The sequence below is a fragment of the Sus scrofa genome, chromosome 8 (assembly GCF_054392235.1).
Source record: "Sus scrofa isolate SSC_HxYL_T2T_F1_AM1 chromosome 8, Sscrofa_HxYL_maternal_Yorkshire_Landrace_v2.0, whole genome shotgun sequence".
Taxonomy (NCBI): domain Eukaryota; kingdom Metazoa; phylum Chordata; class Mammalia; order Artiodactyla; family Suidae; genus Sus; species Sus scrofa.
In genome coordinates this window covers 12,681,627-12,934,354 of record NC_139390.1, presented here as the reverse complement: position 1 = coordinate 12,934,354, position 252,728 = coordinate 12,681,627, and the positions used below count along the sequence as shown (strand labels likewise).

At 36.3% G+C, this 252,728-nt stretch overlaps 3 protein-coding genes, 1 long non-coding RNA gene and 1 pseudogene across 22 annotated transcripts; 4 read left to right on the top strand and 1 right to left on the bottom strand.

Moving 5' to 3' along the window:
* Positions 1 to 24,779: 24,779 nt before the first annotated feature.
* On the top strand, positions 24,780 to 187,227 carry LCORL (ligand dependent nuclear receptor corepressor like). Of its 17 annotated transcripts, XR_014811836.1 has the most exons (9): positions 24,960 to 25,120; positions 73,710 to 73,775; positions 85,856 to 85,935; positions 86,834 to 86,963; positions 89,015 to 89,061; positions 131,009 to 131,260; positions 153,827 to 153,920; positions 173,126 to 173,152; positions 184,551 to 186,349. XR_014811836.1 is itself a non-coding variant. In XM_084970665.1 (8 exons), exons 1-8 carry the CDS (start codon positions 24,964 to 24,966, stop codon positions 184,723 to 184,725), a joined length of 981 nt encoding a protein of 326 aa, XP_084826791.1. In that variant the 5' UTR covers positions 24,960 to 24,963; the 3' UTR covers positions 184,726 to 187,227. The 17 variants fall into 17 exon arrangements, 8 of the variants coding, with proteins under 8 accessions (NP_001431643.1, NP_001182274.1, XP_084826791.1 ...); XR_014811831.1 differs by lacking the exons at positions 89,015 to 89,061; positions 173,126 to 173,152 and adding an exon at positions 161,920 to 164,940 and having other exon boundaries at positions 184,551 to 187,227; XR_002346349.2 differs by lacking the exons at positions 89,015 to 89,061; positions 173,126 to 173,152 and adding an exon at positions 161,920 to 166,729 and having other exon boundaries at positions 184,551 to 187,227.
* LOC146400329 (uncharacterized) lies at positions 36,230 to 40,675 on the top strand. The gene is made up of 3 exons (XR_014812211.1): positions 36,230 to 36,640; positions 37,226 to 37,396; positions 39,015 to 40,675. It is a non-coding gene; the product is annotated as an uncharacterized LOC146400329 (long non-coding RNA).
* NCAPG (non-SMC condensin I complex subunit G) lies at positions 186,935 to 230,025 on the bottom strand. 3 transcript variants are annotated; one of them, XM_084971622.1, is made up of 21 exons: positions 229,797 to 230,025; positions 228,667 to 228,870; positions 227,450 to 227,678; positions 225,463 to 225,608; positions 225,105 to 225,189; positions 223,129 to 223,321; positions 222,548 to 222,697; positions 216,553 to 216,693; positions 216,005 to 216,128; positions 214,298 to 214,387; positions 213,965 to 214,144; positions 211,248 to 211,358; positions 209,818 to 209,937; positions 204,694 to 204,921; positions 194,920 to 195,101; positions 194,201 to 194,375; positions 191,543 to 191,707; positions 191,179 to 191,314; positions 190,736 to 190,819; positions 188,576 to 188,648; positions 186,935 to 187,142 (listed from the first exon to the last, which is right to left on the bottom strand). In XM_084971622.1, exons 1-21 carry the CDS (start codon positions 229,905 to 229,907, stop codon positions 187,028 to 187,030), a joined length of 3,042 nt encoding a protein of 1,013 aa, XP_084827748.1. In that variant the 5' UTR covers positions 229,908 to 230,025; the 3' UTR covers positions 186,935 to 187,027. The 3 variants fall into 3 exon arrangements, 1 of the variants encoding a protein (XP_084827748.1); XR_014812188.1 differs by lacking the exons at positions 186,935 to 187,142; positions 188,576 to 188,648; positions 190,736 to 190,819; ... (5 more) ...; positions 209,818 to 209,937; positions 211,248 to 211,358 and adding an exon at positions 212,568 to 212,791 and having other exon boundaries at positions 213,477 to 214,144; XR_014812187.1 differs by lacking the exons at positions 186,935 to 187,142; positions 188,576 to 188,648; positions 190,736 to 190,819; ... (5 more) ...; positions 209,818 to 209,937; positions 211,248 to 211,358 and adding an exon at positions 212,568 to 212,799 and having other exon boundaries at positions 213,485 to 214,144.
* LOC146400328 (uncharacterized) lies at positions 229,908 to 242,242 on the top strand (annotated as a pseudogene).
* DCAF16 (DDB1 and CUL4 associated factor 16) lies at positions 242,227 to 245,209 on the top strand. The gene is given in 1 exon segment (XM_084971623.1): positions 242,227 to 245,209. A coding segment is annotated over 1 exon segment (723 nt). The 5' UTR covers positions 242,227 to 242,371; the 3' UTR covers positions 243,095 to 245,209.
* The last annotated feature ends 7,519 nt before the right edge of the window (positions 245,210 to 252,728 follow it).

Genomic DNA, 252,728 nt, shown 5'->3' with positions numbered 1-252,728 from the left:
GCCGACACAGCTCCTATCTGGCGTTATTGTGGCTCTGGCGAAGGCTGGCAGCTACAGCTCCCATTAGACCCCTAGCCTGGGAACTTCTATATGCTGCGGGTACAGCCCTAGAAGAGACAAAAATAAATAAATACATAAAATAAAATAGAATAAAATATGTTCCTCTTGTCATGCTTACTAACTACAGAGGAGTGGTTAAGAATATGGCCTCTGGAACCCTTCAAACCCATTTCTATCCCAGATCTGCAACTTATTGGCAACTTACGAATACAGATATATTACGTCATTTCATTACCAAGTTTCTGTTTCTTTACGTATGAAAAAGGCAGAAGATAATATTATCTATTTCACATACAGTAATACACACGGAGTGCTTACTACATGGCCTGCATTCAAATGAATGTTGGCGCTACCGAGGTTATATTTTACTTTGATCTGCATAATTTCTAAACTGCTGCTAGGGACAAACTGAATAAATTATATTTAGTTCTCATCCTCTTTGAACACCTCCTGACCCATTTGTCTCTTCAGCATCTCCTTGAACTTCTCTACTTCCTTGATCTGCATAGTGACCTTATTGTCTTCCCATCCATCTGTGATGGCTGTGATTTCTTTCTTCTTTCTATCTGTGGGGTAGTCCAGAGATGAGCCCTGGGCACTATCTTTTCCCTTCACACTCTCGCTCCACTGTTATAACGGCCTTAACCACATCTAGGTAGATAACAACCAGCTCTACCTCCACGACATCCTCCCTGCCTGCACTCGTTGCCCTTATTCAGCTGACTCTGAACATTTCCGTGTGACTGTCATGCTCTTTGTTTTCACTTGTCATAACTAAAATGCCAGTCACTGTCGACCCTGCTGTGGCCTCTGTACATCACCATCCATCTTGCCAAACAAAAGGAACAAACTCTCCACTTAAGCAGGAATGAATTGTTTGGAAGTCTATAGAGGCTAGCTCATAAGCCTCTATAGCAAGGGGTTGATGGAAGGGCTGGAGAACCAACCTCAAAGATTAGCAGAGACCAAGATACAGCCACACCCCACCACAGACCCAGGCTGCTGAGTCTGCTGCCCTTATGTGACCACCGCTAAACATTTACTCTTATTCTATTGGACTCACAACTTTGCCACACACAAAAATCTCTGACCATCTGCTGCCTCTTCCATCACTCCCACAAGGACCAAATTTCCATATGGGTGTATCTGAATCGCCCACCTAGGTGACATACCTGCACTTTAGCTACTGTATGAAGAACATTAGAGGGAGTTCCCATCGTAGCGCAGTGGTTAACGAATCTGAGTAGGAACCATGAGGTTGCAGGTTCGATCCCTGGCCTTGCTCAGTGGGTTAAGGATCCAGCATTGCCATGAGCTGTGGTGTCGATTGCAGATGCAGCTTGGATCTGATGTTGCTGTGGTTCTGGGGTAGGCCAGCGGCTACAGCTCTGATTGGACCCCTAGCCTGGGAACCTCCATATGCCGCGGGAGCAGCCCTAGAAAAGGCAAAAAGACAGAAAAAAAAAAAAAAAGAAAAAAGAACATTAGAGAGAGAGATTATCTGCTCCAGCACACAAGCTTTGGTCTTCCATAGTAGAAGGTAGGACTCCTAATTTAATATTGTCCTTATTAAAAGAAACTTATGTGAAGAGAGATGTACAGAGGGCAGATGATATGAAGACACAGGGAGAATGTGTCTACAATGAATGCCAAAGAGTGTTAGCAAAACATCAGAAGCTAGGAGAGAAGCATAGAACCAACTTCTTCAGAAAGAACCAACCCTGCACACACCTTGATCTGAGACATCTAGCCTCCAGAACTTTGAGGCAATATATTTCTGTGGTTTAAACCACCCAAGTTTGTAGTACTTTGTTTTGGTAGCCCTAGCAAACCACCTTTCTGGGTTTAACTTCCACACTCCTTTACAAATATAAATAATTCTCTCCCATAAAGTAATGAATCACTATATCATTTGCTCTATTTTTATGTACTCTTGAAATGTTTTATGACAAAAATTTTTTTCTAAATCCCAACACAATTCCTCTAGAAACATGAACCGATTTTAAAACTTACGTGGAAAACAAAAGTCTAAACAACCTGGAAAGGACAAACCAGAAAGCACCGAGAAAAACTCAGTACAAATAAATGACAAAAGATTAATTTCCAGAACACTCCAAGAATGCCTGTGCATCCGTAAGAAAAAGTCAAATAATTCAGTAGGAAAATACCCAAAAGACAGGGACAGTATTTACACTACAAAGGAAATAGCCCAGTAAGCATAAAAATGCCCTCCACTCCGTTAAAAGCATAGAAATATAAATGAAGACTGCAATGAAGCACGTGATTAGCAGAAATTCACAAATATAACAATAATAAATATAATAAACATTGACAAGGTTGCTGCTAGTGGGATTACGGTGTGGCACAATTGCTTTAGAAAAGAAGTTGACAATAACTTGTAAAGCTGAGCATGCGCATACCTACAATCCAACAATTTCACTCCTATGTATGCATCCTAGAGAAACCAGGAAACATGGTAAGAATATTCATGGGAGTGTTTCTTCTAATAACAAAAATAATGAATATAACCAAAATTGTCCAGTAAGAGGAGGTTGGATAAATTGTAATATATTGACACATTGGGTTATTATACAGCAGTAGAATTAAATAAACTAAAGCTACCTGCAACAATAGGGATAAAAATGTTAAAAATATAACTTTGTGTGGGAAAAAGGCGGGCTATGGAAGACGACACTGGGTATGATATTTTATAAAGCTCATAAACGAGCAAAATTGAACATTATGTTGTCGAAGGATACATACATAGAATTTATTGCTAATACTAACACAAGCAACGGAAAGATAAACAAATTTTAGGATAGAATTTATCAGAGAACGGGAGGCTCAGAAAAAGCAATTGTATTGGTAATATTCTATTTCTTAAATGGTGGGCTGCAATGTGTTCATTCTACCATTATACATCAAATCTTAAATACATAGTTCATGTATCATTTTTTGTACCTAATATTACATAATAAGAAATTAGGGAGACACCAACATCAAATGCTATCGCTGACATGTGGAATCTGAAAAAAGGACACAGTGAACTTCTTTGCAGAACAGATACTGATTCATAGACTTTGAAAAAGTTAGTTTTCCAAAGGAGACTGTTCAGGAGGTGGGGGGATGCACTGGGGTTGTGGGATGGAAATCCTATAAAACTGGATTGTGATGATCCTTGTATAACTATAAAAGTAATAAATTCGTTGAGTGATTAAAAAAGAGAAAACTAATACAGCTTCTCACTGGAAACTATGTCTAGTCACTTATGATGGAGCATGATAATGTGAGAAAAAATAATGTATACATGTATGTATAACTGGGTCAGGTCACCATGCTGTACAATAGGAAAAAAATAATGTATTGGGGAAATTAAAATAAGATATTAAAAAAAAGAAATTAAGGTATATGTTTCCACATTCTGAGATGAGATACATTTGTATTATGGTTTCATTCCTTTCACTGGAATCATTAATACTTCTGGAGTTTATTTTGATGTGTTACTACCCCCCCAAAGTTAATGTCTTAGTTTCCTACTGGTGCATAACATGTTATTACTAACTTAGCAGCCTAAAACAACATCCATTTATTAGTTATACTTCTGTTCTCCAGAAGTCCAATCATGATAGGACTGAATTCTCTACCAGGGTCCCACAGAGCTGAAATTGGGGTGTTGTCTAATCTGTCTTTTTTCTGGAGGCTCTGCGAACGAATCTGCTTCCAAACACATCCAGATTATTAGCTGAATTGCAGCCCTTGTAGTTATAGGACTGAGGTCTGTATTTACTTTAGCCAGGAGCTGTTCTTAGCTCCCAGAGGCTTCCGATATCTCCAAAGTCCGCAAGGGATAATTCCCCCTCCCATAGAATCCCTCTCACACTTCAAATCTCCTTCCAGAAAAAGCCTCTCCCTTTTAAAGGTTCATCTGATAAGGTCAGGCCCATCTGGACTATCTCCCTATTCGGGGGGATCTTTATTACACCTGCAAAACCCCTTCACAGAAGTACCTAAATTAGTACTTGACTGAATAACTGGGAGAACATGTGTCTGTACCAGGGTCCACAAGTCTTGGGGGTCTTCTTTGAATTCTTCTTACCACTGTTAGCTAATTATCAAGCTTAGCTGATTTAATAATTCCTCCCATTGGCAGTTAATTGTTTATGTCAATTTCATCATACTATATATGTTTATATGTATACAGCAAGATCCTGTTTCCAGGTTATTTATACCTTAATATTGATCACCTATGTATTCTTATAGCTTTTCCATGCAACAATTTTATAATATTTACAATGTGTTTCAACATTTGACGTGGCCAATTTCCTCCCATTGCTTGTTCTTTTCCGTATTTTTGCCTGGTTTTATATTTCATATGACTCCAAATTTTTAAAAAATAAAAAGTGAAATAAATAACTCCTTTGGAATTTTTGTTGTAATTACATAATTTATAGATTTTGGAAGGTAACTTTGACAAAACTGGAAAATTGACTGGAATTTATTTGAGAACAAATGACATTTATATTCATCTGAACTCTTTCCATTGCTGAGGAAAGAAAGCCAGTGCAAAATAAACGTTTAATATTTGTAAATCATATTAAACAGAATCTGACATAAGGTCAAAGTATCTGCTTAGTACACAAACAATTATTTTGGTTTCAGCTTAAATGTTTTCTCATCGGGGAGGCTTTTTCCAATATTACACACTAAAATCGGCTTCCCATTACTTTCCATAGCGTCATCCCTTTTAATATTCATCGCAGCACTTATCTCTACCTTCTCTTTTGTTATTTGGTTATTTGCTTAAAGTCCGTCACCACCCACTAGAATGAATGTAAATTCTATGAGTATAGTGAGACTTGTTCTGTATGTGTTAGATATTCACTACATGATCCAAAAAATAAAAACGAAAAACAGGGAGATTTACTGATTCTCAAGTAGTCACAGAGTGAAAAAATAATGATTAAATAAGAAGTAATGTGGCGAGATAGAGTTCAGTGATTGGAACTAGGGATGGATACGTCCAGGACATTGCTGACTTTTTCTTAGCATTGTCTCAGTGCTTTATTCTCTGTTAACACGGGGTAGGGGTGGGGGAGTTCTCCAAATAGTAAACATGGTGGCTGCCAGGAGTCCCAGATTTATTCTCTCAGCTGCAAGACCTGAAAGTCGATAGAATATCTCTCCTAAGTTCAATTTTATTAAATCCCCAGAAAATTTTCTGAATGCCCCCAAAGTTGGTTTAAGCATTCAACTTTTGCACCAGCTACTCTAGCAAGGGAAACAAAGTTCTACAGGTGGCCCAGGCTTGGTTCTACACTCACCTCTGCATGCTTCACCAATTTTTATCTACTGCAGCCATCACATCTATGAACACAGTGCACATCTCTATTTGTCTTCTTTTTATTATCCCTCGACAACGTTTTGTAGTTTCTTAGATTTTACACTATCTTGTAAACATTACTCTTAAGCCTATTTTTAATGCTATTGTGAATTGCATGTTTCTTTCTCCTCTCAGTAGTTGCTAGCAATACGGAAGATATATTGATTAATTTGGAGGTGTTTTTACTGGTTACCTTTCTGAACTCTCTTATCTGGAATGCCATAATAAAAAAATCTCATATTTTAATATTACGGAATAATTAATCTGCATCTATTGCTAGGATTTCATAAGACTTTCTCCTCATCTGCTTAATTTATTCTAGTCTTTTACAGTTGTCTATGAATGTTTGCACATTACATTTCTGTCAAAATTCTGCAAATTGTAAAGGTCAGGTGACTGTAAAGAAATTAAATCTACTTTCTAAAGCAAACACTCAAGAACTTACACTTTTGAATGATTGTATTTTTAATCTCCCTCAGGGTGGTCACCTTGAAAGTTATAGAAACACCTGTGGGACATACGCCCAGTTCCTGCTCCACTTCTCTGAGGACTTCTCCCAAACCCATGTCATTTCACCCAAGACACCAAGCCTTGTACTAGATCAACTCTGCTGCCCAACCACAGTCAATTAGACACTGAGATAAGTGGGACTACTCAGCAGTCTCTACTGGGAATTTGTAATTAAGAACCTGAGATAAGAAACACACAGCAGGAGTTCCCGTCGTGGCGCAGTGGTTAACGAATCCGACTAGGAACCATGAGGTTGCGGGTTCGATCCCTGCCCTTGCTCAGTGGGTTAACGATCCGGCGTTGCCATAAGCTGTGTGTAGGTTGCAGACGCGGCTTGGATCCCGCGTTGCTGTGGCTCTGGCGTAGGCCAGTGACTATGGCTCGGATTCGACTCCTAGCCTGGGAACCTCCATATGCCGCGGGAGCGGCCCAAGAAATAGCAAAAAAAGACAAAAAAAAAAAAAAAAAAAGTCATCAAAAAAAAAAAAAAAAAAAACACACAGCAGTTACCCGAAGGTGCTGAGTTTGTATATTGAGAGTTGGGACTGTATTTCTTGATCAGCCATCTTCTCCTCTCCTTTCCATCCCCACGTGCACAGAAAAGCGAACAACTAAAAAGTGTAGGAGAACGGTAATTAATGATGCAGGGATGCAAATTATAGTGGACTTTGCATCTCCAGAAGGAGAAAGAGAAAGAGAGAAAAAGTAGATTTGAGTTCCTGTCAAATTCCACTTCTAGATTTACAAAGCACAGTACTACATCTTGTATTTGGATCTCTCCAGGATATCCTTGTTTACTTCAAATAAACTGTCCCTTATGTTAAGCTATTTTGTGTGGGTTTTCTGTTACTTGCAAATAAGGAAACTCTGACTAAGAAATTATATCCCTTTCTAATCATTCTTTCTGCAAGACATTGTTGAGATAATTAGTCTAGAGTTGCCTTCTGAGCTTTGATCATGATCTTTCATTTAATGACATATCATAATCCTTAAAAAAAATTTAATGATCAGAAGTCTTTCAAAGATACATAATGTACAAAAGTGAGGATTTGAAGAACACTCACTGAATTCTTATTATATGTTAAATAATTGGCCTAATTGTTTTATAATAACAACTTGTTTCCTGAGCATACAATCCTGGCATTAGTAATAATTGAGGTTAAGAAGATAGGTTCAAGCATTAGATTCCCTTGTTTTAAATTCTGGCTCTGTCACTTATTAACTGCCTAAATATAAGAAAGTTATAGGGTTATTAGGAGACGTACATAAAATAATCTATTAAAAACACTTAATGTCTCAAGTACTCAGTAAGTATTAGCTATTATTATTATTACTATTACTACTAATACTATTACTATTCTTATTACATGCAATGTGCAAACAATGTGATATGTACTATAAAGGAAAGTGAACTGAATGTTAGAAAAAAATTCTCTGTTCATGAATAAACAATATATAAATAATACTTTGAAATCAAGAGACATTGAGTCATGTTCTCCTTAATGGTTTAGTGGTGTGAATTTGTACGTAAAACAATATTTTAAATGAATTAGCTAAATATAAGCAACATACGCAGTAGTTTTCATAGAAGAATCATTTAATATTGAAAATATTTGACTATCTTTGAGTGGATAAGTGTCAGTGCCCTTGTCAGCAGGTATGTTTCTCCATTCCTGAATTTCATTGATTATTACATGCATTCACAAGTATTTATTAAGCATTTACTGTTTCTATGTTCTAGGTACTATGGATAGAGCTATGAAGAAGTCAAAGACGATCCAGCTTGAGATTTACTGTATGAAATCAGGAAAGAAGCAAACAAATAATGCAATAACTTTAGATATTGATAAGTGCTATCAAGAAAACAGGATAATGATTGAGATGACAGAATACTCAGGGAGTCCCATGTCTCTGGGGAAGTGACATCAAGTGAGGTCTACCTAGCGGGAAGGACCTGCCTAGAGTACTGTATGCACTTCTCAGCCATGAATTTCCTTTTGGCCGTAAACTTGACCAAAGCTTATGTTTAATACCCTATTTTTGTACTGTTGATATTTCAAGTCCTGTTTTCTTTTCTTTTTTTTTTTTTTTTTTTGCAAGTAGTATTTGAGCACAGAAAAAATATCTGAATGTTTAAAGCTTGTAGATTGTTCATCCTGACTATTTTAAAAGAAGTCTATTTTTCTTACTGCATCTTAAACCTCAAATATAATGGCACAGACCTGGAAGGAGGTGGTGATCACAAAATGCAAATTTTATTTTAACTATTTTGGTATCCTATGTCTTGCCTAGAATGAGAGAGACCAGTCCAGACACCCAAGATGTGGGGAACTTTGTGTGAATATTTCAAGCACAAAACCCATCCTCAGTTTTGCTTCCAGAGATTTTGGCAACTCAATCCCAGTTCTGGGAGAATCACTGGGCCTCATAGGAAACCTTGATGTCTCCAGTTTTCTGAGGAAATAAAATTCTTGGATAATAACATGTACATTTCACAATTGCTGCAAATTTTGAACTGATAAAACTAAATTGAATTGAATTTATGAAATTATTTCCAATGGGAGAGTACTAAAACCTCTCTACAGAAAAAATGAATTATACTAATTATAGGAAAGAGAAGTCATAAAAACAGTTTAAATTGAAAAAGTTACAAAGCAATCTAAAATCAATGAACCCAAGAATTTTTGGTTAGGTATCTTGTATGTCTCCCTCTCCCTACTCCCTCCACCCCTGGCCCCGACTAGATTGAGCTTTAAGCAATGTCATCTCTAAGTCTTATCTTTTAGGTCTATACTTAAATGTCACTTTAAGGTGTTGTTTCTCAATCACTCTATCCAAAAAAGTTTATCTACTCCATTCCCCTATTTTCCTCTCTCATTATACCCTCTTTATTTCTTTCAGAGCACGTACCACATTTTACAATAATGTGCTTGCTATCTGCTTATTCATTATCTGTCTACACTAGCCTATAAGTTCTGAAGGGCAGAGACGATGACTGCTCCATTCTGTTCTGGGCTGTATATCGGGCACCATCAGAGCACCTAGTACATAGTAGACAGTCAGTAAGCACTGGTGGGATCAGCCAATGAATGCCATCCTCCCTACTTTGCTCCATCTCCATCCAAATAGTCCACTTGCGTTAACTTGTCCTTGTCAACATTCTCACCATCCATACTTCATCATCATCTACTTCCAGTCTCAGGACCACTGTCAGTTTGGACTGTCTGCGCACTGCAAAAAAGACACTGAGGGGATAAGAGGGGTTGAAATCCAGCTTGTGCTTTCTCTCCAGCTGTGAGCCCTGGCATGGTGACTGCATCCCCCCAGAGGGACTATTTTTCCTAATAAACACAGTCATACAGGCTAATAGAGGCCCTTTCCTGACTGGACTCACTTCTCTGCTTGAGTCCTCTCTCTGCTTTACAGTCTGTTATGGGTTGTTGGGTATCCCTTGCAAAAAAAAAAAAAAAATATGTTGAAGTCCTAACCCCCAGCACTTCAGAATGTGACCTTATTTGGAACTACGGTCATTGCAGATGTAAATAGCTAAGTTAAAGTGAAGTGATGCTGCCATAGGGTGGGCCCCTAATCCAAAATGACTTGTGTCCTTATAAGGCAGCCATGCCATTCGGAGACAGAGATACAAAGGGAGAATGCCATGTGACAACAAAGGCAGAGGTTGGAGGGAGGCAGCTGCGAGTAAGAATATCCAAAGATTTCCAACTCACCACCAGAAGCTAGGAAGAGGCAAGGGAGGATTCTCCCACAGGCTTCAGAAAAAGAATGGCCCTGTCAACACCTTGATCTCTGACTTCTGGCCTCCAGAACAGTGGGATAATACATTTATATTGTTTAAAGCCACACAGTTGGTGGTGCTTTGTTACATCAGCCCTAGAAAACTAATATACTTCCCTAGCATTGATTCCCTTTGTCAGGTGAGGCTGAGTCAACACAGACCACACCCCACCCCATAAAAAAATTCCCTGCCTAAGGTCAACCCAGCAAGTACTTTTCCCTCTGTTTCATCCTTTTTTATACCTAGTTGAATAGCAGTTTATTGCCCCAGGGTAGATGCTCTAGTGATTTTAAGGAGATCTTCTTTTCACAACCAGTGATAGCTGATTTGGCACCTGAGCTAGCCACAAAAAATTATAGATTATAGAATTATTTTTTTAAGCTTAGAAATTTGACTTCAGGTGAAGTCCCTTGCTGCCTACTCCATGGAACTACCCTTTCAAAATAAATCCAGAGATTAGATACTAATAGCTGTCACAAATGTGCTTTGGCAGGCTATGAACAGCAAGCTTATTCCTGAGATCTAAGCTCTCAAGAATAGCAGTTTCCTAAACTTGAAACATTCCATGACAACAGACACTTTCACCTGTCTGTTGCTCTTTGCACATCTCCAGCATTGGCACTCTGGGAGGAAAAACAACTGGTTGAAATACAAAGATATTAATGGCCAAGGGGACAATGAGGTATATTCAGACCAAGATGTGAATGTAGAATTTATTGCTAGTCTCCAATAATAATAGTCTCCCATCGACAGAGCAAAGTATTTTTAAAAACAAGATGATAAAGACAAACCACGCACTTTAGAACATATAAATTACCGCTAGTATAAACTTGCATTCCATTAACATTACAGAGATTACTAAATTACCAAATTCACCATTTTAATCAGGAAGCTCTCAAAAAGAAATCAAGCCAAGGTTACCAAAGCAGCCATTTAGGTGGTCTCATTTCATGAATGGAATCCATAGTGCTGTTCCAAATGGCCTTTTTTCTTTTTCACCTTTGCCAAAGAGCTTAACCAAATAAGTTATTTTATTTTATTTTTAAATAAGTTATGTTAAACAAAATTTACAGTTAATAATAATCATTTTTAAACATTTTAGAAAAGAAAGTCATCAAGAAAATACTAATTTAAGAATATCTGCACCACAAAGACTGGAAAAAGCCACCTCTCTGGCTGAAATTTGTCATATACTTCAGGCCAGTCCTTTTTCTGTTAAAGTGAGATAGTTGATAAAAATTTGTTTCTAGGAGTTGCTGTTGTGGCTCAGCAAATTAAGAATCTGACTAGTATCCATGAGCGTGCGGGTTCGATCTCTGGCCTTGCTCAGTGGGTTAAGGATCCGGCATTGCCGTGTAGCCCAGGGAACTATATTCAATATCCTGTAATAAACCATAATGAAAATAATATGCAAAAGCATATATATATATATATATATATGTATAACAGAATCTTTGCTGTAGAAAAGAAACTAACACATTACGAATTAAATACACACCAATTTAAAAAATTTCTTTTTTATTCACTTACTTGTTCATTTAATTATTTACTGAGTGCTTGCTTTACATAGGCACTACCAGATGCTGTTACTTTATTATTCTATGTACCCAAGTTTTTACTTAAATATGTGTGATCTTAAGCAAAAGCCAGGTATTTGCCTGACAAAAAAAATAATAATGTTCCTCCCTAAAGGAATGAAGCAAATAATTTAGAGGAAAGTAGAGTGGTTTTCCATAGCCATTGGTACTAGTGGTAGATTGTATGATTGGCTCACAATTCTTCATTCCCTTCCCCACAATTTTGTCAAGGTTCATTGTGGGCAGAATGTCGTCCCTCCCATTGACTTTGGACTTGACTGTGTGATTTGATTTGACCAATGGAATGTTAGCCAATACGATATAAAAAGAGGTTTTAAAAGTTTCACGTTGTCTGGCTTGCACATCTGTCATCTTAAGACATGATAAGAACATGCCCCACATAGCCACGGATCCCAGAATAAGGCATGTGGAGTGCACATGATCCCAACCTACAACCTGGAGCTAAGTCTACCCAAACCCAGAAAACCTGTGGAGTTGATAGAGGAAGAGAGAGAGAGGGAGGGAGAGAAAAAAACTTTGGAAAGTAAAAATTAAACTGCTTGGCTATTCAGTGAACATAGTCATAACATGTAGACAATGTTTATTGATAACTAATTTTTAGGATAAACCCATAGATAAAGGATAGACATTTAAATACAGTTGCAGAATAGATGGTAACTGTTACCAAACTTGATGGGAAAATGCAGATGATGAAAAGTGGAAACTGAAAGGGAAAGAAAGCACAAATGGAAAGATAAGAGTATTGAAGACTTCATCTTGACAAGTGGAGACTCAAATACATTATCTGTGATTGATAAAACAAGTAATAAATGTATATTAGATATTTAAGATTTTTTAATCACTGTATTAGTTTGCTAGGGCTGCCCTAGCAAAATACCAGAGACTGGGTGGTTTGAAAAACAGGTATTCGTTTTCTTGCAGTTCTGGAGGCTGGTGGTCTGAGAGTGTCGGCAGAGCCAGGTGTTGGCAGAGCTGATTTCATTCTGAGCCCTCTCTCCTTGGCTTGCAGATGGCTGCCCACTTACTGTGTCCTTACATGATCTTTCCTCTGTGCACACGTTCCTGATGTCTCTTTGTGTCTAAGTTTCCTCTTCTTATAAGCACATCAGTCAGATTGAATTAGGGGATGTCATGGCTCATTTTAACTTAATCACCTCTTTCAGGGCCCTGTCCCCAAATGCTGTTACCTTCTGAGGTAGGGTGGGTAGGGCTTCAACGTACATATTTTCAGAGGGCATATTTCAGTCTATATCATGTACACATGCCTTTAAAAACACACATTCAATAATGATATAACTATATTGAAAGGTAAGAAGCAGGGAAAATAGACAGTTTGGTAGTGACAAAAATTGAAGACAAGAACTAGTGGTAAATGCGTGTTATTGAGAAATAAGGAGTTAATTTAGTGCTGCCATATAAAGCGGTGCAAGTTGTTCAGGGTCCAGTTGAATACAGAGGTCCTGACTGACCACAAGAATAACTATTAACAGCAACAGTTAAAAAGCTAAAAGTAGTTAACTGTGGAGAACAGGACTGGGATTAAGGAAGGGCAAGACAGATTTGTTTCATTAAAAACTACTCAGTACTAGGGTTTTTGTTTTTTTTTTCTTTCTTTCTTTCTTTTTTTATTTTGGCCATGCCTGCTGTACGTGGAGGTTCCCAGGCCAGGGATCGAACCCATGCCACAGCAGTACCAGAGCCACAGCAGTGACAACCCTGGATCCTTAATCTGCTGAGCCACCAGAGAACTCCAGCACTAGTTTATTATTTTTTTCCTTTCCTTTTCTTCTCTTTCTTTCTTTTTTCTGCCATGCCTATGGCATGTGGAATTTTCTAGGCCAAGGATTAAACCTGTGCCTCAACAGCAACACAAGTCACTGTAGTGACAATGCCAGATACTTAACCTGCTGTGCTACAGGAGAACTCCTGGTTTATTCCTTTTTTTTTTTTTTCCATTTTTGGCCACCTCGTGGGGCCAAGTTTATTCTTAAATCATGTGTACACATTAATTTGATTCAAAAAATATTTAACTCCAATAAACAAATAAATAAATGTTTAATTTCTTCTTTGCCTTCACCCCACCACCACCCTATTTGCAAAACTTAGTAACTCTTGATCAGACTGTGGTAGTCTTCAAAATGTTTTCTTTGCCTCTTGCACCCTCCAACCCATCCTGCAATGCCTCTAGAGGGTTCTGTCGCATAAAATGATAACGGTTATCATAAAAATATGACTATGTCTCCTTAAAAAAAGTGATTCTAAATCAAGGAAACTGTATACAAAAAAAAAAAAAAAAACATAGAAATGCTCTTTCCTGGCCTTTATCACCAAAGAATATATATATACTTCTATTAGATTGAACCATATATAATTGCTTTTTTAAAAAATAGATCAGCACACAAATATCGGCAATTTCTTTTGGTTCAATATAATAGACCAGAGATTGAACTTGATAAGATGTAAATGACCTTGCATTCCATGAACTCACAATCTAATACTTGTTCAAATGCCCCCCCCAATCTGCTTCTTATTGTAGTTTTTGTTTCAATTCATTAAGTGCTTGCTAAATATTAAAGCACCTTTTAAATTTTTTTTTAAATGACCATGTCATTCCCCTTCTTAAAGTATATCCGTGCTCTTACCATCCTCCATGTGAGGTCCTTTAACCTGGAAGACAAGATCTTCCATGATCCGTCCCTTGTCTCTTTCTTTAGCCTCCAATCACTCTGCTATTGTCATTTTACATCTTTCAAAACTAACTGTTTGAGGTTTTCCCCAATCATGATGCTGTCACTGCCTTTAGTATTATATTGCCTGGCTGGGATACTCCATCTCCTTCTAAAATCTGACATCTCCCCTCCCCTCAACCCATTGCCTTCATTGGGCTTATCTCTTCTTTTCATCTTTTTGTCCAAGCTTATTGGCTTTAGACAGAGGTCATTACAGAACTTGGTTTCCCTCTCTCCCTTTGTGAGCTCTGTTCCTTGGTGGTGGCTTCATTCTCAAACACCATATAATTAGTTGCAAAATGGTTGTAGCTCATTTAGTGGAAAAGAGCAAAGGTCTCTCCCAAATCTCATTGTGTTTCCTTGGCCCTGATTAGGTAATGTGTACCTTTGAGCCAATCACTCTGCCAGGGAAACACAAGGTTCTGACTGGCCAGTTCTGAGTCACCTGCTTAAGTCTGCAATTAGGAGGTGAAGTCAATTCCATAGAAAGCAGATAAACTGAAAATAAGAGAGAGGATGGTCTTCAGGGGAAATTAAGATCTAATTTCTAAAAGGAATGTTTACAAACATTGGGCAACCAACACTATAGACACGTGTCATGATCACAGAAGCAAATTCTGTGACATCTTTGAAGACTGGCACCTAGCATAACACTTGACAAACATTAGGTGCCCAAAATATTTATTGAATTTTTGTGCGGGGAGTATTGCTTTCTGACTAGAAGATAAATTTTATGATGAGTATATATTTTTAAGTATTGACATTTTAAAATTAAATTATCCAGGATATACAAATGCAAGTTGTTTAAGATATTTCTGTGAAAGAGTTCCTGTTGTGGCTCGGTGGTAATGAACATGACGAGTATCCAAGAGGACCCAGGTTTGATCCCTGGCCTCATTCAGTGGGTTAAGGATTTCAGTGGGTTGCTGTGATGCAGATGAGGCTCAGATCTGGTGTTGCTGTGGCTGTGGCGTAGACTGGCAGCTACAGCTCCAAATCAACCCCTAGTCTGGGAACTTCCTCTAAAAAAAAGAAAGACAAAAAAAAAAAAAAAGACACTTCTGTGAAAAATAAACAGTATTTTTACAGCTGCATATAAATTCTAATCATACTAAATTTGCAAAATAAAATTCTGTCACATTTTTATATATACTGCAGCTTTGTTTGAACTGAGAAAATCATATAAAATCCATCCCAAAGTAGTTGACATTTTGAAGGGCTTTTTATTTTATTTTATTTTTTGTCTTTCTTAAAGAGTGCTTGCAAACCAATGCTTTAAAAGAAAGTGCTGCTTCGGCAATAAGTTTTACATAATCCTCAAGGTGCCAAAATAAACCCTCGGATCAATGAATTCATAATAGAAAAAGCCTGCTTTTAAAATGTACAAAAAAAGTACATCTGAAGATTTATCCTCAAAAGTGAGTATTTTACATCATACATCTTTGAGAATAAAGGTGTGCTAACAGACATTCTGTCTTAGCAATTGAGATTCACCCAACAACATGAGGCAATGATTTCAAAAGCTGTGTGTGGGTAACTTGAGTCTTCTCACTCTTTCTATTCCTTGTAGAACCTATCCGGGCAGCTATTTAATACTATCAAGCCAAATTCCTTCTTCACGTCTTCCTGCCAAGGAGTATCATAATTGTCATCAAGATGTGATCATCTGTTTCATATTGCTTTAACTCATGCTGAATAAAAGCACCAGAGTAATTTGCCATTTTATTTCAGCTCTTATTCTTGAAAAGCAGAAAATATGTGAATGCTTCTTTTTATTCCTTTTCAAAGTCATAAGACTGTGAATTAATTAACATCATCCTATTTGATGCATTGTACTATTTGATTGGAGGAAGAAAGAGGCCTAGAATGGAAGGAGAAGGTTTTCAAGACAGGAAATTGGTTGGGGGAGGGAAAGAATAAAGACTTTACTTAATAGAATATATAAGTTTTCACAGTCCAGAAATTCTTTGCCCATTTCTGGATGGAATGGAATTTGAATGGAAACATGCTGTAAAATAAACATAGAATTTCAAAGACAGTACAGAAAAGAAGAATGTGAAATAACTCATTAAAATTTTTATAGTCATATGTTGAAGTGATAATGTTTTAGATGTAATAAATAAAACGTATTTTTAAAATTAATTTCACTTTTACTTTTTAAATATAACTACTAGAAAATTTAAAATTGGGAGTTCCCATTGTGGCTCAGTGATTAACGAACCCAACTAGTATCAATGAGAATGCAGGTTCGATCCCTGATCCCATGTTGCTGTGGCTGTGGTGTAGGCCGGCAGCTCTAGCTCTGATTCGACCCCTAGCCTAGGAACTTCCATATGCCACGGGTGCAGCCCTAAAAATACAAAAAAAAAAAAAAAAAAGAAAATTTAAGGTTGTATACATGGCTTACTTTTGTGTCTCACACCATATTTCTATTAAACAGAGCTGGTCCACACTTTATATGCCAAGAAACTAGAAAGGTCAGAGATGAGATATAAGGAGATATAAATTCATACCAAACAAGCATTCTCAAATGCTATTTTTGTTTCTTTTCTTTTCTTTTTTTTTTCTTTTCTTTTTGTCTTTTCTAGGGCCGCACCCAAGGCGTATGGAGGTTCCCAGGCTAGGGGTCGAATTGGAGCTCTGGCTACGCCAGAGCCACAGCAACTCGAGATCTGAGCCACGTCTACGACTTATACCATAGCTTCGACCTATATATACCACAGCTCACGGCAACGCCGGATCCTTAACCCACTGAGCAGGGCCAGGGATCCAACCCGCAACCTTATGGTTCCTAGTCAGATTTGTTAACCACTGAGCCATGATGGGAACTCCTTCTTCTTCTTTTTGCTTTTTGTTTGTTTGTTTTTGTTGTTTTGTTTTTTTGTTTTGTTTCTTCTTGTTGTTGTTGGTTTTTTTTTTTTTTTGAAAGGCTTATTTGGAGGAATATTTATCTCCCCAACAGAAGTCAGGATAATGCAGGTGATTTTTTTCTACTAAAGTAGTGACTTGGTTTTACCTTTCTGGATACCATCCTTCCCTTTTTCTGGTAATTGTGTCTTGATTTGGGGACCATCTCTCCCTGATTTTTGAGTCCCTGTGATTTGGATGAAGCTGAATCAGGGTTCTCAGACTGGTCATGTGACCCAGGCCTAACTATTCAGAATATTCCCTTCCCTGGCCACAATAATTGGCTTAGGAAATTGATACAAATTGGTTACCTTTGAATAAGCTGTGAATTTTGGAATAACAAATAAAAAAGAGATGTTGCTAACCTGGGGGATTAAGTCTGTAACAATTTGTGATTACCTTGGCCAGGGATATGGGGAGGTTTGACCTAAGAGTGGAACAACCAAGAGCAAAACACTGGTAAGAGACAGAGAGAAACAGATGGTTTTTGAGATCGTAGATCCATTCTGTGACTAAAGATACCTCCTGAATTTTCCAAACTTTTAACAGATTCCCTACTTTAATTTAATTTCTCTTTTTCAAAACTAAGAAATCCGACTAATGTGAAGGGATTAAAAACAATTAAGTAAACAACATGCATTAACATAATTCAATACACATTTATTGTATTGTAATTGTCCGGTGTATTAGACCAGCTCCATGAGAGTAAACAGCATGAAAGCGTCAGATGGTGGGCAACAGAAACCCCAGTTTGACCGAATGGTTAAATACTGGGGACCATACTTTTTTGTGTCATTATCTTCCTGAAATAATCAGTAGCCGCCCATGATAATCATAAAAAGTTCAGGCTCCTCAGTTTCTAATTTTTTCAATGCAACAGTATCCCTTTTGTTTTGTTTTGTTTGTTTGTTTGTTTCTGCTTCTGGTGTAAAGCAGTTGTTAAATTTGGAAAAACAGATTCAAATTCTAACTCCATCACTAAATATTGAGTGATACTGGGAAATTTAACTCCTCTGAGCCAATTTATAATTCCTTCTCTGAGATTTGGAGACCTTAATTATGGTACTTATTACATGAGGTTATGGGAAAAGTTAAATGAATTAATAAAGTATGTATGCACTGAACATCATGGCATTCTTATAAAAAAAAATCAAGATTAGGACTCAGGAAATTTGATCTTTAGTTTGGGTTCTGCTACCTAAAACCTGTGTAACCAACATAATTGCTTATTTTCTCTGGGCCTCAATTTCCCTATCTGAAAAAGTAGGTGACTGACCTAGACAATCCATACTCTCTCTAAGCTGTAATAGTCTAGATGCTATAGATGACATTTTTACTTGACTTTGATCCCGAACTATGCAATTGGATTAAATTGGATGAAATTCCTATCATTAAGCATATAATACATTGAAATGTTATTAAAAGGCTGGAAATGAAAGTGATAATGAGTTGGACTTGGGGAGTAATTTCAAGTGGACGCAAAAAAGAGTAGTGATGGATCAGATCCTATGAACATCTGCCTGGATGGAAAAAAAAATAGATGGTAAATTTATTCAATTCAGATGCCAAGCTCAAAGGTGTATGGTTTTTGTAAAAACAAAACAAAGCAAAACAAAAAAACAAACAAAAGAAACCCAGAAATCACACTCACCCTAATTTCATTCTTGGTCATCCTGACAGTTTAGGGCCTGGATCATCCGAATACAGTGAAAATTGTATCCAACTACAAGATGTTTAATATGAAGAGGGTAACAAGGTTTACTAGTAATGTTTTTAAAATGTATTTTTAAAACACTCAATGGTTGAACTAAACAAGAAACGTGAAAAATGAAAATCTGTGATACCACCTTGAGATGAGTGATAATATTGGATCAAGCATCAGGCCCATTTTCATGTATACTAAGGACAGTCTTGGAATAGGAAATAAGTAGAGTTACAGTATAAGAAATGAAATGCATCATCATTACACTCCTGCTTCTTCCATTTTTATTCCCTGCTTTGAAATTTGATCTTCGTTTCCTACAAAATGTTCAAGAAAGATGTTGATCACGATGTTTGACAAAATCATCCATCTATTTTATTTTATTTATTTATTTTTGTTACGGCTGCACCTGCAGCACATGGAAGTTCTCAGGGCCAGGGATTGAATCTGAGTCGCAGCTGTGACCCATGCCACAGCTGTGACAGCACTGGATCCTTTAACCCACCGGGAATTGAACCTGCGTCTCTGTAGTTACCAAGCCACTGCAGTCAGGTTCTTAACCCACTGTGCCACAGTGGGAACTCCCATTCATCTATTTTAGATATCTCGAATTATCTAACTACAGTATTGAAATTAAATGCATCAGCATGTATATCTGAGATAACAGCGTCCTTAGAGTCCAAACTCCCATAAGAAAAAAAAAATGAGAAATCTTTAGCTTATAAACCTGGATGAATATGAGATGTTTGCATAAAATCTAGCATAATATTATTATGAGGCTGATTAGAAATTTTATGGAAGGGGGTTTTGTTCCATATCCTAGTAATTGGTTGATCAAATTTGTTTGTGATTTTTAGATCTCTGATCAGCCTAGTGCACTATAGCTCAGAACTAAAGGTTATATAGTAAAGTATGATATTTTTAAAGCACCCAATAAAGTTTACTCAAAAACTAGCCTTTCAGGAGTTTCCTAGTGGCCTACTGGGTTAAGCTATGGCTCAGGTTAGATCCCTGGCCACCACATGCTGAGTGCAGAGCCAAAAAAAAAAAAAAAAAAAAAAGAGTAGCTTTTCAGCATTACCAGTAACGTTATATCTAACCTAGTAGTTCTGCCTTATAATTCCAAATATCTAATTCACACAAAAGTGTTTACATTTTAGTAAATAAAAACATGCATATTACTTTTGTGTTATAGGTTGATAATTCAAAATTGAACAGGTATTTTACAATCCTACTAGTATTTGGGGTTGCTTATTTTTGTTACAAAGTAAAATTTTTTATATTTTTCTACTATGGAAACATGGGTATTTCAAACCACACCTATTCATTTTTTGTTAGTAGCTCAAAAAACTTGACTCTTTTCATACAACTCTATAATTTTATATTTTTCTACTACAGAAACACGGGTATTTCAAACCACACCGATTCCTTTGTATTTTTTTTTTCTATCATATTCTCTTCAAATTTACCCCAGATTGAGAACTGACTGCCAAATGATCACATAAATTAGGAAATGTAACTTTCCAGTAGTTTATAACTACACTCATACTCTAAATGTGCTTAGAAGTTTTAGCTAGGTAACAGTGAACTTCAATAGATATTTCTGATGGTTTGATTGAAGTAATGACCTCAATTTGCAGACATCTCTCTGTATCCTTTCCATCTGTTACCTTCCTTCCACTCAGACTCTGGGCTTGGTCATATGATTTACCTTGGTGGATGGGAGAGTAGCAAGCAAATGTAATGCAAACAAGTCCTGGAAAGCACTTACACCTTAGTGCCTACCCTCTTACTGTGCTTGATATGCTGCCACTACAGTCTCTGGATAATGAGATGCAAGGCTCTGTTGTCCCCATTATCCTAACAGACAGGGAACCAATCCTAGATCAAGAAGTTTCTAGCATTAGCATTCCCAGCCAAGATTAGCAGAGCCTCACCTGAAGAGCCAGAACTGCCTCTGGTAGACTTTTGACCAATAACAAATGGTTTTGTTTTTTTTTTTAAGCTACTAAGCATGGATTGGCTTGTTACATGGCAGCACACCAATGATACAATATGTATAGGAATTAGAACAAAAATATCTTTCCAAATAATATTTTAATATCATATACCTGTTGTTATATTAAAATTCCTTTTAATAACGAGATCTTATGTCAGAGACAATCTTGGATATGACTCCCTTTCTATCCTTGGCTTTACTGATATCCCAAACATTTGTCAAATCAATCAATTAATAGTAGGCACTAACTAAGTGCCTGGAACATTACCAGATGCTGAGAATGCAAAGGTGAAACAGCTAGACTCCTAATTCTATGTTCATTGAGTTCACACAAAAGTCAGGTTATTGGATTATTATAACATATTCTGTGGTAATGGCCACAGAAAAGTCTTCACAAAATCAAGCTGAATTCCAAAATTAACTCTATTTTTGTATTTCATGGTATCTGGCCATGATACTCCCCTTCCAGAAATTCTAGAGACATGATATTCATTAGTTCTGTTCATTAATATTTATATTTCCCCTTCTTTGGGGTAACAAGGTAGCCTTGCACTTTCCCTTATGTGGTAGACAGCGAAAGTGGCCACAAATTATTTCTTTCCCTCTTTCCACACCATTTGCAATATGTCTTGCAGCTCTTACCAATAAAAGGTAGGATCTGTTTCCCCATGTTGGCACTGGGCTTGGCCACGTGATTTGCTTTAGCCAATGATCCTGGAGCAAACGTGATTCAAGCCAAAACTTAAAAAGTGCTTATGCATGGAGGCTTGCTCTCTTGCTGTCTTAGGACCCTGTGACTGCCACCCTGTGAACAAGCCAAGGCTAGCCTCCTGATGATGAGAGACACCTGTCCTGATTACTGTGTTACCCCGGTTGACAGCTCACACTCAGGAACAGACCTGCTTTGTTGACAAGCATCGTCTCACAAACACCTGGGTACGTCAGGCCAGCAGAACTGACCCACTGAGCCTAACACAAATTGCCATTTCATGGATTCATGAAATAAACAAATAGTTAATGTTTCGAGTTTTTAAGGTTGTTTTTTGGTTTTGTTTTGTTTTTTATCTTTTTAGGGCTGCACCCACAACATCTGGAGGTTCCCAGGCCAGGGGTCGAATCAGTTCTACAGCTGCCAGCCTATATCACAGTCACAGCAACACCATATCCAAGCCACAACTGCAACCTACACCAGGGCTCACTGCAATGCTGGATCCTTAACCCACTGAGTGAAGCCAGGGATTGAACCCACATCCTCATGGATATTGGTTGGGTTGGTTAACCACTGAGCCACGATGGGAACGCCAAGGTTTTAAGGTTTGAGGTGGTTTGTTATGCCTTCAAAGCTATCAGATACATCACTCTTTTGGTATAGCCATATGATTTGCTTCATTCAGTGAAATATGTCACTTGTGGCAGAAGTCTTTAACAGCTAGACTGTGGCTCAGCATCTCCTTTCTCTTATCATGGTGACTGGGGAACTCCCAGATGGTGGGGCTCCATAAATGTGGGTCCCTGAGTAGACGTGGAACAGTTCTCAGTAACCCCCATACTGATTTTTGGAGAACATATATTTTAAGTAAGAAATAAATATATTAAACCTCTGAGATTGGGGATATCTATTACTGGAGCATAACCTAGCCCATTCTAACTAACAAAGAATTTGGTACCCAGAAGGAAGTACGGATATGATAGAAAACTTACAATATGTAGCTATGACTTAGAAACTCACTGGGTGGTGAAAAGGAAACTATTGTTAGAGGCTGGAAAGTTAGCAATCCATGCTAGCTGTGGTGAAATATTTGCTAAAACTATTCATGCATGTCTCCCATTCTTCCCATTTCTAAACAGACATGTTTACCATGGTTATTCTGTTCCTGTCCCACCACTCTATGTGAATGCGTGTATGTGTACGTATGTTTGTCAGGGGGTACGTGTGTAAGCAGAGAGGATCAATACTTTGTCTTTTCAGGTCTGTATAACAAGAGAAGTTTTTTGGGTTTTGTGTGTGTGTGTTTTTCCTATTCTAATTCGGGGACTACCAAGCATCACCCAGAGTCGCTGGCCTTTGAGATAAATGCCATAACTGAAGACAAGTTTTGGATTGTTTCACTTGTGGCAGGAATGAATGTATTTTGTAGTAGAAGGAGAGTGATCTACAAATTGGTGACTAGAGGATGGATGGCGGTAAATCATTGGTGCCGTTCACCAGTAAATTTGGGTTAATCTTCCTTCTGGGCAAATAGTAGGATTACACTTTCCTGCTGCCTTGAAGATAGCATGCCCATATACTTTCCTTTGTCAATGAAATGTGAGTGGAATTGACTTATATTGCTTTCAGAAAGAACCTGTTTGCCATTCACCTTCCTTGTGCCTATCCTGCAAGTGGGGAAGTTCCGGAGATGGGCTGGAGGCATCTAAGCCATCTGGTTACTTAGTGAGAATCTCTGAGTGAAGCTCTCCCTACTCCCTCCCTTCTTCCTACCAGAGATGAACAAATGAGTAGGAAATAGAATTTTTCGTCGTTTTAAAGCCACTAAAACTTTTGGATTTTTTGTTACTGCACCATCACCTAGCCCATCCTTACCAATGCAGATTACCATGAAGGTGTTCAGGAAAGCTACAGAAGCTGATCATCTTGGCAATTAAAATACAAAAAGAACCAATAACTAAAACGATTCACTGATAATTCCAAAAGCACCTTCACTAATGATTTCACTTGCTTTCCCAATTGTGTCTGTTCTAGAAAACATTATGAGATTTCAAACTTCGTTTTTTAAAAATTTGTGAAAATGTAAAACTCTGTCTTCACTATTGAGGAAATGATGAGCAATGAATACTTCCATGTAGGAATGAAAAAAAAAAAAAAAGGTGGATAAAGATAAGCCACAAAACAGGGTGAGTGGAACTGAATTCAGAATTCACACTAGTTTCCAAGGAGCATTAAAATATGTTTTCCAGACTTGTCCATAAATTTCCACTAATGCACAGTACCTCTAAGCAAACTTTGGGTGTCTTAGCTTCAGTTCGGCCCCCCGCGCATATACAGAAATACACGCACAATCACCGTGGTGCTGAAGTAAAACATGTCATTGGAGTTTATACCTAACCAAAAGATTTCTCTCTCTCTTTGAAGAAATATTTTCTCTCTAGAGCAGCGTATAATTCATTCCGTAACATTTGTTAAGTGCTAATCCCTTGCCACGCTCTGTACTAGGGCGAAGCAGGTGAAAGATATCAAGGTACAGATGTCTCAAAGGGTCGCTGCCCTCCAGGAGTTTACTTATTGCAGAGCATAAGTTTCTCTTTTTGGAGTTTTCACTCAGCCACACTTAAACCCTCATAAACGATTTCCGGTGAAAAGCCCCGCATCTTTCTCCCAATATTTACAGAGTCTCGCTTTCCAAGAAGTCATCGCCCTGGAAACTGAAGTCACTGCAGGATGTCCCTCTGGATATCTGGCAATTATTTTGGATGCAGCCCAGTCACTGGCTTGCTTTTTCCCTGCTGTGGCAGGATGACTGTGATCCCCAAAAGTTTCCAGCACTTAAAGCACAAAGCGCTGTTCAAACCCTCAAGAGACGGACAACTTTTGCCACTTTCATCGCCTTTCTATTGCGGAGCCTAAGGAGGTTAAGTTGGTTGGGTCAGACACGACGACGCCGGCAGCGCACAGTCTTAGGCGCGGGAAATTAGAGGCTAAACCCACAAGCCGCGCAGTGCTGTGCAGTCTATGCTAACCCAAGTGTGCGAATTGGACTGGAGAGGAACCCATCCCTGATGGACTACAAAATCCGGCATGCACCGCGCCGTGGCGACGAGCTCCACTTCGGGGGTCCCAGCGCAAAGGGGTCTGGGAAGTGAAGTCTCCGGGTGTCCGGAGTTGCGTCGGGAAGGCAGAAGGGAGGCGTGACTAGTCCGCTCCATTGGCGCGCCGGTTCCTGGCCGGGCTCCGAGCCTCCCGCTCCCGCTCAGGGTTTTCGCGGGCGGCGGGAGCAGTATGGCTAGCTTGAGTAAACTCCGGGGGGAGGGGAGGGAGGGGAGGAGATGGGGAGTCGGGGTCAGCGGAAGCTGCAGGTTGCTTCCTTCTCCTCAGCTCCCTCCCCGCCTCTCCCTGAGGGAGCGGTGGGAGGGGGAGGGGATGGGAGAGGGACGGTAGTGTGACACGTGTCAATCAACCCCCCTCCGGGGGGCGCGCGCTCCGGGGCTCGCGCTGAGGGCTCGCGCCCCTGCCTCGTGCCTGCGCCGCTCGTATGTAAATGAGGGCGCGTGACGCGGGACGCAGATGGACAAGGGAAGAGAGAGAATGGCCGCTGCCGCCGCCGCCGCTGCTGCCGCCGCCGCCGCCGCCGCTCAGTGCCGGAGCCCTCGGTGCGCGGCGGAGAGGAGAGGATTCCGGCGGGAACTCGACTCTTGGCGCCACCGCCTCATGCACTGTGTAGGTAAGAGAGACACGGGCCGGGGCCCCGGCTCCGCGCGGCGACGGCTGCCGCAGCCCGAGGAGTTTGTGGCTGAGGGGTTTACTTGAATCTCCCGTTCGGGTCAGTTCAATGGGGGAGCGAGATGGGAGCGGCGGCGGCGCGGCAGCTCCGGCGCTCGCCTTTTGTCTGGGGGCTCCTCGCCCGGCGCACTCCGCGCTCCTTCCCCTCCTCTGCGCTTGGGCTCCCCGGGAACTGTTAGTTCGGACCCGCTCTCCGAGCCCCCGAAGAAGCGGCTCGCTCGCGCTCTCCCCGAAACTCCCCGGCTCCCCTCGCCGCTCGCCGTCCACCTTGTCAGGAGGGAGGAAACGGGCCGGCGGGGTCGGCGCCCGGGTGGAGAGGAGCCGGCGGGTAGAGCCGGCGGGAGGAAGGCGGGCTGGTCCGCGCCCCCGCCGGGCGCTCACACACCCCCTTCTCGCCGCCGGGGGCTGGGCGGGCCGACGCGGCCGAGTTCCCGGGGACGGGGACCTGAGCGACCCCCGGGCTGTTGCGGGGCCGCGGGTGGGCCCGCTGGGGGCGAGGGGCGGTGGGGGCGTCGCCCGAGGGGCGGGGGCGCCCAACTCTGCCCTCTCGCGCTCGGCGGCGGCGGCGGCGCGGTGTGTACCCCTTTAAGAAGGAGCCGTTCGAGCGCTGACGGTTGGGATTTGAAGTTCTTCCTCCCTCTTTGGAAGTCTGGTCAGAGAGGGGGGTGTTGTCATGGTGACGGCACCCCCCCCCCCGGTCTCCTCGCGGACGCCCCGAAGACTCGGGTCCTCTTTTACTGTCATGTGATGGACCCTTCCCCGCACAGACACGCACATAACCCTCCCCACCTCCCATTCCCGTTCTCTTGCAATTCCGTCTTCCCTTTTGGTTGGGTCGGAATCGTTTTGCTTCAAACTTCTGGCCTGGGGGCTGTCATTCTGCGGGTTGCTGGGGGGTGGCGGGAGGTGGCGGGACCTCCCCACCTTGCCCCCGTCGCTTTTTTGTCTGAGTCGTGTGCGTGGAACTGTTATCCAGCAGGTTGGTTGAGTGGGCACCGAGGGGATAACGCGGGTTATGGGATGGGGTGTGTTGTGTTTGTTTTGGAAGAGGTTGATGGGTAGGAGAGTAGGAGCAGAGGTAGGAAGGAAGGTTGCATTGTCTAATGAGTGGATAGTGGCTCGCTCGACTGGCGATTAAATCTTGGCGTTTAGAGTTGAGGAGTAATCTTAGCGCCCTAAGACAAAATTACTCTCTTACCTCTTTTCCATCTGTTCTTGCGCCACCTCGCGCCCCATTTCCCCTCACCCCCCTCAGATTTGTTTGGTTAGTGCCTGAAGATCTTTCTTGTTTTTCACTAGTGAAAAGGAGATTGTGGTAGGATAAACTAGTACAACTTCAGCTGAGAAATGTGCACTGCAGAAACCGATGGATATAGAGAACACGTACCAGAAGGAAGGTTGCTCTGATTAGGGACATAAGTTATGTTTAAGCAATTCACTCTTTTACCCTTATGAAATATGTTTTGGTTCTATCTAAGAAAACATTCTGGGAAATAGCTTTGGTCAAGTATTCATAAATAATTTTACTTTTTTTAAAAAAAACTCTCAAGGTATTATTCCACATATAAAAATTTTAAGCCAAGTGTTGCTAATGTTTCCTGAATGCAAATGGACCTGATTTTTATAATTGCTTTTGTAAGGTCTCTTCCACTGACAACCTGTTTGAAATTTGTTGAGTTTGTTCGGTTAGAATCAGGCAGGATAATAGCATTCTAACACTGGCTCACGCTCTCAGTCAGCTGTGTTGTTTTGCCAAGGCTCACGGTGCTTTGACGATGTCTGGACAATTTTCATGTTTTAGAATACTTTGTTTTTCACTTTTTTCTCATCTTGCTTATTTATATACATTACTATGGCTTTGTCTCTCAAAAATATATTGCTTTTGAAAAAGAGACGAATTTTAATTAAACAAAATTAATTGAATTTGATGGAAAAGGGAAATATGATAGATTTCTGTCTTACTACTTCAATACCAAATAGAATTGGAAGACACTGAAATTGAGTTAATGCTGGGTGTCGAATATGCAGCTCCATATTGCATTTTAATGTACCATACGCTTTGCAGTATTTGAAAGGAAATTTTTCCTGAGCTCTGACTATATTTGAAGATTGTTACCTTTTCCTATTACTTTGTAAACATATTTGCAAAAAAGCCATATTCTTTTTACTTTGTATGTGTATGTGTGAATATATATATGTGTGTATATGTACTTTTGTATTGAATATGCAGTACTCTTATTGCTTGAATTTGTTTTTATAAAATATTCTTTTAGCCTTTAGGGAAGAAAATGTTCCACAAGTCTTATTTTTAAATGAGATATGGAAGTTGTAAGTAGCATCTCAGGGCCGTATAGAAATTAGTATGGAGCCAGTAGTGAAGTTTTAATTTTCAGTTCTTAGCCTAAATCTTTAAAGACTCTCATTCATTTTTTTAATAACATATATAAGTGTTCTAATTTTATGGGCGAAAAGTTCATTTTTCTTGTCATGACTGCTTGTAATTAGCTAAGATGTTTAACTCTTGATATGGAAAATATTTACCTTTATTTGTGGAACTCATCTCTAGGTTAGATTTATGGCTACTCTGCAGTTTAATAATGGTTTTTCTTTTTTTATAGTTTAACCAAAGTGTAGTCCTATGAGCTCTGATCCCAGTTAATAGCTTTATTTACAATGTGGTGCTTTTTACAATTTGGCTTTTTTCAGTAATCATCTTACCCTATACTATACTTTTTACTGTATTCATCTAACAAATGTGTGAGTGCTTATGGTGTTTGAATATTTGAGTTATAGTAAATAGTATCCTAGTACTCAGCACAATACTGAGTGATAACAGATATAGTCCAGGATCTTATGGAATATATAATTAGTATCTGATAAGTCATAAAATTTAAAGCAAAAGTCAAGTCTAGGATAAAAGAAATGTGTTAGTATATTTTTAAACATTATCAGGACTTTTATAGTCTGTTAGGATATTTGATCTGGGAAATGAGGCAAGGTTTTTGTTTTAACTTTTAATTTTGATATAATTTTGAACTTATAAGAAAAGTTGGAAGATTGGTACAAAGAACTCTTGTATACCCTTACTTTCACCAGTTGTATTACATTTTGTGGTTATTTGTTTTATCATTCTTGCCTTATATCTATCTTTTTTTCTGAACCATTTGAGGGTACGTTGGAGACATGATACCTTTTCACCCCTGAATTCTTCAGGTAAATTTCCTAAAACCAAGGACATTGTCTTACCCAACCACAGTGTAGTTATTGAAACCAGGAGATATAACACAGACATACTATTAATATATCAAATTCATATTTAGATTTTATCTATTTTATTTATAAGCCTTTCCCCCCTGTCAGGATCACGCCTTGCGTTTGGTCATCATCATGTCTCTTTAGTCACTTTAAATCTGGAACACATCTTTAGCCTTTCTTGTATTTCTTGCCCTTGACATTTTTGAAAAGTACAGGACAGTTATTTTGTAGACTGTCCCTCAGTTTGAATTTGTCTGTGATTTCCTCGTGATTAGATTATTTATGCGTTTGGGTTTTTTTTGGTTTTTTTTTTTTGGCAGGAATACCTCCAAAGAGATGTTCTATCCTTCTTAGCACATCCTGCCTTGAGGTTCGTGATAATGGTTTGTCCAGTGTTAATGATGGTAGCTTTGAAATTTTGGTTAATGTGTATTCTCCATATTTCTCTCTCAAAGTTATTTATCCTTTTGTGATTAATAAGTATTTTATGGGAAAATACTTTTATGAACAGGATATTTACATATTCTTATCAAAACTTCACCCGTGAGTTTTAACATCCATTCATGATTTTTGTAGCTTTATCATTTTATAACTAGCTGATATTGTCATAAAACAGTCTTTCTCATGTCTTCATCCTTTATTCATTTATTTATTCACTCATTCATTTATTTTTACCAGTATGAACTCATGGATTCTTATTTTATTCAGTGGTTAGATCCATTACAGTCATTATTTTGATTTCCAAATTGTCCCAGGTTTGGCCAGTGGGAGCATCATTAAGCTGGTTCTGGTATTTTTTGACAAATCATTTGTTTCCCCCACCCTCAGCCCAACGACTTTTTTTTTTTTTTTTTTAGCACTTCCTTCCTGCCAAAAGAAGATATTCCAGGTTCATAAGCCATTTTTCCAAGGAGCCCTGAATTCTTTTTTGGGAAAAAAAGATTAAGATAGCAGAGTCTGAACACTAGGTGTCAGGACTGTTTTTAAGCCCTGTTTTTCTGATACAGAAGTTAATGATCATTGTAACTGATTTGCCTAACTTTACAACAGTTAAAAAGACAAAGATTTGATTAGAATCATTCTATAAACTCCATTGTTGTCCAGTAGAAATATAATGGGTGCCAAATACATAATTTAGAATTTTCTAGTAACCACATTAAAAAAGCGTCTTTGATTTAGTCCAGGATATTAAAAATATTTTAACATTAATCTTTGCAAAATTGTTGAGTTAATTTACATTCTTTTTTAAATATTAAACCTTTGAAATCAATTATGGCACATCTTAGTTTGGACTAGCTACATTTCAGATGCTTAGTAGCTTCAGGTGGCAAGTGACTAACACATTGAACAGCACAGTTTTATAGTGTAGTGGCTCCGGCCAATTCTTGATTATCTTAGTACCACTTATTTCAAATCTGTTGATACTAACCAAACCAATAGCTTTCCCAAAATCTTTTATTCCCCAGATCTTTTGTTTGAATAATGTAATAGTGAACTTTGGGTGGAGTTCCCACTGTGGCATAACAGGATCGGCAGCCTCTTGGGAGCACTGGGATGCATGTTTGATCCCTCACCCAGCACAGTGGGTTAAGGATCCAGCATTGCCTTAGCTGCAGCTTAGGTTGCAACTGTGGTTTGGATCTAATCCCTGGCCCAGGAGCTCCATGTGCCAGCAGGGTGGCCAAAAATTTTTAAAAAAAGGAATATAGGCTCTACCTGTGTTTGAATTCTAGCTCATACTGCATCCCAGTGTGAACAAGTTGTTTAACCTCTCTGTCCTTCAGTTTCATGTATGTAAAGTGAAGATAATGAGGGTGTTTGAAAATTAAATGTGTCGATACATGTTAATGTGTCTGCCTTATAGAAAACATTCCATAAATGTTAGCTATTATGGTTATTTATTTATTTATTTTTGGCCGCACCTGCATATAGAAGTTCCCAGGCCAGGGATCCAAGTCGCACCTACAGTAGCAACCCAAGCTACTGCCGTGACAACACAGGATCCTTAAGCTGCAGCACTACAAAAGAATTCCAAGTTATTGTTGATTTATACAGGTTATTGGCAGCTTTGAGCTGTATGTTTTTGCCGCTAGATTCTTTCTGGTGGGAATGCTGATGAACAATGAACAGATCATGAGGCATGTTAGAGGAAAAGAGAGCTTAAAAGATCTGTATTTTAGGGTATTCTTGAATTGTAGAGTCATAGTTTAAAAATCACGATATATGGAGTTTCCATCGTAGCGCAGTGGAAACAAAATCTGGCTAGCATCCAATAAGGATGCAGGTTCAGTCTCTGGTCTTGCTCAGTAGGTTAAGGATCCAGTGTTGCCATGAGCTGTGGTATAGGTCACAGACGCTGCTCGGATCTGGCATTGCTGTGGATGTGGTGTAGGCCAATGGCTACAGCTCCGATTTGACCCCTTGCCTGGGAACCTCTATATGCTGTGGTTGCAGCCCTTAAAAGCAAAAAATAAATAAATAAATAACTGTTAATCACTGAGACTCATCTTGTCTTTTCATATATGAGAAGAGCAAAAGACATTTGATGCTGTCTTACATTATAAGGAATTTGTAATAAATGAATACAAGAAATTAGTTTAAATTCATTACAAAAAATGTATGTCATATTAAATCATCTAAAGCTACTCTTTGTTGGTGCCTATTCTCTGTGTTCTTCCTGTTAACCACATCACTGTTTTAGACCTCTGCACTGTACAAGTGTTTGCAGAGGAGACTTTCTTCCAAACTACCTACCCCATTTGTAATCAGGAGTATCGGGTCAGAGGATATTCTCTTATTCTCTTTTTAACCTCTGAAGTTATAGGAGCCCTTTATAGAGCTACAACTTAAAAATGGGATTGTCCAGGTAAATAAAGTTCTAAATAATCAGTGACACTTCTTTCTAGCTGTTTCTTGCATCCTGCTCTCATTTTTCCAGTAACTTCTACCTTGTCTTGTTACTATTTCCATATAAATTCCAGAAGAGTAGATTTACTTAGAAATCAGGATTTGATGAAGACTGGTATGGATGGGCCAACTACCCCAAAACTTTAACTGTACAACAATTTTTTTCAAGCACTAGCAAATTTTTTATCCATTAAAAAGATGTAAATTCTTGCACTAATAATATGCATCGGGCAAATGGAATCTATGATGATCATGAGTAGTTGGGTGGTTAAAACACGTATCCAAATTTTCTGTAAAATAGATATATTGTGAATTTTTCACGTAAAATGTGAAATTCTGTGTACTATTAGATTATTGTATACTTGGAATTTCTGCCATCCTTGGGACCAAGCAGTATATAAATTTCATATGTTTTCAGATATATAAAAGTAGAAACAAGCTGTAAACTGGTCTAAGCATATCGTACATGGTGAAACAAGCTGTAGGCTGGTCTGAGTGTATCGTACGTAGCTTCCTTTCTGTGTGGTGCTGTCTCTTCCTGTCCGTGCTACTTCCCTTGGCTGGCTACATGTGTGTATCCCCTCCCTGTTTGGCTGTGTACTGTGATCAGTTCCTATTATGTCACTATGGTAAGTTCCTGTTATTTGTCCCCCATATCCCCCTGACTTGTCTTTCAGCCTTGGTCTAATTTTCTACCACAGTGCAGTCTTAGGAGGAGCAACAAAGACATGTAGATTTTTGGGTATGCAGTTTTTCTTCCATTTTGGTAAATCCACATTTTCAATTATGATGTCATATATTATTGAGGTGTAGAGTTCCTCTCTCTTTCATTTTTGATAATATTCCTTCTTTTTGGTGTGTGTGTGAGCACATGCACGTTTTATGCACTATGGAATATAGATAAGAGAATATGAATAGGCCCAGACCGACCTATTGCTACCATTAGGAAACTCATTAAGATAACAAAATAATGCCATATTTATTATTTGAAGAATGTCACTTTGCTCTTATTTAAAGCTACTTAAAAATTTGTTTTGAGAATTTTGTGTTTTGTAGAAAACAACTTAAAAAGAAGAATCACTTTTTTTTTCTTTTTTTTTTTTTCTTTTCCTTGGCATGTAGAAATTCCTGGGCCAAGAATGAAACACAAGCCATGGCACTGACAACACCAAATCCTTAACCTCCAAGCCAGCAAGAATCACTTTTCTGTATCTCAATCTCCTTTCCTTTCATGTAGTTTTCCCATTAATTGACAACCACCTTATCCCGCTTATTTATATTTGCTTCTTTGTTTTTCTTTTTCATTTACCTTAATCTGTTGCCAAGTTATTATTACTTTCTTTATATTATCTCTTGGATTCAGTTTTTCTCGTGAAAGAGTGAGCATTTGGGCAGATTCAGATAAGATTCTGGTTTATGTCAGTATCTGCATTGCCGGTTTTACTGTCCTTCTAGCTTATAACGTACGTTAAATTATTATTTGAAAGAGCTGCTTTGATTTTTGTAGTTTGCAAAGTAGTACTAACTCCCATTTGTCTTTTTCTCATCAAGTAAAACTCCTAACCATATTCAATTAGTTGATCATAGTCCACCAGACTTCTGTTTACCTAGTTTCTTCTTGAGACAGCCCAACCACTTTCATCTGCTTTCACTTCTATTTGTACACATTCTCCAAATCTTGAGTATCTTATTAATCATAACAGCAATCCTGCATCCTCAGTCACCTTTAAAATTCAGTTTTATCCTAGAGTCTTTTCTGAAGTATTCTAAAATATTTAAGATCTTTTTTCTATTAATTCAAATTGGCCAGTTCTTTTCTGATGGCCATGTGTAAGGAATATATGTAGGGAAGTAGCTTTGTTCAGTAGTCTTCGTATTTAAATAGTAAAACATTTATTTAGGAAACAGTTTAGGGGCAAGGGACAAGTTTTCACTTGGTAAAAAGGATTAAGAATTAAAAGAATATAGTTCCTTTTAAGCCTCTACCATTATAACCTTAGACAGAAGTCATTTCACTTTTCACAGATGAAAAATCTGTGAAACTAGGATAATATCTGTCCTTAAATATTCACTATTTTTGTTTTTATAAAAGGTGCTATAGTACTTTTGTAGTGGTGGTTTCTGGGCTAAAAATATAAATTACAGAATTATCAGCATAAAGATGATATTTAAATCTCTGAAAATGGGTGAGACCACCTAAGGATAAGGGACAGTATAACTCGAGAGGAATAGAGTATTTAGTACCATGTTTTAAGGAATCTTAACATTCTTTGGATGAAGTGGAGCCTCAGAGTAAGGCCACTGGACTTTTACACTGAAAAGTGAGGCCACTGAGTTAAGTAGGAAAACCAGGAAAGATGGTATCATCAAATCTAAGAGGAGAGAAGAGTGTTATAATAAGGAGGGATTGTTTTGTGTTGATGTCAAGTACTGTTAAACAGGAAAATGTGCATTATTTTTGTCAAGGTAGAAGTTCTTGGTGACCTTGACTGGATAAATTTCAGCAGAGTGGTGGGACTGGAAACTGTATTATAATAGACTAGAAAGTATTTAAAATGTGTCCAAGTGTAGAAAACATTTGAGAAGTTACATTTCGAGGAAGAACAGATAAATTAGAGCAGTAACTGAAAGGATCTGGGGTCTAGGAATGTTTGTTTTATAGATGGATAATAGGATGGAGAATACTTTTTTGAATCAATAATAGCTATGGCTACTTTATGTTATTTAAGTAAGCTGAGACTTGATAGCAGCAAAATATTGAGAGATAAATTAGATAAATATCATGGGCTTGGTTTGAATCACTGAATGTGAACTCTGTTTCATTCCTTCAGAACATGTTTTCCTAATTAAGCTCATTGACTGAGATGTGGTATGTGTGGTGTATGTGGCATTAGTGTTACACGTTTTAAAAGAATGATTTTTTTTTCCAGTTAATTTACTGTTGTCAGTCAGTCATCAAATATCTTGAGTCCTCCTGGCAGTTGATTGAAGTGTAATTCTGTGTTTCTTCCTTAACTAGGTTCTGAACTGAAAATAGACTTAGGAATCAGGGGTGAAGATGTTAGGTTTTTAGATGGTAAGACTGTATTAAAGAACTTGGCTTATAACTGAGGCCAAAGTTGGACAATATGATCCTGAATTGAACTTACCAACCTATTAAAGAGCAGCTGGAGCTACAGGCCTCTTCTAAGATACAAGGAAGCTCTACCCATATAGTTTGCTTACTGGTAGGTAGGACCATCTAGGCAGAATGGTATGCTTGAAAAATGACCTTTAAAACATTAATCCATTCCACTAGGAACAACTATCAAGATGTTGCCAATACTAGTCATTACTCTTTCCTTTCATTGGAAGCATAAGGGGCAGGAAAAGGACAGAAGCTTCTTCCAGGACACTTCTCCCTAAGAACGTGGAAAGTATTGGGAGAGGTGGGAACTGGAGTTGGGTAAAAAAGCGAATTCCTATACTAGGAATAGGATTTAGACTTTGCTTTTAAAGAGCTCAGAATTATCAAGGATATTAAGTATTAGAGTTGACATAATATAATGGAAAGACAGAGGAGAGAGCAATTGATATTGATTTGAAGATCTGAAATGACTAGGCTTCAGAAGATTGAGTGAAAGCAGGGATTGGCAGACTTTTTTGGTAAAGGACCAAATGTAAATATTTTAGGCTTTGTGGGCCATGCGGTCTTTATTGCTCAACTCCACTCTTGTAGTACAAAAGCAGTGTCTAAATGAATGAGCATGGCTGTGTCCCAATAACAAAATTATTTACAAAAATAGGCAAATTTGGCCTATAAGCCATAGTTTGCTGATCCCTAAGTTAAATGATCCATCCAGAAAGTAGAGTGAAAGGAACAGGCTGAGGGATAGTGTAAGCAAAGATTTAGAGGTCTAAATAATGTATATTCTGAAAATATTCAGCACTCCGTTGTCATTGGAGTATAGGGTGGGAGTAGGAAGTAGGACTGAAAGTATAAATTATGGCATCTATAAGGAGGAAATTATGAACCTCTGAATTTTTTTTAATGAGTAATAAGCATGATCAGATAAGTCGGCTTATTTTCATTTGGAACATCTGCTGTTGGTTCAGGTTTGAGGGTTTTTTGTTTGTAATAGTTTTAAGAAGCTCAAATTGAAGCAGCCCTTTTAAGTAAAAACTGGGGAAATGAGCAATCTCCACTTCAGTAAATCAAGATACTGGATTGCTCAAGTACTCTCAAATGGCACCCTTCTTTTTTGTCTGGGCTCTGAACAACTTGACAATTAAAATAAGGAGAAAGATGGAAGCAGAAAATCGCTTTAATTGCTAATAGAGGCCAGCTTAGAGAAATAGCTTGGTGGCAGAGTCAGGTGTTCTGGCAGAGGCCAGTTTATCCACCCAGTCCTAGGCATACTAGGGAAGCAGAGCAAAATGTGAGCTCTCTGGATATATGTTCTCCCGATAGCTACTTCCAGGGGTCTACTCAGTTATTCTTTACAAAATCATCAATCAGATCAGTCACTTCACTTCCCTTGGGGTAAGGAGATGCTCATACTGTGCTTATTTTTTTAATTATAGTTGATTTACAGTGTTGTGCCAATTTCTGCTGTACAGCAGAGTGACCCACTTGCTCATTCCCTCTCTTATATGATCAAACATTCCCTTTCTTATATTGTCTTCCATCCTGGTCTTTCCCAAGAGACTGGATATAGTGTCCTGTGCTATATACAGTAGGACCTCATTGCTTATCCATTCCACATGTAATAGTTTGCATCTACTAACCCCAGTATCCAGGCCATCTCACTCTCTCACCCTTCCCCTGGGCAACCACGAGTCTGTTCTCTGTGAATCTATTTCTGTTTTGCAGATAGGTTCATCTGTGCCATATTTTAGATTCCACATATAAGTGATATAATATGGTATTTTTCTTTCTCTTTCTGACTTACTTCAGTTAGTATAAGATCTCTAATTGCATCCAAGCTGCTGCAAATGGCATTATTTTATTCTTTTTTTATGGCTGAGTGGTATTCCATCATATATATATGTACCACATCTTCTTAATCCATTCATTTGACAATGGACATTTAGGTTGTTTCCATGTCTTGGCTATTGTTTTGTGTGGGTTTTTTGTTTTTTGTTTTTTTATCTTTCTAGGGCCACACCCATGGCAAATGAAGGTTCCCAGGCTAGGGGTGCAATCGAGCTGTAGCTGCTGGCCTACACCACAGCCGCTGTGACCACAAGCTACACCAGTGCTGGATCCTTAACCCACTGAGCAAGGCCAGGGGTCGAACCTGCATCCTCATGGATACTGGTCAGATTCATTTCCACCAAGCCACGAAGATAACTCTCCTGTCTTAGCTATTGTGAGGTTGTGTTTATGACACATCTGTCCTCATGGAAACAAGGAAAAGGTATTTCTCCTCTAATAGGATTAATTTTTGCAGAGCTGTATCTGGGCATATGTGTACTAGAAACAAAACAACTGTCATTATACTGAAAACAAATTAAACTGACATATTTAAAATATTTAATTCTAGTGTTTGAAACAGTCATTTTTTGTAATCTGAAAATAAATGTTTTTTTAAATAATGAACTAGATTTTCTCACAGGCATATGTAAGATACTTAAATAAAATGTATATTTGGCTAGAAAAGAAAGATAACTTTCCTTCATCAATTTTCTTTCTTCTTTTTTTTAAACACCTCCCCGCTTCCTGGCATATGGAAATTCGCAGGCTAGGGGTCAAATCAGAGCTGTAGCTGCTGGCCTATACCACAGCCACAGCAAAGCCACATGTGAGCTGTGTCTGTAACATACATGGCAGCTTGAAGCAATGCTGAATCCTTAACCCACTGTCTGAGGCCAAGGATTGAACCTGCATCCTCATGGATACTAGTCTAGTTTGTTACCGCTGAGCCATGATAGGAACTCCTCTTTATTAATTTTCAATTGACTTTAAATTTAGAAGGAATTAGTATGAAAGAATAGAGCACTTTATCATAGTGCAAAAGGCAGATACTTTGAAAAATAATCCTTTTAATTAGCTCTGATTACAGGTGCTTATGCAGTTTTTCACGGATATCTCTCTATTTTAAAAATGTCGTCAGTTGCTTTCTTGTTCTCTTCCTTTTCCCTTTCCGAACATTTCAGTATTAAAACCATGAAGTGGGTAAGTTTCCACACTGGATGAGGTGTGTGGGAGAGGGAGCCATGTCCTCTTGAAGGAATGGGATGTCAGAGCCTCTTGGGGGTGAGGAGGGTCTCCATGTGGGTTGATGGAGCTGGAGGCATGAGGAACAATCTGTATAAGAGGGCACATTAGTGTAAGGTTTTGGAGCCCAAGCAGGGTCAGTATGGTATTTGTGAGGGAGAATAACCTGGTACAGGGTAAGAGGATAAAGAGGGCATCCACTTGGAAGTGAGGGGTGGGGGGGCTAAGGGTGGACAGCAGAAAGGCATCTCTGTGGGAGGGTAGCCTAGTACGGGTATATTGAGTTGGGTGAGGTGGAAGTCCATGCACAGAGGCATCCCCCATGCAAGATCAGATCCTGAGGGTGGGGAGAGGAGGGCAGCTCAGTAGAGGGTCTGCTCATTAAAGAATGTTGCTTGCCTAAGCAAGATGAGGATATTCTTGTAGGAAGAGTGCCAGGTGCGAGGGATATGGGGCCCTGAGCGAGGTGGGGAGGTTGTACCTATGGAGGAGGTCTGGGAGTGTTGGTACAGAGAGAAGTAAAAAGAGCATCCCTGTGGGGATGGGGAAGCAACCACAGTAGGAGATGGATAACAGATGGAGAGACTGGTCAAATAAGGAAGTATGAAGGATAATGGAAGCCAGGCCTGTCACTGACTGGGAAGGGAGTTACCATTATAGAAGTTGAAAAAACTAGAATGCTCTCTGTAGTGTTGGATTGGAAAAGAGATATTGGTATCAAGTCATAGATTCCATTGCATATAAATATAGAAATGTACATGTATTTTCTATACTGTTGACCGAGAAGTGGCCTAGGAACAGTGACACCCCAGAGGCAGTGAGCATAATATTTCATTGTTAATTTACTAATTTTAATGGTTTTATTTGTAAGAGAATGCCTTTGTAGGAAATAATTAATAAAGAATTCAAGGGTGATGGGATATTATGTAGGCCATTTACTCTCAAATGGTTGGAAAAGTAAAAGTTCTTACCATACCTAAAACATTTTCTGTAAATTTAAGATTGTTATAAAGTAAAAATATTTAAAAGCAGTGCCATTAGTCTAAATATTACCTTCTCTTGAATTAATCTCTTTCAGCCCTTAAAACCTCATAGTTGGTAATATCGAAATTGACTTAACAGACTTTTCAATGATAAAGAGTTGCCCTTTGCAACAATGATTAACTAATATCTATTGAGCATTTACCGTGTGTTAGACACTGTGCTAAGCTTTTATTGTATTACTTACATTTAATTTTCACATGTAAAATAGTAAATATAGTTTTTAATCTTCATTTTACACTTGAGAAAGCCAAGGGCTAGAAAAGCTGACTTCTCCAAGACTTTCCATCTAGGAACTATAAAGGTAGAATTCACATCTAAGTCTATTCACATCTGAGTCTTTTGGTCAAACCTAGTTTAAAAATTAGCCAATCAGGAGTTCCCATAGTGGCTCAGCGGTTAACAAACCCAACTGGCATCCATGAGGATGCAGGTTCGATCCCTGGCCTTGCTCAGTGGGTTAAGGATCTGGCGTCATTATGAGCTATGGTGTAGGTTGCAGACGCAGCTCGGATCCTCCGTTGCTGTGGCTCTGGTGTAGGCCGGAGGCTACGGCTCCAATTGGGTACCTCCATATGCCACAGGTGCTGCCCTAGAAAGAAAAAAAAAAAGAAAAAAGAAAAGAAATTTTCAGCCAGTCTGATCCTTCCTGTTTCCTGGTCAGATAGTTGCATTTAAAACTTTAGTACTAGAGCTGTAATCTGTTTTATTTTAGAATTTTGAGTTTTAGGAGGAGGGAAAAATATTCTGGGTTTAGACTTTCTTGGCCTTTTGCTCCTGGTCCTGGAATAAGAGAGAATCCGTTAAGGGTTCCCTTGAGATCAGTTAATCAGGGAATAGTATCCCCAAATTTCTTTCTTGGTCTTAACATTGAAAAGGGAGAGAGGTAAGAACATGGAGTGAGTGGTGCAAGGTTTTCGCCAGCATAGATTTAGTCTGGATATAGAGATGTAAAGTTAACCCTCTGCCAATTCCAAAAATGATGGTCGTACCCTTTCTACCTCCTTTAAACTTTTACCAATAATGGGAAATGATCAAATAGCTGATGACAATTTAAAATAAAATTCCATTTTAACTCTCCTTTTGCCTATGCTCCCCTATACCCATTTAGAGTATAGGAAAGTAGTGGTCTGATAATTATTTAAACACACCAATGTTACGGCATCAACCCAATCATTACCTATTTTTTTTCTTCTTTGCCTTGTTATTCACCCTTTGAATATGTCTGTTCTAGCATAGGTATAACTCATAAATGAAGTAGTATTTCCCTGACTACATATTAGCTTATTTACCTAACTTATTAAGTTATCTTATTTAGCTACCTTACCTTCATTCTTCTCCTGAGTCTGAAGCCATAAGCCTTTTCATTTTCTGTCAGAATGCGTTTTTGCTGACCTTCTCACTTTTTACACCTATTCTAAAATTGCCCTTTTAGTTTTGTCAAGAATAATTGGATTTTCAGTGTTGAAGGAAGCATGGCCATCTGCTATAATCCTTTCATACATCTTTTTTTCTCCTCATAATTTTTTTCAGTAAATATTTATGGGGCAGGCATTGTGCTAGGTTACTCAGATGCATTATATTGTCTTTTTGAAGCAAATAATAGTAATTATTGTTATTTTAAATTATTTTACTTTACTGTGGATTAGGCAAGTGCTTACACTAGAATTCATTTGACTTTCACAGCAGTCAAATAAATAGGAACTATTTTTACCATCCCCACTTTACAGACAAGGAAGTAAAGTGCCTCATAGGTAGTGAAAAACCATTGAAAGATTTTAAAGCATAGGAGTTACATAGTTTAATTTGTGGTTTTATAAGATTACTTTGCCCTTAGAGTAACAGGAGAATAAGACAGGCAGATTAATCATGGGAAAGTCAAGATAGCCCAACCAAAGGGTTCCTTTGTGGTGCATTGGGTTAAGGATCCAACCTTGTCACTGCAGCGTCTCAGGCCACTGCTATAGTGCAGGTTTGATTCCTGACCTGGGAACCTCCACATGCTTTGGGTGTGGCGGAAAAAAAAAAAAAAAAAAAAAAAAGATAGACCAACCAAGAAATACTGAGGGACTGAAATAAAAGTAGTGGTAAAAATGAAGGACGAGGCAGAATCCAAAAGTTAGGAGGCATTATGATCAACAGATTTTAACCATTGATGATCATGGGCATACAGAAAAAGTCAGAAGAATAGAAAATCATTTCTAGGCGTAAGAGGCCTATTTGGGAAATTCCCTGGTGACTCAGAGGGTTAAGGGGTCTGGCATTGTCACTGCTGTGGTGTGTGGATTTGAAGCCTGGCCTAGGAACTTCTGTATGCCACACATGTGGCCAAAAATAAAATATTTAAAAAGTAAGAGGTCTGATTAGATTGTGGGATCATTATCCAAAATGGAATATAGAGCAGTTTTCATTTTGAGTAGTAAGGTCACTATTTAAGTATATTGATATCTAGGATCAACATATTAGGGTATGCTAGTTTGCCATAATCCAGTTGTTGTAAGAGTATGTACAGCAAGACCTCTAAGGAAAAAGTGGAATGTGGTAGAGTATAGATCAGAACTTTTGCTGCAGGAATCATGTGGCACCTCTGCATTCTTGTATTCTTAAGAACCTATACGTTTGTAGGTACAGAGATGTCTTTAGACCTTGATTATCATAATATGTATGGTGTTTTTTTCCCCAAAATTTTATCCCTTATTATCTGTGAGGAAAACATAGTGTAGGTATACTTAGTAATTTTATGTTATATTTTTTGTTTGATATGTAAATAACTTTATAATAAACATAAGTAATTTGGGAAGACCACCTTGTCAGTTTTCACAAATTGTGTTGAAGTTGGTAGAGTGAATGCAGCATGGTTCATTATAGCTTTGCCGTATAATGATTACTTCTTTAAGTGAAACTCTAAAACATTTTCTCAATCTTCATTTTTTTCTGTCTCCTCTCAGTTATAAGCCTGCTTTTTTTATATTTGATTTACTTGCTCTCTTTCCAGTTGTATGTCTTTCAGGTATCCCAAATATAGCATTATCTAAAACTGAACTCTTGATCTCCCTCTACCAAATACCAGATCTGTTCTTCTGATTTTCTTCATCTCGTTGTACCTAGTTTCACAAATCAGAAATCTGCAAGTCATCTTTCACTTACTCTCCGTCTCCTCTCCAGTACTCAGTTCACCAATTATTATTTATTATGTATGCCTTAAGCCATCTTTTCTCCCCCAGTTCCACTCCATTCTAAGTCAGTCTTATTTTTTTTTGGCCTGGATTACTGCGAAAATATTTAATAGTTTCTCCTATTCTGCTCCAGTTCTTTTTAGTTTAACTATATGATTCAAACAACATCTGATGAGGTATTTGCTCTATTCTCAACAATGACTTCGTTTTGCACCTGAGGCAAAAGCAGGGAAGTTTGGTATATTTTGCTTTTTTTGAAAATTATTATAGCATACTCCAAAGTTGCAATGTGGCAGAAACCATGAGAGTACAGAAATTGACTTGAAGCCCTTTTGTGAATGTTTTTTACCTTAAGGAATTAGTCCTTATTCTCGTATTTAATTAGATATCAATTGACTTTTTTGTTAGTTAGCTCTCAAGTGGTGGGGTTCACAGGAATGCCACTTTCCACATTCCACTCAGTAAATTTACTATTTCAGTTCTCTGTTTTATGCCAACCCTCTGCAAACACTGATGGTTCTTTCTTTGGGGAAATCAAAAGTAGCTTTCCCAGGGGAATATTGGAAAGCTTAGGAATAATTTATAAAAGTCATTATGGGAAATTCTAAATATATAAAAAAGAATAAAACATAATGAATCTCCATATTTCTGTGTCCCAGCTTTAGCAATGATAATATTGTAGATTCTGGACTAATTTTTAATATAAAATTTTTTTATTAGAACAAAATGGATGTTGGTTGTCTGAATTCAGCAGTCAATCCATTCCTTGTTCTAATGTGAGTAAAGCCAGATAACATATTTTGTTGTGGTAGCTGTGGATTTATGCCAGTTGTGAAGAGTATCATGACATTTGTGATATCTTACTGCTTGCTTTTAGGCTTAATACAAACTATTTTTGGTTGTATATGGTTTGGTTATGAGCCAGAAAAATTGAGTTCTAGACCCCAGAAGCTCTTCCCTTTTCTTTTGTTTTCTCTCCCCCAACTTTTTGTTCTGCTGTTTGAATAGCTGTAAAACCTATAAACCTTTGCTGCTATCTTGGATCTATCTGACATTTTATATTTATCAAGCAAATCAAAAAAGGAACTGCTTATTAATAGATTCATTGCATATGTTGAAGAGCAATTCATTGTTCTTAATCTTGTAGAACCATTGAATTAGCAGTGATGTAACTGATGTTTCACAGTGTCTTAGAGCGTTCATCTTATTTGGTTGTTTTTGAAATAACAATACCTTACTAAAAATATTTTCACATTAATGTTACAGTATTTGTTAGCACTCATGACAATTTGTTACTTAAAATTTTGTTTTGGGTATTTATTCAGATCCACATCAAATTCATCTTTGACTTAGGAAATCTGAATTTTAGGCAATATGGATAGAAATTTATAGAGACAGATGTATATATAGGTATACACACACAGATTTGTAAAATTTGTCCTTAGTAATAATAATTTTGATGATTCTAGGAGACTATTTTTAAAAATGTTTTTAGTTTAATTAGTAGTTGAAGAGAATGTCTTGTTGACATTTGTGTGCTTTTACAATTATATAAAAAGTATTAAATTGAGATTTTTATAGTAAATTATGAATTTGGAGTACTTTTAATTTATTAGCTGTGTAAGCTTTAGAAAGTTATAAACTATTATCTCAAAAGTTGTTACATATTAATTTTCAAATCAGTGCTTATTTTTATTCTTCCTTTCTTTTTACTGGACCTGTCTACATGATTTGTTGACAGCCTCTTCTTAAATCCTTTTTTAAGTTTCACGTTTTCTTTCCTTGGATAATTTTCCTAAACTCAAATATGACCATAGCACTCTCTGTAAAATTGTTCAATGTTTTCTCACCATCTTAGAATAAAGTCTGAATTCTTTGTTTACATGATTTGTTGACAGCCTCTTTCTTCTTAAATCCTTTTTTTAAGCTTCACGTTTTCTTTCCTTGGATAATTTTCCTAAACTCAAATATGACCATAGCACGCTCTGTAAAATCCTTCAGTGTTTTCCCACCATCTTAGAATAAAGTCTGACTTCACAGTATGGTTTAGAAAAGCCCAGCATAACCTACTGCCTCTGTTCTTTAGTCTTTTTGTCTGTCGTTCTGCCTTAGGCACTACCATCAGGAGCTGCATCAGCACAGTGATAGTATAATAATAGCAGCTAACATTTATTAAACACCTATTAATATCTGAGCCAGATATGTGCTTTACACATACTCTGTCCTTTAATTCTCAAAATAGTCTTGAATGTAGGTATCGTAGTTAACATTTTACAGAGGAGCCGTGCTGAACCCTTTTTGGATCCTCAAGCATTGTGCCTTTGGGCTTTTGCATATTTATTTTTTCCTCCTAGATTATCATTAGTTTCTATTCATTTCTTCTTTTTGTAAACTTTTTTTTTTTAAATATAACTATGTGGAGAAAAGATATAGATCATAAGCTTACAAGTCAGTGAACAAAATGAGCATTCTCTTATCACCACCAGATCAAGAAATAGAACCCCCCAGAAGTCACCTCATAACCCCTCTTCATCACTAATCTCTCCCCTTTTCATGCACGAATAATATTCTAACTTCTTAATACCATAAATTATTTTCACCTATTTTGAGAAACTTTGCTTGAATGGAATTATATAGCTTTTATTCTTTGTGTATAGCCTCTTTAACTCACTACCTTTGTGAGATTCATTCATGAGGTCTCCTATCAATACAGTTTATTCATTTTCATTGCTCTATAATATTCCTATATGTAAATATGTGATAATTTATTAATCTAGTCTGTTTTGAACTATTTTTGGTTGTTTCCAGTTTACACTCTTACAAACAATACAGTGAACATACAGGTACATGTATCTTTTTGAATGAAAGCTTTGGATAATATACTCAGGAGTGGGATTGCTAGATCATATGGTAGTTCTATATTTAGCTTTCTGAAGAACCTCCATACTGTTTTCCATAGTGGTTGTACCAATTTACATTCCTACCAGCAATGCAGGAGTGTTCCCTTTTCTCCACACCCTCTCCAGCAGTTGTTATTTGTAGTCTTATTAATGATAAGCCATTCTGACTGGTGTTACTGTGATGAAACATGATGAAATATGAGAAAAAGAATGTATGTATATGTATGACTGGGTCACTGCTGTACAGCAGAAATTGATAGAACAGTTGTAAATCAACTATAATCAAAATTGTTTTTTTAAAAAAAGAAGGCAAAAAGCCCCCCAAAATACAGTTAACGTTCTTTTTTTTTTTTTTTTTTGCTTTGTGGCGTATGGAAGTTCCTAGACTAGGGGTTGAATCAGAGCTACAGCTGTTGGCCTATGCCACAGCCACATCAGCACGGGATCTGAGCCATGTCTGTGACCTATACCAATGCTCACAGCAATGCTGGATCCTTAACTCACCCCAAGAGGCCAGGGATCGAACCTGCATCTTCATGGGGATCCTAGTCGGGTTTAACCGCTGAGCCACGAAGGGAACTCCGAACATTCTTATATGTGATACATTTTTAATTTTGATTCAACTTCTGGGTTATTTTTCTATTGCATTTTAGCTAATTAGAATTAAAGCTTTTCATAGCCTTCCAAGTTTGGATTTGATATCCTTCTGTATACCCTGATATCACTCTCTCCTTCCTTTGTCATAAACATTTATGCTATGTTTCCCACTAAGTTCAGAGTGTGTGTGTGTATGGCAGAGGAAAAAATATGTTTTCTCCTTCTCCATTTTCTTGGCACCCACTGACTAGTTAAATAAGAGTCAAGTGAATGAGCTTTTTTAATACATTTACCCTTTCACAGCTAAAAAATAAATAAGCATAAATTTAATGGAAATTGGATAACATACCCTCTGCTTTTGTTTTATTCTCTTCAGTTAGTTGTTTAGGGTTACCTTAAAATTAATTGTTATCAAGTTATGTTGAAATTTTTTAATTTATCAGACATCTAGGTTGTCCGTTTTGTACTTTACATTCTGCTGTTCAGCTCTTGTGCAAACTGTTTTTGGAAATTTTCCTTATTATTTGTGGCATATTTAATAACTTTATTTGTGGCAAATGATATTATTTTCCCTTTGAAGTTGGTATTGAGTTTTTAACATAGCCAAAAGACATTTGAAGCCAAGACAGTAAATTTATGAATGATAGAGTGTATCAAAAGTGAGTTGTGAGAGTTCAAGGAACATAGACTCTCTGCTGCTACTATCCCCTTGTGGCTTTGAAAAGGACTTCGTTTTGTAGAATTAAGAATTCAGGTAGAGTTAAACCATTGAGATAAACCAGAGTTTATAGTCTGTTTTGTTTTTGAGTTACTTGTGTCTTAAAAGCTGGTTACTTTTGCAAGTTTCTTCTCTTGTACTTTATAGTTAAGTGTTATTTCCTTAATTTGTAAGAATGTTTTCATTTTTAGCCCTTTTCATCTTGAATTAATCTTCTCAGAAATTAATAGCTACCACGCCATTCATTACTAACACCCTACCCCTCCAAAATTAAACAATAAAAATAATGTACCTTCTACCATCTTATTCTTCTCACTTCCTCGTTGGCTTTGGCTCTCTTTTCTTACTCATCTCAGGCATTCTGTATAATATTTATTGAGCTTGTCTGCTCTTTGTCTTTCATCTCCATTAAACTATGACCTTAAAAGACAGTTGTTTATTAGTATTAGGAGTTTAACAAAAATGTTGACTTGCATAAAGACTTTGTCACCTGTTTTAGTCTTCTCTAAAAATACTGTTTGCCACAAATGGTCATTTTTATATTAGTCATCTTTTTTATTATTTTAAAACTCTCTACTTCTTTATTTAAAAAGCACTGTATTGTTAAGAATAGATAGCCTCTCCCTTCAGCCAAATCCTTTGTCAGCTGCGTTTATTAGGTGAGTCACTGTGACATATCCTGAGGTTAGTACAAAGGCAATAATGTCCTTGTCAACTTGCTAAACATTCTAGTTCCCTTTCTCAATCCAAAAAAAAAAAAAAAAAAAAAGGCTCAGGTTATGATATGAACATGCTTGGAGAATGAGGTGCTAGTAAAATTGAATTCTGACAAGTAAGATTGGAAAAGTCTCATACCATTTGGACAGTATTTTTGTGTACTAGGTTTTTGTTTTCTGAACACAAAAAGTTGGAAGAACATGTTCTAAGTTAGTTTGGAAGACAGGACACTTGACAGGTGAACAAAGATGGGAGAAAAACATTTCAGACAGACAACTATATGCAAAGCTCAGATTTGTAAATAACATACTTTTGTTTCTTATAAGTAGCCTATAATTATGATGGAGTTGTATAAAATGAGGTTGGAGAATAGGCAGGGGCTATATCAGGTAAGTCGTATATGCTATCCTAAAATATTTATGATTCATCCTATAAGCAGTGGAAATCCATTGAAGAGTTTTAAACAGAATTAGTATAGTTGTCTGTTCTTTTAAATGGTGAAAGTTGATTAGGACAGTGATTTCAGTATCCATTATAAGAGCCTTGATAATCAGAGATACTCCAGTAAATTTTACATTTTCTGTACTGCTGAAAATAATGTTTAGTAGAGGTAAATCTTTAAGGTAACAAATTTACTGTTTAAAACCATACAACATTTTTTCAACTTTCGAACTGTATCAGGCCTACAAAAAATTTACAGAGTGATATAATGTATATTCAAGTACCTTGCATCTTAAGAAATAAAAATAAAATGTGACAGATGAAATTCTTATCTGTCTTTTACTGGTCCTATTTCCTTTCCTCCATCCTAGAGGTATATATTTTTCATTTGCTGTCAGTTCTTCTATGAAGTCTTCATTGTCTACTTTCTGTAAGTTATTTCACTGTAGGAGTCAGATATGCTTTATGTACTGGATGTCTTTCATAAAAGTTGCACATTAAGTTTTTTTGTGTTTTAAATGCTCAGCAAACCTTCTGTTTAAATGATTAGGTTTCTTCTTAAAGTATACTATCCCATTTTTTTCATTTGTGTATAAATCTAGTTGTTTTATGTATTAGGCTTTCTTGAAATGAGATATTGTCAGTGCTGTAAAATATGGATATTCTAGTGTTATATCTTTGTAAGAGTAACTTAAAATTCAGGTATCTGAATTAGATTTTATTCCGACCTAAGTATACAGGTACAAATTCAGGACATGGATTCTTCTTAAACAAGGTAGGATATAATAAGTAAATGACTATGAATTTCAGAAAAATGCTTGCCAGGGGAAAGATAATTATCAAGTTTTAATTTACAGATTGGGCTGTGTTTCTTAAAATTGTTTTGAGAATGTCTTTGGTTTCAGAGTGAAAATTTTCTTTCAAACATTGATTCAACAAATATTTGAATGCCTTACATGGGCCAGATACTAGGGCTATTATAGCAAGCAAGATGACATGAACTCATCCTTTTTGGAGCTTATAAAATTTTGTGGCATTTATCAAATAAAAATATCAAATAAAGATTTATTTATCACTCTTCTTCCCCAGATTTGAGTGAAGGGCAGAATTCTTATCTCTTCTGGCTCACTGATGTTTCCCCAGCTTCTAGAACACCTGTAGGCATGAAGATATTTGTTTGATGAATAATTGATTAGTTGGGAAGAGACATTAAAAAATTATACATGATTAATTAGAATTGTAATAGGTGCTCCAAAGGGAATATTAAACAAAATAAAGCATGTAACAATGGGTCTAATCTAGTCGAAAGCTAGATTAGATTAGGTGAAGCTTTAAATTTGAGGCAGTGATTCTTTCCCTCCCAGCTTTATTGAGGTTTAATTGACAAATAATATGGAATATATTTAAAGTATACATGTGATGATTTGACATATGTATACTATGTGCAGTGATTACTACAATCAGGTTAATTAATACAGTCTGTCACCTCATATGGCTGACTTATTTGTTTTTAGTTTTTAGTGTGTGATGAGAAAGCTTAAAATCTACTTGCTTAGCAAATTTCAAGTACATAAAACAACAAGCTCCTCAGAGTTTATTCATCTAATATGGAAGGCTTATACTCTTTTACTAGCCTCACTTCATCTCCCCTAATACTCCATTCTCTCACAACCACCTAGTCTACCTTCTGTTTCTATGAGTTTGTCTTTTTTTCCCTCCAGATTCCACATATAAGTGAAATCATACAGTACTTGTTTTTGTCTGGCTAATTTCACTTAGCAGAATGTCCCCTAGATTCATCCATTTTGTTTCAAATGGCTGTATTTCCTTTTTTTCTTATGACTGAATAATATTCTGTCGTCTGTATGTACCACATCTTCTTTATCCATTTTTCCATGATGGATACTTAGGTCGTTTCCATTCTTGGCTGTTGTGAATAATGCTGCAGTGAACATAAGGGTACAGATACCTCTTTGAAATAGTGATTTTGTTTCCTTTGGATATATACCCAGAAGTGGAATTACTGGATCATATGGTGGTTCAGTTTTTAGTTTTTTGAGAACCCTCCTTACTGTTTTCCATAGTGACCACACCAATTTACATTCTCCACCAACAGTGTACAAGGGTTCCCTTTTTTCCATACCCTCTGCAGTACTTATCTCTTGTCTTTCTGATGACATCCATCTTAATAGGTGTGAGGCGATTTACATTTCCCCATGATTAGTGATGTGGAACACTTTTTCATGAATGTTAGCCATTTTTATATCTTCTTTGGAGAAATATATGTTCAGTTCCTCTGTCCAGTTGTTTTTTTTTTTTTTTTTTTTTTTTTCCTTTCTTTTTTGGTCTACCCTAGGCATATGGAGTTCCTGGGCCAGGGATCAGAATCGAGCTGCAGTTGCCACCTACACTGTAGCAGTGGCAACGCCAGATTTTTTAACCACTGTGCTGGTTAAGGGATCAAACCTGCGTCTGCGACCTACACCACAGCTCACGGCAATGATGGATCCTTAACCCACTGAGCAAGGCCAGATATCGAACCTGCAACCTCAGGGTTCCTAGTCAGATTCGTTAACCACTGAGCCATGACGGGAACTCCATGATTTGTGTGAGTTCTTTATATATTTTGGATGTTAACCTTTTCTCAGATGCATCATTTACAAATATTTTCCATAGGTTGCCTTTTTAGTTTGTTGGTTTCCATTGCTGTGCAGAAGCTTTTTAGTTTAATGTAGTCTCACGTGTTTAATTTTACGTTTGTTGCCTGTGCTTTTAATATTATATCCAAAAAAATTATCACCACGACTGATGTTAAGGAGCTTTTTTCTTCATGTTTTCTTCTAGAAGTTTTAGTGTTTCATTGATTTTTAAAATGAAGATTTTAAGAATGAGTAGGAGTTATCTAAACATGTTTATAAATGGGGGCAAGAATGGAGGTTAGATTGTATTGTAGGCAGAAGGAACAACTTTATGTATATGGGATACAATGTGGCTTTTTCTAGGGTTTAAGTGTTGGAGGGCTTCCTGGGGATGTTTCAGATAATATGGTACCAGATGACAACTAGCTTTGCTTTTATTTTGTACTGAAATACTGAATACTTGTGGTAAAAACAGTAATGTCATTACAATACTAGCAACTAAAATAGAAAAAAATTTTTGAAATGGTAGTTTTAAAGTATTTTGATTCTGATATTTGATGAAAACCTGTTTTAGTTAGAAAATGAGACTCTATCTTCCATCCATGTACTGATGATCTGTAAATCTGTGTTTCTACCTCCAGATGTTTTTGATTTATGCCCACATACCCAAGTTAGCATATCCAAAAGTGAACTTTTATATCTACCAGTCATATAAGATAAAAAAAAAAAAAGAAACACTTTATGGATTTTCTGTCCCAGTGAATTTTGTTTTGTTTTGTTCTTTTGGCCTTGCCCACTGCATGCAGAAGTTCCCATGCCAGGGCTCAAACCCGTACCACAGCAGTGACAACACCAGATCCTTAACCTACTGAGCCATCAGGGAACTCCCTCAGTGAATGTTTTTTCACTCAGTTTTTCAAGCTAGAAATCTTTACCCCTCTCACTTCCACCCTAAAGTAATGAGACTATGTCACTATTTATTTTTTTCATGTAATTGTATTATATGGCTGAAATCCATTTTCTTTTTCTTAGGTAAACTTCTGCGTGAATTTATGTTCTTGTTTTCTCTCTGCTGTATTTGTGTAACCAAACAAAGCAATGGCAATATTGCTCTATTGCTCTTTCCCCATGTTAATCTATGTGCTAGGTGTTGATTGAATGATCTTTTCTGAATGCAAAGCTAGTTCTGTCTCTTAACTGCTCAAATGCCAACCATTTCTCATTCTGGCTTTCAGGATAAAAATTAACTACTTGGCAAAATGCTCTAGGTCCTTCAGGATCCATGTCGGGGGTATCTCTCCAACCTTTTATATTGCCCTTCTTTCACATCATATTCTTTACTTTTGCCATACTTTTTTCACCTTCTAGACAAGCTGTTTAAATTAATTAAAACTTAATAAAATTTAAAAATCAGTTCTTCTCCTGTGTCGGACAGCACAAGTACAGAACATTTCTAACATCACGCAAATTTCTGTTACATGGTGTTGTACCTGAGCATTTTAAGCTTTCTCTTCCTTCTCTTTATGCAGGCTGCTCTCCTTTGCTCAATGCGTAATGTGGCCTTCCTCGGTTTGCCTAGCCAATTCTCATTGTTCCATTAAGACTCAGTTTGGGTGTCCTCATTTCTGGAAAACCTTCCCTGACATCACCTTTTCTTTTCCTCTTCCAACTCCAAGGTCTGAATTCTTGCCTTTTGCCTTAATGTTTATTACATTTAAATTTAAGGAGTCATTGTTTGAAATCAGGATTTTAGAAGGTACAAGTACTGAAATTTGTATGTAGTTTTATGTTTGTGGTGCATGGATTTACCACCGTGAAAGTAAAGATGCGCTTAAATGTATTGTCCAAGTACCGACTGAAAAAGCACTCCGTTAAATAACTGTGACCTTAGGAAAAGATAGTCAGTTTGTATGTTATGTAGGTCAGAGTTCTCAGATTTGCTGCTTGAATGATAATTGCATACATTTAATTAGATTTTAAAACATAGAATTGAATCTAGCAACTCAAGAATTTATCTGAAGGTAAATTTATAAGTAGAAAAGTGTTGTGTCAAGTGTATTTCCATTACAAAAATACAGTATTAAATTTCTGCCTGTCAAATCAACTTTAATAATCAGCGTTATGATAAACAGAGTGGGGAACACAGAAAGCATCGGAAGGGCACTTACCCTCACTCAGGTTTTTATATTGTTATCAGTACATTTTACCTCTGCTCTGCTTTAGTTACCCACTTCTCCTCATGTCTCACTATCACATGCTATGTTTCACTTCTGTAATCATTAGTTTGGATATACTTCTGTTTGACCAGGATGAGGAGAGATTAGTTTCAGTGTTAAGTTTAGACCTTCAGAAATGGTATTAGTGAGTCAAAGAGAACATAAGAAAGGAAAATGTGATTTTTTTGTAAGGGAGGACAGAGACTTCGGATTTTTGCCCAGGGCCTTTTGTTCTAGGGAAGGCACAAAAGACACATTCTTCTTCTTGCCTATTTGTAATAGATTTAGTGACTGTAATTTCCTAAACAAAGATCTTGATGAATGTTCTAAAGAGAGGTAAGTTTTTTTTTTTTTTTTTGGTTTCTGTTTGTTTTGGGTTTTGTTAATCTATCCAGCAATATAAGGCTGTCATGGGATAGATTAAGATGCCAAATATTAGAGTACCACTTTGTGGCTTATGTAAACAATAGATTTTTCAAGATAGTTCTGATTTCAAATATTCAAATTTAAAAGGTAATTAAGGAGTTCTCATCATGGCTCAGCGGTTATCTAACCCAGCTAGCATCCATGAGGACACAGGTTCGATCCCTGGCCTTGCTCAGTGGATTAAGGATCCCATGTTGCCATGAGCTGTGGTGTATGTCACAGAGGCGGCTCAGATTTTGAGTTGCTGTGGCTGTGGTATAGGCCGGTGGCTCCAGCTCCAGTTGGACCCCAAGCCTGGAAACCTCCATATGCTGTGAGTGCAGCCCTAAAAAGATAAAAAGACTAAAAAAATAAAAAATAAATAAAAGTTAATTAAAATTCAGGAAACCAGAACCCCACTTTCCTGAACTCAGTTGAATTTAGCTACATTTGGGGTTGGAAAAGCTTCATTAATACAGTTTATCTGTTTATCTCATCCATCTTTCCATCCATCCACCCATCCTTTTTTGGCTGCACCCATGGCATATGGAAATTTCCAGGCCAGAGATTGAATCTGAGACCCATCTGAGACCTATACCACGGTTACAGTGACACCCAATCCCTAATCTACTGCACCAGTCTGGGGATCAGACTGGCAGTGCCACAGAGACAATGCCAGATCCTTAATCAATTGCCTACAGCCACAGTGAGAACTCCTAATTTAGATATTTAAGTTGCGTGGCTAAATACGTAAAAGAGGCATTTAAAGACAAATAGATATTAATGAAGAATGGTTTGATTAGGGATGCTTTCTTAGAAGACCTGGGTTTGAGTAGACAAAAGAAGGAATGGAGAACAAGAAGCGGAGGCCTAAAGAGACATAGGGAATGGAGAGTGTTTGGGGAATGGAGTTGAGACAGGATAAGAACACCTGACTAGAGTAGAGGATTGACTGTACAGGTAGAAGTTGATTTCACCTGTCAGAGAAGGAATTAGGATCATCTGAACTCTCCTGTAAAATCTCATATTCATGTGATCGTATAACATTGTCCTTATTTTTGTCTTCTTATTCTTCTAGTGTCAGACTTTTTTTGAAATAGTTTTTCATGTATACTTGTATCCTACTTTTGCTTTCAAATCATTGTTCTACTTCTGTACGAAAGGGTCTTTATTGCTGAATATCATGGGATTTTTAGTGTGCCACGAGCATGCAGAAAGCTAAGTTACCTTTCCATATTCATTGATGACTGTGACATCTAATTTTCATCTTCCATCTTTACACCCTGACATCATTCGTGTTGACTTTATTTTTCTTGTGGATAACACATCAAACTGTCTAATCTCACAGTTCATCTAGTTCTCAATGATAACTTTCACCTTTCTCTGCTTCAGAAATATCTGTTATACCATATTAAAAGCTTTTGGTCAGGTTTATTAAGGTATAATTTACAGAGTATAATTATGAGTTCTGACACACAAACAGTTGAACAGCCAGCTCCTCAATAATCAAGATACAATAAATACAGTTGTTTCATCCCCCAAAATTCCTTTATGCTCTTTGGTAGTCATCTCCTTACCCATACTCAGGCTAGTACTAGCAACCATTGATCTCCTTTTAACCCTGTAGTTTTGTTTTTTCCAAGTGTTATGTAAATGGAATCACATAGTGTATACTTTTGAGTCTGGTTTCCTTCACTTAAGGACATGCATTTGAGATATATCTTGTGTCGTTGCATGTATCAGTAGTTTATTCCTTTTGCTGCATGGTATTCTCTTGTATCATGTGGTTTATCCATTCAACAGTTGAATTGGATAATTGTGACTGAAACTCTATGAAGACCTTTGTACAGATTTTTGTATAAATGTAGTTTTCATCTCTGTTGTATAAATATGTAGGAGTGAAACTGTTGGATCATGTGGTAGTGTGTGTTTAGCTTATCAGAAATTGTCAAACTGTTTTCTAGAGTTGCTGTTCCACTTTGCATTCCTTCCTGTAATTTATAAGAAATTAAGTTGCTGTGCATCCTTACCAGAATGTGGTATTAGCAGTATCTTTTTGGCCATTCTAATAGGTGTGCAGTGATGTTTTCTTGAGATTTTAATTTGGATATCAATGATAAATGATGAAAATGAAAACTTTCCTATGCTATATAGTAAATCTTTGTTGTTTATATCTTTTATATATAGTACTATGTGTCAGTTAATCCCATAGTTCTAATTTATTCCTTCCCCTTTCCCCTTTGGTAACCATAAGTTGTTTTCCATGTCTATGAATCTGTTTCTATTTTATAAATAAATTCATTTGTATTATCTTTTAGATTCTACATAATTGATACCATATGATATTTGTCTTCCTCTGTCTGACTTATTTCACTTAGTATGATAATTCCTAGGTCTATCCATGAGCTGCAGATGGCTAACATTCCATTGTGTATGTATCACTCCTTCTTTATTATTCATCTGTCGGTAGACATTTCAGTTGTTTCTATGTCTTAGCTATTGTAAATAGTGCTGCTATGAACATTGGGGTGCATATTATCTTTTCAAATTAAAGTTTTCATCTTTTTGGATATTTGCCCAGGAGTGGGTTTGCTGAATCATATAGTAGCTCTGTTTTTAGTTTTTTGAGGAACTTGTTCTCCTACCAACAGTATACGAAGGTTCCCTTTTCTCCACACCCTCTTCAGCATTTATTATTTGTAGACTTTTTAATGATGGCCATTCTGATTGGTGTGAGATGATACCTCATTGTAGTTTTGATTTTCATTTATGTAATAATTAGTGTTGTTGAGCATTTTTTCATGTGCTTCATTTTTGTTTTGGTTTTGGGGGGGGGGGTTTGGCCATCTGTATGTCTTCTTTGGAGAAGTGTCTGTTTAGATCTTTTGCCCATGTTTTGATTGGGTTGTTTGTTTTTTTGATACTGAGCTTCAAGAGTTTTTTGTATATTTTGGAGATTAATTCCTTGTTGGTCGCTTTGTTTATGCATATTTTCTTCCATTCGGGGGATTTTCTTTTTGCTTCGTTTATGGTTTCTTTTGCTGTGCAAAAACTTTTAAGTTTAATTAAGTCCCCTCAGATGGGAAAATTTATTTTATATTTCCTTTCATGGTAACCAATTTGGAGGAATCTTCATTTCTTTGTGTAGATCCAGATATCTGGGTGGTAACATATTCTTCTGCCTGAAGAATTTCCTTTAACATTTCTTATAATACAGGTCTTCTGATAATTAATCTTTCAGTTTTTGCCTCATGTCTTAATTTCACCTTCATATTTTTTCAAATATTATGGCATTGACAAACTAAAAAACATCCCCAAAAAAGAGTTTGAGTGGATAGATGAAAAATACATTTATATTTTTCCCAATCTGTGCCTCCTCCACAGCAAATTCTCTTAATTTGGAAAGGGACTGTATATTACCCTGGAGCAGTGATTAATTACATATAATTTTCAAAGCAAGCTGAATAGCTGAACACCTTTGAGAAAGGGATTTCATAAATACACTTTTAACATCATCATACTAAATTGTAAAATCTTTTCCTGTATTTAAAGAACTTTTCCCACACTTTGTAAATTATTTGTTGACCCCTCTCTATAGATATGTTATTACTTTTCTTACCACTGTCTTGCCTTTCTGAGAAGCCCTGTAGACACAAATTCCTATTTTATAACCTTGATTTTTGGAAGATATTTTTCTTAAATATAGAATTCTGGATTTATAGTTTCTTTCAGCACTTTAAAGGTGCCACTCCATTGTCTCCTGAGCTGCATAGTTTTGGATGTGAAGTGTGCTATAATTGTCACCTTTCTTCTTAATTCATATAATTTAGGGTATTACCATTCTGTTCAACATTAACTGGAGGACTTAGACAAAGTGATAAAATTAAGGGAGGGGAAAGGCACAATGATTGGAAAGAGGAATTACAATTGTGGTTTTCCACAGGTGTTTGTATATAAAAATGTAAGAGAATCTGTAGATATATTGTTAAAACTGTTAGAAGAGTCCCTGCCATGGCTCACCTGTAATGAACCCAGTATCCATTAGGACGTGGCTTCGATCCCTGGCCTTGCTCAGTTGGCTAAGGATTCATGAGATGTAGTGAAGGTCGCAGACATGGCTCCAGTCTAGCTCTGCTATGGCTGTGGTGTAGGCTAGCAGCTACAGCTCTGATTTGACCCTTGGCCTGGGAACTTCCATATGCCGCAGGTGCAGCCCTAAAAAGACAAAAAACTGTTAGAAGAGTTAGGAAGTTCACTTGGATATAAATTGGCCAAATCCATGTACACCAAAAAGAAGCACTTTTTTAAATAACATTTTTAGTTGGCTATAAAAAATATGATAAGTAAGAATAACTCCAATAAATGATCGTAGGCTTTTGCTATTAAAGTTATTAAGTAGCATTAAGAACATTTTTAAAAATCATAAATAGTTATCCCTAACACATTGTTATATTCACTTAGGAGTAGGCAGAGAGATCAATGGAGAACCTAAAAATAGATCCATAAAAAAAGGTTGATAATTTGGACTTAAAGTTAGAAACTTCTGTGTGTCAAAACACATTTATCAAGAAAGTAAAAAGACAACCCAAAGACTTGTAGAAAATATTTGTGGATAGCTCATATATCTGTTAAGGGACCTATATTCATAAGAACTTTTATAGCCCAATAATGAAAAGACAGATAACCCAATTAAATAGTAAGCAAAGGATTTGAATAGACATTTCACTGAAGAACATATGTGTATAACCAGTAAGCACATAAAAAGATACTCAATATCATCAGTCACTAGGAAAATGAAATACCGCTTCTTACTAATATAGTTGTAATTGAAAAAGCAAATGTTGGTAAGAGTATAGAGAAATTGCTGGTGGGAATATAAAATGGTCCAGCTAGTTTGGAAAACAGTTTGACACTTTCTTAAAATGTTAAATGTAGAAGTACCGTATGACCCAGAAATGTCATTTCCATGTTCCTACCCAATAGAAATGAAAATATATATCCACAGATGTTCATAGCAGCATTGTTAACAGTAATCAAAAAAGTGGAAACAGGAGTTCCTGTCGTGGCGCAGTGGTTAACGAATCCGACTAGGAACCATGAGGTTGTGGGTTTGGTCCCTGCCCTTGCTCAGTGGATTAAGGATCCGGTGTTGCCGTGAGCTGTGGTGTAGGTTGCAGACGCGGCTCGGATCCCACGTTGCTGTGGCTCTGGCGTAGGCCAGTGGCTACAGCTCCGATTAGACCCCTAGCCTGGGAACCTCCATATGCCGTGGGAGCAGCCCAAAGAAATAGCAAAAAGACAAAAAAAAAAAAAAGTGGAAACAACCCAAAGTTCCATCAGCTGTCAAATGGATATACAAATGTAGTAAAGTACTAATATGTGCTACAACATAGATGAACCTCACAGGCATTATACTTAGTGAAAGAAGCCAGACACAAAAGAGCACATATTACATGATTTTATTTGAAATATCCAGAAAAGGCAAACTTACAGAGACAGAAAGTGGATTAATCAGTACCTGGGGATAGGGATAGGGATAAGGAGACTCTAAATGGCACAAGATTTCTTTTGGAGGTGATGGCAAGTTCTCAAATTAGATTGTGGAGATGATTTTACGTCTCTATATATACTAAAATTATTGGATTGAATGTTTACAATGAGTAAATTTTATGGTAGGAAATTATGTCTCAGTAAAGTGTCAATTTTAAAAAATCCAGACTACATATTGGGATTTCATGAGACATAAATGTAGCCTTACTAATCAATTGAGATGAAGTGGTGCTTGGGATGAAGTTAGATTCATAAAAATGAATTCTGAGTAATTAGAGAACTACATATATGAAGCAATACTTCAAAATATTGTACATACACATAGAATAATTATCTCTGCTCTTGGATAGGAAGAGTCAGTATTATCAAAATGATTATACTACACAAGACAATCTACAGATTCTGTGCAATCCCTATCAAATTACCAAGGACATTTTTCACTGAACTAGAACAAAATATGTTAAAGTTTGTATGGAAGCACAAAAGACCCAGAATGGCTGAAGACATCCTGAGAAAGAAAAATGGAGCTGGAGGAATCAGTCTCCCTGACTTCAGACTATACTACAAAGCTACAGTCATCAAAACTGTACGGTACTGACACAAAAACAGAATTATAGATCAGTGAAACAGGATAGAGAGCCCAGAATTAAACCCACACACCTACAGTCAACTGTATCTATGACAAAGGAGGCAAGAATATACAATGGAGAAAAGACGGGCCCTTCAGTAAGTGGTGCTGGGAAAACTGGACAGCTATATGTACAAGAATAAAATTAGAACACTTCCTAATACCATACACAAAAATAAATTCAAAATGCATTAAAGACCTAATATAAGACTGGATAGTATAAAAACTCTCAGAGGAAAACAGAGGCTGAACACTCTCCAACATAAACCACAGCAGTATCGTCTCAGATCCACCACCTAGAGTAATGACAGTAAAGACCAAAATAAATAAATGGGACCTAATTGTACTTAAAAGTTTCTGCACAGCAAAGGAATTCCTAAACAAAACCAAAAGACAGCCCACAGAATGGGAGAAAATATTTGCAAATAATAAAGTGACTTGTTGACAAGGGATTGATCTCCAAAATTGATAAAACACCTCCTGCAGCTCAATACCAAAAAAACAGACAACCCCATCAAAAAATGAGCAGGAGATCTAAACAAACAGCTCTCCAGAGAAGACTTACAGATGGCCAAAAAACATATAAAAAGATGTTCAGCATCACTAATTACTAGAGAAATGCAAATCAAAACTGCTATGAGGTACCACCTTACACCAGCCAGAATGGCCATCATCAAAAAATATACAAACAATGAATGTTGGAGAGGGTGTGGAGAAAAGGAAACCCTATTAGACTGTTGGTGAGAATGTAAATTTGTGCAACCACTGTGGAAAACAGTATGGAGATTCCTCAGAAAACTAAAACTGGAATTAGCATTTGATCTAGCAGTCCTACTCCTGAGCATCTATCCAGAGAAAACCATGACTTGAAAAGATACATGTACTCCAGTGTTCATTGCAGCACTATTTACAATAGCCAAGACATGGAAACAACCTAAAAGTCCATCGACGGAGGAGTGGATGAAGAGGATGTGGTACATATACACGATGGAATATTACTCGCCATTAAAAGGAAAGAAATGATAGAATTTGCAGCAACATAGATGGAACTGGAGTTTGTCATGCTAAGTGAAGTTAGACACCAATGTCATATGCTATCACCTACATGTGGCACCTAAAAAAAGGACACAATGAACTTCTTTGCAGAATAGATTCTGACTCATAGACTTTGAAAAACTTATGGTTTCCAGAGGAGACAGGTTGGGGTTTGGGATGGAAATGCTATAAAATTGGGTTGTGATGATCATTGTACAACTATAAATGTAATAAAATTGATTGACTTTAAAAAAAAAAAAGAGAGAGATTCTTAGGGATATCCAGGGAAGGTAAAGGTAGTAGTGGAAACGCTTTTCTGTTTCTGTCCTAAAAATCTTTTTAAAAGCCTCAAAAATTATCTTCAGGCAACTTAGCTTCCTGAATGAACAAAATATGACACTCTTTAAAGAAAAAAACAAAATCCAGCATTCACAATATAAAATTCATAATGTCTGGCATCCAAATAAAATTACTTGACATGAAAAAAAGCAGAAAAATTTAGCTCATAATCAGGAAAAATGTTGATCAGTAAAATTAGAACCAGAAATAATAGATAACAAAATTAGCAGGTAAGGATGTGAAAACTATTAAAATTCACAGCTCATGTCCCATATTGCTGTGGCTGTGGTGTAGGCTAGCAGCTGTAGCTCCAATTAGTCCCCTCGCCTGGGACCTTCCATATGCCGCCGGTGTGGCCTTAAAACAAAACAAAACAAACTCTTACCATTCAATGATAAGAGGTCAAAAAGCCCAATTAAAAATTGTGTAAAAGATTATATAGAGACATATGAATGGCATTAAGCATGTGAAAAAATCAACATGGCTAATCATTAGAGGAGCGCAAATTGAGATATTTTGACATTAGAAATGTTTTAAACCATTAGAATAGTTGAAAAGAAAAAAAAAATAAAATAAAAGCACATAATTGACCATACCAAGTTATGTTGGGGATATGAAGCCACATTAACTTATGTACAGGGCTAGTGAGAATGTAAAATGATCCAATAACTTTTTTTTAACATTGATGTATGGTTAATTTACAATGTGTGTTTCTAGTGTACAGTAAAGTAATTCAGTTATACATAAATACTGTTTTTCTTATTCTTTTCCATTATAGTTTATTACAAGATATTAAATATAGTTACTGTGCTGTACAGTAGAACCTTGTTCTTTATCTATTTAATACATAGTAGTTTGTATCTTCTAATCCCAAATTCCTAATTTATACCCCCCTTCCACTTTCTCCTTTGGTAACCGTAAGTTTGTTTACTATGTCTGTGAGTCTGTTTCTATTTTGTAAATAAATTCATTTGTGTTATTTTTTAGATTCCATATATATCATACAATATTTGTCTTTGTCTGACTTAACATTACCTTGTATGATAATCTCTAAGTCCATCCATGTTGCTGCAAATGGCATTATTTCATTCTTTTTTATGGCTGAGTAGTAGTCCATTGTGTATATAAACCAAATCTTCTTTTTTAAAAATTAAAAATTTTGGCCACCCTATGGCATATAGAGATGCCAGGCCAGGGATCAGATCCTAGCCACAGTTGTGACCTATACCACAGCTGCAGCAACACTGGATCCTTGACCCACTGTGCTGGACTGGGGATTGACCCTGCATCCCATCACTCTAGAGATACCACTGATCCATTGTGCCACAGCAAGAACTGCAATACCACATCTTTTTTTATTGATTCATTTGTCGACGGACATTTAGGTTGCTTCTGTGTCTTGGCTAATGTAAATAACGCTGCTGTGAATATTGAGGTTGCATGTATCTTCTCTTCAAAATAAAATTTTCTCTGGGTATATTCCATAATTAGGATAGCTGGATCATATAGTAACTGTATTTTTAGTTTTTTAAGGAACCCCTCCATACTGTTTCCATAGTGGCTCAAATTTATATTCTCACCAACAGTATAGGAAAATTCCCTTTTCCCCACTCTTTCCAGCTTTCATTATTTGTAGACTTTTGGATGATGGCCATTCTGACCAGTGTGAGGTGATACTTCATTGTAGTTTTGATTTGCATTTTTTTTTTTTTTTTTTTGTCTTTTGTCTTTTTGTCTGTTGTTGTTGTTGTTGCTGTTGTTGCTATTTCTTGGGCCGCTCCCGCGGCATATGGAGGTTCCCAGGCTAGGGGTTGAATCGGAGCTGTAGCCACCGGCCTACGCCAGAGCCACAGCAACGCGGGATCCGAGTCGCGTCTGCAACCTACACCACAGCTCACGGCAACGCTGGATCGTTAACCCACTGAGCAAGGGCAGGGACCGAACCCGCAACCTCATGGTTCCTAGTCGGATTCGTTAACCACTGCGCCACGACGGGAACTCCTGATTTGCATTTTTTTAATAGTTAGCGATGTTGACCATCTTTTCATGTATCTGATGACCATCTGTGTGGTTTCTTTGGAGAAGTGTCTATTTAGTACTTCTGCCTATTCTTTGATTGAGTTGTTTGTTTCCTTTTTTATATTGAGTTGTATGAGCTATTTGAATATTTTGGAAATTAAGCCCTTGTAGGTCACATCATTTGCAAATATTTTCTCTCTGTCCCTGGGTTGTCTTTTTCTGTTGTTTATGGTTTCCTTTGCTGTGTAAAAGCTTATAAGTTGGTTTAGGTCCCAGTTGCTTATTTTTGCTTTTATCTCTATTGTCTTGGGAGACCGGCCTTAGAAAACATTGCTACAGTTTATGTCAGAGAATATTTTCCTGTGTTCTCTTATAGGAGTTTTATGGTGTCATGTTAAATCTTTAAGCAATTTGGGGTTTATTTTTATGTATAGTATGAGGAAGTGTTCTAACTTTTCTGATTTAAATGCGGCTGTCCAGCTTTCCCAGCACCACTTGCTGAAGAGACCATCTTTCTCCATTGTATATTCTTGCCTCCTTTGTTGAAGATTAATTGACCATAGGTGTGTTGGTTTATTTCTGGGCTCTCTGTTCTGTTCCATTAATTTATTTGTATTTTTTTGTGACAGTAGCAAACAGCATACTGTTTTGATCACTGTAACTTTGTAGTATTGTCTGAGGTCTGAGAGGGTTATGCCTCCAGCTTTGTTCTTTTTCCCCAGGGTTACTTTGGCAATTCTGAGTCTTTTATGGCTCCATGTAAATTTTAGAATTATTTGTTCTAGTTCTCTGAGAAATATTATGGATAATTTTATAGGGATTGCATCAAATCTATAGATTGCTTTGGGTAGTATGGCCATTTTAACAATATTAATTTTTCCAATTTGAGACCATAGGATATCTTTCTGTTTCTTTAAATCATCTTCATTTTCTTTTATCAGTGTTTTATAGTTCTCGGCATATGAATCTTTCATCTCCTTGGTCAGGTTTATTCCTGTTTTTTTTTTTTTTTTTTTTTTTTTTTTGTGGGGGGGGATGAAATTTTAAAAGGGATTTTTTTTTGCTTTCACCTTCTGATATTTCATTGTTAATGTAACCAATTTCTCTGTGTTAATCTTATATCTTGCTCTCTTGCTGGACTGATCAGTACTGGTAGTTTTTGTGTCTTTAGGGTTTCCTATATATACTATTATGTTATCTGCATATAATGACAATTTTACCTCTTCCTTTCCAATTTGGATACCTTTTGTTTCTTTTTCTTATCTGATTTCTGTGGGTAAGACCTCTGAATACTATATGGAATAGGGAGTTCCCGTCGTGGCGCAGTGGTTAACGAATCCGACTAGGAACCATGAGGTTGAGGGTTCGGTCCCTGCCCTTGCTCAGTGGGTTAAGGATCCGGCGTTGCCATGAGCTGTGGTGTAGGTTGCAGACGCGGCTCGGATCCCGCGTTGCTGTGTCTCTGGCATAGGCCAGTGGCTACAGCTCCGATTCGACCCCTAGCCCAGGAACCTCCATATGCCATGGGAACGGCCCAAAGAAATAGCAAAAAAAAAAAAAAAAAAGAATACTATATGGAATAGAAGTGGTGAGAAGAGTGAGCATCTTTGTCTTGTTAGAGACTTTAGTGGGAATGCTTTCAGCTTTTCAGCATTGAGTATTATGTTGGCTGTGGGTTTATCATAAACAGCTTTTATTATATTTCTATATTCACTTTACTAAGAGTTTTTATCATGAATGGATGTTGAGTTTTATCAAATGCTTTTTTTGTATCTATTGAAGTGATCATGTGGTTTTTGTCTCATTTTTATTGATGTGGTGTGTCACTTTGATGGATTTGCCTGTGTTGAACCATCTTTGTGACCCTGGGATGAATTCTACTTGATTGTGGTACATGATTTTTTTTTCTGTGTTGTCGGATTCAATTTGCTGATATTTTTTTGAGAATTTTTGCATAAAATGATACAATAACTTTTTAAAACATTTTGATTTCTTAGGAAGTTAAACATAAACCTACTGTTTCACTACTAATTTTATGTACAAGAAAAAATTAAAACATATACTAGTATGACTGGATAAGTGATGGTATTCCATACAATAAAATGTACTAGAAAATAAAATAGGGTAATGATACAGGTGACAGTATGGATAAAACTCAGAATCATCTTAAGTGAAAAAGGTCAGGCCAAAAAAAAAAAAAATGAATGTGTATCATAAGTTTCTATTTTCATGAAATCCTAGAAAATGTAAACTAATCTATAGTCTTTGCCTAGGATTCTGAGTAGAGGGAGAGATGGATTAAAAACAAGTGAACATACTTTTAGAAGTGTTCTGGGTGTTTTTTGTTTTTATTGTGGTATTGGTTTTATGGACATATGAAGAGTCAGAACTCTTCAAGTTATATATTTTAAATATGTATTGTTTCTTATCTGCAAACTAGGTATCACAGAAGAAAAGATCAGTGAACTGAAAAATAGCCCCAGAAACTGTCCAAAATAAATTATATAAAAATAACTAGGGAAAAAAGTAAACAGTACCTTAATGACTTGTGGAACAATATCAAGTGGTCTAACAATATGTAATTGGAATCCTGGAAGAGAAATCCCGTAGAAAAAAATATTGGGAGAAATAATGGCCAGGATGTTTACAAATTTGATAATAGCTATATCCTGACACAGATCCAGGTAACTCAACCTGTCTCAAGTAGAATACACACAAAGAAAGCCGCCCAAGGAATATAGCAATTAAATCACTTAAAGTCAGTGATAAAGAGAAAAATTTGAAAGCAGCTAGAGAAAAAGATTGTGTACAGAGGAACAAAGGTAAGAAAGACTGCAGACAGTCAGCAGCTTTGCAAAACATTAGATACAGGAAGGGCCTCTTTAAAGTGCTGGGGTCAAAAGCTATCAACTTATAATTCTGTCTCTAACAATTTTTTTTTTTTAGATGAAGACAAAATGATTTTTTTCCCCCAGAAAAACATAGCTGAAAGAATTCATTGCTAAAATGTAATACTGAAGGAAGTCTTTTAGGCATATATAAGATCTAAGAAAAAAAAGGGACAGAAATTGTAAATACATGGGTGAATGTAAGAGTCATTCTCCTGTTTAAAATTTCTTTAATAACAGATGTCGATGTAAGGTGTATAACTGTGGCACAGAGGAGTATGGATATATATACTGTTCCTATCATTGTTTATTAAGTAGTACTATAGTATTTGAAGGTAGACTGAAAAGTTAAAATGAGCATTATAAACCCTATAGTAGCAAACACTGAACAACTAAAAAGAGGTAAGCTAATAGTGGCAATAAAATAGAATACTAAAAGATCTTTATTCAACCCAGAAGAATATTGTGGGATATGAGAGTGAGGGGAAGTAATAGAGGGGACAAATAGAAAACAAATAACAAGATGGTAGATATAAACCCAGCCACACTGATAATTACGTTAAATATTAATTGTCTAAGCACGTCAGTTAAAAAGCAGATTTACACTGGACAAAGATGAAGATTCAGTAGTATGTTTTCCACAGGAGACTCAGTGTAAATATAAAGGCATAGAGAGGTTATGTCTGTGTCTTTATATTTAAATTTTTATATTTTGTATATATATTTTTCATATTTTATATTTGAAAGTTAAAAGATGGAAAAAGATGTACAGTTGACCTTTGAGCAGCAATTGGGTTAGAAGTAGTATCCCTCTGTACAGTTGAAAATGTGTATGTAACTTGTAGTCGGCCTTCCATATCTGTAGTACCTCCATATCTGTAGTTCAACATCTGTGAATTTAAAGCATCTATGAATTTACAAGTACCGTTGATATATGAAATAGTATGGATAAATCTCAGTAACAGGTTGCTGAGCAAAAGAAGCTAGACACGAAAGAAAATATGCTCTGATTCCATTTATATCCAACTATTAAAAAGATGAGTTTAATTTATAATGACAGAAAATAGATTAGTGTTTCTTTGAGTTTGGGGTTGTTCCAGGCAGTTTACTCAGAAGAACACAAGGATACCATTTGAGTTGATGGAAATATTCTATGTCTTGATTATGTGCTTAGTTAAATGAGAGTGTGCATTTGTCAAAATTTATTGAACTTTGTTTTTTAAATGGGTATATAATACAGTATGACAATTACATCTTTATACAGTTGACTTTAAGAAAATCAGCTGATTGTGCAATGGAGGGAATTTGCACAATGTAAAATACAGGAGGAGCATGAAGTATTGTGAGAACAATTTGGCTGCTTTTGATTGGAGTCTTAGGAATGGTGTTAACAGCAACAGATATTCACTAAAGGCAGAGAGAAGAATTCCTAGATGGATGCTCTGCGATATACTGAGTAATGAAGTGAAGTATATAGAGCAATAGCAATAGGAAGAAAGGAGGTCTAAGTCCTGGAAGGATGGGTAAAGATTTAGATTAATGTTATTTAGACCTGTATCCTTATTCCTGGATAACCTCAAAAAGAATAGAAATAGAGGGCATAATTTTCATTTGATAGAGGAAAAATAAAATTAAGCAGTAAATAGTAAGTGAATTCCAAAGTTTGCAAGAAAGGAAAAAAATAGCTTTATACAAATAGAACAAAAATAGATAAGGAATTTTAACCCAAATATAAACTTTTAAATTTAGATTACTAAATCCTGTCAGTGTCTTAGTGTTTTATAAAAGGAAATTCTTTGTTATGTAATAATACAGAAAGATTGTAAGGAAATAATTAAAAATGACATATTATGGAAACAGTAAAAAAATGTTTTATAGCTTTGTAATATTAGACCATATAGTCAAATACAAAAATCATGCTAGAAATAAAAACGTTCACTTCATAACTATATAGAGTTCTGTTCACCAGGATGATGTAACAGTTAAAAAATTATAAGCATTTAATAATGCAGCCTCAAAAACACAAAGCAAAATTTCAAAGAAATAAAAAGAAATAGACAAAACCACAGTTTCATGGAAGATTTTGCATACTTTTCTCAACAATTGATAGAAAAAACAGACATAGAAAAACAAAAATGTGATAGGATGGTTAAAGAGCCCATTGCTGCACCCATCAACTTTAGAGTATGTATTCTTTTCAAGCATATGTAGAGAATTTTAAAAAATTGTGTATATTGACCATAAAGATAGTCTCAGAAAATTTGAAAGGATTGAAATCATGTCGATCAGTTGTAATTAAGTCAGAAATCTATAAAAAGAGTTGACTATCCATATATATTTGCAAATACATGCTTCTAAAAACCTTGAATCCAGAAGGAGTTCATAATGGAAATGAAGAAATATTTTGAATGAATGGAGGGAAAATATGACATGTCACAAGTTGTGTAATGCAACCTAAGGAGCACTTAAATGGAAATTGGTAACTTTAAATGCATATGTGAGAAAAGAAGGGCTGAAAGTTAATGAGCTAAACATCCATTTCAAGAAGGAAAGGTAAGAGCAAAATAAAATAAACGTCAGGAAGAAATAAAAGCAGGAACAGGAAATAATGGATAAGAAACATACAATAGAGAAGATCAAGGAATCAAAAGAATTCTTTAAATCTAAAAAAAATTGAGAAGCTTCTTATGAGCTTGACTGCAGAAAAAGAGACATCATATATAAGCAGAGTATGGAATGAAAAGCAAGAGGGATATGACTGCAGATGCTGTTGACATTAGGTAAAAACATATAAGGAAATGCTTATGCAAATAAATTGTAAAATATAGTTGAAATGGACACATTCCTAGAAAACTATAGCTAACATAAGAAATAGAATACAAGACAGTTAAATTTGATTGGTAATAAGTACTTTGGAAAGACTTTATTACCAGTTGGCATCCCTAGCATGCTCTTTTAAATGTTAGAGCAAGGTATCCTACATATCCTAATATTTTCCCAGAAAGGATATTGCCATTCATTTTATGAGGTTAGCATAATATTGATATAAAAACTTGATATAAGTACAGAGGAAATTTACAGACCAGTCTTACTGGTGAACATAGATGCAGAGCTTGATTGGTTGGTTGAGGTTTTTTTGGCTTTTTAGGGCCACACCCATGGCATATGGAGGTTCCCAAGCAAGGATCCAATCGGACATGTAGCCGCTGACCTACGCCACAGCCACAGCAACATGGGATCCAAGGCACATTCGCAACCTATACCACAGCTCAGGGCAATGCTGGATCCCCAACCCACTGAGCAAGGCTAGGGATCAAACCCACGTCCTTGTGGATACTAATCAGGTTTGTCAACTGCTGAACCACAGCGGAAACTCCTCTTTTTTTTTGTTTATTTTTATTTTTTTAATGCAGAGATTTGAAAGGAATAATCAAGATAAGAAACCCAGGAAATATATCTCACGATAATTTGAGTTTTCCCAGGAATGAAAGAAGTTTGGTTTAATATTCAGTATAATTCATGATGTTAAGAGATTTAGGAAAGAGAAATGGCATGGTTATTTCAATAAATTCAAGATAAATTTGAAATTCACTTACTAAAAAAAACCCATTTGTGACCACATGAATGGACTTGGAAGGTATCATGCTTTGTGAAATTAAGTCAAACAGATTGACAGACACTGTATGTTTTCACTTAAATGAAATCTAAAAAAATAAAACAAATGAACACATATAACAAAACAGAAACAGACTCACAGATACAGAGAGCAAACCTAGTAGTTACCAGAGAGAAGAGGTGTGGGAGGAGTGGCAAAATGTGTGAAGGTGATGGAGAGTTACAGACTACTAGGTATGAAATAAATAAGTACAAGGATGTAATCTACAGCACAGGGAATATAGTTAGTATTTTATAATAGCTTTATATAGAGTATAGTCTATTAAAATATTGAATTATTTAGTCAAATATAAATTGATCAATTTGGTAAAATTCTATCTTTTCATGGCAGGAAAATCCCCCTAGCAAGCTGTACAAAGAAGGAACTTCCTTAGTGTGAAAAGTAGTATTTATGAATACAGCAAACATATTTAATGATAAACCTTGAAATGCTTTCCCATTTCAATTTGCTATAAATTAAAAATGCCCACTAGTGTCACTAATTTTCACCATCATAATGGAGTTCCTAGCTAAGGCAATAAGGTAAGAATAGGAAAAAAGAAAGCAATTAGGAATGGAAAGGAAAAAAAAACACTGCCATTGTCTAGAGATGATATATTTGTGTATGTAGAGCATTCAGGTAAATTACTGTAGTTATAGAATTTAGCAGTGTTGTTAGATGCAGAATCAATATACAAATACTGATTTTGTTTCTGTAAGTCTAGAAGAAACAAAACGTTAAAGATATCATTAACAACAGCACCAACACTATGCACAGGCTATATGTAAGACCTTGGTCTTATCTAGTGAAGAATTGAGAACCCCAATAGATTAAGAATGTAATTCTGGAGTTCCCGTTGTGGCGCAGTGGTTAACGAATCCGACTAGGAACCATGAGGTTGCGGGTTCGGTCCCTGCCCTTGCTCAGTGGGTTAAGGATCCGGCGTTGCCGTGAGCTGTGGTGTAGGTTGCAGACGCGGCTCGGATCCTGCGTTGCTGTGGCTCTGGCATAGGCCAATGGCTACAGCTCCGATTGGACCCCTAGCCTGGGAATCTCCATATGCTGCGGGAGCGGCCCAAGAAATAGCAAAAAGACAAAAAAAAAAAAAAAAAAAAAAGAATGTAATTCCTTGGTCACTTTCTTTTCAGGCTTAAATCTTGGAAATGTATTGTTTAGATTCAGTATGCTTATCTAGGGAGGAGCTATACATTTTGTCTGAAATACCATAGAATAACATCCCAAAATGGTTGTTTGCAATATTATTTTTGGACTAAATTGATCACAGCAAAATAGAATTAGAATATCTTAGTAATAGAGATTTGAGACTTGTACAGTCTGAGTCTTTATGCAATATTAAAGTCTTCTATAGCATTTTTGAAAGCATTCTCTGGTGGGAGTTCATTCACGTTTTTGCCTGAAATTTCCATCTGTGGGAACCAGTACTGAATCATTTTACAGAGATTTTATTAAGTACATATTTACCAGGTACCATGATAGCTACCTTACTTTGTCAGATTTAAGACATCAGTTGTAAGATGCATCATTTCTTCATGTTCTGCTAAATGAAAAAAATGTTGCCACCTTTTGACTGTGACACACTTGATTTTAGTGTACATCTGGTTTGTAGGGGTTTTAAAATGTTTTTTAAAAGCATTTTGTTATTATTCAACATTTCCACAGAAGTATTTCTACTGTTTTATAGTTTAGGAATATAACCGAGAAAATCTACTTGAGAAAATCTACTTTATCTATCTTTTTCAGATCTATCATGCTTCCTTCAGTTTTTTTTCCTTCATAATTTTGGTTTGGAGTTATTCTGAAGTTTTGATATGAGTCACTTAATTTTGTTGGTCTCTTAATTGCAAGTGCATCTCCACTGTTCTGCATTTGTACCCTCCTCGTCCCACGATTTCTGATTTTGGTGGCATAATTGTGCATGGATGATTTCCTATCTTTACTGTATATGTACCTTTACTGGTGAGCCTTGTCATTTGTGGAATTTTTGTTTCTGATGTTGCAGGCTTTTCTTTTCTGCCTAGAGAAGTTCTTTTAGTATTTGTTGTAAAGCTGGTTTAGTATTGCTGAATTCTCTCAGCTTTTGCTTATCTGTGAAGGTTTTGATTTCTTCTTCAAATCTGAATGAGAGCCTTGCTGGGTAAAGTAATCTTGGTGGGAGGTTTTTTCCTTTCATCACTTTAAGTATATCATGCCACTCCCTTCTGGCCTGCAGAGTTTCTGCTGAAAAATCTGCCAGTAACCTTATTGGGGTTCCTTGGTATGTTATTTGTTTCTTTTCCCTAGCTGCTTTCAATATTTTCTCTTTGTCTTTAATTTTGGTTAGTTTGATTAATATGTGTTTGGAGGTATTCCTCCTTGGGTTTGTTTTATATGGTACTCCTTGTGCTTCCTGGATTTGAGTGAGTGGTTCCTTTCCCATGTGAGGGAAGTTTTCAGCTGTTATCTCTTGGAATATTTTTTCTGTCCCCTTCCCTCTCTCTTCTTCTGGCATCCCTATAATATGGATGTTGGTGCGTTTAACGTTGTCCCAGAGTTCTCTGAGACTCTCTTCATTTGTTTTCAATCTTTTTTCTTTTCTGTTCTGCATTCGTAATTTCTACTAGTCTGTCCTCCACCTCACTTATTCGTTCTTCTGCCTCCTGTATTCTGCTGTTGACTGCTTCTAGTGAATTTTTTATTTCAGTTATTGTATTTTGCATCTCTTAAGTTTTATATCTTGTATCTCTTTGCTCAGTGTTTCCTGTAAGTTATCCATCTTTGCCTCCAGTTTACTTCCAATGTCTTGCATCATCTTCAGCGTCAACAGTCTAAAGTCTTTTTCCTGGAGGCTGAGAATCTCCTGATCACTTAGCTGATTTTCTGGGGTTTTTCCTTTCTCCCTCATCTGAGTTACGGTTCTCTGTCTTTTCATTTTTATAGGTTTTTGGTGTGGTGACCTTTTTACAGATAATAGAGTTGTAGCCTCTCTTACTTCTGGCGTCTGGCCCCTTGTGGCTGAAGTTGGTACGGGGGCTTGCTGTAGGCTTCCTGATGGGAGGGACTGGTGCTTGTCCACTGGTAGGTGGAGCTGATATCTATCCCTCTGGTGGGTGGGGCTTTGTCTCTGGGTGAGATTAGAGGCAGCTGTGTGCCTGGGGTGTCTTTAGGCAGCCTGTTTACTGATGGGTGGGGCTGTGATCCCACCTGGATTGTTTTTTGGTATAGGGCTTCTCAGGGCTGATGGATGGGGCCAGATTTTCCCAAAATGGCCACCTCCAGGGAAAAGCATGCTGATGAATATTCCTAAGAGCTTTACTTCCAATGTCCTTCCCCCACAATGAGCCACATTCACCCCTGTTTTCCCAGGAGGTCCTCCAAGAACTGCAGTCAGGTCTGACTCAGATTCCTATGGACACTGCTTTGCCCTGGGACCCAGTGCACATGAAAGTCTGTGTGCACCTTTTAAGAATGGGATCTCCATTTCCCCCAGTCCCGTGGAACTCCTACGCACAAGCCCCACTGGCCTTCAAGGCCAAATGCTCCAGGGGCTCTTTCTCCCAGTGCCAGATCCCCACGCTTGGGGGTTTGATGTGGGGCTCAGAACTCTCACTTCTGTAGGGGAGTCTCTGTGAACCAGTTACTTTCCAGTCTGTGGGGCTTCCCACTTGGGAGTTATGTGGTTGCTTATATCACGTAATTGCCCCTCCTACCTCTTGTTGTGGCCTCCTCTTTGTCTTCTGGAGTAGGATATCTTTTTGAAAGTTTCCAGTCCATTTGGTTGAAGATTGCTCAGCATTTGCTTGTAAATTTTGTTGTTTTTAGGGGGGAAGTTGAGCTCCAGTCCTTCTATTCTGCCATCTTAATCCCATCTGTTTTTTTTTCAATCCCATCTCTTTCCTTCATAATTTAAGCATCCTTAAATTAATTCCTTTTCATGATTTCCCAGTTATTTTGCCATCCCAGTCATTTTCCTTTGGGTGCTTTGTAGTTTATCAATAACCTGCTTAAAATGAATATAAGGAGCTCCCCTTGTGACTCAGCAGGTTAAGAACCCAGTGTTTTCTCTGTGAGGATGCAGGTTCAGTCCCTGCCTCACTCAGTGGATTAAGGATCCAGCAATGCCATAGTGTAGGGCATAGGTCACAGATGTGGCTCAGATCCAGCACTGCCATGGCTGTGGTGTAGACCTTCAGCTGAAGCTCCAATTCAGTCCCTAGCCTAGGAACTTCCAAATGTCACAGGTGTGTCATAAAAAGAGAAAAAAAAAAAAAACTTAATATGTTGCAGGCTTCAAAAAGAAAATTGTGAAATCTTAAAAATTAGTATATGTAAAAAGTAGAAAACTCTCAGTTCATGAACTAGAGTTTTGTTAATAAAATTTTCAGTAATTTTTTTCCTTGAAACAAGGTAAAAATGTATTTTAATTTTTACAGGTAAGTTTAAATATTATATATCCTATTTTTCATAGCAACAATTTCTCCCCATTTACACTCATTTAGTCATTTTTGTAATTACGGTTAAAGATGCTACTTTTTTTTAAGATAACGTTCACTATAACCAACATAAGCAGGATTGTAATATATGTCTAATTATATTTCTCCTTTTTACAAAATCAATGCAAAACAAATCTACCCGTTATTTTAACTTGGGAATATTTCTAAATGAGCCACCTGTTTCCTTATTTTAGAAATGAATATTTACATTTGAATATTTACTTTTCTTTTTGCTTTTTTTTTTGCTTTTTAGGACAGCACCCATGGCATATGGAAGTACCAGGCTAGGGGTCGAATCAGAGCTACAGATGCCAGCCTACATCACAGCCACAGCAACACAGGATCTGAGCCTCGTCTGCAACCTGCACCACAGCTCATGGCAATGCCAGATCCCCAACCCACTGAGCGAGGCCAGGGATTGAACCTGCATCCTCATGGATATTAGTCAGATTCATTTCTGCTGTGCAATAATGGGAACCCCCGAATATTTACTTTTTTTTATAATCCTGATAGTTATTGTGTGACTTCTTACTATGTTATATATGTTGCTTAATTCAACTTAATTCAAAGGAAAAATGACACTTCGTAGTATGTTAATTTATAATTTTCAGATGAAATTTATAATTTTTTGATTCATAGAATTTATGGGTTTTGATTATTATGAAATGAAACTGCCTTAGTAGTTGATATACTTTTTTTCTGTTTAATAATACAGGTTTTGAGAGTATTTTAGAAGGGCTTTATGGACCACGGCTACGAAGAGACCTCAGTTTATTTGAAGGTAATGTTTCTTTAAATTTTATTTTAAAATTTTAAATTTCTGTCCATTTTCCAAATGAAAAATGGTTGTTCTATACTAACTTTATATTAAAATGAGTTTGAGATCTCATTTAATTAGAAAATATTTTAAATAAGGAAATAAAATGATCCAAATATTATTTCTCTTATTACATAATGTTATTATAATCTTTAAAAAATTTTTTCAGTACACTGATCAAAATAGAAAAAAAGCTTGTTTTTGGTTTAATGGTGAAATTTAACTTTTGTTATTTTATACATTATGTCTGACTTATTCTTAAATAGGACTTAAAGGGGTTCAATTAAATAAATATGTTGCTAATGATACAAGCAGCCTGAAACTCAAATTGTCACTTTGAGAAATCCTTCCATGTGTATTCACAGTTTTATATTTATGTATAATACTGTTTGTTATTTATTGTAGCTTGCCCTTTCAAACTCTAGCATAAATCCCAATGGAAGATTTTGATCTATGCTATAATTACTGTAGTGCGGTTTAGTTTTTTTATTGCTTGCTTGGAAACGTAGAGCACTAGGAGAGAACATTTTTGTAGACATTTGAAATTTTATAGTACAATTCATTCACAAAATGTGCAGTGCTGGTATAGATTTTATACTTTGACTTTTAATAATTATTTCTGAGTCTCGTACCTGGTTAATTTTATATGCTAATTCTGTTACCTTCTATTCTACTCTGATACTTTCCATTCTTCGAAGACCCAGGTCCTTTAAAGGTCCTCCTCTCTCTTAAAAATAAATCTTTTTGAGTTGAGGGAGTGACAGTGATAGTGGGAGCAGTCACAACTTTCCTACTCATTCTTTTTCAGTGTTGGGCAGGACAATTGTGTTATGAGTCTTAGAACTGAAAGTATCCATGAAAGGTCATTTGTCCCAACCACCCATGTTCATCAGATGAAAGATATCCGTGCAAAACATGACTTTTAGTATGAAAACTCCAAAATGAGCCCATTCTAGTATTTTATCATTGTTATTATGGTTAGGATCTTTTTCTTTTATCTCTTATTTCACTCCTTTCTTATTTTATCATAGTTTAACACTGAATTAAATATTTTACCTGATACATTTATAAACAACACTGACTAATTGTAGTTTCACTTATTTTTCTGAGCATGTAAATGAAGAAAGGAAAAATCCAAAGAAACAAAAGTTTAACCTATGCTTGATATTTCTTTAGTCTTTCTTTTTAAACCTGCTGTCCTCATTCATATCAGAAGTCAGCGTTTTACTTAATTGCCTTTTGGTAACTCAAGTTGCAACTTGTAATTCTAAGCCTCTTGCTTCTCCCATTTTCCTTTATTTACATAATTATATGTGTATATGTTTATGTTTTTTTTCAAAAATTGCTTATTTCATAATGCAGAATGTCCTAAGGAAATAAATTCTTGTATTTTATTTTTCAACTACTTTAATAAAAGAATAAATATATCCAGACATATATTTTTTTCCTGTCTTATTTTTTAATGATTTTTGTTTTTTACATTATAGTTGGTTTTCAGTGTTCTGTCAGTTTTCTACTGTACAGAAAAGTGACCCTGTCTCTCTCTCTCTCTCTCTCTCTCTCTCACACACACACACACACACACGCATATATATACACATTCATTTTCTCACATCAAATGTATATTTTATTTTATTTTATTATTTTGTTTGTTTGTTTGTTTTTGAACACTTATTTATTTATTTATTTTTTGTCTTTTTGCTATTTCTTGGGCTGCTCCCACGGCATATGGAGGTTCCCGGGCTAGGGGTCTAATCGGAGTTGTAGTCTCTGGCCTAAGCCAGAGCCACAGCAACGCGGGATCTGAGCCGCGTCTGCGACCTACACCACAGCTCAGCAACGCCGGATCATTAACCCACTGAGCAAGGGCAGGGACCTAACCCGCAACCTCATGGTTCCTAGTGGGATTCGTTAACCAGTGCGCCACGACAGGAACTCCCAAATGTATATTTTAAATTAAAATGTTAAAGTTTACCTGTAGGTCATAGGACCAGGAATAATTTTTTCTTTCTAATTTATTAATATTTTCTAATTTCCAAAAATGAAATGTGTTATTTGAATACTAAGGAAGCATAGTTTGAAAATAAAATACAAGAATGGAAATGAGCTATAAGCAATGAGGTATTAATTAAATTAATTATAATAGATCTACTATGTAATAATGAAGAACGATGATCTAGAATTTTATACACTCAGAGTTCCTGTCGTGGCTCAGTGGTTAACAAATCCGACTAGGAACCATGAGGTTTCAGGTTCGATCCCTGGCTTTACTCAGTGGGTTAAGGATCCGGCGTTGCCGTGAGCTGTGGTGTAGGTTGCAGACGCGGCTCTGATCCCACGTTGCTGTGGCTCTGGCTAGGCTGGCCGCTACAGCTCCGATTAGACCCTAGCCTGGGAACCTCCATATGCCAAGGGAGCGGCCCTAGAAAAGGCAAAAAGACAAAAAAAAAAAAAAAGAAGAATTTTATATACTCAAATGATACACTAGTGAACAAAAACGGTAGGCACAAAAAACTATACACACTGTATCCTACAAGTCAACTTTAGCATACAGTGTGATTTTAATTTTAAGACTTTTTATCATATATATTTGTGATTTGAGAGGTTTATATTTTAATTCTTGAATCTGATTCAGAGTTGCCTCCAGATTGAATAGTTTTGAAAGAAGCTTTTGAATGCTGCTAATTTTTAATTTGTTGGAAACAAAAGTCCTAGCTTTCTGCTTCCTTTGATCTGTTCTTAGGACTTTTTGTCCTTTTGAAGAATAATAAGTATTATTCATTTCTGGAGTAAATTCTCCAAAGAAACTTTCAATGTCATGAACTTTTATGTACTCCCTAGTGTGTAATCACTTCTACCTTCCCAAAACTCATTTTTCCTGCCGTTACAGGACTGTTAAGCAGGAAAGTCTGCTTTAATCAATCCTTTATCATGTCTTATTCTTGAACCAGTTTCTGTCATTTGTGGGATCATCTGATTTACTTGTCCTGACTAGGGATATTTACAAAAATAGGAGAAGAGTACAATAGGTATATGTAAAATGGCTGATAGATCCTTATTGGCTTTTTTCTAGGTGTGTCCACATTTCAAGGAGAAATTATATCAGAGGTATGCAAGCTATAGCATGTGGGCCAAATCCAGCTCACTGACTGTTTTGAGTGGCCTGTGATCTAAGAATGGATTTTACATAGTTGAAAAAATATCAGAAGAAATTATACTATTTTGTGACATGTGACAACTATATGAAGTTCAAATTTAATTGTCCAATTAATAAAGTTTTATTGGAAACAGCCCCTCTCATTTGTTGACATACTCTCTATGGCTACGTTTGTATTGCAGCAGTAGAGTTGAAAGGTTGTGACAGAGACCAAATGTCCTGCAAAACCTGAAATGTTTATTCTCTGGCTGTTAATAGTAGAGTCTGCTATTCCCTGAGTTATTATACCACTGGCTGACATTTAATGTTTTTGGCTTAACTTCCGTTTTTTCCGACTGTTAACATTATGATGATGGAGCCAACAGAGCTTCTTTTTAATAATATTTATTGGATGAAATATTCTGAATGCTTATTTTGTGTTAGGAGCTGTGATGATCAATGAGGAAAGAAAAATAAATAGGATCTCTTCCTACTAGGAATTCACTAGGTATTAACTTAAAAATGAGTAGTTTCTAGTATGAATTGATGATTATTTATATTAAAACTGGAAAATCTAATAATATTTTATAGTTAAATAAGTTATACTAGTTTTTCTCAATGTGTGCACAAAGACTTATCCCAAGTGTACAGGCATATCTCAGCAGTATTGCAGGTTCAGTTCCAGATTGCTGCAATTAAGAGAATAACACAATAAAGTGAGTCTTGTGAAAATTTTGGTTTCCCAGTGCATATAAAGTTTTTGGTTTGTACAGTTATGTTTATACTATACTGTAGTCTGTTAGGTGTGCAATAGCATTATGTATAAAAAACAATGTACCTACCTTAGTTAAAAAACACTGCTAAAAATGCTAATAATCACTTGAGCCTTTAGCAAGTCATAATTGTTTTGCTGGTAGACGGTCTTGCCTGATGTTTATGGCTGCTCACTGATTAGGCTGGTAGTTGCTGAAGGTTGGGGTGGCTGCCTCAATTTCTTAAAATAAGACAAGTTTGCTACTCTCAATTTACTCTTCCTTTCACAAATAATTTCTCTATAACATTAGTTCTATTTGATAGCATACTACCCACAGTGAACTTCTTTTATAATTGGAGTCAGTCCTCTCAAAACCTGCTATTGCTTTATCAGCTAAATTTATGTGATATTGTAAATCTTTTGTTGTCATCTTAACAGTTTTCACAGTATATTCATGAGTAGATTCCATCTCAGGAAATCACCTTCTATGCTCAACCGTAAGAAGCAACTCTTAGTCACCTGTACTCCACTAAAATTTATTTAAAAAAAGAAGCAGCAGCAGCAGTGGCAACTCATTATACTTTAAAGTTTTTTCATGAGTTTACAACAATTCAGTCATATCTTTAGGCTCTACCTCTGATTACATTTTTCTTGCTATTTCCACCACATCTGTGGTTACTTATTCTATTGAAGTCCTGAACCCTTCAAAGACATTCATGAAAGTTGGAATCAGCTGCTTCAAAACTCCTGTTAAATTTTGTTGATATTTTGACCTCTTCCTATGAATCATGGATTTTCTCCATGGCATCCAAAATGGTGAATCTTTTCCAGAAAGCTTACAATTTACTTTGCCCAGATACATTAGAGGACTATCTTTGCCAACTGTAGATATTTCTTGAGTAAGATTTGAAAGTCAGAATGACTCCTGATCCATGGGCTGCAAAATGGATATTGTGTAGGCAGGCATGAAAAAACATGAATCTTATTATACATCTCCATCAGAGCTCTTGAATGACCAGGTTCATTGTCAATGGACAGTCACATCTTAAAAACAATTTTTTTCTGAGTAGTAACCCTCAATGGTGAGCTTAAAATATTCAATAAATCATGTTGTCAACAGATGTGTTATCATCCAGGCTTTATTGTCCCATTTATAGAGTGTAGGCAATGTGAATTTAATGTAATTCTTAGGGTCCATAGAACTTTTGGAATGGTAAATGAGCATTGACTGAAACTTAAGTTATCAATTTCATTAGCCCCTAGCAAGAGAGTCAGTATGTCCTTTGCGGCTTTGAAGCCAGACGTTGACTTCTCCTTTTTAGCTACAAAAGTCCTAGATGGTGTCTTCTTCCAATATGAGGTTGTTTTGTCTACTTTTAAAATCTGTCATTTAGTATGGCTGCCTTCTTTAATAATCCTAGGTAACCTACTGGATAAGTTGCTACAGCATTTATATCAGCAGTGTTGCTTCACCTTGCACTTTTATGTTATAGAGGTGGCTTCCTTCCTTCCTTAAAGGTCATGAACAAGTCTCTGCTAGCTTCAGACTTTTCTTCTGTAGCTTCCTCACTTCTCTCAGACGTCATAGAATTGAAGGGAGTTAGGAACTTGCTCTGGACTAAGCTTTGGCTTAAAAGACTGGCTATCCAAACCACTGCAACTTTCTTCGTATCAGCATTAAGACTATTCTGCTTTCTTATCATTCATCTATTCACTGGAGTAGCACTTTTAATTTCCTTTAAGAACTTTTCCTTTACATTCACAATGTGGTGGTTTGGCACAAGTGACCTAGCTTCCAGCCTGTCTTAGCTTTTGATATACTTCCTTCACTAGGTTTAATCATTTCTAGTTTTTGATTTAAAGTGAGAGACTTGCTATTTCTCCTTTCACTTGAACTCTTAGAGGCCATCATAGGGTTATTAATTGGGCTGATTTCAATTTTGTTGTGTCTTAAGGAATAGGGAGGCCCAACGAGAGGGAGAGAGTTTGGGGACAGGCCAGTTGATGGAGCAGTCAGAACATTCACAAAAAAAAATTATTAAATTTGCCGTCTTTTTTAATGGCTGCACCCATGGCATATGGAAGTACCTGGGCCAGAGATTGAATCTGTGCTGCGCCTGTGACCTGTGCTGCAGCATTGGCAATGCTGTATCCTTTAACCCACTGTGCTGGGCTGAGGATCGAACCCGTACCTCCACAGCAACCCAAGCTGCTGCAGTTGGATTCTTAACCCTCTGTGCCATGTCAGGAACTCCAAGTTTGCCATCGTATTTATCAGCACAGTTCATGGCACTCCAAAACAATTATAATAGTAATATCAAAGGTGAGTAAAAAATCACAAATCACTTCAACAAATATATAATAATGGAAACATTTGAAACATTGTGAGAATTACTAAAATGTGTCATAGAGACACCAAGAGAATAAATGCTCTTGGAAAAATGGCGCTGATAAACTTGCCCAACACAGCAAGGTTGCCACAAACCTTTGATTTTTGGCAAAAAATGCAATATCTGCAAAGTGTAATAAAGCAAAGTGCAGTAAAACAATAACACTTCCTGTATGGATGTTCCACAGTTTGCTTATGCAGTCACCTATTTGAAAAGCTTAAGTTCCTTTTGCTTTACATCCTCACCAGCATTTCATGTTGTCAGCATTTTGGACTTTAACCATTCTAATAGGTGTATAGTGGTATTTCCTCTCAATTTGCTTTTCTCTAGTGGCATGTGATACTGAGCACCTTTTCATATGCTTATTTGCTATCTGCACTTCTTCTTGGGTAAGGTGCCTGTTCACATAGGTTTAGGAGTCAAAGAATGAGTGAGGAAATATTTCCTCTGTTTCTGTTTTCTGAAACAGATACAGAGAAACCACTTGGGATGGTGCTTTCTATTTTGGAAGGTTATTTATTGATTTAATTTCTTTAATTGTTAAATGCCTACTGAGGTTATGTATTTTTTCTTGTGTGAAATTTGGTAGATTGTGTTTTTCAAAGAATCTGTCCATTTTATCCAAGTTTGTGGGAAACTGATGTATATAATATTTTATTATCCTTTTAATGTTTATATGATCAGTAGTGGGGACCCATCTTTCATTTTTTTAATTTTTAAAAAATTTTTATTATAGTTGATTTACAATGTTCTGTCAATTTCTACTGTACAGCAAAGCAACCCAGATATACATCTATGTATATCTATAGATATAGTATATATCTATTCTAATAGGTATAGTATATATCTATTCTTTTTCTCATATCATATATAATATATATGGATATATATCTATTCTTTTATATGGATAGATATATCTATAGATATTGTATATATTTATTATAATAGATGTATATATTATATATATAATAGATATACATAATATTCTTTTGTTATCCCTGTAATGTTTGTACAATCAATAGTGGGGGCTCATCTTTCATTTTTTTAAATTTTTAAATAATTTTTATTATAGTTGATTTACAGTGTTCTGTCATTTTCTGCTGTACAGCTAAGCGACCCAGAGATAGATATGTAGAGAGAGAGAGATCTATAGATATAATATATATCTATTATGATAGATATAGTATAAATCTATTCTTTTATATATAGAGATGTATGATCGATCTAGCTATAGATATAGTATATATCTATTTTAATAGATATATATAATATCATATATCTATAGATATAAAATATATCTATTCTTTTTCTCATATTATCTTCCATCATGTTCCATCATAAGTGATAGGATATAGTTCCCTGTTGCTATACAGCAGGATCGCATTGTTTATCCACTTCAAATGCAATAGTTTGCATCTACTAACCCCAAACTCCCAGTTCATCCCACTCCCTCCTCTCTCCCCTTGGCACCCACAGGTCTGTTCTTCATGACCATGAGTCTGCAGATAGGTTCATTTGTGCCATATTTTAGATTCCACATGTAAGTGATATCGTATGGTATTTGTCTTTCTCTTTCTGACCAACTTCACCTAGTATGAGATTCTCAGCTGATGCTAATTATTTGAAAGTCATGGAATATAAACTGGAAGGATATATTGCAAAATGTTAATCATTATCCCTGGATGATGGGATTATGAATAGTTTTTCTTTTCTCCTTTATACTTTCATTGTAGTTTATATATAATCTCATAGTGAAAAAAATTGATTGTATTGCCTACTGTTCAGCATCTTTTCTCAAATCAACATAGTTATAACCACTTTTTTATGACCTTAATGAAAAATCTATTTTTTAGTATTCTCCTTTTTCACATTTTCATTGGGCTTTATCTTTAAGAACTCCAATTTTATTTTCTATAGTCAGAGGGTACTGAAGACAGTATAAGCATTAAAAAAAAGGTGTGGTTATTTAAAAGAAAATGAAAGTAACGTCTACTGGATTTATGTGTTATGCATATGTTTTTATTTAATTTTTACTATAACCTTTAAGCTGCAATTATGATTATCCTCATTTTACAGATAAGGAAATTGAAGGTCAGAGAAAGTAACTTGCTCAAGGCCACATGGTCTAGTATGTGGAAAGACATGATTCAGTACAAGGCTCTCTAATTTTTTTTTTTTTGATAGGCAAGAAACAGATTTATTAAGATAGGACACTTGTGAGAAATGCAGGCAGGCAGGCATGGAAGCTCTACCAAGGCTCTCTAATTTAAGTCTGTTATCTTTCCCAGATAGATTAGGTAAATGATTGGAGCCAGACTTAGACCACAAGAGTATGTATAAATGGTGGAAAGGTTGATCTTTGTCATTCCTTTACTATCAGTTTTAATATATGACATTGCCTTTTATTAATAAGGCTAGTTGTATAAGGCACATAATTTGACCTGTTTTGAGCTTTTGAGATACCTTCATGTATTAAAATTTCAAAATAAGAGACAACTTTAGTGATGAATATCTGATTCATTGTCACATTTTAATTGAGAGAGAAAATGAATCATTTTTTATAATGGTTTTTTAATTTTTATGACCTGAAAGGACAGCCTGGACAGAGAGAGAAATCTGGCCTAGAGGTGACTATTCAAAATTTCTTTTCCTAATATACAGCACAAATGAAGCTTTCTACCGAAAAGAAAATCATGGACATGGAGAACAGACCTGTGGTTGCCAAGTGGGAGGGGGGAGGGAATGGAATGGGCTGGGAATTTGGGGTTAATAAATGCAAACTATTGCCTTTGGAATAGATAAGCAATGAGATCCTGCTGTATGAGCACTGGGAACTATATCTAGTCACTTATGATGGAGTATGATAATGTGAGAAAAAGGAATGTGTATGTGTGACTGTAGAAAATTGACAGAACAATGTAAACCAGCTATAATGGAAAAAATAAAAATCATTTTAAAAATTGCTATATATGTAGGTGTGTGTGTATATATATATATATATATATATATATATATATATATATATATGAATGTATAAGATGTATGCCACTATCTTTTATTTGGACTGAAAATTAAGTTGCCATATAAAGAGTAATTATTAAATATTTCTAAGTAAATTCATAATTTTTGAACCCAGTAACATTTATAATTCTTTTTTTTTTTTTTTTAATTCTTTTTTTTTTTTTTTTTTTTTGGTCTTTTGTCTTTTGTTGTTGTTGTTGTTGCTATCTCTTGGGCCGCTTCCGCGGCATATGGAGGTTCCCAGGCTAGGGGTTGAATCGGAGCTGTAGCCACCGGCCTACGCCAGAGCCACAGCAACGCGGGATCCGAGCCGCGTCTGCAACCTACACCACAGCTCACGGCAATGCCGGATCCTTAACCCACTGAGCAAGGGCAGGGACCGAACCCGCGATCTCATGGTTCCTAGTCGGATTCGTTAACCACTGCGCCACGACGGGAACTCCTGAACCCAGTAACATTTAATGGCATTTATGTAATCATTGATTATTCAGTGCCATATATTTAACTATGTAGGCATTTACTTTAATTAACATTTCCTTGAAGAACTTCACCTAAAATAAATAAATTAGGATAATCTTATCATGCCTAATTTTATTTTACAAGTGGTAATTGTTTTAATTAACCCAAAGTTGTCCTTTAAGTCGACCTATTTATCACTAAAACTTTATGAAATGTTTCAACAATTTTTCAAAAATACCCCTTTTTCAGACCGATTTAGCTATTTTTCCAAAATTCCAATGCTGGATTTCTTTCATATTCTTATTCATGAGGCCATAATTTTAAAAAGCAGTAAGATTTCCTTGATCTATCAAAATTATGCTTTGCATATGAGTAAGTTTTTGCTACAGTGTACAGTAATGCTGTATAAGCTATGTAGCAGACATCTCCAGAATCTGTTATTGGGTCATCTCATTCACTGCACTCTAGGCTGTGGGTAGGGATTACATCTCCTCATGATTCCATTTCTCAGACTCGAGGGAATATTGGCTTTATGGGGCAGGTTTTTCTGATGTTGAGTGTTGGAAATTGAAGAGAATTGAGGGAACTTGCCATGCCTTCTAAAGCCTCACCTTGGAATAGTCTGTTGTTACTTCTCATGTTCATTTCATTGGTCAGAGAGCTGTGCCTCCCTAGTAAGAGACACTGCATGATCTTATATTCAAGAGTATGAATATATATTTCTATTCTAGTGACAAGGCGAAAGGTTGGAAAAAATTATGAACCTGCATAGCTACAATTCTGGGTTTTCAGTTGTATAGATTGTTAAACCTTTTGGTTTGTCGGGTATATAGAAATAGTGATCAGTTTTCTTAAGCTGATATTCAATTAAAATTATATGCTGTAAACTTACATTTTTATATACATGTGTGATAGAAGAGGATTTTAAAAGTAATGGCTGGGGACTGTCTTGTTAATAATTAGCTTTTGCATGGTATTTTGTAGCTTATAAAGTAATTTCATTTAAAAAAAATTGATCACAAGTAAATTAGGTGAAAGGATCCTTATTTTACAGATGTGGAAATTAAAACAAAAACTTTGTATCTTGGCAAAGTCATAGCTAGTAAGTTCCATTCCAGGTTACTGGAGACTTCAAATCCAGTAAACTTTTCCTTACCCTGTACTGGATCTTATATTCTCATTCCCTATTCCTTGGAAGTTTATATAATTATTAGGAATATTTTTGGACTACTGCCAAAAATCAAAGGACGCTATCACTACACCCTATATTCCAACAAATTATATTATCCTCTATTCTGTCCTATCTATCTGGATTAATGTAAGAATATCCCAGGGGCTGAACCTAACTAGTATTTATTTGTAATCATCCCAGAGAGATAAGTTTATTGTCTGTGTGTAGTTAGCATAAAACATATTCAGATTCATTGTATTTCAGAATTATAAGAGAAATTACTGTGATACACCAGTGCTTTTCAAATTAGTTCCAGTGTAGCTGCCTCAGATGATAATGGTTTATATATTTGAGGTTCTGTATATGAATTTGAGAAAAGAAATTAGAGGGAGTTGCAAGGAGTAAGTTTGAAAAATTACTGTCTGTGCTAGGATGACAACGTTATTATACCTTCATAATATTCCTTCATTAAAAATTGTTTTCCACAAACTCTCTAATATATTACAGTAGTTGGATTATAAAAACATTCCTGTGGAAAAAAAATCCATATTTGGTAATGGATAATGTAATTTGTTTACTTGATCTTTATTCTAACTCTTGTAACAGATCCTTAAAGCAAAGTAATATAAATCTGATCTGACTTTTTAGCAGTGTATTTCTTTTTTTTTCTTGGACAGCATTCCATTTTCTCAAATCTGTAGGCTTTTCTGGTGCTGTGCTCCTTTTCTCTGTTTTTTGTTGTCTTTCATGATGTGCAAAATTTATCCCTTTATCCCCAAATCACTGTTCATTCTGATTTCTTTCATAGTGAAAATAAAAATTAATAGACAATGATAGATTGAATCTTTCAGACAGCTAGATGATACTTAAAACTCTATTGTTGGAAAATTAATTTATAACCAGCTTGTTGTTCTTGCTGCTTTGTCCGGTAATAGTGCAAAATTACTTTGCATATTTCTTTCTTGATGTCACCAGTTTAATTTTAAAATTAGGCCTTTTTCCCTTATTGTTAATAGTTAGTTTTTTTATATGAGCCGTTGCTAAGGGAAGTGGTGGTTTTATTTGTTTTAATAAAGTTAGTATAATTAATCAATATTTTTCCCTCTTTTAAAGACTGTGAACCAGAAGAGCTGACTGACTGGTCTATGGATGAAAAATGTTCATTTTGTAACCTACAGAGAGAAGCAGTCAGTGTAAGTTTTAGTGCTATGAAATTATTTCTAAACTAATTGCACAATTGTATCACAACTTTTCTAACATAATTTGTTCTGAAAATTTGTGACCTACAGTACAGTTTAAATACTTGATTTTGGTAAGGAGAAGAATGTTTTAAAGTCTTCTCCTAGAAGTCTTACATTTAGTTTAACTTGCATGTGAAAATCCAAACACACTCATCTTTTGCACATTTCTTTCTTAAAGCTCCCCAACTCATAAAGTTCAGTTCAAATCTGTTTTGTATTTAGGTAGACAAGGGAGAGTGTAATTTGGTCTGCGACCCCCTAGAGTCTGATTTCTTAGGAGTTAGTGTGGTTGGAGGATAATGTAATACTTCTTTTTAGCCTTTTATTTTCTCACCAAGTCTTTTGGATATCATAATTTTCTCCTGTGAAATGATTAATTATTAAGGTCTACTGTAAACAAGGCATAAACTAGACAAGCAGCATCTTCTTGTGTGGTGAAGGGTCTAGTTCTTTATGTACTTGTTGTGAGAAGGGCTGAAAGAAAATGCGAACTTGAGAACTTGTACCCATTTTGGTTGGATTGGTAGGATAAACAGATCTGCTTTGTTCTTAAAACTCTTATTACTGGTATGCTATATAGTGGACTCAATTAACTATATATTTTATCTGTTCTCTGCCTGCTCCCCCAACCCCCGCCAGTAGTTTTGCTAAGGAATAAAGCTAGTTTAGCCCAGGAAGGGCTTGTTTTCCCACTCTGTTCCCAAACTTTATGTTCTGTATGTAATTTGATGTATTTAAAAGATAGAACAAATGAGCATTTAGAGAATTAAAATTTTTTGCCATTTTAAATTGAGTTTCTTCTTTAAGTAAAAAGTGGGTTTTTTTAAATGTTGTTTTCTTCTAATTTTAGGATTGTATACCATCTCTTGATTCTGCACAGTCAACACCAACAGAGGAACTATCATCTCAGGGCCAGTCCAACACTGAAAAGATTGAATGCCAAGCAGAAAATTACCTAAATGCACTCTTTCGAAAGAAAGGTAACATTGATATACTTTGTCATTTAAAATTTACAATATAAGATTTGAAATGTTTGAATTTTTCTCACACACAAGTTTTTAATATATCAATCTCTACTCCATTCTTGATTATTTCCTTCCTTATACTTAGTGTTTCATATTTTTGGGACATTAGGATTTGCAATCACTGTAGGGCTAGTCTGTTAGGCTTTCCTTTTCACCATTCTATTCTTAAATCTCTCCTTGACTTTATTTTCTTCATCTACTATAGGCAGATGAAAATTTCTATGCTTTTGCTCTTCCTTATTTTGTTGCTGTTCTCAAGACTTCAAAAATTCTTTTATGTTCAATAAGTGGTAGATATATCACAAAGCTATTTTTAAAACTGTAATAGTTAAATCATTCATCAGCCAGGTTGGTAGTATATTTGCTGGCTTGAGATTTCAGTGTTTCTTCAGTAGCTTGAATGTGCGTACTTGACCTTAAAATGTCAGTGTTCTTTGCTTCCTGTCTGTTTAAAATATTTACTCCAAATAAAGCTTGTTTTGCTTGTTTGCTTACTTGATACACATATATCGGGCAGAAGTAGTTTTTATATCTTCAGTTACTTAAGAAAATGCAGAAATATAGAATCTTCCATTTTTTGACCTTGGCCATTTCTGCAGTGGTAGAATGTCCTCATTTTACCACATAGACCTTAGGAGTAAGTCTTGGTGTGAGGGGAATGCAGAGCGGTAGGGGAGTTATCCTACCTCCCAACTTCCAGAGATTGAGAAAAATATTATTGTATTTTCATCTAAGTACTGATACTGCTTAAACTCCTCTTTTTGAATTAACAGATATTTTCTGTTAAATTGGTAACTTTCAGGTTTTAATCAATAATGTTAACTATGCTTCTCACTTTTGAAGAGGTGTTTATTTAGTCTTTGTGTTATGAGTTCTTTAATGTGTTGAAATATGAAAATCTTCTGATTAGAAGAATCATTAGTGTATTAAAAGGCCTATAGTTAAGATATATATATATAGAGAGAGAGATATATATATATGTTTTTTTTTTGTTTTTTTTTTTTTTGTCTTTTTAGGGCCACACCCACAACATATGGAAGTTCCCAGGCTAGGGGTTAAATCAGAGCTGCAGCTGCCGGCCTACACCACAGCCATGGCAACGTAGGATCCGAGCTGCATCGACAACCCACACCACAGCTCATGGCAGTGCCGGATCCTTAACCCACCGAGCAAGACTAGGGATCAAACCCACATCCTCATGGATACTAGTTGGGTTCGATACCACTGAGCCACGATGGGAACTCCCAGAACTATTTATTTTTAAATTCAGTGAACTGAAAATATTTTCCTCTGTGTTAACTGAAGTACTTATGATTAAGAAATTGGCATTGTCTTTTTGAAAAATTGTTTTTTGGAATTTTTTGTGTGAACCAATTTAAGAAATACTCTAGGAATTCCTGGTGATGCAGTGGGATTGGTGGCATATCTGTAGCACCCAGACATAGATTAGATCTCCCGCCTGGCACGGTGGCTTAAAGGGTCACTATGCTTTACAGCAGAAATTGGCACAACATTGTAAATCAGCTATACTTTAATTTTAAAAATAAATAAATAAATAAATAAATAAATGGATCCACTCTTGTCACAGCTGTGGTGTAGATCTCAACTATGGCTCAGGTCTGATCCCTGGCCTGAAAACTCCATGTGCTGTGGGGTGGCCATAAAAGAAAAGAAAAGAAAAGAAAAAATAAGGAATATTTTATCTTCCTTTAAGAATTTCATATTAATTTAGAAACTTTTGTTCTGCCTGTATATTTACACTTATAAGAAGAATTACATTATCAGATTTATGTCACGAAGAGAGCTGAAGGAAGTGTATGCATTTTCACACGTGCATGCAGTAAGTTTTATTCATCTTAGAACTTCTCCTTCTCTTTTGAACAATTTGTAATGGTAGTGGGTAGAAATTACCAATATTAATAACCTTTAATATTTGATAGTATGGAGTTAACCTGTGCTCCATTGCCCTATTAAGAGTAATCAGTAAAAACTTGGTACTATTTCAGCTGATTCAAGCATCTGGGTCTCCAAGAGATCTCCTACCAATGGTTGGGTGAGTGTTCATGGACATTTAGTGACCTCTCCATTTGGGGATTTTTTTGGTTTTCTTCAAGATATTTGAAGGATCGCAGAGTTTTTAAATGAAAGATTTTTATTAGTAGTACTATTACTTACTTCAGGTTTTCAGTATATTTGTCTTTTTTAATTTCTTTATTTGTAGTACCTTATCACTTTCCAGATTTAATTAAACAATAAAGACTTTTCTCCTTGTTTACTTGGGTTTGTTTCTGTTTGTTTTTAATTTTCTTTGAATAATATCATTTTAAAGATTTCCAGTGTGGTTTGATCAGGATGAGGCTAGTAGATAATAACAGTATTTTTTAAATAGTCTTAACTCCTCTGTTTGTGTATTTATTTAGTAAGTTCTTTTAACTTCACTTTGAAATAAAAAGAAAAAAAATGTGTTTTTAAAGAGAGGAAATACTTCTGAATCTTTGGAAGCAAGTAAAATGTTAATAAAGCATCTTGCTGGTGACACTTCAATTTGAGTCCTGAAAATTTCTGAAACTCAGTAATTTTTAGGAATTCTGGCTGTTAGTAATATTTAAGTCTGTTGCTTAGCTTGAGGAACATATGTGATCATCTTGCCGAAACATAGAGAAATCTTTTTAATAGCCCTGTTGTAGCTTATTATCCTTCTTTGACTATAGTTTTGTGGCTGTTGATGGTGGTAAATGTAAGCTGTTATTGAAAACTCAACTTAGGATAATTATGATGGTTGATGTCTTCAGTTATGATTGAACACTAAGCCCTTTTTGTGCCTTATCTAATTTAATCCCAAAACATTCTTGAGAGATAAGTATTCTAATTATCATTTTAACCAGTAGAAACAGTGAAGCACAGAGGAGTTAAGTTCTGTGTTATGAACAGTGGAATTCTCAGAGGAAATTTTTAAAAGATAGAGATGTTCTATGTGAGGAGCACTTAGATTCTTCTAAGCAGAAAAACCTTCCTGTTCTCTACTACTTTGCAGCCTAGGATTAGGATCATGTTAATTGAATTAGGCAGACTATAGAGGACCTCTGAGAAATATTTCTCAGAGGTTTCCATTTTCCTCTATGTGAATTACAAACAGCTTTAGTGATTAGTTCCCTTATAGTAGAGAATAATTTGAGAAAACATATTACTTAATCTAAAGGCTGTTCAGACAATCCTTTACAAGTAGAAGCTACTTAAAAATACTCTTTAGGGTTGAATAACTACAGTCAGGGAAGAAATATTTTAGTGCAGAGGTGAACTTTTAACTGATTTTGTATTCTTTACTGTAGAACTGTTTCAAAATTGAATTTTTTTCAGAGGTTAACCCTAGACAGTTGTGTAAAGTGCTAGAATAGATTGAAACCTCAGTACTTGGAATGGTACTTGTCACATTTTAGATCTTGGGTAAATATTTCTTAAATGAATGAGTACTGAGAGAAACTGTCCAGATATCTGCCAGTTTTTCTACATACTCTGGTATTTGTTCACTTTGAAGAAAAACAAATATTTAGCATGTACCTATAGTTTATCTTTTCCTACTTTGTACTTAAGTTTATTACTATGTATAACTTGAATATCAGTCACTTTGTTTTGAAATGTGGGTAAACATAGTAAGTAAGAAAATGCATTTTTCTGAAACTGTCCCTATACAATGTAAACTAAATTATTTTAGCTTAACATTCTCTGATCACCTGGGGCAGTGTAAATCACTGGCTTATGATTCAGGAAGATGTCTCTTCTTTTTTTTCTTTTTACGGCCACATCTGTAGCATATGGACGTTCCTGGGCTAAGGGTCGAATTGGAGCTGCAGCTGTGGCTTATGCCACAGCCATAGCAACATAGGCTTCAAGCCGCATCTGCGACCTAACATCGCGGCTTGCTGCAAGGCCAGGGATCAAACCCACATCCTCTCAGGGACAGCATTGGGTCCTTAACCTGCTGAGCCACAATGGGAACCCCTCATCTTTTATTTTTCAATTAAAGAAGACAACTTGACTGAACTGGACAGACAGTATACACATAGCATGTGTATTCACATATATATGAATACATATATATGTATTCATACACATAGCTGAATGAATCATACTAAGTATATAAAAAAATAAAACCTTCATCAAAGTATAATGTTTTTCATACTTTATCTTTTACCCCCACATACATTTAGTATTCATGTAAATTCTGTTCTGACCTTTTCAAAGACCTTCTTAATTTATTTGATGCAGTTGGTTGAAAGCTGCTGTTAACCAACACTTTCCCATTAAATTCATTGATAGCCAGGTTTTTGTTGTTGTTGTTGAAGTATAATTTACAATGTCATGTTATTTTCAAGTGTATAGCAGAGTGACTCAGTGCTACCTATATATACATATATATTCATTTTCAGACTCTTTTCCATTATAAGATATTATTAAGTGTTACGTATTGTGCTTTGTGCTGTGCAGTAGGTCCTTGTTGCTTACCTACTTGATGTATAGTAGTGTATATATGTTAATCCCAAATTCCTAATTTGTTAATTTGTAAATTCCTGATTTGTTAATTCCTAATTTGTTAATATGTTAGTCTCCTCCCCCTCCCCAATAGCCGGGTTTTGTATAAAGTTTTTCATACCTTTTCTCAACACATATTCTTTTCTTTTTAAACTCATCAATTTTTAAGTTTTATAACATTGCCTGAAATAAATGTTAATACTGCTTGTTAACTAATTGGATTATGACTGATGATAAAACATTTGATTTCTTAGAAATAGTGTTAATCTTTTAGATCGCTTTTCTCTAAGTCCAGGCATCCTTGACTGAATATGTGCATTTGACCTGATTCATTCAGGTCCTCAATGTATACAAGTATGCTTTTATGATACCATTGTGGCCATACATCAACCTTCTTTCTCTATGTGGGTTACCTTTTTAGAACTCTTAAGGGAACTGTGTGTTAGTGCCATAAAATAATCCATATATTATTAGTCACATTCAGAGATGTTCATGAAAAGGTTTTTCTTATATATTTTGCAGGACACATAGAGGATGTGAATGAACTAAGAATGCACTTAAAGTTAGAACTGGATTTAAGAGTTTATGCATTTCTGTTAAAATCACATTTCTTCCTGCAATACCAACCATAGCAGGATTTAAAGGCAGTCAGGTCCTTGGAGAACAGACTTGTGGTTGCCAGAGAGGAGGGAGAGGGAGTGGGATGGATTGGGAATCTGGGGTTAATAGATGCAAACTATTGCATTTGGCATGGATAAGCAATGAGATACTGCTGTATAGCACTGGGAACTGTATCTAGTCACTTGTGATGGAGCATGCTAGACAATAATGTGAGAAAAATGTATGTGTGTGACTGGGTCACTTTGCTGCAGTAAAAATTGACAGAACACTGTAAACCAGCTATAATAGAAAAAAAAATCATTGTATAAAAAATAAGCAAATGCCATGACAATAAAAAGGCTATCAGATCTTTAATTCATCATCGCCTGAATTCTTATCTCATTTTGTCTTTTGTAATTTCTAATTTGACCCAGTCACACCTTTATAAGCACCCAGATTTTTTCTGCTATATCTTCTGAAACTTGTGGTCTTTTGTCTGCAAGCCCCCTATATCCTCAGTCTTTTTCTCTTCATGTTCCCATTACTTAATTGCTCTAACCAAAACCTGTATATTCTTAGAAGATGCTTTTGTAGCCCTTTCCCTTCCTGGGTGTTTTTGATTCCTTGCTTTATGTAACTTTAGGGGTGATAAAATTGACAGGCAACTTCTGAAAGCTTTATAGCCACTTTCTGATCATTTATTTGTCATCCTCACTCAAAACCCTGAGCTCGCTTGAAGCATATGACATGAAACTATTCCATCCGTATTATAGTGTTATAGACCTCTACAGACTTTCACTTTCTTTTTAGTTCTTGGTGACTTCAAGTTCTGTGTAGCTGATACGTTCAACATTCTGGCCTCTCAGTTAATTGACCTCTTCATTTCCAATGATCTTTTCCTCTCTTCCACTTCAGCCACCTTTCCCTTGATCATCCCTAGACGTTTGAGCTAGACCACCTCCCACATATAATTTCAACCATGCCTTTTCTAACTACATTTTGTTTCACTAGTCATCCACTATTTTTTAACCTCCTTGCTAAACCCCAGTCAGTCTGTGGGCCATACCACTGTTAACTGTTCATTGTCTCCTCATGACTTCATTTCTCTCTTTACTCAGCTCAGATACTTTGCTTGATCTCTGTGATCATCTTGATATAAAATCTTAATTCCTTTGTTTCTGTTTTCTTTTGCCGTATTTGCTTGTCAGAACCTTATGTGTGTTTTAACCCAGCTCCCGATGTAATGCATGCTTGCCCTGGAACAACGGAACTTGACTTAAGTAAAACACTCAATTATGCTGACTCTTTAAGTCTCACTTAGTTTCCTTTGTTACAGATGGTTCTTTTATATCCCCCTCCTCAAAACCTCCACAACTAAAAATCACCCTTCCTTTTTGTAGCACAGTCACCTTCTAACATATAACTATTTATTTATTGTTCATTATCTTTTTCCTTCTTCTAGAATATAAACATCATGAAGAATTGGATTTTCATATTTTTTGCTGACTGATATATCTCAAGCATCTAACACATAGTAAAACTTTCTTTTCTGTACTTGTACCAGCTTCTCATCTCCCCTTTTCAACCTATTCCAGTTAGACTTTCTTCCCTACTACTCCACTAAAATTGTTTTATCAATTTCATTGGTAATTCTGTCTTGTACTATTTCGAAGGAAGTTATCGGTTCTCATTTTACTCAGCCTTTTAGCATCATTCGATCGAGTTCATCACTTCCTTAATCCTGGTTTCTATCTTTTATTTTTTCCCCCCTGTCTTGCACAGTATTTCTTTCACATGCTCTTTGCTGGCTTTTGTCTTCTTTACCTTTAAATAATGAAGAGCTCAGGAGTTAGTCGTCAGCTTTCTTTTCTTCTCAATATACCTTCTCTTACTTGATGGCTTCATTTCATCCAGTGGGTTTAATTATAATATATGTGGTGATGACACCTGAATATTATAGGATTATTTCTAAACCTAATCTTTCTTCTAACTTTACTCTCTTATATCTGTCTACTTGGTATTCCTCAATGGAATATCTAATAGCATTTCAGAACAACCTGTGTAAAACAGAACACTTGATTTTACTCTCCTCAAACCTTCCCCTGCCCCAGCCTTTCCCATCTTAGTAAAAAATACCACTCTTAACCAGTGGATCAGGTCCCAAAGCTAGGAGCCTTTCTTGATTCCTTAGTGTTCTCTATATCTACATTCAATCTATCGTCAAGCCTCACTGGCACCTTCAAAGTCTATCCCAAATCTGGTCATGTGTCATCGTTTCCATTGCTATCACCCTAATCCAAGGCACTTCATCTCTGGCATATGCTACTTAAAGGGCCTCCTAACTGGTGTCTGCTTCTACTTTTTCCTTCCCTTCCAATTTATTTTTCTACCCAGAAGGCAAAATGATATTTGTAAAGCCTAAACTAGGACGTTACTGCTCTGCCCAGAGCTTCCAGTGGCTTCATCTTGGCACTTAGAGTAAAATCTATCGAGGACTTGATCCTCATGGTCTAGTTCTGCCTCCTCTTTAGCTACATCTTTTATTGTTTATTCTTTTATGGACTCCGGGTTTTGCTTTTCCTAAAATGTGCCGAGGTCTTCTTTCTTGCTGTTCCTGTTACTTCTGTCTGGAATCCTATTTCTACATGAGCATTGTACATCTTCATATTACCAGACATTACCCTTGAAGCTTGACCACCCATTGCCCCATATCACCTATTTATAATAATTTTTTCAGTTAATCTCTTTCCCATCATTCTGCCTTGTATTTGTTTGTTTCCCTGACTCTCTTAATATGTTATCTGCCACTTCTAGAATAAGAACTATAAGACTGGGGTTTTGTCTGTTTTGCTGTATCCCTAGCACCTAGAGTTATACCTAGTATGGTTAGTAACTTAATTGAGTGCATATAGAAAAGGAATAGTTTTAAACATCAATAGCAGTGCTTTAAAATCATGATTGCTACCCAGTTTTTTTAAAAACCTGTGACTTATAGCTGTAGTATGCTAGAGCTTTTAGCAAAATCTTTACTGAATCCTTATGTATGATGAGCAAGTACCAATATTCTAAGATGTTGTAGGAATCAGCCCCAAATACTGAAAGTATAAGTGATTCTAATTTTCTTCCAGAAATATTTAGTAATTTAATTATACAACCCTGATAACATTTTGAAGACATAATTTAAATTTTGGGGAAGCAGTGCTTCTTCCATTTATTTTTATATAATTCTTTAGGAGTTTTTCTAAATTATTTCTTTGCGTATTCTAATTCAGTTGAGAAAGTGTAGTCTCTTAGGTGAGAGGGAAGACCTAATTCTCAGAAGAGATATAATTCTATTTGGGCCCTATTTTTTTGAATTACCATCTTCTCTGGGTAATATTTCTTCTCTTTACTCTGTCTAATATGGCAGATAGTGAAATTAGCCTGTATTGAAATAAATGTAATCCATATATGTTATTCAGAATAATCAGAGTACTAAATTGGAAAAAGCACTTTAATGTGGAAGTAATAGACAATTACTATATGTTATTTAACTGTTCAGTATTAAATTATCATTTAAAAAAATCTTTTTACAATATTTTCCTGGTTTACTTGAGTAACTCATGAATTCACCAGCTGTGTCATCACCTATGTGTTCTTTTATAAAATGATACTAATTTACTTCTCTCTTTCTCCAAGTATGACTTTCCTCAAAGCAAGACTAGCATGTTGGCCTTTATAAAATACATTTTTGGTCCATGACTAGAGAAGTTCATTTATTCGTTAAAGATCCACTAAGCTCCCTTCTATATGCCAGATACCATACTACTGAACAAAAGGCAAAAAACATCCCTATCTTCATGAACCTTTGGGCACTAGTGAGGGGAAGCAGACAGTAAACAATTAGATTCAGTTTGTGGTGAATGCGCACACACACACACACACACACACACACACACACACACACCCCCGTTACACACATACTGGATGTAAATATATATGTACGTGCTATGGAGGCAAAGTAGGAAAAAGAGCATAGGGAATGCTGGGCTAGAGGTGGGATCACAATTTTATAAAAGGTACTCAAAGAACATTTGAGCAAACATAAAACAAAAATAAGGTATCAAACTACAGAAAACCTGGGGGAAATCATTTCAAGATAAAGACCATTTAAGGAAAAAAAAAACCTTAGTAGCCAAGGAAATTAGCTGAAGACCGAAATAGTTCATGTGTCCTGAACTGAAATAAAAAGGTAGAGGAGGGATTGCTTGACAGCTTTTTTTTTCCCAAATAATTTTCTTCATACACTGTTGTTTTATTGATGATAAACTGTAGTATAAAAAAACACCTGAGTTATAAGCCAGCCACTGAATCAGTCTGCTGCCTCAACTCTTGTAAAAGTTTGAAGTTCTGTCTGGCAGTAATTTTGAATCGGGTACTTCAAATTTGTTATTTTTACATAAAGAGTTTTTAAATGAGGTTTTTTATAGAAATAGCACTTTGTTAAACATGGTCTAACACATGAAATTTCCACTCTCATTTAATATGGTGTAATTATAATTCTCTTTTAAATACTTATTTTCTATGGCACTTTGGAACCTCAGTGACTGATTCTGAATTTCTTTTACTAAAATATAAGGAGTCTAGGATTTCAGCAGAGGGTTTGATCAAATATAATACTTGTGAAGTGTGATAGTTTTATAAATTACCATCTCATCATTTTTAGTTTACATATAATTATGAACTGTCAGTTACAGTTTACTACTTGCTGTTGGCTAATTGTACATTCACAACCTGCTCATACTGTTTTATTGATTCAAATTCATTGACTTGTTATTACTAAGTAGCAGTCTTCCCCTCCCTTTTTTCATACGGATTTATATTTTTATATGTGTGTTTTCCTCCTTTAAGTGTTTTGAATGAAATCTTTAAATGTTTCTGTCTTGAGTAGAATGGGGAAAGCATAAGCTTTTCCACTGAATAGCTATGGAGTCTGATATTGCCTTACCATATACATATATCAGCTATATAGTTCTGATAAACCACTTACCCTTTTATGTGACTTAAGTTTTCCCATATGCACAAGAGGCATAATAATTGTGGATGCTTATACTCTGTTGTGTACCATAACCCACCAAAAAATTGTTTTATTAAAACAGAAGATAATAGTTTAGATTTTAGTGTTTGTCATTGATAGGTATACTGTTTGTTTAGTAGTAGCTTCTTTTTTTTAAGGCTGCATCTGCGGCATATGGAGGTTCCCAGGCTAGGGGTCTAATCGTAGCTACAGCTGCCGGCCTACATCACAGCCGGAACAACTCGGGATCTGAGCTGCGTCTGTGACCTACACCACAACTCACAGCAACACGAGGCCAGGGATCGAGCCTGCAACCTCATGGTTCCTAGTTGGATTGTTTCCACTGTTCCATGACGGGAACTCCAGTAGTAGCTTCTGATAGAAAAAAGAATATGTACTACGGAGGCAAACTTAGATGGGTTGCTTCCTGGTTTTTTCCCATTAAATAGCTGTGATGTTGGGCAAGTTACTTAACTTGGTGATATTATATCACTGTGAAAATTAATATAATGTAAATGAAACGTCCAGCTTAGCGCCATATTTGTAATAGGCATCCAAGTGAAGAATAGCTCCCTGGTGGATTGCTCTAATTTTTTTTTTTCTTTGAATGTATGAGAAAACTAGGCACTGGCGTTTAAATGATCTGCTCTAATCATAGTAGAGCACAGTTGTTAAGAAGTCAGATTTTTTATTAAACCTAGGTTCTAATTCTGGTTCTACTGCTTATTCAGCTTTGTGTGACCTTAGGCAAACTTTTTAACCTCCTTAAGATTAGTTTCCATTTCTATATAATAGGAGTAATTCTGGCATTCTTAAGAGGATTGCTGTGATGATTAGAAGAGATAATGCATTCAGACTCACCAAATTGTATACAATACTTATGTTCAGTTTTGCTTGTATACCAATTATACCCCCATAAAGATGGAGAAGGGTAGGGGGAAGAGATAGTGTCAGGACTCTGTAATGTAAAACTGCTGCTACTGTTATGTATCATCATTGTCATCTATTACTTGGACTTACACCAAATCAGAAAAGGAAGATCACCTACGGTTTAGTTCTCAAATCTTTAATCATTAAGAAGGTTGTCCTTAGGATTTCATGAATTAATAATTACAATCAAGGTGCTAAGGTATCATATGTTTCAAAATTGAGTAGTAATAATTCAGAACTGTCAGCAGTAAATGTAGTACTATTTGGATACCTTGGGGGAGTTGAATTATCAGATAAATAGGGTACAAATATAATGTTCTTTGTGTTTGTTTTATACAAACAAAAAGTCACTTTTGTGCTTCAGCTTCTTAGTCAATAAAATAGAAAAATTTTTGCTAAAGTATGTTAGTATATATTGTTAGCCTGTGTGGCATTCAGGAAGTGAGACAAAGATAAAAGAATATTTGAAAAAATTATTTTATAGGCATATAACCAACCAGCCTTCAATAACCATGTGAGACCCTTTGAAGTAAAATTTCAGCACAGATAATCTGAAAAGTTGATTAATCCTGGTAGCCTTTTTCTCTTATTTACTACATCTTCTGAAGAGTCAGAGAACCAAAACTAATTTTAAATTAATAACAGAGTGTAAATCTTGTGTGATTATATTTATGTAGTGAGGGTGTCACATTCTCTAATGCAAAATATAAATTATTTGTGAACTATTGTTTTAGATTATTTTTTTTACCCCTCTAGGTATAGATAATGGAGAGAATACTTTATAGTGACTAGAAATGTGTTAAATACTTTTATGTGTATTTAGGAAAATTAATTTTTTATTTAAGTTAGGTAGATTTAAAGTGGCATTCTTTAGGATTGCTTCTGCCTTAAATACACCAAGTCAGGCTGCCAATGATTCTGATGAGCAAATGGAACCATGATACTAGCCAGATACGCTAGTGACTCTGATCATATGCTCTAATATTCTGGTATTTGAGTTCCAAAGCATTTTGCGTGTGGTAAGGCCTGGTGGGGTCTGATTTACTTTGCATATTAGCTCATTTTTCAACTTAAAATGCTCCAGAGTTTTACAAAATCATCTGTGAGCCTATATTAAGTGCTGGCTTTTTTTTTTTTTTTTTTTTTTTTTTTTGGTAGGAGCCTTTATCCATTTTTTTCTTAAAAAGCACTTCTTATTTGGACGGTACTAGTTGATGTTTTTGAGGTTTGTTTGTAAAAGAAGCACTCATTCTTTGGAGGAGTAATGGTCAGTGCCTACCTAAGTTAGGGTATGTTTACGTACCTCAGGCATTGTTATTTGTTGAAGTGATTGGGGTTCCAGAGTTGCAGACCTTATGCCTAAAAGATTATAGAGACAAAATTTTGGGTAATATTAACAAGTCTGTGACTCTTCCTTGTTACATCCATTTCTTTGACTTAATCCTTGTTAACTTTGAAAATATTTTATAGTATTAATAGCGAGCATTTCTTCATTGTTGTTGAGTATTTTGTTAGAGAAAAAAAATTATCGTGATGGACCAGTGCTGTAAAATGGTGCTTTCCAAAATCATGTGTGCAAAGGAAGTTCCCTTCATGGCTCAGCAGTTAACATACCCGACTAGGATCCTTGAGGATACAGGTTCAATCCCTGGCCTCACTCAGTGGGTTAAGGATCCAGCGTTGCCGTGAGCTGTGGTGTAGGTTGCAGATGTGGCTCAGATCCTGCGTTGCTGTGACCGTGGCATAGGCCAGCAGCTGTAGCTCCAATTTGACCCCTAGCCCAGGAATGTCCACATGCCACAGCTGTGGCCCTAAAAAATAAAATAAATAAATAAATAAATAAAAAATTTTAAAAAATCATGAAGTCAGGGGTTAAATACAGCAACGCCAGATCTGAGCCACATCTGCAACCTATGCTGCAGCTTGTGGCAATGTCAGATTCTTAACCCACTGAGGGAGGCTAGGGATGGAACCCGTGTCCTCATGGATACTAGTCAGGTTCTTAACTCACTGAACCACAGTGGGAACTCCTACATTCTTAATAAAATAAAATTTCTTCAATAGAGTGAACCAAGGCCTCTTGGATAAGTGGTTGTTTCTATGGCTATGGCTATGGCTGTGAAACTGTATAAAATGAGTTTGGAGCATTTTGTGGTGCCAGAACTTAAGTCTCAAAAAAGGTCGATTTGTAGGGCAAAGGTGCCAACTTGAAAGAACTGCTGATGGCCAAAGATGGGACAATTTGGGCAAAAAAATAAATAACAATATAACCCATAGGATAAAATCAGTGTTCATATATCTCATATTGATGTAAGTAAATGAATAAGAAAAAAGGGCAGCTCTTTCTTACAGAAGAATTCCTATTTTACAGTGTAGAAAGGAATTCAGGAAAAGAAAATCACTCCTAAAACACCATAATGACAATTATTGCACTGAGTAATGAGTGCTAAAATCAGTGAGCAGCAGTTTGATGAGAAACAGAATATTTGCATATTATAAAAATATCTCCCCCAATATATTTATTACGACAAAGAGAGAAACAGTAGCTTTGCAGTACCAAAGCCTAGCAGACACCAACTTAACCAAGTGATCCAGAGTAGCATCACCACTAGTAAAACATCACCCACCCAGTCTTATTGGTGAACTGATAGGATGCACTGAGAAAAGCGCATCACTTCTGCAGCAATCTTTCCAAAAATGGATAACTTGGAACTAATTGTGAGAAAGCATCAGACACATTGAGGAACATTCTTCCAAATAACTAACTTATCCAAAATGTTAATATCATGAAAGGCAAGGTGACAACTAAATACAATGTGAGATCCTGGATTGGATTTTGGAACAGAAAAAGGACATTAGTGGAAAAATTGATGAATCCCAAATAATACCTACAATTTATTTAATGGTATTGTACCAATGTTAATTTCTAGGCTTTGATAATTGGTTATATAGGAAATTAACATTAAGAAAAAGCTGGGGAAAGAATATATGGAAAGTCTTTGTACTGCTTTTTTTTGTTTGTTTGTTTGTTTGTTTTGTCTTTTTGCTATTTCTTGGGCCGCTCCCGCAGCATATGGAGGTTCCCAGGCTAGGGGTCAAATCGTAGTTGTAGCTGCCGGCCTACGCCAGAGCCACAGCAACGCGGGATCCGAGCCGCGTCTGCAACCTACACCGCAGCTCACGGCAATGCCGGATCGTTAACTCACTGAGCAAGGGCAGGGACCGAACCCGCAACCTCATGGTTCCTAGTTGGATTCGTTAACCACTGCGCCACCACGGGAACTCCATTTGTACTGCTTTTGAGAGTTTTCTGTAGTCTAAAATTACTTAAAAATTTAAAATGTTTTTAAAAACATAACAAAAATTAAAATATAAGTTAACCTTTACTAATCTTTGATGACTGACAATGGCATCCTTATTTGGACTTTATGTCAGAAGTCCTTTGTCATATGAAGGAGACCTAGTGTTCTTGGAGAAGAAGAGTGAGAGTTCAGTTCCTCAAACAAGGAAGATTATCAAATGGAGCTCCATTATCAAAGGCACCATTATTCTTTGGTTTGCATTTTGAGTGTTGTGATATATTGCAGTTTATAAAGCCCAGTTAAATAGATATACATATTCTACTATGTAGTTTTATCTGAATTAAGTCTGAAAAATAGATTAGTGGCATTAAAAAGATTTTATCATGGATGAAGCCTTCTCCAGGTATATGCTGCAATTTGAGATGTTTGTCTCATAAGAACATGACTATGTAATTTATGATAGTATACATATTTTTAAGCTACAGTCTCAATTTTGTTAATTGATGAGGTGAATATTCAGCAAAATTTGATGAACTCTGCTGTGAAGTTACTTTTTATTTTTTTTTTTTATTTTTTTTTTTTTTTGTCTTTTTGCCTTTTCTAGGGCCACACCCGCTGCATATGAAGGTTCCCAGGCTAGGGGTCTAATCGGAGCTGTAGCTGCCAGCCTATGCCATAGCCACAGCAACACCATATCCAAGCCGTGTCTACAACCTACACCACAGCTCATAGCAACACTGGATCCTTAACCCACTGAGTGAGGCTAAGGATCGAACCCTCAATCTCATGGTTCCTTGTCAAATTAGTTAACCACTGAGCCACGACAGGAACTCCCTGAAGGTACATTTTAGAGAAAGACTTATTCTTCCCAAGTCCAGAATTGGTAAGCTGAACTTATAAAGAACATTTTTAATTGCTAAAATGTCTAATAGGGAAAGCTGTAGTCATAGGGGAGTTAGACTTTTACTTTAACAAGTCTAGGAAATTGACAAATACTGTAGTCAGTTCATGGTTTTAAAGAGGCAAGAAACAGGAGAAACAGGAAGGATGGGGGGAGGGGTGCAAAAGGATTAGATAGTTGCATTAAGCCATGGTAGGCCATGGCTTCTCCTAAAGCCTCATGTAGTCTTTATGAAATGACACTTAGAAGCATAAGTGGGGTGCAACAAGAGTTAATAGAATGAATTCTTACAATAACATGGTTCTATCCCCTTTACCTAACCAACTATCCCCCCCACCCCCAAAAAAGAAAACCTGAAATGTTATAAAAGGCAAAGATCTTCTGGTTCTGTATTCTCCATGTTTCTCTGGCCTGGTGGAGTCCTCATTCTGCATGGGCAGTTGAGACTGTCAAATCTGTGGTATAAAAAGAAGTTTCAGGAAGCCCATGTCTACTCATTTGGTTCTTGGTTTTGTATAAATCCTTTGCATTGCGTGTTCAGTAGTAACATAGTAAACCTACGTGGAAGCAACATAAGCAGTGTCTGTCTTCATTATTGCCTACCTTTGAACTGACTAGCTTATAAGACTTCCAAGAAAAAAAAATCATTTTTCTCTAATAATTCCTTTCAGTGACTGTTAAGAAACCTTTTGTGTAAAGTGTGAGACAGTAAAGGAATATTTTCATTCTTGTTTTTCTGTGCCCTGAAAAAAAAAAAAAAAAGATTATTGCTCAGCTGTTAATGCTGTCCTTTATTCCTTTTGAAGAGTGAAGAGCCATTTACTTATGAAATTTATCCTGTTACATTGTTGTGGTACCATTGTAGATCCCTGAATAGGTAGATGAGTAAGATACAGCATTTAGTCTCAAGCAGGACACCGGCATGTTGTAGAGTAGGATACAGTGGGGATAGAATAGAGAGAGTAGTTCATGTGCTCTTGAGTCTCCTGTCCATATTTAACATTTACTCAGGAATGTTGAAATTGAAGACCAAATGAGCCTCAGGATATTCCTCCAAGAAGAATGCAGTCTTTATATTGTATACTTCTGTCCTGGATTGCTAACTCCTAGAGAGCAGAAAATATGTATTATCTCGGTGTCTCTTTTATTTCCCCGAGCAAGTACTGTAGTTATTTTAGAGTCTTGGTAATTGATTTTTAATAGCTTTACTTGTAACAATGAAAGGTGATTTTTAGTTAAAATATAGCTCTGTAACTCTGTAGCTATGGCATTATTTTCTAGATAAAAAATTTTAATGCTTGTTATTAGTAAATTTTTGCATTTTCTTTAGTGTCTCATTCCATTTAAAATTAAAAGTAGTAAATTAAGGAAGCAACATTTGGGAGGAGCTTTGATGGCTCATATTCAATAGGCAAGACAGACCAATAGTATTAGTCTTGTTAAAGTTTAAGCCTGCATTCTGCAGTTTACCTTTCTGCCTGTTACTTTAGCAAATAGATATTCTCCATGATCTTGTCATGTCCAGAGAACAATACATTTAAACCGTATAGTAGTCCTTATCAAACAACTGATTTAGGATAGCATTTTTACAGCCTTATTTGGGTTTCATTATATTGTTAAAGTATTAGATTTTCTTTGGTAGAGAGTCTGCTTTTTAACACCTTTATTTTGTTTCCTCTTTGTTCCCAGTAGTGCCCCAGCTTTAGCAGATCTAAAAGCTTCTCTGAAGATGTTGGTTGTCTCTCTAAGTACCACACTGGTCAACAGTGGGTATTTTCTATAAGTAGATATGCAAGCGCTTGTGGCATACTCAGCCGTAGTTCTCCTACAGTAGCCTCTGGACAATAACTTCTAAACTCTGTTGACAGTGGCTGTGCTAGGAATAAGGAGTTGTCTAAACAACTGCTCTCTTGGGTCAGAGATTGATACTGCTTAATAGCAAGTGCCATAGCTGCTGAGGAAGCAGAAAAAAAAAGACATGGGAAATGACTCAGCACTCCAAATAATTTCCAGTCAGATTTTCACTACAACACACATACTGTGTAGAGAGATATAAGCATTGAGATAGTGCATCTAGGGCAACTTGCCTGACTGCATCCTTGTAAGAAGAAAATGGTTTACTCCTTCTATTCAGTATTATAACGAATTGTTTGTTATCTCTAGGGTCACAGGCCAACTAAAAGACTTGTGCAATTACTAGTCAGCTGTTACGACCCTAGCTTGCATGACAGAATGCATCAGTAGATGGTACAAGAAGTAGAAACTGAATGAAAAGGTTGGGGGTGAAGTGTGTGGGACATAGAACGATCATTGTATCAGCAGTCTGTGGTTATGGTGATTATCAAGTAATTCCTAATGGGAATACATTTTTAAAAACTAGTTTAAATACAATTGTGATTTCTTTTCTTTCTCTGAAAATATTCTGAACCCTCTGGATTTTTTCTACCTTACTTTTTTTCACATGCTATTCTCTGACCTTTCTCTCTTATTCTGCTTCACAATTGTAAGAAATGAAGCAGAGAATGTAGTATTTTTATAATTGTGATTTACAAATTATTTTTTTCTTTTTTTAGGGCTGCTCCAGCGGTGTATGGAAGTTCCCAGGTTAGGGATTGAATCAGAGCTGCAGCTGCCAGCCTACGCGACAGCCACAGCAACATGGGGTCTGGGCCTCATCTGCGACTACACCACAGCTCAGGGCATTGCTGAATCCTTAACCCACTGAGTGAGATCAGGGATGGAACCTGCATCCTCATGGATACTAGTCGGGTTCTTAACCCCCTGAGCCACGACTGGAACTCCTAAATTGCCGTTTTTAAATAGCATATGCTATTTTGCTGTTTTGATTTCCATAATATCATTTTATCAAGTTTTTATGACTCAAATTTTACTTTCTAGCTCAGGGGTTTTTGACCTAACTATTTTCCTCCAAAAGTTCCTGGGCAGGATTTCATGGGTTTTGTACATGAATGGAGGAAAAAAATGACATTTTTATTTTCCCTAACCCCCCAGCTGAGATTTAACTTTTCCTTCAAATATAACAATAAAAATTATAGATATTTTTATATTACATTGTTTATCTATTTTGAAATTATAGATATTAGACTTACTACTAGATTTTATATTTTAATGCATTAAGAAGAAAGTACATATATTACTGTATCTTAGTTTTTAAAACTTTACATTGTATTTCAGTATAGTTGGATTCTTTTGTAATCTTACAAATTTGTGCATTTAATACATGATTTTGAGGAGAACTGAAAATCTTTATCCACACTGCCAAAGGAATTCTTGCACAAAAATAGGTTAAGAATCCTGTCTTCCTCCTTTACTATTTGATCTTCCTGCTGTCCCCAGAATGTTATTCATTAAGGACTGTCCTTAGAATTTATATATACATACATGGGTATATTTATGTACATATATGTATTTCCCTTGAAACCGCCCCCCTCTAATTTCAGCAAATCTAAACTAATTTTCCTTTTTAAGCCTGTTCATTTTCTTATGTTCCCCATTTAATTAGTGCCGTTGATACCTTCCCATTCACACAGGATTAAGATACAAGAATTATTTTTGATTCTTTGTTCTTTCTTACAACCTCCTCTAAAAGTGGTTATTAGTAAGTCACTAGGGATTATTAATCAGGCTGCTATGAAAACTCATATACTTTTTGGACATCTTTTTCACTTCTCTTGGGAATAGAGTAGAATTGCTGGGTCATAGCATCAATGTATATTTAAAATATATTAGAAACTGAAAAATCATCCTCCCAAATTTATTGTTTCATAGACTCATTAGAGATGCATGAGAGTTCTAGTTGCTCCAGATCTCTGTCAGCAACTACTGTTATCCTGTTATCCATCTTTGTTATTAGCTATTCTAGTAGGGGTGAAGTGGTATCTCATTTTGCTTTAAATTGCATTTTCCTGATAACTAATAATGTTGAGTGCTTTTTCAAGTTCTTATAGGCAGTTTGTAGAACTTCTTTTTTAGAGGATCTGTTCAATTCATTTGCCCATTTTTAGTTGGGTTGTTTGCTTTCTATTGTTGATGTGAATGTATTTATAAATTCTGAATACAAGTCTTTTATAAGATCACTAAAATGTCTCGTGTTTGTTAAATAGGACTTTAACTTTGTTGAAGGGGCTTTATACCTCCTAATTTGTGAGCCTTGTAAGGTAGAAGACAGTTTTGATATCCTCCATGTGATAGCTAAATTAACTAGACACATAGATGAAAACTAAGCTAAAGACTAAGAAAACTAGGAAAAATTTAAAGGGAATCTCTAAAAACTTGAGAGAGCCTTGGCAACTTTACTTTTTTGAGGTGCAAACTGCTGTATATTTTAGTTGTTTTATAGAACCAATTAAGCTTTAAATATATTTACAAAATAAAATTGTATTCACAAGATCATTATTAGATGTACAAAAGGTATTAATTTGTAATATCCAGGGAGCCCAGTAGAGAGATGGAAATTTTAAGTTGTAGGGTTAAAGCCTTTTTTTTTTCAGTCCTGCCACATATAAATAATGTATAACCTCTTTCAAAGATGACGTTAAAATTGTAAATACGTAGCAAATTTGTAAATGTGAGACCCAAGTCAAATGACTCTCCTGGCTGCTTCCGTGCTAAATATAACACTGGACCAGACTTTGTTCCATTTTTCACTCTTTGGTTCCTCTTTTTATTTGAGAAAAATACCTTATCAGTAGAAAAATTGATAATTAATATAATGACTTAGAAATTTTCTTTTTATATGGCTTAGCTGTATCTCTTAATTGTGAAGGCAAGAGGGTGTGCTGCTGTTTGTCTTCTGGTGTACTAAGCGTCATGCTTGTTAATATCTTTCTCTGGAGGATGAGAAAAGGAAAAGAAATTTAAGTCTATAAGATTTTCCATTTATTGCCTCCTTCCCAAGAGATTTACACTAAGGTAAGGATGAAATTATTAATGAAAATGAAGTTTTTTTTTTTAATTTGGGAGATTCAGCTAGCTCATGTTTTCTTACATTCTTTTCTTACAAATGCTTTAAAAAGTTAGATATATTAATACTTACTACTCTTTATATTGAAGAATTATCCTTTCCTGATAATATACTGCAGTGATTGCAAAAGATAACATTTCTTTATTAATAGACCCCGCTTTTAAAGTATTTTTCCAGCTGTATAGTATGAATACTAAAGCCTGTTTTGTTGAAGTGTATCTGGCAGTGGCAGTGTGTTACAGCATACTAGGAACAGTTGCAATCGAGTATTGGCAAAATTTGTCTGACAACTTTAAAATGATTAGAATGTTATCCCAGAACAGTGTTGGTTTGGCACTAAGGAATAGGTCCAGGGAATAGAGATCCAGCAAAAAAAGGAGACTGAATACCTCTGAAATTGTTCAAGGGTATTTAAAGGGCATCTAGTATGTGTCATTTTATAAATTCCTAATCTTATATGTAAATTATAAACTATTATAAAATTTATATAGTAAATTACAAAATGATTGCAAAGTAACATACACTGATCCATGAATATCGAGCATGTTGATTTGCTTAATCTGTTTATTGTACATATTTTTGCCAGTGGTAATTGGAGACCTTCTGTAATACTGTATATGAAGAGAGGTTTGGAGTCAAGAGGACACTAGAATCTTCTTTCCTAATTGAACTCAGTTACTACACCACTATTGCTCAGAAAAATAGAAAGAGACATTTCAGTCATTGTACCTCCTGGGATTCGGCAGGGGTAGGATTAGAAATATGCACAGAGGGAGTTCCCGTCGTGGCGCAATGGTTAACGAATCCGACTAGGAACCATGAGGTTGCGGATTCGGTCCCTGCCCTTGCTCAGTGGGTTAACGATCCGGCGTTGCCGTGAGCTGTGGTGTAGGTTGCAGACGCAGCTCGGATCCCGCGTTGCTGTGGCTCTGGCATAGGCCGGAGACTACAGCTCCGATTCGACCCCTAGCCTGGGAACCTCCATATGCCTCGGGAGCGGCCCAAGAAATAGCAAAAAGACGGAAAAAAAAAAAAAAGAAAAAGAAACATGCACAGAAAGGAAAGGGTGGATCAAGGTTTTCTCTTCCATCTTCTTATAAAACAAGAACTCAGATAAAATAATTTGAGCTCAGGAGTTGAATAAATTTGTATGAATTTTCAAATAAATGTCTTACTGTTGAAAACTCAGGAATCAAATAGATTCAGATAATGCAATATCCTTTGCTACCTGAACTTGCTTTTCAAAGAGTGTGAATTCAAGAACCAAATAAATTTCAGTAAGAAATGATACTTGTACTACTACGTTTGTAAGCAAGACCACATGGTCTGGTAGAAAGAGTACAGTCTGGAAGATAGTAAACTGGTGTTCTAAGCTCTGTCACTATCTCTGACTTGACCTTTAGGCATTTTTGCTACCTTCTCTGGAAAATTATGAGGATAGATTAGATTTTGTCTCACCTAGTATATCCTGAAGTCTGGTAGTCCTGAAAGCTGGTGTTAAAAAAAAAAGGTCCAGAAGCTATTTTTGACATTTCCAAAAGCCAGGAAAAGTCTATATTTACTTATTTAAGATTGTAAACCAGGAGTTCCCATCGTGGCTCAATGGAAACAAATCTGATTAACATCCATGAGGATGCAGGTTCCATCCCTGGCCTTGCTCAGTGGGTTAAGAATCCTGTATTGCTACGAGCTGTGGTGTAGGTTGCAGACATGGCTCAGATCCTGCATTTCTCTGGCTGTAGTGTAGGCCAGGGGCTACAGCTCCGATTAGAACCTTAGCCTGGGAAGCTCCATATGCCATGGGTGCGGCCCTAAAAAGATTTTAAAAAAAAAAGATTGTAAACCAAACAAAAATTTTCTTTACATTTGGTTCAAATTGATAGTATTTTTTTCTTCGCAAAATTTGCCAGACAAAACAACTTACCTCTTATTTGCATATCTTTTAATTAAATAGGGAATTAAATTATGAAAAATTAGAAATCATTGTGCTGTATATTGTCCAATATTTCCTAAGGTTTACTCTTACAAATTAAAATTAATACATATATCTATGGGCAAATCAGAGATTCACCAGTGGCCATATTTTTGTGTTTAGCAATGTGTAGCAATCACTTCCAAGATTGATTTTTATTGTTTTGTTTTGTCTTTTTTTTTTTTTTTTAGGGCCACACCCACGGCATATGGAGGTTCCCAGGCTAGGGGTCCATTTGAAACTGTAGCCGCCAGCCTACCACAGCCACAGCAACCCGGTATCTGAGCCGAGTCTGTGACCTACAGCAACGCCAGATCTTTAACCCACGGAGCAAAGCCAGGGATCAAACCTGCATCCTCATGGATGTTAGTCGGGTTCACTAACTTCTGAGCCATGGTGGGAACTCCCCAAGATTGATTTACTTAGACTTAATTTCATTCTGCTTCAGTTATTCTGCAGCTATGTTCTAAAATTTTGATTGATTTATTTGGGACATTGAGTAGTTTTTTTTTATTGGAAACAAAGGTTAAAATAGTAATTCTCTAATATACAGAGTTCTATAATGATAATTAAAGGTTAATGTACATGTTTTTATTGCTATTTCAGCTACATACTGCCTTGTTGATAATTTTATTTCTGAGAATTAAAATTTAAATTTGGAAGAATAAGAATACATTTTACTTTTCTCTCCATAGACTTCATTGATTTCCCCCCTTTCTTCTGTTCTTTCTCTCCTTTCCCCACCAAAGTAGCAGTATACAGTGTTTGGTCTTCATTAAGGGATAAAATACGTAATAACTAAGTGCCTACATAAGATCATGTTAAAGAGATACAAATTAGGAAGGTGAAGGAAAAGATTATTTTTTATAAGTCAAGGCTACTTCAATTGTTCTCTGTAAAAATACATACTGAGTATGTCAGTTTGAATCCTAGTGGGTGGACAGGCAATAGTTTCTTGGCAGGTAATTAACATGTTTTCATCCTCTGCTTTTTAAAAAGATATAATACTTTTTTCTGTCCCAGCTTGAGGGGAAATTGAATTTTAAAATGCCTCGATGCCATGTTTAGTGAATGCTTTAGTCTACAGAGACAAACAATTTACTAATGAGGTACTTGCTCACTGGTAGTCAAGAAGTGTCAAATGGATGTGCTATGTAGTTGTCAAAATGTGAGTTGGAATTTGGTTTTTAATGACTTAATATAGCACCTTTTTTATTTACCCATGGTGTAGGATTACTGTTGTTCCAGTAATTTATCAGATCTGTATTCCTCGATATCCTTGATTATTTACCTACTTATTGAACAGTATAATTTACATCTAAATTTACTTGTCCATAACACATTTTTTTCAAAAGCATCAATTCTATTATTCATTAATGAATACAATCTCAAAGCATGTATCAACATCAAAACTAAGTATGAATAATGAGTCTGTAATTCCTTATTCTAAAGGATCTCTGGTGCCACCTACTGAATAGTTTTTTAAAGGAAGAAAAGTAGGTGAAATCCAATAGATATTTATTTAATACGATTTTCTGTTTTCTTTTTAAAATTAATAGATTCATTCTTAGAGCAGTTTTAGGTTTACAGAAAAATTGAGCAGAAAGTACAGAGCGTTCCCATATACTCCCTTCACTCAGTTTCTCCCATTGTTAACATCTTTCATTGATGGTTGTATATTTGTTACAATTGATAAATCAATATTAATTAAATAAAGCCTGTAGTTTACATTAAGTTTATTTTTTGTATGTCATATAGTTGTGTGGGTTTTGCCAAACTTACAATTTTATGTGTCCATCATTACAGTGTCATACATAGTAATAATTTCACTGCCCTGAGTATCCCATATACTCTACCTATTCATCCTTCTACTCCATGCCCCAACTTGTCTTCTTACTGTCTCCATAAGTTTGCCTTTTGCAGAATGTCATATAGTTAGAATCACACTCTCTATAACCTTCGTAGATTTGCTTCTTTCACTTAGCAGTGTGTGTTTAAAGTTCTGTGTCTTTCTGTGGCTTGATAGATAGCTCATTTCTTTATATTACTGAATGATGTTTCATGCTATGGATATAGAACAGTTTATATATTAACCTTTTGAAGGATATTTTCTTTGCCTCCAATTTTTGGCAATTATGAATAAAGTGCAGTTACCAGTTTATATGTGGACATAAGTTTTCAACTCATTTGGGTAAATACCTAGGAGTGCAATTCCTAGATCCAAAGGTAAGGGTCCAGCTTTGTTATGAAACTGCCCACCTGTCTTCCACTGTGGCTGTACAAGTTTGCTTTCCCATCTGGAATAAATGAAAATTCCAGTTGTTCTACATCCTCACCAGCATTTGTTGTTTGGTCACTGTTTTAGATTTTAGCTCTTCTAATGGGTGTGTGTCATATCTCATTATTTTAATTTGCAGTTCCTTAGTGACATTTTGAATTTTTTATGTGCTTTTTTGCTCTCTGTGTTTCTGCTTAGTTGAGATATTCTGTTCAGATCTTTTACCCATTTTTAAATCAAGTTGTTCATTTTCTCATTGTTGAGTTTTAAGAGTCTTTATATATTTTGGACATAAGACTCCTTTATCAGGTAAGTATTTTGTAATTATTTTCTCTCAGTCTATGACTTGTCTTTCCATTCTCTTAGCAAAGTCTTTTACATCAGAATTCTTCTAATTTTATTAAAGTCTACTTTATTCATTTTTTTCACACATCATCCTTTTGTTTTATCTGAAAAATCTTTGCCACGCCCAAGGTTATCACGAGTTTTTCCTGAGTTGTCTTCTAGTGGTTTTTATAGTTTTGTGTTTTATATTTAGGTGCATGACTTGTTTTGAGTTTGTTTTTGTGGAAGATAAAAGGTCTGTGCCTAGGTTCTTTCTTTGCATGGAGTTGTACAGTTATTCAGCCACCATTTCTTGAAGAAAGTCCTTTCTTCATTTGATTGCTTTTGCTCCTTTATCAAAGATCACTTGACTCTTGCTTGTGTGGGTCTGTTTCTAGGTGCTCAGTCCTGTTCCACTGAACTATTTGTCTATTCTGTGTTTATTATCATACTATCTTGATTACCATAGCTTTATATAAATCTTGAGGTTCTCCAGTTTGATTCTTTATTTGCTATTGTGTTGGCTGTTCTGTGTCCTTTGCCTTTCTCTATAAACTTAAGAATCAATTTGTCAGTATCTAAAGGGTAGTTTGTAGGATTTTGATTAGGATTATATTACATCTTAGATAAAATTGAGAAGAACTGACATCTTAACAGTATTGATTTTCTATCTGTCAATATGGGATATCTCTCCATTTATTCAGTTTTAATTTCTTTCATCAGTGTTGTGGCTTTCCTTATATAGGTCTTGCATATATTTTCTTAGGTTTATACCCAAGTATTTCATTAAAAGGGTGCTAATGTAAATTATATTATGTTTCACATTCAAACTGCACTTGTTAATTGGTGGTGAGGAAGAAGATGATTGATTTTTGTATATTTACCTCGAATCATGCAGCCTTGCTATTATTAGTTCTAGAATTTTTTTTTTTAGTTTTCCAAATTTAATGTTATGTGTATTTTTTAGAATGCAGAATAATATGAAAAACTGTCAGTGCATTTTCAGAAATGTGATTCAAAATCTGAAAAATTATCATCCTCTAATGAATATACAGACAGAAATTCTATACGAAATATTAATATATTGAATCCAAAAGTATACTGAAAGAATAATAATCTAAATAATAATTTTGGACCTAGTAACCTTATTATTGGTTTGATTCCTCAAATCAGTAATTTAAAATGAGAATAATCTTATGTTCACCCTAATAGACTGTTTTATTTTATTAAGGTATAGTTGATTTATAATATTGTATTAGTTTCAGTTGCACAACATAATGATGTGAAATTTTTGTAGATTATACTCCATTTAAACTTATATTGGCTGTATTCCCAGCACTGAACACTATATCATGTAGTAAATATGTAAGTAAATCTAAAGAAAAACTGATTGCATTGAAATAGTAAAAATAATATCTTTGCAGGATTAGTAAATGTTATGATACCTGACAACAAGAGCATGTAAGCCCAGAGTGGTGTGAATGGAATTAAAGCATTGTACAGCCCTTTTTAATAGAGCAGATGCATTAACTAACTTGAGACCTTAGCAAGAAAAAATAATGCATATGAAAATTTCTGGGCTAAGTAATAAAAGAATAGCTTTAGAGGTATTAGTTTCAAACCAGTAGAAGAAGGAAAAGACTATGGAAAAAATAATTTCAAAAGAAAAACTGAGACCTATTAAGTAAAAATAGGTAAATGGAAATACTGGTTATTTAAATAGATGTATATCCAATTAAGACATAGATTATTAGATAGATTAAAAATTCAGATCCATCTATAAGTCTTCATAAAAGAGTCCTTGATGATGTGAAAGGCTGGAAAAATATATACACTAGTAAAAGCCTGATCAAATATGTGTTAACAGTGTAGTAACATCAAACATAATTATAAATATGGAAAGATGTATTAGAATAAAAATTACTGTTCACCAGAAAAGCGTGATTATTACAAATATATGTCAAAAGAACATAAGCTGAAAGTATGAAGTAAAAATTATCAAAAGTACAAGAAGAACATCATAGAGAGTCTAAGATCTTAGTTAAGTCAAACAGACCTAAAGTTAACCAGAAGAAAAAAGATTTGAAAACAGCATTAATAAGTTTGAGCAAATAGACATACATAGAACCCTGAACCCAAGCATTGTGAAATCTGTGAGCATTGTAAACATTTGCGTGAGTTTACTCAAAATTTTTTAAAAACTGACTGCATCCTGTGCCATTAAGAAATTACCAACAAGTAAAAACTGAGAGTATACACATTTTATTTCTTGATATAATTCAGTTAAGATGGTAATAAAAAGATAACTTTAAATAAATTTATGCAGATGGAAAGTTTATGACATTCTAAGTAATTTATGGGCTAAACAAGAAATTCTGATGTCTATCAGAATGTATTTGGCACTGAATGATATTAAAAATACATTTAAAAATTTATAGAACTTAATTAGTATTTGATCAAAGGAAATTTTTATATTACTTAAAAAAAAGATTGGAAATTTAACAAGTAAGTGAAGCATATAACTGAAGGAGTATTTTTTTTTTTTTAAGTAACCCTAAATAAGGAGAAAGGCAAACAGAGAAGATAAGAACAAAACTTTTGAAATAAAATGCAAAGGCAAAATAGGAGAGACAAAGTTAAATGGCTGATTTTTTTATTGGCTTTTAAAGTGTCACAATATGCTTGTATCTGAAATTTTACATTCTAAATTCTAGGAATTTAATGCTTCAAGGAGTTTTCTCATTTTAAAAGCTTTTTTTCTAGATAGACTTCCCAAATTACTGTCTTTGATTTTTTTTCCTCCTGATAAAGATTGTTTAAAAAAATAATTGCACTGTATAAAAATTAAATACTTAGGCTCTTGCTTTTTGAGGACTATGTGATAGGTACAGGGTAAGCACTCTTTATGCACTGGTTCATTTAATCATTGAAGCAACTCCTTTGGACACTATCAGTAGAATCACTTTTCAGATAAAGAAATTATGGCACATAGAGTAATTTGCACAGTATTACACAGCCTGTAATCAGCAGAGCTGGAATTTGATCCCAGGTATAGCTGACTATGGTGATGTACTTAAAACCATTCTTCTATGTTGCCTTCCAGTATACTATTATGGAGAAAAATACAGTAGGTTTTTGTAAGATGGTGGTTCTCCAAGTATGATACATGGAACTTTTAGGTCTCTAAGACTTGTTCAAGGAATCTGCAAGGTCAAAACTTTTAAAAATAATTCTAAGATGTTATTTGCCACTTTGGCTGTGTTGACTTTTGCATTTAATGGTACAAAAGGAAACGTTAGTTAAAATTATTGGCACTGTAGGATGAGTCAAGCCAGTGACAATAAACTATACGTAGTAGTCCTTGTGTTTCAGCTTCAGACGCATTGTAATAAAAAAAGGCCATTACTCTTACAAATGCCCTTGGTAAAGAAAGAAAATTTTTTTAATTCATGAAGTTTTAAGCCTTGTGTTAGACATTTTTTTTTAATTCTGTGCAATTAAATGTTAAGTACTCAAATGTTCAGTTGCATACCAAATTACTCTGGCGTCTGGAGGACTAAAATTATGAGTTAAAGGCCTTAACTCATAATTTTAATTTAGCATTTATTAATATCTGTATACCAAATAATGTAGCCACCACCTTCATAAAACAGAAACCAGAGAAAATTCAGAGTAAAGGACAAACAGTAGTTTTAACATGTCACTTTCAGTCCAAGATCAATGAGTGAAGTGGATCTAAAATAAGTAAGGATATACAAGACCTAAAATCACAGTGAGGGATAGTTTATGGATATAAATTGAACTCTCCTCTCAGATACTATCAACTATACTTTCTTCTCAAGTGTATATGGAACAGTCACAAAAAATTTTATATGCTAAATCAAAAAGAAATCCTGAATAAGTTCATAAAGTAGAAACAACACCTAAAAAAACCTGTTTTTTTTACCATGGTGCAATAAAGATAGAAATGGATAACATCAGTTTTAAAAAATTGTCTTATCCACCTGCAGTGTAAACATTCTTTTAAGCAATAACTTTTGTGTGAAAAGGAAGGAAAAAAAATTATAGAATCTCTTTAACAATACTAATAATGAAAAAGTTATATATAAGAATCTAGGGGATATAATTAAAACAGTGATTAAGAGGAGATTTAGCCTTTAATATTTTTATTGATAAAAATTAAAGAATGAGAATTAGTTAAATTCCCATCCAAAAGACTTAGAAAAAAATCAAAAAAGTAAATCTTATTAATGATCTTTAATAATGAAATAATAAAGATAAAAGCAAATATTATTAAGGTAGAAGACAGAAAAACATTAAGACTAAAAAACAGGAAAAATGCTTGTTCTTTAGGAAAGACTGCAAAGTAAATAAAGCATTAGGTAAACAATTGGCCAGTAAATAGCAGAGGAAGGTAGCACAGAGAGAGAAGGCAAAGATAGACAAGAAGTGACAGAGGAAATAACCACTGAAGCACAGAAATTAAAAAGTTATATATTCTCTTTTGTGCAACTTAGGTGAAATGGATAATTAATAGGAATCCAGTTTACCAAAATTGTCTCTAAAGAGAGAGATTTAAACAGGCCTTTTTTTTTTCTTTCCAAGAATTAGAAAAACAGCAAGAAATCTTGACAAAAGCACCAAGCCAGGAGGTTTAAAAGCTACATTTCACCAGATTTTCTGAGATCAGCTAATCTCTCTTTAATAAAATTTTTCAGAACATAGAAAAGTTTCCAAATATTTTTTAAATGACTATGATATTGATCTAGATAAAAATCTCATAAAGTTAGTTCACACACAACTACATTATAATCTCACAAAAATCCTAAGCAGAATTCTACTCTGTATTAATAAAATAATACATGATGATCAAGTGTTCCAATAATGCAAGAATGGTTCTATTTTAGGAAATCCATTAATAAAATCCACCTGTTAAACTAAGGAGGAACAAAGTGAAGTTATCTTTACTGATGCTCAAAAGATCTTTGAAAATATTTAGTATGTTCCTGCTAAAAATATTTGGTAAAAAAGGAACTGATGCTTATATCTTTAACCTGATGAAACACATAGACTCCCATTTTTTTAAGTACAGCTTAAAATGTGGAAACTTCTGGCACTGTTCCTACTAAAATTGGAACAAGACAGGATTATCTTCTGTCTTCACTATTTAACATCTTGTGGGAGGTTTGGGTTTGTGCAGTTAGACAAGAGAAAATTGTTTTAGATTCAAAAGAATTGGAAAAGAAATACAACTAATTCTCTTGGCAAATGATACTAGAAAACTCAAGAGCCTTGAACTCAAGCAGTAAAAAATTCAGTACAATATCAAGATATAAAAATCAAATAACCAGTGACTTTGTACACACATAAGCAGATGAGAGAAGTCCATTTATAGTAGTTTTTGTTTGTTTTTTGTTTTGTCTTTTGTCTTTTTAGGGCCGCACCCACAGCATATGGAGGTTCCCAGGCTAGGGGTCTAATCAGAGATACAGCTGCCACCCAATGCCACAGCCACAACAAGGCCAGATCTGAGCTGCGTCTGCAACCTACACCACAGCTCATGGCAACGCCAGATCCTTAACCCACTGAGCGAGGCCAAGGATCGAACCTGCAACCTCATGGTTCCTAGTCAGATTCATTTCTGCTGCACCATGACGGGACCTCCTCCTACAGTAGTTTTTTTTTAAAAAAAAATACCTTGGAATAAACATAGAAGCAATTTCAGTTTTCTTTATTGTATAATATAGTCCCTTTAGAAAATCTCCCCCACCCTTTTGGAGCTAATTATGGAAATACAAATATGCAAGAATAAATTTTTAAAAAGAGCTAATGCTGTCTCTTTCAGCTATGAAAACCTCTGTAATTAAAACTATAGTACTCCTACCTGATTGGACAAGCAAACTCATTGAGAAATAGGCCCACGCACCTAAAATGATGGACTATTTAATAACTGACAGGATGGAAATGCTATAAAATCGGATTGTGATGATCATTATACAACTATATATGTAATAAATTCATTGAGTAATTTTTTTTAAAAAAAGATAACTAGAAAACTAATCAGAAAAAGATAAAATTATGAGTTCCTGTCATGGCTCAGCAGTAACGAACCCGAGTTGGTACCTATGAGGACGTAGGTTCAGTTCTTGGCCTTGCTCAGTGGGTTAAGGATCCGGCGTTGCCGTGAGCTGTGGTTAGGTCACAGGCGTGGCTCAGATCTTGCATTGCTGTGGCTGTGGCTTAGGCCACTGGCTGCCGATTTGACCCCTAGCGTGAGAACTTTCTTATGACATGAGTGCGACCCTAAAAAGACATATGTATACTGGAATAAGCTTCAAATTGGATAAGAGATTTAAATATAACATAAAACAATGTAACCATGTATATACTAGCAGAAAAATATCTGTGAATTCTGTTGCAACCTGGAATAAAGGTAAAAAAAAAAAAAAAAAAAAAAAAACTATTTATCTATGACTTAAAGTCCAGATACAATACAATAGAATATTGACTACGTTTAAAATATTTATATTTTTAAAAATTGGAGTTCTTGCAGTGGCTCAGCGGCTTAAGAAGTTGTCTCTGTGAGGATGCAGGTTTGGTCCCTGGTCTCACTCAGTGGATTAAGGATCCAGCATTGCCATGGCTAAGGTATAGACCTGCAGTTGCAGCTCCGATTTGACCCCTAACCTGGAAACTTCCGTATGCCACAGGCGCGGCCATAAAAAGAAAAACAATTCCTCCAGCAGGAAAGTCTCATAGTCAAAATTAAAAGACAAACTGAGAAAAAATACTTTCATTGTGTGTTACAAATAGTTAATCTCCTAGTACATAAGGGAATTTTTTAAATTAAGAGGGAAAAAAAGTACCAAATGCTCAATAGAAAAATGGACAGAAGGCATGAGCAGAATGTTACACACAGAGACGAATAACATATTTAAACGGCCCTTAAATTTATACTAGATCTGCAAATGAAAATAATTTTGAGTTATCATTTCTCTTCTATTAGATTAGCAAAAATTCAAAAGCTTAACAGTGCTGGGTTAGAGAACCTATGGAGAAACAGTCACTTTCATCAATTGCTGTGGCAAGTACGAAAATGATATACTCCCTACAAAGAGATATTAGGCACTATTAAAACTACGTATGTATTTATCCTTTGATTTAGTAACCTCACTTTTTAGAATTTATTTGATTGTACTTGTTTAACAACATGAAAATAGTAATGCACAAAATTATTCATTGCAGCATTATTTGTAATAGCAAAATATTACATACACAACAGAATACTAAGCCATATAAAAGAATGAAACTTACAAAAGCATAGATGGACTTGGAGATTATATTACTTCCGAAATAACTCAGAGAACAACAAATACTAGATATCACTTAAATGTGAAATCTAAAAAATAAAACAAACTAGTGGATATAATGAAAAAGAAACAGACTCAGATCTAGAGAACAAAGTAGTGGTTCTCATTGTGGGGTGGAGAGTGGGAAGGGGCAGGATAGGGGTTTGAAAATAAGAGGCACAAAGTATTGTGTATCAATTAAATAAATTAAAATATCTATTTACAATACAGGGAATGTAGTCATTGTTTTACATTGTATTTTACATTGTATTACATTTATAGTTACATTTGTAGTAACTATAAATGTAATAACCTTTAAAAATTGTGTCACTACATTGTACATCTGACACTTATTTAATATTGTGTATCAACTATACTTTAGCAAAAAAAAATTTTCTTAAAGAATATCTCTTGAACTGATAAAGAGTAACTCATTTTTATTTTTTATGGCTGCACTTGCAGTGTATAGATTTTTATTATTTTTTATGGCTGCACTTGTGGCGTATGGAAGTTCCCAGGCTAGAGATTGAATCTTATCACAGCTGCAACCCATACCACAGCTGTGGCAGGGCCAGATCCTTTCACCTCTTGCACCAGGCCAGGGATCAAACCTGTGCCTACACAGCAACCCAAGCCTAAGCCACTGCAGTTAGATTCTTAACCCATTGCACCACAGCAGGAATTCCTAACTCAGTATATATTTTTAAATGAAAAAAGCAAGAGGGGAAGACAGCATATATAGTATATTAACTTTTAAGAAAGAAGAGGAAAGAATATACAAATCTGTTATTTTTACTCCTAAAATGGAAAGGGTAAACTAGAAACAAATGAAATTGGTTACTTTGGGAGTGATGAGAAAATAAAGGAAAATAATTGTGAGATGTATTAATTTGGTACATTTTAAAAAATAAAATCAAGGATGGGGGAGGGAACCCTGTGGTTGAACCTAACTGTATTATCTTATTGATAGTACAGAACACAGGAAAAATTAATTCAAATAACTAATATAGTACTCTGACTCTACTCTCAGTGGAATGTATTTTAAGGACAAATATTTTCAGTAGTAGTATTGGTAGAGTAATTCTGTGAGTTTTTATTGTAGGAGTAGGGAATAAGAATATGTAAAAGGGGAAGAATAAGAAACACTCTGTGGTAATGGAGGTGGCAGTATGAACTCATGATTTAAATATGTATAAATATATATTTAGTATTTATTAACTTTGCCTACTTAAGATTCTAGAAGCAAGGAGACCACAATAGCAGTGACCACACTTATCAGACCTTCATGCCTAAACACCAGTCCCTACCACATGAAGGAAAAATGGAATGTTTAGAATATTGGTTGATTCCATGTCAGGTAGAAGAAAAGTAGAAGATGGACATGGAATATTTTTTTATGCTAAAAAAAAATAAGGAAGTCCTCAGAAACATCTGATATATCAGAAGCATACAAGAACCAACATGAAGGGGTTTCCACTGGCCAAATTTAAAAATTTGTGCTTTAAAGTGTATTCACTTTGAAGGCATAGATTTGGTATCAGGAGTTCCCATCATGGTGCAGTGATTATCGAATCTGACTAGGAACCATGAGGTTGCGGGCTCGGTCCCTGGCCTTGCTCAGTGGGTTGACGATCCGGCATTGCCATGAGCTGTGGTGTAGGTTGCAGACGCAGCTCGCATCCTGCGTTGCTGTGGCTCTGGCGTAGGCCAGTGGCTACAGCTCTGATTTGGACCCCTAGCCTGGGAACTTCCATGTCTATATGCCAAAGGTGTGGCCCTTTGGGGAAAAAAATGCTGCAGAAAAATAGAGAATAAATAATGGAATTAACAAAATTGATTTGTAACCACTGGTGTACCAGTTGATTCTGGCAAGAATTATTAATGGACACTAAAACCACTGCGTAAATACAAGATTATTGGGGAAGAGGATTGTCACATTAAAGTATAACTCCACAGATGACTAATTACAGAAGAGAAAAGGTAACTCTACAATGGAAATATTTGTTGGATACCACCTTAAAGCTAGTGACCAACTACATGACTAACAATGAAACAAACTGGTATGATACACCAAGAGGCATATATCACCTATGAACTATTTCTGTTGAAAATGATTAACCTGAAATAAATCATAAAGAATCTAATCCAAAATTATGAGATATGCTACAAGACAAATGACATGGAAGTTGTTGGGGGTGGGGAGGCATGAGAAAAGACTAGGGAGACATTGCATTCAATACAACATGTAATCTTAGATTACAGCTTGACGTTGGGCAGGAAAAAATTGTAAAAGATATGGGGGACATTGGGGACATTATTATTTGTCCTCAATTTTTTGAAAGGGAGGGATAATGGCATTATAGTTATGTATCACAATGTTCTTGTTCTTTATTACTCAAGTAGAGTTAAAACTTCATGATATCCACAGTTTTCAAATGCTTTACCCATAAATAATCTCTGTGTGTCTACGTGTAAATTAAGTGACACAAAATGTCAGTAGTTACAGAGTTTTTAGAGGTAAATGTGGAAGTATATTGTACTCTTTCACCTTTTCTGTAGATTGAAATTTTTATTATTTTTATTTTTTAATCTTATTTATTTATTTATTTTGCTTTTTAGGGCTGTATCCACGGCACTTGGAGGTTCCCAGGCCAGAGGTCAAATTGGAGCTACAACTGCCGGCCTACGCCAGAGCCATGGCAATTCAGAATCCGAGCCTCGGAGTTCCCGTCGTGGCGCAGTGGTTAACGAATCCGACTAGGAACCATGAGGTTGCGGGTTCGGTCCCTGCCCTTGCTCAGTGGGTTAACGATCTGGCGTTGCCATGAGCTGTGGTGTAGGTTGCAGACGCGGCTCGGATCCCGCGTTGCTGTGGCTCTGGCGTAGGCCGGTGGCTACAGCTCCGATTCAACCCCTAGCCTGGGAGTCTCCATATGCTGCAGGAGCGGCCCAAGAAATAGCAACAACAACAACAAAAGACAAAAAAAAAAAAAAAAAAAAAAAAAAGAATCCGAGCCGCGTCTGTGACTTGCACCACAGCTCATGGCAATGCCAGATCCTTAACCCACTGAATGAGGCCAGGGATCAAACCCACAATTTCATGGTTCCTAGTCTGATTTGTTTCTGTTGCACCAGGATGGGAACTCCTGAAATTTTTAGAAATGTTTGGGGAAAAATAAAAGGCAAGAGCAAGAACTGTATACTATAAGTGTTTCTGTAGGACTTGGCTTTCCTTCTTAGCTTTCATTATCTCATTGTCTGCAATAATATGATATTTATCATTAAATGATACCAATGTATGTCTGAGTTCTTCATGTTCCCTAAAATACTATATCTCAGTGGTACTTGTTAATATATATCAAACATGAAGAGAAGGGAAATGGTAATGGAGAAAGAGAAGATAACAAAGATATCATCCTGCCCTTAAAAATTTTTTTTTAGATTAGTGACTTATATTTTCCACAATTCCACAATTGAGACAACCTACACAGGTATTCTTATACTGGTCCCAGGAGCAACTCTCTCTAGGTTAATAGCATTATATGCTACCTATCAGCGGAGGAGAATACTAAACAAAGGAGTGAATACAAGGAGGTTGGAATCAATTAGTTCTGATGATTTACATCTTTCCTGAATGCGAAATACGCTCACCCCTGGCCAAGATGTCCAAAAGTCTTATTACAGTATCATCCCAAAAGCCATATTCTTGTTATCTAACTCAGTTTCAGGTACAAATGAAGTTCCTTGGGTGTTATCCTTTAGGTACAACACTTCAAGTACAGTTTCTTTTGATCTGTAGACCTTTAAAAGTAAAAAAATAAATTATTTGCCCATGTAAACCTAACGTACAAGTTAGGACAGGCATAAGGTAGCCACTGTAAACATGTCTGTTCAGAAAATAGGGAAATGGAAATGGGGTGCACACAGGAATCACTGTTCCATAGCAGTTCTGAAATCCAGCTGGGCAAATATTGGAAGTTATTTGATTAGATCTTAAAGCCTGGAAATAATTCTTTGTGGGCTTTTGGATCTGTCCTCTGGCCTCTATTTTCTACTCTTTGAGTTATCTTTTCTTATTTTTCTTTTTTAAATTGAGATACAATTCATAAACTATAAAATTCACTTTTTTAAAGTATAAAATTCAGAGGTATACTCAATTCACAAAGATGCAATCATCCCACTGTCTGATTCCAGAACATTTTCTTCACCCTAAAAAAGAAAAACCCATAACTAGATTAGCACTGATACCTTGTCATTCTCCTATTTTCAAGGCTCTGGCAACCACAAATTTTTGTCTGTACAGATTTTCCTATTTTTGATATTTCATGTAAATGAAATTGTACTATGTGCAGCATTCATTTAGCATAATATTTTTAGGTTCATTTTTGTTACAACATGCATTAGTTCTTCACTGCTTTAATTGCATCACATTTCTTTCAGTACGTTTTTCTTTTAGTTCAATTTTTAGTGTATTATATCCCTTGTGTCCTTATCGTTTATCCACTAGATGTTGGGGAGTACTTTTTTTTTATTCTTAACATTTGTTTCTTTTTTACTGTTTAAAAAAAATTTTTTTTGTCCATTGCCAAGCCCATGGCATATGGAATTTCCTTGGCCAGGGATCAAACTTGCATCATAGCTGTAACCAGACCCATAGCAGTGACACTGCCAGATCCGGACCTTCTGAGCCACAAGGGAACTCCTTTTCTCACATGTGAATTTCCCAAATTTCCTTTTATTACTGATCTCTCCTTTCATTCCTTTAAATACTTTGTGTTTTTTAGTCTTTTAAAATTGATTGAGACTTGTTTTGTGGCTTAACAGACAGTCTGTCTTGGAGGATTTCTGTATATACTTGACAAATAGATGTATATGTTCAGCCGTTTGGGGGTGGAGTGCTCTGTATATGTCTCTTAGATCTAGGTGGTTTATAGTGTTGTTGAAGTCTACTTTTTTATCTTCTGGTTTTTCTGTTCATTATTTAAAATGGTTTATTGATGTCTCCAGATATTATTACTCAATACTGTATTTTTCCCTTTAATTCCGTTAGTGCTTTCTCCATGTATTTCTAAGTTCTGTTGTTAGGTATATGTGTGTTTATAATTTTGGCTTCTTAATAGATTGAACCTTTATTATTATAAAATGACTTTCTCTATTTCTAGTAGTGATTTTTGTCTTAGAAAAGATTTTTGTCTGATACAAATATAACCACCCAAGCTTTATTTTGGTTACTGTTTGCATAATATGTCTTTTTTTTTTCATCCTTTTTCTTTCAACATACTTGTGTTTTTGAAGTGTCTCTTTTGAAAGCATGTAGCCGGGTATTCCTTTTAATCCATTTTGCCAGTTTCTGCCTTTCCATTTACATTTAATGTAGTTACTTATAAGGTAGGATGTGCATTTGTCATTCTTCTATTCACTTTCAATGTAGTATTCTTTTTGTTTTTTCTGTATCTCTATTATTACCTTCTTTTGTGTTAGCTATTTTCTAGTTTATCATTTTAGTTACTTTGGTTTGTTGTGCTGTTTTTGTTTTGTTTTTTAAGTATCTTTTTTTTGTTGTTGTTATTTTCTTAATGGTTTCCCTGGAGATTGCAATTAACATCTTAATAGACAATAGTCTGGTTCAGATTTATACGTACTTGACCTCAGTGATATACAAAAACTTTGATCCTGTATGACTCCATTCCATCTATCCTGTGTGCTGTTACTGTCAGCTGTGATACATCTTTATACATTGTCCACTGAGATGATTTGTAATCATTGCTTTGTGCAGCTACCATCTAAGGTAGAAGGAAAAAAGTTATAGACAAACAATACATTTAATAGTTTATAAACAAAAATAAATTTATACTGTATTTTACCTTTATAATTATGGAACTATTGCTTATTATTTGATTTACTGTCTAGTGTCTTTTCATTAGGTTTGGTCTATGAACAACAAATTTTGTTTTTGTTTATCTGAAAATGTTTGAATTTCACCCCCCCTTTTTTTTTTACAAAAATAAGAGAGCAAAGAACCAAATCTGAATATAGATTTCTGAATATATTTTCTAAATACAGAATTCTTGGTTGACAGTCTTTCATTTAGTTTCTTGAATATGTCATCCTTCTGGTTTTATTGTTTCTGATATAATATTGACTGCTAATCTCATGGAGGATGCCTTGTATGTAATGAGTTGATTTTTTTCTTGCTACTTTCAAGATTTACTCTTTTTCTTTGGTTTTCGACCACATAAATTAGGATGTATCAAAATGTGGCTTTCTTTGAGTCTATCCCATTTGAAGTTTGTTGAGCTTCTTGGGTATGTAAATAAATGTTTTTCATCAAATTTAGGATGTTATCAGACATTATTCTTCATCTATTCTTTGTGCCTCATTCTCTCCTCTCCTTTTGGGACTACCGTTTGTGAATCTTGGTACCCTGGATGCTGTCCCACAGGTCTCTGAGGCTCTAGTCATCTTTCTTTCCTTTTTTTCCTTTCCTCCCTCCCTTCCTCCCTTCCCTCAGACTGGGTAATTTCAGTTGGCTTATCTTCAGGTTTATTGATGCTTATTTCTACCAGTTCAAATCTACTGTTTTATCCATCTAGTAAATTTTGCATTTTTGTGTGTTTTTCAACTCCGGAATATCCTGTTTCTTTTTAAAAGCCTCTGTTTATTTAGGTTTTTATTTTGTGAGTTGTTCCCCTGATACTTGTCTTCTTTCATGCATGGTTTCCTTTAGTTCTTTGAACATATTTAAAATGCCTCATATAAGTTTTTTGTTTAGTGAGTCCAATATCTGGCCTTCCTCAGAGACATTTTCTGTTGACTCTTTTCTTCCTGTATATGATTCATAGTTTCTTTTTTTTTCTCATGATTTTTTTTTTAAACTGGATATTTTATATAATACAGTATGACAACTCTGGAAATCAGATTATCTCCCTCTTTTGGATTTGTTGTCACTTTGTGTTCTTGTTCTTTTTCTTTGTTTAATGAATGCTGAACTAATTCCATGAAGCCAGTATTCTTTGTATTGTATGGCCACTGATATCTCTGCTTAGTTAGCTTGGTGGTCAACTAATGATTGGACAGAGATTTCATAAGATTCTCAGTCTTTGCCTAAGAGCTGTGTGTGTATTGCGGAAGGCTACTTCAGAACTGGGGAGGGAGGATGGGAATAGCACAATTTTAAATGCCATATGGTTTTGCTGCTTTTACCAAGACTTAGCCAATATTCTTGAACAGAAGCTTCCTGGAAAGCTTTTAGTTAATACTGTAGTTCTTGTACTTAATGAAGTGACAGTCACCAAAAAAAAAAAACCTGAAATGAAAGTAATAAATTTACACGTGACCTACAGCATTATTAAAAGAGCAAAAATTTGAAGAAATCTCATCAGCTTTCTGAGTCATATTTTCCTGGCTGTCCCTTTGAGTTGGGTTTTTATTAGCCTTTCTTAATTTTAGCCTCAATGGCTATCTGTATATAGACCGAAAATTTTCAAACAATTTTTGTTTAATAGTCTGTCAGTATATTTCTCTCTCTCTCTCTCCTCACACTTTACAATTGGCACAAAGAAAATCCACACTTTGCTTAGAATTTCCCTAGATAAATCCTCCAATCTATTCATTAGGCACATTTTCTACTTTCCAAGTTAATGCAGACAACAGTGTTTTAAAACTTTCTGCTGCTACATAATGATTATATTTTTCCACTTTCCAATAACATTTACCTCATATTCCTACAATTCCTCACCTTGCAGCCTTGTCAAAGACCATAAGCCTCTGTTAACAGCTTCTTCAAAGTTTAGGCTTACAGTATCACTCTCCATGAAGCTTACTGCCTGGTTCTAAAGCTACATGTATATTTTAGGTTTTTATTATAGCAGCATGTAACTAACATGTACCAAAATTTGTGTTATTTATCTAGTAATACTTCACAAATTACCCCCCAAATTAAGAAGTTTAGAACAGTAAACACTTATTATCTCACATTTTCTCTGAACCAGGAATCTAAGAGTTGCTCAGCCAGATGTTTCTGGCTCAGTTTCTCACTTGACAGGAGGCAAGGGGTTGGCTAGGGTTGCAGTCATTTGAGATTTGGTTGATCTTAAGCACCTTCTTCCAAGTTCATTCATTTGGCTATTCGTAGGAGACTTCAGTTCTTCTCCTTGTGAGCCTCCTCATAGTGCCACTCATGGCTTTTTCCAGAATGAGTGATGAGAGAGAGAGGACAGAGTAGTGGGGGCAGAGGAAGCAGGGGGAGAGAAGGAGAACAAACATCAATGTTCAGAGTATCCAGGATAGAAACCACATTGTTTTCTAACCTAATCTCAGAAGTGACACAGCCTTCTACAGTATGCTATTTTTTTTTTTTTTCTTTTGGCCGCACCCAGGGCATGTGGAAGTTCCCAGGCCAGGAATCAAACCTGCTGCACCACATGGGAACTTCCAACAGTATGCTACTATTAATCACACATGCCGCCCCTGCTACAACGTGGAAGTGGCTACACAGCACTGTGAAGCCAGGAGGTGGGAATGGGAATCATTAAAGACCATTTTGAAACTGGCTACCACAAAGAGCTTGTTAAAGTTTTAAATTAGTAAAATTTGAAAAGCGAAGAAATAGAGCAAAAATAAGTTATTTCTACCTTTTCGGGGTTAACTGATACCATTTATGTGTGGCAGCATATTTTCTCTTCTAGCCAAATGTTTGTTAGTCGCCTGACTTTTGAAATCATCTAAGTTTATATCCCTGGCCAAGATCTTTAGTTAACTAAACATTTGCTTTTTTGTAGTAGTAACGACTTCTAATCTGGAAGGCTCACTAGCTAATCAGCAACTGAACAGCATTTTCTTTGTCTTTTTTTTTTTTTTAACCTTGTTTGTTTGTTGGAAAGTCCTTTGTCTCACACATAGACTTATTCTCAATATAAACAAAGTGAGTAGATGAATAGAACAAAGTAGCATTATTATTCCACTTTAAACTTAGCTCTAAATGCAACTCTAAAGTATAACCCTAGTTGTATGATGTGAGTCTGGTCCTTTTTTAATAAATCATTTTGAATCTATAAGGTGGCATTAGCCAGTAAATTTTAGGACAGTTAACCAAAATGCCTAGAAGTAAATCTGGCATGTCCTTTTAACACATAATGAATGCCAAGCAAGATTAGTTTTGAAAAAAGGTGGGCAAGAATGTTCACAGAAGCCTTCCAAGATTCCTAGAGGTAGTAATCAAAAAAAAAAAATTGATATAAATTGGGAATCCTTTTATGTAACATGGAAATTTCTTTTTTTGCTATAAATCTAGGTTACAAAATATGTTACATGGACTTAGAAATTTTGTCCTTTGTATTTTCCCAGCTAGTTAATAATTTTTTATTAATCTAGTTAATATTTTTACTTATTTGGCATTTTATGAATTAAAGAATATTTAACTGCTCAGCTTGTATCTTTTTGTTCTCTTGTTATTGTCACTATAACCTAAGATAAGAAGATAGTAAATGTCAGCTATTAAAATGCCAAGTACAGGAGTTCAGTATTTTAATTACTTATATAACTTTAAAATATCAAGTGAACTGTTATGATTTCTAAGGTTTTATTATCATTTCCATTTTTATGAACAGAGAAACTCAAACATGGAAGGGATGTGGAACTAGCTTACATTCATAAGGATGACTAAGATTCCAATCTGTAGCCAAGTCTTTGTTTTTTATTAAAATAGTTGATGTACAATATTATTTTAGTTTCAGGTGTACTACAGATTGCTTTGACATTTGCCTACATGGTGAAATGATCACCACAGTAAGTCTAGTAGCCATCTACCCCCATACAAAGTTATTGCAGTATTAATGACCATATTCCTTATGGTATATATTCTCACTTATATGTAGAATCTAAGAAACAAGACAATCAAACTAAAGTAAATTGAAGCTCAGTTACAGAGAACAAAACAGGTGGTTGCTAGAGGAGAGGGGTGTTGGGGGACAAAATAAATGAGAGGGATTAAGAGGTATAACCTCCAGTTATAAAATAAATCAGCTACAGGGATATGATATACAGTTGACCTGTTACAAGTGGGGGTTGGGGCACTGACCCTTTGCACAGTCAAAAATCTGAGACTGACTTTACAGGGGCCCTTCATATTTGGGGTTCCACATCCTCAGATTCAACCTACCATAGATTGTGTAGTACTTAGTACATATTTATTGGGAAAAAAAAAATCCATGTCTAAGTGTCTAAGTGTACCTCCACATTTCAAACCCGTGTTGTTCAAGGGTCAGTTATATAGCCAAGTCAAGAACAGAGTCTCTCTGCTGAGTTCTAAACAAAGAATAAGTATGAGAGCTAAGACACTACTTTTTTTTTTAGTCCCACAGATGTTTTTTTCAGAATTCAGAATTCTTTTTTTTTTTGGAAGTGGCAGTATAATGGAGAGAACTTATCATGTAACGTCTCCAGCTGGTCAAAAACAACACCCTGTGATCAAATATATTGATATCTCTGCAGGACTATAAACAGATTCATGTTGGCCCAGGTCACATTTTCCTACCAAATGCAGTGATAATCATGGTGGAAGTAGTTTGTTGCCTTTCCTCACCTCTCAATAGTATGTTTTCTATCCTTCTTGCGTTTTTAGAATCATAGATCAATGAAACTAGATGCTAGTTGGAGGACTTGTCTTCAGACCTGTTAGATAAGTGCTGTAGCTAATACTGAACCCGAAAACTTAGGAGATTTAACCCTTCTGTCTCAGATAGCCCTGGAATAGAACAGGCCTATTTTCATAAGACTGATCTGTGTGGATAAGAGTTGAGGCATTTAAGGAGCAAAGAAGTAATATCTCTAGAAGTAGGTTTACTTCTAGTAGGTAGGAGTATGGAGCCTAACCAAGTATGTTTAGTCATCCTTCCCAGTTCACTAATTATTCTAACTGTGAAGGAGCAGAGTAAATAAGAGCATTGCAGTGAGGCCAGACATATGTGTGTGAAAAAGTTACCACCACCACTCAGTATCAGAAAAGACCCTCAGTAACAAGTTCCCACTGTGGCATGGGATCCATGGCGCCTCTGCAGTGCCAGGATGCAGGTTCCATCCCCACCCGGCACAGTGGGTTAAAGGATCTGTCGTTGCCACAGATGTGGCTTGGATCTAATCCCTGGCCCAGGAATTCCATATGCTGTGGGGCTGCCAAAAAAGAAAGGGGGAGAGGGAAGATCCTCAGTAGTGCTATTACCATTTTTATAGGGGGATCTTAGTAGGTATGTGCTGAAATATTTAAGAGTAAAATACCATAATTCTTCAATTTACTTTTAGTAATTCTGCAAACCGAAAAAAGTAAAAAGAAGGAAAATATGGCAGATTACTAACAATTCATAATAAACAGCTGTGGAATTTAGGCTTTTTAAAATAGTTAATGTGTGTTCCTACTCTTTTAGGTTGAAAATTGCCTGGTTACTTAACAGTTTATGTTTACAACACTAAGTGTTTTAATAAAATACATTTGAATTAAAACTCTAAAAATAAACCGTCTGCTTTTATGTCTAATTCTTTATATTTTAGTTTAGGATTGAAAATATTTATTTTTAAGAAGTAATTAAATATCTTAAGTTTGATATAATACTGATTAAATGTACAGGGTTTCTCTTGCTAAGTCTAAGAAACCGTTGGCAATTATAGAGTAACTCCAAGAGACTTCTAAGTCATTAATCTGTAATAAAAATAAGATAAATTTAAACATTGGTGTTTTACATTCTATTTTTTAATTCTTATTATATTTATTTTTTCCCTAGATCTTCCTCAGAACTGTGATCCTAACATTCCCCTAGTTGCTCAGGAATTAATGAAAAAGATGATACGTCAGTTTGCAATTGAGTATATTTCAAAAAGTGGTAAAATTCAAGAGAATAGAAATGGTTCCATTGGACCAAGTCTAATATGTAAAAATATCCAAATGAATCAAGCAGAAAACTCCCTTCAGGAAGAGCAGGAAGGCCCCTTAGACCTCACTGTGAATCGAATGCAAGAACAAAATACTCAGCAAGGTAAGATCTGTGCACGTGTACATGTGTGTGATGTGATTTTATGTTTTAATATTCTTAAATATGTGAATAGCCTTATAGTCACAGAGAAATTTATTTTAGAAGCAATGTCACTTGTAATTAGCCTGAGTAGTATGGACTAGAAATAAGTTCTAATTTAGAGCTTTTGTATTGAATTTGACTTTGTTTATAAAAGAGAAAATGAGAGTTCCTCTCAGCCTCTTTTCACAATAAAGTGTATGGTGGAGAGCTTTCTGAAAAGCAACCTGAAAGCAAAGTATGCAAATAAAAAGATGTATGTGATTTTAAAATATTTTATAATGTAGCACTGAGAACATTCATCAGGTACTTGCTGTTCAGCTTTTTGCACGTAGGTGAAAAGTACAAAATAAATTATTTATCTTTGTGCTGTAACTAGGGAAAGAGAGAGCTAATACATATGATAAATAATAATGTAATCATGTAATTAACTGTATATTTTTCATAAGAAGCATGAATGGTGAAGCTGTGTTGGTTTTATCTAATTGTTATTGAAGGAAAATCTGTGATTCTCAAAGGAAAGAAGGGAAGAGCCTTAATGTGCTTGTGGAGGATGCCAAACAAGTGTTTGCTTAGAGAAGAGAGAACAAGTAGCTTTTATTAATGCAAGTTGGAGATAGTGTTGTCAGTCCTTCGGACCAGAAAAATATCAACGTTAGGTTTGATTGCAGAAGGCAGTGTGGTGTTTAGGACTCTGAAGAGGAGTACACTAATCAATGTTTGAAGAAGATAATCTTTTCAGTATGTAAGACAGATATGTAAAGTGCTGAAATATGGAAATACTTTTTTTCTTTCTGCATCCCTCATTTTAGGTTGTATGAGTTAATTTATGTAGAAAGATCTGAAAAATATTAAGATAATAATTAGGAGTTCCCGTCGTGGCGCAGTGGTTAACGAATCCGACTAGGAACCATGAGGTTGCGGGTTTGGTCCCTGCCCTTGCTCAGTGGGTTAACGATCCGGCGTTGCCGTGAGCTGTGGTGTAGGTTGCAGACGCGGCTCGGATCCCGCGTTGCTGTGGCTCTGGCGTAGGCCGGTGGCTACAGCTCCAATTTAACCCCTAGCCTGGGAACCTCCATATGCCGCAGGAGCGGCCCAAGAAATAGCAACAACAACAACAACAACAAAAGACAAAAGACAAAAAAAAAAAAAAAAAAAAAAAAAGATAATAATTAGATGGGTTATCAGACACAAGGAGGGAGTTCCCATTGTGGTGCAACGGAAATGAATCCAGCTAGCATCCATGAGGATGCAGGTTCAATCCCTGGCCTTGCTTAGTGGGTCGGGGATCCAGCGTTGCCATCAGCTGTGGTGTAGGTCGCAGATGCAGCTTGGATCCTGCATTGCTGTGGCTGTGGCGTAGGCCAGCAGCTGCAGCTCCAATTGAACCCCTAGCCTGGGAATTTCCCTATGCCACGGGTGCAGCCCTAAAAAGCAAAAACAAACAAAAAAAGGCACAAAGAAATGTGCAAGACAATTATGATATAGAGCTTAAGGTCAAAAGTATATCAATACATTGAATTTTATAACATAGAAAACATAGGGTTTTTAGAATTTTTATTGTTTGTCTTGCTTTTTTTTTTTTTTTTTACTTTTTTATATCTCTTCTTTGTGGGAGGCAGTTCAGTGTTCTAGAGAGACTGAAACAGGTTTTGGTATCTGCAAGGGACTTGTAGTTAAAATTAACAGTTAACTTTACCTATCAGAGCTTTAATTTCCCCATTTGTTATTGGGCAGTAATAATAACAAATGCATTGGAACAATATGAAGTTTAAATGTAAAGTAACCACCAAAAAAATTTAAAAAATTAAAAAAATAAATGTAAAATAACCTACTCATAAAAGATACTCAATCACTAGACTCTCTATACACTTTACCTTCCTTTCCTTACCACCACAGAAGAGAAGCCTGGTAGTTATCTATAAACATTTGTATGGCTGTTTACACTAAAGTAGGACTGCGCTTTCTCTGAATGGCCCAATGAGTAGAATTAGGATCACAAGCTAGAAGTTAAGTGGAAAGAGATTTCAGGTCCGTATAAGAAAGAATATTTCTAAGGATCAGATATTTTTTCAAAGGAGAAGGGGGTAAATACTTCCCTTATATTAGAAGTATTCAAAAGCATCAGATGAGTGGTTGAAATGGATGACATTTTAAAAATAAATTTCCAGACCTTACTTTCTGTGACTCTGTGAACTTAAGTGATAAGGCAGACCCAAGTATATATAGAAATGAGTAATGTACTTATTATTTAAATTATTGTGATATTCTAGACAAAGTATACAAATAATTTATGTAAACATTCTTATGTGGAAAGAAGTAATGATGGTGAATATAAATCTGTACTTTAAATAGTCTTCTTGAGGATTTTAATTTTGAGGGATGACTTTTTGTCACATGAGATTTCAGTGTTCTTAGGCAGGATGGGAATCATTTATTTAGTTCAGTCTGACTTGTAGTGTAGTGACCAGGGGGGAGAATGGTAAGGAAATAGGTAAGGAAAAAATTGTGAGAAAGCCATGTGGTAAATATTAAGGATTTTTTTACTTTTCTTAGGATCTGCTTTGCTTAGAAAACTGTTAGATTATTTTAAGCAGAGAATAATAAAGTCAGACTGTTTTTTTATTTTATTTTATTATTATTACTTTTTTTTTTTTTTTTGTCTTTTTGCCTTTTCTAAGGCTGCTCCCGTGGCATATGGAGGTTCCCAGGCTGGGGGTCTAATCGGAGCTGTAGCCGCTGGCCTACGCCAGAGCCATAGCAACGCGGGATCCGAGCCCGTCTGCGACCTACACCACAGCTCACGGCAACACCGGGTCCTTAACCCGCTGAGCAAGGCCTGGGATCGAACCCACAACCTCATGATTCCTAGTGCGATTCACTAACCACTGTGCCATGACAGGAACTCCAAAGTCAGACTGTTTTTTAGAAAACTATTCTGCTCTGGTAGATTGGTAGCCTTTCACTTTGCCTACTTGCGTACTCTACTTGTGCACTTTGCCTACTTGTTTTTTTTTAATGAAGCACATAACCTTTAATGCATTTGAATATGTGCGCATGTGTGTGTGTGTATGTTGTATACATACCAGTACCTTATATGTACTAATCTTTCCACAGATTAAAAATTTTAAAGTTGAAATAAAGATGTTATAAACAAATTTTTTTTTTTTTTTTTTTTTTTTTTTGGTCTTTTTAGAGCTGCACCTGCGGCATATCGAAGTTCCCAGGCTAGGAGTCAAATCAGAGCTGTAGCTTCCAGCCTAAGCTGCAGCCACAGCAACATGGGGTCTGAGCCACATCTGTGACTTATACACCACAAAGCTCACAGCAACACTGGATACTTAACCCACTGAGCGAAGCCAGGGATCAAACCCACATCCTCATGGATACAAGTCGGGTTCGTTACTGCTGAGCCACGATGGGACCTCCTAAACAATTTTTAAATGTCTTGCTAAATATGGTGATTTCATCCCCACTATTTTATACAGTCCACACTGTAGTCTTTGGAGTGTTTCATTAGTAATAGTACAAGGTATAAACCCTTATTTCAAATGGTTTCTTAAGAACTAAAGGTATTTTTGGACTGACTTCTCTGTTCTTACCTTATAGTTGGATTAATAATGTGCTCATACTTGTAGTCACAGGATTAGTTCTGCCTTTGTTAATTATTTGCTAGTGATTACATTTTTCATGTTATTCTCACTTTATAATTTTGCAGCAGTACTCATTTAAGTCATTTGTTCATTTTGTGTTATTTTATTCAAATTAGATGATGTAATCTGTAAATCCAATAATCTAATAACCATAAATAATGTGAATAGTTTATGGATTGTTGAGCCTATAAGTATGTAAAATTAAAGTTATTAATCCCAAATTATAACTTAATATAACCTTAAAGCAACAAATAAATCATATATTTTACTATTTTAAAGAATAGAAAAGAGAAAAATATTGCTATAATCTTGATACCAAAATGAGGCACACATAGCAAAAGAAAAAACAAGTTGCAAACTAGTCTTATTTACAAACCTAAGTGCAAAAATTCTAAATAAATATTAGCTAACTGAATATTGTGACGTATAAAAACATTATAAATAATGACTAGGAAGGCACAGTTGATTCTGCATTTGAAAAACCTTTATGATTTTCCACATTACCAAATAAAACTATAACATCCTAGTAGATACGGAAGAAATTTACGGAAGCTGACGCATCTGTGATTAAAAAAATGCTTTTCACACCAAGAATAGATGAGCACTTCTGCTACCAGGGACATTATAACTTAATGATTTAGAGTAATAAAGTTCTCACTAAAGTGTAGTGAGTTAAGAATCCAACTGCAGTAGCTCGGTTCACTGTGGAGGCCCAGTGCAGTGAGTTAAAGGATCTGGCGCACCTGTAGCATAGTTTGCAGCTGTGGCTCGGGTTCAGTCCCTGGCCCAGGAACTTCCATATGCTGCAGATGTGGCCATAAAATTAAGAAAAAAAAAATGTTAAATAAAGTAATAGACATGACCAAAATGCACAATATAACCAATTTTCAACGTTTTATGAGAGGTCTTGACTCATGTAATAACATGATGGAAAAAAAAGGAATATGAAAACATAATAAGCAACAGGCTATAAGGAAAGAATGAGCAAAATTGTGGTTGCTTATGAACATTATGGTTGTGTATATACCTAAGGTTTTAGAACTGATGAAAGAGTTCAGAAAAGGTCCTACTTACAAGATTAGTAGGTATTACAACTGATTAGAAAATCACATTTTTAGGGAGTTCCCATCGTGGCTCAGCAGGTTAGGAATCTGGTATCCATGAGGATGCTGGTTCGATCCCTGGCCTCACTCAGTGGTTAAGGATCTGGCATTGCTGTGAGCTGTGGTGTAGGTCACAGACACGTTGCTGTGGCTGTGGTGTAAGCCGGTAGCTGCAGCTCCTATTGGACCCCTAGCCTGGGAACTTCCATATGCCACAGGTGCAGCCCTAAATAAGTAAGAAAAAAGAAAATCCAATTTTAGAAAAATCTCTTCTACCATAGCAACAAAAGCAGGAAAAACATTAAAACAGCTAAGAATGAAACTAATAAACTGTTTAAGATCTTATGGAGGAGTTACCCTTGTGGCGCAGGGGAAACGAATCCAACTAGGAATCATGAGGTTGTGGGTTCGATCCCTGGCCTCACTTAGTGGGTCAAGGGTCTGGCATTGCCATGAGCTGTGGTACATGTTGCAGACGTGGCTCGGATCTGGTGTGGCTGTGGTGTAGGCTGGCGTCTACAGCTCCAATTAGACTCCTAGCCTGGGAACCTCCATATGCCACAGGTGTGGCCCTAAAAAAAAGATCTTACAGAGAACATTATAAAACTTTATTGAAGGACTCCTAAAAGAATAAAAGAGGACTCCTAAAATGAGTGATTATATTTTAAATTAATGCGAAGACTCTAAAAGAGAGCAATTCATCTTAATGTACTTAAAAATTCAGTGTCATTCCAGTCAAAATTTTGATTAAGTTTATTGAAAAATTACTCGCCAATCCTAAAATTTATGAGCAAAAACTTATGACCTAAAACTTAAAGAGCCAGGAATTACCAAGTCAAGATAGTGACGGACTTCTCTAAAACAGATCAAGACTTAGTATAATACTCCATACAAGGTGCTATGAACATAAACAAAACACTAGGATAGATTAGCAAGCCCAGAAACTCTCCAAACACCACTGGCATCTTGGTACAAGACAGAGATATGTCGTATTAAATCACTAGGATGATAGCCTATTCAGTAAATAACTCCAGGGCAATTGGTTACCCATGTGGAGCGGGGGAAATAAATCCCTACCTCACACCATTCACAAAAGTAATTTCAGTTGAATTAGAGGTCAAGATGTTAAAAGCAAAGCTAAAAGTTAGAAATGATAAAAGATTATATCTTAATTTAAAATAAAAAAGAATTTCTTAAGACGCAGAAATAACAATCCATACAATTGTGTAAATTTGACTGTACTAAAATGTAAAACTTAAGTATTTTGGAAAACACTGTCAAGAGTGAAAGTTCAAGCCTCAAATTTGGAGACAGTATGTATAACTGATGTAACTAACCAAACAAAACTATAGCCAGTGAGGAAAACACAACTCTATAGAAAAATAGGAGAAAACAGATATCAGAAGATAAAATAGCCAAATAAGCAGAGAAAAAGCTGCTCAACAGAATAGCCTACCCAGTTTTCATCCCAATATTGGGTTCTTTTATTCTATCATAAGAGATGATAATTCAACCTCTGCTTGACAGTAAGTACTTACAAAAAAAATCTTTGACAGCTGTGATAATTAAGCTCATATCTCTAAAACGTTAACCCTGCATTTTATATTTTTTCCATCTGAAACAATATTTGACTTAATAGTACTGTAAATATTTGTAGAAATTATCATATCTCCACAACTTCTCTTTTCCATGCTAACCTTTAGGATTTTGGGGTTTCTTTCCCACCTGCAATAAAATGAGGAAATTTTTCATTTTACTTACTAGTGCTATGTATATGTATATATGTATGTATTTGTTGAAACTGTTTTGTATCTCTAAACATCTCTTTTCCATGCAGACCTTTACAGCTTCTGTTACTGTTCTTCATAAATCAATTTTCATACTTCTCATTTTCCTTGCCCTCTCTTCTACAAACTCTTGACTGAAAATATTGTTTTACCCCCATTCTAATTACATCTCCATTGTACTTTCTAGCCAGGTATTTCAAATATTAGAACTATTTCTTTGTGCACTTTTATTTCTGCAGATTTGCATACCCTGAGCTCAGAAACTAGGAGAATGTATGACATTCATTTTTTAGTCCTGGAGCACTACCTTTAAAATAGGTAGAAATAACATTAGCACGTCCAAAAAAAATTTTTTTTAATTTTAATCTGGGTTTAAAGTAAAAACTCCTGAATTCCAAAGTAGAGGAAGAAATTTGTAACTTATTATTATGAGAACTATGAAGGATTTACCAGTTTAGTACAAAACAAGATCAAATGTGGGCAGGGATGAAACAGCAGCACTTCAGGGGCCTTGTTGGTATCGTTTTCTTCCATGAAGTCCCGGGAATATTCTGGTTCAAGTTTCATTATAATAGATTTCTCAATTCATTGTACTTGTTGCCATGTTTATTTCCTCACTGTAATCAACCTTTGGGAGCTGGAACCTTTCTATTCACTTTTGTATCCCCAGTGTGTGTGTATACTTTATGACATTGCATTTCCTGGATTAAAAATCTTCACTATTTTCAAATGCTATTGACAACTAAAATAGGAATTGAGACTTGATCATTGTATTTATGATTTTTTAGCAGTGAAATTTCTTATTTTAAACAACATGTAGAACATTGTGTCATGATGAACATTAATTATTACACTGCATTGTGATGACGTAACATTTTTAGAGTCATTTTCTCTTAAGCTAATTGGCAACAGGTTAAGTTAAAAAATTTTAGGAAATTTTACTTTAAAAATTTTTTTAAATTTAAGATTTTACATTGCTATCAGTAGGCTAAACTTTGGAAATCATATTTCCTAGTTTGCATAAAACTTTAAAAAATGAATTATGGATGAAACTAATATAAACTGGCCTTCAAGTGAGCATTTGGAAGATTGTATTGAATAAAACATATAAATTTCAGTGATATGTTAAATTGTCATTAAATATCCTTTATTGTTGCTGCTGCTGCCACCCCTAGTCTAGTTTCTTGGCTGAGGTTAAGGTGATGTCAGTTGAGATGTTAAATTGTAATTGAGAGCCAAGTATCACTTTATGATATTCAGTATTTTAAATTACTATAAACTACACTGTTTAAAAATGAAATTCATTGTTACTCTGTTAAGAAAATACTGAACAGTTTTTTTTTTAAAGTTCAGTTTAGAAGATATTTCTATATCGACTAATGTAGGCAATAAAATTATCCAGCTTGTTTTTCTGTGCTGAACTTTTAAAGGCATACGGAAGAAAATGTTATGTTCTATGCTTGAGAAGATACCATATTTTAGTAAACTGGAAGAATCTAGGTGATCCATGACTCTAGCAATCTAACCTTCTCTGACTCTAGGGATAGAGGAAACAGGTGATACTAAAAAATTCCAAATTGAGACATACCGCTCATCTGCTTAAGACTTAGTGGCTTCAAATTGTCCTTAGTATAGAGTCTAAAAACCTGAATTCATCAAGATCCAGACCCTGTCTATCTTACCTATTCAGTCTCATCTTGCATCCCTCTTTAGTCCTCATATTGGTTTTCTCTGTTTCTTGAATGTCATACACTCTGGCCTCAGAACATTTACACATGCTCTTGCCTCCCCTATGGAAGCCACTCCATACCCCCACTAATTTTTTTTAAATAAGTCTTACTCTGTTTTTCTTCAGGCTTCCTTTTAAACATCACTGCTTAAGAAAAGCTCCCCCCATGCCTCCTAAATTAGATGTGCACAGGCTCACACACACACACATTCTTATTAATAAACACCAAATTTCATTATATTTTCCCATAGCATCCTCTATTCTTTTGTAGCCTCAACACCCTTGTAATTGTTTCCACCATCTTATTTTGTGCTTTCTGTTTGTCCCATTTGTTATAAGCTTTTTTCCTCCTTTGTTATTTTCTTTTAGATTACATTTTTGCTCTTATTTTATTATTCTTCCTTTGCTAATTTTGAAGTTATACACTCTACTGCTATTTTATTGGTAGTTACTCTAGAAATTTTTTAATGTTTAGTTAACAGTTAATATAAAGAAAATTTTAATTTGTTACTTGCCCTAACACATACAGCCATTTTATCAGTCTTTTTTTCTCTCTTATGATATCACAAACATTATAACTATTATATAATTAATTTTTGTTTAGATTTATGTACTTAATTGACTTTTTCCTTTGTTCATCATTTGTTCTTATATCTCAAATTTTCTTCAGGAATCAGACATTCTTTTAATAAAAGTCTTTTGGTAGTATCTTGTATTTTTTTCAACCTTTGTTTTCAAAAGAGATGTTTTTCTGGGTAACAAGTCTAGACTGACAATTATTATTTTGTCAGCACTGCTACTATGATAGTGTCTTGGCTTTTATTTTTGCTGCAAGTGCCCAACAAATAGTCTTTCCTTTGTAGGTAATCTTCACCCTCTCTATTTTAGCACCTCTCTCTCTCTCTCTCTGTTTTGTTCACACTGTTCTGCAGGTTGTCTTAGATATGTTTGGGTGCATATTTCTTTTATTCATTCTGTTTGGGACTTCTTCATTTCTAAAACTGAGCTGTGCTTTTTTAGCCATTATCTTTTCAATGTATTATAACTCCCATTGTATATTTTGTCACAATATACTGAGACATGTTTTGGATCCTCTAATTCTAGATGTCACATCTCTTATCTTCTCTTTCATATCTTCCACTTTTTTTTATCTTTTTGTGTTATACCCTGATTAGTTTACTTAGAACTATTTTCAAATTCACTGGTTCTCTCTTGAGCTATTCTAATCATTGTTTGAGTTTCTAAGATATTATTTTTTCACTTCCAGAAGTTATTTTTTACTTTTTTAAAATATGCCTGTCAGTGTGCCCCTAATTTTACAAAAGATTCAATAAGCAAGGCATCAAGAGTAACTTGAGAGGGTTATTTTTAGATAAGGTGGTCAGGAAAGCCTCCCTGAAGAGGTGAGTTTGAACAGAGAATTGAATGGGCAGAAGTCCTCAGGTGCAGGGCATTCCAGACAGAAGACAAATCAGAAACAGAGACAAAAATATCAGAAATCAAAGAAGGCAGGAGTAAATCCGGTATGTTTAAGGAACTGTGTGAAGATTCTCTTGTCACTTAAAAATCAAGAGACTAGTCAAAGCTGTTTCCATAAAGTCAGATTATAGAGTGTCAAAAAATATAGTTGTTACAATATATTTAAGCTAGATTTTTCTTTTTTCTATTTTTTAAAGAATATCTGGAGTTCCCATTGTGGCGCAATGGTTAACGAATCCGACTAGGAGCCATGAGGTTGCGGGTTTCAGTGGGTTGGGGATCTGGCGTTGCTGTGAGCTGTGGTGTAGGTTGCAGACGCGGCTCGGATCCCACGTTGCTGTGGCTCTGGCGTAGGCTGGTGGCTACAGCTCCGATTAGACCCCTAGCCTGGGAACTCCATATGCTGCGAGAGCGGCCCAATAAATGGCAAAAAGACAAAAAAAAAAAAAAAAAAAAAAGAAGAATATCACAAAAAGCCATGAACTTTAAATTCAGAAGTTCCATAAATATAATCATGTAAACCAACGATTACTTCACTAACTTACTTAGCTGTATAAAGTATAAAAAGAAAAAAAATCAGTTTCTTTGTAGCCATTATATTCTCCCTGAATTTTTGTTATAGTTTGATATAAAATTGACTACTCTTCCACTGCATGGTTTCCAAGTGACAATTCATTGAGTTTTTGTTTCCCTTGTAATTTGTTCATGTATTTTCTCTCAAAATACAACTTTTATAGTATGTACTTTAACATAACCTTAAAGTTATCGTGTGCCAAAATGGAGTTCTCATGCTTAGACTGAATAATGTAAAACTGGTATTACCTCTATATTTAAATCTTCCTCTTAGTTTTCTATTACCTGAAGAACGAAATTTAAATTTTCTTTCCGTGACTTATATGACTTTGCTAAGATCTTGTGTCTGTGTACCTATCAGGACTTTAATCCCTTTTCCTCTCTTCCTGGCTTAGTGTGTGCAAGTCACACCATCTATTTCTGACACATACCAAGCTCACTTCAGTTCTGAACCTTCACTCTAGCCAGTCACTTTGCCTGCATTACTTGGCCTTCGGATCTTCTTGTTTCTCTGCTTGCCCCTCTTCATCATTTATATCTCAACTAGAATATCATGTTAACAGTAAGAGAATGATAAATTCCAGTGTATAAAAATAACTTCTGTGTGATAAAAAGAAAGCACCATTAGAAAAATTGAAAGACAAATGGCAGTCTATGAAAAACTATTTGTAGCTTCTATTTTAAAATAAAGGACTAATAATCTAATACATTAAAGTTTCAGAAAGTTGAGAGCTGGAGTACCCCGTTGTGGCTCAGCAGTTACAAACCCAGCTAAGTGTGTGTGAGGATGCAGGTTTGATCCCTGGCCTTGCTCCCATGGGTTAAAAATCTGGGGTAGCCCCATGAGCTATGGTGTAGGTCACAGCTGCGGCTTGGATCTGACGTCACTGTGTCTGTGGTGTAGGCCTGCAGCTGCAGCTCTCAGTTCCACCCCTAGCCTGGAAACTTCCATATGCCATGGTCACAGCCCTAAAAAGACCAAAAAAAAAAAAAAAAAAAAAAAAAAAGTTGCGAGGTTAAAGATCAACCACCAGATGGAAAAATGAGCACTGTTTTACTATCAATTCATAGAAGTTTTAAAAGCCTTTAAACATAGAGAAACATGCTCATAAACTCATAGGAAATATACTCATATATGGTTATACCTGTTAGACTGATGAGAATCTGAATTTAGCAATATAACCCATTTGATGAGGCAGTGAAGAAACAGGCACTCAGGGAATACAAATTGAAACAATCCTTATGGAGGAGAATTGACAATATCTATTAAAATAATGTGTACGTTTACCCTTTGAGCCACAATCTCAAGGAACTGAGCCTATAATTATATAAATATCAATGCTGTATATTCAAGGTTATTCATTGGGGGCATTGTTTATAAGAGCAAGGAATTGAAAGTAACCCAAATGGTTAACTAAATGATTGTACATCCACACAGTGGAAAACTGGGCTTTTGAACAAAAGAGATGAGAAAGATCTCTTTATAGTGACATTTTCCAAGTATCATTGTTAGGAGATAAAAGCATGCTGCAAAATAGTATTTATGTTCTTTTTAATAAAGCAAGAAAAATAAAAACTAATAAGCATGGTTACCTATAAAGGGATGAAGTAAATGAGGTAGAGGGAGCAAGATGGAAATGCTATAAATGGACCTGGTTGTGTAGTTTTATGTAAATGTTCAACATTATCACATAGAATAAACGTTTTTAAAAATTAAAGCAATCCCTAAAATTTGAAAAAGAGTGTAACAAATGAACCTGGCTACATCAAGTTAGTAATATATTGACAGTGAAGAAAGAATTACGTCAGGTTACTTTACCCAGTCTGTTTGTTTGTTTATTTGTTTTGCTTTTTAGGGCCACACCGACAACGTATGGAAGTTACCAGTCTAGGGGTCAAATTGGAGCTGCAGCTGCTGGCCTACACCAGATCCGAGGCATATCTGCAACCTGCACCACAGCTCATGGCAACACTGAATCCTTTAACCCACTGAGTGGGGCCAGGGATCGAACCCACCACATTCTCATGGATACTAGTTGGGTTCTTAACACACTGAGCCACGACAGGAATTCCTTTACCCAGTGTTTTGACTGTACATTCTTGGTGGAATGAAGTCAAAAGACAAGTAGTGCTTCAAAAAAATCCTGAACTTCCTTTTAGTTTATTAGTAATAATATTGCCATTGTTCATTATTTTGGATCTGTAGGACAAATCAAATATGTAGCCATGTTAACACTGTTGTAGGAAACCAAGATTTTTAGGGTAAAAGAAGAAGCAAGTGTAAAATCAACAAGTTAAAAACCTTGTAATATAGATTGAAATGTCAGTGCAAAATCACAGTTTCTTTTCAAAAATAATGAAATTTTTGGTCTGACCACTGAAGTATTCTACAAGTAATGTCATGACAGCTCAGTGGCATTGAACTTAGACCTAGATTGTGGTCTCTCAACATTATTTTCCTTTAAAGGGAAGCAGGCATCCTTGGAATCCAGGTCTGGATCAGAAAATATACAAGATGAGCCTGGAACATCTAGTGCCAGCAAGCAAGAAGTGCCAAGGACTAACTGGTCAACCAAATACAGGAGGCAGTGTTAAGAGTTCTCCATTGGCCAAACATGAGAACATTTACGCATCAGAAGGAAGAATGATTGCAGCTGAAATATGTTGAATGTTTTAAAGTCCATTAGTTCATGATAATCAAAAACACAAAAGTGCTCCTCAAAGTCATTAGTACACATTGGTAGAACATAGCATACCAACTTTTTATTTTGAAAATGAATAGAGGAAAGAATTAAGCATTTATTCTGCTTTTCTTTTACAAGTTGTTTTCCAAAACAACCAAGTAGCCTCCTTTTAATGAAGATTCTTAAAGAAGAATTTCAGCTAATAAATATGAAAGACACAATAGACTTAAAATATTACTATTTCACAACTCCTAATAAGATAATCGAATCAAACAGCATTATCAGAAGATAAAATTATTAGAGGAAAGGTAACTTGGGGAACTTTACAATGGAGAGTCAGGGTTGTTGCCATCAGAATGCACTGATCACTTGAGCATCAGTGAAAATAGGCTTGTGAATTATTCTTGCCAAAAGTGTTGAACATGAATCTAAGCAGATTTTTAGTCCAGTTTTCAAATGTGGTTCAGGAAGCCCACAGCATCCTTGAAACTCTTTCAGGGGATATACCAAGTCAAAACTAATAATTATATTATTTGTCCTTTTCACTCTCATTCCCTCACAAGTGTGTGGTAGAGTCAGCCAAAGGCTGATGTATGATGTTTAAACACATTGAATCCAGCTGTCTTCGATTAAGCTAGACATTAAAAAGACTTGCAAAATTATTTTGTAAAGTTCTCACTTATTTTGTTATTTTTCATTAAAATATTTTTGTATACATTAACCTTTATAGAGTTATCAATTAAGGATATTAAACATTTCAGTTTAATTTGTAATACAGTAAATATAAGTGGATATAACTCTCATAAACAAAAGCTTTTTGAGGTCCACAATAATTTTTAAGAGTGAAGAGATTATTAGATCTAAATATTTGAGAATCATATGCTTTAGAGCTAATTCCAAGTTTATAGAAATTATTGGGAAATATAAAAACAAAGTAAATGACACCACAGGAAATAAAAAAGAACAAACCGTAATGTAAAGGATTTTCTGATAGAACTGATGACCTGTCTTCTTTAAAAAAGTCAGTGTCATTGTATTTAAAAACGTGGGAAAGGGATGCTATAAATTTTAGAAGACATAGCCATCAAATATAATACAGACAAATTAACTCCTAATTTGAACATAACAACTCTAAAAAGACATTTCGGACTCACTAGAGGAAATTTCAGTACACACTAAGTATTAGGAGGAAATTGTTACAATTATGTATGAAAATGTTCATATGTTTAAAGATGCATAAGAATGTAGAAATGATAGCTGGATTAAAATACTTAAGAGGGATAAATAGAGCAAGTGGCAAAAGTCTAGGTAATTGTAGAAACTGAAGAGTGGATAGAAGGAGAGGGAAATCATTCTATATTTTTGTAGGTTTGCAATGTATCTTAATAAATTTTTTTGAAGAACAACTTAGAGTTCCCTGGTGGCTCAGCAAGTTAAAGATCTAGTTTTGTCACTGCTGTGGCTTGAGTCACTGCTATGGTGCAGGTTTGATCCCTGGCCAGAAATTTCTGCAAGCCATGGGCACCTCGAAGCTGTAAAAATAAGTCACCTTCTTGGAGGTTTTGCCTAATTATTTATTCCAAATAGCGTAGTAACTTCTTCCCACTTGCCATTGTTATTATTCTGGCCTCTTACTGTGTTTTGTTTTCATTATAGGTCTTATCACCTTATAAAAAATATTTTTATTGATTTATTTTTTATCTGCCCTACTAGAATGTAAATTCCATGAGAGCAAGAACATTTTCTCTCTTACTCCCTACTGTTTCCTTTGTGCCATTTAGAAAAATGAGCTGTAAAGCTGTGCCTTGACCTTTTATTCATCTACCCGGAGGTAACTATTTCAGTTAAGCTTTCAATCTTTCCAAATCATTTTCTGGGGAAAAAAAAAAAAAGAAAGAAAGAAAGAAATACACACTTACTGTCACTCTCTCTCTCCTCCCAGGGCTCATTTGCACAAGTCATTCATTATATAATCCTCTGTAATTTGAATTTTTAAAATACTTTTAAACATCCATATGTTACTGTTTTTCTGCAGATCCATTTTAATAGTTAAATTGATTTACTTAGCTGCATAGTATTCTGTTTTGTGAAAGGATCACATTATAGTTAATTGCATTTCTTCAGATGTATAAGTTAAACATGCTTGAGCCAAGATTTTACATGCATGAGCCGACTAATCAGTCTTAATTTTTACCCTAGGACAAATTCCTAGAAGTGGACTTGCAGCCTAAAAGAGCATGTGTAAAGCTGTTAGCAGTTAAGATAGTGTCGGTGGCTGCAAGTTAGTGACCGTAGGAGATATGATGGTGGGTGGAGGGGGTTCTGGGTTGATGGTGGTATTCAGGTGCTATTTATACTGAAATGTTTAGTTTGTGAAAAACTCATTAAACTGTACTTATGTTCACTTTTGTTATGAATGTCATATTTCAATAAAAAGATTTTGAAACTTCATAAATCATTTTTGGATGAGCATGACAAGGGCAAGCAAATCTAAAGTCTTCCAATATGATATTGTTGTAATAAGTGCACATCCCACATTTTAAATGTTCGATTCAAACTTAAAGAATAAAAATGTATGGAATAAAATAGTACAATACACAAGAGAAAAGAATGTGTTTTTTAAAATATTTTTCAAGGTATTAACTGGATGCCTTTTGAAAACATTGCTTTATTTCAGTACTTGTAGAAAAAAACTGAAGAAAGAAAAAAGAACTACAATGAAATTCTAAACTGCCATTGGTGAAAGTACTGAAACTTTGTTTAGTTTTACCAGTAATTTTTTCTAATTAATTTTAGAATTAATTTTACATTCTAAATGTACTATAAGCACTTTATGCTGATTTATTTTGTCCTTTATCAGTATTAATAGTAGGTGAATGAATTCTACGGGATTTCAGCTGTGTCTGAGCCAAATAAAAACATCAAGAAAGCAATAACCCCTCTCTTTAAAAGAAAAAAAAAAAAATGGTTTGCAGAGGAAAGCAAATGAAGTAAGGAAAAATTGTTAAGCCTTAATTGAGGTACTACTCTGATATTATATTATTTCCTCCATGACTCTGAAACTTTAACTCAATGGTTAAACAAGTAACAAAAACAGTTTTAAAATAAAATTTGGATAAACCCAAGTGATTGCTTTTACACTTTGGTATTAAGTTTGTGGGGGCTTTTATGGGTTTTTTTTTTTTTTTAATTTATATTTTTTCCGCTGTGCAGCATGGGGACCAAGTTACTCTTACATGTATACATTTTTTTCCACCCTTTGTTCTGTTGCAATATAATATCTAGACAATTCTCAATGCTACTCAGCAGGATCTCATTGTAAATCCATTCCAAGTTGTATCTGATAAGCCCAAGCTCCCGATCCCTCCCACTCCCTCCCTCTCCCCCCTGGCGGCCACAAATCTATTCTCCCAAGTCCATGATTTTCTTTTCTATAGAAATGTTCATTTGTGCTGGATATTAGATTCCAGTTATAAGTGATATCATATGGTATTTGTCTTTCTGACTTATTTCACTCAGTATGAGAGTCTCTAGTTCCATCCATGTTGCTTTTTTTTGTCACTAATGTATTCTCATTGTGGCGATTTTGTGGAAAACAGGAAAATAGAGTGAGATTATATATAATAAGTGTGTATATTATACTGAAATCAGTACTGAAATCTTTGGTTTATCTTTGTATATAAGACCATTTTCCTGTCAAATATTGTTTTCTTAAAACAGATGCCTAAAAGAATGAACATTTTTAAGACTTCATAGCGTATTACTAGAGCATTTCCAGAAGCATTGTATTCCTGAACTGGTACTGTTTGATAGTGGCAATTCTGTTACACCATTACCATCGTTGTAACTTGTCTTTTTAAAACATTACACAGATTAGAATTGTAGTTGAATGCTGACTCTGGAATATGATTGCCTAAATTTGAATGGCATTTCACTACTTACAGCTGTGTGACCTTGGGCAAGATAATTAACCTCTTATTTCACTTTCAGTTTTGTTAAAATTTACAAATAAAATCTATGTATGTATTGGTTGTGTGAGCCCTAAATGGGGTTAAGACATATGCTCTTGGAGTAGTGTTATGCACACTTTATATACAGCATGGAAAAATGTTATAGTTTTCTGTATTTAGATTTTATGTAAGTTATGTTTTCTAGAGATCAGTTAAATATAAACGATAAGTATTTGAAATCAGGGGAATCTCCTAGAGAGTACATTAGGGGAAAAGCAAAAGGAACCAAAGCCTGACTAGCACAAAACATTGAGGGGCTGAAAGAAAGATAAGAAGACCCATTCAAGGAGATAGATAAGAAGTGATCAGAGAAAGTAGAAATAGCATTAAGGTGTTTATTTAAACCTGTTAGTGTATGTTTGCATCAAAAGTATTGTGTTAAATTGCAGTGGCTTTGATGAAAGTTTTATTGCTAGTGTTATTATGAAATTTAATTTGGAATATTTTCCCCCTTATCCAACAGCATAAAATGTATATGATATTTTCTTGTTAAAATTCACTTGCTTTCTTGTACTGAATCTTAGTGATATTTACATCTTTAATATTGATGATAGGCAGTGTGTTTTTAAAGAACTTTTAACTTATATTCATACTCAGATAAGGACTGAGCTTGATGAATTTGTCATGTATAACAATTGGAGACCGATAGTTTTGTGAGAAGGTAATAAATATGTTTTTAATGTACTGTAATGTCATATTTAATTAAGTTATTGATCATTAAGCTAGTGATCATCAATCTAGACAACATTTCTGAAGAAAAATCTGGTTATTAGAACCTAATGAATATAGAAATTGATAGTTAAAAAATCATTCTTAGACTCTTTAAGTGGAGTTTTCTTCATGTGAAGCTAGCTTCTCATCTAGTTATCAACTTTTCGACTGTGCTGTCATTTTCTGGCTAGCTGAACTAAGCTAATTGATTTCATGATTATTTTGTCAGTCAGGGTCTGCTGTTTACAGTGCTATATGCTAAGGATTGGTGGGACAGAACTCAGCAGGTCATTTGATGAGTCAGTGAATTGGTCTTTATTGAGGTGCTGTTCCTTTCAGGCCCTTGCTTAGAAGTGAGTCTTGTGAAAAAAATCAGCCAAGTAAGTATACTTAATTAGATATAAATTATAAATAAATTCTAAACATAGTTGCTAATTCCCTACAATACTGTGGGGCTTCAGTTGCTTAACAAGGCAAATTATTATAATATGACATAAATACTGTATGGAAGAATACAAGAGACACTAAGTGAGTTTGAAAGAAGGCTGGGGACAAATTAGGAAAAGCTTCTTTGAGAGGCTGATTCTGAAGGATGTATAAAAAGTTGACCAGGCCAAGTGAGCACAGAGCATACTTGAGAATGGACAGAGGTCAGGTGAGAGATGAGAAAGAAGTGGTGTCCTTGAGGAGTGAAAGACAGTTCTGTAGTTGAGGGTTGTGTTTGTCTGCTTTCAATAGATTCTTTATCAGGAACTTACCAGAGTTCCTGATATGCAAGAAACTGCTTAATTTGGTCATGGTTTTAATTTTTCAAACACCAGTCCATTTTCAAAGTTCTCTCTTGTAGTGTCATGTATACAATTACCTGACCTTGTTGAAAGATTACAACAGCCTCTCTTAACTGTATATACCTTTTGCATTAGTGTTTGATGAGAAATAATTAAATTTTGTTGTTGATGCTCAATCTACAACCATTAAATGGAAACAATTTGTGTTTATTATTGGGTAAACGTTCACATATACAGCAAAATGCAGTGTAATAATCATGTTCCTGGCACGCAGAACTAATAAGTGTGTTATTTGATCATATTTGCTTCTGACAGATTTTCTCTTGAGGAACTATCTTTTTTTTTTTTTTTTTTAATTCTTGGAAGCAACCTCTGATAATACCTATTTATGCATCTGTAAGAAAAACAGTTTCGTGTCCTTTAGAGAGTCACATAAATACATACTAAGTGCACTCTTATTCATTTACTCCCGCAGCATGCTCTTCTTACTCATCAGTTAAGCAAAAATTTAAAATCTCAACAATAGCAAGTGGTGTTAAAGTTGTGGGAAAAAAAATTTTGATAATATCTGCAGAAGTTCAAAACGTATACCCTGTTGTGCAGCACTTACACGCCATTGGTGTACATCTTAGAAAGATTCTTATACATGAACACAAGAAGACACTTAGGAGGATTTTCACTTCAGCCTTGTTGGTAATAGTAAAAAACTAAAGCAACCTAAATACCTACCGATAAATGAATGGTAGATAAATTTCAGTCTCTCTCTGTCTTCTACTTATTTCGTATTGCCCTGCAGCGTTTAGTGTAATTAATAAGTGCTTAGTTTTCACCCAGCAATGTAATTTTTAGACTTGAAAGTATATACACACAAAACAATCTAGTTGTGATATGATATCTCCATTGTGAAGGATGCTGATAGATGTAAATCAGCAGCAGGAATGAGAAAATGCCCTCTACCCCTTTACTGATTTTCCTCTTTTTCTCAGTCTTAGTGCCCAAACTATTTCTCCCCTCCTCTGTTTTTGTTTTTGTTTTTTTCCTACTTCAGACAGTTTTTCTAGCTCTTGAGCTACAGCCTTTATGATGGGAAAAAGAATCTTGCTATCAGCAGAATATTTTAATATAGGTGATAAAACTGCTAACAAAAAGTGAGATTTTCTATAGATAACATGGGCAGCCCAGGAATGGAAAGATAAAAGCTTTTCTACCTGGATCACTGAGTAGCGTTCCTTTAAAAAGAGGAATCAGGAATATAGGCTTGATTTGGGTAGTTCTCTTAAAGCTGGAACAGGCCTTAAGTCTAGCTCATCTTCAGGATTGAAATTAGCCGTAACCGGGGCCATATTTGTCCATCAAACCATCAACCTAGGAGTGGTCCAAAAAAGGACAAGAATACCTTTATTGCCCTAGCTAGGGAGCTACAGCTTAGTTGTCATACTTAATGTAAAAGAGAGGAAGGTGTTCCCTGCACCTCCTTTCCTTATTTATAGTTTGTGGAATAAATACTTTAAATCATATCAAAAGTCTAGAAGAGTTAGAATTGGAGAAATTTCATTAATTTATTCTGTAACATTGACAAAAAACAGACTTATGAAGACTGTTTTATGTGCTATAAGCTACGTAAAACATGAGCAAAGTCAAAATGAGTGAATTCAGTGATAACATAAATATGGATTAGATAGTAATGATTTTTTGAAGGTGGTCTCGTAAGATCTTAAAATATTGAAGTTTTAATTGCTGAAGAAGAGAAATGAGGTAATAAAGGAGAAGACAGAACTCATTTCTTTCTTCTTTAATATGTTTATAGCACTCTACTTTTGTTTTTGAGATACAAATGAACTGCACTGCAGTTTGAGAGACCTGACACTGCATAGCACATTTGAGGAACTGCAAGTGATTTAGGTGCACAGGAAGTGTGAGTGTTGAGATGAGTTGGGCTGAAAGGGTAAACTGGAACAAGTACTTCATTTAACAATTTTTAAGGTACCGTCTATCATATACTTTGTCTCTTCCAGTCTGTTTTTCTCTCTTCAGCATACTAGCTTCTAGCAATAACTGAATGTCTTTTAGTACTTCTAAATTCTATTCAGTAAATATGTATTGAACACTTACTGTGTGCCAGCAGTGGGGGATACATCAGTGAATAACATGCTGTGTTATTGTATAGACATGGTATGTAATGTGGACATGTCTTGCCTTCACATAACTTACAGTCTGGTAGCTAACACTAGAATATAGCCTGCTAAATGCTAAATAATATAGTTAAGTGTTGCAGTTTTAGGGACCTAGAATAATAACAACCAAGTTCAAGTTGTGTCCTGATTGATGAGTGAGGTTTGGTGAGAATTAGGATAAGTGCAAGGATAGAAGGAGGAGAAAAGACCAGGAGTCTTCTAGCCAGAGGAAACTAAGTAAAACTGTGAAAGCTCAGAGATGAGAAATAGCATAGCATTTTTCCCAACAGGTTTCCCTGTTCTACCCCATAGTGCCTTGCGGTCCATTCTCCCCACAGCAGACTGATCCTCTAAAAACAAAATTGTGTCATCTTATGCTTAGAATCCTCCAGTGGTTTCTTGTGCCTTTCAAAATAAAACTCAGATTTCTTACCATTACCTACAAGTCCCTTTGTGATATACTTCCTTTAACATTTCTTATTTCATCTTACTCTTATTTCATTTCAGTCACTCTGGCTTCTTTGCTATTCCTTAAAAATTCCAAATATGATTTCCTTATAATAGCCTTTGCACAGACTGAGCCTCGTACAAGCTTGCCCCCAGATAATCTGCTTGGCTGGTACCTTCAAAGCAGAGTTCAGAACTCTGCTCAAGTCAAAGAGGCCTGTACTGATAACAGTCAATAAAATAGCAGCTGCCTTACCCCTACCCTCATTAACCGTCAGCTCACTCTGCCTTATTTCTCCTAAGTAGCACTTATCATCAACCTGAAATATGGTTGTTGGTGGTAGGGTATGAATTACCTAACTAGATCATAATAAGCACCGTGAGAACAGTACTTCATGTGCTTTTTTACTGCTGCTTCTCCAGATTCCTAAAACAGTGCTTTACGCATAGTTGAATTATTTTTAAGCCCCATTGAAATTTTTAGTATTTTTTAAAATATGAATCTTCTTATAATGATTTCTATCTTATAGCTTTAATTTTCAGTTTTTTGGGTACCCGTAGTGACTTATTCACAGTCTTTATTGCTGTGTTTTAAATTCATAGTTTATTCTTTGTAAAGTTTATCAGATTAATATATCTGATTTATTGAAGTTTTATTTATGTAAATTAAACATTGTAATAGTAATAAAATTAACTACATTTTAGTAGCAAACATATAGGCAGTTTTTTACTAAGAGGTTATTTTTCCTAAAATGTTATTATTGTGTCTTCACCCAATCACAGATATAGTTTATTACCTTGGTAGTGATTCCACTGTTACACATTTCCATTATTTAAAACAGTAAAATTTTGTACTGTGAATTCTAAAAAATAAATTGGTTGTACAGAGTCACAGATTACTTAGTACGTGTTCCACATATTACTAGTACTAGTAAATGCTAATTATTGTTCTCTTATTCATCATCATATTTTTTATGCTCTCTGTTTTGTTTGACATACATTATTCCTACTTTCCTAAAGCATCATCTGGGCACCCTTGAATAGAAAACAGTCATGTTTCTATTGAATGAACAGTCAAGTGGTTGTTCACTGCAAAACAGTGGGAAAGATGACCAATGGTGGATTTTAAACAGATTTTATATCATAGTCTGTTTGTTTCTTCATGTCACTTGGCAGTGCCTGCTCTTCCTCTGTTCTTTTTTCCTATGTAGTGCCTTCCCAGTCATGTTCTGTTGCTAAAACCACAACATGAGTTGGTAACAGCCACATATCAAGTGCACGTGTTAATTTTTAGGTCATGAATTGGTAGATCATCAAAATATGAAATGTTGCAAATGTAAGGATTACCTATCTGTCACAAATATAAAGTTTTTTCTCTTGCAAAAATTATAGGGGATGGAGTGTTAGATCTCTCTACAAAGAAAACCAGCATAAAATCTGAAGAGTCATCCATATGTGATCCTTCTTCTGAAAATTCAATGGCTGGGTAAGCAATATCTAGGAAATATAATTTAATATTAATATAAAATTATACAGAGAACTCTTAAAACTACTCTGAAGAGATTGACATATATAGTCTTCTTCCAGAATTTTTGTCACTCATAAGTGTGTGTGTCTGTCATACCTTTCATTTGTCTTTTCTCTTTCTTTTTTATTCTTTCTGTTAAAGAAAAGTTATCAGAACAATCACCAAACTTCAGTTCATGTTACTAAAATGAACTACCAACTTAATCATAGAATACAAACTAAGAAGCAGGACCAAGTAAAGAGAATTTTAAGTTCAATATTTAGGAGGCAATTTTAAGGAGAATATGTAATTTCACTTTTAACTTCTTAAACAATCAACCAATTTTAAAAGTACCGTACTTACTAATTCTTGTAACTAACTTACAGTGTTCAGATTTTTCTCATTGTGTTTTAGGTGTGGTGGCAGACTACTTATCTAGTAATCACCACAGAAAGTCCTTTCATGCTTTGAAAGCTGTTGTTAAATAAACAATAATGAAATGCTGTTCTGTTGGATTTGGGGATATTTTTTTTTTTTTTTGGTAACTTTTGCATCTTCCCATTAACAAACTGCATAGGAAGTTTTTTAGTCACGTTTAAATCTCAGATGTAGAATGTAATTTGCTTCAACTAAGACTGTAATAGCTTTTGAGTTATAAGGTATTACGTAGTGAGCTTTCTGTTTGAGAAACTTTGAAAGTTACAGTGATACATTCGAAATAGAAATAACATGTATAATATATAAAATTATTTTACCTAAATATAACTGATCTACTTGTTTCAAATTTTAAATTTTTACCTAGAGAAAAATTAGTCTTGTGGAAATACGGGGTGTTGGTGTTTGGAAATATTCTTGCTGCTACAAATTTCCTTTAAAGGGGTTGACTCTTTTATTACTTGTTTAGCGGTAACGTCACGTTTCTACTAACAAAAACTCCTTTAGGGTTTGGGTATTTTATATAACGGAACTCTAATTGTAAAAAAATTTAAAGTGTTGCTCAGCAAGCATCTGTCAGAGGAATAGCAACATCATGAGAATATTTTTACAAATACTGAGTTAGGATTTTATGTTCTTGGAAGGTTTGCCCGTTGAGGCCACCGTATGATTGACACATTGTCCTACCAGGACTATAGCGTTTGCTTTGATAAGGAGTAACTACTACATCTCACAGACTTAAAAGAGTCATAAGCAGTGATGTTACCTAAGCAAGGAGTATAATAAAGGAGTGGACCCTCCCCTTCCATAGCTGTGTGAGAGTCTCTCATGCATCAGTTTACCATCGTTTCATTCCATCCATCCAGGAGACTACACAGAAACAGAGAGGACTATGTGGAAAGAAGTGCTGAGTTTGCAGATGGTTTGCTCTCAAAAGCTTTGAAAGACATTCAGTCTGGAGCACTGGACATAAATAAAGCAGGCATACTTTATGGCATACCTCAAAAAACTTTACTTCTCCACTTAGAAGCCTTACCAGCAGGGAAGCCTGCATCTTTTAAAAACAAAACTCGAGATTTCAATGATAGTTACTCATATAAAGACAGTAAAGAAACTTGTGCAGTGCTGCAAAAAGTAGCCTTGTGGGCAAGAGCTCAAGCAGAGCGCACAGAAAAAAGTAAATTCAATCTACTTGAAACCTCAGAATTAAAATTCCCAACAGCTTCCAGTTACCTCCATCAGTTAACTCTACAGAAAATGGTTACTCAATTTAAAGAAAAAAATGAAAGCCTACAATATGAAACTTCACATCCTACTGTACAGTTAAAAATTCCACAGCTACGAGTAAGTTCTGTTTCAAAACCACAACCTGATGGTCCTGGTCTGCTGGATGTTATGTATCAAGTTTCCAAAACCTCTCCAGTCCTTGAAGGATCAGCTCTCCAAAAACTGAAAAATATACTCCCTAAACAGAGCAAAATAGAATGTTCTGGGCCTGTAACTCACTCAAGTGTTGACTCTTATTTTCTACATGGGGACCTCTCTCCTTTGTGTCTTAATTCTAAAAACGGAACAGTTGATGGAACCTCTGAAAATACTGAAGACGGATTGGATCGAAAAGATAATAAGCAGCCCAGGAAAAAACGTGGCCGTTATCGGCAGTATGATCATGAAATAATGGAAGAGGCTATTGCAATGGTAATGAGCGGAAAAATGAGTGTTTCCAAAGCACAAGGAATTTATGGGGTACCTCACAGCACTTTAGAATACAAGGTAAAAGAAAGATCTGGAACACTGAAGACTCCTCCGAAGAAGAAACTCCGATTACCAGACACTGGGTTATATAATATGACAGATTCAGGGACTGGCAGCTGCAAAAACAGCAGCAAGCCTGTGTAGATTACTTGTTAGGAAAATGTTTGTATGTGTGTATGTGCGTGTGTGTGTGTATGTGTGTTTGCGTGTGTGTATGTGCACAGGTGTGTATTTGTGTGTCTATATACACACATGTGGGAATTACAGATGCTCACTCTGACAGGAGACATGAAATTTTACAGTTCAAAAACCACTTACATGCCTTTTGAAAAAAAGTTTTATTCAGGGTTTTCACTGTGGACAGAATTATATAGTTGCTTACTTAATTCTGATAGTTTGTATTTAATCCTTGTATAAATAGGTGACAAAGATTCAGGTTTTCTTTAGTAGTCAATAGCATAAAGCATTGTGGGAAAACAAGTAATTGTAAAGTGGAACATTTTTATTGGTGAAAGACCACTCCAGCCATTCAGTTGAACCATCTTATAATGGAAATATGATATTAATAGCTTGTAAACATTTTCACGTAACATACTTACAGTTACTGTAAGTATATCAAACAACCAATCAGTTTAAATAGACAGCTATCTCCACACTAATATAAATTAATATATACAGTATTAGTACACTACAGTGCATTCTATGAAATATGAAATGCACTCAAGTGCATCCACCAGGAATATAAAAGAAAACCTTAAATGATATATGTATAATGAAATTTAATATTTATCATTTAATAGTTGATTTAGCAGGAAGTTGGGGTTTATAAGGTAAATACTTTAAAAAAAAAAACTGACACATATTTAACCCCAGCATCTATAGAATCCTTTAATATAAGATGGAATACTAAGAACAAAAAGTAATTTAAATTTAATTATTAAAATAATTTAATTTTGTTTTTCATTTGAAAAATAAGCTAATGTCGTAAGGTTAGAAAAGAAAGTTGGAATGCAGCTTAGAGCATGTTTATAATGTGCACAGAAAAAGCTTGAGAATGATAATTTTGGTTTAAATGTGCTGGTTAGTTGATGTTATGACTACTTTAAATTTTAAGGATTGTGACACACTCCTACTATTGAAAAACCTCAGTGTAACTTTAATATATTTGCTGCTGTGACATTTCAAAACATTTTCAGTTTATCAAAATGAATTACAGATTTCATTTTGGTGGGCGATACATTATCATTTTGCTAATAACCAAATTTGCAGTTTGTTCAGGGTCTTGAATAGATTTACAGATATTTAACACTGAAGCTGTTTTGAATTTTCAGTAATGTAAACTCTCTACTAATTGGGTAGTTAGAAGCTGGGCAGTGCATTTTAACTTTTACTAGACTCATAAGAGAGACCAGTAATTTTATATAGCAGTTTTAAAATGTGGTTCAGAGTATCCATGTTCGATTTATGGAGTATGCAGTTTTAGTGGTAAAATGTTATAAAGCATGTGCCTCCATATAAAGAATGGGGATTTGCTTCATAAACTCAAAATTCTCCGAGTGCCCCTTTTCTCTGTTAAAATTCAGGTTCTGATCATTTTTTTCTAAGCCAGTTTTCCTAAGTCCAAAAGGAATACTTAAAGCTGAAGTTTGAAAATAAGTGCACCTTGTCAAATACATGTGTTACTACACTTGTGTTTGTGTGTATCTCATGATCACACATGTACATGTAATACTAAAGAGATTTTCAACTATTACATTTAAAAACTGCTCACATATGTTTAAAGAAACTGAAGAGTGAGAAACTACACAACCAAATAGTTATTTGGTCTCTTAGATCTATACTGAACCCTCTTCAGCTATTAATGTTACCTGCATACTAGGGTATGAATCCTCTTGCTCTTCCCCCCCCCACCCCAAGAAAGTATACATATAATAGATTGCAAAACAGCAGATGTCAGGGTCATCTTTCTTTTAAAGAATTAAGCCATATTTTGTGAGGGCCAGAACTTGGATTATTTAATATATTTCCCCTTCCCCCCCCCATTGAAAAACAAAGTTAAAGATAAAGTAAATGTTTCAACACAATTTTATTGACCTCTTTATACAGAATTTACTTGCAAAAATTTGGGGGCTTGAATGCATTACATAATATTTATATTGTATTGAGCTTTTTTATTCCTCACACTATATTTACATTAATAAATTGATTGAGAAGTTTATAGTAAAGGGATACTTAACAGAACACTTTTATATCATTTAAAAGATGACCTGACCAAAAACTTTACAGGATTCATAAAATCAGGGATCATTTTGCTATTGACTTCACAGTGATCAGTAGTTTTATAGGTAATATTATAGTTAATTTGCAGCATTTTAGTACTTGTATTATTTATTTTTGGTCAGAAATAGTAAATTAAATATTTTTTGATAGTTTATAGGTAATGATCAACCCATAACTTTTAAAAGAAACAAAATGTTTCTAATAATTGAGTTAACTTTTGATTATACAAACTAGGAAAGGCAGGGAAATTTATGGGTTCCCCTTCTCCCCAGTGATTCTATTAAGATGTTCTTTATGTTAAACTTTCAAAGTACTTTATAAATTTAGTTACCAGTTACTACTTATAAATTGACAATTTTCTGAAAAATCCAGTTTCAGCAGACTTTTAATGAAGGTGAAAGCAACCCTTATGTGCTTTCTACTTATTTGAATGTTCCTCAAGTATTTTATATTTAAAAAAAAAAAAAGAAGGAAAAGAAAAAAACAGTGCCTCTGTTTTTAGAAAACTACTGCTCAGTAAAGTTGTTTAAACCATTTCTGGTAGCTAATGACAATTTTATATTAAATTGTATACTAACTTTAGTGAGACTGATTTTTTTAGTTGTTTACAGTACAAATACTTGTATTTGTTTTTTAATTGCAGTATTTCCATTGTCGCAGTAATTTAGTAAAACTCTGTGGCTGCCTTGATTTTGACAGATTTTGTTAATATAAACTGATTGTTAGGCAATTAGTTATATTTATGCATAAATCAATTGCACTATAATTCATGAATTATTTATTACAATATTTTCTAATGAATTCATGTATCTGTCTTGTGTTGTAAATGTACTGTAATTCTGTTTCTACTTTGTGTTGTTATATATCTAAATCTGATTGTATGAATTTTAATTGTTCAGTTAACGTGTTTCTAGGTTGTAATTTGTAGTAAAGCACTTCAATGCTTTTGCACTTAAATTTACAACACTGTGGTGTGTGATTGATTTACTCATTCAGTAAAAGAAAAAGAAAAGAAAAGAAAAGAAAAAACTGACTACACTGGCTTCTTTGATTCACTCCAGGAAGCAGTCTTATTAATATTAATACTAATATTAGAAATTGACTTTTCTCCAAAGAGAACAATTTCAACAGCAAAACCTGTAATGGGCAAAATGGATAGTAACATGCAAAAAATAGGCAGGATGTTTTATTTATAAACCAAACAGGAAAAAGTTAGAAAAATTCTTAGCAATAAGAACAGAGCTGTAAAACATAACATTTTAGAATCTTTATATAGTCAATTGAGAATAAATTCTTAATTGGAGGCTTATATGTATTTAGCTATTATTTACTCATATATTAAGTTTTTCTCTGACATTCTAAGATAGAAGGAATATGGAAAAGAAAAAAAAATTGAAGCCAAATAAACATACTGTGGAGTTTTATAAATTTGAGACCTTAGTTTTCTAATATCTGATGCATATATAATCTTAATACCTAAATATTTAATAACTTTTTAAAGCTATTCTTCATATAGCATTAGATAGAAATTACTAGCCACTGTGATATTTTTGAGATTTTTGAAGTTCCATTATTAAAAATAATAAATGAATAAGAAACTCTTAAAGTACTTCCTCAGAATGTCAAAAGAGAGATATAAAAATCTTGCAGGAGTTTTCAGAATAGTTAACACATCATTAATTTTTATTATTTCTACTCTATACTAACAGAAAAAAAGCATTTGAGCATTTCAGGAGCTATTAAAAAGCATAGTAATTTTTAAAATATAGTGCAATGTATTTTTCTGAGAAATATGTGAAATCTCTCTTTAACTACTTAGTCACAAATATGTTTAATAGACCTTAACATAACTTTAAAGAAACCTGTTAGAAGTGTGTGTCTATAAGAACTTCTTTGTGCTGTTGCTTATGCAAAAATTACAATTTTTAATTTGCTGGAAAAGAGTATAATGTCACTTGTATCTTCTTATTTGATAGTTAACATTTCCTCCTGTCTCTTTTTTCTACATATGTTTTTTGAATTTTCTAATATGAATCTTGGGAGTCAGCTCAATCATTTTATACTCCCAACTGCAACAGAATTTACAAAAAGTTATTTTCAGAAAGCAGGGGATACTGAGGTCATGTCTTGTCTTCATCTGTCTGGAGGTAGCAGTGAACTTAAAATTTTTTATTATACTTTCATATCTCTTCTCACTTTGATAGCTACTGTATGTCAAATCACATGTTAATTTTAGTAGTTCAGCATTGGTTTTGAATCTAGGAAACATCTTTCTAGAAAAATTTTGATCTAATTTGTGAAATTTGCTTTGGTGTTTTTGCTATTCAAATAACAATTTTTATAATATGTAGATAAAATATTGCAGACTTATCTGTGAAATAAGCTAGTTATAGGGAGGAAAATTTAAAAGAATTTCACTTTTTACTGTAAAAGAAAAATTTTAACTTTTTATGTTCATGAACATCATAGCCCTTTATTTAAACAAAATACAATATTCTGTAGCAATTCATAATCAGCATATTTCAGTTCCAATCCTAAATAAAATTTCTACAAACCAGGAACTAACAACAAATACAAGAGATCATGAGTGGGAAGCTATTTCCATGTACAGAGTTTGGTGATATGTTTACTTTAAATAGATACTTTTCTGAAACAGAATTCTTTTAATATATTTTATTCTTCTTGCTGCTGGTATTGGATTAAAAAGATTTTTTTTTAGACTTCTACATTGGTTGCTAAGTAATCCTGGGTTTTAGTTAACATTAGATTTATGTTAGTTTCTGCAGTGGGACATTTTCCAGCATTTGAAATTAAATAATTAGGTAAGTAATGCCTTTAGTTTTGATATAATTACTTTAGTATTTAAAATCAATTTAAAATAGATTTCATTTTTAAATAGCTTAAATTTTTAATTTTCTTACTAGGTTAAAATGCCTGCAGTTTAATCTTAGAAAAGACATTCGTTTATTTATGTGAAATTTAAATCCCTTAATTTTCCTTTGTGACTCTGCAAAACTTCTTTATTATTTTTACTACCTTGAAAAATATATCTATTTTAAATAAAGATAAAGATTTCATCCTACATCTTATTTTTTTTCATTTGCTCTAATATGGATTGATAACTATCAAAATAACTTATAAAATGTCTACTTTACAAAAATTTTAACTATTTCTGAAGCACTTTCATTAAATATTCTTAATATATCCAAAGCACTAAACATTAGCAGTCTTTAAATATAATAATATCTATCAGCAGCAGCTTTTATATTGCAAAATATAGGGCTTTGCTTTAACTCTTACATTTTTGTCATAGGAAATTAATTATCATCAGTGCTTCATTATATTTTTGGCTAAACAATAATCAAGATGTCATTATTGCAGCTCTCCATAGGAGTTAGGAGTCCAGCAATACCAAAACATCTTTTGTTCAAACTCTGTTAAAATTAAAACTCCTTATGATATTGGTATTTTTGCTGTAATTCATTTTTTGTTTGATTTTTATTTTTAGTTCAACTGTTGATGCAAAATCAGAGGAAGCTACTAAAATGGAAAAAGGAAAATCAGCACTAAGCAAAGTTTTGGAATCTTTGTGCATACATCATCAGCAACAAGTTTTGGCTATGTTGAAATTTCTAGCCCAAGAGCAGAATGCTGCTTCTCTTTGCTGTTGTAATACATCATGTACTGTGTCTTCAGAATCTCAAAATCCCCTAATTGAAGATGATTTAGATGGTCTATTCTGTAGTTGTGAATATAGGCTGGCAGAAAGAGGGTGTTTACAAAATGAAAGACAAAGAGCTGGTTTTGTGCCTCTGCCAGTCTGTATTAAAGATTTACATTGTTTATCTTGCCAAACTGTAACTACTGAACACATTAAGACAGTAGTGAATAGAGGAACTGCAAACAGTTATAACTCTCACAGGTGCTGTTCTGGATTGTTACCAAACATTCATTCCACAAAATCAGGCTTTCAGACTCCTTTTTCATCAAGGGAAGTATGCGATGTATCAATAAGTCTTAAAGATGTTTGTAGATCTCGAAGTCCCTCCCCCCCACCATTGTCACCTGTACAGACTGAAGGATTTGAAAAATTGAAAGATGTCATCTCAGAGCTTTCAGCCTTAGAAAATAACAGACTTGAAACAAACATTAACCAGCCTCCATCTCTCACTCCAGCAGAAATAAGCAGTGACAAAGATGATCATGAAGGTAAAATGCATAAAACTAAAGAATCCAGTAACTCTGATTCTTTGCTCTTGGAAGACAGCAATAATTGTACTACAAATCATGAAAAAGGTGAAGCTACTGTAATTTTTCAAGATTTAATGGATCGTATTAATGAAAAATTAAAATCAATAGAAACGATAGATATGACTAACCTTATAAAATTATCTAGCAGTGATTGTAATACAGATAATGATTTAAAATTGAGGGATTTAATAACCTCTCTCTTGCATAATGCAAAAGCCAGTGATTACAGTTTTATGGAATTACTGAGTCAGCATGATAAAAAGGTAGAAAATAAAATAATCCAGACAAGATTTCGAAAGCGTCAAGAAAACTTGTTTGCAATGCACAACTCTCCTGATTCACCCATATTTAGAAGGCAGTCTTTACAGATAAAAAGAGAGCTTGCTAGTCTTGATGAGAACTTTATAAGAAAAAAATACACTGAAAAAAATTCAAGGAAATTTTTGCGCAATGATGAATTATTTTCAGCAGACAAAGAATTCTGCCATTGCCAAGGGCCTTTGTTACAAAATACTAGAAGCCTTCAAGATAAAAATCAAGCAGAAACATCGGTTTCACTAGATTATGCGTTACAGTCATTGCAACTACCTCCTCATAATTTAGGAACTAACTCGGCTTTTGATGCATTTTCAGAAAGCTTTAAAACAACTTCCCCTGAGAAAATGAACATAAGAAGATCACAGGAGAAATCTGTGGCTGGAAAAAATTTTTTGCAAAATCATAAAGCGAATTCAAAATTAGAGAGTGGTCAAAACCCTTTGAAAAATGATGTCTCTGGACTTTTGAATAGAACTAAACGAAATATTGTACCTCCAGGGTGGTATTCTATCTATGTAACAAATAATTATGTTTTAAAAAAATCCCCTAAGGCCAAAAAAGTTTCTGAATCTACAAAAAAAAAAGATCCAGTAAAAAATACTCAGATTGAAAGCTCACACAATATAGATCTAAACAAAATTGCACTGAATTCTAATTTACAAGTTGTTGTGGAACGTTTGGAAGATACAATAAATATAACAAAGTCTTGGAATAATCAGTCACTATCAGAAGGATATAAAGCATCCAAGAAATTGATCGAAATTGGTGGTAAAGATCAAAATGCTGGTAGAAATCTGACTCTTCCTATACGTAGAATGGCATGCAAAGAGCAGAGTTTATCAAAATCTGGAGTACCATCCACCAATGTTAAAAGCAACCATATACCTACAAAAGATTGGAATAACAGGAGACTTGATAACCAGAAAAAATCATCTGTTTTAGATACAGGTGGCTTGATTTCCAGTGTTGAAAATGTACCAACAAAATATAAAGCCATTGAAAGCTCTTCTTTTTCCAGCTATTCTAGTCCTGTCAAACTCATGTTTTTATCTGAGGTTAAAAGCAGTGAAGGAGTCAAATATACTTTAACTTCAGTCGGTACTTCGGAATCAAATACTGATCTTCCATCTAAAAAACTACTAACCCATCAAGTAACTGGAAAAAGAAAGGGAACAAATGAGAATATCCCAAATGCTAACTTTGAAAATTATAGTTCTACTCTTAATGACAGTGACACTCTTCAAAGAGAACTAAACAAATTTAATTGTGCGAAAGAAACTACAGACTCCTCTGCAATGTTTATAGATGATATGAATAGTGATAAACCACAAGAGGAACCTAAGGAATATTCAAGCAGTGCTATTGATTCATCTTTTAAAAGAAAACCAGGGAGACCTAAAAAATAGGTCCCCAGGTTGTGAAGCAGATTAAGCGACCAATTGGAAGACCACCAAAACCTAAAACTGACCAAGCAGACATTACCATTTGCCAGAAAGAGTCTTTTAGTGCTGAAAAGAAAAGCCCAGAGTCTCTCATATCAGAAGTAAAAGAAGGTGTATATAAAAAGAGTATTATAGTAACTGTTATTTATGGAAGGTCAAGAAGAACTAAAAGGCATGTTTCTGAAGGAAGTGTAAACAGAGGCAATGTAATGTCTTTAAACAATGTTGCTGATTTTACCACAGAATATAATAGTCTCAGAAATATTAGAGAATATAAAATCGACTCGGGTGAAAGAATAAGTGCTATTTCAAGTTTGACTACTGAAAGTGAGATCTTGGGGTCTGGCTTTGAATATGTTAGACCTATCAAGAACAAGTCTGTGATACCTCAACCTTCCAAGAACATTGTTCGACCAAATCAGAAGCCTTTGGCAATTCGGAAACCTGGTAGACCTGCAAAAGTGAAAATCTCTGGCATATCTGTGACTGTTAATAGAATTTCACCTCAGGAGAGAGAAGTAAGTATTAGCAGCTGCTTACCTCCTTTAGAACAAGAGAATACATTAGAAAAAAATCTGCCAGAAGAAAAATATGATCACCAACACTCCGTGGATACAAGGCACACTGAAGCTGACGAATTTAAGAATGGATCAAAAAGTATGGTTGCTACTATACCTTTGAGACATTCTATTAGGGATAGAAAACCATCTCTGCATTTCCTACATTCATTAGCATCTTCTAATTCACTTATTTATAGAAATGCTCTGCTCCATAAATCATGTAAACTCCATTTGCAGAAAGGTAAAAGTCAGAAGGACAAACATAAGCAGTCAAGGATTAAAATAGCTTCCCAAGGTAACCTAGGAGCTAGAAACTCAAGGAATGCAAAAAAACGTTTGGAAGATAAATTAATACCCATTTCCGAAGTATCCTTGGACCCTATAATCTCATCAGATCCTTTGCTCAGGTGGTGGGCTGCTTCTACTCCAAATGATTCCTTATTAGAGGAATTAAACAATAGATTTGAACAAATAACAAATGCTTGGGTGCATGTAAGTGGAGATGAGGCTGAGAATTGTGTTCATAAAAAAAGAGAACAGATTGAAAATAATAACTTCAAAATAGCAAGCCCTTTGGAAACCTGTCTTTTAGAACTTGAAGTTTCACCTGTAAAAATGCTTTTTCAGAAAAAGTATGATTTGAATGAACTCTGTACCTGGTTTATGCAAACAACAGAAACACAGTCTCTTTCACTAGTTAGAAAAGCAAATGCTCGAAACCCTTTGGAAGTAATAAACACCAGAGGAATTAAATTAGGGACCAAATATTCTGATTTTAATACCAGTCCCTTCAGAAAGCACTTTAAAAAGTTTGCACTATCTTCTCCTTCAAAATCAGCAGGGAAGTTGCATATACTGCATAAAATGGTTAGCTCTCCACTCTTAAATGTGAAAAGTAATTTAACACTAACTAGATTAAAAAGAACTGAGTTTAAAAGGTTGCAGCATGAAAGGTGGAGAAGAGAGGGAAAGCTGCACAGCCATGGAACAGGTGATTGGATGTCTAAAAGGAGGAACTTAAGGTTTTTTTGCCAGAACCAATTTTTAAATAAGACTAAGGGGGAAGCAAATGCTGACATCCCACTCCAAGGAAAAAACACAGTAGATAATCAGTTTATTTTGCCACCTGAGATCAGGGATGACTTTTTGCAACAGAAGGTGGCAATCTCTGACTTCAAAACGCATGCTAGTGTAGAGACTAAATTTAAGTCAGAAGCAAAGGAGAATGGAAAAAATTGCAGCCAAAAAGATTTTGAAAAGGGACCAAGACTAGGAAATGTATGTCCAAATAATTGGAGGTCGAAAACCTTAAAAGATTGTAGAATATTTTTGAGGAAGATCAACTATCTTGAACACAGAAATACTTTTAAGCTAAATACAATTATTTACTCTCCTGAACCTGTTGACAGTGAAAGTAATCCTCAGACTCACATAGAAGAGTCAAAGCGCTTTACCTTAAGATCCCATTCTCCTAGGCAAAATTCTTTTAAAAAGCAGTCTAAAGAAATAGAAAATGCTAAAGCCAATAGTCCTTCAAGTGATAAATTTCCCGGCCAACTTGACAATAGTAAATTAAATAAATGTGTTAACTATGACAAGAATCCTCCTGATAATTCTGAAGTTCTTAGCAAATTGAACAAAAGAAAAAGACCACCGTGGAAGACCACAGAATTGTCAACAAAAAGACATAAACGACAATCTTGCAACAGTGGACAAATGGCAAACTATTATTCAAAATCCCAACTAGGTAAGTTTTTCTCTACTTAATTTTAAAGTTTCATTGTAGGTGCCTTGAGTAAAGAATGAGATAATGGTAGAAAAAGAATAGCTGATTTAGTTTTAATTAATATTTCCAAAATATTTGGATAACATGAATTTCTTGGCACCTAGTATGAAACTCATGAAATCAGGTGCTGCTAAATGTCCCAGAGCATTTCCCCACATCTAAATGTGTCCAGGATTTCAAGCAAATTAAAGTGTATTTGATAGAGACATAGAGAGCTTCTAAACAGACATCATTAATGTAAATGTTTTATTATTGGTTTTTGCACCTGATCTAATATAAAATATAGAAAACAATTTAACAAATAAATATGCCCAAGTAACTATCTAGACGTTAACTACTACACTACAGGCTAGTATATATTTATTGTCTTGATAAATTAGTAACTTTGAGACCATCTGGAAAAAAGTAAAAATATCTCATGGCTAAATTGATACACACTATGACCTATGTAATAATCCTAGGGTATCAGTCTCATATTCTTCATTAAGTTGTTAGGTGCTTTGGTACTGTTTTGGGAACCACTTTAAGGCTGTATTGTTTAAAGAGTGTCAAGGAACAAGATTTTTTTTTTTCCAATAAATCAGCAAACTTGTTGAATTCTTTGTTCATATCATTGAACTAAATTCCATGGATATAAAGATGAATATTTCTTTCCAGAGATAACTCATAACCTAGCAAGAGAGAAAGGCATATACAGGTAATTTTAAGGTAATGCTAAATTTAGAATGCAAACTGAATTTGCTTCAGCAAGTAATTATGGGTTTTACTCAGTTATATTGATCTGACAAAAATGTGTGCCTCAGGGAGACTGTTACCACTAGAACCTAGCAAAAAAGGGACATAAACACTGAAGTTGCCAATGTAGTTAGTTCCAACTCTGCTTATTTATAGGTGCTAGACAGTTTAGGATATATAAGAGTATGGTAGTGCTTGCTGATTACTTCCCTGACATGAGAGAGTGCCAGGTTACATTTGGGAATATAAGGCTATTTTTAACATAAATTTACATTGATACATTGCGTGTTTTAGGGGAGTCTTTTTTGTGGAGTCAGGGAGGTAATGGTGGCTTAATTTCTGTTACCTTTTAAAAAAATATCAGGTCTTAGATTAAAATATTAAAAGCAGTAATTAAACTCTAATAGGGTAGGAGATTTTTATGACCCCCCTAAAAAATTCAGTTACTTAACTGAATAACTGTATAATACCTATTTCAGTAATATCTAACATGCAGTGACTAACATTCAGTGATTAAATTTTAGGAGTTCCCACTATGGTGTAGTGGATTAAGAATCAAGTGTTGTCTCTGAGGCCATGCAAGTTCAATCCCTAGCCCTGCACAGTGGGATCTGGTGTTGCTGCAGCTATGGCATAGGTGGCAGCTGCGGCTCAGATTTGATCCCTGGCCTCGAAACTTCCATATGCCATGAGTACAACTGGAAAAAAAAAGAAAGAAAAGAAAATATAAAATTAAAATTTTAAAGGTGATCAAATTAATGTCTCCATTATGAAAGATGGATCAAATCTAAAAATAATGCCCTTCTTACCCTAGGGATAACTAAAAATAATATTATAACAAATAGTATATCATAAAAAAAGAGAGGAATCTGATCATGATTTTTTAAAAGAACTTACTATCATTCACCTTAAAATATTCACACATATTTTTAAAAGACCACCATCAATGGAGAATAAAGTGTAGTGTTTCGTTTTCAATTCTTTGTACCATGTTCATTTCATGCTAAAGATAGTTGGCATTGTCATTTTTCAACAGAACTGTATTTTGTTCTTCCAGCTTTTTAACCACTGTATCTTTCTAAGGTATAAATGTAAAATTTATTTTAATATTATTCTTCATCTCACTGAATGAGATCACCCTAGAAAAATAAGGTGGAAGATGCCTAATTATTACTTTTTCAAATTAATTTCTGAGTTTCTGGTTCAGTAGGTTAAGGGTCCTGCATTGTCACTGCTGTGGCTCTGGTTACTGCTGTGGCACAGGTTTGATCCCTGGTCTGGGAACTTCTTCATGCTTAGATGCAGCCAAAAAAACAAAACAAAACAAAAAAATTAATTTCAGATTCTTTTGTATATTTAAAAAAATTTTAGTATCACATTGAGTTTTTTCACCTTTTCTCACTTTTAAAATTACTACAAGTAGTTCCTGTTCTGCTTAAAGTTTTATTTATCTTTTACTGATAACTTTCCTTCTTTATTTTTTAACATTCTTTTTTTTCACTCAACAAGGATGTTATTTTTATAAAGTTGTATTTATAGCAATATTTGTTGTATTATCTGATTTTTAAATATTTCTTAAGATGTTGTTTTTTTCCTCATTATTCTTGATATTCCATACTTCTTTTTGCCTTTTTGGATATGACACTAAAACTCATTATCAGTTTTATATGTGTTTTTCTTCATAGAATAATTAGTGACTGGAAATTTGAGAGACTTTCATCAACAGGACTTTTCTAGGAAAATTCCTAGGGCAATGTATATGGTGAATTATGGAATATTTCTATTGGTGAAGAGTTTTGCTCCTACCACAAATGTCTTGTTTTTATACATTTCAAGGTTAACTGTTCAGATATAGTTTAATACATAGGAGTTTTAAAAGTTAAAAATTCACTACATTTGTACTGCCATATTATATGTCAAGTAGACATGGAAAGGAAGAAAAAATTTAATTCTGTTCTATTCTTGGTTCAACAAATAATGAATGCCTACAAATATGCTTTTATGTAGTATAGAAGGTTCAAAAAGTTCTTTTTCCATCTAAATGAGAAAACAAGACCTTATTCAATAAAGAGGATGCATTTTCTGTTTTAAGTAGGATGTTATATGTTTAAAGGGATAGAAAGTCATGGTTCCTACTCTCGTGGAACTTACTGTCTGCGTGGGGATAGTGAATAGGCAGTTTTGGTAGAAGGATAAGTGCTGTGATGGGCGAGAAAGGTAGACTGTAGGAGCACACAGGGAAATTGAAGGCACGTTTAGAGAATTAGGCAAGGATTCCTACATTGTCACATCTAAACTGAGATTTGAAGTAATGTGTTACAAATCCAGAGAGTTATTTCGGGCAGAAGCAGATTGCATGGGGAAAATTTGGGTGACAGAAGGGAGCAGGCTTGTCTAGAACAGTGAATAATTTAGTTCATATAGCTGAGGCACAAAAACAACTGTAAAACATTGATTAGGGGTCAGTTAGGCCTTGAAGTAATCCATCGACTATAGCACAAGAGGTTATTTTAGAGATTTGGGAGAGAGCAGTTTTGGTGGACTAGTAGACCCAGAAATCTTAGAGTAACTGCAGGAAGACAAAGAAAAATGTAAATGGCTGTGATTAGAGAGGAAATAGGGAAGTAGTGAGAGGAAGCCCAGTTGAACGATGTTTAGATGCCAGTAGGAAGAAGCCAGTGGAAAATGAAAGACTGAAATTAGGAAATGAGATGACAAGTAGTGGAAATGGAGTGAAGCCCCTGACGTGATCATTTGGATATCATGGGGCATCATTAGAGAGATTGGTCTTGGCCAGAAGAGTCACTTCTTGTCCTAAAGCACATAAATAGTGGGAACAATATGTGAGGATGCAAATCAATATATAAGTTTATGGGCAGAATGTTGAAGAGAGTAGGGTCTATTTTCTATGACTCAAGAGGTAATCTAAGAGTAGTACGGTGGGTATTGAGCTATATGGATAACATTTGAAATACTGTCTCGAGAACTAACAGGATTGAACAGCTTTGTGGTTTTATTTCAGCTGCCAGAATAGTAATTGGGTTCATTAAGTGGGTGTAACAGAAGGACAAAGAGATCAAGCCAAGAATTCATTCTGTGAATTGTGAGAAACTATATGATCAAAGTGTAACTTGTAGGGTGTCTCTAATAGTTGCACACAATATCGATTTCAGGGGAAGAGCAGAATGGGGTGTGTGAAGGGCCAATTGTGAGAGATGATTTGGGGATGATCATGGCCTAAAATTGTTTGTGACTATCGAAAATAATAATATAAACCTCTTAATGTCAGTGTCTTGAGTTCCCAAGGGAAATGTGTGCCTTTTCTTAATTGACATATCCAGATGTAATCAATGGACTTTGGACACCTCCAAGGAAGTTTTAAGACTAGAATAACATAATGTGTACTTCAAGCTACTATCCTCATAGTGTTTTTCCTATGATATTAAATTTTCTCCTAAAAATTTAGAATTCAAGTTGACTCTGAATTGAATTCTGAGATGAGTGAAAAAAGGTCAGTTTTTCAGCTTCTGTTTTGTCATCTATCCTCTAGAATGATTTAATATACATATAACTTTTCCATTCAGAATTCTGGTTTTCGCTCAAGTATGTAACTAACGGGTGATTTTTAATTAATAGTATACTCCTTTAACTCCCCAGAACTGAGACTAGACATGCGTCCGTGAACGTTTTACCATATTTTTTGAGTCCTAACAAGATATTCTTTCAGATTTGAATGATTGAGGCAACTCTCAGCACAGGATATCCTTAAGCATTTAAAAATAAAATTTAGTGTTAGTTTATTCACGTGCTGTTATTTAGCATCATAATTATTATCTCATGGAAAAACTATGATGAGCCACAGAGTAGAGGATCTCTCATTTTGATAGAAAAACGTTTCCAGATGATTTAGTCACCTTAATCTAGTTTGCTACACAAACATTCCAAAGTGTTTCCAAGAAACACTAGCCCACCAAGATGTCCTGTGTGTAAAGGGTTCTGTAGTCTGATAAGATTGGAAAGTGCTCAGTCCTTTTTCCTGGGCTTCCTGAGTCACAGTGTCCCATTGGCATATCAACCTGCATTCTCCAGACTTTGTATCCCACAGAAACAGTGCTCTGCATGCTTTCCTGCTAGGTTTTCTCTATGCTTCCTATGAAGTGATTGTAAAGTAACGTATATACCAGATGTGTTCTTGTACATAAATTGTTAGAGTAATCAAAATTAAGTTGTAAATGCTTTACTAAGATTCACCATTTAAAGAACAGTGGTACATAGGCCAAAATAATCACATGTTGATCAGTCTGTAAGTTTCACTTTTGTGTTAGAATTTATTTCACAATGAGCTGTGCTAGCAGTCAATTCAGGTAGCTGTCCTGTTTTACAAACTCTAAGAAAGTATCTTATGAATTTAGAAGAACAGTGTCTTCTCAAGTCTCAATCCACGCTGTTAATTTGTTCAGAAATGGATGAAACAGAGACAGATATTTTAATGTAAAAAAGAAATGCTTTGACCTATTCTTTTTAACATGGGCTTCATATTACTGCTTTGTTACTTGCCAGTGCCATAGGTAAAACTATTAAAACTGTGACCCAATAATATATTCTATTGAAATCAAGAATTTTTCATAAAAATCCATTCTGTTTAACAATTGGATTCAGCCCCCCACTCCCACCCCCACCCCCGTCATTGTAGTTTTCATAGGAATGGAGCAAAGAGAAGAGTTTTAGTTTTCAAAGAGTTTCTAACTCTTGCCTTAATTCTTTATTAAAATATGAGACAGCTACTTTTGTAATTCCTTGTCTCGATATTTTTTTCTTAGAATTTTTCTTGCATGTCTTTTGTCTCATTGTCTTTTCAACCATTACGGAGTTTTCCAGGATATTCTGCTTTACTGATTGCTGCATATCTTTCCTGGAAAACTATTTAATTTATTCAGCAAATGCCAAATATTTTTCTTTTGATCTACCAGGCATATTTAGACGTTAGAGTCACACAGGAACTCAGCAACTTATCAAAAAATATTTCAAGTTTTTTTTTTTTACTTTGACAACATAATTAGTATAACTTGAAGAAAGATAATTTGGTCGATTCTCCTGATTAGTGGATATGGAGTACAGCACTGTTTTCAAAAAAAATTAACTTTCCGAATTGGGGTTTCTGGCCCCCCGCCTGCTTTGTAGGTAGTTTTATTGGAACATTGCCATGCTTATTCTCTTATATGTAATCTCTTGCTGTTTTTATGCCACAGAAGCTGAATTGAATAGTCGCAGACAGAAACCCCAAAAAGCCTAAAATATTCATTATCTAGCCCTTTGCAGAAGAAAAAAAATTTGCTGACCCCTGTTTATATCAGTAAAAGCTTGATATGGTGTAACAAGGGGGGAAATGTATCGAATTTGTTTAGTAAATCAAGATTGTCTATCCAGTTCCTCCCCAGCACCCCATCCACCCCTTCCCTTTGTCTGCTTCCACCTCCCACACAGCGCAGTGCATTTCTGACATGGAGTTTTTTGCTTCGTTTTGTTTTATCTCTGTGAGACAAGACCTGTCTTTATCCAGCAGGGTGGTGCCATGAATGCCAGTTTTATTCTGTTTTATAAATCTTTATTCTCTCCCTGCAGCCTCCAGACCTGCTTTGTCTCTCTGAGGTAAGTTCAAGGGTCTCCCTTCTCTTCCTTAAACCAACTGGTACCCCCTGTTCGGAAGAGATTGATTTCAGGGCTTCACACCTTAAATTTCTTCCTCTAGTGTTCTCTTCCCCTCTTTTCTTCTCTATTTCTTCACTTAGGAATTCAAAATTCTTCGTTCAGCTCTTCTGGATGCCATTAATTTTTCCTCATTTTTCCAGGGCAGTCGTTTTCTTTGTAGTAGAGCTGAGTTTCTGTGATTATCATAATATTAAGCCTACCGAATTCACCTGTTATTTAAAAAAAAAAATTGTAGATTAGGAGTCTAAATGATTTCATCCTGCCAGGTTTTTCCTTCCTTGTTTTTGTTTAATTTTAAACAAGACCTTGACATCTTTTTTCTCACCTCAATTCCAGTTCCAGACAACCTGGAAAATTCATGTGTTTGCTTCTTCATCTCTGTGTGACATAAACTTACAGAATGCTAGATTTTAGAAGCATGTGTCTGTAGGCCCCATGAATTTATTCTTCCAAAAATGTTCGTTTCCTGCATGCCAGGCAGTATGTTAGACATAGGGGATATAGTGGACAAAACCAGATGTCATTCCATTTAGGGTCCAGGTTTATTTGGAGAGACCGTCACTGAGAATAATAAATTACACACCATCTTACGAGTCCTCGATTAGTACGTGGAACTTTGAGAATTCCTTAGAGGGCGGTCTTGTGAAGTCAGGAAGATGAAGGAAGCCTTCTCTGAGGAAGTGGTCATTGGGCTGAGCTGTGAAGGGTGAGTAGGAATCAGCTGGGTCAAGTGGCAGAGAGTGGGGAGGGGAGGAATGACCTTCCCGGAAGAAAGAACCGAATGTGAAAAACCCTGAGCAGGTAGGAGGGGTAAGGCATGACTGGGGTGTCTTGAGTCAAGAGAGAAAGGAGCAGTGTGATGTCAGGTGTGGTGAAGATGGACCAGGTGAACTCTAGACCCCGCAGGTTCTCAAAAGCCATGGTTATGTACTTTCAGTGGCCAGTTTTACCCACCACTGAGGCAATAGCTATGCCTATCTGAGGACTCTATGTCATGCCCCAGGTCCTAGAAGCTCTTTGCATTCTTTTCGGTGGGAATACAAGTTATATCCAGTCCTCTGTGGCTCTAGGTATTTTCCACCTGGTCCTTTTCCGTGGTCTTTTTCACAGCCTTGGGAAACATCCACGTCCTGATCAGCATTTCTCTGGACTTGCGGGAGCTCCGGAGCTCGCTCTCTGCAGCTCTCTTTCCTGTGTTCTGCCCGCACATTTTAGTCACTTTGGGCTCCCTCACCTCCAAACTCTGTCTTGTCTTCTCAGGAAGATTTCTAAGATCTCTTTGGGCTCCCCCTGTATCGCAGCCTGGAAGTTCTCCGAGCAGTAAGCCAGAACGAATTTTAAGAACTACCTCCTTTGTTTCCCTTTTTTCGAGAATCACTGTCATCCTGTACTTCCTGTCATCCATTATCTTAGAAACATTATTTTATATATTTTGTGGGGGGGTTTAAGTTGTTTAAAACAAAAGGTAAATTCATTTTGTTACTTCTTCATGGCCAGAAACAAACATCCTACATTTAATTTTTTAACAAATATTGATCCAGTTTCTATATGCTAGATACTGGAAATAAAATGCTGAACAAGACCAGCAGGGAATTGTACTCTTGTCAAACTTGTATATTGGCGGGAGGGGAAACAATAAAATAGAAACCATAAGTCAGTGGTAACTTCTGTGTTAATGAAAGTAGATGGCATGCGTTTTTAGGGAGAACTACTTTAGGTTGAGTAGTCAGGAAGCTGAGTATGAATGAGAGCTAAAGAGAGTATGAAATAAGAAAAGAAAGCCTGGGATTTGACCTCGAGAAATTCCGGTGCGTGTTGGCCACCTCGACTGGGATGACTTGCAGTGACAGGAAGAGGGAATGGAAAGCCAGTGTTGTGTTTTGTCTCAAAAGTCAAAAAAAGTGAGTCTCAAGAAGGAGAGTGTCGTATTCTGCTCAGGCTGACGTAACACCAGAAATTTATTGTCTCACAGTTCTGGAAGCTAGAAAGTCTAAGATCTGGAGGGTTCCATTTCTAGTGAGAGCTCACTTCCTGGCTTACAGGCCACCTTCCTGTTCTCTGGTGTCTCCTCCTCCTCTTAGAAGGACATCAATCCTATTGGATTATGACCCTACCCAATGACCTCACTTCACCATAACCACCTCCTGAAGGTCCTATAGCTCTTCACAATGGGGGGTTAGGGCTTCAACATACAAATCTGAGCAAGGAGTTGGGGGCAAAGGTACACATCCACTCGATAGCAGAGGAAACAGCCAACAGTGTTGAATTTTGTTAGGAAGGCCAAAATGTCAAAAACGAATTCATTAGACTTATTTCATTGGTGACTTTAATAAGTGCTGTTTTCATAGCATAAAAGTCCTTGAAGCCAGATTGGAGAAGGTTAAAGAGTAAGAGGTACAGAAAATGGTGATAGCAAGTATAGGACAACTCACTAAAGTAAGGGACTCTAAAAATATTAACTTGAGGAAGGTAAAAGATTGAGCGAAGCCTCGCATCTTAAGGAACGAGAGACCTTAGACTTGCTTAAACATCATGGTGAAGATCCAGTTGAGAAGAGGTGGTCTGTTATTTATCTGTTCGCCACAACTGTAGGTAAATTTGGTTGCAAACTGCCCAAAACTCATTAGCTTTAAGTAAATAAGCATTTATTTCACTCTTGAGTCAGTGATTGGCAGATCAGACTGGGAGATTCTTTGGCTGGGCTCCCTCAAGTGTCTGGGGTCAGCTGGCTATCAAATGGGACAGCTTAACCCTCATCCATGCGTCTCTCATAGACATTCAGCAAGCCAGCCCAGGATGTTCTCATGGCCAAAGCAGAGACGTGAGAGTGAGCAGAAAGGCCCAAACCATTTCTCAACTTCAGCTTGCATCATATTTGCTAGTATCTCATTAGCCAGAGCAAATAACATAGATGAGACAGAATGAGAGGGCATTGTAAACTAAGGCAAAGAGTGAATGCAGTGATGGGTGAAGAACTGAGGCTGTTAATGCAATCAGCCTCAGTCTGCCACGGATGGTATTTAAAAAAAAAAAAAAAAAAAAAGGAACAGAGTCGTTGATAATGATTATTGATAAGTTCCTGAGAAGACAGATGGGATTGGGGTCCAAAAACATTTGTTTCAAGTCATGCTGGATTCTGCATTTTTTTACAGTTAGTTGGCATTATTTTGGATAAACAGCTTGCTAATTGCTTTTACTTTCATATTAATTTAGTACTGAAATTTTCTATTTTTATAAGAGTATCTGAATCACATGTACTTATTGCATATTTGTGTACCTACTTAAGATACTGCTTTAGGCTCAGTTGTCATACAAATTTAATATACAAATTCACTAAGAAATTCAGGCAAAGTCTTTTTGTCCCTACAAGGCAAAGAATCACTTCTAAATCACGTAGCAGTGCAAACTATGCTCATTGATTCTTAAAGAGAATTTTTTTGTATGTTTGATTTGACCATAATTTCCTTCATTCCATTCAACTAAAATTTCAGGTAGATGTCCCATTTCTCAGTATAAATGATTTTTTCCATTCTAAGTATTTTCTTTTGAATTCCTGATTATTGTGGTTTGCTCTCTGATAATCATGGCAGCACTTACTAGTTAAAAACCTATGCACCACTGGTACTAACCTTTATTGAAAAAGTAATTTTCCTAAAATTGGTTGCAGTAAATTAAAAATCTAGGATTCTGATCTGCAACTATCAGATTATTTAAAATCTTGCCTCTTAACCACCAAGTTTTTCTGTTCCTCCAAATAACCCAAATTGAATAATCAAAAGCAAGTCAGGGAAAAACATCTGACTTTAAATCTCCCACTTAATCTACCAAGGGCTTTAAATTTATTAATATCTTACCAAAGGGAAATTTTACTCTTGAGATAAATTAAGTATTAAAAAACGAACAAACGAAATCTTGTACAGCCTAACAAGTAGAGTGTTTGCCAACAAGAGAAAAGATTTATTTACTTGTGTTAGACCTCCTAGTTCACTGGTGGACCATTGCTTACCTGTACGTCCTCCGGCTCTTTTATATTTAATCCCCTTTAAACCCAGAGGTTCAAAATTAAACTGTTGTAGGAGTTCCCGTCGTGGCTCAGTGGTTAACGAATCCGACTAGGAACCATGAGGTTGCGGGTTCGATCCCTGGCCTCGCTCAGTGGGTTAAGGATCCGGCGTTGCCGTGAGCTCTGGCCGTAGGCCAGCGGCTACAGCTCCGATTAGACCCCTAGCTTGGGAACCTCCATATGCTGCAGGATCAGCCCAAGAAATGGCAAAAAGACAAAAAATACAAAAATAAACTGTTGTATTATTATCTGACTACAGAAATTATAGGAACAGACTGATGATGAACACTGCAGAAACAAATCATACCCTTATCTGCCATAGATTATCCCCACACGCGTACCTTTTTTGATTTTTGTTTTTAATACTAATGTTAATTCACGTGTATTGACTCCTTCCTATATGTCCAGCCAGGCATTCTACAGGCCTTCTCTGTACCAAGTGCTTCATTTACATACACATTTAATAATCATTATCCTTAAGATGTATTCTGTCTTAATTATTCAGTTAAATTGAAGCTTAGAGACTAAGGAATATACACTGAACAGGTGAGTGATATGATTCAAGAACAGAACTAAGGCTGGAGAAAGTCCCCCTCTGTCCCAGTTTATGAAAATCCTCATCCCTAAAGACCTCTTTCAAATAGTTTTCCCCCTGATCTCCTCACTGCTGGGATTAAGCTTTCCCTTCTCTGTAATCCTTTTGTCCTTAGTTACTCCTTTCATATTTACTGCAGACTGCTTTTTTTTTTTTTTTTTGTCTTTTTGAGGGCTGCACCCGCGGCATATGGAGGTTCCCACGCTAGGAGTCTAACCAGACCTGTAGCTGCCGGCCTACACCACAGACACAGCAATGCGGGATCTGAGCCTCGTCTGCAACCTACACGACAGCTCACAGCAATGCCGGATCTTTGACCCACTGAGCGGGGCCAGGGATTGAACCCGCAACCTCATAGTTCCTAGTCGGATTTGTTTCCACTGCACCAGGACAGGAACTCCCAGGCTGCTTTTAATTGGGGTAATTTATGAATACTTACCCCGACCTCACCTTCTTACTGAGCTACAAAACCCTTGAAAACAGACACCATCACACTTTTATATTCCTAATACACCGGGTAGGTATTAGTTAAGAATTTGAGGGGGGCATGAGTGAATTCTAACTAACTTTACTTTCCAGCAGATCTGGCTGAGGGAACACGTGCCAGTTCAGTGGGATGCATTTCAGTTCTATATAAACTGAAACATTTTGCTTTGTGGTAAGGTCTCCTATAGCAGCCTCCTGGAACCTAGGAACCATCAAAATTAGAGTCCCATAGACCCATGACTTAATTTTTATAATTTCTTACTACATTGAAAACATGGGGATACACTTGTGTACTTCATGAAGAGTCTCTGCTCTAGTTTTGTGTGTTAACAGCCTCATCATGCTGTTGGGACAGATTTGTGAAAAGAACAGGCTCAAAGGTAGCGCTGAGCTGCAGCAGCTATTCAGTACACTTTTTTTTTTTTTACTGAAAAAAACAATAGAAGACACCGTTTCCAGAGGAAAATAAACCAGTCACCCACTGGTGCTAAATAAGTTCAGATTTGATGGTTTCAAGGACTTTATAGTAACTAATCAAATTCCAAATCCTTTATCAGAATTGTTTGTCCATGCTTACATCTGACTTCTTTCTCGCTTTGAAAGGATGAGCCTGGGTTCCCTGTCACCCTCAACCTAAAGCATACGCTCATGGGAGCCATTATGTCAGGGCCCCATACTCTTACGAGTATGCCTGTGGCAGGCCTCATGTCAGTCTGTGCCCATACTTTTTTTATGCTGAGAAATTTAAAGATATGACTGGCAGCTCCCTCTCTAGTTAAATATAAAGAAACTGTGCTCTACAAAATAAAGAAAAGGAAAGAAACTAGAGCATATGTTTAGAGCATAAACATAGACATCTCTTGGATAGGGTCATGGCTGTAGGCCAGACATGCCATGTAATGTTAAGTATTCTAAAGAAGTTGGTAAGTGGGTATTAATATGAAGGGAGACTCGTGATGGGGTCACAACCCAGGAGTTAGTGTGCAGAATAGCATAAATAGATGATCCACCCTGAAGTCTGTCACTTGGTTGTGTGACTGTTGGTAAGTCATGGTACTTCTTGGAGCCTCAGGGGAGTGATAGTGAGAACCGAATGAGGTACTGTAAAAAGGCTTTCAGCATAGTACCTGGCCTTTTAGCAACTACTCTATAAATGGTATTTTCAGGTCTGTCTTGATCACACTGAAATTTATTTCCTGCAACGTGGCTAGCTTACTTTATTCGTTTATTTTTGCTCCTTAGGGCTGCACCTGCAGCACATGGAAGTTCCCAGGCTGGGGGTCAAATCAGAGTTACAGCTGCCCAGCAACATGGGATCCAAGCCACATCTGTGACCTACAGTGCAGCTCATGGAAATGCTGGACCCTTTAACCTACTGAACAAGGCCAGGGATTAAACCAGCATCCCCATGCATACTAGTTGGGTTTCCACTGAGCCACGGCAGGAACTCCACCTAGCTTTTTTTTTTTTTAAATCTTTTTGCCATTTCTAGGGCTGCTCCCATGGCATATGGAGGTTCCCAGGCTAGGGGTCTAATCAGAGCCATAGCCACCAGCCTGCGCCAGAGCCACAGCAACACAGGATCCGAGCCGTGTCTGCAACCTACACCACAGCTCACGACAACGCCGGATCCTCAACCCACTGAGCAAGGCCAGGGACCGAACCTGAAACCTCATGGTTCCTAGTCGGATTTGTTAACCACTGCGCCACAACAGGAACTCCAGCTAGCTTGCTTTAAAGTTTACTCTCTGTATGACAGAGATGAATCATCACACATCTCTAGTAATAAGTAAAGCTAGTTTATGTTAGAGTTGAATATATTAAAATTATTTTTGTTAGAATTGTCAGTAATCATTCATTTAAATCACAAATGATAATTATTTGGATTTCCATGACCCTCAGAAGGTTTTTATCTTTTATAATTTCCAAATGCACATACTCTGTAAACTTCCATCCGGATGGTAGAGAAGAGCTCTGTTTCAAGGTGAGTGAAATTATTAAAGTCTTGAAAATAGGCTCAGCTGTCTATGTAATCGTATCAGGCGCCCTTTGCCCTTGTTGAGCCCTCACCTACCATCTGGGTTCCTAATTCGATAGAAGGGGCCTTACTTAGGGTAAGTACGTCTTCTAGCGTCTTCCCACTTTCCCCTGAGTATGCTATGCGGTGTTAAACTAAAGCTTTGCGTTTGTCTGCAGCTCCATGTGGTTTTTAAAGCATGTTAATGGATTCTCATTAGATCATCCAAAACACATAGAGGAAGCAGGGAAGATGTCATTTCATTTTTCTTTCTCACAGGTGAGGAAAATGAGGGTGCAGGTGGCTAAGGTACTTGTCTAGGGTCATAAAGGCTGATTGTTAACGTTGTCAGAACTGGCACCCAGGTCCTCACATTCTTTTCCCTAATTCTTTACTCTCAAGAGTCCCCCCCTGGATCCACAATTGCTGAGCTTTCATTAGAATCCTGGCTATGACTCTAGAAAGCCACTTCATCAGATGGTTCAGACGCTGCCACTTCAGCTTTCTGATTAAGACATGAAGCAGAGAAACTGTGAAATAAAAAGACTGATAAATTTGATATAAAATTTAAAATGGATCCACGACAAAATCAGTATAAGCAGATACAAACAACTAATGCACTAGGCAGGGTGGGGAGGGGGCGGGAATGTAAATCGCATAGAAGGCAGGATTAATCCTAACGGCCTAAGCAGGAAAAGGTCATCGTCTCCACTGACAAAGAACACAGAAGAGGAAATAGACGTGGCTCATAAAATACGACAGTAAATTTAACCTTGCTCAGACATGCCAGGTAAACAATGGCGCAGCGTTTTGTAAGCTTCCCTTCGTTGTCGCCCGCAGTGTGGGAAGGGGGAGGGAGGGAAGGAGAGCATCACTGGTCAGAGTGTAAAGTGGTATGCAGGCGATTCGGGTAATAGCTTTTCACGTTTTTAAAGCAGCCTTTGATCCAGCTATGTCAGTCCTAGACACCAACCCTTTTGATGGCCTTGCACACATATTTCAAGGGACACATAGAAGAGTAGTACGTTGAGATTTTAAGCAAAAGATTGGAAAAGTCCAAAAGTTTATCAGCTTGAAGACTGGTAAAGTGAATTATGACATATCTGTAGAGTGGAATTCTCTGTAGCTGTTAAAAGAATCAAGTATTCATTGTGCAAATACGAAACAGTCTGCAAAATATACAAGGAAGATACACAACAATACACATAATTGTGTCGGGGGAAGGGATACTTGAAACAGATACGTGTATAAATGTGAAGAGGCTAACTGGGAGAATACACCGGAAGTCGGCATCGGTAGTTGCTCCTGGAAGAGGGACTAGGAGCAGTGAGAGACTTCCTTGTATAACATTTTGTAGTGATCTGTTTTTAACTTTGAAAATTTATTACCTATTTTTAAAACATAAAATCATTGTAAGGTACATCAAGAAAAGTTGAACATTTTTTAATCTTTTACTTGGTACAAATATAATTATATGACAGATTTCTAACATTAAACCCAACTAGTCTAGACAAAATTTTAATTTCCAAATATAAAGGAATGTTTGTTTAAATTCCTCCAGATTGCCAATTTTTTTGAAAGCATGGACTATATCTTCCTCATCTTTGTATCCCAAAAATACTTTCTGATGGGTACTCAATAAAGGTTGAATAATTTGGTAAAGAAAATGGAATTGAAAAGTGCTCTGGTAAGTACTAGATTATAGTTAGAGATCCAGATTCCTTTTTTTAGACTTTTAATACTTACGTTTTTATTTTGTTTTCATTTGTCTTTTTAGGGCCACATCCATGACATGTGGAAATTCCCAGGCTAGGGGATCAAATCAGAGCTGTAGCTGCCTGCCTACACCACAGCCACAGCAACACCAGATCCTTAACCCACTGAGTGAGGCCAGAGATCGAACCTGCATCCTCATGGATACTAGTCAGGCTTGTTACCACTGAGCCACAACAGGAACTCCCAGATTCTTACTATAGTCCACACACATCTAGTTAGGATGCTCTTAAAAAGAGCCATTTATTTTATTTTTCTATTATACCTGCACTTCCCTCTCTCTTAAAAAGGTGAGGTGGGGGTGACAAAAAGCTCTCTTGGAGCTCTGTTGTTCTAAGAGCTGTGTTCTAATAATAATAAGACTAGTAGACTAGCAGTACCCAAACTGCAAACAAACATCAACTAGTTTCTTTATAGGTATATTCATGAATTAAGGATGTCAATCTGTATGTTAATACTAACATTTAATTCGTTTTCTTAACTGGTATTTTCTTTCCGTGCAAGTATATCGTTTTGTGCATGCTTGGAGTTTGTGTTTCCAAGTTTGGAGTACATACTCTAGAAAAGAAACTTTAAAAAATTGTCTTTATAGTTCCTGTCGTGGCTCAGTGGTAACAAACCTGACTAGTATCCTTGAGGACCCAGGTTCAATCCCTGGCCTCGCTCAGTGGGTTAAGGATCCAGCGTTGCTGTGGCTGTGGTGTAGGCCAGCAGCCACAGCTCGTTTGACCCCTATCCTGGGAACCTCCATATGCCATGAGTGCAGCCCTAAAAAAGCAAAAAAAAAAAAAAATCATCTTTAAAGTATTGAAAAAAATAATGTAGGTATTGCCTATTCTCTGAATACACCTTTGTCAAATAACGAACAGAAAAAAATCAGTATCGTGGAGCTCCCATCGTGGTGCAGTGGTTAACGAATCTGACTAGGAACCGTGAGGTCGCAGGTTCGATCCCTGGCCTTGCTCAGTGGGTTAAAGATCCAGCATTGCCGAGAGCTGTGGTGTAGGTCACAGACACAGCTCAGATCCCATGTTGCTGTGGCTCTGGCGTAGGCCGGCGGCTGCAGCTCCAATTAGACCCCTAGCCTGGGAACCTCCATATGCCGCAGGAGCGGCCCTAGAAAAGGCAAAAAAAAATCGGTATCATACATTTATAGCTTTCTTTAGAGTTTCTTAAAAGAAGTGTACATCAAACTTTGTTTTGAAAATACAAATAAAAAAATGACTAGCAGTCCTTGGAGGAATGATAAACATTACTGTTCCTAATCATACCTCTAGGTTTTGGCTTCTTTAAGTGATTTACCATTTCTGATGAGTAATCTTTTGTCATTTTGTTTCATATCTATTTATAAAAGATATGTCATTCAGTGGACCTGGGACTCTTTGCCTGGGGGAGAACTCAATGAAAATATGAGAGCTGTTAAATTATGGTTTAACAGCTTGTATCTCTCTGGCTTATTGAGTGGCAAATGTATCGGTTGAAGTTGCAAGGAAGGATCAGGAAAATGCTACCTAAGTCTGGATGCTGCTGCCATTTACCAACTCTGATAAGCCACTAAAATACTACACAGCTCAGCTTCCTTCTTACTAATGGGAAGAATCACTGACCTTTCTCATTGGAGAAAGCTTCAGAATGTAGTCCGACCGAACGAATCAGTTGTGTCAAATGAGCTCATGTATAGGAGGCTACTGGTTTCGAAACATAAGGCTTCCCATCCAGAAACGTGAATAGACTTTCATTAATATTACTTCAAACTTGGGCTTATGTGTGTGTTACATGTGGAGTGGCTAGCTGCACTTTGGACTCTCAAGTTCCTGTGATTTCAGAGAAGCTTGTCATCAGCTAGTTAAACAGGCCTAAGGAAAAGAGTAATAAGGACTGTATCCCACTTTCAGCCCCATGACGTGACTTTATTTGTACTTTAACTCTCTACAACTCAATTTCTTTTTTTCTTTTGCGCTTAGGTATACCACTCTTCTTGGTCATTATAAAATTTAAGTGAGATAATACATGTGAATGTGCCTAGACTATGGCAGGCGTGCAACAAAGGTTAATTCCTTGTCTCAACGTGGCTCTGGTCCTAATAGGTTATTGAAGGAAAAGTTAAAAGGGTTGAATCCAGCCAAGCTCAGTAGGTTAAATATCCTTTCTGATGTATCCTAATGAAATGCATATATGCTGGTTTTGTCCAGTGGTATCTGAGTGACATCTCGATGGCCTGTGTTGTTTTCAGTTCACTAAGGAGGCAGGAGCTTGGAAAAAAAACAAAGTCTTGTACTTTTAGGATAATAAATATTTAATGTTTAGAGGTCCAAACAATAAATCTACTGAAGATCATTTTACAAGGTTGATAATTTCTTTGAAATCGAAGTAAAACTAAAGTACTTTACACTTTTTTTTCCAGCATGCTACAAGTGAAAACTGATGAGAAACTGAATTTGTCTGATGGGAATACAGCAAGTTGCCCTTTGAGCCCCATTAAGATGTGCCTTAATCGTCCCATTGAATGGAATCTGAATTTGACAGCAGCATCTCTAGCGAGCTGTACAGTTCATAACCAAAATCTCGAAGAGAAGTAGATTGCAATTCTTCTTGCACTGTCCTTATTTTGTACGTCAATATTCTTTCTGCCAATAAGCATTTATCTATTGATTTTAAAAATAGTCCCAGTACTGTGATTTGTCTATATATTAAATCATTAGCATTAATCATTTTGATTATATTCTTTATATGTTTCTTACATGGTTTTACACCAGACCATTGTGGAATTTTGCAGTACAAATGGATTTTGATGTTTCTCTCTTCAGTGGCATTTTGTGAATTTTGTATGCCCTGTTTAAATATAAATTGTCCCCAGTTTTATTTACATGCACAAAGTCTTAATATATAATGCATTGTGAGACTTAGGTGGCTAGAATTGTAAAGATTTGTGATGATGACCTGACCATTGACAGTTGTTTAACAGGTGGATACCAACTACCTCGAAGCAAATTGGTAAAAGGCAAAGGTATCTTTTAGAAGTATATCTCTTTCAAAGTTATATATGTATAGAAAAATTGATCATAGTTTATCAAGTAGCATGTTTCCATTCATAGAATTTGAGCTGATCAGTTATTTCTCTGTATTTTTCAACCTATAAAGTCTGTGGGCTTTAAGAGCAATGGCACAATCGCATGTTTATTCTTCGGCAAATCTGTGCCTCCCTGCAGACAAGAATACTGTTTGGTTTCTGCAAGTTAATTAGTTTTGGATGAAAACTGGTAAATGGATTTACATCTGCTGATTTTCCTGTATTTTAGCCATTTATTTTAAAATGTGAAGGGATGTCTTAAAATAAGGATAGCATTTTTTACCTTTAATAGTGCAAAAAAGCATAGCTTCATCAATGGCTTATGTGATTGTGTCTGAAACTTGAATAGTAATAATCAAAAGTTTGGTGCTTAAATTTATTTTTCCCATGCCAAAGAAAGCAACCTTTGGTATGGCGGTCCATGTAGGATGTCAGAATATGGCCCCTTCCCTTTGGAGAACCTTGCTATGGGTTAAATGGAATTTAGGAATTTATTATGTTTCTAAAGACTTACTTATGGCACTTTTTGTGTACCTTTTAAGTCCTTATTTCTCCCTACCTACCCAACCCCCCAAATTATTTTTGAAAAGACAGGGATTTAACAAAAAGATTTTTAACAATAAGGAATCTGAAGCACAGGAAGAGACACAGAGCCAACAGAATGAAAATCACTGTTTTATATCACCACCATATCTGCCTTTTCCTTCTTGCTTAATAAGCATTCAGACTCCTTTTATATTTGTTTTATAAAAGCACATGTACGTATGTAATGTAGCAATCTGGTTCAAAAAAAGCACAGCAGTCTTACTTTGGCTCTGTCTTAGAACATCACCTTAAATGGCCTCTGGTAAATAAACCTAAAAAAGCACAATTATTATTAAAACAGATCCAATGTTAGCGTATTTCTATTCTGAATAACAACAAAGAATGATCATCAGAGGGATAAGAAAAGTTTTTTGTTGGGTGTTGCAGAAGACTGATTTTACACAGTGTTTAAGTTAGGCAAGTGCCAATTTCAAAGAATAAATTTACAGTGAAGAAATAGTGCTCATAAATTGATATAGTGGACTTCCTGTCACATTCTTTTCCTGCTGTTTTTTATTGTTCACAATAAACATTTTGTTACTGCAAAACATAGAAAACTCCATGATTAATACGTGTATGTGGCCATCTTCCTCACCCAGGAAACACCGTAAGCAAATTGGGCTCCCTTATGCAAATATTTGGGGGAAAAAAACTACCTACACAGGTAACACTCTCCAAATACTTGAAAGAATTACAAAATCATCAGAATGGCAACTGTGGAACTTGGATGCTGGACACTTTGGTTCATTATACTAGTCTTCCCTGGAAGTAAGCTCCTTTTAAAAAAACCAGTTTGTGGTACTTTATTTGCCCTTAAGATGTCATTTTTTAAATGTGTTATGAGGTATTTTTATTTATGGTGGATCTGCCAAATCAGAATCGTAAACTTCTCCAATGCAAGCTACCAGCTAGTTAAACTTAAAAGCTGTCCATAATGCCAGGATTTTAAACATAAGAATTCCTAAGCATCACCTGGGGTAAGCTGTTAAAAAGCAGGATCCTGGGTCACCTCAGTAGGTTCTGATTAAACCCACCGTTGATGCAGGTGGTCTGTGGAGCACACTGTCTTAATGCTTCAATACAGGCCAAAGCAATGTGGGATCAGAAAGCAGAAAATTCTACAAGAACCACACTTTTTCTAATTTTCATACAAGGGTAACTTTATTAAAGAAAAGAACTGAACATAGTCTTCATGGACATTTTTCAAAGGACTCCATCTCTATCACCTATTCATTGAGAAATTGTGCAAGGCTAAGTTTACTTTTTTCTAGTGCTGCTGTTTTGGCTCGTCTTGGTAATCTCATCTTCATTTCTGATTCTGGCTCTGGAACTTCATGATCACTAAACAAATGTTAAAATATACCAATTTAAATACAAGCTTTAAAACCAGTTTATTTATAAATAAAACTTTGTTTCTGTCATTCTATCAGTGTGTGATTAATAATCCTGATTCTATTAAGCTTAAAACTAAAATCTCAAAACCAAAAAGACAGTAATTGGCTATCCAGCAAAGTGAACGAACCATGGAAAACCTAGCTAATTTCTTAAAATCTACATGGAACCTGGTGTTATACAGGAAAAAAAAAAAGCAAAAAACACAAAACTTCTATAATGAAGCTTATTATTAAACAGGAACTATAACAACTGCCTAAGAGTTTTGGGGGGAATTCAAGTACTGAAAAAAATAAGTCCTATTTATTATAAGGCAAAGAATTCCTAAGACACTGTAAACAGCAAATTTCCCCAAAAGGTATTTTAAATTTAATCAAAATTTGAAAATAGGAGTTTCCTGCTGTGGCACAACAGGATCAGCGGCATCTCTGGAGCACTGGGACCCAAGTTCAATCCCCCACCCAGCACAGTGGGTTAAGGATCTAGCGTTGCCACAGCTGCAGTGTAGGTCACAACTGTGGCTCAGATCTGATCCCTGGCCCGGGAACTCCGTATGCTGCAGAGCAGCCAAAAAAAAAAAAAAAAAAAACAAAAAAACTATATGTATATATGTATGTATGTATGTATATACACACATTTCCCCAATGAATGGATGAAAGCAAGACAAGCTGTAAACATTCAGCTTTCAACAGTGGCTTACTGACAGAAACCGAAAATAAACACCATATATATACTATACCACTATATCCAAATTATTCTATCATTATAAATGTAGAGAACCCAGGGGGTTCCCATTGTGGCTCAGCAGTAACGAACCCAACTAATATCCACGAGGACTCGGGTTTGATCCCTGCCCCCTCGCTCAGTGGCTTAAGGATCCAGCATTGCCGGGAGCTGTGGTGTAGGTCAGACATGGCTTGGATCTATTGCTCTGGCTGTGGCGTAGGCTGGCAGCTGGAGCTCTGATTCAACCCCTAGCCTGGGAACCTCCACGTGCTACGGATGCGGCCCTAAAAAGCAAAAATAAATAAGCATGGAGAACCCAAATCTCAATCTCAAGTTTGCTGATTCAAGTTCAGAGAAGTCATACATGCATGACCTTATAATTAGAGGAATACATGGAAATAAAATTTGAAAGAACATACTATAAAACTGACTAGCTAGTACTAATAGCTATGACAATGAATAGGAAAAGCACACAAGCCACAGAAGTCAGATGCTCTTGGATGTATAATTTAAAAAGCTATTTATAGTTTTCATTGATTATCTTGCTATATAGTCACAGTATAAACAAACTACAATTTTTTTCTTCTAAACATTTTTTTAAAAAATGAAGATTAGGTTAGGCCTCTCTATATTCTAGACTCGCATGGCACACGCACCTTTCAGAGTCAGTCTCAGCCTCAGTCTGACGTCTCCTGCTCATTCTAGCTGAAGCTGTCACTGTTCTTCGTCCTTAAAGACAGTATAATTCATTATCAAAATTTAAGTTGCTCATATTTAATCTAGTTCCTGGGCTACCCAAATCCTTTATTTTCCACTTTCAACACAATTCCTCCTAGTTCCCAGTCAGCATGGTACAAATTATCATATGGAAAAAATGAATCCAAATAAGATTAAAATTTTACTAATTTCTTTTGCAACCTCTGATATCAGGCAAGGGAAAATATGGACACTGAATTATAAGGAAGCAAATTTTTGCTAAATTTATTTGGGAGAAAGAAGCATATGAAATACATGTTATATAAAGAAAGTACCTTTTACTGCACAAAGTATATGGAGAAACTAATTAAAAATTAAGGTTAGGTAAGATTGGTTAAGTCCATAAACAGATCCTAAAGAAACAACTTTAATCAGTAAAGTATGGTTTCTTATAAAATATTTTAAAACATACATGCTCAATTCAAATGTGTGCTCTAAAACATTTTAGCATAAAAATTAAAGCCTTTATACGCTAGGGAGATTACAAAAATTCTGCTAGCTAGAAATTTATAAGAGTAGGAAGTAAAGTGGCACCACTTATCATAAATACAACAGCAGATGTTTCCTTATGGCGCGGCAGATTAAGAACTTGGCATTGTCACTGCAGCGGCTTGCGTTTGATCCCTGGCCTAAGAACTTTCACAGGCCACAGACACAGCCAAAAAAAAAAGAAAAGAAAGAAAACAGCATATAAAGTTTGAGCTACTGGGGGGAAAAAAAAAAAAAAAAGAGGTGGGGTTCTCATGGCATATCTGACTAAAAGCAGTCTAATCAAAACCAAATTATTTGGGGGGAGTTCCTTGGTGGTCTGGTGGTTAGGAGTCAGCACTTCCACTGTTGCGGCCCAGATTCAATCCCTAGTTGGGACACAGATACCACTACCACATCAAGCTGCTACACACCAGGGCCAAAAAAAATAAATAATAAAAATTTTAAAGTTAAAATTATTCAGTATGATCATTTGGTTGAAATTTATATAACCTTTTGTTTCCTTCCAACTTTACATATTTGCTTATAAACTTCTAATGCAGTTATTCCCAAGAAAACATCCAACAACATGGGACTCATGTGGAAGAATATCCAGCAATTAGTATTTAAATAAATCACTGGCTACAAAACAATACTATGGCCAGATTCCATTTAGAAAAAGAATTAAGTATTCATTGAAAAGGACCTCAAAGAGTATTTTTCAGAGATTAAAATAATGGTTGGCTCACAGGTGGAATTAACATTCTTTATAATAGTTTGCTTGGATGTATTTTCTGATTCTTCTATAATAAGCATGCATTACTTTTGTAATAAGACAATAAAAAAAATCAAATTTCAGATTTAAGTGATCCCCTAACAGTCATGTATATTATTGCAAAAAATCTCCTCTTGTTGGATATCCCTTGGGAAATAAATTTTGTCAGAAAAATATGCAATACAAAGGAAAACAGAAACCCAGAAAAATTCTAGGAGAATAAAAGGGACAAAAATGTTTAATCAGGAGTTCGCATCGTGGTGCAGTGGTTAACGAACCCGACTAGGAACCATGAGGTTGCGGGTTTGGTCCCTGCCCTTGCTCAGTGGGTTAACGATCCGGCATTGCCGTGAGCTGTGGTGTAGGTCGCAGACGCGGCTCGGATCCCGCGTTGCTGTGGCTCTGGCATAGGCTGGCAGCTACAGCTCCGATTCGACCCCTAGCCCGGGAACCTCGATATGCCGCGGGAGTGGCCCAAGAAAAGGCGAAAAGACAAAAAAAAAAAAAAAAGTTTAATCAAGTAAAGACAGACCACAAACTGATAATATAAAAAAATTATTGATCATTTGATAAAAAATCTTTATTCAACCCAAACAGTCCTTTGTATATATATATATATTTTTTTTTCAATCAAAAGCACTTGGAGCCAACACTGATACTATCTTTTAGACATAAAGAAAAACCTAGTACCAGCTGAAACAAAAAGGAAAGTTAAGGATATCTAAGATACTGAAAAATGCTTATCCCTAAGGATACAATGTATTTCACTGGATAAGAAAACTGAAAAATTTTATTCTAAAGTTAGTTCATATATTACCTCTGTTAGTCTGCTTCTGAGTGGATTTCATTCGGGTTACCTTTACATCTTTGACAGGAGTTATATACACTTCTTTATTCTTTTCTATTAAAGTAAATAATACAACAATTATAAATTAAAAACAGCTTCATGAAATATTTTAAATGACCAAATAAATGACAACCAGTCCCAAGAGCAACTACAGAAAATGTACCATGGAACGGTGTTTCAAAAAATGTGAACACTGGAAAATAAGCAAGCAAAACTCTTAAGAACATAGTTTTGCATGGTCATATGATAAGAAACGTACACACAAAAAACTTATAAAAATAAAACAAATATTTACCAGTGATACACTTCCCCGAGGGGACTTAATTAGAAAAACCTTTCTTCCATTCCTGATATCCAATCGCATGTGTGTGAAAGGTGGAAAGGACAGGATCTTATAGGCATGTGGTTACTACCTTCACTTTGAAAAAGAGTCGTGACTGTGCCGTCATCCTGCGCTGCTACAGCTTGGTCACCATTTTCTTTATTTCCTTTTTCCAGCTGAATCTTGATTTTCTCCAAAGCTCTCAGGCACGTTCTGTCTTTTACTTGCTATAACAGAAAATATTTTTTAGAGCAGCATTTTCTAATCTTAAAAAAAGATATATACTAACAAAGTTGTTTAAAAACATTCTAAAAATTCTACTAAGTTTATGAAGGCAACATTTACTTCAAAGAGCAAAGTCACAATATACTCATGTATATATAAATTACTAGAACCATATCAATTCTACTTTGCTAAAGATATATACACATTGAGAGTAACTAGAAACTACTTACCTCTAGAATCTCATTCAACAGAACCAGAAGATCTTTATTAGCAAGATCACTACTGAGCTCTAACGAACTCAAGGCTTTAGTATAGACCCGAACTTCTGGTGAACATGGACATGACAGGATCTCATTGCAAATTTTTATAGCCAGATTGTCATGAACTGTTAAGGCCTGGAAAATCAAGAGAAAAATCCTTAAAAACTGAGGTGGTATGATCATAATACAGTCCTACACATCATTTCCAACTACTGTGACATAATCCCAAATGCAGAATGTCTAAAAACCAATTAACCTACTCGCCAGATGAGCTCCCCTTCTTACAGTGGATGCTATGGTACAGGGCCTGCTCCACTTTTACTACTGAATCATTCATTCTCTAGGCTAGCATGAGTTTTGGAGGTTCAAAGTTCCCAATGCAGAAATGATCCCAGGTTGAAGACAATGTGCTCTGCCTAAGGTCACACCTCCTCCCTAAGAGTCAGTCCACATTCAGTAACTCGTAGATATACAGATACAACAGCCTAGCCTTATCTCAATTCTGGACAAATCAAAGAACTATCCCAATTCCGGAACCTCCTATGAGATCAGCTGGGATCTTACAACTACATGCCACTTCAACTTTGTGCTCTGCCCAATCTATTTCCCTCGCCCTTCCAAGATGTTCATCTTAAGAGTACGCCCTAATGTTAATCGCTTCTTTGAGCTCTTCTATCACTCATACTTCATTCAGCTCCTTTGCCTTGCAAAGCTTTCTCTTCTAAATTTTTGTATCTATTTTTTTTTTTTTTGGCTGCCCCACAGCATATGGAGTTCCCAGGCCAGGGATCAGATCTGAGCGACCCAAGCCCACAGCTACAGCAACTCTGGATCCTTAATCCACTGTGCCAGGCTGGAGATCAAACTTGTGTCCAGTGCTCCCAAGATGCTGCCAATCCCAGTGCACCACAGCAGGAACTCCCACAATTTTTTTCTCTTTTCTATTTCTTTTTCTGTAAGCTTTTATCTCCTAACTGCACCGATTTTTTTTTTTTTTTTTTGCTATTTGTTGGGCCGCTCCCGCGGCATATGGAGGTTCCCAGGCTAGGGGTCGAATCGGAGCTGTAGCCACCGGCCTACGCCAGAGCCACAGCAACGCGGGATCCGAGCTGTGTCTGCAACCTACACCACAGCTCACAGCAACACCGGATCCTTAACCCACTGAGCAAGGGCAGGGGCAGAACCCGCAACCTCATGGTTCCTAGTCGGATTCCTTAACCACTGCGCCACGACGGGAACTCCTGTACCGATTTTTAACTGCTCTCTTTGTTAATATTCTCTATACCTCTTACCAATTCACCTCACCTAATGATAATGACCACCAAGTTAATTTTCCTAATAATTTTCATCCCATTAACCCTTTCATTACATGCTCTGCAAACAGAGTCAACTCCAAACTCCCTATTCTAAGGTTCTGCCCTAACAGGCTTATTCGAGATCCTTAGCTGTAATGATTTCTTCCATAATTCCCCGACATGACTTGTACAACCAGCTACATTTAGCATCTTTCCTAAAGTCTCTTCTCTATGCAAACCACCCCTCAAATTCCCACAAGGCCTAAGTAAATAAAGCACTTAGTAGCTTTATCACTGACCCTTACTAGATTTTGCCTTAATATCCTTTGTAATCTTTCCAATAACATGTAACATAGTGGCTGCATACTTCAATTACTAAGTGTCAATTAAAACAGAAGACCAATCCTTTCACCTTAGTCAGCTAGTATCTGAAATCATTAACACACTGATTTTCAAATGGTGAATGTTTGAGCAAATGGTGTTAAAGGGTTAAAAACCAGCTTACATTTAAATTGTGTGAGATTACACACTTACCCCGCATCTTTGAATTAAAAACAAAACTAAGCTTGAGGTGAGTTTCATTCTTTGAATTCTCCTTCCTTGTATTAGAAACACAGCAGAAAAACCAACAATTGAGGACTCAGAGAGTCCTACATGACAGGTCATGGTTCAGAACGATTAACATCCCAGCACTAGGTGAGGAGAGGGTAGGAAGGACGACGAATTTTTGCTAACTTTAGCAGCAAAAACGTTAGCACTGACTACTTCTATTTTTGTGATTCTCCCCATTTCCCAAAAGTTCTTTTGCATTTTTAAAAGTATAGTTCATCTACAATGTCATATTAGTTTCAGGCATACAAGAGGGATTCAAAATTTTAATGGATTGTACTCCATTTAAAGTTATTACAAACTAATGGCTGTATTTCCCTGTGCTGTACAATATATCCTTGTAGCTTATTTATTCTATATGTAAATCCCTTATTTCTATCTTGCACTTTTTAATCCCTCATTTCTATCTTGTCCTTCCACCTTCCCTCTCCCCACTGGTAACCATTTGTTTGTACTCCATATCTGTGTTTTATTAATACTTATTGTTTTAGATTCCCACATATAAGTGATGGTATTTGTCTCTGTCTGACTTATTTCACAAAGCATACTACCCTCCAGGTTCATCCATGTATTTGCAGAAGATCTTGTTCTTTGTGCTATGTGCTACCGTATAAAACAGGAATCCCAAGGTCAATATGCAGCTTCTATTTCAAAGTATCTATGAAAGGGATTGTTTCACCAAAGCAACAGTGACTCCTTACCATCCAAAGGCTAACTCACCTACCTGATAATCTTGGGAATCCTTGGCTTTAGGATTTAATCCACTTGGTCTCGTCAAATCTACAAGTAACTCGGCAACATTAGTGATATCTATTTCAGCTAAAGGAGAAGAGCCAGGGGCATTGGCCAGTGTTTGTAGAGTTGGAAGAAAGGCTTCTTCAAAACATTCCTGGTTATTCCTATTGAAAAACAATTTGAGCAAAGTTGGCAAAGAAAAAGCATGTGACCACTAAAAAAATTTTTAGGAGCTCCCGTTGTGGCACAGCAGAAATGAATCCAACTAGTAACCATGAGGAAGAGGGTTTGATCCCTGGCCTCGCTCAGTGGGTTAAGGATCCGGCATTGCCGTGAGCTGTGGTGTAGGTCACCGATACAGCTCAGATCCTGCATTGCTGTGGCTGTGGTATAGGCCAGCAGCTGTAGCTCCGATTTGACCACTAGCCTGGGAACTTCCACATGCCACAGGTGCAGCCCTAAAAAGCAAATGCAAAAAAAAAAAAAAAAAAAAAAAGTAAATATATATGAAATTCACCCAAGATAACAGTACATGTTCATCTGGGAAAGAGTCAAATAATTTAGGTGGACAGATGTTAGGTAAATTCTTCCCATTCCCTCACTATCATTGAGGAAAAAGAACATTAACAACAAAATACTATAGCTATGACTCATGGGGAGCCTGAACTGAACCTCCAGTTAGATTTTGATTTATCGAGGACTAAGTACCTGCTTGCATAAGCAAAGAGGGGAAAGAACACGCCAAGGCAATGTCGAAGTCGAACATCCTCTTCAGTCACAGGATTATACCACAACAAGACAAGCCGGGAAAGAATCCTGCTGCTGACCAAGAGCCCAGAGAACATCAGCTTGGCCAGTCCTTCTGCAGCTCCTGTCCTGAGTTCAGACACCTAATAAAAATGACTTTCATTACAAGAAATTTTTTACTTGTATTTCCTTTAAGGCTTACATTATAGCCGGTCACATAAGTTATCCAAACTCATGTTAATATGAACTTTTTAAAAGGCACATAAAAGATTTTGTTTCCTCCTTTCAGGTTAAGGCTAAGTGACAAATTATTAATCTAGCTATGAAAATTTTAATTCCCTTTAATTTCTTTAGAAGAATCAAAAGATCTTATAACATTATACCAGAAATCAAAACAATATGTATTCAACACTTACCAACACTTACCACAAGTGCTAAGATATGGCAAACCAACAGTAATGGTCTTTGCCATCAGAGAAAGTGTTTATAAATTAAAGCTCCAGAGGTAAGCACAGCAATATGTGAGAATAATGGGTAAAATGTGAATAAAGGTGAATAAAGCAGAAAAAGACATTCCTAGAAAGAATAACCACAACAAATCTAGAGAAGAAAACAGAAAAGATGCAGTGTTATTCAAATGGACATATGGGTAGAAACGAGGGGTAGTTAAAAATACTGAAACTGAATTCAAGCCTTTGACATTTCCTAGCTAAGTGATCTGCTCCTGTGCGTATTACTTCATTTCTTTGTACCTCACCTTTTTTCATATACAAAAAGGGGGTACTAAAGTTTTTACCACAAAAGTGTTACAAAAATAAATACATGTAGACCTCTTAGAAGCTAATCCACAGAGTAAATCCTCAACAAACATCATTAACTATTTAGTATTACTAATGGAAAGTAACTTTTGCTCAGTATCAGAGACGCGTTGAAAAATTAGGTAAAGAAATTCAACCTTCATGAGGCAGAATATGTTGCAAGTTTTTGAAAGGATTGGAAGATTTAAATGTGATTTCAGAAAAATTATCTTGACAGGTTATAATCTGGGAATGAAAGACAAGACAAAACTATGGGATAGGAGTTCCCACCGTGGTTCAGTGGTTAACAAATCCAACTAGAAACCATGAGGTTGCGGGTTCGGTCCCTGGCCTTGCTCAGTGGGTTGAGGATCCAGTGTTGCCATGAGCTGTGGTGTAGGTTGCAGACGCGGCTCGGATCCCGCGTTGCTGTGGCTCTGGCGCAGGCCAGTGGCTACAGCTCCAATTAGACCCCTAGCCTGGGAACCTCCATATGCCGTGGGTGCCACCCCAGAAAAGACAAAAAACAAAAACAAAAACAAAAAAAAAACAAACCTATGGAGATAGAAAGGAAAATAAAATGAGTAGACACAAGAACTATTACAGACATTTTTTCAAAAATCAAAAATAAGGTATACTACAGTTCCCACTGTGGCTCAGTGGGTTAAGGCCCCAACGCCATCTCCCATAAGGCTGCAAGGTTGATCCCTGGTCTCATTCAGTTGGTTAAGGATCTGACATTTCCTCAAGCTGCAACACAGGTCGCAGATGTGGCTCAAATCTGGTGTTGCCATGACTAGGGCATAGGCCTCAGCTCCAGTTTGAACCCTCGCCCAGGAACTTCCATATGCTGTAGGTACAGCCATAAAAGAGAAAAAAAGGTACAGAGGTTGATAAGACTAAGTGCCAGGACTGGCACGTGCTTTCCACATTCTAACTTATTAGGGCTCACAACAACCATGAGCGCAGAGACTTTGCTCCACTCAGCACGGTGCTCTCAAGAGCATATACTGACTGGCACATAAATATTTGTTAACTGAATTAAAGAATGATCCCACTGAACAGGCATCATCATTCCCATTTTAAAGATAATGAAAGAGGCCAGAGACAATAAATACTTTACGGAAGATTCACAGATGTTACCAGGACGCAAGTCTACAAGTCTCCTACTGCAAAAGCTGCATGCCTTCCACCTTTTTAAAATTTCTAACACAGGAATGTGAATTGGGACAGGACTACAAATCTTTAAAGTAAAAGACTGTTACTTATGCTTGAAGGACAGTAAGGGAAGTCAAGATTTTTTTTGGTGGGTTATAGTAAAAATAAAGTCAAAGTCACAGACTCTAGTTTAGCCAGAAAGATTAGTGGTACCCACACTATTAAAAATATATATATATATATTCATCTACTGTCAAACAGTTTTCATGTTCAATAGTTTCCCTATCTATGCAATGTCAGCAAGTCCGCAGCACTGGACAATTCTCAACAAGAAGTTAGTCTATCACTTGGCTAATAACTCAAAATTTAAGAAAATACTAAAAGAAGGACTTGTTTCTGCCATTTTGCAGTCAAAATGTGATGTCAAAAACTGTTACAACAGACAAAGGACATTACATGTTGATTTTTAAGAGGTCAATTCAAAAAGATAATTATAAAACATATACACGACAAACAAAAGAGCCCCAAAATAAATGAACAAACTGACAAAATTGTAGGGAAAAACAGACAGCTCTACAACAGAACTAAAAAGACCAGTAAAGAAACAGAGCACTTGAACACCACCATAAATCAACTAGACCTCAAAAAATAAAGACTATTCCACCCTACAATAGCAGACTACACATTCTTCTCAAGTGTACATGGAACATTCTCAAGAATGGACCCTACTAGTTCCAAAACAAGTCTCAATAAATTTATAAAGAATGATATCATGCAAAGTGATCTTCTCCAACCACAACGAAATACACCTGGAGGAGTTCCCATTGTGGCGCAGCGGTTGACAAGTCTGACTAGGAACCATTGAGGATGAGGGTTTGACCACTGGCCTAGCTCTAAGGATCCAGCGTTGCCGTGAGCTGTGGTGTAGGTCACAGACGTGGCTCCAATATGATATTGCTGTGGCTGTGGCATAGGCCGGCAGCTATAGCTGATTCAACCCCTAGCCTGGGAACCTCCACATTCTGTGGCTACGGTCCTAAAAAAAATATATATATTGACAAATATGTAAATTAAATACACTCTCCTTACACATCAACAGGTCAAAGGAAAAATTCAAAACAAATTAAAAAGGACTTAAATAGATGAATAAAAATGAAAACACAACAAACCAAAACTTATAGAGTGCAGTAAAAACAAGTTGGGGGAAATTTATAGCTATAAATATCTTCATTAAAATCTCAAATCAATAACCAAACTTCACACCTTAAAAAAAAAAAATCAGAAAAAAAAATCAATGAGAAAAAAAAGAAATGCAAATAACTACAATCAGAAATGAAAGCAGGGACATTACAACTGACCTTGCAGAAATAAAAAGGATTATAAATGAATATTAAGAATAACTGAATACCAACAAATAAAACAACCTAGATGAAATGAACTACTTCCTAGAAACGCAAATTACCAAGACAGACTCAGGAAGAAATCTAAAAATAAAAAGATTAAATAAATCAGAAACCCCTCCAAAAAAATAAGTCTATGACCAGATGTGTTCACTGATAAATTCTACCAAATATTTAAAGAAAAATTAACATCGATCTTTCTCAAAAGTCCTCTACAAAAAAAAAAAAAAAAAAAAAAAAAAAACAAACAAACAAACAAAAAAAAACAAAAAAACCAGAACAGGAGGAAACAACTCCTATTTCAGTTTCCGAGGTCAGTAGTACCCTGATACCAAAGGAAAAACAACACAAGGAAACTATAGACCAATTTCCATAAAGATCTTTTAACAAAGTACTGCCAAACTAACCGCAACATATTTAAAAAGGATTATACACCATAACTAAGTGGGATTTATCCAAAGAATGGAAGAGTGGCTTAGCATAAAAAAACCAGGCAAGGAGTTCCCGTCGTGGCGCAGTGGTTAACGAATCCGACTAGGAACCATGAGGTTGCGGGTTCAGTCCCTGCCCTTGCTCAGTGGGTTAACGATCCGGCGTTGCCGTGAGCTGTGGTGTAGGTCGCAGACGCGGCTCGGATCCCGCGTTGCTGTGGCTCCGGCGTAGGCCGGTGGCTACAGCTCCGATTCAACCCCTAGCCTGGGAACCTCCACATGCCGTGGGAGCGGCCCAAGAAATAGCAACAACAACAAAAAGACAAAAGACAAAAAAAAAAAAAAAAAAAACCAGGCAAGGGAGTTCCCATTGCAGCTCAGCAGGTTAAGAACCTGACTAGGGTCCGTGAGGACGCAGGTTTGATCCCTGGCCTTGTTCAGTGGGTTAAGAATCTGGTCTTGCCACAAGCTGCAGCATAGGTCACAGATGAAGCTCCAATCTGGTGTTGCTGTGGCATAGGCCAGCAGCTGCAACTCCAATTTGACTCCTAGCCTGGGAACTTCCACATGCCACAGGAGGGGGCCCTAAAAAGAAAGAAAAATTAAAAGAAATCACATGATTGTTGCAACTGATATAGAAAAAGAATCTGACATAATTGAACACACTTTCATTATTGGAAAAAAACCAAAAAATCCTCAGAGAAATAAAAATAGAAGAGAATTTCCTCAAAACAACAAAGAGCATTTATGAAGAATCCACATCATACTCAATGGTTAAAGGCTGAAAACTTCCCCCCAAGATCAGAAACAAGACAAGCAAGTTCTAGGCCAGAGCAATGAGGCAAGGAAAAAAAGACATCCAAATTGGGAAGGAAGAATTAAAACTGTCTTCACAGATGATGTGAGTCTTATAGGGAAAAATCCCAAAGTGCACACATGCACACACACACACGCAGACACACAAACTACAAGAGCTAACAAATGAATGCAGCAAAGCTGCAGGATACAAAATCAAACCCACACACAGAAATACAGTAGTTTCTATACAACATGAATGAACAATTTAAAAGGGAAATTAAGAAAACAGTTCCATTTACCATAGCATCCAAAATAAAATATATAGGAGTAAACTTAACCAAGGAAGCAAAAAAACAAAACTACACTCTGAAAACTATATAACATTTCTGAAAGAAATTAAAGACAATCCAAATAAATGTAAAGACATTTGAGATCATGGATTGGAAAACATTAAGATGGCAATACTGACCAAAGCAACCTACCTGTTCAATGCAATCCCCATCAAAATTCCCACAGACTTTCTGCAGAAATGGAAAAGTCAACCCTCAAATTCATAAGCAACTGCCAGGTACCCCAAATAGCCAAAACAGTATCAAAAAAACCCAACTCCCTGATTTCAAAACTTTACTATGAAGTTATATGAATCAAAACAGTCTGGTATTGGCACAAGGATGGACATAGAAAACTGAATAGAATTCAAAGTCTAGAAATAAACTTATATACCTATGATCAATTGATTCTCTGATCCACCAAAATGATTCTAAAACAATTCAATAGAAAAAGAATAATCTCTTCAATTAAGGGTGCTGACACAACTGGATGTCCAAAGGCAAACCAATGAAATCAGACATCTACCTCACATAAAAATTTAAAAGTTTTTATACATCTAAGGACAGAATTAAGTAAAAAGACAAACCTACTAGAAAAATATTTACCTATTACGTATCTAATAAGGATGTACTATCCAGAATATGCAAAGAATTCCAAAGGACAATCCAATTTAAAAATGAGCAAACAAGACATGGAAGCAACCTAAATGTCCAACAACAGAGGAATGGATAAAGAAGATGTGGTACATATATACAATGGAATATTACTCAGGCATTAAAAAGAATGCAATAATGCCATTTGCAGTAACATGTATGGTCCCAGAGATTATCACACCAAGTGAAGGAAGTCAGAGACTGAAAGAGAAAGTTCATATCACTTACATCACTTATATATGGAATCTTAAGGATATAAATGAACATCTGGAGTTCCCGTCGTGGCGCAGTGGTTAATGAATCCGACTAGGAACCATGAGGTTGCGGGTTCGGTCCCTGCCCTTGCTCAGTGGGTTAACGATCCGGCGTTGCCGTGAGCTGTGGTGTAGGTTGCAGACGCGGCTCGGATCCTGCGTTGCTGTGGCTCTGGCGTAGGCTGGTGGCTACAGCTCCGATTCGACCCCTAGCCTGGGAACCTCCATATGCCGCGGGAGCGGCCCAAGAAATAGCAATAGCAATAACAACAACAATAAAAGACAAAAGACAAAATAAATAAATAAATAAATAAATGAATATCTGCAGAATAGAAATAGACTCAATAGAAACAGACTCATAGATTTTGAAAAACTATGGTTGCCTACAGGACAGATTGCAGGGGGCAGGGTGGGGATGGACCAGGGGTTTGGGGTTAGCATATGCACAGTGAGGTATATGGAATGATTGGCCACTGGGGACCTGCTGTATAGCACAGGGAATTCTACCCAATATTCTGTGATACTCTATGTGGGAAAAGAATCTAAGAGAATGGATGTGTGTACATGTATAAGTGAACCACTTTGTTGTACAGCAGGTTTTCGCAGCCTTATAAATCAACTGTACTTCAATAAAATTTTAAAAACATGAAAAAAAATTTAAGAAAATGAGCGAAGGATTTGAACAGATATTTCTCCAAACAAGGTATACAGAGAGCCAAAAAAGCACATGTAGATGCTCGTCATTAGGGAAATGCAATTCAAAACCACAATGAGGTACCAATTTAATCAACTAAAATGATTAAAATTGTTAACAATTTTTTGTTATTAATAAAACAAAGAAATTATTTTAAAATAACAAATGTTCATAAGGATGGAACCCTGGAACATTGTTAGCGACAATGTAAAATGGTTCAGCTGCTATGGAAAACAGTTTGGCAGGTTCTCAAAAAAGTTTAAGAAATTACCACGTGATGGAGTTCCCATGGTGGGTCAGGGAAAAAACGAATCTGACTAGTATCCATGAGGATGCAGGTTTGATCCCTGGCCTCACTCAGTGGGTTAAGGATCCAGCGTTGTCATGAGCTGTGGTGTAGATCGCAGATGCGGTTTGGATCCCGCGTTGCTCTGGGGAAGGCTGGCAGCTGCACCTCCGATCTGACCCCTAGCCTGGGAACCTCCATATGCTGCAAAGTATAGCCCTAAAAAGACAACAAACAGAAACAAAACAAATTACCACGTAAGAGCATAAAACTCCTACAAGAAAACAAAAGGATAATGCGCTCCTTAACATAAGTCTCAGCAATGATTTTTGTATTTGATACCAAAAGCAAAGATAAACAATTGGGATTATATCAAACTGAAAAGCTTCTGCAGAACAAAGGAATCCATCAACAAAACAAAAAGGCAATTATATGGAATGGGAGAAAATATTTGCAAATTATATACCTGATAAGGGGTTAATATCCAAAATATATAAAGAACTCATACAACTCAATAGCAAAACCCAAACAATTTGATTAAAAAATGGGCAGAGGGGAGTTCCCGTCGTGGCGCAGTGGTTAACGAATCCGACTAGGAACCATGAGGTTGCGGGTTCGGTCCCTGCCCTTGCTCAGTGGGTTAACGATCCGGCATTGCCGTGAGCTGTGGTGTAGGTTGTAGACGCGGATCGGATCCCTCCTTGCTGTGGCACTGATGTAGGCCGGTGGCTATGGCTCCGATTCGACCCCTAGCCTGGTAACCTCCATATGCTGCAGAGGCGGCCCAAGAAATAGCAAAAAGACAAAAAAAAAAGGGGGGGGGGGCAGAGGAAGTGAACAGATTTTTTCCAAAGAAGATACATAAATGGCTGACAGGTACATGAAAAGGTGCTCATCACTAATCATCAGGGAAACACAAAACTACAATGAGCTATCACCTCCCACTTAATGGCTTTATCAAAAAAACATGAGCTAAGTGTTGGCAAGGATGGTAGAGAAAAGGGAATCTTAGAGTACAGTTTGGTGGGAATATAAACTAATGCAGCCATTATGGAAAATAGTATGAAGTTTCTCAAAAATTAAAAATATAACTACCATATGATTCAACAATCCTGATTCTGAGGCTATATTCAAAAGAAATGAAAACAACTTCGAAGAGATCTCTGCACTATGTTCACTGTAGCATTATTTAAAAGAGCCAAGACATAGACACAACCTAAAGTGTCCATCAATGAATGAACAAAGATGTGGGCTATATAATGCAATGTCAGTCATAAAAAAGAAGGAAATCCTGCCATTTACAACAACAGAGATGGACCCTGAGGACATTATGCTAAGTGAGACAGCCAGCCAAAGAGACAAATACCGCATGATATACTTACATGTAGTAGAATTAAAATTCAAACTAGAAACAGCAGAAAAGTGGTTGCCACAGACTAGTGGGTGAAAGAAATAAGAGGTTGACAAAAGGGTATACTTTGTTATAAAATGAATAAGTTCTATTATACCTCAAAAAAAAAAAAAAAGTTCTCCCATTGTGGCTCAGCAGTAACGAACCCAACTAGTATCCATGAGGACGCAGGTTCAATCCCTGGCCTTGCTCGGTGAGATGAGGATCCGGTGTTGCCATGAGCTGAGGTGTAGGCCAGCAACTGTAGCTCCGATTCAACCCCTAGCCTGGGAACTTTCATATGCCACAGGTACAGCCCTAAAGAGCAAAAAAAAAAAAAAAAAAAGTTCTAGAGACCTAATGTAAAATATGGTGACTAGCTGATAACACTACTGTATCACTGAAATTCACTGAGAGTAGAACTTATATGTTCTCACTTAAAGAACTATGTGAAGATGTGTTAATTACTTAGGATCTGGAGCAGGGGTAGAATCCTAAAAACAAAAACAAAAAAGAATGAACATGTGATCCAGTAATCCCCCTTCTAGGGAAACAAATACATCTTCATATTCACTATTCACCATAGCCAGAAGATGGAATCAGCCCAAATACCCTTCAGTGGATGAATGGCTAAAATTGTGGTATGTGTGTAAGATGGAATATTGTTCTACCATAAGAAGGCTTGCAATAGAAGCCACAGCATAGATAAGCCTTGAATACTAGCTAAGTGAAAGAGAGTAGCACCAAGTCATATACTTTATGATTCCACTTAACATGAAATATCCAGAAGTTACATCCATAAAGACAAAATGAAAACTGGTTGTTATCAGCGGCTACTGGTAGGGGAAATGAGGAGCAACTACTTAATGGATAGTTTCCTTTTTGGATAATGCAAAAGTTTTAAAATTGTGATAGAGACAGTGGTTGCACTATTATTTCTAAGGTACTAAATGTCAATGAACTGTTCACTCTAAAAGTGAATGTTGTATTTATGCTATGTCAATTTCACCTCAATAAATAAAAACCTTATTTAAATGTTTATATGTTATAAAAATGTAGCTTATGAGTACCTTCAGGAAAGAAATATAATCCCATAACACATCTCAGAATTTCCATTCACCAATGCAAAATTATTTTAAATTATTTCTTAACTGTTGGAGAAAAAACTTTTAAGTCATAGATCACAGAGAAAAAAGGAGTTCCCTGGTGAATCAGAGGGCTAAGGATGTGGCACTGTCACCACAATGGCACAAGTTTGATCCTCGGCCCAAGTAAATCCCACATGCTTAAGCCAAAAGAAAAAAAAAGGGATGAAAAAATAACCACCCCATAATCATTTTTTTAGTACTTCAATTCTCTATACATGTAATTGGATAGTGATAAATCAGGTATAGTAGAAATGAAAGGGTTTAATGAGGATATTCAAAAGGCAAATTTTTTAAATGTTGCCCAAGTTTAAACTTTATTTTAAAAATATAAAGAGCATAAACATACATATGCTGAAAATGACATTTCACAATCACAGAGCTATGATTATTTCTCACCTCACTATCTAGGAAATCGGATAGTAGTTTCAGAACATTCTTGGCTGTAGCAGCCTCTTCTTCAGATTCTTTTGACTCTTGCTCTTCATCAGTGTTTATTTCTTCACCTTCACTTTGAAGGGATTTGATTTTTTTAGTTTTAAATGGTTCAAATCCAAATGTCATCAGCTGGTCAAAGATTGCCTTTAAAGCACTTATTTTTATTGTCACATCATCAATTTGCAAAACCTAAATTGAAATATCCCCCACCAAAAGTAAATTAGGTATATACTTTTACTGTTTAAGAATAAAATACAATTTCACGTAGTATAATCTAATTTCAACAACAGTGTCAAGTCTATGTAAAATATTTTTCAAAGCTTAAATTAAAAAATTTTATTTGTACCATAACATTTAGAATTAAATTTCCTTTAGAAAAAGTTCATCTTCAGTCAAAATTCCCTGAACTAGAGTCAGATTGATTTATAGTATTCGTTACTTTTATATAATAAAAATGTATACATTCAACTACGATTTTATTTTTTTAAGATTTAGAAAAACTTCAATTACATCACACTTATTTGGGGCCATCTATGAAGACAAAAACATCACATTCTAACCAATAAAAAGCACTCATTAGGAGTTCTCATTGTGGCTCACTGGTAATGAACCTGACTAGTATCCATGAGGATACGGGTTCCATCCCTGGCTTTGCTCAGTGGGTTAAGTATCCAGCATTGCCATGAGCTGTGGTGTAGGTCTCAGACGCAGTTCTGATCCCATGTTGTTGTGGCTGTGGTGTAAGCTGGCAGCTATAGCTCCGATCTGACCCCTAGCATTCATGAGAACACCAGTATTCTAGGTTATTAAGTTTCATTAAAGACAAATTTTTCTCTTATTAATAGCTCAATAAATTCAGATTTCATTAACAGTGGATTATACAATTGTCTGCCTCCAGTCTCTTCTATCAAACGTTTCAACTTGAAAACATCTTACAATTTTTCAGAAGCATTCATAATGGACTACAGGGCATCTTAATGAGTATTTTACCTCATTTTCGGAGTCAAAAAGCACTATACTTGGTAAGCTAGACATAAATAAACCCATCACTATCAAAAATGTGAGTTTTTCTTCCATTAAAAACAACTAATGACCAGGGGTCAACCTAGCACTTAACAACTCATCCTCTAGAAAGCTAGGAAACTGAAGTAGAGAACTTACTGTTTTTAGTTTCTTAGCAAAACCTCTTTGAATATGTAGGATTTTACTTCCAGGGCATCTATAAAGCCAATAAATTTCACAATTCTCTTTAGAATTACTAGCTAAATCACTGATTCCATACCTGCTGATATAAAAAGTAATGACTTTGTGTAACAGGGAAATTCATTCTACATCTTGGAGTAAAACCAGATGTATCGCCAAACATAAATGATTCATCTGAACAAGTACCAGAATTTTTCTTCCAGTTTGAAAACTGTATACCATTTTAAAGATAATACCTGACACAAAAGGATCTTACAATAATAGAAATTGTTCTCAGATAATAAATATAAGCAAAGGGACCATCAAGAATTTATTTTTTTTGTCTTTTCTTTTAGGGCCGCACCCATGGTACATGGAGGTTCCCAGGCTAGGGATCGAATGGGAGCCTTAGCTGCTGGCCTAAGCCACAGCCACGCCAGATCCAAGCCACGTCTGTGACCTACACCACAACTCGCGGCAACGCCGGAACCTTAACCTTAACCCACTGAGCGAGGCCAGGGATCAAATCTGCAGCCTCATGGATCTAGTCGGATTCGTTTCTGCTGATCCACAATGGGAACGCCACCATCAAGAATTTAATCCTGGAGTTACCATTGTGGCTCAGTGGTTAACGAACCCAACTAGCATCCATGAGGACACCAGTTCGATCCCTGGCCTTGCTCAGTGGGGTTAAGGAACCAGCGTTGCTGTGAGCTGGGGTGTAGGTCGCAGACGCAGCTCGGATCTGGCGTTGCTGTGGCTCTGGCGTAGGCCAGTGATTACAGCTCTGATTGGCCCCCTAGCCTGAGAGTCTTCACATGCCGTGGGGGCGACCCCAAAAAGGACCCCCCCCCAAAAAAAAAAAGATTTTATGTTGAGTGAAAATTCAACTACTGGTTGAGTGCATTCTTTTAAGATAATCTTCATAAAAACAATGTTATCACCTGCTACTTTAATTTTTAAAAAAATTTTTATTAAAGTACAGCTGATTTACAGTGTTGTGTCAATTTCTGCTGTACAGCATAGTGACCCAATCATACATATATATGCCTTCTTTTTCCCATAGTATCTTCCATCATGTTCTATCCCAAGAGACTGGATATAGTTCCTTGTGCTGTACACAAGGACCTCGTTGCCTATTCATTCTAAAAGTAAAAGTTTTCATCTACCAACCCCAATCTTCCCATCCATCTCCCTTCTTCCTCCCTCCCCCCTGGCAACTACAAGTCTGTTCTCTATGTCTGTTTGTACACCTGTTATTTTCAAGCTGAACATGCAAAGCTCTCCCATTTACCTGTATGAAAGCATAGCACTAAAACTCCTTGCAACTTTTTATCCGTATTTGGCAGCACCAAGACACCACATGAATCTCATTGTCTTTTCACATGGGGCGATGGAGGGATGTATTATTTTCTTAGTTAAGCTAAGCCAAATGTTAAAAACAGATGTTCAAAGGAGTTAAAAAGCTAAATGCATTCCACTGGTACACTAGATTTAATCCCTCTCGTCTACTCGATAGTGCTCTAACAGCTTCTCTCTCGTCCCTATATTATCAGGTTTTTCCTTTTGAGTGGGTCATTGACATTAGGATACAAACATGCTGTAATTTTCTCCATCTTAAAGTTTAAACAAAGCCAAAAACTCTTCTTACCCAGTATTCTCTCTTGCTACCATTCCACTTCTGTTACTCTAACAAAATAAAATCTTGAAGAGTAGTCTACACTGGCTGTTTCCAATTTCTCTCCCATAATCCTCTTTGGCCCACTACAACAGGCTTTGCCCTCCACATAACTACTCTTAGGCACGTCACCAAATGCTCCCTTACTTGCCCTCAAGGATCAGCTATGAATCCTTCTTACCTGTCACCAGCATTAGACAGCTGGGTCATCCTAGCCTCTTTAAAATAGCATCTTCACTTGCCTTCTAGGACATCTCATTCTTCCATTACTGGCTACCTCCCCCTGGGCCTTTACTGGTTCCTCTTCATCTCTTTTACCTAAAATGTTGCCTGAGCCCTAGAAAGCTGTTGAGATACCTTCTCAATCTATACCCATTTGTCAGGTAACATCCAGTCTGTAGGCATTGGATACCATTACAGAGTAAAGACTTTCAGATTCATTGCCCCAGCCTGGGCCCTACTCTCCCTGTCTCTAAACTTGCGTACAAATGCATATTCAATATATCTAAGCTATACCTCAAACTTTGAACTTAGCACACCCAAAACTGAACTTATCTACTGGCCTTAAGACCTGTTCCTGATTTCCCCATCACAGGAAAGAGCAATTCCATCTTTCTAGTTATTCTGGCCAAAATCCTGTTTTCTTCTACTCCTTTCTTTCACATGCCACATCAAATTCCTCAGCAAATTCTACAGATGTCATCTTCAAACTTAAATTACCATCACTTCTCATGACACCAATAACCATAATACTAGTCCAAGTTGTCACCATCTCTTTCCTGGATTATTACAATATCTTCCTTATGCGTATCTCTGCTTCCATACTTATATTCCTATACTTAATACTAGGAATCTGCGAGCTATAACACAGGTCAAATCCAGTCTGCTGCCTATTTTTATAAAGCCTTCAAGTTAAGAACAGTTGTACATCTTTAAACGGTTAAAAAAATCTCATCACACACTAAAATTGAGATTCAAATTTCAGCTTCCATAAATAGTTTTATTGTATTACAACCACACTTATTTATGTATCATCTATGGATTTTTCATACTACCACAGCAGAGTTGTAGTTGAGAAAGACCATATAGCCTGCAAAGTCTAAAATAGTTACTCCTTAACTCTTTATAGAAAAGGTTTGCCATCATTTGGTCTAACACTATGTTCAGTCAGATCATAAAAATCCTCTACTCAAAAACTTCCATTCCTAAGTGCGGGAATTGCCTCAGGTCATTGGGTGGTGGATGGGATGAGGCCTGCATTTAGATTCAGACCAAGGGCAGGAGTTTGAGGACCACCTTTCCGCTGATTTGAATACACACCTTGCTGGATATCAAGGAGGAGCTAGTACTGTCAGAAAGAGGAGGTGGTCTTTTCGGACCCCCACTCCCTCTAGATGATAAAACTGTGGCCCACTGGATCCTCAAGGCAGAGCCCCCTTGCCTCTTTCACAAGCGTCCTATCCTAATTAATCTATTTCTTGCCTATCAGAAAAAACAAAAAACAAACAACAAAAACCCTTCCATTCCTTCTCATATCATTCACTGAGAAGGACACATCTTTACAGACTAGAAGCCTCTAGAATTCATAGATGTCTGGCTGCCTGCAAACCCTTTCTCCTACTCTTCTCCCCTTAGCATGTGAGCTCCTTCCTATGCCATGAACGTAAGAAGCAGAGTTCTACTGCAGGGCCCCTCTGCCGCTCTTCTCTCTCTTTGGAATCCTCTTACTCAGATCTACATGGTTCATTCTCACTTCCCTCTGGTAATGGCCCCAATTTTGACTTATTAGTGAGGTCTTTCTTGACCAAACTGCTTCCTCTCCATAGTCCCAGTCCTCATTACCTTTCTCTGCTTTACTTTTTTCCTACAACATACTACATAGTATTTTTTGTGTGTTTCCTCTTCTAAAATTTAAGCTCCATTGGGACAGCAACTTTTTTTTTTTTTTTCATTATCTTATTTTTTTCTAAGCCTAGAATAATGCTGGGCATATAATATGAACTCAATAAATATTTCCTATATTATTAATGTTTAAAGTACCTTAACTGATATTTTGTCTTCTACAAAAGTTTTAATAAAAATCCAAAAAATAAAAATTGAGTCCCTAAAAATCATTCATTATCATAATCAATAAGCCCTCAAATAGATTAAATTTCTTGGACCAGCATAATCACCACAGATTTTAATAAGTATAATCAAGATCTTAATCACAAGATAAATCCTACCTGCAGTAGTAATACAAAGTGTTTACTTGCAAAATCCTGATTCTGCAGTCCGCAGCATCCCAAGCACAAAACAGCCAGATTTCTTACTATAGGATGAACACTTATTATTCCAGGAAGAATCTAAAAAGAATTAGAAATTAAAACAATTTTGACCAGGACAAGAAATTTATAATAGCATGTTTAAAAAAATGGTCAAAGTGAAAATTTCAATATGATTTCATATATCTACTTTATTTCCATACAGGCTATTAACTCAAAAAAGTCAATTTTTGGTTAAAAAAAAGTAAATATTAAATTGCTAAAGCAGAAGAATATAGTCAGAGCACAACATGGAACCATGAGATACCTTCCCTCTACCTGTCAGAACTGACTTAGTGGCTTTCCAATGCTCACAGAAAAAACTCCTTAATATGACACACCTCACTCTGTAGTCTTTCCCAGTTTTCTTATACCACACGATCCCTTGCCTCTTTGCTTATTCAACTGATCTGATTTCAATGTCTCCCATTCTGTGCTATCCACTAGAAATATAATGGAAGCCAAAAGTCACTTGAAATTTTCCAGTAGCCAAGTAAAAGAAGAAACAGATAAAACTAAATTTAAATATTTTATCTAATATAAACAAGATATTATCAATGAAACATGTAATATTTAAAACAGATAATTTACATTATTGTCTTTGAAACCCAGTGTATTTTTACATTTACAGCATATCTTATTTTGGACTTCTTGGACCAGGGATCAAACCGGCACCACAGCAGTGACAACAAGAGATGCTTAACACAATGAGCCACCAGGGAACTGCCTCAATAATTTTAATATTGAGTAAATGACAAAGTTAGAATGTTTGGGGTATACTGGGTTAAATATATTTAAAATTAACTTCACACATTTTTCATTTTTTAAATGGGGCTATTAGAAAATTTAAAGTTGCATGTGGTTTGCATTTATTTTTTATTAGACAATATTGTTCTAATGACTTGCAGTATTTATATCCCTCTGGTCAGTAAAATGGAGATTACCTATGAAGGATTACTTTAGTTAAAAATTCCTTTAAAATATATAGTAATAAATCCCTTCCACAAAGCATAGAATATAAACTTCTCATAGTCTTTCCATAAAACAAGATTCTATTGCCTAAATATTCCCAATGTGTCTTCAGTATTTCCTCTTATTATTCAAGAAATGAGGATATACTCTGCATCACTTTCCAGCATAAAATATTTTTCATGCTTTCTAAAGGAATAAACATAACATAGACCAGATCCTTTACATACATCATCCTAATTTAATCCTCACAATATGAAACAGCCACTATTTTTTTATTTACCAGATGTTTAAAATAGTCTTTTCATTCTTCTGAACCTCAAGAAATATATAAAATAAGGAAGGAGTGAGCTATAATAAAGCCTCAAAGGGCACCAACATACCAAAGATTCAATGATGCCATTCATAGTTGCACCTATACCTGTTGATATGGACATCTGCTTCAAGAGTTCATAACACAAAACAAGACACTTCTGCAGTGTTTCGGCATCATTCTAAAATGAAACAGAATAGTAAGCATTAGTATGAATTAGCTTCTGTCCATTCTTTTAAAGGTTTGCTTTCTCGGGGTTTTTTTTTTTTTTAAAAAGACATGTAGGCTCCATTACTCTCCTTGCAACCACCTTAGCCAGTCATGTAACTCCATTTACCATTTATGAGCTACTCCAACTATTTTCTAAGTTATAGATTTATATATAAAACTGCCATAAGACATTGCTCTTGTATGTTCTACAAGCTTCTCAAACTCAAAATGTCCAAAAGGAAACTAACTCATCATTACCTAAATCCCTCCTCCTCCTGTGCTTCCTCCATAAATATCACTCCCATCTACCCTGCTATCCAAATCAAAAGACCTAGGATATATGACTCACTCGTCTCCTTGTTTCTCATTCCTACGTAGTTCTCAAATCCATCACTTCTTTCCATACCCACCATCATTAGCATCTCCATCCTACATGACTCCAACAGTATTCCAACTAGTATGCCCGCCTGCAATCCCTTTCCTGAGGATTAGTAATCTCTATTAAGACATAAATCTCATCTTTAGTGGCTCAACATGATCCTTGGGTAAGGCACAATTTTTAAAATATTGCTTATACAAGGCCTTACATGAATTGGCCCTTAATTTCCCCCCCAGATTTATCTCTTACCTCTCTCCCTCTAATCTTTAGTTATGTGGACTTAAAGTTGTCAAACACAACAGGCACTCTAACTTTTGGGCCTTCTCACATCATTCCATTCGCCTATAAGATTCCCTTAACAACTCACTGAGGAGAGATGACAGAGTGCATTAAAAGCACAATCGAAGCCACTTGCCTGGGTTTGAATCCCGCCTCCACCATTTACTATCTGTGAAACTTTAGGAAAGTTACTTGCCTTCTGTAAAATGAGGATAATAACACCAATCCCATTAGGTTATAGTGAGAATCAAATGAATTCAAACTTGTGAACATCACATACAAAAAAAGCATCCTGTAACTGTTAGCTTACATTATTTTTACTCAAATCTGAAACTGGAACACTTCTTCTGCAGAAACCAACACCACCTGGCCTGAGTTAGCTGCCTCTCCATAAAACCTCCATAATATTTACCTGACCATAGCATTTATTACACTACACTGGAGTTATAGTGCAATAGATTTATAACCCTTAAGTAGGGCAAATGAACACATAAATGGTCAAAGCAAGTAAAGATAGATCACCTCAGTTAAAATGTCCCTAATTCAGGAGTTTCCCGTCGTGGCGTAGTGGTTAGCAAATCCGACTAGGAACCATGAGGTGGTGGGTTCAATCCCTGGCCTTGCTCAGTGGGTTAAGGGTCCGGCGTTGCCGTGAGCTGTGGTATAGATTGCAGACGTGGTTCAGATCCCGAGTTGCTGTGGCTCTGGCATAGCCCAGTGGCTACAGCTCTGATTCGACCCCTAGCCTAGGAACCTCCATATGCCGCGAGAGCGGCCCAAGAAATAGCAAAAAAAAAAAAAAAAAAAAAAAAAAAAAAAAAAAAAAAAGTCCTAATTCAGACCTGAAGTTTTTTATATCATTTTTCAGTCATAGTATATTTTCATTTTTTGCTTTAAATTTGAGGAGCAAATTTAAAAGCCCATGATAATCCATTTACTTTGCCAAAAAAAATAAAGCTACTATGAAAATAAAATTCAGGCAGATCTGTTGGGAAGGTGGTGATGTCCATGGCTACAGAGCTCAAGGACATAACTTACGAAATGCCCCATATAGTAAACTCTCCTATCCACCCACTGTCTCTATGAAAATAATCAACACCTCCCAAACCAAAACTAGAGTAGTTTAAATGATGTTTACTACAAAAGGCAAGATCCTAAAAGATCTCCTGAATTAAAGTTAATATAAAATAATTTATACCATCTATCCTATATTAAAATAGGACTAGTGTATCAAATACAACTAATTAAATAAAAAAAAAAAGACTGCTGAAATGAAGCTTTTAATGTTGCTAAATATATGTTTGGTATTTCATTTAAAATAAGTTACTTAGCTTTTTCTAGAAACAAGAGAGTAAACTTTAAAAAAATGTGTCTGGCATTGCTGTGGCTCTGGTGTAGGCCAGCAGCTACATCTCCAATTCAAGCCCTAGCCTGGGAACCTCCATAAGCTTCAGGTGTGGCCCTAAAAAGATAAATAAGTAAATATGGGCACAGTGGTATTGTTACCACAGAAATTCTTCTCCTAAAGAATTTACATAAAGAAGTTACATAAAACTTCCACAAATAAGGGAAAGATGCAATCTCCTTTTCGAAACCATTCAAGACCCAAAAACGAAAGAGCAAACAGAAAGCGACTAATGGAAAAGTAAGCTTCCTTGGCAAGGAAGAAAGACTTTAGATTCCAGAGATTAACACGACAGGGAACAAATCAAATGAAGTCCCAGCTACAATAATTAAAGTTCATTAAAGCCTTTTAAAGTTCCAAATAGAAAGGAGCAGGTGGGAAAATATTTCTGTATTAATTCATGGTACTGTTAAAAATCTCTCCAAAGTGCATATATTCTGGCAGCTGAGTCAAGAAAACAAGGTTTAGTTGAGATGATAATATCTGAGATTTAATATAAAAAAGTTATCTATACCTTTTCTACATGGACTTCTTTCATTTCAAGTTGCTCTGTCTCTTTCAATAGGGTTATTTTGGCATCTTCTAATGCTTTTATTTCTTCTTTTAATTTCGATGCTTGATTAAAATCCTGCAAGGTAATGCAATTTTCCAAAGCTTCTTTTGCCTCAATAAGTTTAACTTTTATTTCAGCGATCTAAGAAGATATAAATTGTGTAAACACCACACAAAAATATGAAAATTTATAGTAAACTAAAGGGTATTTTTTAACATCTCAACCATCCAGAAATTCAGTCAAGCACATACAACTACATTATACTCAAGCATTTCTTTAATTTAGAAGAGTTACCTTGAGTTCTTTCTTTCTTGCATCAGCTGGATCACTATTAACACCAACAGTGACAATGGGTGCCCGAATCTCTGAGATAATTTCTGAAACCTAGTAAGTTATAATTTAGAATACATACTTTAATATGTTATATATCAGAAAATGACATCAAAGTGTTACATAAAACTCCAAGTAATAGCCACAATCTCTTGAAAAATGCAGCAAAATATACAAGCAAAAGTGGCACCCAGGGAATTTCTGCTGTGATGCAGTAGGTTAAGGATCTGGTGTCACTGTTGCTGTGGTATAGGTTGCAGCTGCAACTCAGATTCAATCCTTGGTCCAGGAATTTCCATATGCTGTGGATGTGGATGTAAATGAAAAAAAAGAAAAAAAAAAAAAAAAAAAAGAGAGCACACATTCTACTTGCTAGACAATTGTAAGGGGGGGGGGCGGGAGGCCGGAGTTCCCGTCGTGGCGCAGTGGTTAACGAATCCGACTAGAAACCATGAGGTTGCGGGTTCGGTCCCTGGCCTCACTCAGTGGGTTAAGGATCTGGCATTGCCGTGAGCTGTGGTGTAGGTCGCAGACGCGGCTCGGATCCAGCGTTGCTGTGGCTCTGGCGTAGGCTGGTGGCTACAGCTCCGATTCGACCCCTAGCCTGGGAACCTCCATATGCCGCGGGAGCGGCCCAAGAAATAGCAAAAAGACAAAAAAAAAAAAAAAGACCAAATAATATATCTGACTAAAACCTCTCTAAGATCACGGAAAGGTAAACAGGCAGGTGGACACTAAAGAGAAATTCTCTCTCGGGGGACACTGAAGATAAATTCTCTCTCACGTAGTGCTTAAAGACAGCAGCTAATCTTAGGCAGCATAAAACTAAAATTTTCTGCCTAAAATATTCAACTACCTCCTCCCTGTTCAGCTCCAAAAGGAGCTGAATATAAAAAATTAGAATACTTTTATTTTTCCTTTGGGTACACAATGCATAAATGATGACAGCAAACTAAACACTTTTCTTTCAGAGCCACTGGGCATTGGAATTGGCTGATTCAGGAAAAGGTGGCATCCAAAATGAAGGTACCTTAAGGAGGTGCTGGATAACCACTGAGAATATTGTAGAAGGAATTTGTGTGTGGAGGAGTTGGAAAAGAACCTCTGAATTAACTTGCAACTCCAAGACTATGATTTTATGAAAATCAAAGATACAGGCTTATCTTAGGGAACTCCAGAGAAAATAACACTTGAATATATTAATATAATAGATATTTTTACCTGTATTTACCAAGCTCTTTATATTATTTCATTGAATAAAAGAGGTTTTCTTGTTATTCTTATTTTGCAGACAGGTAAAAATTCTAAAATAACTTGGGCAGGGTCACAAAGCCAGAAAGTGTCCAAGGGGATGTGAACCCAGGTAGATATAAATTCAACCTTACACATTCTAGCGACCAATGCCTGTATGTCACCTCTTCCCTAACCTGCTCCATTTCAAATAGATTTAATACAATGATAGGTATGCTAAGAAAAGGAAGGAGATATTTATAAAACAAATATGTGGGTGTGGGTGTGTGAGAAAGAGATTTGGTATTAAGAAGCTTAAAAATTTGATAGACAAAACTAAAAGGCAACTGAAGACAAAAAGCCAAAAGTACGGAAAAGACAACCATCTATGCTACCAACCAAAACCTTTGATCTTTATCAACAATGAAGAAAATTACTTACAATCTGTGTTCTCTTATTATCATCTGTCATGATGTGAAGTAGTCTCTCAACAAGAAAAGAAATTAGGGATACTGGGGTAGTGGGGACAGTAAGAATCTCCTGTAAAATAGCCAGCAGTCGTTTCCTGCATTCAAAAAGAACTACTTTAATTTCAATGTGACAGTAGAAACACATTTCACCTATTCTGCAGACAGCAGGTACAAAAATTTATATACAGACTTTAGACCAAAAATTCACATTCTAGAAAAAATTTGACCGTATAATCTTTCACAAATCAACATGATGAAATAATAACAAAATGCCCTAAGTGAATCAAATCTTTTATACTATATTTAATTTACTACAGGGAGGGATAGTAATACTAACAGATTTTTAAGAAAAACCTGCCCTTTTATACTATTATTTATATATATGAGGAAAGAGAAAACTTCATATAACACTTCAGAGAGATAGATTATATGTACTTAATCATACTGTAACAAGACTGTATTTCAACACTGAAGACTTTCTAAGAGCAAATTAGAACAAGGGTTAACATTTAAACATACCTTCCTCCTTCTTCATTGGTATCCAAAGACTTGATAATTAGAATCAATTGTTGACCTATGAATTCTTTCGTCATCAAATTGCCAATATAGGAAAAATCACCTCTCTGTTCATCATTAACAACTGGAATGCTCTGAATATAACTAAAACAAGCACAATTAATAAAGTGTAGAATCTGTTAAGAAACATTAAACAGCTGCAATTTTTTTTTTTTTTGTCTTTTTGCTATTTCTTTGGGCCGCTCCCGCGGCATATGGAAGTTTCCAGGCTAGAGGTCGAATCGGAGCTGTAACCACTAGCCTACGCCAGAGCCATAGCAATGTGGGATCCGAGCCGCGTCTGCAACCTACACCACAGCTCACAGCAACGCCGGACCGTTAACCCACTGAGCAAGGGCAGGGACCGAACCCGCAACCTCATGGTTCCCAGTCGGATTCGTTAACCACTGCGCCACGACGGGAACTCCAAACAGCTGCAATATGAAGTCAGAAAAGGATAATTTTCTGCTCATATCAGTCCAAACACATAGATATTTGTACCATGCTATACTAATTTGGTCTACAGAGTAAATTCTATGCTACTGCCATGAATTTTCAAACTTACTGACTTGATTCAAATGAATCTGGAAAACATTTTCATTAAAGATTCAAATGTCCTATGGGAAATTATCAAAAGCTAATTTATGTCGCTCAAAAGAGAATTATTCTGGAGTTCCCGTTGTAGCGCAGCAGAAACGAATCCGACTAGGAACCATGAGGTTGCGGGTTTGATCCCTGGCCTTGCTCAGTGGGTTAAGGATCCAGCGTTGCCCTGAGCTGTGGTGTAGGGCGCAGACGCACCTCGGATCTGGTGTTGCTGTGGCATAGACGGGTGGCTACAGCTCACATTCGACCCCTAGCCTGGGAAACTCCATATGCCACGCGGGTGCGGCCTTAAAATGGACAAAAGACCAAAAAAAAAAAAAAAAGGATTATTCCAATGTCACCAGTATTCTGAATTATAGAGTTCTAAATCCTTTCTCCAGAAATCCAATTATGCAGAAAGAGCTTGTCTTCCCTCTTTAACCTTAATTAACAAGTTTTGTTTAAAAGAATAGTAATTACACACAGAATCCATGAATACAATGACATTTAAAAAAAAAAAAAAATTAGAATATAGGATTCCCCTTAGTAGCATCCATGAGGATGTGGGTTTGATCCCTGGCCTCACTCTGTGGGTCCAGGATCCAGTGCTGCCATGAGCTGTAGTGTAGGTCACAGATGCAGCTCAGATCCCATGTTGCTGTGGAATTCAGAAAATAGAAAGCTTCAAGAATTTCTATTAGCCTTGCTTAGGGGCCCTAAGCATTGTACTTATTTTAGTACAGGTCCACAAACAAGCACCACCAACTATCCCTTTATTTTTACTACCACTGCCCAAATTAAAGCCTTTTACAACCTTCACCCAGATAACTTTCAAAAGCCTGCCAGAAGGTCTTTTTTGTGTGGAACAAACTGTTTAAAAGCAGAATTAAGAGTTTAAAACTTATACAACTAGGTGCCCTTTAAGTTGTAAGAAGTATATGAAATGATAATCCTAATGAAAAATGTCTTTAAATTGTTAAAAAAATCAAGTTACAGACACTGTAGAATTACGTATGATGAATAAACAAACTGACTTATAAAATCACAGCCAGGAGTAAATAAAAGCTCATCAATCTCTGGCCATGATATTAGGACCTTGGAGGACATTAGCCACCCTTGAGATTCAGGAAACTAAATGAAAGCTACAAAATTGATAATTATCAAAAACCCAAGCTTTAGCACAACACATAGCATCAAGACTGAGGGTATTTTTTTTTTTTTAAAACAAATTCAAAGAGTTACTCATTTTAATAGATTACAAATCCTGAACTGCATAAAGACAATTTAAAATGGACCCATCGATTATAATTACCATGAAAATAATCTCTTTGCAACCATTTTAAAAGACAGTCATAGTGCAGAGACCACCCAGGAAAATCTTTCAGACATGGCACCCATGGCATGCAGAATTTCCACGACAGGGATCAAACCTATGCCACAGTAGTGGCAATGGCCTGGATCCTTAATCCACTGAGCCACCAGGGAACTGCAAAGAAAGTCTCTTTTCAAATCTCTCTCCAAGAACTATATTTAAGGTAGCTTTCCAGAAACTGTATTGGTGTCCCCTTTTTTCCACTCAAATTTCATGTCTCATTTAACACCCCCAATTTCTCTGAATGTAAACAGCTCAATTAACAGGAAATTGTTTCATATCAGAAATGAATCACTAATTCTTCCTGCTACAAAAATGCCTGAAAATGTATTTGACATTACCAAGAAGCAATTTTTCCATTTAATTTTGCTTCTGTACCTGAAAAAGCTAAGCCTATCTAGTGACATTGCTCCAAAAAGAAACAACCAAGTATCCTTTCAATAATAAAATATGATCTTGGAGTTCCCGTCGTGGCGCAGTGGTTAACGAATCCGACTAGGAACCATGAGGTTGCGGGTTCGGTCCCTGCCCTTGCTCAGTGGGTTAACGATCCCGCGTTGCTGTGAGCTGTGGTGTAGGTTGCAGACGCGGCTCGGATCCCACGTTGCTGTGGCTCTGGCGTAGGCCAGTGGCTACAGCTCCGATTCGACCCCTAGCCTGGGAACCTCCATATGCCGAGGGAGCGGCCCAAGAAATAGCAACAACAACAACAAAGGACAAAAAGACAAAAAAAAAAAAAAAAAAAAAAAAAAAAAAAAGATCTTTAAAATTTTCCTTTTTCTAAGTGGGAAAAAGTGATTCAAGTTTCAAAACTCACAGATAAAGAGACAAAGGAAATACAAGAATCCCTCCTTAAAGCCAGAGAAACCAAGCTCTTTAATTCTTAGTTACTGAAGAGCGACATGTAATCAATCTGTGAAACAATCTTTGAGGAGATGCTCTTCCTGTTATTTAACATTCCCTCATATTTTCTTGTAGTTTCTCAATCTTACATGAGCATTTATTACATTTATATAAATATGTATTATTAGGCATTGCATTAAATTCATTCCTTTTGGAAACATTTCAACATGGCCCAAATAGCATTATAATGAATATTCCAACCAAATATTAAAGCCTGAAATAATTACCATTAAAACTTTTAGTAGATTCACATCTGTTTTTCATCATGTTACTATGAGTACAAGTTCTAAATCTCTATATTGGCTTACATTTAAGATATTTATCCTGGATTCAATGTTTTCGTACAAAATTCGAAGACATTTTTAGCTTTGCTCCCTAACTCATATGTGGAGCCATTATAAGCAAAAGCACAATACTCTTTCATAAAAGCAAATTCAGGCCCATAATTCATATTATATGAAAGAAGCTTAGAATACTAACACCATACACAAAAAATAAACTCAAAATGGATTAAAAGACCTAAATACCATAAAACTCTTAAAACACAAGCCAAACACTCTCTGACATAAAATAGCAGCAATATCTTCTCAGATCCACCTCCTAGAGTAATAACAATAAAAATAAAAACAAACAAATGGGACCTAATTAAACTTAAAAGTTTTTGCACAGCAAAGGAAATCCAACAAAACGAAAAGACAGCCCACAGAATGGGAGAAAATATTTGCAAATGAATGACTGACAATGGATTAATCTCCAAAATATATAAACACCTTTTGCAGCTCCACACCAAAAAGCAAACCACCCCATCAAAAAATGAGCAAAAGAGCTAAACGGACACTCTGCAAAGACATACAGATGGCTAAAAAATACATGAAAAGATGTTCAACATCACATTATTATAGCAAATCAAAACTATGAGGCACCACTTTAAACCAGACAGAATGATTAGCAACAAAAAGTCTACAAACAATAAATGCTGTAGAGGGTGTGGAGAAAAGGGAACCCTCTTACACTGTTGGTGGAAATGTAAATTGGTGCAACCACTATGGAAAACAGTATGGAGATTCCTCAAAAAACTAAAAACAGAATTACCGTATAACCAGCAATCCCACTCCTGGGCATCTATCTAGAGAAAGCCATGACTCAACAAGATACATGTACCCCAATGTTCAACTGCAGCACTATATAGTATAGCCAAGACATGGAGGCAACCTAAATGTCCATTGACAGAGGAATGGATAAAGATGTCATACACAAATGCAATGGAAAATTACTCGGCCATGAAAAAGAATGAAATGATGGCATCTGCGCAACATGGATGGACCTAGAAACTATCAGGCTAAGTGAAGTTAGACAGTGAGACAAACATCATATGCTATCACTTTTATGTGGAATCTAAAAAAGGATACAAATTGAACTATGTGCAGAACAGAAACAGACACACACTTTGAAAAACTTATGGTTACCAAAGTGGACAGGTTGGGGGAGAGGGATGGACTGCGGATTTGCCATGAAAGTGTTCTAAAATTAGGTTGTGGTGACCATTGTACAACTATAAATATAATTCATTGAAAAAAATGTATCAAAATCATCAAGTTAAAAATCTACACACCAATATCTACTAAAAAAATATGACTTTTAGCCTAGCAATTCCACTTCTGAGAATCAACCCTATAAAATCCCAAATGTACACAAGAATGTAAAGTTTAACACACATTTACCAGTGAAAACAGAAAACATCCTAAATGTCCATTAACAGCAGAGTAAATTAAATGTTATTGCTATCCTATGAAGTGATATGTTATTGTTAAGACTGTAACAGATTTGGGGAGTTCCCATCTGACTAGTACCCATGAGGATGCAGGTTTGATACCTGCCCTTGCTTAGTGGGTTGGGCATCCAGCATTGCTGGTGAGATGTGGTGTAGGTTGCAGACATAGCTTGGATCTGGCGTTGCTGTAACTGTGGCATAGGCTGGCAGCTGTAGGTCGATGTGACCTTTAGCCTGGGAACTCCCATATGCTGCAAGTGTGGCCCTGAAAAACAAAAACAAAAGCAAAAAAAAAAAGATTGTGATAGATTTCTGTCACATAAGGACCTCAGTTATCAATAGTTGAAAAAAAATGTGTGCTATATTTTAAAAATTATGCACTTAATATGTGTATGTAAACGTAGAGGAGGTCTGAAAATGTACACCCCAAACTGTTAAATTGTTAACTTTAAGGAGATCAGAGGGATTGAGAAATGAGATAACATAGGAAATACCACGTTTTTCTTCTATATACTTCTGTATTCGAATTTTGACAAGAATGCATTCATATTTTACTTGTATAATGTTAAGTGAAGTAGAAGTTAAAGTCATTCATATAATTTAAAAGATATTTTAAGAAAACGTTTTAAAAAACAAACAGCCAAATAGTAAGCTTCAATTAATACTAAAACTTGCCACAGAGGTTTCCATAGTTGGAAAACTATGGCCCATGCACAAAATCCAGCCTGCTGCTCGTTTTTGTACGGCCTGCAAGCTATGATCTTTACATAAAGATGTAAAAAGAAATGGTACTTAAAATATGCACATAAAAATATATATATAGTGAAAATTATATGAAGTTCAAATTTAATGTCTGTAAATTTTAGTGAACGTTTTCTTATAAAAGTCCCAGTTATTCATTACATACTTTAGCTGCTTTGCACCACCATAGCAGTTAAGTCATTGTAACAGACAGTGTGGCCCACCGACACCTAAATATTTAGTATTTGGCTCTTACAAAAAATTCTCAACCAATTTCAAAGAGCAACACACCATCATCATTAACTTTACAGAGAAATGTTCATAATCACATCTTTTTCATAATCACAGCAGTTTTTTTAAAAATGCACCAAATATACTGATTATGGTCTTTCAGTGTACAGACTGGCACAGAATATTCTTCAGAAAAACTCAATGTGTAAACCTATTTACCCTTGCCTAACCAAGGGAAAAAAAAATTTTTTTTTCACTTATTCTCAATCAACCACGGCTTTGAGGGAGGGGGCTAAGGAAGCTGACACACACAATAATAACACAAGTACAGTCCAAATACAAGGAAAAACTTTTACCTCAGTAAGTACTCTGCATATACTACAGGCTCTGGCAAAATCTGCTCTAAAACTTCTTCACCTTCATCTCCTTTTGATTTCAAATATTCACAAAGGACACGCCAATACAAAGCAATTTCAGGAGTTAATGTTTCCACTGGAATCAATTTCCTTCATTTAAAAGAGAAAATAAAAAATACCTTAATATGCAATAGAAATTTGAACTGAGTGTAAAAAATGGGAACAAGAAGCAGACTCGATTTATAAAGTTTATACACCATCCTTTTAACTTCAGTCATTAACTTATCCACACAAAAAAGAATGAAAATATTTAGACAGAAAAAAGAATCAAATGAGCAAACATACAATGGAGGTAGGCTAATGCAAAAATCAAAGTAACGACAACATAAAATGCAGCTAAAGTAGTCTATAATAAAGTAGTGAGTTCTTATACAGGAGGAAAAAAAATCCACCAAAGAAAACAAAATAGGTGTACATAACATACATAAAATAGGTACTGATACAGTCTTAAGTAATGGGAAAGGGACTAATTTTAACTGCAAGAATTCATCAGTATCATATTTCAAATAATGAATACCTACCTGCCATCATTATTTTTACAGACTTCTGCTAGTTCATTAAGAGGAGTCACTGAAAATAAGGCATTGAGAACAGAGACTGCCACTTCAGAAGAATTCTCCACATCCAACCGATGAAGCAACTCAAGCATATTTCCTTCAGTGAAACGTAACCAGCCTTGGAGAAGATGCTTCTGTGTTGCTTGTTTCACAGCATCTGTTAAGTCATTTGAATTATAATTGAATAGAGTCTCCCTCTAGCTTTTATTTCTTATAGTTTGCCCCCCAACTGATTTTTTGGTCTTTGTGCAGCATATGGAAGTTCCCAGGCCAGGGGTCTAATCAGAGTTCAACTGCCTGCCTATGCCACAGTCACAGCATCGCAGGATCTGAGCCGTGTCTGCGACCTACAAGCTCACAGCAATACCAGATCCCTATAACCCACTGAGCAGGACCAGGGATCAAAACCCGTGTCCTCATGGATACTAGTCGGGTTTGTTACTGCTGAGCTACAACAGGAACTCCATTTTCTGTTTTAATTAACTTTTATCAGATCAATGTTAACATTAAGTCAACATCTACTATAGAAATAGAAGAGGCAAAACAAAGCACACTAAAGAAAAAATACAAAGTACAATGATACTGCAAAAAGTCACTATGATGCTCACTTTCAAATGAAAATGGAAAGGGTCAGAGAGTTCCCGTCGTGGTGCAGTGGAAATCAATCTGACTAGGAACCATGGGGTTGCAGGTTCAATCCCCGGCCTCGCTCAATGGGTCAAGGATCTGGTGTTGCCATGAGCTGTGGTGCAGGTCACAGACACGGCTTGGATCTGGCGTTGCTGTGGCGTAGGCTGGTGGCTACAGCTCCGATTAGACCCCTAGCCTGGGAACCTCCATATGCCATGGGTGCAGCCTTAAAAAGACAAAAAAATAAAAATAAAAAGAAAACAGAAAAGGTCAGAAGCAAATACCCAACACAGCTTACAAAAATATTTTTGGATTCCTTCTTCCCTGGGTTCCCTGGGCTTCAGGTTTTAGTCCAGAGTCTATATATTATACCTATTATTTCATTTAGTTGCCTGATTTTATGTATTTTTTTATCTTTTATCTTTTTAGGGCTGCACCAGTGGCATATGGAAGTTCCCAGGCTAGGGGTCGAATCGGAGCTGTAGCCGCCGGCCTACGCCAGAGCCACAGCAACGCCAGATCTGAGCCGCATCTTCGATCTACACCACAGCTCATGGCAACACCGGATCCTTAACCCACTGAGGCCAGAGATTGAAGTTGTGTCCTCATGGATGCTAGTCCATCCATGGATTCATTTCTGCTGAGCCATGATGGGAACTCCTGATCTTATCTATTTATTACAGGATTGCTATTTGCAGCAGTGAACCATACAAGAATTTAATCACTGAAAACCTTATTCTTAGTTTTTAAAATCATCCTAGTCATTGGTCCTCTTGACAATGTTTTCAAATTCAGGTTTTCTTGCTACAGGAAAATTTGGAAAAACTCAATTTCCAAACCCCATGAGAAGGGGGTTCATTCTTCATATCATTGCTATAAGCAGGTTCTCCAGTTATAGCAGAGAAAAAGGGAAAAAACTAGGGAAATTATTGGTCTGACCATTCCTAATTGTTTCAGATGCACAGAACACATTCATAACAGCATATACACAAAGGGAATAAGACAGCATTTTTTTTAAAGGAAGAGAGGGCTGAAAAAGAAATCCCACCCTACTTATAAGTTATTTTCATAGCCTTGAACTCTAGTTTCTCCATACATAAAACACAGAAAAATCAAAACAAACTTTGCTGCTTCTAAGTTTGCTACCAAGATCTTTAAAAAATGTATTATAAACAATACACCAAGATAAACTTTGACAGGCTATGGAAATGACAGGCTTACCTGACCTAATTTGGGAAACTTCCTCCTAAACCTTTCATGTCTGACCTCAAAATCTACTAAAGTTTTATATATATAGATGTCTAACTTACCTGATCTGTCATTAAGACCTTGTTGAAGGAGCATTACCCTCTGAGCAATGGACAAAGCTCTCATGTGAACCTTTTCAGCTAAAACCTTAAAGAGATAATAACAATTTTAAATGGCCATTAAACTCAATATGGTTTATGTATTTTATAACTAGTAATATCTCCTTCACCTAAGAGAATTACCCAGAATCCCCCCTCAAAAAATTAGTATCTGGTAACATTAATAAGATTTTACCTAAATTATATGTTCCATCCATAAAAATCTCAATTGAAGAAATTATGTGCCAAATATTTTTCAAAAGTATTTTAAGAATATACCTTGTCTTTTAAGAATATGCCACATAAAGTATCAGTTATTTACCTGATAAGCCAGTTTTCTGACAGCCTCTTTCACATCTTTGGTGCGGCCCACAATTTTTGGCAAAGTCTTTGCTGATGGTGCAATACATGATAACACTGCCCGCCTAACCTCTGGATTTGAATCATTTTCAATCAAAGTAGCATACGCTAAAAACAGAGCAATACATTTTAGTGCACTAATAAAAATTTAACCTCAGTAAGATAGCCCACATTTTGATATTTAATAATACCTTCAAAATGATTAATATTTTTTAGTCTTACACATTTAATTTTCGCTGAAGTTTTTTTTTCTGCCAACTTCCTTTAAAGAGAAGTTAGTCAATGGACTGGGCATGTGGCTAAAACTGAAAACAGCCAGCCCTAAAGATCATGGAAAATCCATCATTAAGGTTATGTTTTGCTACTCTTCACGATTTGGAAAAAAATTATGGCAGGCAGTTTATTTTAATCTGATATGGCTTTTAAATTTTGACTTTCAGTGAGTCCTAAAAAAAATAATAACTTCTGGTTCCATGATCTCTGGCATTCTCTCTGAAGCAGTGACTGCTGCTCCCACTCAGAGGTCACACTGAATGTGCCACCAGAGGTTGTCCACGCCTTCCAGTAAGCCGCATATGATGGCATCTACTTGTTGATGTGAAAGTCACCCACAATGACATGTGTTTATTCCCAAGCCTGTTTTATTTCCTGTAAATGTTTATTCACCTCTATTTCTCTTCCCCCAGCTTTACAATCAAGTATGTGCTATTAAATATATATGTTTTACGCACTGTTATGTTCCTCATTTAACATGAAAAAATACCAACTACCACCCATCAAAATTATAAAACTAGTAACAGGGACAAAGAGAAAAATAGAAGAGTGCCCAAAATAAACCTAGACATATGTGGAAAAGTGGAATATGACTATCTTTATAAGCCCAGAGGTAGAGAACAATATCTTAAATTTAAAAAAGTGCAAATCATAAAGACAATGATAATTTTGACATTAGAAATTTCTGTCAAAAATACATCCCTGAGTGAAACAATCCATCGAAAGCAAGAAGACCTATAATTCATAAAACCCAAAGATATCCTTTCAGAATATATAAAGAACTCCAATTAATAAGACAAACTAGCAGAAAAATAAGCAGAACATTATTAAGGCATTATACAGAAGAAACAATTGCCTGGTAGATATATGAAAAGACACATAATGACATAAATGAAACATCAGATTAACAGAAAATTTTAAAATCTGACAACACCAAACTCTGGAGAAGATATGCCCCAATGAACACTTTCATGCACTGTCATTGGGAATAATGATTGATGATGTGGGTTTTTAGAACACTTGTATCTTATCTAATAAGTGTACAAATACCACCAAGTCCACACCTAGGTACACCAGAAGCCAACAAAGTTCACAGTGACAACACTGTATTTTAAGAGAAAAAGTCCTGGAAACTAGAAGGTCCATCAATATAAGAAATAATAAAGTTGTCTTATATTCATATAGTAGAATGTTATAAATCAGTAAAATATATCAACAAGGATATTATTAGAAATAATGTTGAGAGCACAGCAAGATATAGTATGATCCACACAGCACACAAAATGATCCTAAGGAAAATTTAATACTATTTACAGATATAGACATGTGGTTAACTACTTAAACAAAAAGTCAAGGGAATAATTAACTCCAAATTCAAGATAATCATCAATTCTGACGTAGTGATAAAGCTGGAGTGGGACATAAGGTAGGCTTCAAAGGTATTGATGATACACCACTTTTTTAGGTTGAATGGTGGCTACTCAGGTATGTGTGGGTGTGTATATATATAGATAAGGTATATACATATCTTACCCAATTTATATCTTAGGTAAAAATACTTATACATATACACACACACACTATACTCTTCCATATCATTTCATAGTTAAGAAAATTCGTATGCTGAGAATTTAACAGTAATTGAACCGAAAAAGGATTTAGGGAGTTATACGTACCATTAACTACAGGGCATTCATCATCTTTGGGATCCTGAAGGCGTGAAAGTGCAAGAACTGCCTGTATTCTTACATTTGGAATTTTATCTTTCAATCTAACCAGCATGGCTTCATTAATTTTATCAAACAAATCATCATCAATCTGGGCATTTTCTGGCATACTTCCCAAGAGCTTATTTATGAGCTGGCACACTCTAAATCTAACTGCATTGCTGTTTGCTTCATGAGACTAAAACAGAAACAAATCAAAATTTATTCCAAGCCACATTGTTACTAAATAATTACAATAATTACTTGCAGAAAAACTATAATGCTACCTTGATCCATGTATATACTATATACATATTATATAATACAAAGTCTCAAAATACAGTCTGAAGTACAGGCTGAATTACAAGAGCATAATCCTCTTTGTAGGAACTCCCACTTTACCTGTAAAATAGATAACTCATTTAAAACAAATGTATGTGAGAGAACTGGTTTAGAATGCTCATTAAGGAGTTCCCATCGTGGCGCAGTGGTTAACGAATCCGACTAGGAACCATGAGGTTGCGGGTTCGATCCCGGTCCCTGCCCTTGCTCAGTGGGTTAACGATCCGGCGTTGCCGTGAGCTGTGGTGTAGGTTGCAGACGTGGCTCAGATCCTGAGTTACTGTGGCTATGGTGTGGGCCGGTGGCTACAGCTCCGATTCGACCCCTAGCCTGGGAACTTCCATATGCCTCCCGAGCGGCCCAGGAAATAGCAAAGAGACCAAAAAAAAAAAAGTCATTAAAAACCCAATGCTGGGGGAGTTCCCGTCACGGCGCTGTGGTTAACGAATCCGACTAGGAACCATGAGGTTGCGGGTTCGATCCCGGTCCCTGCTCAGTGGGTTAAGGATCCCGCGTTGCCGTGAGCTGTGGTGTAGGTCGCAGACGCTGCTCAGATCCCGCGTTGCTGTGGCTCTGGCAGAGGCTGGTGGCTGCAGCTCTGATTAGACCCCTAGCCTGGGAACCTCCATATGCTGTGGGAGCAGCCCAAGGAAATGGCAAAAAGACCAAAAAAAAAAATCTTAACTTTTAATCTTAGTGACAGTTCTAACAGTTCCTATATAAGGCAGACTTACTCATTTTCTCAATTACCAGATATTTCATTCTCTTAAATATACAAACTCCCATTGCCCTTTTAAAAACAGTAAAATTTTCTACATTCCCCCAAAGTTCTAGTTTTCATATACCTTTAATAGAAAAGTAAACAAATAATTTAAAATGCCACCATCTTCCTCTTCCTCATCATCTTCCATATCTGATTGGTGAAATGAAGTAACAAACTTTGCTGCAAATTCTATTATCCTCTCCACAGCTGGTTCTCGTTTATAGACTACCATTGCATATTTAAGGTAATGAACAAACTCCTGATGAAAATCTGTTTTGTCATCCATCTGAAAGACAAAAGAAACCCTTTACTGCACAGATAAGAATTTTTTCACATTACCCTAAGACGCTGAAAACACTAGCCATAACTCCAACAAAATAAATTTAGTAATCTCTCAATTATCCAAACCATCAAAGGGAAAATAAATTTGTACAGTTTCTTTCTAGAGAAATTTCTCCCAGGGAGAAAACAAACGGGAATTTTGATAGTGAAAGGATTCCTCTGATTTTTTTTTTTTTTTTTTTTGCTGTCAATATCCTGGAATCCTCAATACGATGCCTTGGTACCGGTTTAAGTAAAAATCTGCTTCCTCCTGAACAATCCAAAAAACAACGGCTTTTACATTTATATATTTAACCTTAATATTACACAGGCGTTTCCTTTCGATTTAACTTCCACAGTCTTATATCCTCAAGCCCCATTTTCCTGACTTACAATTTTTCTTGGACCTCAAAATAATTCATTTTGCGAAATTCACTGTCCTATTCTTCTCAAGGCTCCCTTCAAAACGAAACAAAGTTATTCACCGGACTAGGAAGAGCCACGTCCTAATGATTAATTTGCTAATTAGTGAGTTGATTCAATTCAACTGTGGGGGGAGGTAAAGTAATTTGACGAGGTCGGTGACCAGGGGCAATCACCGCTGAACCGCCAAGTTCAGGGCCACTCCGCGACCTTACAACTAGGTGCCCGGTCCCCCGAGTGAGCACAAATGTTTCTCCAAATTCATCCCCAACCGACAATTAACGGTCCGCGCGGGAAGCCGCTAGGGAGGCGGCTGGGAGACCTCAGGCAAAAGGCCAGACCTATCCGAACCGGGTCGGAAAGGTTAAGGAGGTTGGAGTCGTGGTGCGCGTAGTCGGGAGGGTCGCGGGAAGCCCCTGGGAGAGACAAGGCTGGGGAGGGGCAGGGAGGGCCCGGGGCCGCGCTTACCGAGCCATAGGTGCGGCTCAGCGCCACCACCAGCTTCGCCTGGTTCTGGTGCGGCTGCTGCGCCAGCTGGAAAGCCTCCTTAATCGGCAGCAGCCTCTTCTCCGCCCCCATGGCGCCGGGACCCAGCAGGAACGAAGTCTGTTCAGCGTTTCGGCGCAGCCGGTTCGACTGACCACCGCGGAGGTCTCCACAAAGACGCCTCAGCCTCCAGTCTCAACAGCGGACAGCCGGGGGCGTGGTTACCGCCAGAGCGTTCAAATAACTCCCGCGGGAGAAGGAAATACCGCGAGATGGCGTAGAGCGGCGAGAGCGGGATCCACTGGCTTCCAAGCCGCCGTTGGGGCGCATGCGCTTAGGGTCTTTTAACCCTTTTTTCTGATTGGGAAGCGGGGTTCCTAAGAGAAGGGGGCGTTGGCGCCCCCGGAAGTGGTTTCCACCTGGAGGGCTAGCCCTGCGGCAATGAGACTGTTGGAATCGAGCTTTTGGCGCTAGGCCTAGACGGGTCTTACGGCTAGGGTTGAAGCGAGAAAGAAGAAAGGATCCTTCGTGGGTGAGAAGAGGGAGTCTGCAGAGGGGAAGAATCCCTGCTCCCGCCGAAGGGGAGGAGGGTTCGTGCGGAGATCCGTCAGGAAGGGAGAGCTAGGGCGTGCTCGAGTGCCGGGCAGCGGCCTGGCTTCTCCCGAGAAGGGGCTCATTCCTGGGTCGGCTGAGGGCGTTCCGAAGTCTCCCGATGGAGGTGGGCCACTGTCTTTTTAAGCCCCGAGCGGTGGGTTGGAGGGTCTGCGAACGGAGGCGGCCTTGTGGAACGACTGCGTAGAGAGGCACCAGTTAATTCAGATAGAGTATATAGAGTAGACCTGGAAAGCTCTAAGGTGCATAAGGAGGTTTTCAACAAAGGAGACCACAGAATGGAGAAAAGGTTTAGAGTAGCGGTTAAGGTAAAATCCTTTGGAGTGTCTTCCTGCAGGCACTAAGCCTTTAGTTTTTTAATGGAATTATATCCAGCAGAAACCAATATCTCAGTACCCGCAGCCAGCTTAAAAAAAAAAAAAAAAGACAAATCCGCCGGCATACCCTTTTCCTATTGAATTACTTTCCCTCCCCAGCAATAATGGATTTCCTGAATTTGCTGTTTTTATGTATTAAAAGACGAATAAATCTCGTAATAAGTATGTGTTCATGTGCTAAGGTGTATATGCAACTTGCCATTTTTTAAAATCTGTTATTTGAGGTTTATTCATATTGATACTGTCATATCACTAACACTTTATGGATCCTTTGTTGAGGAAAAGTTAATCCATAGTTTACCTGGGAAAGAAATGGAAAATTTTATTTAAGCCAACCTGAGGATTATCACCTGTGAGACTTTCAGGAAGCTCTGAGAACTGCTGTGTAAGCACTGTTATGTATGAGGTATTATTGACAAGTTGACACAATCCAGATGTACAGGTACCTTGTGATTAGTGGATCATGGGTCATTGTGACGCTTTACAATTAAGAAAGAACGTCATCTTCTGATTAGTGGCAAATACACAAGACGAGGGAGCAGGCCGAAACAGGCACAGAAAAATTTTATTTCATCACCTTATATACCAGACACTATCCTAAGCACTTTACCTCATTTAATCAGTAGAAACAATCCCTGTAAAATTTTATTTCATCACCTTATATACCAGACACTATCCTAAGCACTTTACCTCATTTAATCAGTAGAAACAATCCCTGTAAGGTAACTTTCTCCTTTTTAAAAAAACAGGTACAGGGAGGTTGCTCTAGTATTCTCTCATAAGAATATGCCATAATTCATTCTCTTGCTTCATAATCCTAGTTCCTGAAGTGTTGTAGGTTTTCACATGCTAGGTAAAATAACAGTAGCAATTGGGTTGCCCATAATTTAAAAAGCATCGAAATGCCTAGTTTCTGAAAAGGCAAGAGGGGTGGATATTTTAGGTTCATCAGGTAGAAGAAAAGCATAGAGGAAAAGCATAGAAGTTGAAGAATGCATGGAATATACTAATGTTTTATTATCTCGCTGTAACTAAAATGTAAAATGCGTAGACAACCCTGGTGAAAGAAACCTGGAAAGGAAATTTAAGTATATCCAAAATATCATTTCAACATATACTCAATTTTACTTTTTTTTTTCCCTGCCAAATCTTTGATACTGGGTAGCCACATTTCAGATGCTCAATAGACACATGGGGCTAATGGCCACAGAGTTAGATAGCATAGAACTATTCTTTGGGAACCACCGAGTATTACATTTGTTTTTCACCTGAAGTCACCTGGTGAACTAAAATACCTCCAAATATTAGTTTGTTCTATTTTTGTGGCTTTTAATTGCTCTGTCTTGATGCTTTGGGTGCCTGCTACCTTTGTTGCTTTGTTTAATGCCGCATCCAGCGCTACAGGGCAGTTAGTTACACATTTGGCAATGTAGAAAATAGCAATTTTGTGAAACGTTTATAAAAATATAGCAATAAAAATATAGATAGCGGTATTAGTAAAGTCATAAACAAATTTACAAGCGCTTTCACCCTGTTCAGCTGGCTTAGTTGTTTCTTTTCTTTAAAGGAAATTATATACTGTCCATTCAGCCTAATTTCCTGGTGTTTCTTAGGCTGGTTATTCCTAGATGGTTTAATTGTTCCCAACATAAAGAAACCTTTAGATTTAAACTTATAAGAGCCTGGCAAAAGTTATATCCCTTGGCTGAAGTCTCATTTGTTGCTAATTAAGCTTGAGTAATATTAGAAGAAAACACTTATGGCCTGGGTCGGAATAGTTTATTAACTACCAGGTGTGGGGGATCCCACCTAGTAACATCAATAAGAAAATCAGGGTAAATCAGATATAAAACCACCATACGAATCAGGTGTGGCAATCTTAAGACAGTGATCTACTTCTGATGTCTTTTTTGTCCAAGCATTGGTGTTTTTCTTATTAGAGCTCTTTATTTAGGGTGAGCTTTTAAGTCAGTAATTTTCTCTATAGACTGGTCCAACGTATAGACCAGTCTAAGGTAGCGTTCCTTCTTAAATGAGAAATTTTATAAGAGTCAATTTTCTTCACTTTCTTTGTGCATATGGCACTTAATTCCTGATACTATTTTAGGTTGAAGACAACCCTTTAAATGATCCTTTTCCAGAATGTATATATATTTTCCTGGTTATCAAGGGACATCTGATATTCGCCCAGAGACAGATTACAGCAGTCAAATTCTGAAATAAGCTTAGATTATTCTTCCTAATAATTCAGTTAAAGTTTATAGTATGTAACATAGCAGCAAAGAACTATTTGGGAGGTGAATTTTAGACAGCAAACACTAATCTCAATACACAAAACTAGAGTATGAATCAAAGCATTCTTTACCCTCATTTTTACCAAGTATAGCCCAATTAGGGCTGTAGAAATTCTTCCACATGAAAAACACGTTTTCTAACCATTTCTTTTTCATTATTGGGATTGCCAGGGAGCTGGGAAGAACCAAGCAGCCATCTTAGATTTCCCATAGCCCTGACTCAAGAAAACCTTCTTTTAATAGAGACCGAATCCAAATTTCAGTTTTGCACTTGTTTACTTTTAAAATTGGTTTACTGAAATTTTAACCTTAGCCCAAATCATGCACAAAATTCTTATTGTCCACTTCCTACAAACCTTCTATCACTTTTTGTATCCATATTATTCTGTCCCCTATCTTTCCATTCAAAATAACAAGCTGTAAGACAGATTTTCTTATAATAAAATGTGGTTACATTCCTCCATTAAACCTAGGTACAATAAGGTATTATACTTAATGTTGACTTAAAAGACATGTCTCTATTAGAACTTTAATATTAACATCTAATAATAAATACCGAATTTTTTGCAGTTCACGTGAACATTTACTTTGTTTTTTGAGAATTTACCTAAGTGCTTAATTTCCTTTAAGCCAATTAAGTAGAGCTCTTTTATGAATTTTGGCAATTCTTTACATGCACAACACAAACAAGCCAAACAGACCTGATGTTTCTCATTCTGAAGTTTTAGCCATGAATAAGGTACATTTGTGTAAAACCTGACAATTACAAGAGATTGGATTCAAATTTGTGCTCTCACAAGCGTTCTAAAACGTGTCTTACTAGTCCCCATGTGGAAAAAACAGAAATGGAAAGAGAGGCCCCAGACTGATGGGTGCACTTTAAATTCTCTACTTCCGGGTCCACAGTACCCTTGCCTGGAAACCAAGGGTTATATTTGATCACGGCTTATAACAAATTCCTCTTAGACTCTGTTACCCAGGCCCCTGCTTGTCTTATCATACATTTAAGTAACTGAATATAATGTTTAGCTTCTTGATTCTTCCCCATTGTTATCTGGTTTAAAGTTTCTACTTGCCACTCACAGTCGCGACTCCATCGAGTGCCAGGCTACCGTTTCCACCGTCTGTAGTTTCACCTTTTCCTGCTCTGGGCAGACCTTCCTTTATTTCTTCGCTGCTGGCAGACTTTAATTTTTCTTTTCTCTACTCGTGGCAGACCTTCTTTTCCAGCCCTATGTTGGGTGCCACTCTGCCGGGTACAACGCTGCAGGGCAACAGGAGATCCTGGAAAAGGGACGGCGTGGCATGACAAAGCACAGAAGACTCACATTTAGAAAAGTAGAGGACCAGGAGGCACTCTGTTCCGCAGAACAAAGGCACGTAGGCTTTAGCCCTCATGACTTTTATAGGGAAGGTGACGTAGGTTAATGAGCAAAATCAGGTGCAGGTAATGATAAAACTGTCTCTTCATGGTTGTGCTTTTGCACGTGCGCCAAATTTGTTGACTGCATTGTTCAGCAGTTTCAATGGTCTCCCAACAGGTTAACGATGAAGTTTCTAACAGGAGTATTTTCTTTACCATATTTTATTTGGCTGTCACCCCACAAATGAGACGTACCTTCATACCATTTCGTCAGATACTGAAGGATGAGATATCTGGCCACCAGAGGTCAGCCTAACTATGTTTGATTAGCTTTGGAGGTGGAGAGATTAATAACGTGTTTGTCCCAGCACTATATCTTGAGAAGTAAAAAAAAAAAAAAAGATACTAGATTACAAAAATGGCAGCCTTTGGAGTGGGAGAAAATATTTGCAAACCGTATATCCCATACGGGCTTAATATCAGAAAGTATATAAGGACTCAATTCAGTAGCAAAAAAAAAAAAAAAGAATAAAAAATGAGCAAAGGGAGTGGCTCAGTGGGTTAAGAACCCAACTAGTTTCTATGAGGATGTGGGTTGGATCCCTGGCCTCACTCAGTAGTTAAGGATCCATCATCGCCACAGTCTGCAGTGTGGGTCACAGATGTAGCTCGGATCCGGTGTTGCTGTGGCTATGGCATAGGCCGGCAGGTGCAGCTTCAGTTCGACCTCTAGCCCAGGAACTTCCCTATGCCGCAGGTGTGGCCCTTAAGAGAGAGAGAGAGCAAAGGATCTGAGTAGACGTTCTTCCAAAGAACACATATGAATGGCCAAGAGGTATATGAAAAGGTGTTCAACATTACCAGACATCAGGGAAATGCAAATCAAACCATAATAAGGCATTGCTTCACACCTATCAGGATGACTTCACAAAAAGTCAGAAGACAGCAAGTGTTGGTGAGGATGTAGAGGAAAGAGATCTTTAAACATATTGCCGGGAAACAATAGGCGGTTCTTCAAAAAAGTAAAAATAGAACTGTCATATAAATCTCACTTCTAAGTATATATTCAAAGGAAATAAAGTCACCATCTCAAAAATGTATCTGCTCATATTTGTTGCAGCATTATTCAGAGTCGTCAAAGGATGGAAATAATCTAAGCACCCATCAATGAATGAATGGATAACGAAGATGTGATATTTATATACACACACAATTAACTCTTAAAAAATAAGGAGGAGTTCCCGTCGTGGCGCAGTGGTTAACGAATCCGACTAGGAACCATGAGGTTGCGGGTTCGATCCCTGGCCTTGCTCAGTGGGTTAACGATCCGGCGTTGCCGTGAGCTGTGGTGTAGGTCGCAGACGCGGCTCAGATCCTGCGTTGCTGTGGCTCTGGCGTAGGCCGGTGGCTACAGCTCCGATTCGACCCCTAGCCTGGGAACCTCCATATGCCGTGGGAGCGGCCCAAGAAATAGCAACAACAACAACAACAAAGACAAAAAGACAAAAAAAAAAATAAATAAATAAGGAAATCCTGCAATTTGCAACAACGCGGGTCAACCAGGAGGCCATTCTGCTAAGGAAAACGAACACAAAGACAAATACTGTATGATCCCACTTCTATGTGGAATCTTAAAAGGTGAATTCATAGTAATAGTAGAATGGGAGTTAACAGTGGCTGGGGGGTGGAGGAAAAGGGAGATGTTTATCAAAGCGCACAGACTTTCTGGAGACTAGATGTGCATCATGGTGGCTATAGTTTATAATTACGTATACTTAAAATTTGTTGAGAGTAGATCTCTAGTGTTATCACATGCAAAATAAAGTGTGAAGTGATGGATACGTTACTTAGCCTCATTGTGGTAATCATTTCACGCTGAATACATATATCAAAATATTACATTGTACATGTTAAATATATGCAATTTGTCAGTCATACCTCAATAAAACTGGTAAAAAAAAAAAAAGATGCTATATTAAACTTAAACTTACACACTGCCTTTGGATTACCTGTGTCTTGACTTACTTTCTTTTAATGCTATGGGGAAAAAGAACAAATGGTAGCAACTAAACTAAGCAAACTAAAAAATGTATATGGCAAGGATATTTCTGAAGTTACAGAAAAATCATTCAAGGTGAATTATACTTGGGACTATATAGAGTAAATGGTAAATTCACTGTTGATATGAGGACATTATGCACATGGAATGTAAAGCAGCAGCAGTGATGGGTTCACTCTAGAATTTACGTATGCTTTCAAAGAAACTGTCATTTCTACTAAAAAAAAAAAGTAGAGTGAGCCTTTTAGAGAATGCTATGAGTAACACAATAACTGAAGTGCAGCCTATAATAATCTTGGAAATAGAATCTGGTTGAAAGGAAAATAGTAAAAAATACGAGGACAGAAACAAGCTAACAACTCTTGTCTCAGTGAAATGCCTATGGTACATTTTAAATTTCCTCTTTTCAGATTGAACTATGTAATATAAACTTTTGAAAGTGTTTGCATTTCATGTTCTTAAAGATGCAATTATGAGCAGCTCCCTTTATCTTGCTTTAGTAACATTATCCTTGTTGATCTTTTTTTTAAGAAAAAGTTGTTTCATTTGCCTTTGTACAACATATTGCCAAATCACCTGAATATAACCTGGAAATTTCTGTATCCCTAGAATAAAAGCAAGACATCCTTGAATAGGTAATTACAGCAGGCTTTCATCATTCTCTCATTAATTTTTTCAAAAAATTTGCTTAAAGCTGCTAATATATGCCAGGTACTGCTGACAGCAGAATTAGATAGAAGAATAAGAAGCCAGAGAAATATTCTTTTGAGGAATATGACTGACACAATACCATACCCTATGACCTCGTGTATTTGAAACTAGAAATGTTTTACCGGCTTTCATTTTGGAAATCATCCTTACAGAATGGCATAATTGGGGTGTTGCTATTTGGACTTTGTTTCATCATTTAGACCGGTGCCTTTAATCCATCCTTGATGCTCTGTATACTTACAATGTGCTTTAACCACAAGTTCCCTATCCACTCCTCCAGCGATGGAAACCGAGAATGCTTCTAATTCTTTACCATCAAAGAGGAAGCTTTAGAGTACCTGTTGGTCTTACAGAGAATTTCTCTGCTATATATACCCAGGAGTAGAATTGCTGGATCATGAAATGGACAAATAAGTTATTTTGGCTAAGTTGTGCCCCATTGCTCTTTGGAAAGGCTCCCCAAATCTATAATCCCACCAGCAGTGCTGGTTCCTGAAGGAGATCCTTTAGTCCCCTCGCTAACACGTGGCATTGTCCAGCTTTCTAATTTTTACCAAAATGATAGAATAATGTGCTATATCTTGTCATACAGTTATAGCCTGTGGATTTTCTCTTCTCTAAAGTGGATATTTTTGTCCTTCGCCCCCTTTCTTTATTGAAATTGCTGCCTTTTGTTGTTGTTGCTGTTGATTTATAGTTAACTTTATTTTTGATGTGATTGAATTCATCATATTTTGGTCTTGGGCTTTATGTTTTTTTATTTAAGAAGTTCTTCTCTGGATCTAAGTCACAAAGATACCCTCCTGCATTATATTCTATTAACTATACAGAGTTTTACAGTTCTCAGTTAGGCCTTTAATCAATCGTGAGTCTTCCTTTGTATATGGCATTATATAGGTATGCAGCTTTATTTTTCTTCATATAATGAGACAGTCTTACCAATGTTATGTACCAAAGGCATTCACTCCCTCTTGATGTGAGTGCTAACTTTACTGTTTACTACATCCCAAAATTTTATGTGGCTCCATTTCCAAGCTTTGTTCCATCAGACTATTTTTTTTTACCCTGACTCCACCTTGTTTTAATTTCTGTGGCTTCTATAATATGTGTTAATATCTTGTAGGCCAAGAACCTTTACTTTTCTGCTTAAATAGTTGGTTTAGCTATATGTAGAATTTTATTCTTAAGATGCTGGGATTGTATAAATTAATTTTGAAAAAGTTATCTTTGTAATATTCATTTGTTCTATCCAAGAGCATGGAATGTCTGTTTGTTTTAAATCATGTGATTAGAATGCTGCAGTCTTCATCATAGACGTCTTACATATTATTGATTAGTTCTTAAATCCTTTAAAGGTTTGGTGTGTGTGTGTGTTTTTTTTCTTCCCTATTGTGAAAATGATGTATGTAACATTTTATGATTAACATTGCTGGTATAGAAGTTAAGAATGCCTAGGGCCAAATCCTGATTCTATCATATAGTAGATAATATGACCTTAGACAGGTAGCTTATACATTATATAAAGTATGGATAATAACAGTACTTATCTTATAGGATGGTTAGGAGAATTTTAAATGTGTTAACATTTGTGCAATTCCTAGAATAGTACCTGACAAATAGTAAGTACTATATAAATAAATTAATGACTATTCATTGGTTAATCTCAGATCCAGGAACTTTGTTAAACTCTTTTATTAGCTCTTTCTATATTAAGTTTTTAAAAACTATTAGATGACCATATCATTTGTAAATTAATAGTTTTTCTCTTTTCTTCCAGTTCTCACACCTCTTCTGTGTAAATAACATTGATTAGGGCTTTGTTACACTGTTACACAACATCAGTCATCACAATCATCATTTAATTTTTAAAGGGAATATATATAAAGTCTCTCATTTAGGATAATACTTGCTGAAAGTTTTGGTAGATAATTTTTTACCATGTTGAGAAAGTAATAACTTTCTCTTCCTAGTTTGGTAGGAGTGCTTTATTTTTTAAAGCATAAATAAGTGTTGATCAAGATCTAAATATCCACAGTTAATAAAATTGAAAATTTTATTACAGTAGTGACATGTTTATAAATTTTATGCAGTTGAGATATTCTTGCTTTCCAGTGATAAGCTCTACATGATCATAACTTTCTTGTTTTCTTTGATACACTTTGATACACTTGTTTTCTTTGATACATTGAGTGAGGTAATATTTGAAGTTTTTGCAAGTGAAAACTAAGCCTGTACCTTTCTTACTTGTTTTGTCTCTAGATTTGGAGTTAATATTTTATTATCCTCATAAAAGGAACTAGCCAGGTGTATGCTTTTTTCTTTTTTCTGGAGCAAGTTATGGAAAATAGGTATTAATTTCCTTAGGAGATTAGTGGAACTCACTTTTAAAACCATTTGCCCCTGGTATTTTTAATTGGTGGTTGTCACCTTTCCAGATTCTTTAATACTGGTCTGTTTTATTCAAGTTATCTATTCCTACATGAATTTTATTATTTCATATTCTTCTAGAATTTAGCCATTTTATCTGGGTTTTGACATTTTAGTATGTTTTTATTTTTAATCAGTTGGGCTATTTTAAAATCTTTTTCTTTTTTTTTTTCTTTTGCTTTTTAAGGTCGCACCTGCGACATATGAAAGTTCTCAGGCTAGGAGGTCGAATTGAAGCTTTAGCTGCTACTCTACACCACAGCCACAGCAAGGCAGGATCAGAGCTGCGTCTGTGACCTACACCTACAGCTCAAGGCAACACCAAATCCTTAACCCACTGAGTGTAGCCAGGGATTGAACCCATGTCCTCATGGATACTTGTCCGGTTCATAAACCCCTGAGCCACAATGGGAATCCCTTTCCTTAAATCCCTTTCTTTCTTTTTTTTTTTTTTTTTTTTTTTTTTTTTTGTCTTTTTAGGGCCGCACCCACGGCAAATGGAAGTTCCCAGGCTAAGGGTCTAATCGGTGCGGTAGCTGCTGGCCTACACCACAGCCACAGATCTGAGCCAGTCTGCAATGTACACCACAGCTCACAGCAACACTGGATCCGTAACCCACTGAGCAAGGCCAGGGATTGAACCCGAAACCTCATGGTTCCTGGTCAGATTCATTTCCTCTGTGCCATGACGGGAACTCCAAATCTCTTTCTTGATAAGTCTCACCAGTTTTGTTCTACTTATTCATATTTTTGGAAAACTGTCTTTCAGTTTTGTCTCTATCACTCTATTTTATGCTATTTAATTTCTGCCTTTATTATTTCCTTTCTGCTTATTTTGCTGATGCTCTTTTCCATTATCTGAATTAAATGCTTAACTTGTAGGTATTTAAACTTCTTTGTTTCCACATCAGTGTATTCAAAGCTATAAATTTCTTCTAGAAACTGGTTTGGCCATGCCCCACAAATTTTGCCTTGTAGGGTTATATTATTATTCAGTTTTATATTTAATGTCTTTCATGATTTCCATTTTATTAATCCATGAGTCATTTAGTTTCCTATCGTAGGATTACTTTTAACTAACCTTTAATATCTACTTTTTTTGCATTTTGCTCAGAGAATTTAATCTAAATAAAATTGACCCTTTGGAATCTAGTTATACATACACCCTAATGCATAAAGTATTTGTGTGTATATGTGTGTACTCAAGTATATTCTGTTTGGTATAGAGTTTTGTATACTTAAATAATATAATACCTAAAGTATATTAATATTTTAACTTTTTCAGGATGCTTATATCCCTGCTTGTAGTCCCCCCTCAGTTCTATTAGTTGTTATTTGAAAAATGTTGAGGATGTGCTTTTAGGTTCATAGATGTTTATGATGAGTGTTTCACTTTTATTCTTTTCCTTTTGCCAGTATTATCATCCATTTTCATCCCTTATATTTTTTGGCCTGAAATCTTAAGATGTAAAGATTACTATTCCAGCTTTATGCTGGTCCGCAGTTATCTGATATATCTTTTTACATCTTTTTATTTTTAACCGTGTCCTTTTGCTTTAAATTGTCTTTTGTTAGCATATTGTTGAATCTTTTTTTGTTGTGTTAATACATTCTAAGTGTCTGCTTTTTAATTGTGAATTTAAGCTGTTTACATTCATTGTAATTCCTGCTATTTAAGGTTTATACTTCCATCTTCTCTCATATCTATAAAGTATGGTCATCGGACCACAATCTCTGGAGTCCCAGCAAGAGGTCTAACATCTAGCAGCTCTAGAACTGGGACAGTTTCCCTAAAACTAAAATCTCAACAGGCACCTCTAAAGACATAAAGATACCTTTCGTAGCTCACTGTTTGGAGTTGGGAGCATAAGAGATCTGCTTTTGCTGCAGAACAAATTTTCTAGGCTAGAAGTGCAGAATAAACAAACTGGCCCAAATATGTGCCAGTTAAGTATTAGTGTGGCCTCAGGCTCTCCTCAATTTTGTCATGTCAGGAGCCATTCCCAGTATGAAATTCTGCCTAAGACTGTGCGCTAGAAACAGGAAAACCAATAAGGCTTCTTGCTCAGCATTAATGTGCTTAGATACTCTATGAAGTTAGATGGATAATAACGTTACCCAGTGCATTCAGACTTTAATATCATGTTTCTAGTCTTCTCATTCACAGGTTAAGGCTACTTTTCCAGATAATCCAACAACTAAGTCACCAGTTTCCAAGGGCACTTGCACCATCAATGGAAAACATCAGATCCATGTACTCCAGACAGATCCTTGGCAACTCATCTCACCATCCCCCTGCATAAAAGTTGCTGCACCAGCAGACAAAGGAGGTGACCACTGAATTTCTTTTTGTTACCAAATAAATATAATATCCCTGCCAACAAAAGAGTACACAAAGTGTCTCTTCTTAATATCACAACCAATTGAGACCCTGCCAAGAAATCAGCTTGCCTAGAGGAGAGCCCTTTCTCTTCTTGGGTAGCCAGGATTTGAAGGAGAGACTGACCTGTACCACTGGTGAGTAACTAACTCTTACACACTGAACTGGTCCTGAGAACTGAGCTGTCTTCTTTGTAAATGAAGAATATACAACATAATCTTGAAGAACTGCACACTAGTGCAAGCCAGAGGCATATTGTGTGTGTGTAATGGACTGAGAAACAGACAAATGAATCTTACTGAAGGGATTTTTCATCTTTTGCTTCTATTGGCCAATGTTAGTGTTTTGCTGGCCTAGATTGTTTCCTTCTTCTGGTTCCTTTTTTCTATACTGTTGTTCTCTTCTAATGGGTCCTAGAAATCCCTCTCCTGACCCATTATCAGAATCAGAAAGTGAGGAAGAAGAAAACGCTAACTACCTAAATGAGAGTTCTGGAGAAGAGAGGGATTCCTCTGAAGAAGAGGACCCTGTGGTGTCCTGCCTAACACCTCTGGAGAGTCTTGCCTGGCAGGTTAAGTGCCTTTTAAAATATTCTACAACTTGGAAACCTTTAAATCGTAATTCCTGGTTATAACATGCTAAACTCTTGGATGCTAGCACACCAGTCCATATACTTCGAGGGATAGGTCTAAGACTCTCCCATTGTTCCCATTGTGTACCCAAACTGGAACCAATTTCCGAATGGCCTCCTCTGGCTTCTTGGGGCGTCCCACCTTTTCAGAAGCCCCTTATGAATCCCAGCTGGCTTTCTAGAGATCATGCCACTTTAAATGGAGCACTTCAACTTGCCACCAAGCAGTTAAGCCAAACTTTGAGTAGAGCCACTCTCATACCTGAATACCTAAGACAAATTCCTAATTCGTGTGTTTCTGGTTGTTGCTGTGGCTGGTTAACTAAAACAGTTAAGGAAACAACCCGCACCAAACACATCAACACTACCTACTCCTACACTGACTTCCAAAAAGCAGTTAATAAACTCCTAACTGCATCCCTATAAAGATACATCATTCCGGAGTTCCCGTCGTGGCGCAGTGGTTAACGAATCCGACTAGGAACCATGAGGTTGCGGGTTCGGTCCTTGCCCTTGCTCAGTGGGTTAACGATCCGGCGTTGCCCTGAGCTGTGGTGTAGGTTGCAGACGCGGCTCGGATCCCGCGTTGCTGTGGCTCTGGCTTAGGCCGGTGGCTACAGCTCCGATTCAACCCCTAGCCTGGGAACCTCCATATGCCGCGGGAGTGGCCCAAGAAATAGCAACAACAACAACAACAACAACAAAAAGACAAAAAAAATAAAAAAATAAAAAAAAAATAAAGATACATCATTCCTCCTCATATCTCTTGGGTTGCCAGTTGAGAAACAAATGTCTTCTCAACCAAGCTACGCCTTGTCCCGACAAACTGAAGTACTATGAGCATTAGCTATGTACCTAGGAGCCCCATGACTCAGCCACAGAAGGCGAGCACTGTGAGCATTCCCTTGGAAAGACCCTGTGGATAAAACGAGAACTTCAGTAGAGAATTAATCAAAAGAGACCATATTACAAAACATATGTTGACTATTCTCTACACTCCGTTCTCCCCCCAGTTTATTCTTCCGGTCTAATGGAATGGACTTAACTAAACACCTAATTATGAATGGGAAGGAAAAGGAGGCCACGCCTCTATTTGTTACCCAACCTGCAGAATAGCCATTGAGGAGAGTAATAGGTTAACTACTCCCAATAACTCCTTTCGGAGCATACTTTTCTCTAATACTCATTTCTAGGGAGGTAGCTTAATTAAACTGAATAACTAGACAAAAGACAGTATGGAATATGGATGTCTCTCCTGGCTTTTACAGCGATAGGCCTACATACGGCACCCTTTAGGGTGGAGAGTTTTGCATGGAGAGTGCAATAGTGTAGTAGTAGCCTACACTGCTCCAGACCTATTACAGTACCTGCAATTGCAGCATAAACATTTTATAAGCTCCCACCAGGCTGTGTCTAGGTAAAATGGCTTATGAGAGCATACCTGAGTATTAAACAAACATTTGTTCTGTAGGGAATATATTTCCTGCATCTTGGCATCCAGACTTTAGTCAAGAGTACATAAAACACATTCCAAAAGACCAATGGGAAAGAATTAAGAGAGCATTTATGCTAATGCGTTACAGTAGTTCATCCGTATAATACTTTCTGGAGCAGCACTTCATGTACTTTCCACATCCACTGCAGACTTTTCAGGAACTCTTGTAACTTTAAAGAACCCCACTGCAGAAAACCTCAGCCTAACACAACCTGAAGTTAGAGTTTTTAATATCATTTTTTTTTTTTTACATCTAGCTTTAGGTTTTTCTCTTGCTGAACAGAAAACATGTACCCTTGTAAATGAGTCTTGCAATGTTTATTTAGATGTATCAAAACATAGAAATCAGCACATAGAAAATGCATGATACCAGTAAGTCTTTTCACACACCTACAATAAAGGGTGAAACCTGTTTGTGAACCTGGTTGAGTGGGCTTCTAAAGGGAATCAGAAAATACACTGTTATATATCATACATCCTCTTCCTTATTTTAGTTTTGCTATTTCCTGTTCTCCATGATTAAGTGCTGTGTACTCCATGGCATAAAAATAATTTGAGCACTAATGGAATCATAGATTCTATAAATGTGTAACAATTTTAAGAAGAGAGGAGAATGTTTATAACCTAATAAGTAATTTCTGCTGAGCCTTCGTGGTCTTAAGGAAAAAAAGGAATTGCAGTATGTAGAAGAAAAGTTTGTTAGTGGAAAATTACTGAAGTGAACTATGTAATGTTAGTGTAACTGACTGTATCAGCAACTGTTCCTATATACTTGGTCTATGAAACTGGTTTTTAAAATGTTACAAAATCTGTTTCTTTTTTTTTTTAAGGGGGAGGTAGGAGGAGGTAGGGAGATCTGAAAATTAAAATATGTTGATGTTTATATAACCGTAATATGTTCCTTTTTCTCTCTCACTGTGTGTGTGTGTGTGTGTGTGTGTGTGTGTGAAAGTGCCTTGTTCATGAACCTGTTTTTGCTCTCATTCCAAAAGGAAGCCTCTTCTCAGCTTCCCAGCTGAATAAACAACACCTTTGTACATGCTGAACAGAGTATGGTCATTTGTTCTTAACAAATGAGATACATGCTGCTTTGCTTAAGCCATGTTCAACAGTCACTAAATGCTGAATAGACTCCACAGAGTACAGTGTATCTTACAGGAGGTGACTTGGCAGCTCTAGAAAAGAAACATATTTGAGGAAGAAAGTGTCAGGTATGCAGTCAAGACCCAGATTTGAACCAGATTTGATATTACAATCTTCAATATATATGCCCCTAATATAGGAGCACCCAGATACATACAACAAATACCAACAGACATAAAAGGAGAAATTGATGGGAATACAATAAAATAGTAGGAGACTTTAAGGCCTCACTCACATCAATGAGCAGATCTTCTAGATAGAAAATCTGTAAGGCAACAGAGATCCTAAAGGACACAATGGAAAATTTAGACTTAATTGATATTTTCAGGCATTACATCCAAAAAAATCAGAGTATACATTCTTTTCAAGTGCACATGGAACATCCTCAAGGATTGACCACATACTGGGGCACAAAATCAACCTCAACGATTGTAAGAGTATAAAAATTATTTCAAGTATGTTTTCTGACCACAGTGAAATGAAACTAGAAATCAACCGCAGGAAAAGAAATGAGAAAAAAACTGACTACATAGAGACTAAACAACATGCTGCTAAAAAACTAATGGGTCAGTGAGGAAGTCAAAAAGGAAATTAAAAAATACTTCGAGACAAATGATAATACAAACACATCCATTCAAAATCTATGGGGTGCCACAAAAGCCGAGCTTAGAGGGAAGTTCATGGGATACAGACCTTCCTCAGAAAAGAAAAAAAATCTCAAATCAACAACTTAGCCCACCATCTAAGACAATTAGAAAAAGAAGAACAAAACCTAAAGTCAGCAGAAGGAAGGAAATCATAAAAACGACAGAGGAAATCAATAAAATAGAGACTCAGAAAACAATAGAAAAAATCAGTAAAGCCAAGAGCTGGGGTTTATTGGTTTTTTTGGGTTTTTTTTTTTTCCTTTTTTTTGTCTTTTTACCATTTATTGGGCTGCTCTCACAGCATATGGAGTTCCCAGGCTAGGGGTCTAGGGGTCTAATCGGAGCTGTAGCCGCCGGCCTCCGCCAGAGCCACAGCAACGCCAAATCTGAGCCATGTCTGTGACCTACACCTCAGCTCACAGCAACGCCGGATCCTTAACCCACTGAGCAAGGCCAGGGATCGAACCTGCAATCTCATGGTTCCTAGTCGGATTCGTTAACCACTGTGCCACGATGGGAACTCCAAGAGCTGGTTCTTTGAAAGGGTAAACAAAATTGACAAACCACTGGCCAGACTCACCAAGAAGAGGAGAGAAAGAACTCAAATAAAATAAGAAATGAAAAAGGAGAAATCTCAACGGATACTGCAGAAGTACAAAGAATAAATAAATAAATAAAAGAATACTATGAACAATTATATGGCAACAAAATTGATCACCTAGAAGAAATGGACAACTTTCTGGAGACATACAGCCCACCAAAACTGAATCAAGAAGAAATAGATCAGTTGAGCAGACCAGTCCCTAGAAATGAAATTGAATATGTAATAAAAACACTCCCTACAAACAAAAGTCCAGGACCAGATGGCTTCACAGGTGAATTCTACCAAACATACAAAGAAAAACCTATCATCCCTCTTAAACTTTTCCGAAATGTTGAAGAAGGAACACTCCCAAAGATGTTTTATGAAGCCACCATCACCCTAATACCAAAACCAAAGATACTACCAAAAAAAGAAAATTATAGGCCAATATCTTTGATGAATATATATGCAAAAATTCTCAACAAAATTTTAACCAACCGAATCCAACAATATATAAAGAATATCACACACCATGACCAGGTGGGATTCATCCCAGGTTCACAAGGATGGTTCAACATAGGCAAATCAATCACATCACACACCAAATTAACAAAACAAAAGTCAAAAAACCACATGATCATCTCAATAGATGCAGAAAAAGCATTTGACAAAATCCAACGTCCATTTGTGAGTTAAAAAAACAAAAACAAAACAAAACAAAACTCTTACCGAAGTGGGTATAGAGGGAACATACCTTAACATAAAGCTATTTATGACAAACCCACAGCCAATATAATACTCAATGGAGAAAAGCTGAAAAACAGTCTTGTAGGTAAAGGAATTAAGTGAAATACTCAAGCATGTGATCTTGGTTTTACATGAATAATAGAAATATCTTAGTAGTAATAGTAATGATAGAGATACTCATGCAATTTAATTGATTAGGAAAGAAAATTCCCAAGCAAAGGATAAATTATTACCTTAGTAAATTTCTACTAAAGAAATCACCTAAGGCGACACTCAGGTATCAGTGTAGTAAAGATGAATTATTGTGTCTGTTGAGACAACTAGTCAAGCATCTCGAAAAACATAAGCTTGGATTCCATCCTCATTGCATATATCAATAAATTCCAGCTAGATCAAAGATGTAAACATTCAGGAAAAATGAAACCATAAAAATGCTAGGAGAAATGAATCTTGGATGAGGAAGGCCTTTCTAAGCATGATGCAAAAGTCAGAAAATAGAAGAGATCAAGAGATATACCTATATAAAAGTTGAAAATATTTATAGAGCACAAGATAGGTGGAATAAATTACTAACTGGGGGAAATGTTTGTAATATGTATGATATGCAAAGTGCTAAAAGCCTTTACAAAGGAAGACCTTATAACAGCGTTAAAAACAATTAAAGACAACAATTTAGGTGATATAAACAAACTTTAACACGTTCTGAGGCAGTCTCCATTTGAAGAGTGTAAAACGGGTTAAAGTCATGAAGCTTTTTAGGATAAAGAATAAAGAACAAGAAAGAAAAATAGAAAATATCTGATTGATGCCACCTGGTCAACTTTGTTTGGAGTAAGAAGGAACAAAGAACTAGGTACAGAGCCCAGAGCTGGCTTGGTGCTGGGGATTGGCTGACTGGATATATTGTGTTTCTGGTCATTCTGAGCATTCACAGGGACACAAAAGTTATCTAAGTTTTGATTTGCTGACGTGACACCCTGCACAGCAGCAACTCCATCTTAGGTCTAGAAAGTTATTTCAACACATGGAAGAACACTAGGCAAAAACAATGTACAAAAGGTTTAAGGTTTGTGGAAAAGTGTTTCAACAGCCCTACCAGTAATCAAACAATGGTGAAGAGGAGACATTCTTCCCCTTTTAAATTAGAAACTATTTCAAGATAGATAGAAGCAGTTTTGGCAAGGGTATGGGAAAACATGTTTTTTTGGTGCACTTTTTTTTTTTTTTTTTGGCTCCACCCTTATTTGAACTTTCTGGGGCCAGGCATGAACCTGCACCATAGCAGGGACCCCAGCTGCTGCAGTGACAACGCCGGATCCTTGACCCACTGTGCCACAAGAGAACTCCTTTGTGCAATATTAACGAGTATAATTTGTAGTAACGATTCTGCATAATAGTACAGCAAAATATCTCCACATTTAAAATTTGCTTACTCTTTGAAGCAAATTTATTCTAGGATTTATTCCCATGGAAATACTTGCACATCGGTGTGAAGATGGCGTAGAATGTGTAGGACTTTTTCCTCATGCAGTGGTGACATCCAAATATACTGCCAGACTATCCCCAGTGTCACGGACAGGAAACTTTACAGCCCAAATTATGGTGCTCAAATCCCACGGTTTATTGACTCATTTGTAAATAAAAGTCAATTGGAAAGCATAGCGAAGTTAAGACATTTAGGATAGGGGAGGTGAGGGGAACACAGTACCTGAATCCTCTGTTATATGCAGTGTTGTCCTGTCTGCTGCTCCAGCCTTCGCTTCTGCAAGTGCAGTTATCAGAACCACACTTGAAATTGAAAAGGGGGACTCAGCAGGTGGAGGCCACCTAGAGTCAGCAAAGTCAGTGCCTGCTGTGTGAGAAATGTGTAGGGGCAAGTATGCCTGAATAACCACCTGCTGAGAGCCATGTTTGTTTGGTGTTTTGTTTTTCTGAGTTTTTTCTGTGTCTTTTTTCTTTTCTTCCTTTTTTTCTTTTCTTCTTTTTTTGCTTTTTAGGGCTGCATTCACGGCATATGGAAGTTCCCAGGCTAGGGAACTTCCATATGCCGTGAATCTAGGGGTCAAATCTGAGCTGTAGCTGCCAGCCTACACCACAGCGTCACCAACACAGGATCTGAGCCACATCTGCAACCTACACCGTAGCTCATGGCAACACCTGATGCTTAACCCACAGAGCGAGGCCAGGGATTGAACCTGCATCCTCATGGCTGCTAGTCAGATTCATTTCCGCTGAGCCACGACGGGAACTCCCCATTCTATCTTTATCATGTCTAACAGCATACTATCCATACTTAACACATTTGTAAAAATTCTCTTCAGCATGAGTTTCTTAATCCTTTTTGTTTTTCCTGTTCTTTAAAACAGAATTGAAAAATAAAAAACCAGAATTGAATATTCTGATATAGTAAACATACATTATAAACATATATGAAACGTTTTTTTTTAAATATTAAAAAAAGAATTGTTCGATAAGGGATAGAGTAGTATGTTGTTGAATATAATGGAATACTAGCTGTTAAAATGGGAATGTAAATCTCTATTGGCAAAATAAAAAAGATTGAGTGAATAGGGTTAACAAACATTACCCTACCCCATTTATTTAAAAAATAACATATATGTACCTAACATTTTCTAGGTGTTGACAGAGAGATATCTCAAAGTACCGTCTCCAATATATTAACAGAAATTTTCTTTGAGTGTAGGATTTGGGGTGATTTTTGCATTCGCCACAACAGGAACTCCAAACTGATTGTAATTTTAAAAAGTTTCAGATTGGAGTTCCTGTTGTGGCGCAGTGGTTAACGAATCCGACTAGGAACCATGAGGTTGCGGGTTCGATCCCGGGCCTTGCTCGGTGGGTTAAAGATCCGGCGTTGCCGTGAGCTGTGGTGTAGGTCGTAGACGCGGCTCAGATCCCGTGTTGCTGTAGCTCTGGCACAGGCTGGTGGCTACAGCTCCGATTAGACCCCTAGCCTGGGAACCTCCATATGCTGCAGGAGCAGCCCTAGAAAAGGCAAAAAGACCAAAAAAAAATTTTTTTTTCAGATTGTCAGCCCTGTGCTCTGGGAAGAACAGTCTTCGAAGACAAATAGACCCAGATCTGCTTACTAGCTAAAAAAAAAAAAAGGGTACTTAGCTTCCCTTACCTTTAACTTTCTAGTTTGTAGAATGTGATAAGTGCCTTAGTGGGGTAGGAACATGTGCAAAGGGCATAGCACCATGCCAAGATCACATCAGTGGGCTAATAACTGCTCATCTACCCCTGTATTACATAAAGCACTTACTCTTCTTTCACCCTCTATTTCGTTCCTGATAGTGTGAAAAGACCTACCAACCACGGTGCTAAAACCCCAGCAACCGCAGAGGACTCTTGACAACACAGGACAGCTTGGGGTACCTTGATTACAGTCACGAAGTCCAACAAAGCCCAATGAGGGAATCTGCTTTCCCCACTGTCTTCTATTATAAAGTTAAGAGTATAATACATCCCACTGGGAAGTGCTTTGGTCCCTGGACTTAATAAGATCACAATTTAATAACTAAAACTTGGGGTGAGAGCAAGAGCAGCGATTATCAGTCCTGTACACTCAATATCACCTGTCCTATAACAGTTATGTTACTATCTCAAAACTCATACATACTCTTTAAAATAATAAAATGCATTTTAAAATCATAATTTCTCGGAGTTCCCGTCATGGCTCAGTGGTTAAAGAATCTGACTAGGAACCATGAGATTGTGGGTTCGATCCCTGGCCTTGCTCAGTGGGTGAAGGATCCGGCATTGCCGTGAGCTGTGGTGTAGGTTGCAGACTCAGCTTGGATCTGTGGCTCTGGAGTAGGCTGGTGGCTACAGCTCCAACTGGATTCCTGGCCTGGGAACCTCCACATGCTGCAGGTGCGGCCCCAGAAAAGACAAAAAGACCAAAAAAAAAAAAAATTTCTTGAGAGTTATATAATGGAGAAATAAAAGGAAAATAATTATATTAAATCATACGTATTTTAGTAATAGAAATGCTCCAGTTTGATTAACCTCATGACATAATGCTGCGCTCAGATGCTTGGACATATTGGCAGACTCACCGTGAATGTATGTATTGGCAACTGAGTGCCACGAGCCACACAGCCATTGATACTATTTTCCACAGTGGTGAACAACTTCTGACAAAGTTCTTAACTAAACTTAAACTAAACTAAAAGGCTAATTTTACAGAGAGCTTGAATTCCTGTGAAATGCAGTATGTATTAAGACCCTGTTGAAAATACTCTGAATATGCAATTTGGAATATTTACCATACAGGAAGCTCAGTTAAAATATGAATTCTGGACCCTCAACTCCAGAGATTGTGACTCAGGTGATCTAGGATAAGACCAAGAGTTTACATCGGGAGCGATTCTGATTCAGGCTTTTTGTTTTCACTAAATTGGGGAAAGGGGTAGTTGTCTTGCAGAGGGGAGCTTAAGACCACAAACTAGGAACCAAGACCCATGTCGGCTATGCCTATGTAGTGTAATGTATTGGGGCTAGAGTAAGGAAATTAGAATAGGGATAGCTCAGTTTCAGACACAACTCTGCTACCTGTAATTGCCTTATTGGTACACACCTGTATCTATCTGCTCATCTATAAAAATGGGTATTGTTACTTGCAGTGTGGAGGGAAGGGACTGTGGTTTCTGAGGCCTTTTGAAATTTGCCTGATTCATCAAGATTATTAAAACTCTTGATATAAAGCACTTTATAAAAGGAAATATAAGCAGTTGCTTATTATTTTGGTACTATCATTCACACTTTAGGAATTCTGATCAGGGTGTCTTCACTTTCCCCAAAGCCCACTGTTTGAAGCCAGAGAAAGCAAGCCATAAAGAAATTTGATCCACGAACCCCTCGACTCGCCGCATAGAAACACACAAGCTCATAATCCAAAGACTTGACAGGATTCTGGCTCCAGTCGGCCGGTAGCCAGGTGTGTGGGTGACTCACTTCACTTTCACTGGGATCGGTTTACTTAGACATTCAGCTCCATCTGTCACTCAACTACTCCTCCATTTCTCTGTTGCTTCCTCTTTTCCCACACCTGCCACCATCCTTTCTACCCCGTCTTTGATTTTTTTTTTCCCCTGTGCGCCTACACTTTACATTCCCTCACTATACGTTCTGCACTTTCTTATCCCAAATTTCGGTCACCAGCTCCCCGGCTGCCTTTTGGTAATCTCCAGCAAATCTCCTGCAACGTCCGGGTGCCTCCTTAATTTGGGAGAAAAGGGGCTCCTACCCTCAACCCAGGCCGGGGCCCAAAACATACGCCAGGGTCTCCGCTCCTCCACGCGTTCCAGCGACTCCCTTTCACCTCCCCGCCCCTCATCCCGCCCCCCACGTCCGCCCCCAGCGCGGAGCTCGGAAGCTCGGGAGTCGCTGGCTGTGTGCTCCCGTCAAGGTGCCCGGCCC

Excerpts from the sequence above, each read along its gene's own strand:
- NCAPG (XM_084971622.1), bottom strand. The coding sequence starts at position 229,907 with ATGGGGGCGGAGAAGAGGCTGCTGCCGATTAAGGAGGCTTTCCAGCTG. Across the intron at positions 225,609-227,449 it reads TGAATGCCCTGTAGTTAATG|CGTATGCTACTTTGATTGAA; the intron begins GTACGTATAACT and ends CTCTGTTTTTAG. Across the intron at positions 223,322-225,104 it reads AGGTCTTAATGACAGATCAG|ATGCTGTGAAACAAGCAACA; the intron begins GTAAGTTAGACA and ends ATGACTTAACAG.
- LCORL (NM_001195345.2), top strand. The coding sequence starts at position 24,964 with ATGGACAAGGGAAGAGAGAGAATGGCCGCTGCCGCCGCCGCCGCTGCT. Across the intron at positions 25,121-73,709 it reads CCGCCTCATGCACTGTGTAG|GTTTTGAGAGTATTTTAGAA; the intron begins GTAAGAGAGACA and ends TTAATAATACAG. Across the intron at positions 86,964-131,008 it reads TGCACTCTTTCGAAAGAAAG|ATCTTCCTCAGAACTGTGAT; the intron begins GTAACATTGATA and ends TTTTTTCCCTAG.